The 288358-nt window shown below is 40.3% G+C and overlaps 1 protein-coding gene and 1 long non-coding RNA gene across 6 annotated transcripts; both read left to right on the top strand.

Annotated features, from left to right (window-relative positions):
* The first annotated feature begins 109925 nt into the window (after positions 1 to 109925).
* Positions 109926 to 221756, top strand: FAM110B (family with sequence similarity 110 member B). 5 transcript variants are annotated; one of them, XM_082045573.1, is made up of 5 exons: positions 109926 to 110017; positions 140619 to 140745; positions 147714 to 147808; positions 204603 to 204670; positions 218865 to 221756. In XM_082045573.1, the coding sequence occupies exon 5, from the start codon at positions 219167 to 219169 to the stop codon at positions 220277 to 220279; it is 1113 nt and encodes a 370-aa protein (XP_081901699.1). In that variant the 5' UTR covers positions 109926 to 110017; positions 140619 to 140745; positions 147714 to 147808; positions 204603 to 204670; positions 218865 to 219166; the 3' UTR covers positions 220280 to 221756. The 5 variants fall into 5 exon arrangements, with proteins under 5 accessions (XP_081901699.1, XP_081901696.1, XP_081901700.1 ...); XM_082045570.1 differs by lacking the exon at positions 147714 to 147808; XM_082045572.1 differs by lacking the exons at positions 109926 to 110017; positions 147714 to 147808 and adding an exon at positions 117114 to 117126.
* Positions 221757 to 244779: 23023 nt separating this feature from the next.
* On the top strand, positions 244780 to 257294 carry LOC309435796. Its single transcript, XR_014183237.1, has 2 exons — positions 244780 to 244910; positions 257016 to 257294. It is a non-coding gene; the product is annotated as an uncharacterized lncRNA (long non-coding RNA).
* Positions 257295 to 288358: the final 31064 nt, after the last annotated feature.

Below are 288358 nucleotides of genomic sequence, written 5' to 3'. Positions count from 1 at the left end.
GCTGTTGCAGCAGTTGTGTACACTTTTGAGATTGTCCTCTACAAAAGAAAAAAAAAGAAAAAGAAAAAGCCATTGATAAATTGTGCTCATGTCATTTGACTAGCCATTATCACTATGAGTAAAGTCCTCCTTTGAAAAAGTAATTTAATAATCCGTCAAAGAACTGGATGTGAAAATTGCTCTTCAGCAAGATGACACATAGGCTGAAGCTGCTAATTGACCTGTGCTGTAAGTAGTCCTGTATTTTCTTAAAGAAGCTGCTAATTGTCCATAAGGTATTTGCATCTAAAAGTCAGACAGTATTTTAGAAAATATTTTTTGGTTTAAAGGAGTTTTTTTGCCTTAATGCCTTCTCAAAAAAAAAAAAAAAAAAGAGTTTATTTTCCTTTCCCTGGACATTTCAAACACTGAAAATGTGAAAAGGTGAAAAGGAAAGGAGAGATAAGATGTTGGATGTCTACATTTTTAGAAAAAGTTGCAATACCACACTATGCACAAGTGGAGTCTGTGCCTCCAGCCTGCTCTGTGCAGAATTTATGAGCAGCCATTAGGAGATCCAGTGAGATGATGTGGATTCAGCTCTTAACCAAAATTTGTCAGTAGGCAGACAGTGGTTCACCATCTATATCACACATGGGCTACTGCTACTGCCAAGGTGATGCATTGCTTGGATAACTGTCTGGCATTTTCTGTTGTCCAAAAAGCTGTCCTGTTATGTCCATCATAAGTACTTCCCAGTCAGACTGTGATGTTGCAGCATTACTCTGCTGGATGTCCCCAGAAGTCCCCAGCCCACATGGGGACAGAACATCCCACATACTTCTTATGTGAAAGGAACTTTTCCTTCACAGCAACATTTTTAAATCTAAAAGGAAACTAGTTTCTGTGCTGCACACATAATTTATTCTGGAGAGCGAATGAAAAACAATTCTCACGTGTCAGCGTTAAAATGCTTCTAGAAAGTATCTGAGCACAGGGTAAAGAAGGCAGTAAAACAGCTTTTACAGAGTAAAGGACAACTTGTATTTCTGTAAGCAACATAAGCCAAAATGCTTTTTTGTCCTTGGAATATGGGTCACAGACTGCAGCAATGATGCTGACACACGAGTTTTGAGCAGCTCCCACAGCAGCTTGACAGTCCCAGAGTACAGGTCCTCATATGAAACACAGTTGCTCCATCCGCTACTCCCCTGGCAAGAGACACTCTTCTTGCTTTCTCATCAGTGTGGTGAGAGAAACACTCCTACTCATGCTAGCTTTAAAATACACATACCAGAATTATTTTCCTGTCACTGCTGCTCCTTTTGTTCGATGCTTTACTCAGTATCATTGTGATTCCCCCTCCACTACCTATTGTCTCATCTCCTAACTTGTGCTACCATCACTTTGGAAGAACTTTTAATAGAAACAGTCTTTGCTGAAGTCCACCTGTGCCTTTCTTGCCTCTGTCAGTCCTTGCTGTCAGTCAGGAGTAGGTAATTCCTGCAACTTTATGCATTATTGGGCAGCTGTCTAGAGCCTATAGACTCCTTTAGTTGTATTTGTCCCAAGTACCGCTGGTCTAGCAATCATGCACTGAGAGTGGTGATACTTTACCAAAGCTGTCTGACTCTCTCAGAACATGATATTCAGGCCTGTCTCTTCTGTAAATTGGGCAATCCAATTGATGCAATCAGAGACTGTGGAAATTTAAGCTTTTCAAATATAGATCTATCCATAATTGCAACAGAAATCTTCCTGTTGTGAAGGATCAGGTATTACAAGCTGATGCACATTTTAGTTGTACAGTCATCTTTGCTGAGTCCTCATATTATTTTCAAGGAGTGTTACACATTTCACTTAACTACAGAGGTGACAAGGCTAACAGTTAAACGTGTGATTATCAAAAAGAAAAAAGTGTTGATGCAGGTGAAAGGTGGGAGACAATGGAAATGGAGGGAAACAAACAGAGAAACAAAGCAAACCAAAATGAAACTGTCTACAAAATCTAGATAATTTCCATGTCATGCAGCTAGTTTTAAAAAGCCCCAGGTAATACATACCTCCACTGAAAATGAGCTGAAGAATTTTGTCAGGTTTTCCTATTTCTTCTCCGCAAAGAAAACTGTAGTATTAAACAACAATATTTAGATCCAAAGTTTGTCCACAAAGTAGTATTTCAGCTCCGTGATTGGCCAGGCAGATCAACTACCAAAATTTAATGTGTTTTAAATAAGAATTTTGTGTCTCTGAGGATGGTCTTTCCTGAGTGGAAGAATATTTGTTTTAAGGCTCACATTGCATATTATTTAGGAAGAATTTAAAAAAAAAAAAAAAGGAAAACCTAAATCAACAAACTAAAACTGAAAATACCAACTCAAAATAGCTTGACTCCAGTCAAGACACCAAAAAAAAAGAGGGAGAGGGAGAGGGAGAGGGAGAGGGAGAGGGAGAGGGAGAGGGAGAGGGAGAGGGAGAGGGAGAGGGAGAGGGAGAGGGAGAGGGAGAGGGAGAGGGAGAGGGAGAGGGAGAGGGAAAAGGAGGGGAGGGAAGGGGAGGGGAGGGGAGGGGAGGGGAGGGGAGGGGAGGGGAGGGGAGGGGAGGGGAGGGGAGGGGAGGGGAGGGGAGGGGAGAGGAGAGGAGAGGAGAGGAGAGGAGAGGAGAGGAGAGGAGAGGAGAGGAGAGGAGAGGAGAGGAGAGGAGAGGAGAGGAGAGGAGAGGAGAGGAGAGGAGAGGAGAGGAGAGGAGAGGAGAGGAGAGGAGAGGAGAGGAGAGGAGAGGAGAGGAGAGGAGAGGAGAGGAGAGGAGAGGAGAGGAGAGGAGAGGAGAGGAGAGGAGAGGAGAGGAGAGGAGAGGAGAGGAGAGGAGAGGAGAGGAGAGGAGAGGAGAAGAGAAGAGAAGAGAAGAGAAGAGAAGAGAAGAGAAGAGAAGAGAAGAGAAGAGAAGAGAAGAGAAGAGAAGAGAAGAGAAGAGAAGAGAAGAGAAGAGAAGAGAAGAGAAGAGAAGAGAACCACTTAATCTGTATTTCCCTTGAAGCAGAAAGGTGCTTGTTTTGTACTGTTTCTTATCCTTCTTGGATTTAGAAAGCCTGCTTTGTCAACTGTTTCTATATACGTGGTAAACACATAACCAGGAAATAAATAGGTGATATGATAGTACTACTACTACCACCTTTTAGGACAACTCTCTTGAGTTCTTAGTGTTCATAGGATGTAAGACCAGAATTTACAAACATGGATTTACGTTCTGGTACCTATTTTCTGAAGTGAAGCATAACTACAGAATGACATCTGGTAGCTGCATCATAGGCAGGAAAGTTGACCTATTAGTTTAGCAATGTCACTCAGGAAGAAGCTTTAGAGATACACCACAACAGCCATCTACAGCTTCTTCTCACTGATTTAGGAGATGGTTGATGACCTGGGCATCTTACTGAGCCCTGCACCTTTTTTTCGCTCTAAAGTTTTGTTTATAAAACCTGAAAAGAGCTATTTGATTTCACCCCATGAATACTAGTACATACACAGCCTTGTCCAAAGAAGCTCATGGCATTCAAGTCACATTTACTGTCTTACTAGCTGGAATTCTCAGAAAAGTGTTTTCCTAAAGCTGCAGGCAAACCCTGCTCTGAATTCTGCACTACTGAACTCCCAGTAAGTTAGTTTTTGGAGGCTGTTGCCTTTCTCTGTTGAGGTGAGAATCTAGACCAGTTCTGTCAAGGTGTGGGAGTAAAGCCTGTTCTGGTTTTTTTTTCCCCTTATTACAACTGAAGTCAGGTGCTAATTATCTAAGTGACATTTTATTAATAGTTTCTCATGCTTTGATGTATTTATGTTAATATGAAAGGGAATTTCTTTAGCTCAAGTGTTGTATCTGCCCAGTCTACAGAAATATTTTTTAGGACTCAGATGTCCATATATTTCACTACCTGCATTGCATTGTCCTGCATAGCTCCTTTCTGAAAGAAAAATCCTCTGGCCTTTCAAGTATTTACAGCTTAGGCTGTGATTTTATGATGGCTCTGAGTCAACTGAAGAGGAGCCTGTCTCACCTAACCTTGGCCATGCATTCAAAATTCTCTTTTTTTGCAACCTCTACTACACATCCTGATGCTCAGTGAACCAGTTCAGTAAACTGATCTGCCTGAAAACCAGTCCAAAAATAAGAAGAAATGATGGGTTTCTGACTGGGCTAGTTTCATGATTTATTTGTGTCATACAGGCACTGGCACAAGACTGGTGATGGGAACATGCAGCTGGAGATAATCAGGACAAGAGAGACATTAATATCTCTGACAGTGCCAGACTGCCCTTTGAGTGACTTAAATAGGAGCTGGGACCCTCGTATTTGCCTCATCTTTATTTGGTGCACTGGTCTTGCTTGTGCTCTCTGACCATCTTTCGCAAATAAATGCATTTGCCGTTTCTCTGGGTTTCCACTACTTCAGCCCTTATTGTTTTATTGTCCTCATGAAGAGGCCAAGGAGGCAGATCTGAGTTGTGGGCCTGGTCTGGGCACTGCAGCTTTTTGCTGACCTTTTCATAATGGATTACAAGCAAGCTGGTAAAAACTCTAGTCCAAAGAAAAGTCTGCTACCTTTATTGGGACCTGTACATATATTCCTCTTGATGGCTGCAGTTTAAGAGTTAGAGTTCTCTTGAATCATCTTGTTGCTTCACTAGGGAGAAAGCCAGAGGCTGAGGAGCAGTTTCACCAAAGACTAGGGCCAAATCCAGTATTGCAAGTAGCCCCTTTGTTGCTGCCTTCTTACACATACAAAATGTACTTCCTCTCGATCTGTGAGTATGTGCTTGGCCTTCCAGGGACTTGACAACTTTTGAATCTGTTATACAACACCAGCCAAGTTTGGAAAGGCATGAAGTTCTCAAAGAGAGCATGAAAATCCCCATGTGATTCATAGAAGGAAAAGAATAACTCTGTAATGAAGAAAAGTGAGCACTGGTTAGGGGAAGGCTTTCTTCCATGGAGCACACATGCTGCTCAACACCAAAGGAAATTTAGAGAACAAGACCCTAATAAACAGCAAAAAACCCCAAGAATCTTTAATCAGAGTCCATACTCTTTTAGAAATCAAAATCAGCCTGTTAACAAAGATCTATTGAAAATCAGGAGTCATTATCTTTAGAGCCTACTGCTCTATTTATCATATACCAAGATAGTTTATACTGCATTTTTATTTCTTGCCTTTTCTTTAGGTAAGTAGGTTATCCACATATTCTTCCTTTCAAAAAGTTCTCAGTGACAGTGTAGACCTAATGTTATCACAGAACTTTATTCATCCCTCTCGCATCAGCATTCATCAACGTTATAGAATCAGTCTGGGGTTGGCTTTGACTCCAGGGCAAGCAGTCATTTTTCTAATCAATGCACCTTCAAAAAAGTCATTTACCATCCAAGTCTAGACATATAGCAGAAACCTACTTTGCTTTGCTCTACTTAACATCCAATCTATTCTCTAGAAATCTGAGAGCAACTTAAATTTCTGTTGCCCCATACAGATTTGGCAGGATGCCATATGAATTGTTAAACTTATCAAACGCTGTCTCTGGAGCTCCATATAAATAGCCTCCAAAGCCTTTGAATGGCAGAATAGATTGGCCTGCACTTGACCAAATCATGTCATTCCTCTTTAGGATTCATTCTGAGTACCGAGAATGATTTTTTTCAACTTCCACGAGCACCTTTCACCTATTGTTCTAAGTATTATCCACCATTCTTTTAAGTCAGATTGTTCTTTTATCACAACACCCTCTGAGCATGTTCCAGGTCTTGTATCAGCCTGCGTTTATATGATTGACTATTGTCAGTGAGCTCTGTGAAGACTGACATGAACTTGTTTTGTAAGGATGACATCTCAGTTCAGAGTCACTTCAATAATGCTTGCAAAGCTCTACACAACTTAATGGTCAAACTCGCAACCCAAATAAGGTTTTTCTGCAGATATCAGAAATGCTGGATGTGTAAAGACTTATTTTTTCTGTGTAAAGACTTATTTTTTCTTCTTGCTGCTAACACTCCTTCAACTATTCCTGGCAATGGGGTCACTTATCACCCTCAAAACATGTTTTCACTGTATAGGATATTGCCACTTTGAAAGCACTAGCTGGGTGAGTCATCACTTCCTATTGGTAGCACTACAGACTAGTGTAATTCTGCTGTGTCTCCTACTCCCGATAAAATTACTCTGTGACACGGCCATAATGCATGCTATATAGCACAGTTCTCTTTGGACCTCAGGGACTTCAGTCTTATCAGTCAGGGAGTGCAAGAGCTCTAAAGGGCCACTGGGCCATTGTATAATTTAAAACCTAAAAGACTTATATGGAAAAAAAAAAAAAAGGCCTATCTTTAAAACCATTATTGCATCATTATTTCACATTAGTTCTAAGGATAGATATGCAAACTGACATACTCAGCCTAAATAATCTGAGCCAGTATGAAAAAAAGTGTATGATGGAGAAGGGGTCTAATAACCCTCAGGTGTTCCAGAAGACCCTATTGATTCAAGTTGTACAACAGCTTTATAGAAAATAGACTGACTACTTTTAGGAGGGGCTGTTGCTCCTTTCTCCATCAGCACTGAGTGGAAGATGCACTCAGAGAGCATGTTTTACTCTTTCTTTCTTTCTTTCTTTCTTTCTTTCTTTCTTTCTTTCTTTCTTTCTTTCTTTCTTTCTTTCTTTCTTTCTTTCTTTCTTTCTTTCTCTTCTTCTTTCTCTTCTTCTTTCTCTCTTTCTCTCTTTCTCTCTCTCTCTTTCTTTCTTTCTTTCTTTCTTTCTTTCTTTCTTTCTTTCTTTCTTTTTCTTTCTTTTCTTTCTTTCTTTTCTCTTTCTTTCTTTCTCTCTTTTTTCTTTATTTCTCTCTTTCTCTCTTTCTCTTTCTGTTTCTCTTTCTCTTTCTCTCTTCCTCTCTTCGTTCTTTTCTTTTCTTTTCTTTTCTTTTCTTTTCTTTTCTTTTCTTTTCTTTTCTTTTCTTTTCTTTTCTTTTCTTTTCTTTTCTTTTCTTTTCTTTTCTTTTCTTTTCTTTTCTTTTTTCTTTTCTTTTCCTTCCTTTCCTTTTCTCTCTCTTCTCTTCTCTTCTCTTCTCTTCTCTTCTCTTCTCTTCTCTTCTCTTCTCTTCTCTTCTCTTCTCTTCTCTTCGCCTCGCCTCGCCTTTCGCCTTTCGCCTTTCGCCTTTCGCCTTTCGCCTTTCGCCTTTCGCCTTTCGCCTTTCTTTTCCTTTCTTTTTTGTTTCTTTCCTCTAGTAGAAATATTGATCTAATGACAAATGCCTGCAATATTTTCAATGAGCATTCTTTTAATCCTATACCCAAGTGATTTTCTTAATGGCTATGCTTTGTTTCAGTTTTCTGACACAGGAGAACAAAGAAACAGCTCATGGTCAGCATGCAGAGATCACCTCAGACTATGCATTTTAGGGCATAATGGAGAAACTACTCTCAGCCTGTCCTTTGGGTCATCACTTCTGCAGCTGCAAAAGAAGTGTGGGCTGCCTTGTTATCTTGCACAGGACGACGATCCTATAGTGAAATGGCCTGCAGTTCCTTGTGAGGGTGTCTCTGTCTGACTGTATCAAGAGTTGATACTTGAGCTAGTTGCAGGCAGCAGTTTCACACTGTAACCATCTAACTAGCTGACTCGCTTGTGTCCAAGCACTTTGTGACATGACATGCTATTTTTGAAAACAGAGCTCTTTAAGATTGAAATTGAAGCCTGGACTGTAAATACGCTTGTCACAAAGTATTGTAGTTATGTGTCAGAAGCAGAAATTATCTGCTGTGACAGAAAGTGGTTGGTAATGATTAAAACTACATGGTGGCTCATTCTACGACACCACATAATCAGCCTTTTTATCTGACCATTTGAACTGTTCTGTAATAGCATATCTGATTTCTTTCACTGTTAATAGTACCTATTCCTCATTTTCCTTTTTTCCTGAGACCCAGTAGCTCCCACATCACTCTTCAAATAATTTTTACTTTCTTTCAATTTCTCCTTCAGGCTGAAGTTCCTAAAATAGTCACATCAATGCATTCATCAGACTTCCAGGCAGCTGATGCAATTAGTGACTCATTGCTTGCCTTGATGGGACAACATGGCACCAGTGGTGCCCTTTAGAGCCTTTGGGTTGGTTTCTTGATGAAGAGCAATAAAGGATGTGTGCTGGATGTTAACACCTCTTGATTGCTGATTCTTAAGTAATTTTGAGCTAACACTGGGCAATCTGATTCTGCTTTTTCTTGCTCAGGTCTTCCAAGTTTCCTGCTTGAATCAGGCGTATTCCATATTAAGGAACCTTATCCCCAGTTCTCCCTTTCCACATCATGCTTCTCCTTGACTCAGTCTGGTCTTTCCTAGTGCTGAACAGCTCAGAGAAGTCCATGTTTTTCTTGGCAGGAAAGCTCTGCTTTGAAAACGTGTGTGGAGCCCAAATGTAGAGCAGAGCCACAGGAGAGAAAACCCACCACAACTAGACAATCAAAATAAGCCTTGGCATGGTGGGGTCCCTGTCAGGGAAGCCAACAGAAATGGAAAAAATAGTAAAGGAAGAGAGAAACAGGAATAGGAAACAGAGAAGAAAATTATAAAGGAAGTAGACATGTGAATAAAGAAAATAAGGAGTGAAGACAGACAGAAGGATGGTAGTTCTGTGACCATCTGAGAAAAGGCAAATGACTCACCTGTATCACTGATGATTACCTTGCCACCAAACTTCACTCTCTTTTTCTAGCTCCACTTGAGTCAATCTGAAAGCTCTGCATGCTGCAGCCGTCTTCCTCCCACCGTAACCCCACTGACACACAGCCTGAGTGGACAGACAAGCATTTGAAACCGTTCAGTCAATGTTATACATAGTAATTGATCTGAGCCACAGAAAGCATTCCCAGGGAAGGAAACTCAGTAACAAGGGCAAGGTCCTCAGCGTTATTCGCTCTTCAGGAAGCTGTTGTCCTATTGCTTTGCTGACCTTACTCTAATATCATCTTCAGCCGACTTTGCTGCAAAATTATGTCATAGAATCATAGAATCATTTCAGTTGGAAAAGACCCTCAGGATCATTGAGTCCAAGCATAAACTAACCTAACTCTAGCACTAAACCATGTCCCTAAGAACCTCATCTAAACACCTTTTAAACACCTCCAGGGATGGTGACTCCACCACTGCACTGCCCTGGGCAGCCTGTTCCAACGTCTGACAACCCTTTCCATAAAGAATTTTTTTCTAATATCAAATCTAAACCTCCCCTGGTGCAATTTGAGGACATAAATGTCCTATCCATTACCGCTACTTCCAGAGGAGCTGATCTACATTGTCTTTTTTAAAGCATTTTACACATAGAAATAAAATCATGTCACTGCTTTCCCAAACACCTCTATCATATGCTCCCTTTTCCTGAAGACCTCATCCCTCCGATCTTCTTTTCATGCTTGTTCATCTCTTCTTTTCTCAGATTTGTTATGTCTTTCCTGAGGCATGATGCACAAACCTGGAGGGGACTCTACAGATCACATCAGATATCCAAGGCAGGCAGCAGAGCAGAGCAGCTGCTCCTGGGGTCCTGCCACTGCCACTGCTGATAATATCTCTCACACTAAGGTTTTTAGGTTTTTCTTTTCCTGCACATGCTCTTGTATTGAATCTTGCGGAATGCATACTTATGCAGCTAAGCTTTTTTTCCTAAGGTAAGCCTCATCCTAGGTACTAACATAACATATTTCCAGCATTTCATTTTCAGATCTTGTATTGCACACCAAGTCTGTCTATATGAATATACAATATGTCACTCCAGAGTGTGAGACGTACCCATGCTGCAGAATTTAACCTGCTTATTACCTGAAACCAATGGCTTAGGCTTTTTAGTACTTTCATAAAATGTTTCCAATACAATGGTTTAAATTAATCTTCTTGATCTGTCATGGAAGAGACTACCTGCACTTACTGAGCTGATTGAAGAGTGGCTGAAAAGCTGCTACACCCTGGTGAAATGTGCTTCTAGAGACCCTCGAGACACCTCTTCAACAAAGCTCTGCATAATTTCTCCATGTTCGTGGAGACTTCTATTTTTCACAGTACTACCATCTTGGTCCACAGTTTCAACCTCCTTCTTACATGTATGCTAGATGATTAAAATGTTAACAAGAGATCTTGGGTTGGTAGGAAGTCCTCTCCATTCTGGTATATAGTCTAGTTTGTTCCCAGTCTGTTTTTCCCCATTTTATGCTTGTGCATTTGATTTCTTCTCAAGAAACACAGCATGTTGCGTCTATCTTCATCCAATTTAATCTGAAAGAATCCAGACCATCCCTCCCTAGATTCATCAAGAATGAGCTGAATTTGTATCCTGGCAATGCTCCTGAGCTTGCTTTTGCTCAGGAGGTTCAGACACATATTCTCTGTTGGAGCAGCAAGTTCTTAAAAAGAAAATGGAAAGTAACTGTTAGCAACGGAGACCTCCTGCAGCTCTCAGTGTGAGAAACCTGTCAGTTTGAAGTGAACTCCTGATAACTTCATCTGGAGGTTTATGCCTTGTTACTCTGCTGGTATCTATAAAGGCATTGCTTTTCGGTAACATTTATCTTGGGGATCAAAATTAAGACGACTGTCCTGTAATTCCTGTCCTCTTCCTTTCCTTTTTTTGGGACTATGTCCTCCAATACCTCCCCTGCTCTCCCTGGTCTGTATGAGATCTCAGATCATTGCCAGCTTCTTTGCTCCTTAAGTACCCTGGCATGGATTTTGTCAGGCACTGCTGACTCAAATACACCAGCAGGGTCTAAATATTCTATAATTTACTTTTTGCCCTGCTCTGTTCAGTGTTACCCCATTTCCCTATTTACTTTGTTTCAGTGTCTGCTGAAGACTAAACTCCTTCCTGCAGCCTGAAAGAACACAGGCACCCAATACTTCAGCTTTGACTGTATCACCTGACTTCTGTGCTTTTTTGTTAAGTAATAAATTTTCTTTGAGGTCTTTCTCTGTCTTTGTTTTCTCCTTGCTGCAGTTCCTGAACTCTTTCTTACTGCTTTGTTGCTTCTAGTGGATTGCATTTTTGAAAACAAAACAAAACTAAGCACAACAACAACCTCAAGCTTTTCTGTTTGGGATATTTTTTTCTATTTATCATTATTTTCTTTACAGTCATCCTTTATAGTGCACCTTTCTTTCCCCCCTGCTGTTGACATTTACCATGGTTTTCTTTTCCCTCAGAGGACGGCTTATCCTCATAATTTAGTGTAGCAGTGTATATTATTGAGTTTATTTATTATTTGTTTGTTTTGCTCCTTTTAATCACATAGAACAAGGATGACCAACTAGTGGTATTTCAGATGCTGTGACTAATTTGTTGGACTCCCAGCTCCTCATTTGGCTCTTTACATGCATTTATTTCTCATACTAATTAACTTCTGTTGTGGCCACTTCTACCTAAATTTGACCATCAGATTTCCAGCCAGCTCCTCTTTACTAGGATCAAATTTAAAATTTACCTGCACCGCTAACGACTTCCAAACCCTCTCTAAAACCAACTGGGGTGAACACCTTGCCAGATGGGTCAGTGTTACTTTTTGGACAAATGAATATTTAGGAAATGATGCCTCCTGTTGCCCAGTTCTGCAACACTGCCTCTCCCAGGTGCTGCAATTGCCTGGTGTCCTACCTGCCTCCTCTCATCAGCCTATATGGTGGAACTGACTCTTTCCCTCTTATCCAACGAATCTGCGTCTTACTTTTATCTAACTTCTAGGAGCAGCATATACATTCTTGGTAAGTTGTTGAAGACGTCCCATGCCTTCTCTGAAAAAGAAGCTGATACCACTTCTGTTGTCACCCATCCCACCAAATTTCAGGTGCCAGCTGATACTTAGGTTTAACTCTGACTTCCACCTTCCTATTTGCATGTCCCTGCATATAAACATCTCAGACACTTAGCATATTGCTGCATTATCCTTTTTTTTTTTTTTGGCAATTTGCCATCCAATATCTTTCATTTGATTCTCTCTTATTTTTGCCATGACCTGTAACCTTCTGTTACTAGGTCTTTTTAATCTGGCATTAAATTATTTAACCACTAGAGGATAATGTGCACAAGCACACTTGCAGTCATACCCATTAAATTAAAAATGCCTATATTGTTTCTGGTTAGGCATATGTAGCCACATCTAAACGAGATGATTCATCTGTGATCGAATCATAGCTGTTTGCTTTAGTACAAGCTCTGCAGATATGAGATGTTGTCCTCGAAATATCATTTCACAAAGAGGGATTCTTCATGATGAGTTTCAATCATATTCAGCTGGGAAACACGGAATATATTAATTTAAAGGCAGTTACTCTATTACAAAACACCTACCTAAAATTGTAGAGTCTGGTGATCTGAATCATAGATAGCAAGGTATTGTAGTTTTTTACCAAAAAAATATTTTTTGAACTGAGTCCTAGCACAAGCCATAGGGTACTTCAGCCAAAAAAACCTCCTCGCTACCTCATTAAAAATCTGACTTTTTTCCCTTTTTTTTAAATATAAAGCAACATTGGCAGAAGCCTTGTTTTTGTAACTCATGAGATTTTTACTAGCGGATATACCCAATTTTTTATTATAATGTTGTGTAACAAACATTCTGCAAATCAAAGCAAACAACTGCTGGGAGTTCTCAGGCCTGTTATTATCTTAGCTTTAGAAAATACAAACCTCAGGCTGCACATTTGGTCAGCTATAAAATGACTACAGATGTGGACCACATTTCATCAGAGCTCTGTTTGTTATGTTGTCATATTTCTACAGGGAAACCCCCGGAGAGGAGGTTTCAGAGTTTTTTTCTTTTGGAATGGAGGTTTCTGGATTCTTTCACCAGGGGAAGTGAAGTTTGTCACAGCGGGAACACAGCACCCAACATCTTCAGCACAGACCCCACTCAGGTCAGGGCCAGCTACCTGGTGCTTGCACTTCCCAGCCTCATCTTCACTGAACTGTCAGCCCATCATCTGCTCAGGGGATCCCAGCTGGGGCTACATGCACTTCAGAGCAGACAGCCCCAGTGTATTTGGGGCCCTTCGACATTGGTTGCAGTCAGCATAAGACAATTTTGCCCTGAGGCCACCACCCTGTGTCCTCTTGCCACTGTGGATGATGCTGTGTCAGGAACCTGAAACAAACTTAAACAGGCTTACTTAAACTTTTTGGGGTTTAAATCCCTATTTCTTTCTAGTTCAAAACCAGAACTTCCCTAGCTACTTCCTTTAAAGATCTCAGAATACATTTTGTTTCTTGCATCATGCTATGAAGCTTAACTAATGATATCAATCCATTTCAATTCTCAGTCCTTTGCTTAAATTGCTTTGTATCTCTGGTAATATGAATACTCATCTGCTAATCAATACACTGGAGATATTCCTATTGATTTTTTCCACCTTTTTCAAAGAATCTGTTCTAGTAAGTCATCCACTGCTGCTATCTAAATAGCTTCAGTGGATGCATTTATCTGCAGTAAAATAATTTCTTACTGGTTAACAAAGGGGGGAAAAAAAAATGTAATTTATCAGATCTGGAAGGTACACAGACTTGTGACCTGTTTCCAGGGGCCATTGCCCCCCTCCCACTGGAACTAGTGTGGGATGGCATACATGGTCACTGGAGACTTCCCTGCAATGCCCAAGCACTCTGCTTCCGCCACTGCGTGGATAATGATTTTTCTAGTTTTGCCGTCATACTTAGCAGGACATAATATACCACGTGTGATAGTCTAAAATAGGTATAACAGAGGGGAAATTAGCTCTTAATTGGAGAAATTGCTTTTGGACTGTGAAAGCAATTTCTCCAGAAGGACTAGCACCTTGCAAGGAAGGGAGATTAGACTTGAACAACTTACTCTTGGGTCATCTCCCAACTCAGGCACTAATTGAGATGCCTTCATGCACTACAGTGCCGCACAGCATAGTATCTGACTGCAGAGCAAAGCTTGAGTGTTAGTGACAGCCTGGTGTGGGGGGAGCAGATCAGGAAAACAAAGAAGAGGAAGAGAAAATATCTAGGAATAACTAAACTGTTCTGTCTCCCTTGTGTCTCTTCCTGTCTATTTGTAAGGTAAAAACACTTAATATAAAATCTTATGTAAAGAGGGAAAGATTTGCACTGACAGAACTAATCTGAGAGTGAATTTCCTCTATTTTTTCATAATGGCTCTGTTTCAATTGGACTTTTATTTGCCATGCCAGATTCCTGTTTCAGCCAAAGTGACAGATGGAAGAAATGTTAGCTTGCCTGCTCACCTGCTTACTTTACACAGACACAATGGCAGAGAGGCATTTCCTAGACCCACATTGTATTGCTGCCATCCAGAATTCAGAAAACCCAAAGAAACTATTACGGCTCTCTCAATAAGGCTATTTGGGATGAGAGGGAAATAAATTTGTTCTTACTTCTCTTCCTATTGATGAAATCTTTTCATTCAGGTGTTTCATCTTTTCAAACTCTTCTTGGCAGCTGTGAAGCCTTGGAATTTTTGAGATTTGGAGATTCCTGCATCCAGTTTGTGAGACTTTGAGAAAAGCATTTAATAATTCAAGGGCTGGTAGAAGTTAGAGTGTATTCAGATGTTTCATCCCGTTGAAAAAAGCAAACAGCTGACGTTACATATAACCCACTAAACAAAGCCAAAATGGAGATCTGAATTTTGGGAATTCTGTTTCACTGGTATCTTTTTATAATATTAATCAGATTAAGCTCATTAACTGTGTAAATGTACTACACAGCATTAGCAAGAGGCTTGCAATAATCCTTTTCCTACTTTTGGAATTCATCTGTTTGTTTTCATAGATATACCTATTCCACTTCTTGCCGCAGTATTTTCCATTGGACAGCAATTTTATTTCCATATAGAAACCAGATGATATACAAAAGACCATAATTAAGGAATGCCATGTCACATTGTTATTAGGCTTTTTCTTCACAACTGAAAATAATCTCAGATCTGGTGAAAAGCTAGACTTGCTTAATGCCACCATCAGGTGGGGAAGCTAGTCTTCCCTTGGAAACACAGGCAGGTAGGTCGGGTGGGTCCATTTCTAATGAAGCACATGGGACTTGGCCACTTGTAGGTCAGAGGATGGCAAAGCTGAGATGGGTACAGTGAAGGTTTTTGCCTGGCCTAGGAAGGTTACCTGGAAAGTTATTTCCATAATTTTCTTTCCCCAGTGGGAAATAGATCCCTCTAAAAGTTATCACAAAGCTCCCTAAAGCCTGCAGGTCCCTTTAAACTTTTCAAAACTGCCTTTTTCCTTGAAAAATGAGAAGTCTGGGAAGTTTCATAAGCCCCCAAAGTCTTGCCAACCAGGAAACCCTTGGCAGCTTTTCTACTTTTTCACTGATCCTAAAACAAATATTTGTAGAGTGTGTGATGATCCCTACTGAATAATGATCATGCTACTTTTGCTCATTGCCAATTAAGTTCAGTAGTAAAATTATTTGGATTGCTGAAGGAATAAGACCATATTGATTGCAGTGTGCTGATGTTGGTTAAAATAAAAGCTTCACTAGGCATATATCACCATCACCGTCATAAATAAAGGGGTGCTAATGCTGGATATAACACCTTGACATGGCATAGTAGCAGATTAGTGGAGCTGAAAATATCATAATTTGTGTAATAAGTACAGAAAAAGATGGCAATTGCTCTTTATATTTCTATTAAAATGACACAGATGCCATTGACAGCATTTTAGTGGCTATTTTGCCCATTAATATTCCCATCATGCAAGTTAGATTTATCCTCTTAAATGTAAGCAAGAGAGGGAAGCCTAAAATGAACATTCATAGAGGTTTGTGCAACATATATGAAAAACACATCAGAAGCCTGGGAAACTGAGATCTTCTGGAACATAAACATTTACTTAATGGTCTTCTTGCCTGCAAATGACAGGGAGCTATTTTTTAGAGTTAATAGCCAAATTTTGTCTGATCTTTTTCTGACAGGTGATTGTTGTATAGATACTATACAATGTGAGAGGACTATACAGAGAAGGCAAACACTCTTACACATGTATTTTTTACTCGTAAGTTCCACTAAGTCAACTTTTTTCGATTGAAGATGTTAGGTAACTTTTAAAAATCCTCATTCAAAAAATACAGGATAACATCCTCATGAAACCCTTCCTGCTCCATTGACAAGACTTCTCATTCTGGTGCAACAGTAAAGACAGCTAATATTTCTCTTAGTAATGATCATTTTATGTATTACATCAAATATATTAGGTTAAGAATGATGGCAGAGGCTTTGTAACAGACAAACTTTGGGGAAGTTACCATAATACTAAAAACTGAAGTGCTTATCATATGGAAGTGCTAAGATAAGTTTATTTAATCTGGAACATTTCTAGCAAAAATGTAGACTGGATAATGAAAACAAACAACACGAATCTCACTGAACTTCCTTCTGGGTTGTGGGGGCGATTTTTTTTGAAGCACACATTTTGCAAAAATTGAAAGTTGCTGAAAGTTGTTTCAAATTGAAACAACAAAAATGAAAAGCAAAATATTTTCATTTAAGATGAAACTTTTTTGCTGCTGCTGTTGTTGTTGTTGTTTTAAACAATGAAAATACTATTTAATTGGATTAATTCTCGCATTCCCTCTCCTGCCTTTATTCAGAACTGCCAATGAACCAAAACCACACAGTATTCAGTTGGTTCAGAGTTCTTGGATGGTAAAGAAATAATAGTTCTTGAAGGGCTTTTTAAGGGATCAGAGAAAAGCACAATGGGAACCTAAGCATGGAAATCAAAGCCAAGAAAAATCAAATAGAAGGACAACACAAATGTTTAATAGTGAGGCTGATTTCTGCTGGAACCAGCTACAGAGGAGAGTGGTAGATTCAAGACTGTAAACCTTCCAGGCACACACTTTAGCCAAATGTCAGCCTTTGGGGTCCATACAGAAGTAGCTGGCAGAAATTTTATGGCCTATGATACTAAAGAGATCTGACTGTGTGACCTAATATTCCCTTTCTGTCCTTAAGATCTATTCAAAATAAGCTTTAGTGCCCCCCACCAGATAAAATAAATCTCTAACATTAGGAAAAAAAACATATTTTTGTTATAATTTTTGATGGATGATTGTTGTGAAGTTATAGAGAAGCTCTAGAGAAAGCAGAGCTCATTCAAAGTGTATAAATAACTCTCTTGCTGAGACTGAAACAATGTCTCTGTGTGTACTGTTGGCAGTGCAAATCCAATGCAATCTTTTTGAAAGAATGAACTATTCCTGCAATGTTTGCCAGCTGGAAGAGATTTATTCTCGTACGTTAAGTGTTTGCCTTGTGGTTAATTCAAAATATATCTTCGGTTCATCTTCTTTACCAAGAACCCTTTTGTTTACAGTAACTGTTAACTTCCTATAATAGCAGGGACTGTAGAAAATACTACATTGTTTTACATAGTGTGATGTTATCAGGCAGAACCAGACATTATTGGCAAAGCAATAACCACTAGCATGGCAATTCACTTTATCAAAAAAAAAGGAAAAAAAAAAAAAAAAAGAGGGAGATAAATGCATGGTTAAGAAACATGAGTATAATTGGTATTTTTAACTGAGACAAAAGTATCTGCTTTGTCTTTTGTTAATTTGGCAGATTTTATACCCAGGATACTATCATTCCTATCACAGTAAGGACTGAGTGTCTTATGTGATCTGGGGATTTTGTTAACACTAGACAAACAGAAGAGCTGTGTGGTACCAAGGAATGGGGAGGGAAAGAGAAGTGTGTATTTTTTGCCAATTGTGATGGGATCCACTGTGTGACTTCACAAGCAGTAAGGATGAGGTCCCATATTTCATGGTCTTGCACCTTGTCCCATAAGTAGCCTCTTCACAAAGAAGTCTACAGTGCATGCTGTTTTGTTTTGGGGTTTTTTTGCCATATTTGTAAATCCCCATTGGTAGAACTACACAGCAACCGGGCTGCTGGTTTGGGCAGCTGTTGCTTCTGCAAAAGTGTTGAGCAGCCTCAGGCAGGGATGAAGCACGTTTGCTCACCCTGTGCATCAGTTATAATGGAGGCATGTAGCAGATGCAATTAGCATCAATCTAGCTCACAAAAATCACCGACCTAGGATGCAGCAGATTTTTGTGTATTTTCTTTCTTCTTTTTGTGTTTTTCTTTCTGCTTTCCACTTTATACAAATTAAAACTGTATTCCACAAATTTGCTCAGGTTTGCAATTTTGAATCAGCCAGTCTCCAGTCCAAAATTGCTTTCTGACCAGGGAGGTCTTTTTTTATTACCATGAAATGTTCTTTCCCATGCATGGTCTGGCTTTCTCATGAGTTCAGTTATGCCAAAGTGGATAACTTAATGTCGATTGTAAAATGGAGCCAAGTAAGAGCTTTCATATAGTTCTGCTTCCCATGGAATCTGTTACTGAATCTGGCCCTGTCTTTTCATTAGGATTTTTGCTTGTGTGGCAATCCATTTTCCAGGTATGTCAGCACTGGAAGCCAGTGAGAAACATCTCACTTTGTGTGAGGGTGCAATTTTCTACTGGGAGGATAAGTAGACCAAAAGGTAAATGCAATTAGGAAAAGCAAACTATTTCAGTAAACTCCAGAGAAAGACACACTTTTAATCCATGCCAACAATAATTTCTAAAAGATTGCAAATGTCTCCTATGTCATGGCAGGAAACTGGTAAACAAAAGACAATGCTGTTGTATTGGACAAGCCCTGCTGTGTGTATCCTTCAGACCTAAATTCTTCCCAATTTCCTCCCAGTCAAATGGCTTTGAAACCAGCCTCGATGAATTGTCTTTTCTCCTGCTTACTGGCATTTCACAGAGAACGATGTCAGCCAGTGGAACAGGTGCACATAGAGGCTGAGAGATCTCTATTCACAAAAACATTCAAAGCTCAACTGGATAAAACCCTAAGAAACCTTTTTATATCTCCAAAGTTGGCTGTGCTTTGATGAGGGGTGGGATGACTGTCAGAGGTCCCTTCCAGCCTCATTTCAGCATCTGCCTCCAAGAAAGAGAGTTAATTCTTCTGTGCCTTGGCTTGAACTTGATCTATAAGTTGCATTGCATGTTTAGCTGAAAGTTAGATGTATTTTGTTAAGGCAGCTGGTCACATTTTTCTGAAATGGATATCCTTCCTTGAGGCCATGTCAAATATTGCTTACTAATATTAGATATTCTGTATAAGGCCTTTAACATATCCTTTAGTGCTATTTGCCACAGTGAACTGGGCTCACACTCCAGTGGTTATTTGCTGGAACTCACAGCAACCTGAGTTATTTGTCCTCTAACACCACTATCTTTTTCCTTACTGAATATCAAAAACATTTGCCAAGAACTTGCTATTAGTTTCACTGCCTCCTCTTGAGCTACAGAACATAAATCATCTTGTTCTTTTGTAGCTTTAACTGTTTCTGCTCAGTCTACTGTTTGATGCAATTGTAAAAGTCCTTTTAAACATTTCTTTTCCTATTCCTACAGGTCTTGATCAAGGTCTCAGAGATGTTACCATTCTTCTAATACTCTCTTCACCCCAGCATTCATAAATAATAAATAATTAAAAAAAAAAAAAAAATGTTCCAGAGGTTTGTGTCCATTTCCTTCTGCGATAAGGAAATTAAATTTCTCACAAGGTGTTATGATTGCACAGTGCTAGCAATACAAGAATGACCTGAGCTATTAGCAGCTGTTACCACTCCTGTCCCCATGCAGCACCAGCTCAGTGTCAATTTGGTGCTTATTTTTGCACGTTTGGTCAGATTTTTTCAAACAGCAGATCAAAAAATTCCTTCCTTCCTTCCTTCCTTCCTTCCTTCCTTCCTTCCTTCCTTCCTTCCTTCCTTCCTTCCTTCCTTCCTTCCTTCCTTCCTTCCTTCCTTCCTCCCTTCCTCCCTTCCTCCCTTCCTCCCTTCCTCCCTTCCTCCCTTCCTCCCTTCCTCCCTTCCTCCCTTCCTCCCTTCCTCCCTTCCTCCCTTCCTCCCTCCCTTCCTCCCTTCCTCCCTTCCTTCCTCCCTCCCTCCCTCCTTCCCTCCTTCCCTCCTTCCCTCCTTCCTTCCTCTCTCCCTCCCTCCCTTCCTTTCCTCCTTCCTTTTTCCCACCCTCCCTCTCTCTCCCTTCTGTCATGATATGTGTGATACTTTTTATATGTTCTCCAGCATTTCTTTAATTTTTCTTTTTTTTCTTTTTTTTTTTCCCCAATTATGTGCTTATTTAATCATAGCCTTATAACTTGGCATTTGAAATTCTTGAAGCACACCAAGAATTGCCTATTTATAGTAAATAAGCACTGCCATTCAAACTCGATTTACCAATACATATGCAGTTTTTACTCCCTCCCATGGAAATGAAAAGAGAGGAGATGGAGTGTTCCCCTACCCCCAAAAGCCTTCTAGATGTTGGGATTGCTGGCCTGGGGATAGGGTGTTCATTTTGTTTGCCAGCTGGGGAGAACATGAGTGACAGAAGGGGATGAAATGTAGAGTCAGCAGCACTGTGTCCCCTCCGTGTCCCCCTCCCCTGGCATGTCTAGCCAAGCAGGTGTTTTTTATGGCTGGTAATGGACTAACAGACTGTAAACTTCCTTTTGTGTAGAGTGATGAGCTGATGACTATCACCATGTCTTCCCACTGTTTTTCAGTTTAAACCTGAAAAATGTCCTCCCACACATTGGTATGAATGATCTTGCAGTTTTTTCATAAACATAGAAGTTGTTTGCTGAATTCCACTGAATGGCCTTTTGCACAGGGTCTGCACAGTGCTTGGAGCATAAAGACCTTCAGCAAGGTACTCAGCTTTATTCTTCAGCCCTAAATGAGAGAATGAATGATAATTTGTGATAGTTAACCAAGGTTATTTGCCTGAACCATTAAATTCTTTATAGATCACTTAATGGCAATGAGGGTGCAATATTTTAGATACAGTATCAAATTAATGTCTCTGAGTTCTCACCTTGAACACCATTCATTTCTCAGTGCACACTGCAAGAAGATTTACAATGAGTTCTGGACAGTAAAAAATGCATATACCAGTATCAAATTATTCTATATCTTAGGCAGTCTTTCAGTTTGGGGGTTTATGAGGCAAGATTATTTCTCTAGATGTATGCATAACCATATATTAAAGCCACCTGGAACACATGTGTTTGTGATGAATGGCAGATGCACAGGTTTTCACTTGGCCCCTGTCTCTGTTCTCAGTAATCTTTCTGAGACTTTTTCATATAAAGATCAGAGGGTCTCTCAGGTGTTCCTTCAGCTTTTTAGATGGTAGAAAAGTGAAAAGGAAGTTTTTGGACAGAAATTATGACATGGGTCTCACTTGATTCTTTTGTTGGTTGCTATATTCAGCTTGGTTTATATTTTAACTCATTTAACTCAGCCAAGCAATGCATCAGAAACTCTCCCCCCCCCAAAAAAAAAGTGAGGAAAACTGCTATGAATCTAGTCAGGCTACCTTAATAATATGCAAAGTACAGTATCGCCTGGTTTTTGCTTGCTGTCCTGGGGTTTATTTTCAAAGCTATGTTTTGAAATACCTCTCTTAAAATAATGATATTTTGCTCAACCTCTGTTAACAACTGAATATGCTAAATCACTTCTTGTTACTTGGTCATTCACTGGTGTATTTTGTGCTTTTGTGTATGAGATTCATTTTACCTCAGCTTCCAGTCCTGCAATCACAGAATACCATCCCCAATAAAACCACATCTTGATTAATTTTTGCAGCTCCGATCACTTCATTTCTGGGTGGCACAGATAGTGTGAGTGGAGATTATAATGGTTCAGTACAAATATTAAAGGGCACTGTAAAACATGATCAGCCTTGGGTTGAAATAAAAAGAGGCACTGTGACATAAAATTTAAATAATGGGAAACTTTGCTGTAGCAAAATGCTGGTAGATAAGTCTATTGTTTGTTATTAAAAAATAATATGGATTCAGTACAGTAATTCACTAAATAGTTGAATGTCATCTGAATGCCTCTTCTGTTTGTACTCCTTTTTAACAGATATTCCAAGTTTCATGCTTATTTGTAGTGCTGTAATATTGATATACAACTTTCACAGTATCACAGTATCACAGTATGTTTGGGATTGGAAGGGACCTCAAAAGATCATCTAGTCCAATCTCCCTGCTGGAGCAGGAACGCCTAGGTGAGGTTGCACAGGAACATGTCCAGGTGGGTTTTGAATGTCTCCAGAGAAGGAGACTCCACAACCTCCCTGGGCAGCCTGTTCCAGTGTTCTGTCACCCTCACGGAGAAGTTTTTTCTCAAATTTAAGTGGAACCTCTTGTGTTCCAGCTTGATCCCATTACCCCTTGTCCTATCATTGTTTGCCACCGAGAAGAGCCTGGCTCCATCCTCATGGCACTCACCCTTTATATATTTATAAACATTAATAAGGTCACCCCTCAGTCTCCTCTTCTCCAAACTAAAGAGACCCAGCTCCCTCAGCCTTTCTTCATAAGGGAGGTGCTCCACTCCCTTAATCATCTTTGTTGCCCTACGCTGGACCCTCTCCAGCAGTTCCCTGTCCTTCTTGAACTGAGGGGCCCAGAACTGGACACCATATTCCAGATGTGGTCTCACCAGGGCGGAGTACAGGGGAAGGAGGACCTCTCTTGATCTACTAACCACCCGCCCTGTAATACAACCAAGGATGCCCTTGGCCTTCCTGGCCACAAGGGCACAGTGCTGGCTCATGGTCATCCTGTTGTCCACCAGGACCCCCAGGTCCCTTTCCCCTACACTGCTCTCTAATATGTAATTTCCCAACCTATACTGGAACCTGGGGTTGTTCCTGCCCAGATGCAGGACTCTACACTTTCCCTTGTTAAATTTCATTAGGTTATTCCCCGCCCAACTCTCCAGCTTGTCCAGGTCCCGCTGGATGGCAGCACAGCCTTCTGGCGTGTCAGCCACTCCTCTCAGCTTAGTGTCATCAGCAAACTTGCTGATAGTACACTCTATTCCCTCGTCTAAATCGTTAATGAATATATTGAATAATACTGGCCCCAGTACTGACCCCTGAGGCACTCCACTAGATACTGGCCTCCAACTAGACTCTGCACCATTGACTACCACTCTCTGGCTTCTCCCCTTAAGCCAGTTTGCAACCCACCTCACTACTCTATTGTCTAGACCACACCTCCTCAACTTAGCTGTGAGGATGCTGTGGGAGACTATGTCAAAGGCTTTACTGAAGTCAAGGTAGACCACATCCAACTTTCAACCAAGAATGACTATTTCTTTGATTTGAGGCTTCTTGCACAGTTAAGATTTGCTGTACTGAACTGCTGATAATGTTCTTCGATATAGGAGGAATTTTTGAGAGATTCCTAATGATATGTTAAAAACTTGTCTTATATTTACATTGACATTAGTGAACAGAATAACATCTCAACTTATTCTATTATTATCCTATTATCCTATTTTATAACGTGGGATAGCTATAGGCAATGCCCTTTTGGAGTCTGGGTGGATACCAGCTTCTGGCTGGGGCTACAGTTTTATAGGCATTACACATCAGAATTTGATCACGAAGGCTAGTTTCCCTAGAGAGGCACAAAAAGAAGTGACTGAGTGCAGTGCTAAATGCTCCCCTTTGCACTCATTTGCACAGTGTACTTCTTTTTACTCCAGATAATTTACTTTGCCTAAAAAAGAAATTACTGTCTCTCTGAGAAATGGGGGTCTGTGCTGTCTGAATAAACAAACATTTAAGTGGTACATGTGGGAAATGAAGAATCCCAGCACTGCCTACCCAGCGATAGGCTCTGACCTGACCGTTTTCATGCATAAAGAAAATTTTGAGTTACAAACAGATAATTGTGTTAAAAACACCAACAACTGCAAACAAACCAAACCAAAGAGAATTATGGGAATGGGTGGAATAGGGCACAATTGGAGAACATGAGTATGTTACTGAATAACTCCATGGTGCACTCATGTTTTGGACATTGTGTGGTCCCCTCCACTCACCCCTTCCTTCAAGAAAGAAAATAACAGGATTAGAGGAGGGGCAGAGAGATGGGCAAGGATGTTCAAAAGTTTCTGGATATGGTATGATCCCTCTCTTCAGCCTGGGGAAAAGATGACCAAAATCTATGAAAACTGCTGAAAAAGACAACAGTAATGGCTCACAGTTTCTTTCTCTGTTAAGACTGGTGGTCATTTTACAAAGCTGGTAGGAGTTAATCTCAAAACAGTCAAGATGAATATTTTTCATGCATTGAGCAGTGTCGAGGGTTAAGATTGCGGGGTGACAACAAAACCCTGGCAGATGTATTGTTAACCTCCTCTCCCCCCCCCACTTCCCCCTTTTTCCCCTCCCTCTCCCCACTTCCACTCAGCACAGGCGATCGGGAGGGAAAGAAGGACAGAGAGAAGAGAGTTGGAAAAATTAAAGATGTTTTACTAATGCTACTAATAAGAATAGAGAAAATAATACAAAATATACAAAACAAGTCTTGAAAGTCTCAGCAACTGCAGAGCCGGCCACCAAAGTCCTGGATTAGACTCTGCAGCCAAGCGGAGCTGGATTCAGTCTCTCACTAGGCCTCAGTTCACAGGGATGAGTAGCGAGGTCCTCTCCTAATGTCAGCCATAAGGAAAAAGGGAACGAGATCCTTGTGATCTCCCACTTTTATATGAAGTATTCACGTGAATGGAATGTTATACACAGTTGGTCAGTTTCTTAGTCACTTGTTTCTCGTCGCCCCTCTCGCGAGATGTCCATCCATGCTTATCAATAAGTTTGCATTCCATTGCTAGGTTTACCAAAACATGTGTCTGGTTCTCCAGGAAAGTGCAGTTAATATGAAGGCTTTAGCTGACAGGCAAAATTCAATGAAAGAGAAACTTGTTTTTTAACAAAACCAGGACAAGCAGTTAAACTATGAAAGTCCTTAGTATGATGAGGACTTCAAAAGTTTGCATTATTTCAAAAAAGAATTAGGAAAATTCTTGTAAGAAAACTCTTCTGGACATTGTTAAATACTAAGACCCCCAACTCCAGAAGTGCCTCAGCTATTTATCACCAAACGCTGAGGGAGTTTTCTGGGCATGTAGCATCACAGGAACTCTTTGCATTCACACAGCTCCCTGTATGCCTGGTTTGGTCTCACCCAGAACAGCCATTTTTATGTACAGAAAATTCCCCTGAAAAGCATTTGTTACAAAAGGCCAAATGGCCCAAACCCTGACAATGGTGTTGCAACAGCAGCTAAAACTTTAGCAGAAGATAAAAAGTGCTATGATGAATTTCCTCTGGCTATGGATAAGGAAAACTCATCTCCTTCGCAGAATAGTGTCCATGATGTTTGATAAACCCACAGAAAAATAACATTTGTTCACTGTTATCCTTATACACAAAAGGTCTATTTGCAGACTGAGGTTCAGCTGCGTCCTACAGCTCAGACGTTTCCAAGGAGGAGCATGTCAGTAGATGTGAGAGGAACCTGGGACTGCTATCACATGTACTTCTCCTGTTTCCACTTCCTTTCTCTCATAATCTGCTCCTTGGCTGCTGCTGAGCACCACCAGCTATTATAACTTTGACAGACTTTTGCCTTGCCCCAGTAGTACTGGCATGGGGGAAGTTACTTCAAAAAGCATGGCCATCTTAATGAAAGGATTGGTGTTACACCTGATGTCATAGGATGTCTGAAACAGCAGCTGGACTTCAACCTGTGATGCTCTCTTTCTGCTGAGCATGAAGTGTCTTAGAGCTTACACAAATCCCCCTTTCTTCCTTCTTTGTCAGCCACAAGCCAAAATGGCAGTAGACACTCAGCTGCAGAGTGCTGACCGTCCTCTTGCCTTCTACTCTGCAGGCTTTTGAGGATCATTACATTAAATCAAGGTTGCTATTATGGTAAAATAAGATGTCTCCTGCATGTATCAAATGAAACATAAATTACTTACAACAGAACATATGAAAAATCTCCCACCAAAACTGTTTATATACTTCCATTCATGCCTTAGCCACAGAGTGATTTTTGTTGTCTTTAAATCCAAATCTAATCTGAACTGCTTTTTAAGTATTTCTGTTTAAGGTTTTTCAACTTTTTGTTGGTTTTGTTCCTTAAAGATTTGTTCTTTATTGTATCATCATCTTGATTGATAATCACCTTCTAAGCGTATTCCAAGACAGTTGTTTTCTCACTGGTGAAACAAACCCCTGGGGGGAGCCTACAAAGTGTTCTCAGCTGAAGGACAAGACAACCCAAGAAAAGTCCATCTGTCTTTCGTCTCCCTCCTTCCTTGATTCTCTCTGCTCACATTTTCTCCTTTCCTCTCATGCAGTAGTTCCCTCCTAGCTGAGATCCTTATAGGGGCTATAGTATTTATTCTAGTAAGCATGATGGTGGTGAAATTGAGAAGGATTAAAGATGTTGCCTTGGGTTGGACCACTCTGGGTGTACAAGGCAGTGGCTGCCTTCCTGCAGGCTCAAACCTTTTTTACTCCCAGCAAAATGGTGAGCCACATCAAGCTTGGGCGTGGGGAAAATGTTACTGCGTTTTCCTTCCAGATGGAGCCACAGCAAGTCAGGAACCAAGAAATGAGGAGCTGGGGTGGGGTGAAAGAGAAAGAGGGTTTTCCCTTGAATATTTTGAGGAAGACTGGCAGTGGCTGCAGAGGGAGTTCAGGGCTGGTGTAGCAGCCAGGGAGAGGCTAAGCTGGGATGTAGGGATTGGCAGACTTAAGCTGGATGGGCCCAAAGCTGGCTTTGCTGGAGCTTCAGTTGCAAACGATTTCTGTGAGGAGGCTGCAACAGATTGTGGCAGTCAAGGTCTGGAGTAGAGCAGGGAGTAGGATGTATGCGTATTTAATGAGATGGGGGGCACTCAAGAAGAGGAAACTCTCCAGAAAGAAGGAGGGTCAGAAGACAAAGCTTTGAGAATCACTGCATAAAGCATGTTTCATCTGCTTGTCCTCTCCCAGAAGGGAGCAGGGTATGTAGTGAATTTTTGCATTTTATTGTACCTTTTGGATTAGTGCGTGAATACAAATGATGTATTGCTGCTGTATGTATGTTAAAAGGCAAAATGAAGAAAAAACAGATGGAAAGGCAAGATGTTTTTTGTTGGTCCATCAGTTCTCAGGAGAATTTATTTGACAAGCTTGAGATACGGGCCCAGAAAACTGCCTTGGTGTTTATATTGGAGGGAGAAAGACTTAGATTTGTGGGGCTGAGCATTATGTTGAGCAGTACACAAATGCATTTAAAAGGACTGACCCCAGCCTTGGGACCCTTTCTTTCCAGTGTATATTTTACTCTCTTTCCCTGTTAAGTTGACAGAAACAATTTGCAGCCCTTTATTTTTAGGTGCCTGCTTGGCAATTTTTATGTGGAACTTGTGTTTGTTTTTCTTAGAAGAGAGGCATGTCACTCTGAAATAAAGCCTAGTTTTCTAATTCTCGTGAGAGTATATGACAGAGGTGCAATCTTCAACAAGTTCAGCAAGGGGCAGGTTGACATAAACAGATAGTGAGGGACTAGATAAGGATACATCCTCTAACATGCCTACTGCCATGTGTACTGGGTGAGTACTAGGTGAATGAGTCATGGAAAGCAGCTGGGCTTGATACCCTCACTGAATTTCCCTTCCACTGCTGCTGGCAGGGACTTGCTACAGCCAACGCTGGGCTGACTCTGTAGGGATTTCTTAGGATTTTTAGTTGTTAAACTGTACTGAGTCAAAGACTTGAAAACTGAAGAGCGTTGACCTTGATCAACACAAATCTGAGGCTGAAGGCTGAGGGTGCGCCACCCATCTACTTCTGTTAAGTTAATTAGAACAAAGCTACTGTGTGTCCTCTTTTATCCCCTTGCCTACCCTCCTTGTGGTTTAGGAGGAGGAGAGTGACTCTGGGATCAGAGTCTGAAGTTGTGGGTGATCAAAATGCCTTTGATTTTTGTTTCTCTCCTTTGATAATGCTCCTTGAGAGGAGACCACTGTCTGAATCCAGCCCATTTTTTACATCTCATGAATATTATTAGGTAGTTGTACAGGATATTTTTAATTTTAGGCAAAACGGTTTCTCTATTGAAAATAAGAGGGTACAGAAGAAGCAACATTTTCAATCCTGTTTGTTGTTTTTTTTTTTTTTTAACTTTTGTTGTTTAAAAAACTCATCAAAGCTGTTACAAATGGGAAAACTGACAAAGTTAAGATCCACGTGCAAATAGGAGTTGGCAAATAACATGTTAGTGTGCTTTGCAATGGGAAAAAAATTAGCTGATTGTTCCAGTTCCTTACATTTTACACATCCTTTTATAAATAAATTAATTTTCCTCTCCTACAGACACAAGGCCTTGCAGAGCTCCTGCACTCAGATACCTACACCTTTTGCCTCTTATTCAGCTGGATGAAATGTTTGCTAATGTTTTTACCAGTTTATCTGTTTTCTTGCCCCTTTATTTATCTTCTCTTCTTTTTGACCACTTTTCATAAACAGCCACCCAGCAGTGTGGAATCTCAGCCGAACTATCAAAGCCAGTCAGTGTTCAAACACATGAATATCAAGAAGGGGAAATGGGATCTGGTCCTAATCCAGGCAGCCAGAAGCACATTTCTAATACACTGATGATGCATTATTGTGCATGAAGTTGTAAGTGGAACAGAAAGGGGCTTTGCAATAACATCAAATGGTAGAAGATTATCATGCCAGCACTTCACAGAGCAATCAGCCTTGGAAACCTTTTAAAAGACATCTCCTTTGGGTACATCAGCTCACATTTTGCCAATATTACATATTTATTTTTCTAGTTCAAGATGAAGACAGCACAGCATAGACAAAAGTCCCCCACTAATGACAATCATACATTACCATACAACATCAGTGTATTAGAAATGTGTTTCCGGCTTCCTACAATTTAGTCGTTCACTGGTTCAATTTCGTACTAGCCAAAGCCAGTATTGATGAATGCACTTCTTAAATTGATAAAAATACTGATCCAGTCAATGGGTCTCTCTTTCTGCTGTAGTCTTTAGAATATACTGAGTTACAGTAATGGCAATGATGTGAAACAAGTTATTACAAGAAGTAATTAATGTTTGTAACTGTGCTGGAAAGAGATTGCAGTGCAATGTAAAGCTGTATAGGGATACCCAGCTGGACTGGGGACAGACTGAGAGCATGGGATGGTCCTGAAGAATAATTTCTGTAGAAAATCCAGGGTGTGCCAACTGCATCTCTGCACCGCACTAATGTATTGTAAGTGCAATTATTTTAGGATCTAGTGTGGTATTATATTGAGTCATGTGAACATAGCAAGATGCCTCATAGGTGTCATAGGTGAGAATATGCTATATAAATATAATATGAAGCCATAGTCACAGAGACTTGAACAATACCTCCCAAAAGTCTGTCAGCTACATTTTTCTGCTAGAAAACTTTATTGATGTTTTTTAGATATGTGAAAAGAGAAGAGCAAAGCAAAAATATTTAACTTTTGACATTATGCAAGAACAACATGAGAACATACAAGCAATTATATTGCATATTAAAAAAATCCTCAATTTAAACAGATGTTGCTACTGTGATATGAAACTACTAAGTAAACTTTTAATAAATTCTAACATTATGAAGGCTATTAAGCAAGACAATCATGACACAGTCTTTTCATTGGAATAAAAATGCCTATCAAATGAGCCTTGAGGTGCTAAATAGATATTGAGATACAGACTTAATTTATGTAACTCAGGTATATTATCCCAAATGGGATTTTTTTCTAGTTGAATCTACACACAAGAGATGGTTTCTTGGTGACTGTTGTATTTCTGAATTCCCTTAGACAATTGATATACACAAGTAATCCCTTGGTTTTCTATTTGCACAGGGTAATTCTTTTGGCGATCACCAATCTCACTGACAGCAATGTTTGCTATTTGTTAGTCAGTCAGTCTGTTTCTAAAAGATGGACTTGATTACAGCTGCTGCTCGGAGCTTTATTGAAGCAAATTCTTCCAGAGACAGTTGTGGTGAAACAAGATATTAGGAACTGCTCTGAGAATGATGGGATCTTTTTCTCTTCTCTTCTCTTCTCTTCTCTTCTCTTCTCTTCTCTTCTCTTCTCTTCTCTTCTCTTCTCTTCTCTTCTCTTCTCTTCTCTTCTCTTCTCTTCTCTTCTCTTCTCTTCTCTTCTCTTCTCTTCTCTTCTCTTCTCTTCTCTTCTCTTCTCTTCTCTTCTCTTCTCTTCTCTTCTCTTCTCTTCTCTTCTCTTCTCTTCTCTTCTCTCTCTTCTCCTCTCCTCTCCTCTCCTCTCCTCTCCTCTCCTCTCCTCTCCTCTCCTCTCCTCTCCTCTCCTCTCCTCTCCTCTCCTCTCCTCTCCTCTCCTCTCCTCTCCTCTCCTCTCCTCTCCTCTCCTCTCCTCTCCTCTCCTCTCCTCTCCTCTCCTCTCCTCTCCCTCTCCTCTCCTCTCCTCTCCTCTCCTCTCCTCTCCTCTCCTCTCCTCTCCTCTCCTCTCCTCTCCTCTCCTCTCCTCTCCTCTCCTCTCCTCTCCTCTCCTCTCCTCTCCTCTCCTCTCCTCTCCTCTCCTCTCCTCTCCTCTCCTCTCCTCTCCTCTCCTCTCCTCTCCTCTCCTCTCCTCTCCTCTCCTCTCCTCTCCTCTCCCTCTCCTCTCCTCTCCTCTCCTCTCCTCTCCTCTCCTCTCCTCTCCTCTCCTCTCCTCTCCTCTCCTCTCCTCTCTCTCCATTTTTACAGAGCTTGGACACAGTATTAACAGTTGTCATAGAACAATGAAAGAAGCTTTGACCCTGAAACTTGAAGGACCTAATATTATTTTCAAAACATATGTACATCGAGCACAAAAACACCTGTGTCATTCTGGTGTGTCACAGGTCCAGACATTAACAAGACAATCCCAAAACCCAATGTGATCCTTTGTAAAATTCAAGACACAGGTAAAAAAAACTTTGTAACATCACAACAGTTCATATTGTTGCCATTAAATGTTTTCACCAGGTGTTCACAGAAAGTCATGAGACAGCTTGGCAAGCTGCAAATAGAAGTGTATTAAGCTCAGTTGTGTGGAGTTTCAATGCCCTATATTTTTAAAAAATATTACTGGAGGCAATTTTTGTTTTCAATTTTGGGTTAACACACCACTGAAACTCAGTGATCCTCAGCCAAAACCCACAAGTCTTGCTTAGTTTTGAATCAAAATTCTACAAAACCACAGTGTTTACCATGGTTTCTACATGAAGTCATAATTAACCCCAGGTTTGCTCAAAACTTTGTCCAAGTTAACTATAAATTCTGTAAACTGTGGGGAACCTGGCTTAAGTATTGGGTAAGTATGAAAACATGAGCTGATACTTGAGTTTTGTCTGATTCTACGTTTTGCTGAAAAAGTTTCAAATGGGTGTAGCTGCAATCTGACTACTTTATTCCAGAGGGTAGATGTTAATAGAGATGAATTTAACTTCAGAACTAAAAAAAAAAAAATCATTCCAGGGTTCAGTGTTATCCAGGACTCCAGATTTACAGCAAATGTACTCAAATACCCTCTATCTAAAGAATTTCCATTTAGAAAATACTCATTTTATTCAACTTACTGGCTCCTAATTATAAAATCCGAAGTTTGGGGTTGTGGTCAAGTGTTGTGTTTTGTGGGGGTGGCATTGCAAACAATGCATGTTCTTAAGTTGTTTCAAGTAGATACAGTTATTTCTGTTCTCTGATTTGCTATCTAAAGCTTTCTGCCAGGGTACTAGTAAGAAACGTTCACTCATATGTATTTAGAGCCATTCAAAAAAAAAAAAAAAAAAAAAAAGAGGTAAACAATGCAGCAGAAAGACAGAGAGACGGAGTGACAGAGAGAGAGGAAAAAACATCTGTTAGCCTCAGGAAGACACTTTGTTTGAAAATTCTTAATAAATTTCTATGTCTGAAAATACTATTGTAAAATATGTTGCTTTGATAAAGGATCATTCAAGAGTGAAATCCTGATCTCACTGGGATATCTGAAAGTTTAGTTTATCTATACAGTACATAAAATCCATTGGAAGCAAGGTCTCATCATAGCTCTCAATGCAGGGGATGTTTATTATCAGATTATTTTTATTTTCCACAACAGATTTTGATCTAACTACAGTTCCTAGGCTTTGCTGGAAAGACCACATGAAAGCTCACGACATTTCAAACATATTATCACTTCCTAATTTCTCACATCTGAATGTGTAGCTTAATAAATGCAGAGACCAGAGGTAAAACTAAACAGTAATTTCAAGTAATTAAACTCTATTTTTCCAGAAAAATCTGCTTGGAAATAAAAAATAAACAAAACAAAACAAATCACACATACACCAAAAAAAACACCACACTTTCTCAATTGTATTGGATTTTTCCTGTTACAAAAAGCTATGAAAATAATCATAGCGTCACAGAATAGTTTGGGTTGGAAGGGACCTTCAAAGGTCATCTAGTCTAACCCCTCTACAATAAGCAGGGACATCTTCAACGAGATCAGGTTGCTCAGAGCCCTGTCCAGCCTGGCCTTGAATGTCTCCAGGGATGGGGCATCTACCACTTCTCTGGGCAACCTGGGCCAGTGTTTCACCACCCTTATTGTAAAAAAATTCTTCCTCATGTCTAGCCTGAATCTCCTCTCTGTTAGTTTAAAACCATTACCCCTCATTCTGTCGCAACACACCCTTCTAAAAAGTCTGTAGCCATCTTCTTTATAGGCTCCTTTTAAGTACTGAAAGGCCACTAATAAGGTGTCCCCAGGCCCTTCTCTTCTCCCAGCTGAAAAACCCCAACTCTCTCAACCTGTCCTCGTAGGAGATGTGTTCCAGCCCTCTTATCATCTTGGTGGCCTCCTTTGGACCGTCTCCAACAGGTCCATGTCTTTCCTGTGCTGATGGCTCCAGAACTGGATACAAGACTCCAGGTGGGGTCTCATCAGAACAAAGTAGAGGGGCAGAATCACCTCCATCACCCTGCTGGCCACATTTCTTTTGATGCAGCCCAAGATATGATTTGCCTTCTGGGTTGCAATGATGCCCCAGCCCTTATGGGCTGCCTAAGAACATTGTCAAGCCTAAATCAATAGCATTGTTTAGCATTATATTTTGATAAATATTTATTGTCACTTAAGTACAGCAAATACTAGATATAAAGAATTTGATTTTAGTTTGAATGTGAAACTGATAATTTTAGCATCAAGTGTAATATGTTGTCACAATCCTACCACTTTAAAACAATTTTAGTACTACATACAGATGGAATACAGATATACATTACTTTATTAATAAACGCATATATCAATGCATTAATTAATTAAAAGTCAACTTCTATATAAAGATTTTGCATTAACATAGCCCTGGTTTAGTAAAACATGTTCTCTAAATATGAACTAAGGAACTGCCAGGAGTTTCATTATTTGCATCATTAATTCTGATCCTTTATTTGTAAGACTCTCAAATGTAATTCGTCTGAGTTATATCACACCAGAACTTCACAGTGCCAGGTTTCCAATGATTTCTCCTCACATAGCAACTTCCTCAGCTACATTATGTACAGTTACTGTGCAACAGTCTCAGGGAAGTGCATCTTTTGCATGACCAGCTTCACTAATAAGTTTATCACCAACATATTTCTGGAAGCAAAACAATGATTCTTTGTTAGTGACGTGAATATGTTTAAGCTTAAAGTAGAAAAACAGTTTTTGCAACTACAAATTCCTGGATTCTCAGGATTTGATTCTAAGAGCCAGCTCTTTTTAGGTTTCCACTTCAATTAAGGGAAGGAAGAGAACTGTACCTGTAAGTTCAGAGACTTCAAACAACTTGTGCATGCACAGATTTCTTTCTGTAGATACTAATTTCTTGATATGTGCCCATTCTTTCTAATGTGTGTTAGATACTGAACTCTAGGTCCATAAGTAGTCCTGCTAACTGTAACTCCAATCTTTATTTAGGGCAACAAAGTTAGTAAAGGGTTTGGAGGGAAGCTGTAGGAGGAAAGGCTAAAATCACTGGGTTTGTTTGGCCTGGGGAAGACTCAGCATGGCTACAGCTTCCTCACAAGGGGAGGAGGAGGGGCAGGCATTGAACTCCTCTCTGGTGACCAACAGCAGAACCCAGGGAATGGCAGGAACATGTGCCAGGGGAGGTTTAGGTTGGACATTAGGAAAAGTTTCTTCACCCAGAGGGTGGTGGAGCACTGGAACAGGCTCCCCAGGGAGGTGTCACAGCCCCAAGCCTGACAGTGTTCAAGAAGAGACTGGACAATGCCCTCAGAAACATGGGGGGCTGTCATGCAGGGACAGGAGTTGGACTTGATGATCCTTGTGGGTCCCTTCCAACTCAAGACATTCTATAATTCTGTGATTCTATTGGTTTGCAGATTTGGAGGGTTTCATAGTTTGAAACCAGGAGGAACAATGCGAAAGCTTCCTTTTTCCTTCTGTCAGTCCCTCTGTGCTCACAGCCTATGGATTGGAAATCTTCACGTTAGGTATTAGACACAGAATTAGACACAGAACACGTTTGGCACCACTCAACAGCACCATCCCTGAGGGAATGTCTAAAAAAAGTGGTTTAGGGCAAATAAATTCCTTTTTTCTATATGAATACAGAAGATGGTATATAAAACTTACACTTCAGATGATGATAGATTTACACTAGAGGAGCAGGAAAGCAATCATCTCCAGCATTGAAACCTGTGGAAAATCCTCTGCACTTCACAGGATCAGAGGGAAATAAGATGAAGAGATTGCAGAAGAGCTTGTACCCACTGCAAGCCAAAATGATTCAGTTTGTAGTGTTATCATACTGAGGAAGCCATCTCTTAACCATTTGTGTTACTGGATATTCAAATTGTATTGACGGATGCATTATAGAAGCTTTTTTAACTAGACTATCACACAATTCCACATTTTCATAAAGAATACAAATATCCCTTTCTCCATGGTGCATGCACTTTCACAGAATCAGAGACTCATAGAACCATAGACTCACAAACTCATACACACATAAACTCATAGAATCATAGAACCATAGCACGGTTTGGGTTGGTATGGTCCTTAAATATCATCTAGTTCCATCTCCCTCTACCATGGGCAATGATACCCTCCCCTAGACCAGGTGGCTCAAAGCCTCATCCAGCCTGGCCTTGAAACTTCCAGGGAGGGGATATCCACCATTTCTCCGGGCAGCCTGTTCCAGAGCCTCACCACCCTCACAGTAAAAAAGAAAAAAAAAATCTTCCTAATATTTAATCTCAATCTCACAGAATCACAGAATGTGAGGGATTGGAAAGGACCTCAAAAGATCATCTAGTCCAATCCCCCTGCTGGAGCAGGAACACCTAGATGAGGTTACACAGGAGGTGTCCAGGCGGGATTTGAATGTCTCCAGAGAAGGAGACTCCACAACCCTCCTGGGCAGCCTGTTTCAGTGCTCTGTCACCCTCACTGAGAAGAAGTTTCTTTTCACATTTAAGTGGAACCTCTTGTGTTCCAGTTTGAACCCATTACCCTTGTCCTACCATTGGTTGTCACTGAGAAGAGCCTGGCTCCATCCTCGTGACACTCACTCTACCCTCTATCAGTTTAAAACCATTAGCCATTGTCGTGTCCATACACTCTCTGATAAAGAGTCCCTCCTCATCTTTCCTGTGGCACCCCTTAAAGTACTGAAATGCGGTCTCCCCAGGGCTGAACAACCCCAACTCTCTCAGCCTGTCATCATAGGCAAGGTGCTCCAGCCCCTGGTCATCTTTATGGGCCTCCTCTGGACCTCCTCAAGTAGGTCCATGCCTTTCTTATGCTAGGGGACTTGGCGCTGAATGCAGTACTGCAGGTAGGGTCTCACCAGAGCAGAGTAGAGGGGCAAAATCACCTTCCTCGACCTTCTGGCCATGCTTCCTTTGATGCAGCCTGAGATACAATTGGCTTTCTGGGCTGTGAGTGTACATGGCTGGGTTGTATTCAGTTTTTCATCCACCAATACCCCCAAGCTCATCTCAACAAACAGACTGAAGAGCCAAAGAGCCTGCCCCATAAGATGACAGAAGCTGGAGCTAAATTTCACGGACATCCTTTTACACATATGAATAAAATTTGTCACCATAGCTAGTTGTAAATCACTAATAGGACACTCTTCGAAAATACCACCAAAAGAAAGATGTTACCACAGGTTTTTTGCTTGCTCAAATGCTTTTGCTGTGTTTGAACACTTACATGAAGCAAATGTACTTTTTTTCTTGAGCAGCATCTTTAAATTGTGGATTTTGGACATTCTCTACCTTTTCTACAGGGAAATGTCCTTTGTAATTTGAATGGTAAGCAAGGGTAACCATGAAAAGGGAGAAAAGGTTCTTGCCTCACACAAACAGAGAGTTTTCTCACTTGTAACAACTCCTTGGTTCCAGCCAAGTGTGCTTTGTCTGTGTTTTTCCTTCAAGTCCTTACAGGTACCTTGTGCAAGACCTTCTAAAGGACTTACTTCTAAAATGTTACCTTAAAGAAGTGATTCACAGACTCAGAGAATCACATGATAATTCATGGTGGGAAGGACTCAGAGTCCATCCTCCTGTTGCATGCAGGGTCAGCTGTAAGGGCAGGACAGGTCTCTCAGGGCTTTGTTCAGGTAGGTCTCCAAAAATGAAGATGGCATAACCTTGCTGTGAAGCTGTTCCAATGCAGGTTTCTCCTCTCAGTGAAAAAGTTTTTCTCTACATTCATTGTAAACTGTTGTTGTTTCAATTCATGACCACCAAACTCAGTAAAAGCACTTAACGACACAAAACTGAAAAGAACTGAGATCTTCAACCTTGGCCAACTGGTAATAGCCATTTAGCCCACAGGGATCCTTTTCTATATGTACCACATCTCCTCTCCTGTGTTCCCCAAAATATCTCCCAAGACTGTTCATCAAACTGAAATGAAAGATGAAAAGTCATGGAAGTACCCTATATCACATAAAAAGGAGATGGCAATTATATTAGTATCTTAGTTTCAAGATCATGCAAGGGTTTAAATGCATTCTGCAGCTCATCTCTTTTCTGAGAAGCAGTGTCATATTCTTCACGTGAATCATATACTTCCTCAGTGTACTGTTATCCTAAATTTCTCATTAGTCTATACAATTGCGTGGTCGCATTTTTCCTTTTGATCTGCCCATTGACTAGATGCAAGCTAACAAGTAAATTTGCCAAGTAGCAAAAAACAGGGAGATTTTGCTACAGGAAGACTTGACCATTTAGAATTAAAATCCCTGTAAACAATATTGCAAGTTAGATGTGCTCTAATGTGTTCCCTTGCTTCAAAACACAATAGCACAAATAAGTGTGAGCAGCATTATGCAACTATGTGGTCACTTATACAAGGGACAAAACCTGAGATGACAGCAGGAGAGGGACGACATTTGCTGAAGACAGATCATCTGGTGCTTGGACACAGTAAACAAGATTCCTTAACAAACCCGCCAAAGTAGTAACAACCAAACTGAGGAATGAGGGAGGCAGACTGCCGAAGCTACACTGCCAAAGCCATACAAATAAAATCAGTCATGTTCAGCTGGAGCACTCCTCGAGTGTCGCATCCTGGCTCTCAACTGGAAATGTCTGCCAAGCGTTTGCTGAATGATGCCATGGCCTTGCTTACAGCCTCCATTTATTTTGTGCCCCTAAGGCTGCAAGGTTTATAGATCCCCAGCCATACAATTTAATGCTTTGTGCCCACGCACTTTATTTTATATTAAGATGCTCCCAAGTACCTAGTTTCCAGGTTTTCAGCTGCTTTAGACTGATGTTCTCCCTCCCTGTTCCAGTCACTTGGCAATCTGAAAGTTGCTGTGCCTCAGGGAGATTCTGAGGGTAATTTATGGAAAAAGAGAGCTGGAGTAATGACACCTGTACCACTTCCCTCCTTGTGTATGTTTCATTCCCCCTTCATTATAGGTACAGTCTGTGAGAAATTAGAATATTCCCCTCCATACAGAAATGTAACAGTATCCCCTCATTACAGACAGAGATGATTTAAAGCAAGGGCAAGGTTCAGTTAACCCTTCAGAAGGAAATGTGTAACTCAGCAGGGAGTGGTAGTCGAAATAATGATGTACAGAGAAGGGAAACAGAACTCTTTTCCTGATCTGAGAGCTTCATTTCATACCAGGAAATTCTGCAAAACATTTCACACATAGCTCATTTTTTTTGGAGTTTCAACTCCGTTTCCACACTGAAGTTGGAATAAATTTTGGGTGAAGTTACGCAAGACTGCATGAAACAGAGAGCTGAGCACATGAAGTTGTGCAGAACAAGTTCTCTAGTTTTTAAGATGCAGTTTTCAAGAAAAATGGCTGAGGTCGCCTATTTTATATATTTTTACACATTCAAAACATATGTTTGAATACAGTATGAAAAATGTGGATGGGATTCAGTTATCCAAAGTAATCTTTATCCGGCTATCTCTAGAGAGCTAAAAACACATACTTTCCACAAAGATGCCCCACAGGCAATGGAGGTTCATGTGGTTATATGCATGCAGGGGGATGATCTGGACCTTCAGATTTCACTTGAGGAAAATGTTAGTTAAATAAATGGGAATTTTGTTTGATGTCAGGGTCAGACCTTCTGTATGTGTAGAACATACACCCACTTCTAACACTGCAACCTTCAGCGTTTGGTCATTGTTTAGAGATGGTTCCTGTGAACTGCTGCATGTTTGCAGATCCCAGGCTTCTAATGGAAGATGAGTCTTCAGCACCTTTCCATACAAGAAACTAACTCCATTCATTTTTACTCTACCAAGAAAATATTTTTTCTGTAATTAATCACTAAATGATGACTAAATTACACATGTAAGTGAAGGAGACCCCTGGTTGGCCATTAATAGTGGATAAGTGCCAACTGTCAGAGGTGGTTTAATATCCATAGGTGATTATTACTTTTAAAATTTAAATATTTTAAAAATACCCAGTAGGACATACAAAGCCTGATCTACAGATGGTGAAACTCAGCTTAGTTTCATTGTTGACTCTAGCCCCTAATACTAATTTAATAGCGCAGCCACATAATTAAATTGTGATTAATATAATTTATTTAGGATTAAGAGGTATGTGTGTGCTGAATATGAAATATATAAGCTTCTAACAACCAGCTGCTACATCAAATTATTGTCTTTCTTAGCATGAACTCAAATGATATCCCAAGCTGAAAGCATTTAATAGTGATATTGCCACACAGAAACACCAAAATGAACACTAGTTCTTCAACCAAATTAAAAAGCATCCTAGCTGCTATAAAATGTATTTTATAAACCAGAATTATTTATAAATATGTTATGTTGGAAGGTAATGTAAAAGATGGACTTAGGCATGATTTGAACAACTAATATGATGAAAAATCAGGTTATTATTGTGGTCCTTCTTCCTGTAGACCAATTATCTGAGTGCCTGTGTGCACTGAGCTGGAACTCCACTCTGCTAGAGCTGCCAGTAACTTGGCCTGAATGTGAAACAAATGAAGTAGTCTCACCCTATAGATCTAATCTGATACAAGGGTACATGTACAGACTTTCTCTCACACTTTTTTATTTTTTTTATTTTTTTTTTTTAATATGAGAAATACAAACACTTCTTATCAGTAGAGGAGATGCTCAACAGTGTGTGTCAGAGGCAACATCACAGCTCTGCCCTCTTCTTGACCAGTGTTGAATTATCAGTAGTTCAAAGAAATATGTGCTGTGCCTATTTGCTTGACATAGTACATCTTCGGTATTAACATTTCTTTGTACTAGTTTAGGGGTTTATATAGGAGAGGGAGGAAGCTTGTATTCCCTAGGCTTCTGCCTCTGTGGGAAAGTGTTTAAAACCCAAGTTAATAGCCTATTTTCTTCTCAGTTAGTTTAAATGAAAAACAAACAAACAAACAAACAATTTTATATGCTTTAAAATTAATCACAGGAATCATGGCTCTTGCTATCTGATAATGTAATACAGATGCAGGTCCGTCCTTTCTGTTCTGCAGCTTATACTTGATGCAATCTGCTGTACATACTGCCAGATGATAGTGGTACACACACTTGATAAAATGCTATTTATCATCCAAATTATTGGAATGGAGCCAAATAAATAAGTGTCAGGGGGACCACCAACTGAGTGTGATGAAAAGCACTGAGGTTAAAGATTTCTGGGTGACTCTGTTACACTTGGCTGCCCTTGTGGAAAAACACCCACGTTGCTGCTAATATCCAGCTATTTCATTTCTACAAACAGCATTTCTCTCTCTAAATATCTATTTATTATTTCAGCAGTGAAAGTCACTGGATTTGGGGATTAAATTATCACCTCTGCTTGCAATGTAAATAAGCAGAGACCTGCCTTCCTCACCTCTGGGCGAGTCAGGAGGCAGTGGCTGGAGCGCACCGCTAGCCTCTAATCAACAGTGTCTGCACATCAAGGATTGCTGCCTTGGGGAAGGATTGCTGAGAACAACAGTAAAATCACTTTGACATTTTTTCCTTTACTAAAGACTGCAAACAAACTGGCTGCAAAACCTGCTTTTCTCTTTTCCCATATAAGAAGTATAATATTAGCAGAAGTTGACAGTTTCTTTCAGGAAAACATGCTAAAATTACTGTTCCTGCACATGATAAGTGGTAGTTGTCTATGCCGTTTTGTAACACCTAGTAGTCACCATACTAGGACAGAACAGATGATTCCCTGATCCAAAAAATTTTCAGTCAAGTATAGGTCATGATATAATAAATACATCAACAAACTGAGAAACAATGAAGCAATATTGGTCCATGCCAGTAGCCCTACCGTACAAGAAGCACTGTTTTACATTTTTCCCCCCCCAAGACTACCTGTCAAAGGAATGTTTTCAGGTGGCTTTTAGAGGAAAATTAATTTCCTTTGCACATACTTACAGATTGCCGCTGTTAAGTGTACTGCGCTGTCTTGCAGACAGCATGGAACTGTTTATTTCAAAATTGAACAAGCAGATGATGAAAGGGCCAGTGCTGAGGGCTGATCAGAAGCAAAACCAAACAGGTAGGATGACAGTAACCTGTAAGAATACTTAAGACATCTGCAGAAGGAAACAGAGATGGCTGTAAGGTAGGGCTTGGCACAGAAAGTACTCTGCACCAAGAAAATTATCATCTGGTCCAGCTGGATGATGATTGGCATTTGCTTAAGAAAGTGTCATTGAACTGATGGAGATATGATGATAAGTATTTGTGTTGGACAAGAGAGAATATCTGAAATCATAGATGATGTAAATTTTTAATATAAATCTTATAATAAAAAGAACATATTTATTCTGAAATGCCAGAGAGTTTGCAGCTCAGATGGGAAGTAAACTTAGAAGTATGTGCAAGTTTAAATGTGGTTCTAAAAATACTCAGATTTTTAACTCCCAGCAAAATTAAATGAGATATGTGTAATTAACATAATAATATAATAGTAAATGAATGCTGCAAAGTGATACCAGGAACCAGTGGAAGTGGGAACTAAGAGTCATTGCACTGACAGAGAAAAATGGGGAAGTGACTCCTCATGATGAGACTTCAGGGAACAGACTGAGTTAATATTTGAGGCAGAGCAGAACTCACAAACAGGTTAATAGAATTGCAGTTAGTGAGAATTTGGTGCTATGATGGTATTCAGCTAAGATTTTAAAGGAGAGGTTGTGGGCAGGGAAAGAGATTTGTAGGTCATCTGTATTGAGAGGATAATTGAATTTGTGCTCTATTGATGAGATTAACCAGAGGTAAGATATAAAGATGAGTGAGAATGGAAGCAAGGACAGACACATTTGGGATCCCCAAGAGGGGACAAGAGGACATGCTTCTAAGCGAGGACAAGGAGATGCTTCTAACAAATATGCTGAAGAGAGAAAGAAGACCATGGGACACCATAGTGGTGTGAGGTGGTGAGAGGAAGTACAATTTCAAGAAAAAGGCTCAGGTTGCCTCTGACAAAAATGACTGGCATATCTAAGGATGGAGTATTTTTCTCTAAAATTTTTATTAGAAGATACTGTTAAAGACCTCATTAAGTGTGGCTGCTGATGAATGCAAGGGGAAGAAGATAGCTTGGATGGAGCTGAAATGTATGACCTGAGATTATTCAGTGAGCTTAGAGATTAAAGGAAGAAGGAAGATACAGCAGTGGCTGGAGGAGCAAAGAGAGGTCCAAGAGTGTTTTTAATACAGGAAAGATAATAAACTTTGTGATAGGAGTGGAAAAAAAAACAGTAGGAAAGTGAAAATACCATGATGAAAAAAGAAAAAAAGAAAAAAAGTAGGGAGACTGGGACATGTCATGGAACAGAGCTCCTATGGCAGTGCAGGTGTGAGGAGAAAAGGAGAGAAAGTTGGGATGGGAGGGAGGAAAGTGTTGTGGGAGAGAATGGAAGTAAGATGAGTAAGATCATGTATTATTACTTTTTCTCTTGAAGATGTTGGGATCCTTCATGAAAAGAAAAAAACGTAGTTTTGAGAAACAAATCAAAGACGGCAAAAAAAGACAGGGATTAGGAAAAGTGTCACCCTAAATATGAAAGGAAGCAGAAAGATGGTGCTGATCTGGCAAGTAGATTTATCAAAATGGAAGGAAGGGGAGGTGAGGATGGGAAGAACTGAAGACCTAGTGAAGCTGGAGGTAATTGCACAGGAGGAGAAGAGCTCAGAAGGGAAAGAATAAAAAAGGAAGAAGACAATCATTCTAAGTCAAAGAGAATGAAAGCCATTGGCAGCCGACAAGAAGAGAAAAAGCACAGTCTGTGCTATGAACATATTGTATTGTGTCCATCATGACCCAGAAACCCAATCTGCCTCTATGCACATTTCTGTCAGACAATTATAATGAAGTTTTTGTGTTTTCATATCAAGGCTAATGTGTTGTTGTGATGTTGTCATCCGGATTCTTAAGAAATGTGCTGACACCATTTGTTCTTTTGGCAGAGGCTCAGTTGAGCCCTTCTGGCACCACTGGTGAGGACCTCTTTCCATCAATGGGAATGAGGTAGCAGTTTGTTTATGTAGGATGGTTGTCCAGGGGATAAAGCAAAAAGGCAAGATCTTTTCTCCTGTGCTAGGATTAGCTCCACAGCAACAGAGTGGCAGACATTGCAGTTAGAACTGCTTAATTCCTACCACATAAGGGTCTTTGTTATTGGTACACTAGGTGTTTATGTGGATGAGAAAAACACTCTGTTAAATGTAATGCTTCCCATAGAGGGAGAAGTCATGGCCCCAAATTTTGCTGGTTACATTTATTTCCCACAGTTTGAACTGGCAATGTGATTTGGAGAACAAAACTGCTGTAGGTTGCAGAAAGCAGACTTTGCTGTTTATCTAAAGATCCCTGTTTCAGCAGGGCTTCCATCCAGGGATCCGCTGCTGGGCCTGGTCACATGTCCCATCTACTCTTTTGTGCCTCTTTATTCTTAAAGTTCCTCAACTGGGACACCAATGACCAAAAAGCATGAGCAGATTATACAGTCCCAAGGTAGACTAAATGTCATAGACATTCAATGCTTTCCTAAAGTAGATCATTTATGTAGGTGCTTTTATTCAAGGGAGTTAATTGTAGAGACCCAAATAAAAAATCTGGGTTAAGGGTGTCATGGAAGCTGACTTAGATGAATGATACAGACAAGAGAGCAAATCAGGCCCTCCTGCTTATACCACCGTTTTTACAAGGTGCTTTGAGTGGCAATAGATAGCTTCCATACTTAATGATGAATAGCCAAGGCATTTTTGAGCAGCAAGAAATTCTCAGGAGCATGTTTCTGGAAATGTATTGTAGGTATTGTAATAAAGACCTGGAGAATGTAACAGTTTAATCCTTCCTAATGCAAGTACCTGAGGTAGGACAGACGGAGAACATTGGTCTTGATCTCTTTGCTCTAGTTCTCCTGGCTTTGAAAAGAGCATCATAATGCCCAGTTCCTTTGTACAGGTGAGCCAAGTGTTAATTCACTCTCAGGTCTGTACTGCTTTCTGACGCTACTGTAGAGTGCTGTTAAGGGGAAGAATTATTCTAGACAATTATTTACTTTGAAGTTCATGTCTTTGTGTCTCTGTCAACATATAATGCAGTGTCACTGTTAACATTTGCCCCAGGCAAATGCAGTAAAGCAATTGCAATTGCTTAACAGCATCAACAGCTCTGGATCTTTTCTCAGGAATGATGTAGCACAGGTAGCTAGCTATTCGTGATAGGCTACTTTCACTCATGGTCTGAACAACTATATAACCTAGATGTCTCGCACTGTTAGGTGTTGTGTGAGCTCTACCATATTCATCTAACCACTCGGATTTGCTGCTGCTGCTTTAGAAAACACAAAGCCCAAACAGGCCTGCATGTCCACACAGAGCAGCGCAGTGTCCTATGGAAACACCAAGTCCATTTAACGTAAAACTTTAAGCATGCTTGCAGTGTGAGAAGCTTCTGGGGTAGGGCCATGCTGCGGCACACTGAAGTACATCCTGGCTGGGTCCTGAACCTGTATGAAGGAAAGCTGGCCACTCACAGCTCCCTCATGAAAATGGGTGTCTTTCTCATGGGTGTCTGTGGGCCAGGGGGAGCCATTCTGCAAGCCAGCATGTTACCAGATGGACAGCTGGATTCAGGAAAGGAAACTACAGATATTTAGGATACAGCATGGACATGCAGCCTCACACCAGAGCTGTGTGATAAACCAAAGCCAGAGATGTTATTTAAGCCATCTGTGAAAACAGCAGATGGAAACTTCTACCAAAAGAAAATAAGGTGAAAGCTGTCATGAGAAGCTTCCACAATGTCCAGCAAAATGAAAATGAGCCTTTTACATTACATCCATGAATTATTTAGTTGATAAAACAAACTAGTATTTCTGATAGTCAGCTACCGAAGGACAGCACAAACCTGCAATCATTGCACAGACAGGTAGTCCCACTGCCTTCCATGGGACAAACTTATATGACCAGGGGCCACTCTTTTACACAGAAGACAACTCAAAAGTGTACTGCTATTATGCCATCAGAATGATCCCTTATTTTGACTACCACATTTTCTGAGTATTAATTTAGTATACATTTCATCTTCTGTTTAAAGTTGTTTTCCAAAAATTATGGATGGTAATATTTTAATGTGTTCTGCCTTACAGCAGATCTTTGTATCTTTGGTACTGAGTGCATTAAAATACACATTCCTGAGAGAAACAAAGGGAGACTCGTGGATCTTCCACAGCTTGCGACTTTCTTTGCTCTCCCACCTTTTCTGTTCCTATCTCTGCCCTCTTGAGTCTATTTCATAGAATCATAGAATCATTTAGGTTGGAAAAGATGTTTAATATCATCGAGTCCAACTGTAAGCCTAACGGTGCCAAGTCCAACAATAAACCATGACCCTAAGCATCACATCTACACGTCTTTTAAATACCTCCAGGGTATCAAGCGCTGTTCCAGCACTTGATAACCCTTTCAGTGAATAAATTTTTCTAAATGAAAAGTGAAGAAATTTTTCCTGATATCCAATCTAAACCTCTCCTGGTGCAACTTGAGGCCATTTCCTCTTGTCCTATCACTTGTTACTTGGGAGGAGAGAACAACACCCTCTGTGCTACCACCTCCTTTCAGATAGTTGTAGACAGCAATAAGGTCTCCCCTCAGCCTCCTTTTCTCCAGGCCAAACAGTCCCAGTTCCCTCAGCTGCTCCTCATAGGACACGTTCTCCAGACCCTTCACCAGCTTTGTTGCCCTTCTTTGGACAATTTAATGTGCCAAAGAGCTGTTTTCAGGTTGTCATCTATAAGGGAGGTAGCACAATAGCCAGATCTTATTCTTGCCTTGAACTTAATATTGCAGAGTGTATGGCTTTGCATCCTGGTGAATGTCTCAGGGGCAGGTGTGTTTGGCTCCAGGACACAGCAAGTGCTATGCAGCTGCTCCTGGTTTATAAACATCCCCTTTTCCTTGCCTTTGACTGGAGCACGGATGCTTGTTTGATTCTGTGTCATCCCACACCATCTCCCCACTGGGCAGCTTTCCTCAGATCAAAGCCTCATTAAATCAATGGTTTCTTGTTTTTTGCTTCTGCAGTCTCTGTTAGATCTCAGAGAAAACATCAGTCCTGTCTACAAGCTGACGGTGAGGGTATGTCACTTAGGGCCTCATTTTAAATAACAGGAGGTCCTGCCCTGCTCAACTTCTCCTTTTTTTCATTAGAACCAAGAACAGCTGCAGCAAGGAAATCGGAAGAACTTCCTACAGCCAAGGAGCACACAGGGAGAGGACAGGTGTAGCTCACACCAGACCATTTGGTTCAGAGTCGCTCGGGAAAGGGGGAATAGTTTGAGACATTTGCACAGGACCACCAAGGTCCTTTATAAACATGTAGGAAGACAAATGACCTCACATTTGTGTCCCAATCAGTGTTCTAGACTTCTAGATGAAAAGATTTGGAAGAACAGTTGGAGTGAACCTATGCTGCAGCCAGCATCAACATTTCCAAATAGCTCCATGGGCTAGTGGCAGCTTGAATGCAAACCAGAATAGCCTGAAGGCAGTCCTAATTTACAGCTATCCAGCCAAGTGATAGAAAGGTGGAAAGAGAAATCCAAAGAAAGTGCTGATGATAATCCCTGGGACTGAAAGATCTGGGTCAAACTCAAAACTACTAAACTGGGCAGAATCTAGTTCATTTTGGTTGGCATGACAGGCCTCTGCCTACTTCTGCATATCTTAGTGCTTTTTGTAAACTAGGATAAAAGACATAAGACACAAGATCAAAGCAGATACCTGTAAAGGGTTCTTGAAAGACACAAGGGATGAATAATACTGGAGATGACTCTGAGAGGTGAGACGGATGATGAGAGAGAAATTAAGATGGAAGGTGGGGAAGGATGTTTGCTTTGTGACTTGAATCCCTTGTGAAAGTCAAAAGGAAAAAATTAAAATGGAGAAGAGGAAGTAAGGTAGAATGGAGCCTTGAAAAATGTCTTTCAGAGCAGGTGTGGATCACTATGAATGATGCATCACTAATTACAAAGACGTAAGTGCAGCCAGGCATGTCAATTGGAAGTTAAAGGGAAATCGGAAGGGTGATAATATGTCTGTTTCTATCAGAAACCACGTGTATTGCTGCTGTTTCCAGTGAGAGTTTTCTTTCCCAGAGATCAGTTCTTTCTCTTTATGTACCATTGAAGCCACAAACCCCTGCCTGTGAACTGGCAATCTGTTTCCATGGAAATGAATGGGATGTCACAAACACAGGGCCATGACTTCATTTCAAGATCGAGTACAAGGAGAGTACAGGCTCTTATGACCGCCCACTGTAAATCTCATCTATTTGGGCAGACAATGGGGAAGAGGGAGAGGCTTGAACTGGACTGAGTCATCCTTGGGATTGCTTGGGTGGGAGATGAAAGGTTGTGATGATTGTTCCTTGAGGGATGGCTCCTCTTGTGAAAGAAAGGCAATTGGCTTGTTATTGTCTGTGCCTTAGCTGGATGATGTTTTCAAGTTGTTGCAAGAGGTACATACTCTTGTTTTACAGTATACTAGAACAAAAATAAGTGAACAAATTAATTGTGTTAAGAGAATGAAGAAGCTAGATGGAAGAAAGATTTCTTTTTTATGACATTAAAATATTTGTATTACTTAATCTCTCCATATATCAGTCTTTCAAGCTGTTAATCATGAAGCAAAAGAACATCTCATTTCACATTATTGACTAGTGCAGAGGACTGACCCTTCCTTTGAAAGGCACTAACTTGTTTACCAACAAATCAAGGGGTTATTTGCAGGCCATTTTTATTCAGTTGTACCTTCCCTGGTTTCCTATTAGTCTCTGACCTCACATTTACGTTTAAAGACGAGCTGAAATTCCACAGTTCCTCTGCTCCTGCTTCAGTGACCTGTTTATCAGTTGTGTTTACACAGCACATGGGACCGTGTTTGCTCTGGCAGTTCTTCTTTTGGAAGTTGGAGGCAAGAAGTATTCAATAACTAAAAAGCTTTCTTAAAACCAAAGAATATTTATCTTGAGAAAATCTTCCGTTTGAAGTCTGCCAGATTTTTTTTTTTTGGATCTTTGAAATCCCAGGCATTTTCCTGTCTTGGCATTGTCTTTTAACAACTGTTAAGTGTTTGCTGAGAGGTGGCTTATCTCAGCCTATTCTTCCATTTCTGTTTGTTTTTTTTCTCTCTTCACATTTCCAGGTAAACTAAACCAATGCAGTATAGTGAGCATGGCGAGAACTACGTCAACACACAGTTTTTGTAAATCATTACAGAGCGCTTCTAATTTTGTCACAGACATGAGAAGGGCTTGATGTTTATCTTCTTCCCCTGTAACTTGTTAAAAGGCCAGCTGGAATATTAGACTGTGGCATTACAAAACAAGTCTTTCAAATGCTGCCCTGTACCAGATAGGCAAGGCAACAGAGCAAGGCAGTGTGCTTACCTATCCAGCCACATCACAGTCTCAATAGAAAAGGACAAAACTGTGACCTCTTCCTTGACAACTTTTTCCCTCAGATCTTTGAGAATAACCAGATCTTTAAAAAAAAAAAATGGTAACTGAGCATTTTGTCCATTTGCAAGGAGAAGCAGCTCTTTGATGCATCTTTTTTTTTTTTTTTAATTTCTCTGACTAAAAGAAACCATGAAGCTGATCAGATATTAGGCTTTGCAAGTGTGGTACTATGCTGTGCAAATGCTTTGAAGTACAAATCAATCAGGCAGCAGGTATCAAATTCTAGAAGTGCCAGTGTTTACTTGGACAGAAATCTAGTTACTCCCTGACAAAGATGTGTTCAACCTTTCTGACCTTCTTGATGAGAATTACGTTTCAGTGGGGCCATTTTGGCTGTAGGTTGCTTGATGAGAACTTAGAACATTAATTATCTTCAGTGAAGAGGTATTATAATGCTATCACTTGCTAAAAATGGACTAATAATATAGGGAAGATAATTCCTTTTTTTCCTGTGGCTGTCTGCAGCATGAGTTTGCTTGACCTGGTGACAATTAATTCCATCCTAGAATTTTTCTGCCTGTGTACAACAATTTCAGGATGCTAACAGAAAGAAACAGTGAAACTAACAGGTCTTCTGAATAGAAACAGGTATCTCATATTCCTGGATCATTACTTATACCCATTCTGAGCCATGTATTATTCACAAATATGGAAGTAACTGGAGAGATCGCAGACATTACTGAGGAGATACTAGAACTTCATGAAAACATTTGAAGAAGCCCTTGAGGAGTCATTTGAGATACATGATTGAATTCCAGAATATCATTCCCAGACAGTCCTACTGCCAGGCAGGTACTATATACTTAATCCCAGCATGTCACTGTAGATCAGAAGATACTCTTCCCATCTGACACCTCGATAGTTTCAAGCTCTTGTGTCTCTAAAAGCCTATATGACCTTTACAAGCAATTAAAGCTGGCACTGCAAATATGCAGGCACATCTATACCCTAGCCATTTAAAAGGGACAACAACTGGATGGATGCAGACCATTAGAGATGAGTGCAGCTGTGCTCCCTGAACACCCATTTGGTCAACAAATTAAAACAAAAAACATGGCAGTGACCAAGCACTCCTGTTTTGTATGCATGCATCACATATAGCAATGTCTCAGGCTTCCTGATCACTGACTCTTTCTTCTGCCTTTTTTTTTCCCTGAATCACCAATTTGTCTGCAGGCCCCATTTTCTTTCTTTTGTTACTTTTTGACAGAGGAAAATGTCTGCTGTCACACTGCATTTGTGATTGAAACCTCTGGCTTGAAAACTGATGGGCTGCTTTCCTTGCATAATTTCCCTCCTATGGTCTGTGCTGTAAACATAAGGAAAAAATAGCAATCTATGTCTCATGGTCATGGGAGCCATTATTTTTCTTTATTTTTGCAGAATATCTGCAGATAAACAGCAGGAAATCTTTTACCACGTAATAATTTAAAATGGCATCAATTTAAATATGACAGCATTGCAATGTTTTGTTTAACTGCCAGCTGCAATTAAACATTGTGCATCTTTTATTTCTTGGATTTCTGGGCTTGCAACAATGTATGGAATCTGTCCAAATTCAGAGAGTACTCCATCTTATGAGACAGTTACAAATCATCTTACTCTGCCTGGGATCAATTTTAAATTTGAGTTCATCCCATAGTGAATTTTAATGCTGACATAAGTCTTAGAACTTTCTGACTACAATTTGCTCTCTAACTACTTCTTTCTCTTCAGTTTTTAATTCTCTTCAGTCTATGGAAGCACCTTTCACTCTTTAATGTAGTGCTTAACTTCCAGTTTGATGTAAGGCTTTTTTACAGCCTGGGAGTATCCTGCCAAATTCTCCAGCCTTCATTTCCACAAACCCAACCTATGTGGCAGGTGGCAACTGAAGCTTGCTTTGCATGCCAAAAAATACAGGCTTAATCACTTGCCAAAGAACTGCAAAACCAGAATAAGATATGAAAGAATATGCTAAAAAGACCATTGCTGTGTAAATACATCAAAACAACTATGTCTTAAGAGCTAAGCTAAGATTAAAAAAAAAAAAAAAAAAAAGCTTCTGGATCAGCTTTTGTTCTTTTATATTACTCAGAAAAAAAGGCATTATCCTTAGTAATAACTTACTATGTAAATTATTCTGCAGCCTTTCACAGGTGTCTCTACTTGATACAATGATGGGTCAGACCTTCCATGTGTTCAAACTATCATTTTTCCACTGAAACTAGAGTTAGATCTCTAAGCAACAGAATGAGTTTGAATAGGCCACCCATCATCTGATTGAAAAAGTGAATATGAAATTATCCAGCCACTACACAGGACTGAAGGAAAAAAAAAAATAAATAAAAAGGAAACTGAGTAAGAGAAAAAAATAGGCATCATCAGACTCTTGTCAGGTTGAGTGCATGACTGGAACATGAAATCTTGGAGGCTATTCCCTGTTGATGACCTTCCAAAGCAGTGGAAAGAGAGGGGGCTCATAGAGTGCGTCAGAGTAAACTCATGACTGCAGCTTTAAATGCCTTTTAGGAGCAATCAGAAATAGATATCTTGACCAAATTAGGTGCCAAATATTCATACTCCCCAGAGAGATTTAAATTCTGCTTGTGGGGCCTAGACTGTGTTCATTTGGCATTGAACAACTTAACCAGTGAAAGATATAAATCTCTTCACAATCTTAAAAAGACAGCCTCTCAGCTTTTTTATTTATATAATCTTCCAGAACTGTCAGACTAACTTTCCTGTAAGTTTTGAATTAATAAGAGTTGAGATACCAAAAAAAACTTCTCTGAGTTATTTATTCAAACCTTAAACAAAGAAACAAAAGTCAACAGCCAGGAGATTCTTAAACCGTTGTTGTTGCCACATATGCAACCACAGTGGATCCTGACTGCCTGCAGATTTGAATGATTAAATGTTTGTTTCCTCTCTCTCTCTTTCTTTTTCCTTGTTTCCATTTTTTTCCCAGAGTTTTGCTGCAGAGGAAGTTCTTGAAGGCAGCAAACAACCAATGTTGATAGGAATCACCAGCTGTGTGAACAGTTTTAGGCTGAAACTCAGGACACCAGGGGTTTCTTTTAATTTCATATTTTACAGCATTTATTTCTGTGTTCAGGGCATTGTACAATAGCCTTTCCTTACCTTGAGCTGTTGATAACTGGCTGTAAAGCAGAAATCTTTTAAGTTACAAAGGAAAAATTTCAGGTGACTCCTTGTTTTTCTAGATCTGACTCCATGTTGATAAATTACCTTAAATTTACATTCTGAGTGAGGATCTCAGCAGCTCTGTCTGGTCTGTGATTTTAAAATCTGATCTGAAAGTAGCCAGGGTGAGTCCGTTGTTGCTCATGATTAAGTGGCTGCTGTTAGAAAGTAATCTCACTTTGACTTGAATTTGTTAGTGTCAGTCTGCAGTGACAGCAGAATACCTTCCAGGGAAACTGCAGAACCTTTATTTATTGATCTAGAAGCAGAAACAATCTAGCAGGTCGTTTCCTGCTAGTTCTGCTTTTTCTTCCTCAGAGCTAGCGATAACAGCAGAGAATCTCTTTACAAGATCATTTCCCTTGATTATTGCTGGCTCCTCTGCCGGCATTGCTGCTGTCTCTTGCATCTGCCTTCTCATCCTTCTGGCTCCCTTTAAAAAAGGTAACACTGGATGACTCTTTAAAAACTAAAAGCTTAAAGAAGAAAGGCAAGAATTGCTTCGAGCCTTATGGGTTTGGTAGACTATATAGGAGGAATAGGCCAGGAAGCAGATTTGATGATCCAATAGCCACATGATTAAGGCACTTCAGGGTGGCCTGCTTGTCTCGCTGAGAGACACCTGAGGAGTGAGCACCTGTGGGGAGACATAATTCTGATCTTCCTGAATCCACTCCATGAGCATGTTACCTGCTCTGCCTCTGACTGTGGCTCTCAAGGGGCTTCTTGCAGTGCGGGATCTGCAGCCCACTCAAAATGGGTTGGGTAACAGAATCACAGAATGTTAGGGATTGAAAGGGACCGCGAAAGATCATCTTGTCCAATCCCCCTGTCGGAGCAGCAACACCTAGATGAGGTTACACAGGAATGCGTCCAGGCAGGTTTTGAATGTCTCCAGAGAAGGAGACTCCATAACCTCCCTGGGCAGCCTGTTCCAGTGTTCTGTCACCCTTACTGAGAAGTTTCTTCTCAAATTTAAGTGGAACCTCACAGCAATCGAAACTTCAGGGGGCAGATGGTCTACATAATAAAAAGCACTGTCAGTCTTACTGGCAGTCTCAGTGGAGAACCAGAAGAAGACCACGGATGAAGAGTGGTTATCATAGGATGCTGCTTGTCATGTGCAGAGCAGCCGCAGCAGTGCTGAACATTTCCTACAGGAACATTCAGGGAAGCAGGTTTGCAAAACCACCTGCAGAGCTACTGAATCCCACTGAGTTCCCAAGAACCAGAAGGCTGTGGGACCTGTCCAGCTTCAGAAAGGGCGTGTACTTCTGTTCCATATTTGCTATTACTTCTTGTGGATGTCAATGATTAATTCATAGGACTTCTTCATCAAAAGGGAAAAAAGAACCCAGTCCTTCATGGCAAAACAGATGTCTTAATAGAAATAAAGAGTTCTCTCAAATTGTAAAAACATTGTGGAGAAAGAACATTACCATCACAATTACTAAAAAATTCAGACACTGATTTTCTCTGTGATACCTGTGAAACCTCATTGCTTTCAATATAATCATGCAACTACAATTGATTTGGAATATGTTTGTTATCAGAGACCAGAAGGACATCTGCATTACTTAAATCTACTCTGCCAGAGCTGTCAGAAGTTAAAGAAAGCAACAACTTTCTTTTCATCGGTACTATGTACAAATATTACAGCAGTGCTTAAGAAAAACAATCAAACTGAACCCTCACTGTGCTTGCTCCCACCCAGACAACTCTGAAGCCACAGGCCCATGCTGTAACAGCATATGTGGCAAAAGCTCACCTTCAAGGTCTACATAAACTTTCTTGCTTTTCATGGCTGCATTTTGTGTTGTTTCTTGTGATACAGAAAGAGTACTTATCCTGGATACACACACCTGAAAAGTACCTGCTAAAGTTGGAGAATAAAGTCTTATTAACTCTTTCCAAGCATATTTTTCCAAGTACATTTGTGTATATTTTTAAGCCAGGATTTGCAAAGGTGAAGCCAAAAGCAGATATATGTTTCACTGCTTTCTGCAACAAGATTAATGCAAATAAATGTTCATCCAAAATGTATTTTCATCAAGGTATTAATAAACAAAAAGACCCTTTAGTCTGTGTTATTATTGGAAACCAAATAGGATCACGAACGTTCAATGTACACTGAAAAACAAAATGTTCTTTAATGCACTTGGAGCTAAACAGGAATGGACAACAGAAGCTTTGATCACCTTTGCTGACTGAGTACATTCTGGTTTACTGTATTTGTATCTCCTCTAGTGTGCCAGAGTAAAATAAAAATGACACATTCTGTGGCACAAATAACTTCTTGTTTGTGATATGTCTTCTTTATGTTCTCAGTATTTGCTTTGCATAAACATCTGCCACAGCTCAGCAATCATGAAACACAGAAGATCTGGATTAGCTGAAGACATTTATTGCTGTATGATACTGATGAGCTTTTAAATAACATAACAGGTATTATAAAAGAAGTGAGAAACTGGAAAGAAATACCTCAAAGAAAAAATACAGTTTTTAAATTTCACCAGCTCTGCTAAATAGATTAATTTAAATCTACCAGGACAAAACCTTCAGGAAATAGAGGTGCCCAGAGCTAATGTACAAACCACAGTCATTCCAAACAAGACAAGAGCCTGTTTTGCTGGAGTTCTATTTTTTTGTGAGATGATGTCAACTTAGCAAATAGTGATAGCTAAACTGTGTTAAACTCAAAACATTATGGTTTTTATTTCTGAATTCTTTGTTTGGGATATTGCCCAAATGTAATTTTTAAACACAAAGTGAAACAAAATGCTTCCATTCCAAACATTTCAGTACATGAGTAATCAAGCAAGATACTCAGTATTCACACAGCCCTATAAGAAAGACTAATGATTGAAACATTTACATAGACTTTGAATCATGTTTGGAAAAAACAAAACCCATGGGCTCCATGTCCTGTAGCGCAGCTTGACCGCAATGAGGGACATGACCTGAACATCTATATCCAGTTTTCATAGGAAAGAAGGAAATTACTCTCAGCATTCTGGATCTAAAAGCTGTGACTTCATTTCCAAACTCACTCCTTTTACCCTCTGTTCTCTCCTGAGAACAGGGAAAAACCAGTTAGATGGAGTAAAGAGGCAAGTAACAGTGATTATGAGGCACTTGGAATGTGAGAGCAATTTAGTGTGCTACCCCAAGAGTTAGAGCTGTTTGTTTTCCATCTCATTGACCAGCATTGCAGTTCTGTCCATAAAAACTGCCTTGGGCTCCTTAGCACACCTCTGAATGTTCAGGGTATTCCAAGGCCAGAGAAATCTCGCCACACTGTGCCAAAATTTGGTAGGAAAAACTTGATCAAACAAGGTTATTATGGGCCTGCCTCTGCTGTCTATGAAGTTAAAGACCTATTGACATCAATAGAAAGAGGATCAAATATTGTGCATTCTCTACAGAGTGAGGAGCTCCCAACAAAGAGCTTTGTGGTGCTGTAGCTAAGCAGCGGGAAATTTGCATTTTGTCATTGATGCCTGAGGGTTCAAGATTCTGCCTTTTTCATGTTTAATTTAGCACTTGCAACGGAAAAAACAGATAAAGCTACACGCTATCTCTGCAAAAATAAATAACTTCTTCAGTGCCAAGCCTTGAGCTCTCTTTATATTTCCTCAGAAACTGAGATGGTTATCAACAACACCAGTGATTATCAACTCAAGGAATTGTAACAATCATGCAGTGGTGTGAACTCTATTGTACTGTGCAGTTTCCCTTAGGCCTGTAGGACTAACCTTTTCTCAGCTTTGGACCCTGGAGTGAGGAAAATTACTGTCTGATGGATCGCCTATTATTCTCACGAATGCCATTACAGGGTCTGCACTGTCTCTGTTGTCCCCACTCTATGCCTGCAGGGCAAATGTCATACTAGGGCTTTAGAGGATTTGCAGCAGTCATTCCAGACTGAAGGGACCCTATATTGTGATCCACTGAAAGCTAGTTTTGTGAAACAAAGATGCAATTTGGGGGATGGGAAATTGTGCCCCACTTTCCTATAATGATCATAATTTATCTTCAGTTACAATGGCACCTTGGAAATTTTTCTCATTATAATTAGGGACATGATCAAATTGTTGTCTGATATCTTTATTCACAAGATTGGAGTGTGTGAGACACTGTACAGTGCCCATTACTGTGCTGTGAAGACAGGTCAGGCAAAGGCAATGTTATTGCTACTATCACTTCTATGTATCCTTTGGAGAATGCAGGCATGCACTGACTATGGAAATCTAGGACTGAGCCAGGAACTCATTCAAAGTCTCCTATATTCCAAGCCAAGAAGTCAAACAAGACCAGCTTCTGCTATCGGTGCTTCTGTGACAAATGTGGTGGTAGTTTGGGTGGAAACCAGACAGAGGAAATGCAAGCAAGCAGCATTTTATTTAATCACATTGACAATACAATCTGTTATCTGTCCATTATTAAATTAGGGCTTTTTTAGTTTTTTTAGCATCTGTTTTGGATTATTTATGTCATTTTAATTCACGTAATTCGAAACAGCTTCTGTTGAAAACATAGGGGGCTAACTTGAACCTTTAGGCTGTAAATGACCATGTATTATATATCCCACTCAATTTCCTTGTGTGCATGCTCTCCCTTGCCTACATCCAGTTTCCAGGTGCTGGTGACAGGATGCCCTTTTCTCTTGTGTGGCATTATAATTCTTAAACCTCCCTTTGTGATCAAGTGGAAGAGAGGCTTATGTGAAGGGAAAATCCATAATGTGCACTTTCTGATGTGCCAGTTGGTGCTCTCAGAGATGCAAGAGGAACACGCTTGGACAGTAACTCAAGGGCAAAATATTGCCCAAAATGTCAAGAGGTTGATATTTTTCCTTTTTGCCATTTATCTTGGGAGAGGACTAATGATTTGGTTTTTAACTGTATAAATCTTAAGTTCACTCCTGCTGAAAGCCTGTAAGTTTCTGATCAAAGCATGCTTTGAAAATGTTACCTAAGCTATGCACCACCTGACTGGAATTCAATCACTATTTTTTCATTTGTGAGAACTGTCAACATGCTCAGTTCTTCATGCAGCACAGTCTGTTCTTGGCCACAGGGTTTCATTCCACAGCATCCTGCAATTGCAGCCCAATAGTATAGGGAATCACACTTCTGATGCTTCCAATTCAAATAAAGACAAAATCCAGCAGACAGCTGGATGAAAAGAAAAATCTGACTTTTAAAGAACTTGGAAATCTCCTGTTTAAAGGCTTCACTCAATCTTCCTTCTTGCTGTGATTATACAGTACTCAACAAATGTAATTTTCCTGAATACTCTTGCATGCCTGTGAGACCCACATAGTGGAAACAGAGGATCAGAGTGACCAGAAGTTTATATCCTTCGTTCTCCTGTAGAGAGTGCATCTCCAACCTTTACCCAGGCCCCTTTACCCACGCCCCTGCCCCATCCTGGGTTTGGAATAATTATCTTCTTACTGCTGCAGGAATACAGCACATGGAGAGTGAGGAAAACTTCAAAGTGATTTTCTGCCCAATAAAGCAAGTCTCCAAAAATAAGAGGAGGAAATCTCGGGACTGATTATGGATTGTTTGGATCATGCTTTCCCAGGGGAGGTGCAGATAGGACTGGACTATGACTTCGCTCAAGCAGCTCACAGAGTGTGTACATGGCCTCTGTGTCTCCTTTCAAGCCTGCCTCTTCCAAAAGAATCAATGCCTGTAAAGGAAATCCCATCATTTTCACTTATCTCTGGGGTTTCCATCTCCCCTTACAGACTTTTATAATCTGCAGATTGCAATACTAATTCAATGTGGTGAAACCAATGCCTTTGCAAATGACACCTTTGAGAGCAGGAGGAATGGTGGAAGAGATGTGCCTGTGGAAGGCAGAGCCGGGAACTGTTGCCTAACAGCTGGGACTCTCTTTTCAGGATGTATTGCAAAATGTGAAGTGTCCAGCTTCAGCATTTCTATTCCAAATCTTTCACTATGAAAGCAGCAACAGTAGAAATTACTAACAAGATAAAATCTGATGTTCCACGGTGGAAAGTTGGCCATCTGTATGAAGTACTATGTTCCTTCTACAAGTAACATCATCCTCACCTGCCACATTATTCTCCAACTTCGTGGGGAAAAAATACTCTACAGATCAGTCGTCTTTGCTAAACAAGTCTGGTTCCGCTGAAGAAGACAGTGGAAAAGATGTGGTTGGTTTCACTGGAAAATAAGCCTTATGTTTTTTATAGCATTCTACTCATTCACTGAACCACTACTTTGTCCACTCCAATGAGTTGTAGGGCTATACTTCACAGAATCACACAATGATTTAGGCTGGATGGGACCTCTGGAGGGCACCTGTTCCAATCTCCCTGATCAAGTAGGGTCACCCAGAGAAAGTTGGCTGGGGCCATGTCCAGACAGCTTTTGACTGTCTCCAGGAACATAAACTCCACAACCTTCCTCAGCAACTTGTGTCAGTTCTCAGTCACCCTCGCAGTGAAAAAACATTCCCTGATGTTCACAGGGAGTCTCCTGTGTTTCAGTTTGTGTCCATTGTCTCTGGCCCTGTCAATGGGCACTAGAGAAAGAAGCCTGGCTCTGTCCTCTTTTCATCTTTGCTTCAGGTATTTACATACACTGATGAGATCCTCCTGAGCCTTCTCTTCTCCAGGCTGAACAGTCCCAGCTTTCTCAGCCTTTCCTCACAGGAGAGATGCTCCAGTCCCTTAATGGTCCTTTGTTGGACTCTTTCCAGTAGCTTGGTGTCTTTCTTGTACTAGGGTGCTCAGAACTGGACACACTTCTGTATATCTAATAAAATGTTAATACCAGGTAATTAGAAATTTGAACTTGCCATGTTTTCTTGGCTGTTTCACCATGATTTCTGTACATACTTCACGTTTTGTAGTCTCTGATCTATTATCAGATTTCACAACATTTTTTCAAGGAAGATTTAGGAATACAGCCACTAACCGTTATTTTTTAGTGATTAGTATCTGAACAAATGTAGATATCTTATCTTCTGAGGGGCTGAATTTGTATGCAGGCCAGATCGAATCTGGGTTACTTGTGTCCCTGTCAACTTATATGAATCTCTTAGCTTCTCTTAAAGCCTACAGCCTCTTTCATTGCCACAGTTCTTCATCATGTTTGCATCTAGAACACCACAGGGAACACCCACTAAATTATGTATCTCTTAGGCTTTCTGGGTCAAACAGGAGCAAGGAAACTGCAAAAGAAGAGCATGCACTGAAAGAATATTGTAATTGCATAAAGGCTCCTTAATTTTGTAGAGTTCACTATATCTTTGAAAGTGCTTTCTCTTTATACATTTTAAAAGGAAGAAATATTTGATCTCATTTTCCCTGCAGAAACAATAATTTTCAATGCTGTTTATTCCAAACATTTTATAATCTACCCCAGCTTATCCTCAGGATTCATGCTGGAAGATAATCAAATAAGCAGTTATTTAAAACACAGCTCTCCTTTGGTTTTGCTGACTGTGATCCCACCTTCCATTCCCTCTCTTGGAGGGAGAGCTTCTATACAGAAATCCTTCCTATGACCCCAATAAGCAGAAGGTGATACATGGCACTTTATTTCTTTCTCCTGCTCCCACATGCCCAGAGATACACCTAGGAGAAGTGGAACCTGGTGAGGCAACTGGAGGGGTTGGGGAGAAAGCAGGAACTCCTTTTGCTCTTGTGGGCCTTTTGACATTATGTATATGCAAGACATGATGCAGACCCAGCTTGTTTTTCCTCCCACAGACCACCCGCAACCACTGTAACATGGGAAGAGAGGGACACAGAGAGTTGTGGGGTCCCTGCTGTCTCCTTTTGAAGCTTTTCATATGGACGGTCTATATTTCTACAGATCTTCCATCATCTTCATGGCAAAACTTAAAGACCCACCCAGAAAAGGGTCTCATTATTCCCAGTGCAGAGTAGAAGCTATTGTCCCCAAGAAATTCTTCTGTCACACACCATAATTTGGGAAATAATTCATACTTCATTTCCCATGAAAGTAGTCCCCACTTTTCCACAGGAAGGACAGAAAATGAAATCAGTAACTTTTCTGGAGAGACATGTACAAATTAAAGTCCACCTCACAGGATTGCATCATTTTGAGTCATATCATTTAAGTAAACACGATTAAGTAAAACCAACAGATGTGTTTATTATCATGTTTTCCACTGACTGTAGAAGTAGAACATGATAAAAGCTTCAAAAGCAGTAATTAGAAAATAATCTGTAAGGGGATGAACCAGAAAGAAAACAAAAAAAGATGGAAATTGTATAAATCCAAAACTTTTTATCATTGGAATATTTGTGTACTTACTCAGGTGCAAGCTCAGCCCTGGGTGGCCCCCTGGGAAATAGCTGGCCTTCTTTTCATTCCTGTAACCATGCTTAATGCAAGCCAAAGATTGTTGCATGCAGCATCCTTGCAGTCCTAACGTCTTTGTTCTGCTCTCCCGAGGCTCTGCTGAGCTCCTACAACCTCTTTACTGTTGGCAGCCCAAGAAGCATGAAGACTCTTACTGAGCAGGGAAAATAGGGGGTGAATAACCCTCAAATAACAGTACTGAAGTGAGGAACTAGAACCACATGTCAGAGGAAAAAAAGGGCAAGTAAGGACAAGACTGAAAGAAAAAAGGAAAAATAGGCTGGTCTCCATTGCCGGCAGAAGGGACACAAAGAGTTACTAAAGGGGAGATTTTGGCTATGTATCCTGGTGATTTTAGAATCTTTTGTTCAGTTAATTGGCAAAGTAAATCCAGACACAACAGAAGTGAAATTCTTTTTCTTAGAAGGGACATTTCTCATAGTGAAAAAATAAATTGTGGAGCCCAAACTTGTGAAACAGTCAGCATTTCTTCAGGTTAAAACAGCCAGCCTTTGCCTCTTACCAAAGCCTGAATATATAAACAGGGAACATTACAACCTCCATCTTGGTTGTTCAGAGAAAGAAATTGAAGGTTGTCTTTTTTTTAATCTGAAGAAATTGTCTAGTTCATTGAAGACTGCTACTTGTTTTTGGAAAAGATCTGTCAAAAAAACCCATTTGTCCAGGAATGGGCCATAACCTAATTCTACTCTGCAACCTTACCTCTCATTCTGCTTCTAGTATTGCAGCGTTACATCAGCAGGAGAATCCTCAGGTTTGTTGGGCAGCCTCAGCACCAGAAAGGGTGGCAGTCCAAGGAATTGCTCAGCAAAACACCAGTAATACTGGGAATAGATCACTTTCATAAGAGATATGAGCTCACTTCCATTAAAGCTGAGAAAGCATTTGAATTGGGTCTTGCACACCCTGGGTCAGCAGATGGTAAAATCAGCACGGCCTTGCTAACTATAAAGCTAGCTTCTCCCTCACCCAGTCTTTCCCTAGCTAAAGCTACATGGGGAAACAGAGGGTGAATTCACAAATACTGAATTTTTAGCTGGGAAAACTTCATCTGGAAGTAATTACATCATTTACCCACACACCCACAACCCTCTTCCTAATTACTGTTTTCTAAACATAATCTTTTAGTTCATGATCATGAGATTAATTAAATAAACACATCCAGAATTCCTTTAGTAATCTCATGTCTATTGCAAATTCTAGTAAACTTTGTAGTTTCAGGCATAAACTGCACAAACTTTCCCCTAGTGACCAAGAGGTGCAGACATGTCAATAGAGAGTCAGTGTTTGAATTCAGATTGCAATATATCACCCTCAAGATCAGAGCAGAGAGGCTGGTTTCAGCTCTCCCCCCAACCCCCATCTCATCTTCTTTGTTCATACTTCACTTTCCTTGTCCTGGATCTGCAAAGCATCTGTCAAGGCTGTTATCTGCTATCAATGATCCAGGCAGCCGATCTGCCAGCAGTAGCTATCAGCTGGTACCAGGCGAGAGGTGCCCGCAGGTTCCTCTGGACATGTTAACATCTGGAGAGCTCAAATTATTGCCATATGCTGGAGAAGCCCTCCCCGGAAGGCCAGAGAAAGACCTGAGCTGTGTTTGTAACACCCGAAGCATCTTGAATGGCACCTGAGACCAGTTCCATGGGGAGGGAGAGCATAAAAATACCTTAGATATGGAAGAAGAATGTGTCTTTCCAAGTGCTACACCATACCCAGGCCTAGAGCAGCTGCCCCCAAGGGCTACAGCAAGTGTTCTTTAGAGCAGGAGAAGGGAAGCAGTCATCAGTAAGATATATTGCCCAAAGCTACTCATTAGTGCTGTTAAGCTCTTTTTTTTTTCTCCTGCTGTAGGTTTTCTCATTGTCCTCTGGTTTCCCGTGGAATTATTAGACTACAAGCAAATAATCAACATGTCTTTTAAAGGCTTTTGGTAGAAATAGCTCAGAATTTATTAATTCACATAAGATCTTGATTAAACATCAAAAACTTAGAGGTAATATTCATAAGAAGCTGTTTTATAGAAAAATTCTCCCTCCTTCCCATTTGTTATGGTTACTCCAGATTAATTCTGTCAAAGCCAATAACATTGATCTGGATTTATACCATCGTATCTGAGAGGAGAATTTAGCTCATAGTATATATTAAATGATGATGAGTACTCTATACTCTTTGTATGCAAATACATTTGCTCTCTTACCCATTCTCCCTCTCATATGGTGATTATTTGCATATTATGATTTAAATCAAATAGACTGTTAGCGTCAAAGTTACCAAGCTGAGCTCCTCTGAAACAGAAAATGCCAGGAATAAGCTACCAGTTTGATTTGTATCTTTATGCTTTTCATTATGATGCAGTTGACACAGGATCCCTACCCCATCCAGTTGTCTCCTGGATAATTTAACAGATTTGGTATTCAGCCTTTGTGCACTGCTTATTTTGTTCTCACTAGTTCAGTCAGAGGCTGAGGCGGGGGAGTTGAGCAAAAAAAAACAGAAAAACAATCCTTGAAAGGAAAACATCTTAAAAAAACAAAGTCCTGGGGGAATTACTGGAACAGATACTCTATTTCTTTCTTTTTACCGGTAGGCAGACGTGCAGTCAGCTACTTAATCCTTGTAAGTGCAGCATCTCACGACAAAGCTCTACCTCTTTTTTTTTTTTCTGTAATTCTCATTTGTTTTAGCAACTTCAGAATCTGGTCCCAAATGCCTCTCACTCTTCTCACTCTTTGGATTTTCTCAGTTTTCTCTGTGCTTGTTTGGTTGTGTTTTTTTTAGGTAAGTGGACCAAAGTTTCCTTAAAAGTCAGCCAAATAGAGACTATCATAAGATATGCACACAAAAAGCACTATAGCAAGCTGTTGGAATGAGGGAGGTGTTTCAAGGGCTTTTAGAGTATGCCCAAGAGGCTTCAAACAGAGCCTTGCAGAATCCTTGCTAAACTCGACATGATTGTTATTTGATTTCGGGTTTTGGCTTGTTGTTTTGTTTTGTTTTTTGTTGTTTTGTTTTGTTTTGTTTGTTTTTTTCTCCAAAATACATTGGTCACCATCATAAAGAACTGGAACTTTTAAAAATCCTTTATTATGATTCAAAAGGTCATCCAGACATGTCAGGCCACATTCTTGTATACCCAATTGCACTTTAGATTTCAGTGGCTTTTCAAGAGGAAGAACTACTAAATGGGAATAAAAGTCCTTATGCATTTCTATTCAAAGACCAATTCAGCCAGGGAAATCTGATATGAAAGTGGAAGTCAAGTTGATGCAGCCCTCTGCAGCACAATGCATGTGAGCTCTTTGGTTGTTCTGATTATTTTTCCTTTTGAGAAGTACCACATGATATCAAAAAAGCTCCAGCTAGCATTTTGCCCTCCAGCACATTGTCTGAATGCTGACATACTTACTGGCAAGATTATATAAAAATAGGACAAATATTTCAAGGAAGGAATGCAGCACGAGGTCTCGTTACCCAGAAGCCATGTGTTTAAAAGGACATCTGACAGTCATTGCCACGGAGAACTTGATGGCCTTCTATTTATCCATTGATGGAGAGGTCAGCAACGTATCATAAGACCTATAAAGGACTGTGAAAACAGCAATAAAAACATCATAAAAATGGATATTTAAAAAAGATATTTCTAAAATGTCAAAGTAATTTTCATTTCTGTCTTGTTTTCCATTTAAGAACTTCATGGAAATCACCAGACATTTTACTGGACATGGATAAAATTAAATTCAAAGGAGAAATATCAACATACATTTTCACTTGTTCTTATCTTGCCTTCAGCCGTAGGAGAGAGGGATTCACAGTAAGCAGAGGCATACTAATAGTTTCAAATGTTTTCATTCACCCAGCTTCCAAATGTTAAGCAATAACTTTATGACAGCTGTGCTGTGAAGTATTCCAGCTGTAACTACTCGTGAGTGCCCAGGGTCAAATTCTGAGGTGAAGTTTGACGTGTGGTACCAGTAAGTCAGCATTCAAACTCCTAAAATATTCTACCGTTATATATGAGGATCAGGGGTCTCATATCACAGAGTTCAAAGGGAGAAGTACAAATAGGGGCCAGTTAAACTTAGCTTTTTTTTACCTTCTTCAAATATTGATTATTTTCTTTATTACAGTGTATGGCAAGATCCCAAATCTGTCAATTGCTATGTTCTCTTCTGGTTTTATAAAATTATTTGGCTTTGCATTACAATGATACTTAGATGCCTTCCCAAAGAGAAAAAACTATCCACTGGTGGAGACTGTCTGGGCAAACACACTGTGAGAGATTATTAAGCTTACAGTCTTATCATAAGAGGTGAAAAAATGGGACCAGAGACTTGCTCTAGGTCATCAAAGTGAGCTTCAACTTTAAGCCTTGAGTCACAGTCTCTGTCAATACTTCTATTCTCTAGGTTGCACCACTTACTCTCTTATTATAAAATAATAATGCTCACCTCAGGACTTCTAGGACTTGAAAGTCTTTTCCAGGATTTCTGATGGTGATAATAGCAATAGGTACCACAATCAGAGCCACTGCAGAAAGCCAGGGCTAGGAAATGGCTGGGGAGAAGATGATCCTCAGCCCCAGCACAACCTGAAATAAAAAAAGGATAATACAGAACTGACTCCTTTGGCCACAATATGTATACTGAGCATGGAGTCATGAAAGAAAGAGGGGAATGGCCTGGGATACTGGATATAAACTTCAGTTCTCCCTGTCCCTTGTGCGAGCACAGACTGGTGGCCTCCTGGTGTCAGTAGCTTTCTCAACTGCCATCAGAAGAGCTGGAGTTTCAGTCCACAGAGAGCAAAGTGTGAACACTCTGCATAATTTAGGTGAGGACTATCAAGGGGCTAGGAAGCTTGGAGACCAATGTAGGTGGCTACAGAGCCCAGGAGTCAGCCTGCAACCACCCAGCTTCACTGTAAGTCAGCACCCTGTGTGCACACACCGTGGGTGAGTGCCAGGCGAGCACATGCTCCGATGCCCACGGAGCCTGCTGAAAAGTCGAAGAAAGAAGCAGTGAGGAAAAACAGCATGAAAACAGACTGTGGGAGCAGCCGAATTTTCCAGTGAGCACTCTGCCACCAACACAGAGCTGCAGCCCCAGAGGTGTGAACAGGCTGTTGTCCTGCAACATCTCTAGGTGCTCTCAGCTACTTGGGGAGATGACAGCTTTTGCCATTGGTGTCAAACAGATTTCTTGCCTCCTTAGATAGAAGCGTTGCTTCCATCTCCTTCAACGTAAACAAACAAGAGCCCTGTGATCTCACGGTCACTGTTTTTTGTAAGGCATGCTTCTGAACTCACTCCAAATGCTTTCTCCTTATACCTTCACAGTCTACTATGGGCAGGAAAGTGTGGGACATATAGTAATGTCTCACTGTCAGAGAAAATAGCTGCTGACAGTTTCTGCTTGTTTTGCAGAGGGTTTTATTCCTGTGATTTATTTAAGACACAATTCCGATTAAATATGTACCAGACACTTTTAGCTGAATCAGAAATATGTGTCCGTATGGAGAAAGCAGAAATGCAACCTCCCATCTTATCTGTCGAAATAAACTTTCATCCCTACAGATGTTCCTTTTGAATAAAAAAGGATGTGCTATTCCTGCAATTTTGTTTCTGTACTACAACCAGACTCATACCGTTCCTGCTCCTGACTTGCACAGCAGAAAGCGTGGACCTGGAGGGAGAGTGACCAGGTGAGATGCTGCTCCCATTTGTCCCCCTAGAGATTTCCATGAGAAGGGAATCTCTGAGGGTGCAAACTCCCCTACAGCTCCCACACACGCGTCTCTTCACTGGTCCTCAAGGCTGTGGTGATGACAGGTAGATTCTGTAATGTGGTAGTAGAAAGTTTCTGCTACAGTATCAGAGACCTGAGCAGATTGCCGAGGCAGGAGCTACAGCCCTACTAAGTCTTTTCCATGGGATGCAGACAACACAAGGTTTTCCATCTAGTTTTATACTGTTAGACACAGTTCACATGAGATGGAAGGTTTAAACCAGCCAGTGCTAAAATATATAGCAGTCTCTAAATTGTCCAGCTTCTGAATCCACAGCCCCACTGACTCGCTCAGCAGACTGCTGGAGTCTCTGCAGTGGCCACAGTTGTCATCTAACCCACTCTGCTGGTGTTTTGCCACCGTAAAAAATTCACAACTTGGGCCACAGCATTCAACTTCCTGGCTGAAAAATGAATGAACCAGGTGATTATTTATTGCATAGGATTTGCCACAAACACAGCTCAGTTTCTGTTTCTTACAATCCCGGTCACTGCTCTTCTATCAACTTACCCCTTGTTTGGGGAACTTTTGTGGTTCTTATAACCACAGAAGTATGGTTCTTAAACTGCCTTGTGGTTTTTTAGTGATACCTGAATTTTGCAAGGGTAGGGGCTGGTGTCTGCATGGCATCAGCTAGCACCATAAACCCAAAGACAGGACTGGGTGCATAGCCCTCTCCTGACTTTCTGTGCAAGAGCATGTTCTATCTTCTGACCTATGTGGCTAGGAAACAAAGCAATGCTTGTTTTAGCTTGATCCTCAGTATTAAGTAGCCAATTCAAACCTAATTTTGCTCTGTCAGGTTAAGGGATATGCATATCAATTCATAATCTTGGCTTTGGCTTGACATTTGATGTTCAAAAATGTTCACAGGAGCACAGCTTGGTTCAGACAAATGGAAAGAGCTAAGAAAACACTGTCTGAATATGTTTAGTCCATCTGTAACTCAAAATCCACTACCTGTAGTTTTTTAATGATATTTTCCTTTCTCTGCCATTCTCTCAGGTCAGAACTGGGGCATGCAATTAGAAGCAGCAGGGACTACTTCTTACTTACATATTAGCCTTTCCAGCACCCCATGCCCTCCCGTTTTACAATGCACAGTAACAGGCTTCTGTTGTGCAAACTGTCAGTTTTGGTAATTGGGCAAAATTTGAGTTCTAGAAGGATGGTGAGCATCTAATAAGTTACAACATGACAATATGACTGTTGAAAGAGTCCTCCTTAGGAAAATAAGTGTTTTGAAAGGATAGATAATCAAAGAACTAATAAAGTACACCTGGAAATCTTGTTATCCACAACAAGCCAATCTTCATTTTCTCAACCTCCTCAAGAATGGATTATAAATTCCCCTGGCTGTGCAGAACAGTGCTGCATAAAACTCTCTAAATTTTGGTCACTGTCTCACAGTACCATGTAATGACCACAAACTTATGTCCTTAATGGTACTTATATGTCTGCCAGGACTGTGTGCACCAACAGACCTTAATGACCTCACTAGAGACCTACATCCCCACTTCTGTCTCAGGGTCCAGGAGCCCCATTTCAGGTCAAGTTTCATTTTGCCTCTGACCCAGTCTCCTGGTCAGACCTTGGATCTGTGTTGCAGCCTTGTGTCCAGTCCTGTCTTTGTATGCTTCTCCTGCTGCTCACAACTGGCCTCCCTGGATGGATTCTTGGTGTGGTTTAACACTTGTTTGGCAGGGGGTTGTAGGTGGACCCTGTTTCCGGGGTCTTTACTAGATTTTTTTTTCCAATGACTATTTTTTTTCTGCAAAACCTCTCTGGAAAGCTCCAGGGATAGCACTTCAACCTCATGAGAAATCTGTGGCCATGCTGGGGGAAAACAGTTGACAGGACTTGTCATTTGTGTGTATCATCCTCCTCCCCTATTCTATGTTATCTTCATTGTTCAAAACATGTCAGACAGTGATGCTGAAAAGGTAAAATGCTATGATAAAATTATGCACTACTATTCAAAGAGTCATATTCTACCCTATGGTTCCTCCCCCCACTTCAAAAGTATGAACATAAATCACGTTGCTGGTTACATTATCACCACGCATGACAATCAAGCATTCATAAGATTCAAATCCACTGAGATCATCAGCCGTCTTTGAGTTAACACATCCAAGAAGGTTCAAGAAGTATTTTGCAGTACTTGATTTTCTGGTTTTGCAACATAGTCTGGTCTTTTGGAAATGGGGGTCTGCAGCGAGCTGGCTAAGATGGAGATAAAAAATTAGCAAAATTTGGTATGCTTGAACTGATTCCACATCCCTTTGAATGTAATTTTCTAGATGTCACTTCCCATGATTCAAACTTCACCTCCTGTCACTGATAAAGTCCCTGGTATTCATTCTTAATACAACAGAATGTTACTGTTATGTAATATTTATAGCAAGCCTTCCTAAATCCTCTAAATTACCTAAAGTATGCAAAAATTCAAGCTATGCATCAAGGACCAAACACAACAGCTTTCAGTTGTGGGAAAGAGTGAGAAGTTTAACTCTCAGTTTCCTGGATTTGACAAGCTTAATCCTAACCCAGAACATTTGTTCTAATGCATTTCTCTGTGTCTTGGGAAATAAAGGAGCATTTGTCTCCATTGCATGTGCACACAAAACCAACTTCAGTGTCTCCAACTATCATATATAATACACTGAAAAGATTTGCTCCTGAACTGTGTTCTTCTTGTCTGGGCTCATCAGATGTGTAGCAAATGCATGAGCTTCAGATGTCTTAGGTTTTCCCTGGTGTATCCTAACAGTCTCTGATACACGCTGTTTCAGTTTTCTAGTCAGGAAGCACTGGACCAGATAAAATAGCTCTAAAATTACCATAAAGTCAAAAAATGAACCTGGCAGGAGCCTCCACAGAAAAGGACAATCCAGGCCCCTCCTGATAGTTCGTCCTCTGCTTTATTCTTGGACAGCTCAGTTCTGGCAATCGCCTCTCGTCCTTGTATATGTCAGAACACAGGGACTTGCTCCCAGCAGAAGCTTTTCATAGTGTTTGACCTAAATCTTCTTTGATACAATCTTATTTTATTCCCTCTTATCTGATTCATAGTGGTTATAGACACAATTTATTCCTTTCCTTTTTTCATCTTTACTTGAAAGCTATTATTTAGTCTTCTCCTAATCTTTTATTTTCTAGGATAAACAAGTCCAAGACTTTAAATCCTTGCTGATAGTTCACGTTTTCTAGATCTCTTATCATTCCTGTTGGTCTCCTCTGCACTGTCTCCAGCTGTTTCACATATCAAATACTGAATAACTTCACTTGCCTTAGGACTGCCCTGCTAAAACATCCTGGTGTTACCCATCCTGCATGCCTAAGCCACAGTAATGGGGTAGACGGCATTGAGTAGAATGTATTTGCTTTTTGCAGATACAGGATGACAAGGCAATGTTTTTTCTACTGCCACCATAGTTGACATAGAGATTACAGTAGCAGAAAGGTACAAGCTCACTTACAGCCTTACAGCTTTAGTCAACTCTAAGCTTTATTTTGTATGTCTAGTTTAACATTTATAGGCATTTTTATGCATATATTTACTTATAAGTGTGTGTGTAGATATTATATATATGACCACATACATGTCCCAGTATATGTATGTGCATGTATACATAGTGTTATATTTAAGCACATATATCCAGTGAGCAATTCTTCCTTCACCTCCCTTTGTTAAATGTGGAAGGAAGCATAATCTCATTCAAAGTAAAAGAGCCTGTGCAGCACGGGGCAGATGCCACTAGTCAGCAAAATGGTTTTGCCTGGAGGAAACTGGTGAAATCTTACACTAAAGGGCAGGGAACTTTACTGGACCTTTTGATGATCTCCTTCTGTAAAGTCACAGAATCTTGTTAGCACAAAGACAATAAAGCACGCTTGTTTAAATAACCCATTACTGCTCATCTCTTATTCAGACCACATGACCATATAAATGACTGCTGTGTCTGTTTTTTGATCAATCCTTCTTTGTTTCAGGCTACCACAGAGTTCTTCTGGATTAAGTCCCAAGTAAATTAACTAGTTCCTGCTGAATGGACCACACTGAAAAAGGCACACACACAGGAAAAAATACATACCTGATTGTGACCAAAAATCAGTTTATTGCTGAACACTACTAAAACCAAGACGCAGACATTTTAATATTAGTTTTGAAATACATATGAAGTGAATGGACATTGTGCACGCAGGAACTGCTCTTCACTGATGCATGAAGGTGGTGAATGAGTAGGTCCTGAGAGTCAAACAGTTTTTCTGAAATTTATCCGAATTTCTGAAAAATTCTGAAATTTATCCAAACTTCATGTGAATCAAATAAAATTGATTAGCTGGGCTGGGCTAAGCCCAGTTGGAGAGACTGGACAACCCTTCTCCCTCTTCCTCCTGCTCTGGCGTCTCAGGGAGCTGATTCAACCCATTAAATGAGCAGAAAACAAAGGGAAAAAGCAGAAGAGGGGTTTGCTGGCTTAGTGAGCTGCAGTGGATCACCCTGGGGCCATCCAGTCAGACCTGCTCCTCTCACCCGTTCTCTTGTGGGTCAGGGCCTTCTACAGTTTCTGTTCACTACTTTATTACATGCCAGAAGTTGACCATCATAAAACAGACTGAAGATCAGTCAGCTGCTCCATTTGCTTATCCATTTGGTAATCTTCCTCTGGAAAGTACAGCTGTCTTTACCTTTGTGTCAACAGGGAAGGAAGGGCTTTTTGGAGAAAAGTTCAGAGCAGAAGTTCAACTTTGCCTTCCTTAATCAGCTTTTGGAGAAATATATGCCCCATGGAAGCACAAAGAATACTAGGCTAAGTACTCTCTAGAAGTACTAGGCTAAGGTTAGTTATGAGCACTCCTCTTGCCACCTCAGACGTATCATGGGGGAAGGTGTTTGGACTCAAAATCCTAAATTATAGATATTTTATCTAAAATAACTTCCAAAAAAGAAAAAATCCCACGAGAGAAGATGCATGTTTTAATTTAATTTCCCATTAGAAGTGTTTATTCATTGAAGTGATAATATGAAAGTGTGTCACTTCAATTGTGATAAATAAATAACAGCTCTAGAAATCATACTTTCTTATCAATTTTCAGGCCTACCTCACTAATGCTAAGTGGAAAATTTGCCTTAAAACTATGATATGGATTTAACTTTTTTGCAAACTTTAATAAACACTGTCAGTAATATTTATTGTATGTTGCTATTTATTGAAAAATAGAAAACTAAAGATAAGAAATATTTATATGCATTTCAGAAATAGCAACCAAAACCCACGAATAATAACCTAGAATATTATTCATTTGTGAAGGCAAGCAAATCTTCACTGTTATGTTTAGACAGGCAGGACTAAACACCTAATTTGCCTGTTTAAGTTATGTGAACTTTTCAGGCCTAAATGTGATACCATCCTTGAGTAAGTGAGGACCATAGATCTTGAAATTAAAGGAACTATTCTGTTAGATAATAAATGAAAATTAGACCAAAAAGTCTGAAAAATTGACCTAAAAATCTCCCACTACCAAGATTTGACACTGTAACAGAAAGTTTGGAAGTATTTGTGTGTGCATGTGTCTTGTTTGTTCTGTGTTATTCTGGAGCTTCCATTTCTATCTTTGGTTGGAATATTTCTATAAAAACAATTGAAACTCACATTTCAGAGCAACAGAATCTTTACATGTTCATTGCATACAGAGGACTCTTCCAGAGACTGAAGTGTGGCATGTCATTATTCAGATTCAATCTCTGACTCCACTATGTTCAGTGGTAATGCTTCTACTGATTTTAATAGAGCCACATATCACCTGAAAATTTGAGTGGAAACAAAAATGTACAAAAATCCACCTTCTTGGGCTTTTCTATCTGAATAATTCTCACTCCAGTGCATGAGACCATTCCTCTCCCAATCCACAGTTAAAATTATCACCATTCCTTGTTATATGAACGTTACATTAGTGTGTTACTTTACTGTGTCTTTTACTGCATCTTCAGTCTCGGGTACAAAAACGATAGTCCTTTTAAAGTTCAGCTGTATTTTACTCCATCTTGGTTTAATGTGTATGTTTTTTGTTTTGTTTTGTTTTTCTTTAAGAGGACCAAGGCAACAGCAAAAGAGAAAGATGATTCAGCAGGCTACTGCTGATATCAGCAGAATTGTGGTTCAAAAATGTAAGGCTGGGCAGCAAAACTATTCCTATTCTTGCATTCCAGAGAGCAAGTTAATTTTCCTCTTCTCCTCAGTGTATAATCTGACAGCAATGAGCAGAATTGATATTCTGAACAGCCAGACTGAGATGGATGATACAGAGACTTTCTGACCCTTCTCCCCTTGCCGAGCCACAGCTGCCCTGAATCTTGGCTGAGGTTCTGGCAGAGTCTGATCAGTTCATTCATTGCATATTTATTTTCCATGTTCCTTGAATTTCTGGATTCAAAACATCATAATATCGAGTAAAACACATATTTTTTCCCCAGTCTTTTGATTTTACAAGATGGGAATGGAAGCAGGAAAGATAAAAACTTTGCAGCCTTGCAAAAAGTGTCTCAGGAGATGCCAGATTTCCTCAGTTTCTAATGATGCACTTAGAAGAAGGAAGTTTTCAAGCCTTGAATTTACACAGGAGCTGATATTGTCCTGTTAAGACAATATCCTCTTCATGAGGTGCCACCCTGGACAAAGACAGTCCCTCCAACATTGGAATCACAGAACCATTGTCATTTCACCTCTGTGAAGCTCTGGGACCACAGGTGGATCTGGAATGAGCAGAATGTACCCTTAATACTTACCAAACTGTTAAAAACAAACTTAGGTTTATGTGCCAGTGAAGTTCATAACATCAGTTTTGCCACTGGCAGAATATGTTCTGTATTCACATAGTTCCTCTTGCACCCTTGCTTTCTGCAGAATAGCTCTGCACAACAAGTAAAATGAGAATGCTTCCTACAAGCTTTAAAACAGGTATTGTGAAAAAGCATCTTGTATTGTATTGAGATCTCAGGCCAGGAACTCGTAATGGCTTTTTTTAGCGGTGTGCCATGGGAATGCTCGATGAAGAGAAGTGTATCCTCAGGACCTGCTGACATGTCTGGAAGGAAGAGGTGGTGTGGCTCTTCTTCTACAGAATCAGTGATATATCACAGCCCTGGACAAAGTTAGCATCGACACACACACTGCTGTCAGTTTTTGTGCTGATATGAAACTTCTTTTCCAGGGATTGGCACTCAGTGCCACTGCATTCATGCATGAGGCAAATGCCAAAATCCTTTCTCCTGCAGCAAGCAAATGGTTACTTAAGTATTGGATTCTTCCTTTCTTTCATGTAAATCAGCTTGAAATCATCAAATTTAAAGCAATGAAGAAACAAACAAACAAAACACTTCTTAAAAATAGATTTTCACAAACTGCACCATGGAGCCTAAAAATGCCTTTACAAAAACATACAGAAAGTTCACTGTTCAGGGAAACTATTATTGTTCCTAACTGTTACTGCTCACTCTGGGGCATCTGTCCTTTAACTTATACCTGCATCTGTCCTAGAGATATGATCCTAACAAATGCTGTTCGCTCCTACATACTCTGGATGAAATCCTACTCTCTCTGAAATCAATGGCAAAACATCCTTCAGTGCAGCCAAAATTTCTTTCTGTAATTATAACTAGAGTTTATTCCCCCTCTCTAGTGTAAGTTTCTCTCTGCATGACGCTGGCGTACTCCTTCCATCTGGCTCCTAACATATTAAATTTCCTACTTGTTTTTACAAATGTATAGCCAATGGTTTCCAGAACTTCATTCCTAGATCACTGACTTGCACACAATTTGTCAAAACTTAGTTAAAATATTCAGTGTCCCCACTGGCCTAAGGATGATAAATGGGTTGTCTGTTCCTCATATTTCTTTCCTTAGGAAGCTCAAGAAACTCCATTTATGTGAACTAAAATCCACTATCAGAGACTAACCAAGAAAAACTTGTCTGGTAAGTGATACTTCTCTGCATTTGCTGATGTAGTCAATTAAAGTAATAAGCTAATATCCGTGTGCTGGCACAGTTTCAAAATACTTCCCCAGTCTTTTCCCATGTATGACTGACAAAGGAATCTGGATGCAACACTGGCATGAAGGTTACAGATGTTTTTTCTACATATCTGGCAGAGATGCACTTAATCATTGCTGATTAAAACAATAAACCAACCAATCATTAACTCTAACAGCACCCCAACTATAACAGGACCTGGTTTTGACAAACCCCTGCCACATGTCGTGCAGACACTGAGTGGCCTTAGGTTTTTGCTCAGCAGGAATAATTCTAAATGCAGGCAGCACAGAGACTCCTTCAGCTGCTGCCCTTTGCCTGCTTACGAGTGATATAGCATGATGCTAAAAGAATGACACTCGAATGATACTATAGCAGTGAATAACATTTGCTTTATCTCCATTACAGCCCTGCTGTAAGGACGTTTTAAAGAACAAAAATCATTCTTATGATGTGATTTGTTTTATTCAGACTGGAATTTGTGCCACCAGCTCTCTAGCTTCATTCCTTCATGCTTCATCTGTCCAATTATCAAATCCCCTGTTGTATAAAGACACAATTCAGCTGTTCTGAGGGCTTAACTGTGCCCCCAGATACAGGGATGTGCAGCACTATGCATCTTGTAACATCAAAATGCACAGCAGCCAGTTTTCACTGGCTACACAGAGACGCATCCACATCTGAGTACTGAAGTAAACAAGTAATCATGATCTTAAAGATCATTTGAGGAGACAAACATGCATTCAGATGCAATGAACTGCTGACCTCATCAAACCAGGAACATACACCAAAACAATACTGAAACATGAATGCTGGGAAAGCAGATGCTCTGACTTACTTGTACTGTCCTCCAGGAGCAGATATTTTGGATGTGCAAGTGCACTGTAAACTAGACTTTTGTCGAACTTGTAGAATATCTGACATTCTCTTTCATTTTGGGTAACCAACTGTTCCCTTTCCTCTGAAAGATTTATGTCATGGCCTTACTTCCACCTTGACTCTCTCCCTGTCTGTTCATCTCCATGATTATCAGTCACTTCTGAGAAAATCTCTCTGTTGTAAGATGTTTTATGTATGCTTGCAGCTTTTATATCACATTACAGATGAGGATTCTTTTCTAGGCTGGAATGAGCAACACACTGACACTGAGAAAATGTTTAAAGGTAAATAATACAGAAAAAGAGGGTGCAGGCAGAGGTCCATTCCAGAATGATACACAAAAACCTACTTTTGACCACTACTGAGCTACGGTTTTGTTCACTCTTTCCAGAGTTTTACTGTGTACTGCACCTTTCCTATGCAAAATAACAGAGGTATCATTATAATTCACATAACTCACAGAAATGTGACCATGGTATCAGATTTTCAAATGTGGCAGATTTCTGATGAAAAGTCCATTTCATGGTCACAAGGACAGTTTCCACCCTGTCTCCTTCAAGCATCTGCAATTCCAAGAAAACAGAGATGTGTCTTCTCCTCCAGCTTGTCAGTGAGAAGGGACAGGAGCCTCCAGGGACCATTCAGAGCACTTAGGTTACAATTCTGCAACTGCCTGCAATAGGTAACGTCTGTCCCTCCACTGCATGCACATATTTCCCCTGACCATGGAGAAAAAGCTTATGAATGGTAAAGGCAGGAATATTTGGCTATCAACAAGTAAGGAGAGGACTTAATTCCTTGCAGCTTGTTCAGCACTTTGAAGCACTACACCCTACAAAATGTTGTAATAAAGCAAAGTTAAGAAATGGGGACAGAGAGGCTTCCTCTCCCTGATGAAACTTAGACTTTTGTAGCATGTTTAGCTGGGGAGTACAAAAGCAGAACTATTATTTAAAAGCAGCCTTCATTTTACTGACAGGATGAGCTGCCAGAATTCATTATGCATACAGGTAAAATCAAAATGCAGATCTCTGCAGGAATAAATACCTATGCAGCCAAGCTGCTGCTTTGCTATGATTAGTACTCAAGAATATGCCAGATACGAGTCTGTGGAACAACTCCCATTAAAACAATAAATGAAAAATAATAGACATGTGGCACTGAAGCTTTCTCAAAGGGTTCCATGAAAGACTTTACCATTCCTGAAGCACTGAATTTTCCCTTGGAGTATAGTGAGAAGTTGCTAGGCTCCTGAAAGAATAAATAAAACGGAGATGTACATTTTTCATTCTCAGTAAAATATTGATGAAGCACCTTTGTCAACATCTATTTGGCAAACTGCATGGTGTATCTTCAAGTACTGCATTTTATGTTTCTGGACACGAAGAACATCATCTTTCAAGATCCTCCAAAATAATAGTAGCAGTGAAACAAGAATATTGAATTTTGGTTTATTACGATCCATTAGGTAATAAAACTGTCGGTGTAACATTTGGACAATTTTACTGAGTGGAATAAATATTTGTAAAGGTCAGTGTTTTTCACACTATTTTTTAGATGCTCACTGACCATTTTCTGTTTTTACCAGAGTTTTCAGCTTCTTTGTCATAAAAATCATTGCCTTGAGAAAGCTGCAGACTTATAAATATTAACATGTATCTTCTATTTGGATTAATAAGACTGACTAGTCCTGGGTCAGTGTCCCAGACAAAAGACTAAGGAATCTTAAAAAACAAATGCTTGGGCATTTCAGACTGGTGCAAGGATACCAATTCTTGAATTGTATCTGTATTTTATTAACACAGGGTGGGTAGTAGAGCAGAGAGGTGATTCCCCTTTATGAAGGGGAGAAAGCAGAACCAGGAAAAAAATTCATTTAAGACTTATGAGATGCACACATGCAGGGGAACTCCATCCATATCCCCACACAGCACTGCCAGAGCATATGTACATAAAAATATACATATATGTGTATTATGGGCATTTGAAAAGATCATTGCCGTCATTGCATTTTGCTGTTAAAAAGAAGACAAAGGAAAGAGCTTCCCACCTTCAGACCAGACTTTACAAGCCCCCAGGCTGCAACCTGGCTTAGCACTTAGGAAACTCTACAGCTGGCTGAAAGGTTTAGTGAGCCACGTGCCTGCCAGTCTCAGCCCTTTCTGCGTTTATTGTCCCTTTCACTCAAGGCTCAGACATGGGGAGTCCTGCAGACTTGAAGCACCAAAGCCCTTTGTGCCAGTCTCACCTCCTCACTGCGGGCAGGTCGCTGTCACCAGCAGGCCGGCCACTGGTGGAGTCAGGTGGCCAGATCTGGGTCCTGACTTGGGGGCAAAAGCGCTATGAATAGAGGAACAGGAATGTGCACTCCTTCACAATTAGGTTATTTGTATGAAGAATAACCTCATTTGTGAGAATGAACATGAATAGCGAATAAAAGGAGGTATGAACACGATCACACTGAACAGCTGCTCAGAATTGGAACAAATGTCAGCGAATACTCATTTGCAGTATTCTTCTAGCTCTGGATTTTCTTTTCTCCCCTCAAATATGGTCTCTACTTGAGTGGCTTAGCAAAACAAAGACAGATGGCAATGGATTATCTCTAACACTTCATTAATTGCAGTGCAGCCATTACAGTATTTCTAAAGCACTCGCCAGAGCTTTGCCTGATAATTTCCTCTTAACTGAGTTGCATGCCACTTAGCGAGTAGGGACCTAATAAGAAATTATGACTTATTAATTAAGAATGCCTATGTTAATCATAACAGCATATAAATATATTAGTAAATTTCATGTCTGAATATACTGCGTATTTAGGATAACTTTTTCAGTGTAAAATAAGAAGCAACAAATGCAGCGGCGTGGCCACCTTGTACTGCCTTGCTGTCGTGGCAGAGTTAGTGAATAGAATCAAGCCAGATTTTAGAGCCTAATTCACTCTGAGGTCATTCAGCTTTCAAAATTAGGAGCCTAATTTCCTTTTTCAAAATTGGCTTAGGCACACACAGACAAACTGAGAGATGATTCAAAGCCTAAAGATGCAGGCAACACACGGTGAAATTACTAATGCGACCAGGTACTTAGTTCTAATGACCTCAGAGGCTATCTGGAAATCTCTTGGATATAGTTTCTTCTGTTTATGACAATGTGATTCATCCAATCTTGGAAGAGTAGTAATAGCAGGTGACATAAGTAACCCACTACCCTCACACCTGAAGATAAGTGACAGTACGTCTCATTTTTTTAATTCTCTTTTAGATAAGCAGTAGGTTAAAATATGTGTGAAGAAAACATCTGTTGAACAATTTTGAATAATCCAGTTTTAAAAAAGCATAGATAATGTTCAGGAAGGGAAGGGTCTATAATCATAAAACATCTCTCAATTCTGACAGAGAGTGGGTTTGGGTAGCAACTGATAGGCACTTACTTAAAACGTTATTACATTCCCATTTTTTTCTTAAAATCCGTGAGGAGTTCACATACCTTGCAACTGCACATCAGACAGGAATTTTGCAACGCTGACATTCACAATTCGACAGAATTATTGAAGTTCACAGACACTCATCCAGTGAAAAGATGCTGGCTGTCTCCAGCAGCTGCACAGCCAGTGCAGCTTGCACATGCAAAGAGAGGATATCTGCAGTGGTCAGAAGGATGGGACTTGTCTGTCACACAGACATATTTAGATAGGAAAGGACAAGGGAAATGAGAAATGGAGAAAAGGGGGAAGCAAGAGAGGTGACAGAGGATGACTAGTATGAAGTGTTTCTGAGGAGGAAGCTCCCTTGGCACTCCGGGAGCACTCTGATCCCTGAGGAGATGCCAGTGGCCCAGGCTAGCTAAAGACATTTTGAAAGCCAACCGTCACATATGATGTGTTCTCATGGTTCACGCAGCCAAAACTTGCTGTGCTGTCATGATCTGCTTCCCTAGGCTTTCAGAGGCAGCAGAGCCCATGGCACAGTTGTAGTCAGTGCTCAGACTGCACTGGCAATAAATGTCCTTGCCCCATGCATATAGGACACTATCCCCAACCCTCTTCCAAAGGGAACAGAAGATCTTTTCCCTGTACCGTCCTGAGCACACTTCCACCCCTCCTTCCCTTTCTGAGGTGGCACCACTCCACCAAACCCAGCATAGGCTGAAGAGAAACTGTTCATCCTGCCAAGTGGGTTCTTTGGGTCAATGGTTATTTACAGCAGAGATAGAGGCATTATCTCTCTGTATGAGACAGTAAAGTCCACCACTGGAACTATCCCATTCTGGTGTCACAAAGAAAATCACAAATGAAAGGGGGGTCAAAAAGAACAACAAAAGTAATTTGTGCTCTGTAAAGTCTGATTTAGATACTGAAATCTAAGGTGCTCGGCCTTAATTTGGCTCAGGAATAACAACCTTAGTTTGGCTAAGCAATAATTTAGTCACAGTCTAATACTGCCAACATGAGGAAAAAGATTACTGACTGTCGTTTGCTCTTTAATTTTGCAAAGAGAGGCAAAAAAAACCAAAAAAAAGAATAAAACAAAAAACACACACACATGTAAAAAGCAGACGAAATAAGAGCAGGAGCCGAACAAAATTAGACCAGAAATAGCATATTCACAACAGCAAGGGGGGAGAATTAGGCACTGGAATAGTTTGACACTGTATGTGGCGAAAACATTCAGTCTTTACATCAAGATTTCAAAGTTGGATCTGTTCTCCTCTATCTAAACAGGAGTTTTGATCTTTATGCAGAAATCACTGAGGGTTTTTCTGACGAGCACTGTGTTGAATGTTGGACCACATGATGTTTATATTTCCTTCTCGTCTATGAGGCTATTTATGGACCACATGGTCTTCATACACCGGGTTGGTAAAAGAAATGCAAGCGATGCTATGTTGACTTTTCCTTCTACTTTTGTTGTTATTTATTAAGAGGGTTATCAATAGCCTGATTAATTGCATGGCTCCTCTCCAGTGCTCCCCAGTAGAGTTAGGAGATGAAATGCAGCTGTGCCTCCAAGGGAGTGTTGCAATTCCCAGTGTCCCCAGCCTCCCCAGGAGGAATCTGCTGCCAGGGGGTTGGCATCGCAGCTCACCCTGCTGTGGGTGAAGAGTGTCGGGTGCCTCTAAGTGGGATTCAGGACAGACAGCACACTGAGGGCACATACCTAAACCAGCCCTTAAGAAACACTGAGAGACAGATGTTTATTTCCCCCTCTGTTTGGTCTGATTCTGACATGCGAAGGAGTAACCAGTGGTACCTCTGGGCTCACAGCTCAAAACCTGCTCTTAAATTAGACAGCAAGGTGTTGCTTTCAAAAATGAACTAGGCTCACCCTGGCCTTTTAAAATGAAGGAGATGACAATTCTGCCCATCAGTAGCAATTGCTCATCAGAGGGCACGTGGCCAAACACAGGTCTTCCTCAGACCCTGGAACATGGGTTCAAACCCAGCTTCTCTTAGACAATAGATAACACTGGGAATGCAAGCACTTTCCAAAACTTGCACTGAATATATGGTGTCAAAAGTCTTACTGGACCATGGAAAGGAAAATGAATTGGGAACAGCTGAAGTTTGGCTTTTGATTATGATGGAAGTAGAACTGGATAGATAATTTAGCTTTTAAAGTACATATATTGAGTAAAAACATCAACACTTTCCTTCCTAATGGGCCATCATTATTTTTATTATGTTTTTTCTTGAATTTAGGACTTTTCACACATCAGATGCTCTCTGTCACTGTGTTCAAATCACATCTTTGAAGTCCTATTTCAAATGGATCTTTGTGGCTTATTAACTACAACGTATTTGTATCTCTTTAGTTTTAATTGTGCTTATGTAATTTTTGCAAAATCTTCTCAAGGCAGGACACCAAATAACCATGTAGTTTGAAAGGACTGAGTAACAATGGTAAATAGAAATAATTATTTCTGCCAGTGCTGAAAAAAGGGTGAGCGTTAACAGCTTGTTCAGAAAAGAGGCAAAGAAGTGTCTAATTTTGCAGCACCGCAAAACTACTTTTCAGAGGTGAGCGTTCAGAGGTTGTTCTCATGGTGATCTTTTGACGGAGAGATTCTTTTTTGATTTATGGTTGAACAAGCACAAAGAAAGCATGTGCACAGTAACTTTCAACATAAATTTAAGGGAGGGCTGAAAAATAGTTTTTAGGAGTTTTAGGGGGTAAAGTTATGAGCAACTATATTAGTGACTCTGTCTCATACTTTCCTCTTTAACTTTCGACCAATATAGGAGTGTAGGAATTGTTACACTGGAAATGAAGTCCAGTACTCTCAACACCCAGCAGACGTTTCAATGTAAAATTTAAGAACTTCTCAGTAAGTGCAGGTGGGGTAGTTGTCCCTCATCATTATGTCTCCTCCTGATCCAGTAAAGATTAGCCTATGCATGAGATTTTCAAGCTACTTCACAAAAAATGTTGTCATTCTTTATAAACCCTTTGAAACCTTTTTTAAATTCCTGTTTTCATTGTCTTTCTGTTGCGGTCAGTTCCACTTTGCAGGTTGGTTGCTTCACCACTCTTTCCTGAACTTGCTCTTTTCCTTTCCCCAGTACAATTAGTTGTATTTCAGACGGAGCTGCACAGTTGGTTACAGCATTATAACTTCTGCAGGGTTTATCACCCCATTCTTATCTCTGCGGCATATCCTGGCTTTTATTGACTGCATTCAGCAGAGCCTTAATGGCGCTATGGTGAGAACCTGGCCTCTTTGCTGGGCTGATAAGGTTAATTGAGAATACTCTAATGTCTAGGTAGTTCATACTTTTCTCTTCAACAGGCATGATTTTACATTGCTTAACACTGAAATTCACTTGCCATCATTCATCTGGACAACTGAGGTTTGTATTCCTCTTTTGGTGCTTCTAAGTCATCTTGACTCATCTTTTCCCCAGAGATCACTCCTTCCTCCGAGTCATATATATGTATATATAATGAACACTCTATACTTAAACAAGATGATGTATCATATTCTAATCTTAATCACTCCTTATCACTGCCTCTCCAGCTGCTTTTCTTCTTGAAAACAGCCTCACAGGAGGCTACAGAAGACTACAGCCAGCTTTGCTGAGGACTGTGCCGAGTCACCAGCCACCTCAAAGCATGGCAGTCTGAAGGGAGCCAACGATGAGCAATACAGGCTGCATGCAAGGTAAGGTGCTAACTATTGCTAAAATACACTACTTTGCAGCATCTTCATGTCTCCAGTTTACCCCATAGGTATTCACAAATTAGTAAAACAAATCCACGCACTCCTACTCCCTTCAGATGCTTTAGAGGGTTTGAATGTGCGACTGAGGTTGACAATATTATATGCTGTCTGCATCCATCTGATTTGATAAAATGCCAGGAAGCAATGTAATAGAAACTTTATTTAAATCTCTGCCATGACTCTATTTCAGTCTTTATCAGACATTTCATAACAATAAAAAATGCATCATCATTTTTCTCACAGCACTGAAACTCTACTAGTGTTTTGTAAGGCCTGTGATTTCTGTTCAAGTATAAAAGAGCTCATATTTCCCTCTTACCTAATGCTGACCTTAAACTCCATTCTGCACTATTCAACAGCAGGAGTGTTTCCTATAAGACTTAGGAAACCCACATGAAGTTGGGAAACCTACATTTAATCTTCCACAGGGAACGAAGCTCCTGGGAATCATAGCAGATAGTTTTACATGGAAATCTAATTGCCTGAGGAACAGCTCTCACTTTCCAGAACAAATAGGCATTCAGAAATAGACCAGTTATGAATTTGATCAAGTTTATCCTAGCTAAAGATGTGTCTTTATAGAAAAATCACTAATAAAGCTATGGCTGTGCTACTGTTATGAAGGACTCGAAAAAAAGTTTAACCAAAAAATGCTCCAATAGATTCCACCCAATAGTCAAACACTTATTCAACATATTCAGGGTATACCAAAGTTCAGTTAACTCCTTGTTACTTTTAAGGTTTTCACACACAAGGGCACTTACTGCTTTCATTCCAATTTTTTTCCAGCTTTGTGAATATTAGAGAAGAGCAATGCACAAGAACTGCAGATTCACTAGAGGAAGGGAAGTTGGTTCCCCCAGGAGTTCCAATCCAGTTTTTCACATTAGAGCTGTGACAAACTCCAGACACATTTAAAAAATATTGCCACTATATTAATTCTAACAACTGGATTGTTTGGGTTTTTAATGGATCATCTGTGCTAGAGACGCAGAAGCTGTTGCTGGTCTGGGCAGTGTTTTGTACCGAGCTTTAGATCAGAGCAAGTGACTGACTCACACTGAGCTTATTCCTGCTTTCTTTGGCAAAGCAGTCTAAATTTTAATCTGAATAACAACCCTTCAGTTTAGTCACCTTAAAACAGTGAGTGGAGGAGGCTGGCCTCACCGCTGCTGTAAGGAGTGAATCTGAGGCAGCCAACACTAATTCTCACTCCTGCCTTCTCATGTCTATGCAGTCTGACACCTGGGTCCTTTCAGTGTGCAGGGATAACTACGCAGTGACTGAGCTGTGAAATGCTTAATTGGTGTAATACTGTCTGGCAATGCTAGCAAAGGGTTTGAACCTATTGGGGACATCTGAACACTGAATCTTTTCAAAATACCAAGTGACCCATGCTAACAGATTGAGTTTATTAGAATATTTTCTTAAGACAAAAGAATGGAGAATGGTCTTCTCATTCTGGGAAACTGCTGAGTTTTTAAAAATTAATTTTGACTCCCAAACCAGGTCAAACAGTCAATACAGAAAATTTCCTCAACTTGGTCACCATTAATAATAAGAGAGAATGGAAAGTGTTGAAAAGTTTCAGTGCAAAAGTGTTTCGTTTTTGTTTGAATATTGTATAATTGTTTTTTCTTTCCTACATGTTAAATCAATTTGTTTAAGTAACAGCCATCACAACATGAATAGTCTGAATTTTTCTGTTTGAAAATAGAATTCATTTTGATGAATTCACAGCATTTTTTCAAAACAAAATCCCAAATAAGAAATTCATTCAAATCTGTCCTTCTTCACAAAACGCTTGAGTCTTCAGAGTAAAAGCTTTTGATAACAAATAAATCAAATTTATCTTTGTTCTTTGGATAAGAGTGAAATTCAATGTTTCTCATATCTTTCTTTTGCAAATATCAGAGAGCTCCAACTTTTATAACATGATCAAATCTGTTATTTTTCATTTGCATAAATATTTCAGCAACTGCTATTGACTTCAGTGTCAATGTTTTTATCTCAGCATAGGAACAACTCATCCTTTGGAATCTCTTTTCCTCATTTGATAAGTTCATATAGATATGCTTAAACCAGAAACAGTAGGAAATGTGCCACCAATGCATTTCACAACCATAGCAGTTTTACCACTATTGCATTTAATTAGGCTGTTTTATTCATTTCAGTTATCTTCTTCAAGGTCAAAACAATCAGTTCTGCAACAGCTGTTTTCAGTGTACTTTTCCTATATACTAATCTATACCCTCCCAATAACACTAGGTCAAATAAAGTGATTAACCATTCGTAAACAAAATGGTGATGTATTATAACCACAAAAAGAAAAAGAAGTTGCTACTTCCTGTAAATGTAAAGAGATGTGATTTTCAATAAAGTGAAGGGAAAAATGGCACTGTTCCCAGTTTTTCAAGGCTGTATGTATAAGGATCCATTTATCACCTCAGTGACAGAAGTTCTGGAACTCCTGTCATTAATGCTGAAGGAAAACACATTTGAATGTCATGTCAATAAATCATTTGCCAACTGGAGGGTTGAAGGGTTTTACAGTTGTAAATCTGGCTGGTCTGGGAATAGAATTTACACACCATTTTCATTCATTACAAGGAGTAAAAAAAATTCAACTTATTGAAATCATAGAATAAAAGTGGGAGCCTGTCCTGGTTTAGGCTGGGATAAAGTTTTCTTCTTACTAGCTGGTATAGTGCTGTGTTTTTGATTTAGTATGAGAAGATTGTTGATAATACCCCAGTGTTTTGGTTATTGCCAAGCAATGTTTATACCAAGTCAAGGACTTTTTAGCAGGAGGCTGGAGATGCAAAAGAAGCTGGGAGGGGGCACTGCTAGGACAGCTGACCCCAACAGGCCAAAGAGGTATTCCGTACCATATGATGTCATGCTCAGTATATAAACTAGGGAAAAGTTAGCCAGGGGATTACTGCTCAGGAACTGGCTGGGTATTGGCAGATAGATGGTGAGAATTGTATTGTGAATCACTTGTTTTATAGATATATAAATTATTATTATTATTATTATTATTATTATTATTATTATTATTATTGTTGTTGTTGTTGTTGTTGTTGTTGTTGTTGTTGTTGTTGTTGTTGTTGTTGTTGTTGTTACTACTATTATTATTATTTTTATTTTATTTTTTTTTTTTTAATAAGAAGTGATGTGCCGTTTTTTCTTATTCTGATACACTACATCGAAATCGTGAAAAATCCAGTTGTTTGCCAAGTACTTAACAGAAAACTGATGGGGTTTTTTTGTGTTTTGTTTTTTGATTTTTGTTTTCCAAATTGCACTGTATTTTATCAAGAATCAGGCAAAACAAATGGGCACTGAAGCACAATCTGAAAATGAGCTAATCAAAGCTATTCTGGGCAAAGGACAGGGTACAGACTCACAAGCCTGTAAGGTCAACATCTGTCAGCAACTGAGTCTGTTCTGTGAAATGGAGGTCAAACATCAGCAGCTTGTCTGCCTGTAATTGTGTCAGTGAATCAAGAAGGGCATATGTGATGGGATGTCTCAGGCAACCACAGACCGGCTTTTTAGTCATTGCTTTATTAGTTTATGCTCCATTTCTGTCTTTCAGTGGAGATAATACAACTTTATATAGTGCAAAGCACCATCAGATAAAAGCAAAAATAACTTGTTCAAAAAACATTTTTGTAACACTTACATTCTACTTAAAAGTAACAGTCATCCAAATCTTAAATGTGAGAGAAGCAAAATCCTTTCACACTACCACCTTAACCAGAAGTTTTCAGTTTTGAAATATATCTTGTTTTTCATTGAATAAATAAGCCAATAGGCCAGAATGGAGGCCTGGCAGACAGACAAAAGGAAAAGAAATATGTGGATGCCTGCAGAGCAATGATATGGCTGTACAGTGGTGGTGGTAAGCACTGTCAGCTCAATTTTGAACAAGTTACATGCCATTTACAAATCTCTTGAACAGTCTCACTTTTTTCCAACCTCACACCAAAGATTAGGATGTTAATCAAAGCATAAATGTGCATATGTATAGGGAAAGAGAGAGGAGGCCACTATACTGTATGAGCCCCATAAATTCTGGTATTTGCAACACAGGTTTTGGGGAGATTCATTGTTTTTGTGTCAGTCCTCTTCTAAGGAAAAACACCAAGGTAGAATGCTGGTCTTCAATTAACATATGGTACAGTAAATGTACAAAATACCATGGATCTGTAGGGTAATCAAGATGAGTCTGATATATGCCAGTTTTTAAAGAAAAAGTTTGTGGAAAAAAGTGCTTTCCCCAAAGTCAGCATATTAAGCTCAATGATAAACCTCAGTTGGTTGCAGAAGACTAAAGCTTTGCACCAGATAAATGATTTCTAAATATTTATGAGTTGTCCTGATGTTGTACAGAGGAATAGATCAGGACTAGAAAAATATTGGAGTATCAGCCAGGACTTTATGATCCATGCCACTTCTACCCAAGGTCTTCACAGAAGAAGAGTGTCCACCTCAGCCAAAGTGACATGACATTCTGGGGCTGAATAGGATTTCATGAATGAACAAGGACTGCTCATCCTCGGGGAAGAGGTGAGCTGCTGGAAGACACAAAATGCCTTCTAGAGCATCCAGAACTACTGAGGAGTGTGGAGAACTAGCACCTCTCTTGGACTGTGCTCTTTGCTCTTCATGCACACGTGTACAGCTTGGCTGGCCATGGCAGGGAACAGCTTTGGCATCCCACATCTCAGTGATCCCAGAAGTACTGAAAGGAGATATTTCCCCCCTTGGAGTTGACTGCTTCTTGGGCTTAGTTCCTCCTGTCTGTTTACATATAGGGCACAGTTTAATCACAGTTAAGTTCATGAGATGTGGGGAAATTATCAATGCAGAAGGTATTCTGAAAATAAGGCCTCATTAATCACTAATTCTTGAGATCTTCAGAGAGGGGAGTGTGTCAGAAAGGCTTACTAAAGAGATAACATCTTATAAATAAATGTTATATTATACACATTAATAACTTTATTGATATATTATTTTTATTAAGAGACCACACGAGATAACAATGACTCTTGAGGGAGCAGTTAAAGGGGAGGTAAGTTGTTACCAGATTTAATAGACTATGTTTAACATACCTTTGATAGTAAAACATGGTTGAAAAATATAGTGAGTAGTTCCTCTGCTGATTTCTTAGTACTTAGTTCCTTAGTTCCTGTTGTGTTGCATGGTGACTAGACTGTACATAATAGTTCTAAATGAAACTTCAGTTACACACTTGCAACATGCAAGTCTCGGGCAGAATTTCACAAATATAGCAGGGAGCAGGTCTGTTCTTCAGCAGTAACAAAATTCAACTTGCAGCTCCCAGAAAATTTGGGAAGCTTATTTCTGGAGAAAGAAACATTTATTTTTCCAGTTACACGCAATGAGTACCTTCTTGAATACAATGGCATAAAGTGGAGTTCATGAATCTGCCTAGAATTATAGATAGTTTCACTTCGAGTTACATGTTGCAGTAATTAAAATTCTGAGAAAAACTGTCATATTTTAAATGTTTAGTGCAATTGGTATCCAAGTGGATGTTAATGATTTGAAAAGTATAAATGTTCAAGAAAGCAATTAAGTATTTAGTTGAATTTAATGCATGCTTGGCTTATGAGAAAAATTTCAGTTCCAGTTCACCCAGTTTAAATGCTGACGTAAGAGCCCCTGACAGAATTTTCACATTCAAACAAAGGTCCAGATCCATGGGCTTGGCAGTAGCCCAAAACAGCCCCCACAAGATAGACTCCTTTTAATTTTAGGGAGTATAGTAGCATCACCAACAGTTAGGGTCCACCCTTAAGTTTATAAATTAATGTAGGATATATTTGATCATTAGCAGGTAAAAACTTTAGTTTCCCTGTTTCAAGCGCACAAACCAGCCTCATCATCTCTTTGAGCTTCTCAATGCATTTGTTATCCTTCAGCTCTACCCAGGAACACATGTGCCCGGTCAGTCATTTCACAGTGCTGGTAGCTGGGGTTGGAAATGAACTGTTAATTAAGCAATTAAGTATGTGGAGTGAAGACTTGTTGACGAGACCCTGAGGAGGTATACAAGGTCTGGGTGTATATCCACAGAAGTCCATGAGACAGACATCCTATGTGTAGGAAAGCCGTAGAAGTGGAGTTATCTCCTGCTGTTGGCCTCTGGCTCACCCAGAGGCCCTGCTGCAAGCAACGAGCAGATTGAAGACAGGATGGATGCAATGGCAGGCAGCCCTGGGAAGGCACAAAACATCTTAGAAGGACATAGATTTATCTAAAAGCTTTTTGAAAGACACAAGCACTTCTCACATAGCTATAATGGCCTTTGTCAGGTATACATAATAGAATCATAGAAACATTTTGGTTGGAAGAGACCCTCAAGATCATCGAATCCAACCATTACCCTCACACATCATGTCCCTAAGAACCTCATTTACAAGTCTTTTAAACACCTCCAGAGATGGTGACTCCACCACTTTCCTGGGCAGCCTGTTCCAATGCCTGACAACCCTCCCGTGAAAAAAATTTTCCTAATCCAATCTAAACTTCCCTTGGCACATCTAAACCTCCCTTGGCACAACTTGAGGACATTTCCTCTTGTCCTATCTGTTCACTGCTGAGCTTTTCATTTTAGGGCCTCTGTTAAAACAAGAGAGAAATAGGCAGTCTTAGGCAGCAGTTCATCTTACCTATTTTATTGTATTGCTGAGGAGGGGGTCAGTTGTCCAGAAAGTGGATATTTCTGGTCAGATTAATTTGTCAAATGGTCACATGAAACCTACCTTTCCTCTCAGCTTTGGGAAGAAGAGATTTCTGAAGAGAAGCCCAGCACGGATGAGTACAGATTGCTGCGGGTTGAATGGATTTGTTTTAGTTGCTCTGACCATTATTTAAGCCTGTGCAGAGTAGTGCACTAATATGTTTAATGATGACAGAAAGTGTCAGATTCCCTGTGTGAGCTGCACAGATGGTCCACAGTAACCCCAATTGTATTCACTGTGCACAGAAAGACCACTTGTACCGCACATATGCAGGAGATTTGAAGCCTTCCAGAAACATCAGACTTATCGCACACATGGTGAAAAGTTGATCCTCACATAGCAGAAAACCTGTGATGAAGAAACTATTCCAGCTTGGTTCTTTGTTATCTGTAAATCCCAGGCAAATGTACACATTCCTCATACGCTACCATGCAGCTCTTCCAGAAAGCAAACAGGATGTATGTGGGGAAATGCAAGACACTAGATAGCCCTACCGTGACTGTCAGTAGGAGAGCAACCCCTCAAAGGGATCAGCGAGCTAAACTACCATGACGGCAGACACTTGGTGTAGCAGAGCTGCAGACGGCTGTGTCATTGCAGGAAAAATACTTGGAGGGTTGATTTAATCCAGGCTCCTAACAAAGACCAAGCTGGAAAGTCATACAGGAATCCTACACAAGACTGAAATTTCATCTCATATTTGTCCCGAAAGAATCATATCTGTACAAAGTTCTTCCATTATCATTGAATTTAAATATATTTTCTGTTAGCTAATCAATTTTTAGTGTCCAAATCTGGCTGCTTTCCCTCAGCTAATATTTTGCATCAGTTACGAGAAAAAAATCAAGACACTATATTTTATATGCACCACTACTATTTTAACTTCATAGTTCAAAAGAAGGACTAATTTTTTTCAAAGTAACACCTCCTCCTCATCCTTTGACCAGCTGCCACTGTTATTATGCCACCAGAAGATTTTCTGGTTTCTACAGTTTCATGTAGTTTGGGCGATGTATACAGCGGTAAATCAGCATGAGGCTCCCTGACCCTATAGACTTGTTCTTGTTTAAAATACACCCAAACTAGGTATTTTGGGCCATAAAGTGTTATATGGCATGCTAATGTATGGCATGCTCACATGACTGTCAGATATTAATAGGATCTCCTCTGAAATTCTACATGCTGTTTTGGTCAATCATCAGGAGACTAGAGCCTTAAAACCAGTATATTGAATTCAAGCAATGCAAGTTGTTCATCCTAAAGCCAGTTGCGTACTTAAGTGAATTTTGCCCATGTATGTGACTAGATTTAGAAATGAGAGGTAAAGGAATCCCTGCTGACTAGCTGATGGGTTGGGACACTCCTTCTGGACCTGAAAAGCCCAAATTCAATGTTTTTTCCTGGTATAAGAGTATTTCAGGAGACTGCTTTAACTGCTCCACTAGAGAATATGGTGTGGTGTATGAAGAAAAACTGTTAAAGGTATCTTAGGTTTTGTGTAAAGTCCTTAAAGACTTACTGAAATAAGGCAAAAAACTCATGTTCACTCAGGGAAATGGGCTTTGGCTTGCCTGAAGAAGAGGGAACAGAAATTAAATTTCCCACTTAGTTCTGTGAATGGTGCTCACAGCTACCTGTATATTTTCTTTTACTTGCATTTGTGAAAGTTGCCTCGATTGAAAGCAAAATGTTATCAGTTTGGCATGGCTTGTTCTTCATTATGAAAACAGGGAACAAAATGCCCTCATTTTGGTTCAAAGTGCAAACTTAGTCAAGGAAACCAGAAAAATAATTATCCACTCAACCCTCTAACTGGAAAAAAAATGAAAGAAAAAAATATTAAAAGTTATTTTACAATGGAGCTTAATAGATTTACAGGTGGCATTGTATGATGTGCTTGTGACAGCACTAGTCTTGCATAGAACAGTAAAGGGGGTCTTCATGTGCCCTTATTTGTTTAATTTCTCTTTAGGATTTCTCGCTGCCAGTGTGAATAACAGAAGGAAGCTGAAATTCAACTTGCAGTGTCCAAAGATAAGGGAATTATTTTCTTTTTTCCTTCTTTTTCTTTTTTTTTTTTGAATGAGAGCAGCTGAATACTCTGGATTGAGAAGAGATTGAGGAGTTGGTAGCCATGGGAACCAGGCTGATGCTGGTGTCTTTGCCTAAAGGAATCAAATCTCTCAATACTCTCAGAAACATCTTTATAAGAACAACAGCCACAGAACTGACAACAGGAAGAACAGGTATTGATGCCCTGACAGTAGAAACTGGGAATGTCAGGATTTTGGAGGACAGTGACCAGTATTTAATACTAAATCCACAGCATAGACAAGAAAATTTGAAAAACAAAATGAAAAGCTACAGAAGACACTGTGTAGCAGCTGTTGGGAACATGGGTTTAAATGTAGGAGGGAATGACTCAGTCCTTAATTAAGTGAGATGTGTGAGCATGAGTATTGTTTGCATGCATATAGGATGGAACCAGGGCCCCAGCCTGCAAAATGGGTTGACAGCCTTTAACCCTTGTGCTGGAAAGTGAACCACATGGCAGATTTTTCCCTGTGTGATAGAAACAGATAAGATCTTTGAAAGCCTACATGGCTGTTGTGGTTTCACCACAGCTGGCAACTAAACACCACACAGCCACTCACTTACCCCAAGTGGGACGGGGAGAGAATCGGAAGAGTAAAAGTGAGAAAATTCATGGGTTAAGACAAAGACAGTTTAATAGGCAAAGCAAAAGCCACGCACAAGCAAAGCAAAACAAGGAATTCATTCACCACTTCCCATGGGCAGGCGGGTGTTCAGCCATCTCCAGGAAAGCTGGGCTCCATCACGTGTAATGGTTACTTGGGAAGGCAAACACCATCGCTCCAAACGCCTCCTCTTTTCTTCTTCTTCCCTCAGCTTTATATGCTCTGCATGATGTCATATGGTGTGGAATATCGCTTTGATCAGTTGGGGTCAGCTGTTCCAGCTGTGTTTCGTCCCAGGTTCCTGTGCACCCCCAGCCCACTCACTGGTGGGGTGGGGTGAGAAGCAGAAAAGGCCAGTGTAGGCACTGCTCCACAGTAATGAAAACATCCCTCTGTTATCAACATTGTTTTCAGCAAAAATCCAAAACATAGTCCGCACTAACTACTATGAAGAAAATTAACTATATCCCAGCCAAAACCAGCACAGACGCTCCTCTTCAGAAATGTCACCCTCCCCAAAGCCTGACTACAGTGGCACCACAGAACTGTCTGCTCACAACTAAACTTCTGAAATTCCAAGAAGCACATCATCCATCGCCACAGCAAGATGGAAAATGGTTTAATAATTGGTCTGGGAGAAGCGCATCTCTAGGCAGATGGGATTTGGCCAAGGAGCCCACTCACAGGAGGCTGATCTCAGAGCACCATCCTGCAACACCTGCCCTTGTGCAGGGCAGAAACACACCAGCACCCCTCCCCACATGTGTGAGAAGTGAACACCTTAACACTAGATCCAAGCTACTCCTGACCTGGCAGCAAGCACAGATTAAAAACGAGAACCTCAATCCAAAATTCCCTGCTGAAAGCCTAGCAGTGGCCTGATGGGCGAAGAGGCTGAACCTCTGATCCTGTTGATCAAAGGGACCATCTTGGCTGCGCTGAGCTGTGCTGACTCCCGGCCAGCACGCTTAGGGCGCTGCAGAGCTCAGCTTTTTGTGCTACTCTTCCACAGGGCAACGCGTGAGAAAATCCCCTGGTTTGCTCCCAGCCTGTATGTTATGTAACATTTAAATGCAGGAATGGGATACCTGGAGGAAAAAGATCTACATTTATACATGTGCTGTTCCATAAAACAGATTAAACCCTCAGGAGCTGCTAGCAATAATCTATCAGGCATCCACCCAGCCAGACATCTTATGGGAACTTGGTTTTAATACTGATCGATAGAAAAGTTTCTGGGAAGTGACCTTGAGAGCTATCGTCTTGGTGTCATATATATTTTGAAACAGTGAGAGCTTCTGAGGTTTTAATGAAGCAATTTCTGGAAAAGGATATCTGGGAGGAATAGCAAAGATATGTAAAGGTGGCATTTGTTGAAGGCAGATACCCAAAAAGGGGGAATTTCTGGGAAGAAAAAAATGGTTAAAATCCAAGAGTCTGAGCCGAGGTGTTTAAGCTGCATTCATGGCTCCTCTGTGAGCTTGTTGAACAGTTACTGTATGATCAAGTCATGAAACTTCCCTTCCCTGAGAAAGTAGTAAGTATTTCTCATCACAGCCAAATTGTGAAGCTTTATTCATTAATATTGGATATCCTAACTTGTAAATATTTAAAAGAGTGAAAAGTTGTTTTTATCTATAAAGAAAAAAAAGTTCTCCTTTGTAAGCTTAAAATTTTATATGAGTATATAAATTCTACTCAATATTTCAAGTACTCCTCCTATGCTGCCTGATATTTTAATATATATCCATTTTTTAGTACCAGATAAATATTATGTCTTTTTGTCTCTTTTTCTACATGCATTTAGGCCTTTTCGGTTTGGCTCCAGACACAAAGCAATTAGACTTTTCAGTATTTGCACCATTACTAGTGCTATAATAACTTTGAGTAGTACCTGGGAAAGAACACTGAGTCTTTTTTTCAACAATAAATACTTTATGGCATGTTTTCACATTTCCATATAAATTTATCCATATATTTATTTCTGAGGAAGTCAGTATTCATTAACAGGAATAAACTTTAAAATGTGTCATTATGGTAAATGATTCTTTATATGAGGTAGAGGAGGAATTGCCATCATTTTCATCCTCAGGTGTTAGTATAAAGGGATTGCATATTTTTTCAACAAACTCTATTTTTTCTGAGAGCTTCCATGAAAGTCAGCAAACTAATGCCTTGATCTGGAAAAAAAAAAGTTAATGTCTCAGCTAAAAATATTTTTAAAACTGAAAAATCTGCTTAAATTCAGCATCTTGCAAAATATAGGTTTCTTCAAATGATTTCTTTTATGTCCTGAATGCAAAATGAATGTAATAAACCACAAAGCTAGCTTAAAGCACAAATTCAGTGGAATAATTATTCGTGTGCTTAATTGCAAGTATATGAGGTGTGCAGTTCTGGTATCTACAGTGAGGTCACTCACAAGTCTGAGCAAAAGCATGTGCTTAAGTACTTTGCTGGATCAAGACTTTAAGAAAATTATTGTTGCAACAGGGAAATTAACATCTCACTGATGGGGCTCAACTGTAGTGAATTTAACATAGGTAATACCACTCACAGAAATCCTTTGTGGTACCTCGTACAACAATAGACAAACAGAAATGTATTTTCCTCTTGTTTGAAATGTAAGGAATAACTTTCTTCCCCTCCTTTTTAGCTGTAAATATCAGAGAGAAGTCAAAGGCATACATCTGACTGTTTTTGTGTTCTGATGTTGTTCTTAATAGTTGATTCCAATATAATTTTTTAAAATATTTTCAGATGATTGAGGTCAAAAGAGTAAGTTAACAAAAAAGGAAGGAAAAATAAACTTGCTTGGAGAGAGAAGAAGATTATGAGGGAAAAGAAGGATGAAGGGAACTCTTAGCAATATCTAGAGAGAGATGTGGAGAGTAGGGAGAAACTACAGATGAGATATTGTCAGGAAAAAAGCTTCAAAGAGTCTTAAAAATGAGAGTAAGGAAGCATGAATTTTATGAGGGAGATATATGGGGGTTCTGGTGAGTGAATGTGAGTGTTGAACAAAGTTTATTTGAAACCGCATACATTGTATAGGTTAAAGAAAGGCCAGTTAAGGAAAGTAATAGGAAGTGGTTAATGCCAGTTATGAGACAATCACTGTCAGATTTTTTTTTATCACGTATCTATCAAAAAGGGTTGCGTGTTCCAGTATAAGCAAAAAGCTTTAGTGGAAGTCTCAACACGTAGAGGAAAATGAAGCGAAAAAGAACAAAGCTAATACCAAACTTCAGAGTTGCAGAGAAAACTGGTGACAGAGCAACAGGGGCGGGAAGAAGTACAAGAAGCTCTGTTGTAGAGCTGCTGGATTTTGAGAAGCAATGGGAGATCCAACAGAAAGGAGTGGACACAACAAGCAGATGCAGAGGCAACATGGTCAGAGGGAAAAAAAGAGGTTTGGAGATCAGAAGCACTCAGGTGACAAAGAGAATGAGAATAAGCCAGGATACAGGCAAGGAGTGGTGAGCAATATAGGGTGGGAATCTGGAGATGCCCAGGGAGCCACTGAAGCCACCAGAGAGGCTTCCTCTTGGAAAATATAGTTATTGAGTGATCACAACTGAAAGCAAAGGAAGCACATTTTTGATGGGGTGGGAGTGAGCAGGATGCTGTCAAAATCACAGTTCTCCCTCTCCAGAATGAGGCCCATAGTGGAGAAAAAGGAAGAGAAGAAGCAGGACTGGGGAAAAGGTGGAGCTCAGAGAAACAAAGGCAGCAAATTACTTCTGGATCAGGTGTTACTTAGAATGAGTAACACAGAAGAATGAGGAAGAAAATGAGAGAACTGAAATGAGAGGCCATTGCTGTAAAAGCTGAAACAACCAGAAACTGTCTTCAGGATGGACTGTTTTAAACTTTCCTCCAAAGAATTATACCCTCTGAAAGGTAAGGCTGTGTTCATGTAAAATGACGGCTTTTTGTTACACATCTCAAATGGCATTTGGCGGGTATTTAATGGGATGCATTTCAGTTCAGCCGCAGGTATAAAGCAAATGATGCATTTCTTTGCTTGAGGCCCTCATTATGCTCTATAAACAATCAGAATGGAGATTTATTCTCCACTCACTGATTTCCTGCTCTCAGGGAAAAGCACGAGGGGCACGTTAGAAAGAATGCGCTAAGATACTGATTATCTGTTTCTCCAAGCCAAATTGGTTTAGGTTTCTCCAGGCCTCCTAGTAACAGCTTTATTATTATGGAGTTATTTACCCCCAAATACTTCTAAAACAAGTATCAGATTAATGTTTCAGATAACAAGAGAGCATATTCATTAACTCCCAGAGCTGGTCTCTTGAAACAGAAACTTCCAATGAAATGTGCAAGTATGGTTTTGTTTTGATTAGCTGATTATTCTTGTTTTCTTTTTTTACATTATCTAACAGTGAATAGTTAACGATAATCAATATACAATACACTCACTCCATAAATGAGAAAAAAATAATTCCTGTTAGCAAATATTTTTGTGTGTTATTAGCATATTTCATTTATGGTATTGTCTTTTAATCTAGCTGTAGATATGAATCATCATAAATACATGCATCACTTTTGTTTACCTACAAACCAGCTGTACTACATATTATGCCACAAGCAGACATATATATGAAGAATTTATTTAGCTCTACAATAATTGCAGTTTCTACTGATTGCAACATTCTGGAATTCAGATTTCTTATAATTTCCCAGGAGAATTATGGCATCTTATGAGAAATGGATTAATCTCATAAATATGTATTTTTTATTTCATGGTAAAATTTTCAGAAGTTGTCAAGTTACTTAGACTCATTCCCTCCCCAAATAGAGAATTTATTATGCTGTCTCATTTTCAAAAATAGCTTAAGCACCAACAAGTCAGTGAGACTTGGGTTCATGTGGCAGATCCTGAAAAAATATTTCTTCAAGCTCTGAAAGATAATAAAAGATGACTGTAGTTACTGCTGTTATACAGATCTTTACTTACAATTTCATGAAGAAAAGATCCAGAAAGGAGTGCTTTCTTCATTCCCTAATTTTTCACGGTACAACTGCAATTTTTCAGGATGGAGAGGGGGCTATTTTGGTGCTGTCTTATGCTTTAACCATAGGTATAACCTTCCCAATTGCTTCACAGAGGAATGAAGGCTGAAAACTTTTGGCTTTTTCCTTTCATTATTTTCCATTGTTGTGGGCTGCCATGGTGATAAGGTCTCAGGCGGGGCCAGCAGCTGGCTTTGCAGTGTCACTTTGTTTGACCATGGCAGGAATTGCAAAGGATGGGTGCAAGCTGATGCTGGAGGACACACATCTGCCAGCACAGATGTGCTCTGCTGCTGGGGGAATGCAGGAAGGCCCTTACAGATGGTCCTAACAGGAGACTCTCTTAAGAAAACAATAGAGGAAATCAAAGTTTACTTAAAAGTAGCCTATGAGAAAGATGGGGACAGACTTTTTAGCAGAGCCTGTTACAATAGAACAAGGGGTAAAGGTTTTAAACTAAAAGAGAGGAGATTCAGGCTAGACATGAGGAAGAAATTTTTTATGATGAGGGTGGTGAAACCCTGGCCCAGGTTGCCCAGAGAAGTGGTAGATGCCCCATCCCTGGAGACATTCAAGGTCAGGTTGGACAGGGCTCTGAGCAACCTGATCAAGTTGAAGATGTTCCTGCTCATTGCAGGGGGGTTGGACTAGATGAGCTGTGAAGGTCCCTTCCAACCCAAACTATTCTATGATTCTTTGATTCTATGACAGTATCTATAGTGTTTCTAGAGGACCGGAGTAAAGAGGTCGAAACTGTTATACCCATATTGCAACACCCAAATGCTGCATTGGGTTAAATACAGAATGCCTAAAGTTTGGCCTGCAAATCTTTGTAGCATTAGAAATCTTGCTGGTAATTTCAGAATGTGACTCCCTTGAAGGCAGAGTTGGTTTATATCTAATTAACTGTGTTCCTAGAGATTGTTGTTCTTTTCCTTCCTTCCTTCCTTCCTTCCTTCCTTCCTTCCTTCCTTCCTTCCTTCCTTCCTTCCTTCCTTCCTTCCTTCCTTCCTTCCTTCCTTCCTTCCTCCTTCCCTCCCTCACTCCTTTCCTTCTCCCTTCCTTCCTTCCTTCCTTCCTTCCTTCCTTCCTTCCTTCCTTCCTTCCTTCCTTCCTTCCTTCCTTCCTTCCTTCCTTCCTTCCTAACTCAGGTGATACCCCAAGGTAGCCCTGGATTCACTGTGCAGGCAAATATACTTTATAGCTCATTTTGGTAAAGTGAGACTGGAGAGAAAAAATAACACAGAAATAGTACTAACTTGTCTAAAAATTAAATGAGATTTCCTTTCAATTTAAAACATTTTGTTTCAATCAGTTTTGCATTTAGCACCTTTTTATGATTTAATTAAGGTAGAGACAGTTTCCATCACTCTTCCACCTAGTGTTACATGTAATGGCAAAGACTTAATATTAGAAACATGGATTATTTAAAGTCAGCAAACCTTATAGACCCAATCATGCAAAATACTTTGAAGTTTTCAAGAAGAAGCCCTTCAAAATATCAAGATTACCATCTGGCAAGAAGGTTGAGAGAATACACAGAGGGAATAGATGCTTTCATATAAAGTCACCTGAGGCCTAGGGGGACAGTAATATAAGTTTCTTACTAATAGTAGCAATCTGTGGCATAATGTAGGACAGTGATTTGAAGATGAGTGATTCTGACTTCGAACTGTGTTTTGAACATTTGGTATCACTAGCAAAAGCATACTTCAAGTTTAATATACTGCAAGTTTAAAATACAATAAGAAGAAAAAGAAAGAATAAAATAAAAAAGTCATAATTTTTTTTAATGTATATTAAGACTTTTTTTTTCCAGTGAATATACTCAAAATAATGGGACAGCCTAAAAGGTGTAATGGAACAGAAGGAAAGGTGTTAGCTATAGTGCTGAAGTCTATGGCTGCTTTCAATATTTTTATTCTTCTCAACTGGTGCCACAGCTGCAGGACCAATTAAACCCTGTCCCCTGTCCCTGTCGAGCAGGCTGCCCCTGCACGGCACCCACAACAGAGACACAAGGCGGCAAGAAATCCCTCGAGGACTGGGCTCCCTCACAGCACTGAAGCAGAAACACATTTGACACTTGTAAATCCTTTCATTATTGGGATGTCTGCCTCTTGTTTGACTAAAGCAACTAAAATCCAGTGTTTCCAGAACAAAGAGTAAGTATAATATGAGCTCTCTGATTCTTTAATACTTGTTTGTTTCCTCCTGGCCAGGTCTCTGGCTGGCTGAGAGACACAGTCCTGCATCCAGCGCACTGCTCTGGGCTGCCTGAGCATGGTAAAAGGCTGAAAATATACAGCTGCCAGTAGTTACAAGAGATAAATTCATACAAATTTTAAAAAAATATGTCAATACCATAAAATACAAATAAATGGGATCTTTGTCTCTTCTTTGAAAATAAATCTACTTAGTCTTATAGTAACGTTATAGAAACAAAAAGTTTTTGGAATTTTTTTTTTCTTTTTCCAAAAAATTTATGACTTCTAGCTTCTTCTCTGTTTCCTGACTGGCAAGAGACCTGAGATTATAACCAGGAGCAGCATCTGGTTCACAATGAAGTCTGGGTCTGCACTTTGTAACTAAAACTCTTATCTTGATGGTAGTTTTGTTTTGTTTTGCTTTGTTTTGTTTTAAGAGGGTGTCAAGGCAGCCACATAAAGACATGAAACACTATAGTATTGGAATGTTAATTCCTTTTTGCTCAGGGAAAGGAATTATTAAAATATCAACAAATGTTTGGGACCTGCTTATTATCCAACTAATATTATATGCTTCATACTTCTCAACACTCCACCAAGGATTACATGCAATACACTCGACAGTTGTACCAATGTTTCCTGCCTGGTATATTGAAATTATTTTTGGTGAAACAAAGTAGATGTTGCTACAAATCAACTTCAAATTTAATGAAAAGGTAAAGGACAGAACTTGATATTCCTCACATTCTTCATTTTGTGGGTACAAAACCAAGCTATCCCTTCCTGGTGTGATGACCCAGTAGCACAGCAGTGCACGGAGTTGGAGGGGAACAGCTTGGTCCCTGCAAAGCTCACATGTGAAATACCCCTAGGGATTTTAGAAAGATTTGAGATCCCTTTTCACCAAAGAACAGTTGTTTTATGTGCAGACTTTTACTACCTAAGGACCCAAGGTTGCTTCTGAATTATTGAATATACATACTATAGTACAGCAGACAAGTAATAATTTATTATGGAGTCAAGAGGATTAGCAACGTATTTTTGTCCCTTTCTTTTATGAATAAAACATATTAATAACAGCTTTGTAATGCTAAGTAAGGTAGAGCATAACATACTAGGACATATAATAAATAAAAGACAGAAACTTTAATAGGCAAGAATATTTGTTTATCTCTTTCCTTGAAATCAGCCACATGCAGCCTTCTTAACTATTTGACGTATCTCTGAGGAAATTTTCCGTAGTGTAGCACTGAACCTATTTCAAGGTGAATGTACCTCTTGAATATATGATTAAATTTAAATCTGAAACATTAACAGCAAACAACTAATTCCCAAAAGGCTAACAGTGTTCTGTCCATATTTTTAAATAGATTATGAATATTACATATACCTGGGCAAAATTCAGGGAAATGCTTGGGCAGTAGCTTAAGTCTATTGCTGAAAGCATGAACTAAAGATAAATTAATGCTGAGGAATCACTGAAAAGGGATGTTGTTCTGCACTCAGGTTGTGCTTTGTATGTGTAATAAACACTGTAATATTGGGAATTGTGATTGTAAGCAAAGCTCCATGTATTATCTGTAACGATATGCAACTAAATATTGCACAGAGGTTTTGGAGCAGCTGTGAATTGTATTTGGGCTTTTGTAACAGGGTGTAAAACACAAGAAGCCAATCTTTCCTCACATGCTCCAACAGTTCCCATCATTTTGTACACAAAAAAATTCCTTGTTGCTAGTTAAAAATGGTTGATGAGTAAAGTAGGGTGTATTCCAGTGTATGGTACCTTTAATAAAACATCTCCCACTTAAAAAACTGGCAGTTACTTTAAGAGAAATCCCAAGAATTCTGGAAAAGAAAGATTAATAAAAATTAAACATTTAAATAAATTTATTTAGAGAATAAATCGTTTCTTTATAGACAAAGTAATTAACTAAGCAATGTGTTACTTCCCTAGTTAATCTGTTATATAATAAAGGTAGTAAGTGTCTAGCTGTGTGTAGTGCCTCATAGCCAAGAGCTCCTTTCTATTTACACACTTTATAATATCATTTTATAGAGGCCTTGTGAAACGAGGAAAGAACAAATATTTATTCAATTCTGGGAACAGAAGTGCAGAAAGCTTGTTTTCAAAGGCAGCATCTCCGTTCACAGCTGTGGAAACATGAGCATTCAGATGCTGTTCAGCACTTGCAGCTGCTCTGGAAATGGTGCCGAGTGTGGTCCCCACACCATCGTACCCAGCGTTGGCTCCATCCCTTCCTAAAAACTTAATGTATGGTTTTTCTGTTGCAATTAAGTCCTCAGAACAGCCAAGTACAGAAAGGAGGCAGTTGATGCTCCACTTCTGTAATAGAATATTAAAATCCTGTATTTTTTTTTCCCTTGTGGATAGACAATGTGTCTCTTCCATGATTTATTATATTTAAACATGCTGACTTGCACACTATTCCTGTTATTATGTTCAGTATGTTGACAAAGTGTGCTGACATGAAGTTTCATGTGACAACTCTTCTATGTAAAAGTGAGGTTTGAGGGTGATAATGAGACCACCACGTGGTAGCTGATACTCTGCTTCATCTATCCTGGAAGCCCTTCGTCTCTTTTTCTTCTGGTTTTCTGATGTAAAATATTTCCTTCCAGATAATATTTCAATTACTTGATTTGTTCCCTGCTGGACTATACCTGTCTCTGCTTTCAAAGAAAATAATGGTCAATGTGTGAATGAAGAATACAATGTAAGCGCATACCACCTTTCAGCTTGTTGCTCTCATCACCATTTTAGTCAACAGATAATGAAGAAAAGCAAAAAGTCTGAATGAACATACAGTCATCAGCTTCACTGGAGTTGCTGAAAGAGCCTCACAAGTTCATTCAAATGGCTTCCCTTGCATAACTCTCCTCTTGCTGAAATAACTGCATTGTTCCTAAGGGGGTTAAACATAATATTTGTATTACAGCATGACTTTGTCACCATCCAAATTGCTTCTAAACTACACATCCCCACTGCTCCACCCACTCCTGCTGTATATTTTAAGTACCTTCACAGATTTCTTTTTAACTTGCAAACTACATTGTCGCACCATAAATGGGACTTCAACACACATTGTTTTAGAAAAGCAAGTCCTTATTTCATAATGTGCTGGAGTATTATTGGTTGTAAGTTTACAAACACTTTCTTCTTAGTTTTTTTTTTCCTGATATTTTATGTTGTGAATCCTTTAATCTTCCATTTTTCTGCTGCCTTTTTTGCAATTTTATATCAGTTTTGATCCATTTGTATGTCTATAGTCTCTATTTTAATACTCCTACTCCTCTTTTCTCTTTATTAGCTTACTTCTTTGTCTTTTTTGGGTTTTTTTTTTTGTTATTCATTTCTCTCTTCTGTATTTGCCCTCATCCCCTTTCCTTCCTTTCAAGCTAACAAATGTAGACTGTATTTACAGACTGGATTTTTTTTAAGAATAACATACCAAAGTCAGACTACAAATATTACTTATGCCTGATGTCAGTTATTCATTGCTTGTCACTTCCAATGCACTCGCCCCCAAAGAGCCCCCGCCACACTCTGGCCCAAAGTATAAAATCTCTGCCACTACATTTCAAAAAATAACAAGATCTTTTCATGTATGAGCTGTCAAATGAAGCTCTCAGATTAGCCAGCAGGGAAAGGGACACAGTCACTACCCACACGCACTATATAAGTATGAGCCACGTAACTATAAGCAGCAAGAGCTGATAACTCTGGGAGGGTGGTGAGCCCCTTCTGAGGAGCTCCAATGCAGTAACATGGGTTGAGATATAGATATATATATATGTATTTATTTTTAATCTGTCCTTGCCAAGGTATTTGGTGCACTCTTGAAAGCAGGGTTTGGGGGGAAGCAGTGCCTGGAATGCAGCTGTAGCTCCAGTGGAGGAAGGCCACAGGTGAGTACCAGGGTGGCATCGCAGATTTGGTGTTAGACAGTGAATAAGGCCATGTTGTGCTGCTTGTTGTGCTGTTCCTGGTGGAGAAACCAAGTGAGGAAGAAAAAGCAAGCTACGGAAGGTGGGGTAGCTTCATATTCTGCAAAACTGCTGTAAATAACCCCTCTCTGATAGCCTCATCATAGAGGGACATTAATGTGACTCACCCTGCAGCCTGGTAGGATTGTGCGCCAGCTGGGACTCAGAGAGGGTGTGAGAGTGTTGCTGCCAGCTGAAAGCCAAGGGGAAGTGAAACCTCTCATGCAACTTAAAACCATCAGCCTTCTGGACCCCTCTTCACGTAGACTGGAAAAAAAACAAGTGGGAAAGAGCTGGTTCAGGGCCGCAATTCTCACAGATTAAGTTATTGAGAAAGTGGCACCTGTTCCTTCAGCAGAGTGCTTTAATGAAAAGGGAAAAAAAAAATGCACATAGCTATAAAGGCAATACAAGGTTTCATGTGTTAATCTTATATCTCAGCCTTTCATTAAGATTTTTGCTTGTCACATCAAGTGTGTTACTTCAATTGCTAAGTACTTCAGTATAACCGGTCTGTCCTCATACTCAGAAAATTGTACAAATACAATAGATACTATGAAATAAACATTGTGATTAATTTATCTTTATTTTGATATATCATAGTTGTTTAAATAACAAATTATTCATTTCTACTCACTTCCCACTCATCTTTTAATATTCCTTCCTTAACTATTCACAAAATCTTTGTAAAGCTGACCCTCTTTTCTGAGAAAAAATGAGTAAATGCATCTTTAGAAAGGGCTATAGCAAGGTTGCTTTCAGAAAAACAAACACCACTATATGGATTAATGCTTTACCAATCCAAACCATTTTTAGTTCTTGAGAACTAAGTGTGTTGCTCTGTCGTTTGTGTTTTTTTTTTTTTTTGTCTCTCCACATGTGTTTGTGAGCTAGTTCTGCACCTCACACAACACCTTAAATAACAGTGAGACCCTGAAACCAGAGCTCACAGCTTCTGGTTGTATTCACACACTGACATCCACACCACAGCTCAGCTGGCTTGAGCTGTACTCAGTCACACTTGGCACCATGGACCCATCTCTCTTGAACTTGAATTTTCTAACTCTTGGCAATCAAAGGAGAAATCCATGCAACGGGCAATAAATGACTCCCGTACTGACTCTCCTCTAGCATTTACTGTGTTTTATAGGAACTGCTAGGTATTTCTCATCTGCTTTTCTGATCCAGCCTTCCCCGACTGCATCACTTCCATGCTGGCTTGATTAGCTGAAGAAACGCCTGCCCTGGTGTTCGAGTGTAACAGCCAGAGAGCTGCAGGGCGATGGGAATGCATCAGTAGGGTGGGGGCTTTTCCATGGATAAATTTTGCATCACAGTTTAGTGTCATCACATTTTCTATCTGTTACTGATTCTGTTATTATGTGCCATTCCCTAATGTGGTCATGAGTGTGTTCCTACATTCCTCTGGTACAATGACAAGAAATGTGATGCTCTGTGGTTTTAGTCCCAGTAATGAGAACAAGGCAGTTCTCCTCACACACAAAAATTGTAATTATACAAGACTATATTGTGTTACTGGCAACTAATTAGAACTCTCTGGTGAAATGACATTACTTTATTACATATCATTAACGCAAAATGTCAAAATTAGCATGATAGATGTTTGTATACAAGAAATGGGCCTACTTTTGTAAGTGTAATCAACAAAATCACAGCACTTTATATATCAGTATTTTAAGATATTTAATATAATTTATAAAGAGCTATAGACACAGGCTTTGCCATATATAAATCATAAAAATGGAATTCTTACTTTTAAAAAAGCCAGTGACTCACGATTTTGTCCTCTGCATGTATTATGCAGATTCAATAAAATTCAAAATACCATGAAATGCCAAAGGGGGGGCCTGAAAATACAGTATTAAGCTCATATTTCACTCTTAGAGCACAGGGCACACAGCAACTAATTTACCCTTCTTCTCTGTGAAGTAATTCATATTTTCATATTGCATGCAGTTAAACTGAGACAAGGAATTGGAAGTGAATTCTTCCTGAGCAGCCAGTAAGTAAAAAGCTGGTGCTGGGATGAGGACAAAAGGCTCTGTACTTCGGATCAGGTGGAATATCAGGATATCATATACACTTCTCACTCATGGATTTAACTGAGGACAAGGACAGTAAACCACCTGCTGTTAGTGGAAAGGTGTTTTGCAATGACAGGTACACACTTAGAAAGCAAATAGCATGTTCAGAGATGTAATGAAAAGTTTCTTACCACCTAGTCCTAGGTTTAGGACTAAAATAAGTGTATAATCACTTATGGTAAGCTTGCATTATTCTTGTTTATTGGAGTAATCATGGAATTACTGTTGAAGTGATTGGTTTGCGTGTTTGTAAACTAGACGATAAGGATGTTTTTCATTAGGGGTCTATAGGAGATATCAGTGAATTAAAGCCATAGTTACCAAGGTACTTCTTACTTGACAATGTAATGTTGGTAACTTAAAAAAGTAGTGTGAGGGTACCATTCCTCTGGCAGCATACTAAATATGCTGAAAGACACATAACTAATGGATATAATTTGCAAATGTGTATGGAGAATTGGTCTTGACAGTTTTGTTTACAAAGACAGGCAGCTATTTGCTGAGAACAGATATGACATGCTATTCATCTTGCTGCTACTAAGCCAAAGGGATTGCAACTATGATAACAAACTGTTAGATTTGATTGTTGGAATGCTTGTGCAATGTTAGTAATAAAGGGTGTTTAAAAGCATATCTCGTTTATCCTTGGGCAACCGTATAGTATTTCTTATAATAATTTTCCTGAGGCATTTAAAAGGACAAGCTTAATTAAAGAACTGGTATCTGTCTGGCTCGGATTTAATGGGTCTATGTTCTCAAAGTAGGTGTATGTGGGGAAAAGGAGTAGACTTGTCTTTATTTCTCTGCTTATGTGGGTTGAGACAGGATGTCAAGTGATGTACTTGTGGCCTCACACCTTTCAGTTCCTCCATTTTGGCTGGGGTTACCTCTGCACACCTTCCAAAACTGGAAAGTAAATAATACTGTAACACCTTGTAAGTAAAGCCCAGCGTGACAGTAAAGAGAAAACAGGAACAAAACTAATGCCTTGTGCTGGATCTTAAACAAAGCCAAACTGAAACTGATGGGGAGAATACAGTTACTGAGGGGAGATAACAGCAAGTCCTCATAAGTATAGGTGAGAGCTGCAGCGGGCTCAGAAGGGGGTTTCTGGCTTGTTTCTTTTTGGACCATGATGGCATTTGAGCACCAAAAGAATGGATAAGCATGACTCTCACCCATCTCCTAAAGGCTTGCATCATTTACAGCCCCCACTAACAGGTTGCTCACACATTTTCTACAGAGCTTATTATTAAAGTAAAAAAAAAACAACTGCGCAGTGCACAAAGACAGGACGAGGGTGTCCTGCACCAGCTTGGTTGTGCAAGCAGCTGGCTGTGCGTGAGGGGCGGGAATGGAGAACTCAGTCTTTTTTTGTGCAATACTGCTCAGTGAGCTTTGTTGAACATGCACATGCAGCTCAGTGATGTGCAGGCATAGTCTGATCTGGCTGTGACAGCTAAAGCAGTGCTTTCCTCTGTCTATCTCACCCCTACCTCAGAAGGCATAGCTGAGGTGATGGCTGGATGGGCTGAGCAGGTGGGACATGCATGTGCCCCACTCATGAATTTAACCAAGGCCGAGTACACTAAAATACCTGGTGGTGGTGTAGCTGCTGCAGGTCACATCCTGGCCCGTTAACACAGGTGGTTGCTGACCTCCATTCACACCTCCTGGGCAGTAGAGTGGAAGGACTTGAGAGTAAATACAACCTACAGATGTAGGGACAGGGAAGAAAGCTGCACCATTCAGTATTTGAGTTGCTGTGGTAATTCAGGCAGCAGGCCAGATTTTGAAATGTATTTTGATCATTACATGTAAGTTTACACAAGCAGGACGTATCCAAAATCCAAACATCCCGCAGCTAGGCCTCTAGAGCTAAACAGAGGGAAACTAGCTGCTCTGTTCTCAGTTGCAGGTGACTTTGTGAATAGCATATGCAATGCCAAAAAACCAACTGAAATTCTCTTTGAATGCAAGCAGACCTGAAGTTTAGAAGCAGCTGTGAGATGGAGACTTACTGTTAATGGCAGATTCAAGCAGCATGAACAATAACAACACATTGTTTAAGGTGGACAGAGCTTGTCTTCACCTGTGTGTTGTGCTGCATTAGAACAGGACCTTGAGGACCTGTGTTAATTAACATAATTTCAAGCAGTGTCAGCTGTTTCTGAGTAAACCTACTGATTAGAGCAACAAACGCTTTATTCTCTGTCTTGTAAGAATATGGATTTAGGAAAACAGTTATGGTTAATAGCTGAGTTTTAAAATTTTTTTATCTCAAAAGCTTTTGAAAATTGTAAAATATTTTAATGGATTGACAAGATTAATACATTTTATAATCTGTTCTTAGGAAGGGGTAAGGTAAAACTAAGTCTGTAACTGCGTAATTTTATGGTTATCTCCAGAGGTTCTTAGCTTAGTCCCAGACAACACATTTTCTTATGCACATTTTACTTTACTCCTATTGAGTAGTCTTATTGAATTAGATGAGCTTAACCAGGTATATGCACATTTATAGAATTAGTTTCTTGCCTTAAATGTTATTTATAAATCAGAGGTTATGGCATCTCAAAGTGCAAAGATCTGTGTATAAGGATAATCAGTTAAGCTGTCCTTAAATGTCATCCGGGGGCCAGGATGCTTGTTTTGATTTGAAATGTGATGAAGTCCATGGGTGTTCAAGATCAGGTCAGATCTGTGACTTGCCTTGCAGCTGGGGGATCTCCAGCCGCTGCTTTGATGGGTTAGTCATCTGGCTGAGGCAGAGGCCAGGCTGTCACTGATCTTGATGGTGAGAATGAAGATATTTTAGTAGCTATATTAAAATATAAAGGTAAGACATTAATTGTATCGTTCTATACTTCCTTCCAGAGGCAGCAGCCGCACAGTGTGGCATAATTTATTGAAGCTATCCATCACGTGACACCTGGGTGTGAAAAAACTTAACAGTTAGTAGTGTAAGAAACAACTCCATAGCTCTTATTTCATCAGTAAGGGCACAACAGATGCACAATACACATGCCTAGACTTTAACAAACACTTGCATATTGATCTGGAATTAAAATATTGGTAAGCCTCTGTTTTGACCAGGAACAGGGAAATCTGGCCATAACAAGTCATCTAATTTTTCCTGTAAACAGAGATGAGGTGCATTTGTCTGCTTCTCACACTACTACATATATCCAGCCTAAAGAACAAAGGGCTGGTCACACCTTTTACAAGGGTGTCGCTGTATTGAACACGTACGTGACAAATGAGCAGCCCATTGTGTGGCCAGGGCTCTCTTCAGCACAGGCCATGGGGCTGATGGTTGGCTTCTGTCCCTACTGAATAATGCTGTGAGCAGGACTAGGCAGTACCTAGGACAGATGATGGAGCTCACACCTCTAGTACATTGGCTTTACTTAAGGCTGCTTGATGGGTTACACAGGATTCTCCACATCCTTTAAATGGTTTTATATTTTCAGACTTTTTTTCCCCCCAACAGTCAAAATTATATCAATTCCTCTTCCTTTTCTTAGAATTTTAAAACAATAACAAAAAATTATTTCCCCCACAACACAGCTACAGAAGTCAAGGTTCAAACGAGGTACTTTTCTTTCCCATTCTCTAATGTGGCTGTGCTACAGCGTGCAGGAAGCAGCAGACCCTTGTTAATAACGTGGAAGAGCACAAAAGCTGCATGTTCCCCTCCTTCCTCACACACCTGTGCCTTGCAACAGGCACCTCATGGGCCTCACAGGTAATTTCTAGGCAATAGCTACAAGAACTGATAAAGTATCTGTTTCTTAAGAGCATACCTAAGTAACTCAGTCTAGTACTAAACCCAATGAGCCAGCTTAGCACCAAAAGCCTTGTGCTATTCTGCTCCATGCAGCCTGGGAAACACAGCTCTGGGCAAACAGTGAAGACCCCCAGGTGGGATCTTTTAACTGCTGGGGCTTAATGAACATTAGGGAAAAGAGCTTTTAAGGGAGGCTGTTTGGACAAGGAGCTTTTCAGTTTATGCCTGGTCTTAACAACCCTAGAATAGTCTAGTTTTGGTTTCTTAAAAGGTCATTTGTAGATAGTCCTTGTAGGTTGAATCGTTTTGCTTATTCCACCTCTTTACAAATGACTGAAGTCTAACAAAACCTTCAGAGAAGGTTTTGTAAAAGGGCATTTTTAAGTCTGTTAGTCTCTTCTAAGTGAGACACGAATGAGGGAAAATATTCCCTTTTCTAGTATTTTAACTCGCATGACAGGGCTGCATGAACTCTAGTACCTGAAGGACTGAAATCAGGAAGAGGAGGAGGTTAGAGGAGGTTTATACGATGAGCGATGGTGTACTGTGGCAAAAGATGTGCTTTCAAAAGGTACCTCAATGATCAGTCAGACCTACACAGGATATGTACATCAATAAGCAAATGAGCACCCAGGTTTGAAGGAAAATCTGTGAACTACCACAGACAATGGGATAAAGGTATAACCGAAATGCATTTTTAATAGTTCTTGGTGGCTGCCAAGTGCAGAATGCTAAGAAACTAGTCTTCAAGATCCCATCTACCCTTTGCAATGAAAAAACCCCAAAACTTAATTTAACCGGAGTCACCAGTCAGCTCCTGAGGCGTAAACAGGCAGGTGAAGCACCGTGTGTAGGCTGACTTCAATGCTGGATGCCGAGCAGCAGTTGGCACAGGTGGAGGGGGTTTTCATCACAAACCCAAATTAACTTTAGTGAAGTTACTCCGTGTTTGCCAGGGCTGGAGGAACAACCTCCGCGTGGGAGAAGCGCCCAGCTTGCCACCCCGCTGCCCGCCCTTCCCGGGCGCCGCTCGGCCGAACAAAGGCGGCAGCGGCGGGTCCCCTTTGTACAGCGCGGGCAGGGGAAGGGGCGATCCCCGCCCGCCCGGGGCTCCCCGCCCCGACAGCCGTGCCCGGCGGCGCTGGGCGGGCCCCGCACCTCAGCCCCCGCGCTCGGCCCGGCCCGGCCCGGCCCGGCTCGGCGGCGTGCCGGGAGGAAGCGCCGGCTGCGCGGCGGGCGGGCGGCTGCAGCCGCTCGGCTCCCCCGCCCCCCGTCTCCTCCCCTCGGCTGCCGATCCTCCGCCCCCTCCTCCTCCTCCTCGCGGCGGCGGCGGCGGCTCTCTCGGCCCCGGCTCCCTGCTCTTCCCCGCGGCTTCGCCTCGCTCCTCTCCGGGAGGTTCCTGCGCCGCGCTGGCGAGGACGGTAAGGGCGGCGGCGAGGCGCAGCGCCGGGCCGGGCTGCTGCTCGGGGCTCGGCAGGCGCGGCGGGGCCCGGGGCTGAGTGCAGCGCCGTCCCGCAGCGGTTCCTTGCTTGCTGCGGGCGGCTCTGGGGAGCGGCGGCGGGCGGGAGCCCCCAACACCAGCCCCGGCGGGCGGATGGGGAGGGGGCCGGCAGCGCGGGAGGGGTGCAGGGCTGCCGGCGGCGCGCTGCCCAGGGGACGGGCAGGGGGCTCGGCCCCGCCGGGCGCTGTGGCAGGAGACGCCCTGCCCTGCTGCCGGGGGTCGGCGGGGCGGGCGGCTCCCTCCGGTGACAGAGAGCAGCCCCCGGCGGTAGGTGCCCCGTGAGGAAGCGGGGCCGAGCGGCTTCGTCCTATGCCCTGGGGGCGGCCGTTCCGGCCCCCAGCCTGCCAGCGGGTCCGCGCCGGGGAGGACAGAGCGGTTTGGCTCCGCTGAAATTCCTCGCTAATGTCAGGAGAAAACATATGGCCCAAGAGAAAGCCGCTGGAAGTGATGGCTGTTGAACTGCTCCGAGTTAATTCCCAGGGTCGGTGCGAAGTGTGAACTTCCTCCCCGGGATGCCGTGTCGGGGGATGCGGGGCTGAGCACATGGCCGCCTCCCCCGGGTCGGCGCTCGCCCTGCTCGGGGTCTGCATCGCATCTGTCACAACATCATCGCCTGAAACCGGGCCTGCCGGTGCCTGGTTTCGTTTCAAAGTGTTAATCTGACCTTAGGAAAACTTTAGCTGGGAGAAGGGAGGAGGCTTATTCAAAAGGTAATTTACGTAAATGTCTAGTTTTTTCTTCCCTTTTCCCTCGGTCAGACAAAGCATATGTGAAAAGAAGGGAAACCAATGGAATTATTTGTGTCCTAGGGTCCAATATATATGACAGCTCACAAGGCATAGAAGAACGTTAAAACTTTAAAAGACCTGGCACTGGCGAATTAACATCTCCAGTGAACCATAGTATTAACTTTTCTAAACTGGAATTTTACGGTCATTTGTGTGTTGATCCTTGCTTGTATTTAAAGTTTGCAGTTACTGTGTTCAGATATTTAAGGGTGAAACTTCTTTGTTCTTAAAATGACAATGCTATTGTTTTTTGCAAGCAGCAAGACAACTTTTATCTTTCACGCAGACCTTTTTATCACTTAGCTGTAGCTACTTGCTTTGTTTGTAAATCTGCCACTGATGTGTTGGGTGAATTTGCAAAGGTCACTTCAACTTCCTTTTCTTATACAATGCCTGTAATTGATTTAATACGATACTGGGTCAGATTTATAATTTATTTCACATTTGTACTCATTTGCCATAAGAGCCATGTTTTATAAAGCAGCTTGTCCTTGTTTCTGCCCGTAAAGCCTGCTGGTTGATCTTGCTGCATGGTGTATAGGAGGTGCACAGCTTGGCTTGTGTCTAATGTTAACTGTCCTACTTATTTAAAAATGTTGAGAGCTCTAAAAGGGTCAGTGTAATCCATACCACCCATGCGCTCAGCTGACCTAGAATTAACAAGATAAAACACTTTTAAGCACTTCTGGAGTAAAAGGTGGTACATTATTACCGCGTGTGCAACTAATACAATTAATTGCTTTTTGGAAGTGTCTAGTGCCATCCCTGCTCCTCGATCAGCAGGCAGCTGAACACCCCACTTCTGTGGCGGCTTGGCTTGAGCTTATGAGACTGGTCAGGAGAGCAGAAGGCACCAGCAGTGTGAATGTGCTCCCTGGGGAGATGTCCCTGTTGGCGATGATGGCCAAAGGAGGTGGATGCAGAGGCCACCAGCAGTCCTTCAGAGGCAGCGGGTGGTCCTTGCCGTGGTGTGGGGCTGTTGAAGTTGACGTAGTTGAATGCCCTGCCTGGGCCCCCATTTTATGTGGTTTGGTGACTTATCAGTTGATATTTCATGCTGCAGTAGTGAGTTTCGCCTCTGTGGGCAGGAGGTGCCTGTGTGCCGCAGAGTAGATGCAGGTATACCAGGAATGTGGTGGTTAGTGTGATTTATGGTCTTGATGGAACTGATAGCCTATGCCAACAACTTCATTCTATTGCATAGAGGGCCTAAACTGCCCTTATGTCAGTTTATCCTTGTTAAGAAAATTGTATCACAAGGTAAAGAGGGAAATGGTATTTTTCTAGATTCATATGGAGATAATTTGCTGTTGCTTTGCCAGAGCAGTTCTTTCCATGTCCTGCCATAGCACTTGGCCATCAGTGCTCTCCTCTATGGTGTGCATGCTGGAGACTTGGGATCTCAAATTGTTGCTGGGGGCACTTAGTATTGGTAGAGTCTTCCAGTGGATGTGAGATGGTTTTCTGTTAAAGGTTCATGTTATGTTCTAAAATCTGGAAGGCTAACATTGATTTTTGTGAGGCAAAGCTGAGTCAAATTATAGAACTTAGCCTTGCAAATGTGTTCTGGCTGCCCAGAGCTACAGAGTGCACTTGAGGTACCTTGCTGGTGTATAAAAGGAATATATTTCTCAAATGTGCTTTTGTAAGTATGTTTTCCCAGTGGTGACATAGTTACACTGAACTATCATAGGGTAGATTTGGGTCATTAATTGTAGTGGAATGCAGAGTAAATGAAGGCTCATATTTACAGCCTGCCCAGAACTAGAGGTCGTATCTTTGAACTCTGAGTAAGGAGTGTCTCTGGTCTCTCCATAGCTGACACTGGGACTTGCTTTCCGCTGCTAGGTTACAGCTCCGTTCCACAAAGCCTTAAGCATATGTGTTGATAAGCCACAAGTTAATAATTTTAAATTAAACTGAAGGATAACTATATGTCAGCTACAGAGTGTGTTTATTTCAAGGAAGTTTTATTTTAGCAGGGCAAGTTCTGAGAAGTTAGAGGAACTAGTTTGTGAAAGTCTGCAGGGCTGAAGACCTGTAGGAGTTACAGGTTTAAGTAATAATAAAAAAAAATAAAAAGGCTTGGGCTTTCTCAAGTGGAAGGTACAACAGCTGCTTGGAAACTGGGTTTTGAGGAGCATGAAAAGCTTGCCAAGTGGGGCTGCGGACCTTGCTGCAAGAATAAGATACTGCGAGTTACTGGAAAACCTGTAAGGAATGAAGGAGGGGATTGATCATCAGAGAGCAAAAACTGCAAGGATAGCACATGTATTGCCAAAAGCCAGAGCATGAAGACAATTAAGATGAAGAAAGGGAGGAAAAAAAAAAAAGGAAGAGAACTTGGCTCTGATGTTCTGAGGACTATACTTTAGTTGAAAAATATGTCTAACACCTCCAAAATTAGCAGTTCTAACCAGTTTTAGATAGGGATGAGGATTTGAATATGGGGGAAAAAAATGGGGTGCCAAACAGAAATGACCAGAATAAATGTCTTATTCCTGCTTCCAGATTTAACACAGTCAAACTAAGGAAGCAAAGGGTCTCAACTTTAGGGGTCTGAAGGTGTTGCTGCAGAACACTGGAGCCAGGTTGAAAAAAAGGTTTGGTTGTTATCTGTCAAGTTCAATGCAGCAGTCGTGGTAGCAATATAGTAGAAGAGGTGTACTTGTATTTATTTTAAAAGGAGGAGAGAAGAATGAAATCTGTTCACATTTTGCTCTGGTTCTAATAGTATTCAAGGATTTAGAACAAATTTGGAATGGAAAAGGTAACGAAGTATACAAAGATAAGTGGAAAACAGGATAAAATGCATCATGGATTTGCCAAAATTAGGTCATGGAAGACTAAAAGTCATATTATTACGGTTAAATACTGAATATCCTGGAGAAAAGGAGCAGAAGGCTTCAGTTCAATGTGTGTAAACCATGGCCGATAGTGAAAATTACTAAACTGTAAGTATGAGGCTTGGCTAAAGAATGGTGAGGCGGCTTGGGAGAGCAACCTGAAGGAGAAACTGTGACTGTATGAATAAAGGAATTATTGCTCTGGATTGGTATTAGTGTGGGGCTGGTATTTTGCTTCACCATTCTGACTGAGGTAACTCTATGCAAAGGACGACTGCTGATGAGGCAAAGTTAGGAAACACAGTCAGCACCGAGTGGGGCTGGATTATTGCACAGGAAGGACAGAATGTCTGTGATGACTGAAGCAATAGGAATGAGAGGAAGTTAAATAGCTCTAAAAGTGAAGTTATCTACTGAGTGATTATCAACAACACATCTGCTACCAGCTGGCAGGTCGTCCCTTAAACCAAGCTTGGAGGAAAAGCCTGAATGCGATAGTCAAACAGGCGTGACTGTATTTGGTGGTGGGCATAACATGAAAGCAAATGTCATCCTCAGTGAGAGCTCTTCAGTGGAGATAGGCAAGTTATCATGCAAGGCATTAGGGAGACTTCATGTCAAATACTGTACATAGTTCCAGTCACCTGTATACAGAAAATATTCAATTCTAACAGAAGATGTACAGGGATATCCAGGCTACAAGGGTGATGGGGTGTGAACAATTTGGAGTTAGACAGGAGACCAAAACTTAAGCGATGCTGGCTTTTGTAGCTTTGTAATGACAGAGAGGGGAAATAGCAGCTGCTAATAAACTCCCTCGGGCAAATTCTTGGAGAAGAAGAAGGGTCGTAAACCAAAGGTTCATCTGTAATTTTAGATTAAAAACTTGACATACAGGAAGATGATTTGATGACTTGTTGAAGGAATGTTAGAATATTGTGCATGGGAAATCAAAATGAGTTTCCAACCTGTCAGATTTTGGATGCCCTCCCAGCTGTACTTCTCTTAATTCGCAGTTTGTGTTAAGGTTTGTACATGACTGTTAAGGAAATGGACAGTTCAAGTAACTCAAGCTACTACAACTTCTGTGCTTCAATCTTCACTGCTAGTCAACCTAAACAGAAGACACTTCAGTGGAGGAGGTGTGATCAGCAGAACTATTTATTTTTGGGGAGTGTGTGTTGTCCAGTCACTTGATGGTGAATCGAACTTATAACAAGTAAAAACCCCCATCTATGACATTCAGTAGCTGCTGCTTTTACTTCTCTTTCTGGTGTATAATGGGGTGGGATCAAGTATAACTCATAAAATATTAAAGATAATCACAAATTAATATGCGTGGGACAGAAAATGCATAAATGGATGTGTAGAGTGGAGGTCACAATGGCCGTCTTGAACCCAGAAATAAATAAAATATGCTTTCCTCTTGAGTGTGTGCCCATATCTATAATCTGCCTGATGTGCTCTCTGGTGTTAGGGGTGCTCTGTGGCGCCAGCTGCATCCTCTTGTTTGAGGAGTGTGCTCATGGGAGCAGGAATAGGGAAGTATTGCCTGGGGAGGGACTCGGGCAGCGCCTTGGGCAGGAGGTGAAGTGCAGGACCACTGAAGACTCGGGGTGAGGGCTCCCAACCAGGAGGACGTGTGCTCGTCTGTGGCTTTGTTTTCCAAGTGACCTGGGCACTGGTGCTGAGCTGTACAAAGGCCAAAACAACCTGACCACTGGACCAAATTGAGGTATGAGATCACGCCAGTTCAGACATTTTATCTAGTGCCTCTGAAGATTTTTCTGGTACCCACCGAAGAGGCATGTGCCTCACAGAAAGCATAATGAGGGTGTATGTGGTTTGAAGGCTTCACCACATTGTCTTAGTTTGATCTTTGCTATAGCATAAGGGCCTTTAGGTTTGTAAGCTCTCTTGTAGCTGGGTTTTTTGTGCAGTCAAACTTCTGGAAGTTTCAAGATGGCCCTTCAAAAAGGAACAAGAATGAATGTGATCTGTGTGGATGCATCTTGAAGAATCATTAAAAAAGCAAGATGCTTTGAGTGTGTGTGTACATCAAAGCAAGATCAGTCTCTTGATATTGCTTTATGCCTGTTTGTTTTGAATTTATAAGGCAGGTGTCTAACTTCCTTAGATGTAATGCAGTATACTCCTTTCCAGCATAGTTTATTAAAAATCTCATCTATTGTATCTTAGATGTTTGCTTTAAATGCTTGTATGTTTTTGTCTTTAAAGAGGAGCTGTGTAATGAGCTCAATGTGTCAGCATCCCCCATAGGAAATAAACATGAAGAGATTGTGTTGAGCTATCAAGAGTTAATTTCAGGGAAAATTGAATTTGTTGTCTTAGTAGCTTTTAGCATGTGTTATTAGGCTATTCGCTTATTGTGATTTTTCATTTGTTCCTGTTGCTGTTTTATATGGGTGCTGGGTGTATTTAAAAAGATGAGACTAGGGCTATGCTTTGCATTTGTATAGCATCTTTCACTTGACAGCCTTCAAATTCCAAATATTATTGCATGAGGTAGAAAAGTTACTTCAGAGTTACAAAGGAGAGATTCAACCTAAATTCAAACAGTCTGTAGGAAATCAGAGAGCAGAACACTTGTCTTCTGATTCTTTGCTTTGTTCTTTAAAAAACAAAATCACTCAAACAATTTCCTGTTACAATTTGAGGTCTTGGAAAAGTGTACACTAAGAAATGGGAGGAAATGTTTTAAGACTTTATTGGACAGGGAAGATAACAGCAACATCCAGTATCGTCTGCAGCTCAAGCAAGTGGAAAGGAATATCCTTCTTGCTAATAGGTAAAGGAACTGTGTGTTCATGGTGAGCATGGTCAGACTGGGAAACAGAGAGAAATGGATTGGAACAAGGAGTAAGTGGTACAAGAGACAGACGTAAAACCTTGAAGATGCGCACATGAAAAAGTACAGGAGAATGAGAATTATGGGAGGACTGAAGGAACAAACTGGTGGACAGGGAAATGAAGGAGAAATGTTTATATATTACACATGAACTCAGCATGCACATTAACTTGTGTCCAAATTAAATTGGAAAGCTCATGTTTTATTTATTGCTATAATTTAACTGTGGGGTATCTATTAGCTGGTTGGGGTTGCACAGTTTAGAAAAGCACATTTTGTATGAAAAGAGGTTACAGTGGGGAAGGAACAAAGAAGAACCTTGGAGCAAACTGCAGAAGAACCTTTTAGGCATCTGTAAATTACACTGTGTTTCACATAGTTCATAAACAAGGCAAAGGAAGAGAGAATTGTGGGCAGAAGAATGGGGGAATAAAAGTTGTTCTGCAGCCTTCCAGTGGTTTAACTTTCAGATTTCCACATGGTGCGTTTTTTTGTGCAAATAGGAGCTGAAGTGAAAGAACCATCGGTAAGAGTGTCTTCCTCTTTGTCCAGTACCTATACACAGTATTATACAAGTCTATTTTAAATAACAACCCAAATTCATGAGTGGACTCAGACCTTTGGATATGTAAGGACCTTTGTATGTTGTCTGTCTCTATTTGGCAAGTTAATCTGTCTGTGTTACCATGTGGGAGGTCAGGGGGCCACTGGAAATGAAACTGCTGCTTGTGTGTGTATGTGCATATATATATGCAGCTTAAACTAGGAAGGAAAAAAATTAAGTAATGACTGGGTAGAACACTTTAAAGATGATCATAGTATATATTTTATTTGTACTTTATATGTATAAAAAGTAATGCTGTGGTCTACTTGACAGACTGTTATTTATCCTTCTGTCTACCCTAAATGGTTTTAGACCTGTTTTTTAACATCTTAATTAAAATGTCTTGTTGCTTCCCATGCATGCATTTACTTCAATACTACATTTAGAAAAAGTCACATTTAGTGCTAACATTTGTAAATTAGTCATGTAAGTACAAGTAGTTAAAATGTGATAGATTTCACTTGCATATTTTATTTAATTGCAAAATTCTTATTATCTATTATCTTATTATCTATTATATTTTTTTTACCTTTCTGAGCTGTGATATTACTGAAGTCTATTGCTGTTGAGTTCTCCTGGTGTGTTAGTTTTGGTTGTTGAATGGTAATTTCAGTGAATGGCAATTCTGAATGAATTTAAATGGTAGGCAGTGTGAATGAGACTTCATGAATCTCTTCTACTCCTTTTGAACAGGTCGTTTTCTCACTGAAGTTTGTTTGAGGCTGTTAAACTTCTCTATACATAATAAAACTTGATACAATATGTAGGGATTTACCGATAAATCAGTTAATTCCATGAATTAATATCTGCTAATTGGAAACTAGAATCCGAATGCAACACGTGTTTTCTGCAGTGTGTTTGTGTAAATGCTTGAGGGACATTTACAGATGTGAAGGTCTGCTCAGATTTCTTGCAAGACCTCCAAACATGCTTTGCAGAAGGATTTCAGATGTTTTAATTAGTTTTTCTTTTATTTATTGTTACTCTGTTGTCCTCATCTGCCTTTTTTGCTGCACAAGTTCAAGGGGTTGCTCCTGTTGTAGTATTGGGTCCTATTATAGTAAACGAAATGATGCCTATTGAGAAATTCTGCTAGAACTTCAGTTCAGCCGAAGTGGATTCCCCAAATCTTCATGTATTTAAAGCCACACTGTTCGGATCTTTGTTTCCTCTTTCTTCCTGTTTGATAGAGTGAGGAAAAGGAGAAACTGATTCTAATGAAGCATAGCATATAGGAATGCACAATGTAAGCTCTTGAATTCAGAGAGAAAAATGTTTTAGTCTGATCTTTGCTGTAGTGGTTTGAGGTGTTCACTTGGGACTGTAATAAACAAAATGAGTTTATTTAGAAAAAATCTTAACTTGCTTTTCTTTTTTTTGGTGACCTGTTTATTATAGCAAGTTTGTGCTATCACAAAGTTTCTATTTTAGGAATGAGATATCTTTTTTTCCTGTTTAATTGAAAGATGATCAGTGTCATTTTTCATTTCCTTCCCTCTCCATCCCCCTTAAAACAAAACAAAACCTTCAGTCCTTAAACAAAAGTGTCTTTGTTTTTACATTTGTTTTATGAAATCACTTAAATCCTTTGGGAAAAGCTTTCCTCTCACAGGAAGAGGGGGGGAAAAAAAGCCTCCTAAAGCCAAAACCAGCAAGGCTTCTACCAGACATCACAATATTTTGCTATCTGAAAAGTAGCAGATTGCATAAAAGAAGCAATTTCTCGTCTTAATGAAAAAAGTGAAATTGCAGAAATGCACACAAATAGGCATATGGTTTTCACTCAGCAAGTATAAAATTAGTAGCATTCAGAACAAAATTTTCTTGCGTACCTTTCTTGGAGCTTCTTTGGGCTGTCAGTGTTGGGAGTGGAACTTTAAATGGGGTATTCAAAGCTCTGCGGGACTGGAAAATCATCTACTCCCTTCTGGCCTTTCTGTGTTGTGGTGTGTTGCCTTTTAAAAATTTTATTTTATTTAATTTTTTAATAAATGTAGGCAGATGTGTGAATTACCTTTTCCTGATCTAGGAACATGGCAACTGACAGTGAACATAGTTAAGTGAGAGAATGAACCATAAAGACCAAAAACTATGTGAAATATCACCCTGCTAATTTGTCTACATGGTTGTTACCAAAAAAAATACATCAAAGAACAGGAGTGCTGATGAGATAAAACAAGATGATTGCAGCATACTTTCTCCTCAGTGTAATAAAAATGCAAAATCAAGTAAATGGCCTACTATTCTCAATCACCTGTCTTATTATGTGGGCTGGAGGGCTCAAGGACAAAGGAAAATTGTCCAAATAAATGCTGAATGTGAATGAAAAAATAAGAAGGCCTCCCTTAATGCCAGGAGGTAAGGGCTGATTTTCTGTGGAGCAAGGAATCAGACACTGGACTAAAACTGGTATAGGACCATCCTAGAGGACACCTTTGTAAGCATTTTATGGTCAGTTTGGAGTATGGTGGCCTCCCAAGGATCCAGTGGCCTCAAATAGCATCTCCTCACATCTTGGGCAGCTCTTGGACTTTGCTTGATGTTTCTTCCCTTTGTTTGTGCTCTGTGGTGATGCTGTCCCCCTTCTGTCCCTGAAGCCCACTCTATGTGAACGTTTACAGCACATGCTGGGCTTTGGTGTCTTCGCAACCTGCATAATTGCTGTGATTTTGATACTGTGCACTCATGAAACAGCTGTGTCCTCACAAGTGGCTTGTCCATGGTGTGATGGTAAACATGCATGTCACTTTCTGGACTCATTTTTGTACCCTAACCTCCTAGGTACAACTGCTTGTCCTCCCAGTGCCTGGGAGGGGAACTGTGCACTGCGTGGTGCCTTCTGGATTAGCATCTTTAACACTCCTGAAGAGAAGTGTTCAGAGATGGTTACATGGATGTTCACCTGGTATTTTAAACATTTTAAAGTGGTCTTCATGAAGACTAGACCTAGAGAATTGTAGGCTTTGGTGGGATAATAGCTGTATTAACTTGTGCTTTGCTGGTTAAGCAGCAGTAATTGTTTCATTACTTGGCCTAAAATGGAAGCTGTAGGATGAGGCTTTCTCCTCGAGCTGTCTTGGTTTTAATAAAGACAGGATTCCTTCCTTTAAACTCTCATTATCCAATAACTGCTGTGAAGGTATCAAATGATGCTGTTTAGATTGTTGCAGTCAACCAGTTTGATTTCTGTATTACTTCTGGTTGACTGTTACTGAAAAGACTTTTTATAAGGTGTCCTGCCCCAATATGAAATCCTATCCTCACACTCCGCTTCCTGTGTAAATTTTCCTGTGTTGTGTGGGCTGCACTGCTCAGCCAGAGAGTAGAGAGGGATATTTGCCTCCTGCACTATCATTATGGTCAATACTAATCAAAAGCTACTAATGACAGTAGGCTTGCTTTATTGCTGAATAGCAGAATATTATTATATAACTTGGTTGGAGGAGAACTTTGTAGAGTGAAAGAGCTGCCCACCCTGCAGACACACGCTTACTCTTGCAGTACCCTTCTTTCCCATTATGCTGCAGGGCCAAACCATTTTCCCCTCAAACTCCGTTTCTGCTAGGTGTTGGCAGCTGAGATGGAGACAGGAGGGACCAAAACCGGTATTGGAAAAGCCCTGGTAGTATTTGTACCTAATAATTGTGCTTAGGAGTGGACATGGTTAGCATTGCGTTGGTGCAGGCTGGTGGCATGTCACCCGTTGCTGCAGTTTAAGCATAAAGAAGTTGTAGTGTGAGTTGGACAGGGAGGCAAGGAGGCAGTTTGTGTTATGGCAGTTGTGATACAGATACTCTCTGATGCAAAGCTGGCTGCTGTGAGGTTCCAGTCTTTCTACTGTGTCTTTCCCATGCCTAGAACTTTCACTAATTTGAAGTTGAATTTCTAATGAGAAACAAAACCCGTTCTTTAATCAGTGTGAATTGCTTTTATGGAATGCTTCATTTAATATAGTGCAAATTGTGAAAGCCATCTAGGATTTGAAAGTCAGCTGTTTTTGATGTCGAACCAGATTGAGAGTACCAGCAACCCTCATGAAGTGTGTTTGTACCATAATATTCTGAACTGAAAGAAACAATAACATAATTTTGCACTGAGTTCTTTTTACTTGACAATTTTGGAGTTGCAACAGTGGTTTTACCATTGTTTCCTTAATACCTTCCTCTTCTTATTAGGCAATATATAGAACACAGGCCTTTTAAAATCCACTTTAAGTGTTATTCTAATAACTGATATGTTGGAGTGAAGAAAATATCCTCTTGTTCTTACATAGAGCAGTGACACAGATACAACTTTTTTTTTTTTTTGAAACTGTTTTACAGAGTTGTGCAAATCTTCCTAGGCTGGGTTTTTTCTAATGTCAGTGTCAGAATTTACTTTTTGTACTTGCAAAGACTGCGGTCTCAGACAATGAGATATACTTCACTTGAGTACTGTTTATCTTGTTCATCAAGTCAAACAGCTCTTAAAATTATTATCCATGATCAGCTAGCTCATTGGCATGACAATTAATAAAAGTATAAATGAAAATGTGAGAAGCTCTGTGGTCACCACCCTACAAACTTTGTTGGCACCTCTATTGAGTATTCTCCAAGGATAAGGAAGAGGCACAGGTTGTTAAGGACGTGGAGGAGGGAATTAGAGTGCTGAGATTATGTCTGGGTTAGTCTTGGCTGCTGGGCTTTGTACCTCTGAAGGCTCCTGAGAAAGAAGGCAGAGTGCCATTGGGTTGCTGTCCAGCGTCTCTTTCTTTTTTTCAGTATTATCATGTCTTTGATCACAGCTTTACAGCCTTTGACAGCTTGAAGTGTAGGAGAACTTCTTTCCCCTGCTGAGAAATTACAAAATGTACCTGCTTAATTGCTCTCAGTTACATGATGGTTTTTGTTTTAACCAATTCTTTTCTGACTTGGGAAGAAAAAGGATGTGTTCTATTTGGAAACCTGTGTACAGCTTTTTTAAAAATGTGTTTCAAAACTGATCTGAATTATCTAGAATTATATAGTTGGTCTTCAGCATGAGTACCCATGAAATGTACAGTGTTGTAAACTGAAGATGTCTGATTTTTTTTGTGTTGTCTGCTTGTAAAATGCAACTAACTACTCAGAAGGGGAAATTATTGGGGAGAAGGTTCAAATTTAATACTGCCTCACTTTCTCAGTTATTACTTTTCTGTTGTCTTAATTTTTTTTCAGTTAGAATTTTTTTTCCTTGTAACAATCTCTAGGATGTGTATTTAAGCTAACATTAATGCTTCATTTTTGATGTCTGTAGTACTTTTACCTTTATGCTAATGTATGTAGATGTACAGGCCAGGACTTGACCCATATAATAAAAGTACCTTAATTTACTCCTGTGCACATTCCAGGGTGTAGGTATTTAAATAAAAAGGTGAAAATAAGATGAGCTGGTGCCTGGTGCAGTAATTGTAGCTGGAGACCTGCACTTGTGAAGGGAGTGCATTTGTCAAAATAGCTTCTGTGTGATGCCTTTTTTTTCTGACCCTGCTGTAAAGGCAGCTCGTAGAGACACATCTGCAGGGAAGCAGAGGCCCAGCGCCTGCTCGGGGCAGAGTCGTCTTGCAGTTCTCCCATCAGTTTTGATGGCAAGTCACATGTGGTGGATGTGTCGTTGTGGTGGGGTGTGCCTCATGGTCCTGTTCTGTGATGCTCTTGAGAAGAGGTAGGCCATGGCCTTGTCTGCCATCCCCCTGGGATCGGGGCTTGGCTGGCCTCTGGGTTGGATTCCTCCTGGATCCTTTGGTGTCCTCTACCTCCGGTTCTGAGAGGGGTGCTCTACGGGAGAGCCACATCAAGGGCTGCTGTGCCAGGAGCCTGACCACACAGAGCACTCACAGGTCACAGTCAAGGTTTTGCATCATAGGTAGAGAGAAAGTAGCAATCCCTTCACATAAAACACTGGGAGAATACACAAAACAATGTTCCCAGGAAAATGTGCGTGCTTGAGGCAGGGAAAGGGAGTTGGTTGGAGAGCTCTGGTTTATGACTTGCACCACTGACCATAGGACCTGCAGCATTCCTCAACATTCAAGAAACATTATCTGGATGTCTCCAGGTAGTCTTGAGTCATCTTGAAGACAAAAGGCTGAATTCTCCTCCCTATCCCCTGGTATTTTTTGCTGTAACAGAATGGTGTCCACATGTGTGCATGCACAAATGATATTCTTTGTTTAAATGTTTCTGTAGGGACCTGATATGTTTTCTAGATGGGCTTTCCCTTTCTGCAGCTGGTTTGGACCTGGTCCGGGGAAACAGTTACAGTACATGGTTTGAATCCAAAGGAGAAACGTTGCTCCTCTGAGGACTGTTAGCTATGATAGGAACGTAGTGCTCACTGGTGGGGCTGGACTCAAACTCATGTCCTCCCCTGTGTCTTGATGAGGTTGCCCACGATCCCTGATCTACAGTGCTGCTCCCTGATGGGCATCTGAAGGGTGCTGAACAGATGGGTGGCAAGGCAGCCTGTGGTGGGCACCTGGTGAAATGTATTCCCCATGCCCTGCTCTCAGGTATCTCTTCTAAAATACCTCAGATGCTTTTAATTTTCACTTAATGTCTGTGTTCTGATTTACTTTGTCTGGAAGTAGTTACTTCTTGTAGAAGTTCTTGCTGGTGGTATAAGATAACTTGGCAACATCTATGAGAAAACAGTTATATGGGGAAGAGGTTATTTTGAGATTTTTGTCTTAGCTGGAGAACTACCAAAAGCTGGGAAGTGCAAAGTATGTGTGTGGGTTTTTTCCCTTGAAATTTCACACCGATTTTCAAAATACATTCCGCCTTTAAGTGGGTGAGTCCTTGCTCAAAAGTAGTGATTCCCAAATGTTCGTATTTGAGCCAAGAATAAAACCTTTTTTAATGCAATCTCTTCAGATCCCGCTTTTGAGAAAGAAAGAATTTTGTCTTCTTTTGGAGACTTTATTCTCCTTATAGAACATAATGAGTTTGCTGTTCAAAGGAAAAACTGAGAATTGCGGTAAAGATGCTCTGTTGCATTTTAGGCTCAATTTTATGCAGGATAAAGCTGTTTAGCATGTAATACAGTAAACTGTTTAAAAAGGATAAGTTATATAATTATAATGAATTTTTAAATAACCATTAATATTAGTATTTGATAGTAACAGCACACTGTAATAATATTCAGAAATTAGCAGACACAAAGTAACTATCTGAGCCTTTCCTCTTGCTAACCTGAAAATCAAGGATGTAACTTTACAAGTAGGCAAATGGTTGCAGATATGGTCAGATCACTTAAAGACTTTTTTCTTTTTTTAGTTTCCCTCTATTTGCATATCTTAATTATGTAAAAGTATTCAGCTTGGAAGCTGAAGTGCTATTTTATTTCTCCAAGTATCTTCTTAGTATCAGCTCAGTGAATGCCAATTTTTTAGGAGTGTGTTAACTTGCCTGTGATAGTTTCTTCAAATATGGCAGCTGATGTTCTGACTGTTTAAAATAAGAATGAACACGATAAAAATCTTAATATACTTAGTAATGTGATCCTGTAGCTTCATTTCAAACAAACAAGCATGCCTGTGGTGTATGGAGACAAGTAAGTTTGTTCTTCCTTGCTTTGTGATATTTACTGGTAGACTGCATCTGACTCTTCGGGCAAGAACAACACCTGATCATGCAATGCGAAATAGTGTTAAACCTGCCCTGATGTGAATCAGCTTGTCATGTATACTTGAGAGGGAAGGGTCAGAAAGTAGCCTGAAAGTGTTTCCACTCCCCGGTGTTAAATTGTGGTTTTATTGGCAGTACTGGCTACCAGTAGGCTAGGAGTTGAACTCAGTTTACAGATAAATCTCACCAAAATAAATTCTACTCCACTTTAAGGGAAGCATCACCCAATCTAAGCAAAATGTCTCTTGCTGCTTTGGTATTTAAACTTTTATGACAAAAAGGCTTAGGACTGAAAGCAGTAGTTTCAGTCTCAGTGGAAAACGAAGACTTCTCAAAGCTGCTGCACTGGAAGATGTTGTTCTTTGTGGTTCTTCTTTTTTATTGCACTCCGTGCCAAAACTAGAATCACAGGCTTTAGAAACCCCTCCCCATGTACTTAATAGCGATGGACCAATCCTTCCATGAAACACAATGGGTCTATGGACTTTTGAATGGCTCGTGTTCATTTAGCTCCTGGGTGTACCAGAAGAGCTCCCAGTTACAGACAACAGGAATACCTGAGGTCCTGGGCCCAGCTGGAGGTTTCCTGCTGTAGCACCTTACGTGACTTTGCTTCACATTGTATCAGAAAAGATTGCGTGGCAAAAGGAAATGGTATTTAAAGATGTAACTTGTTCTTTTGCTAGTCATTTTGCAGCACCAGTTAAAGGATGTTGTCTTTTAAGATGATTTCGTTGTTAGGGGAATCCCTTTACCAAATGCTTAGACTTCATCAGTTAATCCAGGAATTTACAGAAGGGTAATGCAAAGTTCACAGAGTAGTGGTGTGGTATGGCCTTGTCAACTTGAATTGTTCAGTAAGTTTGCAAGAAGGTGGCTTTTTCCTGTTGAGTTTTTTTCTTCACTGTCAGGTCCATTCTGAGGAATGATGGGTTGAGTGCACAGGCATTGCATCCAGGTGCCATTCTGGGAAAATCACTCACAAGCTGGTGTGTGGGGTTATTGTTTGTTTTTGAGTAAGGCAGATATTCCACTTCCCAAGTCAAAAAGAAACTTTTCTTGGACAAAGCTTGATCTTTCTGTAAGTATTTTAAATCCTGTGTGTGGATTGTAGGTGCCTGCCCAGACCACGTGCTGCCTGGTGACTGCTCCCTCTGCGGACAGAAGGATTAGAATAGAGTTTCAGCCCTAATCCTGGGTTTCCTGTGCAGATTCACTTTAGAGTTTTACTCCTGTTTAGTTGCCTGTGTGTTAAAGAGCATGTTTTTATTTATACTTGCTCTCAAAAAAAGAAAAAAAAACCACTAACAAATGTATTTTGATTTTTATTGTGTTGATGAACTATGTTAAGATTTAAGCCCTTTTTCCGCAGCCCCCCACCCCCAGACTCTTCACAGGGTAGTAATTAGCCATGTGCTATGCAAATTCCTGCAGTAATAGGAATTAGTTATCCACTAATTAAAACTAAATTATAGCAATTTTAGATTTTGTTTATTTCAAAGTATCTAAATTATTTAGGGTCTGAAGTATTATTTTTTCCCCATGAATGCCTTAGTCTACTTTTTGTTAATTTTTAACTCTACAGTAAATATATATGGTTTCTTATGTACAGAGTGATATCCTATAATAAAAAAAACATTGCTTTTGTCTTCTTCGAGGCTTGAACTTACCTTCAGAATTTTTTGAAATGCAAAAAATCATTTGATCACTTTTTTTTTACTGGCCTTGCTTTTTGTACTTTTTATGATCCCTGCGGTTTTGAATGTGGTTGTGCACAAATTAATCTAAAATGTTAATGTTAGCCAGGACAAAAACATGCAACTAAATTTGTTCACCAGTATGTTTAATTGATAAAGAAGTTGGTAAAAGACTGTTATCTCCTTACACAGTTCCTTTTGTTTATCCTCAAAATTTTTGTATTTAGTGAGCTATTTAAATAATTTGGTGTTGTTAATTAAAAAAGTGTCTAGCATACAAGCTCGTATAAGCAATAGGAAAATTACTTTCTTGATGTTTTAAGGAATTTAAAGGAAACGTTTTTGAGCTGTATAGTAATGGCCAATTATGGCTTTTTGCTTAAAGAAAAAAAAATGCTAGAAACATATGTTTGTGGCCTTTTTTTTTTTTTTTTTTTCCCCTAGGATTTCATGTCTTAAATTCAGTTTCTTTACCAGTCTATTGAAAGACTGGGCTTGGTGCCCTTGTGAGACATCTGAGAGTTGGTGTGAAAATCTAGAAAATCTCAAGTGAAAACTTCAGAGGTTTCCAAAGCTCTAAGTCAATTAGATTTTTGACATGGAGATGCAGTTAGTTTAGATTTCTAATAGCACTCACTGTAGTAGATGCTACAAAAATATAAATCTGTGGTAAGACATAAATGAACATGGGTAGAGGTAAGGGTAGTTATAGGGCTGCTTGGAAAATTTCAGATGTTGGCTATTTCAATGATGTGTTTCTGCAAAACGATTGCTAGCATTACCTCATTCCCACTAATAAAAAAGACTCTTTAACAAAAATTAATTCTGTTTGGGGGTACCACTAATTAGCTCTTGTGTCCCACATTGAGGGAACCTTGAGCTGCCCCCCATTATGAGGAGGGCAAGAAGGGGAGTACTTCCATCTCTGATCCATCTATTTGTAATCTACTGTTATTATTGAGATGCCTAAAAATATACTGGATTCTGCTTCAAAAAGAAGATTGAATATATGTTACTGTAGGAATAGTGTTTTAGGTAGTTTAGGCAAGAAAATAGCTGTTTTATAGAATTGTCTACATAAATGTGGAGTCTTCCATTGGCATGCCTTTGAGACAAATAAATTAATTTTATATACAATTGGGTGCTTTTTTTTTTATTCTCATAGAAGCTCAGCAATAAGCCTTGAGCACAGAATAAATTCTTTATCCTGTGTGATTTGTGTGTATTTGTCTTTTAAATCCATTTAACAAAGCAGTGCAACAAATTTGGGATTAGCGACATGCTAGTTAGATTTGCTGAAGGAGGCTGGGACAGAAAAATGGGGAAATTGACATTTTTTGCATTAGTTATTAGTTGGCACAAATACTAGCTCTATCATGTATTTCTTTTCAAACAGATTCTGACCTCATGGGTAGAAGGAAGTTGTGTTCCAGCTGTAGCAGTATAAATTTGGCAAAGAAAATAAGCATGGGTTTTGTGCAGATTTGTGTACTGGCATTAAATATTCTCAGCTCTTGGGCTTTCCTTTTACATCTCACAAATTTAAAAATAATGTTCATGCCAAGGGTCTGTTGTTACACTTGTCTGTTTGTATTTTAGTGCTATTTACTGTCTTAGAGCCTTTATTTTTTCCTCTGGGTCCACTCTGACACTTACAGTATGGAGGGCTGTAAGTGCCAACTTAATCAGGTATCACTCACAAAAGCTTCTGTTACATTATGAAACATGAGTTTTAAATTTCAGTAACATGAAGTCTGGACTGTAAAGTCCTACTCTTAATCTAGGCTTACTTGGTTAGGCTGTGTTAAATCTATTCCTAAAAATGCTCAAGCTTTTTTTTTTTTTTTTTTTTAATTATTTTTGTTTGGGATCAGATTTCTTTGAACTCTGTAGGCACGCACCTGTGCTCATTTTAATCCCTGTGTAGTTTTCATCAATTATCACAGCAGGCAAGAAGAACATAAAATTGTAAAACGCTTTTGAAAAGTAAATACATTCAACCTGGGATTCAGGTTTCTGTTTTAATCAGACATCATCTGTATTCATGTTCTTACACAAAGCTGGGTAAGGAAGGGGCATGAAAAGCCTTTTTTTCTTTCCATTGTAGAGTATCTGTTTTGAAGTGCTCTGTTTTATGGTGAGCATGATGTTAGTGTTTGTAGAGGCAGGCTGTATTTTGTGTGTATACAGATTTTTTTTTTTTTTTTTTTTTTTTTTTGGTAAGCTGGAGAAAATCTGGGTCAGGAGATTCATTCTTATTAATAACTTAAGGCTTTATTCAACAAAAATTATCCTCCATGGCTAGAAAGCTTTCTGACTGGGGAAGCAACTCACTGCCCTCATAGATTAGTGGGAGCATTTCCTTTTCCATCAGGGCATTAAAACGCTCACCTTCTCCCATGTGTTTTTGATCACCACCATAAAAGCTCTCAGAGGCCCAGTCTTTGTGTGTTTCTCTGTTTTGGGCAAGGGGACCTGTGATGTTTTCCTCCACGTGTGCCGGCTGTCCAGCCATGGCTTCGGCCTTCCAGCCCTGCCTCAGCCTCCTGACCATGTGTGACTGTGTTCCACCCAAACCAGATCTTGTGTTGCTAAAACAACCTCTGGTCACAGGACCAAATTATTTTTTTTTTCTTTTGTGAAAACATCCAGGTCGTCAAAATAAATAAGTTTGAAAGCTTGCCAGTTCTTGTTTTAATTCGTTGGGAGATACTAAACCATGAAATCTCTCCCTTGGCCTTGTGGGGCTTTCCTCTTCCTCGGCAGTCACTGCCCTCTGTGTTTAGCTCCACAGCGTCAGTGAGTTAAATATGTTAAACTGGAAGAACAGGGAAATTCTTGGCTCTATCAGCTACAGTAATCTGAATTAGGAGTTTAAACAAACTTGGGAAAAACAGTTGTTATGAAGCCTTTAATTTTCCCTTAAGCTTCCGTGTCACCCTAGAACCAAAAGCAAAGGTAGTTAAATTAGGATAATTAATCATGGAACAGCTTACATAGGGAATGTAATGCATGTTCCATCAATTTGCAAGTTCTGTAAATCAAGATAAGAGGTTTCTCTAAAATGTGGTGGTTATAAGATAGGGCTGATGTACTTGACAGAAGAGTTAAGTAAGTTAGATGCCACCTGTGTTGGCATCTTGAAGTTGTTTCTGGAGTGGTTCCTTCAGACTTGAATGTTTAGAGAATTAGTCTGTATTTCTGTGTCTAACACCAAATCAGGGAGAGCAAACTTGAGGGAGGAAAGGTCGTTTAAGTTAAAACTCTGTGTTTGAGACTCTTGAATTGACACTTTCCTTTTCTCCTGTTCTTGCCCAAGGTCTCGTGGATTTGGGGAGAGGGCAGCAAGCCTGCCTGTCTGCTGCTGCAGGACCTTTGCTCTACAAAGCTTGGTTTTGTACTGACAGAAGACAAGATGTGTTATATTTATCGCATTCAGGGGAGGTCTTGAAATGTGTGGAGCTGCAGGTCCTAACTTCCCAAAGTAAGATGTGCAAAAACCTTAGACATTGTAGTCAGCCTGTGTGGCTAATATAATTGCATCTTCTTCAATAACTACTGTAGATGTGAAGCAGACTTTGAAGCAAGTCAGTTGACACCCACACAGGACTAAATTATGACATCCTGAATAAATTGCTATGCAGTGTAAGTGCTAAAGTAGTGTCAATACAAAGAAAGTTTGTTCCCAAAAATTCTTCGTATATTGAAAATCAGTTGAAATTTACTGGATTAAAAAGTTAATTTGCGTAGTTACGTTATTTGCATGTAAAATAAGCAAAGTTTATCAAGATCGTTAGAAACAGAAAACACAGGAGAGAAAAATGTCAAATGTATTTTAAGTGGAACTGTCAAATTCTGTTCACATCCTGTTGAAACGATAAAGGACTCAGCATTCCGATTCAATGTGAATCACGCAAAGCCATTTATTACAGAAACAAGCCTCCTTATATACGCAACTATATTATAATCACGCGTCCACGCTCCAAGCATGGATTCGCTAAATGAGTATCGTGGGCTGTCCATGTGCTGGAGTCTCACTGATGATACGTCCGATGATTCACGCCATGCCAGGACCCCGCTGATTGAGGAACGCCCCTCTTTCTCACAGCAGATTCTGTTCTCAGCTTCTCGAAGCGGCCTTGAGATTCCTTTGAGCCAGACTAACTCAGCAACAAATCTTTATCTATCAAAACTCCTCCACAACATCCCACCTATTTTAACTTTCATAGTTAGTGACCAAATGGTGACTTTTGGTATACTACTTTTTCTTTAAAGTGTAATAGAATAATGAGTCCCTATTCTGTGACAAGCAAACTGGACATACAGGGTGTTTCAAAAAGATGGACCCAATTTCAAATTGAAATTACTTTAAAATTGGGTCAATCTTTCTGAAACGCCTTGTGTTCTGCTTGAATTGCATCATATAAAAACCTGCAGAAGGCTCTGAGGAGGCATGCCTTTGAAAATGTATCTCCTTTTTATTAGCACACAAACATAATAACTGGAAACTTAAATGCATTGTTTGTAGAGTATGAAAACGTAGCAATAAAAATTATAGCACTGCAATAAAGATCAAGGTAGAAATCTCTTTAGATGTTGGACTTCATTTTGAATTTGCTTCCTTTTGTCTTTAGTGTGTTTGATACTTAATTTTTGTATGTTACAGAAGCACCTTCTTAGATGCCTCATGCATGTATTTGAGTTTACAGTTCACAGTGTTCAGATTCAGAGTTTGGGGCTTGATAGTTGTTTGGGTGCCTATCTCTGTAGATAACGTACACAGAATTTTCTGCAGAAATATCATCGTATCTGATATAGAAAATGTTAGAAACTTCTACAAGGGAGAATGCCATATTGACATTTTGTTAGTCTGGTGGGATCATCAAAATATGCATCATTAGGGATATGTGAGTGCTTCCACTGAAATATACATATTTTGATATACAAAAATCTTGCATGTATTTTGGGAGGTATTTTTGTAACACAAATGACGGACATAATTTTCTTAGCTGTGGGATCATTTGATGTACCAAAGCTTAACCAGTGTAAGTGTTAAGGATCCATCTCTATTATTTAAAAAAAGAATTGCTAGGTAGTTGCAGAATGAGTGACAGGATGGGATGAGCTCTTAATTGCCCTTTGGCTTCAGGGAAGAAAAGAGACTTTGTTTTATGGACTGATGATGTGCAACTGGCAAGTTGCAACCCTCCATGTGTCCTTTCTCTTCCTTTCGGACTGTGGCTGTGAAATAACTACTTATGAATTCCATTCCTATTTTGAAAGCTTTTTTTTTTTTTTAATATTGTGTGTGCTTTCTTTATTCCCTGACCTCAGTGCTGTTAAATGAGGATAAGAATTACCAAAGGAAGGCTATGCATGTGGCAGCCCATGGAAAAGCCATATCAGTTGTCTGTGGCTTTTCATTCTGCATCTAGTGATATGATGCGACTACTTGGTATTTTTATTTAGAAAGTACAAGAAAAGCATCAAAAGTTTGAGTTGTCTCAACAGTGTGAGAAATAGTGTCTTAAGCTTCCCTCCTGGTTTGACATTTGACAAAAAAAGTGGCCCAGATTATCTAACTGTTGCCACTTTCATGCCTTACCATAGGGACCTGATACAAGGTTGATAAATGTTTGTAAAAGAAGTAAGTGCTTGAGTCCTCAGAAAGGAAGTGTAAAACCTTCCGATTCAAAGTGTTGATTTATACTGCTCTTAGCGTTAGTAGTTGGTTTGGCCGCTTGCCCCTTGCCTGTGTTTGCCAGCTTCCTGCTACTTGGAGCGGAGCAGTTGCCTGGATTCACTTCCCCTGGGCTATGCAAGTGCTGTAGCACTGCACTGAAATTCTGGGTAGTAATAACGTGTATTTTCCTTAAAATCTTGTGACCATAGTTTGCCAACTAGTTTTAAACAAACAAAAGTAAACAATGATGTCATCTTATATATTTTGTTTTTACTTGTGTACAGAATTTCCTGAAATGGCACACTTCTAAGCTAGAGTTGCATCAGTATATGAAGCTGTCTCCTCTGCTTCACAGAATTGTGATGTGCAGCACAAGAATGGTGTTGTTAAGTGTTTCTGGTGAAGGTGCACTTCATAGAGCTGGTGTGTTGTGCTTAATTCCTGCTTTTGTAAACATCTGGGTTGTCCTGAGTACTAGGGGTGCGCTCCACTTCTTGTGATCCAGGGAGGAAAGGTTTTGGTTAGATGTCCCATTTCCGTGCGTCACTGAGAGTGATGCAAGTACTCCTTCGGCAGCCTCGTTAAATTTGGATCATTGATAACCTATGCTCAACACTTCTTTTTCCTTTCAGTATGATACCTTTTTACTGTTCCTATCAATGGTGATAATGAAGTATTGAAACAGGTCAAAAAGGGAGGCAATAAACTGCTTGGTCAGTAGTGTGGGGTCCTGGGGTACTCCCCAGTGACATACTGTCCAGGGGAACAGAGCTCCTTAGGGCTGGTGAGGATGAATCCTGGGTGTGAGGGCCAAAAGAGTCAAGCTGGGTCGCTAAGCTTGGCTGGTGACGGAGCAGGACTGACTGCTGCAGCAGACAGCACCTCTGTGCCTGGCTGAGGTCTGTACACTACTATATATTGCATTCATACCTGGCTTTTTTTCAGTGTTATTATGTTTTATAAATATCTTGGAGCTCACTCTCTTGTTCTTGGCAAGTTAAGTTTTAGAAATAATCTCTAAGTTATGTCCTCTTTGTGCATTTGACCCTGTGGCCTGACCACGAGTCAAAACTTTGCTGGGAATCAGAAGATATGCAAAGTGAACTGTATGGTGGGTTGGTTTTTTTTTTGAGGCCATAGTAGTAGTATTTCTTATCATGGGCAATATATTTGTTCCATATCTCTTATTACTAACATTTTATCTGATGACTGATTTAAAATCTGAACCTGAGTTCACTTGTCTGTATGAATCCTTTCCTCCTCCAGCTGTAAGACACCTGAAGAGAAACAATTACAGTTGAATAACCAGGAACCAAGTTAGTCTTCCTGGTTATACTGAGATGTGGAGGGAGAGTTGCAGCCTGAGTGTCATGCAGGGTAAGCAAGTGGCTGTCTTCAAGTGAATAGAGATTAAACTAAATTCTTGCTTCCTTGGGGTTTTAATAATTTGCTGTAGAAGTGTGGGCTGGAGAGTCTGTCAGGCTGGAGGAAAATTTGCCTTTACAGGCGGTAATGTCTGTCTGTGTTTCAGTCATGCCCATTGAAATGATAAATCAACGACTGCTTCCCTCAGCTGACTCCTCCTGCCAGTTGTTTCTGATTTCTTCTGAAGTGCATAATTGTTTTGTTGTTTTTTATTTTTTCCTTCTCCCCGCCCCGTGTTTGCAAATGTTTTATTATTAATAACTTGTACTTATTCTAGTTCTCAAGCTTATATTGTAAATTCAGTTCTTGTTGTGTTGGCTGGTGAGCAAATGAATGTCACCTGAAACTCCTCCAAAATGCGTGCTTGGTATTTAGTAACCATCTGGCACTTTCATACTTCCCGGTCTTCCCAGACATCTGATGAAAGTGCCGTACTGCCTCGGGTCATTCAGGTACTTTGGAAAGACACTCTTGCCATTCCTTGGCATAATGCCTTGGGCAAGTTTTACCTCTGCATCAAACTGTGTCCTGAGAACCTGAGAGCTGTCTTGATCTGACCATTTAATGGGATTGGGTGTCACTTGTATTGTTTTGATTTGAGTCATTGTAACTTGGTCATACCCAAGGGAGAACTTACCACATCTCATGTCATAGTTCAGTACCAGGGTAGAAGGCTTAGGACTCCCATGTCTCTTGCACAGCTTGTCTTATGCAGATATGGCAAGATGAGGAGAAGATGAGAGACTACAGCAAATTTGGTTTATAATTTGTATAAAAATCCTACTTCTTCAACTGTCGCTGCGTTTGCAACAAAAGCAATCATGAGCACAAATCTGTTGAACGCATTAAATAACATTTGTCTAACTTTGATGTTGAAAAGACTTTTGAAAGTGTCTAGGCTTTCCAGAGTGTCTTTCTTAAAATGCTAATGGCATCACTATTAAGAGCCAGAGAGAGGTGTCACCCTTGTCAGTTCTAAAATGTCTCATGCATAGTTCTTGCTTTTAGTTCCATGCTTTTCTTATGCTTAATGGAGTTCCAGCTCTACCCATTAAGTGCTGCTAATTTTTGAAAAGTTTGTTGTGAGAACATAGACAGGGTAGTGTAACATATGTGATTCCCTCTTCAGCTGCATATAATTACTCTCATATATATTTTCCTGAGTGTCTTGTCTTAAGATTTCTCCCAAATAGCAGGCAAAGATGGTGATAGCATATGGTTGCTTCTAATATCTGTCCTGAAATCAAACCAATTACTTAGCTTGCATTCCTGAACTATGAAGTGATTATGCTTCCATGGGGACTACGAAAAATTAATAAAGTTAAATTGCAAACTCTAAAAAAGGACGGTTCAGAATTTTATTTACTTCAAGTGTTATATCTAGGCTGTCATTCAGAAACCTTTATATTTTGGCCATAATTCTTTAAGGTAGTGTATGCTGACAAGTTCCCTGGATCATCAGTAAACACTCAGAGAGTGCACTGGTTTTTATAAATAGAAATATCCAGGGCTGTGTCCCAAGTCAAACCATTTTCAAGAGCTCCAAGGTATGAATCTCATTGGCATACATATATTGGTATCCCTGAATGAATGATTCTTAATTACTTTAATTATGTCCTTTTAAGGAGCTTAATTGACTTTAACAGCTTGAAAAGTCACCAGAAGCTCTTAGAGAGGGTCTCTTTTTTTGCCTTAATTTCAACTTCCGTTCTCTATTTCATGTTTCTCGGTGACGTTTATAGTAATAAGGCAGGGTGGTATTTATCTGTTCCCTTCTATAGGGAAAATTTTAGAAACTTCTTTGTTCTGATTGAATTTCCTAGTCATGTTTACTTAAAATAAATCATGGTACTAGCTCCTTCTTAAGCCTATCTTCTGCTGTCACTTGAGTCATTATACTTGCTTTTCGTCATTTTCCTTACTGTTTCACAGCTTTTCTTTCAACTCTTAGCTCGGCCGTCATCACTGAACCCAGGAATATTCACAATTATACAGGCTTTCATCTTTCATGTCCCTTGGCAAGAGGTGTATGTTCACAGAGACAGAAGATGGTAGGAGGTTGTACAGTAGCACAGAAACTCAGTTGATAAGTTCCCAGTTGCACCTTTCGTGGGTACTTGAATTGTGTTGGTGCTTTCAGCTGGGGAGTACTTTCAAACATCTGCTGCTTTTCTCAGTGGAGGTTCTTGAAGGAATCGTTCGTCATGACACTTGTGTCCATCCTTTTCGATAACTACCTGTCTCAGCTGTTTGTCTTAGCAGACCTAAATCTGACTGGTTTTTGTTGTCAGTAATTGGTTTGGCATCTGACTGTTGTTCCCCGGGTGCACAAAAAGAGTGGCAGGATGGAAACCCATCAGGTCCATCTGTACTGCTGCGTTGTTCCGAATACTGCTGTTTCTCTGCCTTCCATTACCCTTGAAGACAATTTCTTCCTCAAGAGACACACCATCTCTCTTTACTCGTCTTTGGATTCTGGTTTCACTGGGCTGCCCGCTGGCGCTTAAGAACCCTAATTATTTCCAACATAATGTTTATATTTATTTTCGTTCTTTTTTTAACTCTAGAAAAAGAAAAGCCATCCTGCAGAACCTGGTAGCACACCTGTCAGAAAACCTGTTTTTCGGTGTTCCTTTTTTTTTTTTTTGTCTTTCCTATTACACTTTCATGACTCTGATTCATTCCAGTAAAGTGCTAGACTTGCATTAAAAAGTTCCTAGAATAAATGCATATTTTATTATTTACCTTTATAAACTTGTAAGAGATACAGTGAAGAATATTGGAAGGACAGAAGCTCTGTTTTTGTAAGTAATCATTATGATTGCATTAAGGACTGTGTTTTGTTTTCCTGATAAGTGGTGCAGCAGTGCCTGTGGATCATAAAATGACATCTTATCTATACCTGATGTGTGTATTTCCACAGACACAGTGCTTAATCCATAACTGATACAAACCTTAAATGAAACCTTCAGTTTTAGAGAGTAATAAAGAGAATAATTGAGAATGTGGACAGAAAGCTAATGAGGGTGAAATGAAGCTCTGCTTTTTGTCTCTTCTCTTAAATATGTTTTTCAAACATGTATACATGCACACCAGCAAACAAGAAAAATTAGTGTGCTGGGATTGGTAATCTGCTTCTAATTGAAACTTTCTGTCAGTATAATTAACTTTTGGGAGACAATATATCTTCTGCTTCTGTAAATGTACTGTAACTTTCCCTGATAGCATATAGTGGCTGGATAGCTGTGCTGACCCAGAGTCTTCTAGTGAGATGCTCAGGGCTGCAAGAAAAGTGGGAGTGAAACTGTGATACTTTTGAAGACATTGCTGCCTTACAGTTGTCCTGTTGGTGTAACTGTTGTTTGGGAAAATCGGCAGTATTTTCATCAGACTTTGTGGTCAATAACACAGCTCCTGGTTACTTAAGGTGTCTTTGTGATGAAATGTATTATTCCTGGTCTAAGTTGGGGTGAATTTTTTAACAGCCGTGTGTGAAGTCAGAAAATGGGAGAGACTGGATTTGCAGCTCAGAAGTAAAACCTCTGGTATTTAAGATATTAATACTTCTGCATTTATTTGCCAACAAAGGTAACGTAATACTTATCATAGCACTGTGTGAATTATGAAGATTTTAACATTAGTTGTAGGAAGCCTGACTTTTTATTTTTCTGAATTTAACTTGATTCCTTCATCTTTTCAGTGCTTTAATGCTCAATAAGCAAACAGATTACAGTTTAGTTTTATTGGTGAGGTTTTGTTTTGTTTTTTCGTAAACATGTCTGTCTACATGAGTAGAAACTGCTGGAATTAGTGGATGTGGCCCCCTCCTAACAAAACTCCACTAATTAATGTTTCTGAAAATCATATTCTCTAAATTGACTACACCTTCTAATTTATGTTTGATTTGACCTTCTAGCCTGTAAACTGTAGAGATACGAGAGTAGTGACTTAGCACCTCCTGCCTGTGAAAATTTAGGGTCTGCATTAAACAGACTGAGGGTTTTTTTTGGCACGATATCTGTTAGTAAATTTTTCCTTGTTTCCGGTTATGTGTACGGCTGAGATTTCCTATACCTCTTCTGCTTTGTTAAATAACTTTATTCTCTCGCAGGATCTGTGCTCTGTTTTGGCTGGAAAAAGCATTCATATCTCTTTTGGCACAGAAAGTATATCTTATTTATTTGAGTAGCTAGATTCTTCCAAGTGCCTAGTTTCAGTTTCCTGACTTCAGTTTCTCCCCAGTGACAGCGATTAAGGTAACGCCTTATCAAAGCACCAAGTTATCAAATGCTTAATCGTCTGCTACTCAGTTTCCATAGCAGTTTATTTCTTTGTCAAAAAATCCTGCATTTTTGAAGACTTGCGTTTGGATTACAGAAATCTCAGGTTAGACTCAAGTGAGGTTTGAAGGTTTAAATCGGTGCCTTTAGGATTGTTAGAATAAGAAGCCCATTCATTCACAGATACTTATGAATTGGATCTGGCTTCTCTTCCTTGAGATGTGTATTTTTGTAAGCACTAAAACTTTGATTTCATACTTAGCAAGAGAATGAAAGAGAGGAAGAAAATAGCAAGAGAGAATGAAAACTCTTTTTAGAAAGATAGCCCAAAGACTTGTTGATACTGGACAGCGAAGCAGGAAACGATGTGTGTCATAAAGGCTCCAGCTTGTTGGATGAAGGCTGAAACTCAGGATGTAGTCTATAAATACAAAACAGTCTCATAAAAATATTTTTAAAGTGCAGTTCTGAGTGCCTCAGAGAAGCTGACTGAATGTGCAGCTGTGTCAGTATGTATATATATTTGTGCACATTCATATACACACATACACTTATACCATACTTTCTTCTTTAAATATGAATATATTCATTTTGGTGATATGTACTTCCTGGAGGAGACTGGTAACATTAGCAACACCAGATGTAAATTTGGGAGCTACAACCTGTATTCTTTGCAGACTCTAAACTAGCAGCTTAGTGGAGAAGCAGAAAGCAAGGGACTACAACAGGGCAGAAGGGGAGGAATTCTTGAAGCTTAATATTTCCCTGCACAAAAAGACTGTTTTGTTTTGTTTTTTCCCCTCAGTATTTTGTCGAAAGTTTTTCTTTTTAAGTGATACATCTAGCAGCCTTCTAGGGATTTTGGGAGTGTCTTCTGTCCTGACCAGTTGATAGCTGTAAAAATTGTCACTCAACTTGGAGGTGCAAGTGCTTGTACTTGAACTTGCTCAAGCTGTTGGCTAAGAAACAAGGCTGGAACAGATTTACTAGCTGCAATTAATGGCCATGTTCCCTTTTTTCCTTCTGACTGTTCAAATATGAACTTACAGGGATCTTAAACTATGAGTTGCTGCCATCTTTTTGCTTGCTAAATTGCTTTAGTTTTGCAATTGAAACGAGTGTCAGTTTGGAATAACTGCTTAAAACACAGTAATTTGGAATATCAGAATAATTTGTAATAATACAAGAGTGTATTTTTGATATATGTTGCTGGGCTTTTTTGTTGTATTAAACAAGGCAAGGTTGGAAAACATCCTTTTTCCTCCCCATGTTTTTAAAATGCTGTTTGGTTGTTCTTCTTCTTTTACCAAATACTAGAATAACAATACTACAGCAGTCCCATAATAACCTGGTAGCTGTAATGCTACGTCACTCTGAATATGCTTATGCCTTCATCTTTTTCTTGTTATTTTTTTCTAATTTATAAGTGTTTATCTGAAGGTGCCCATCTGTCTTTGAAATCCCTCCACTGTTGCTCGTTTCTGCTGTGCCGCTGTGGCAAAGGCGGCCAGTCTTTAGGACAAAGTCTTTAGGACACGAATGAACCCTCATCTTAGGTGTACTAATGTCAAGACCCAAATTCAGGCAATTTCCTCAAAGATTGGGAGTGTGGAAACCCAGAGTAATTGATATTTGACAAATATTGCTGCCAATTTGGTGTGTTAACTGTATGACACAACTGTTTTCTTGAATTTGTGCATAAGCAGTTTCTGCAAATATTTTTGAGTTTTTTTGTTAGAGGAACCCCATGTTTTATCACATGGTCTGTAACCCAATTTCAGCCCTGTTTCTAGAGTAAGTAATTGATGAGAAAATTAAAATAGTTTGAAACTGCTCAGAAATGTTTGTTTAGAAGAAGCTGCTGCACCATCTGCTTGTGCCAGTAAGGATGCTTGAGCACATACTGTCAAATAAAGCCAAACCCCAGAAATCTCAAGTACCCAAGTACTTTTCTTTTTAGAGTGTTATGACAAGGGCTGATGTTACCTTGGGTAAGAACACAAACCTAAACAGGGATTTAGGTCACATATTGTAACCTACTAAATTCTGTGTCTGTTTCGCGTGTAAGAAGCCGTTGTGAATCACGTTCATTTCAGGAAGGCAGTCTTGTCCTTATACTTCTCTTCTGATGGTGGAGTGTAAGGGGTTTTACTTTGAATTTTTTTGAACAAAAGGCAATGTTCTGGAGTGCAGATTTTACAAGGGCTGCTTTGTGAGCTGGGTGTGGAGGTCATGGGCAAGGGAGGTGAGGGGGTCTGCAGGCTGGGTTTCTTGCCTGCAGTGGCACAGCACCCTGTGACTCCCCCAAGAAGATGTTGTCACCCCACTTGTGCTTTGAGGCATTCCCAAAGCATGTCTCTGAGCAGTTTCAGTATGGAGAAAATAATGACATGAAACTCAGAATTGATAGCTGTGGGTATCAATTTCAGAGCTTGGAGATTATGATGTTAGGAATAGCAGTGTAAACGCTGGAGAACATATCTACAGCTGACTGAGTGCTTGTGCAGTATTACCAACCACCTTTCAATCTCCAAAAGAAAACACACATTTCTGATACCTGAAATTTCAGTTGTTTAGGCGAAAAGATTCAATGTAAAAAGATGCTTGTTGCCCATCCTAAAACTGTGGCTTTGATGACTCATGGTGATGAAGCTGAATGCTTTCCCTGTTGCTGTGTCTCCAGGCACTGCTGCAAGGAGCCTTTGGGAGTTCCAGGGTGAAAAGACCTGCCTCTGGAGACCTCTGCTAAAGATGAAGACCTCCTAACAGGCCAGGCAGCCGTAGCAGGAGCTCAGAAATCCTACATCAAGGTAAAGAGATTCATTTTTAAAGCAAGTTGAAGTGTCTGATACAATTTTCAAAATAAGGACTTGTTTTCTTACTAAATAAACACACAAATGCATCTCTGAGCTTTCTTCATTTTTTGGTGTGTATTGCTGCTTGCTACCTGGTACAAATGTTGTCCTAGCAAATGCTGTGGGAGGGCGAAAAAAACAACATAGTGTATTGTATGCTAGAGCCAGAAGTAATTCTTTATAATAACAGTAGAAAGATACATCCGCAGTTCTTTGTTGACGAGGGAACAGGCTGTTTTGGAGCTCTGCAGCATGCTCTGTTTTTAGAAACATATCCCAATTTAATTGCCACATTCAGAGCTCGCTTTGAGTGGCCACAAAAATACGGGAACACTCTCGAATGTCTTCAGCAATGGGAGGAGAATAAGGTTTGCGTATGATGAACTTCTGTTTACCAGCACTGTACTTATTTCTTAGTATGGTCATCCAGAACTCATTCTTGCTTGTAAAGTACAAATGCTGATGGACAAAAAAGAAATGTGACCCCAAGTACTTTGTTGAACCTATCAGCACTACAGACCCAGGCACTTTGGGAGAGTTGACTATACTATGGTTTTGTTGGATAGCCAGGATTTTGAATGTAGCGGTGATATATGCAGTATCTTTCCTTCATACTGACAAGATTAATTGAACTTTGTGTAGAGAGTTGGCTGAAAAAAGTGAGTAGCAGTGGAAATGCTTTCTACAGATTTCTTCAAGATTAAATGTAGGTCCTTCTAAAGGTCTGCCAACTTCTGCATTTTTTTTAAAAACAGCTGTTGCAAAGTGTTAACTTCATTGTTGGAAGGTTCCTTAAATAAATACTTCTTGATTCATCTGAGAAGAATTGTAGATTTTTCTGGTTAATGATTTATTGATTTTTCTAATTTGGAGTGGATTTAGAGCTCTGAACTAGGCCAAAGTTCATTGTCCTACCATCGATGGAGTAAAATTAACGTCGGCATGAGTTTTCCCGTTAGCACAGTCAGCATTTCACTCCATAACCTGCCGTCGTGATCTGCTGTATGTGCCTGGGAGCAGGACCACCAAGGACAGTCAAGCACACTCATCCGTTTCTTACACCATTCCCTTTCTCTCTGCTTCCCACTTCTTTGAATTCAGTTTCCACTTTGTTTCTCCAGCCCACTAGCAAGGTAATCTTGAACAACTGGGGATAGTGTATTGAAACCTTGGCAGAGCAGAAAAACTGATGATGATGATGATTATGCAGTGATTTCAAACTGGAGAAAAAGAAATCCAGAAATATTTATTTCATTAATGTTTTCCTTTATTACGTTTGCCTTAGGAGTGGAGTACATGAAACAATACAAGTTGAGATAACCATGCACTAAAAAAAGAAATAGAATATTTCTCTGGATGATGTTTAAAAAAGCACAATTTACACAATGAGAGGGTAAAGACTTCATAGAAGGTATCTACATAGTCCCATGGGGTGCATGGATGTGTGTAAGTGGGGGGTAGGTGGGGGCTGGGATTCTTGTACAGCTGTAAGGTACTGTCAGTTTTTGGTGATGCACAGTGTCCACGATTGAACTGCAGCCTTGAACTCTGTCACTACTTCCAGCGAGGCAGTTTGTTCTGTGCCTTTCTGTCTCTTTTTTTCCCTTTGTTTGGACTAGTGTGTTGCTAACCAGAAACACATGATACGACACAGCCAAATGTTCTGGTGAAAATCAAGGGCACTTCATAGCTGTGAAGATTTTATATTTGTCCTAGATTCTTTCTTTCTTTCTTTTTTTTTTTTTTTCATTGATGCAGCTGTAAGTGTTGTTGTAAATTGTATGAATAATTGATCAAGGAGTTCTTGTTACCTCAAGTAATGTTATGCTTATTGCTTCTCAGAACTGTGCTGCTCTTTATTGTACTACAGCACTGCTCATACGCTGCTCTGTGTGTGGGGAGTTTATTCCCTTAAAGTTTTTTTTCTGTTCCCATCCCCTTTGCTCTCCTCCTCCTCTTTCCCCTCTAGAGCGTGTTGTTTCTGCTTCAGTGTATTCCGTGGTTTAACTGAGAAGGGTCTTTTTTAATCGACAACAACACATTTAAAAAAACCCTCCATGGGCCTGGGAACTGTGCAGTGTACACATCTGGTTTCACATAGGCATGAATTGCTGGCTTTACAAACACGAAACATGTAGTCCCTGCCACAGAGTTAGCTAAAGTGTTCCGTAACTTGAGACTGTATTTGAAATGAAAACAAAATTGTATGGCTTCTTTACCATACTAATGGAAAACATTTAATTTACTTCTTCAAGCCAACCAAAAGAATGACGCAATGCTGCTCAAGCAGATTTACGGTGCTTTTTCTTCTGTAGAAATCAATACAGCTTGAGGTTGCTGCTATGGGAGCTGGCTGGTTGACTGCAATCCAGCTGTGTTCAAATGTAAACTTCTGTACCGCAAACCAAAACTGATGATTTTGATTTATTCAGGCACTGCTGTATCTCTGAGATATTATGGTGTTGGATTTTATTCATGGCTTTTCTCTGCTTTATTGCCATTAATACTACAGGGTATTTAAAAAAGATGGACCCAATTTCAAAGCAGTAGTGATTTCAAATTGGGTCCATCTTTTTGAAACGCTCTGTAGATTGGAATTTCAAAATAGCAAGTTCAGTCCGTTTATGATTTTTTTCTTTTTCTCAAATCATGTAGTTATTTGCTGTATATCCTGAATTAAAGTACTTAGTTCTGTGGGAGTGATATTAGCAAAAGCAGCTCTATGTACAGGCCATGTGTGCCTTTCAGTGGAGTCTTTTTTTCTTTTGAGGCAAAAAAAAAGAAGGGGGCAAAGCCAAAAAATAGGCTTTCATTCAACATGAGTGTTAAGGGCTAGCATAATAATTTTCTACTTTGTACAGAAGAAGCTCTGAACATTGAGTTGTCTTTGATTTTCCTCCTGCTAGGGAAATATCATTTTGGTTCAGTCCAAAAAATTTCTGAAAAAGAGTACTATATATATATATTTTTTTTTTTTTAAGAAGTGAAACCAACTGTGCAGATTTTCATCGTACACCAACTTTTATGCCCTTGTTTCCTTTCTTATTCCCTTCTGCCCCTACTAATAGCTTCGACTTTATTTAAGCTCTCTAAGAGCCTGTTGCTGTTTCTCTCCTTATTGTCTTCCTTAATGGGATTCAGTCTTGCTTAAGCACTTCACTTCTGGCAGAAATTATTATCTAAAGGAGCCTTTAGGATGGGGTCCCTGATGCAGCTTATTTCCTGCCCCCCCGGCCTCCCCAAGGGTTGTATTTCCTTGGGAAGTCTCTTGGTTGTCTGTTTGCTGGTTGTGCTAACTCTGCCAGAAGGAAAATGATGGCTTGACACTTGCCCGATAACTTGCCAGTAGTACATTTAATCTTTAAAAAAAAACACCAAACCCCCTCCCCCACCCCCCAAAAAACAATCAAACAAACAAAAAAAACCCCCGACAATTTCTACTTCCATTTCTCAAGTAACTTTTATCCAGGTTTCTTAATTTTCTAACTATTCTTTCCCATATACTTACCAACCTCATGGTGGATGAATAGCCTGAAAAAATGTAGAGGAACTGAGGTCATTTTTGTTGGGGTGGCTTGGGATGTGGTGAGTTAGCAAAGAACAAGATGGGGATTTGAGATGGTGAGCGATGTTGCTGATAGCTGCATTTTTTTCTTTGAAAAGGCTACCATGTGAGACTTAGTGAAGAAGTATGTGAATCCAAATTACAAATATTAACAATGTTGCTTATCGGGAGGAAAATGATAAAGACATCAGATTTGCAAGCCTGAATTTCAGTACAGCTTCAAACATTCTTAAAAAACCCTTTAATTTTCAAACTACTGAATAGTTTTACTCATAGCATAAATACTGAATTTTTAAGATGTATTGAATGTATATCCTGCTACAAAATCTTTTTTATAGTAGTGGGGGAGAGCATACAGTGACAGTGTGATTATGTTTCCTATAAACATAAGGGCAGCCAATATGCAGTAGCTGCTAACTTAGACATAATAGAGATGTCAGATATGAGATCTTGCCAGGAAAGTTTGAATAGCTTAAATTTTCTTTCTGAAGTGCTTCCTGAGGATGGACAAAATGCTTCAGCATTAGCATCACTTAATCACAGTGACAAATCTGGATCTTCAGTGTTTGTGCAGTCACACACTTCTCCCTGGCTGCTACTTTGCAAATTTAGTCCTGTGTTGCTGAATATAAAATTACTGGAGGTACTGCCCTCCAATAGTCTTTCAAGGAAGGATTTTATAAGGAAAAAACACATAAATCTTTAGAAGAAGAAAGAGACGTATTGCCCCACCACCACCCTTTTTTTAATCAGATTTTCCCGATATTCCGACATTTCTATTTAGACTAGCTCTCTAGAGCTGAAATGCAGCTGACTTCAGCAAACAGATTGACATATTTTGGCAATATATTTAGCCCATAGGTTTTGAGTTTGACCGCTCCAAAGTTCTTGTTAGCGTGGAAGGTCTGTCGTGTACTTTTCCTTTTGCCTTTTTCCCTACGCAAGCACTGGCAGTCCAGGCTGGAGTATGCCATAAACGCTTTTAAAGCTACACTTTGAATAAAGCTTACATTTACTACAGCATATTTGCTTTGCATGGTTACAGTACTAGCACTGTTTTCCCATATAAACACTGTAATGAAGTTGTTAAGAAGAAAAAAAAAATGCTTACAGTATTTACACTAAAGTTCATGGAGCATGAGATAGCTACGCCTAGGATGCTGCTACTTTGAAGGGATTAAAAAAAGCTTCTCAGAAATAAATAAATACAAATAGCATTCTCAGACTAGCAAAACAGTACATAAGTGGTGAGAAGAAAGACACTAATTATTATGTAGAGAGCAATCTGAATTGAAATGCCACAGTTGAAGCCACTTTATGGTCTGACCTTCCTATGTATGAATTGAAAAGCAGGAAAAGTACAGGGCATGACCTAAAAATAGTAGTCTTGAAGCTTCTCTGAGTACGTTGTGTCTTATTTTTATTTAGCCTGAAATTTAGTTTTTTCTCTTGAGTCACACCTGAACAAACTATTTTGGCTGTTTCTGTTGTCTTCGTGGTTCCAGCTCTGCCAGACATAGCTACTGCTACTTTATTTTAAGACTGCTTGTGACTTGAAGTCCTGCTGGAAACAGAGTGCTGTCAGAAGGATGCAGTATTGTTGTTAAGAAACTTAAATAAGATAAGGCTAATCCTGTTGTATGCTTCCACTTCAGGAGTTTGTGTAGAAACTTCCCTTTTCTAGCTATGGCACCATGTCACTGGCTACAGGCCTTTGGGGGTTTCTCCCCCAGTGTTTTTCTGAGTTGTTGGCTTGGCTAGACATTAATATTCACAATGTTTCACACATTTGTGGATCATGGCACCACACTGTGCCAACATCCAGAAAAATAAACAAAAAATCAACCAAATAAAATAAAAGCCAACCAAACAGAAAAAATGACAAAAAACCCCTCGTGTTTTCTGTGGTCAAATAAGATGAATGAAAATAAGTGTACCTATAGTCTCTTTGCTTATGGCAAATTTAGTGGGGATTTGTTTGTTTGTTTGTTTTAGGGTTTTTTTGGTGTTTTTGTGTTGTTTTAAATGTAGGTTTTTGTTTGTTTGTTTTTAGTATCAGTAGAGATATGGTAAGAATTAGGATGTTGAATACTTGTGAGCTTTTGCTCAGGTGATTTACAGTTTCAGAAGCACATAATAAGAATTTGTGAGTTGTCATTTTGGATCGGTACTGAATGAAACATCATTATCCTGCCTTTAGAAAGATCTAATATTGGCTATTTAAAAACAAAATAAATTCTCCTACAAGTGTAGGATAATATCTACTCCCAATATTTGTTTTTTACTTTAATGACCCTTTGGTTTCTTAAAACTTGTAGCATAACAGAAGATTTGTAGGGAATTAGAGTATTGGAGAGGATGTTCCTTTTCAGAGTCTCCTAAAAATAAGTAGCTTGTCAATATAACTTAATGAATCCTAAGCAATGGATGCATGCAAGTAAGTAATTAGTGGTTGTCTATTTTCCTTTCTTATAAAGAATATGAAACTTCTATAAGACCAGATAGTTATCAGTAGGTTTTGACTCCCTGGGAAGAAGGTCTAGGTTAAGAGCAGAATTTGTGGTTTTAGGTCGGCAACTGATTTGCTGTGTCACCTTGGGCATGTCCTCTTGACTTCCTTGCACCAGTTTACCATTGTGTCCACATTTTTTTGCCACCATCGTAAAGTTCTTTGTACAATTTGGAGTCAAAATACAATCAAAACTGTTTATTGCTCTGAGTGGGCTCAACTTCATTTGCTATGCAGTTTCTAGTAATGAAATGCAAAGTGCAGTGAAAATATGCAGTTTAGTCCATAAAGAGTTTAGACCAACAAATAAAACCACGCTGGGCAACAAGTATTACAGTACAGTGGATTTGAAGAAAACATGCAGTTTTATTTTATGGGTACCAGTCTGTACAAAGACTGAGAGAAGGACAAAGATATTTGGTTAAAAATGGGAATGCTATGGCCAAAATAGTTGAAATAAGAGGGAAAGAAAAGATCTGTCTTAAAATGAATACGTGGCAGTCTTAGTTTGCTTGAGTCTTTAGCTGAGGATTTCTGCTTTTGTTTTCTGACAGGTAAATTAAATTTACAAATTAAAACTAGACTGGAAGTGTTGGGCTGTTAGTAACTTTTAACAAGGTTAATGTGGGGAAGCAGAATATTGATAAAAGTGAGCTGACATTTAACAGTAGACTAGCTGAGAGAACTTTGTGGTCCTGTGTAATGTGAAGATTGAGTGTCCTGTAAGCTTATTGTTTTATGTTTTATACTTACTTTTGCATGTGTGCCAGGACATGCTCTAGGAAGAGGCATAAACTTTTTTTCTTTTTTTTTTTTTTTCTTTCATGAATACATTTATTTCCTGTGTAGAGCTGGAAAAGAAGAGCAACAAGAGGAATTTTGTTAAATACAGAAAAATCTAATTACAGCTTGATTTAAAGCCACATTTACACAATGGCTGAGGGGTGAGTTCACTTCCACAAAAACAAACTGGTTGGCTTCCTACTGTGCATGGGGGAATGTGAATATGCATGTCATGGAGAGCAACTGCCTCCCTCTACTGGCACCAGCTTTCCTTACACTGTGCTCTGCAGCTCTGCTAGGGGATATAAAAGTATGACCATTTTTGTATGCAAAAGAATACTGATGCATGAATTCACTGGTATGTACTCATCTTACCGCTTATGCTGCAGGTAGCACATGCTACATTATGTGTTAAATGTGATAGGCTTGATGTCTGTTTTCTATGAGCTTGTAGAAATCTTGTTCCTCAAAATGAACAGTTGTTTCCTCCAATCTGTATTTTGAACTGTTGTGTCTCTCTTGATTCAAAGGAGAAATGTTGGTGAATAATCTACATTTTCTTGACACTGTGGTTTTCACCAAGTGTGCACCTCTGAAAGGTGCAAGCTCTTATCTTGATCATCTGCTGAAGTATCTCTGCTGAAGGTATAGGAATGGTTGAAAATGTGGCTTAAAATTTTTGGTCATTTTCTTTCTTCAACTGGTTTAAATGTAGTACTGGTCTTTCTAATTCTGTTTATCAGAGGAAAAGGTTGCACATCTCAAGCAATGTTCCAGTCAGTCATTCATAATGTTTTTCTCCTCCTGGGAAAGGCTTTGCCCAAGACCCCAGTAACAGATTGCTTCATAACAGCAGCTCATAGTCGAGACTGGCATGCACATGGTCTTAAGTATTTTTCTTATTTCCAGCTGATGAGTGCCGTTTTTATCAGAGTTTTTGATTACCGAACTTGTGCTTTGTGCAGCTACTATTACTTCCATTTCTGCTACTCTAGTAAGTCTTAGAGTAGTGGAGTCTAGAAATTAAATATACACACTGTCATTATCTAGAAAAATCAGTGCTAAGGAAAGGTGCTGGACTAGTCTCACACAATATACTTCTGGCAGATGTATGTTGCAGTTCATCCTACTTTCCAGTTTTTGGTTTGTCCTTCATTATTCTTGTCTTCAAAATGGTTCTAGAACCTTATACCTGAGGTGAGAGTATGAGGCTTACTGTTCCTTAGGCACACATTAGTATACCCAACACAAAATTATCCAGCATCCTTATTCAGTGGCACCCAAGCAGGAGCAAAGCAGTCATGCATGATGAGGAAGGAGATGTTGACAGGAGGCCAGCAGATGAAAGATGTTGCTCCGGAAGAGTTGTGGTAAAAAGTCATTGGTGGCGAGACTGAATTTGCTGTATTCAAAACAGCTTAATGAAGGGATTTGAGTTAGTGGGAAGCTGAGGCAGGTGGGTCAGTTGGTGTCTCAGGACACAGGAAGTTTTGGGGAAGGAGGAACAGGCCTGGGGTGGGAGGGAGCAGATCCCTGTAGGGGTGAGTGGTGTCACAGGAAGGACAGGGGGATGCCAAAGGCTGCTCAGGAGAGAGCATTGCAGTAAGACTGGTGAAAAGGCAAAACTAGAAAGGGCCAGGCTTGGACGGCATGTGAAAGTAAAGCTGCTGAGGGAGATGAGGCTCTGTGAGCTATCTTTGCAGTATGGTTAGTGTTGTAGAAAGGCCAGAAAAGAAGAGGTGGTACAGGTCTGTGGAGTGCTTGTGAGAGAAGTGGTGAGATGAGAGAGTCTTGTAGGGCATTTCTGACAGGTAAAGAATGAGCCATAATCAGGCAGCCCTTCCTGGGAATGGGTGGGCCAGTGTGTGAAGAAATGTAAAGTTGCAAAAAGTAGAGAGGAGAAGGGAGAAGATCTTGTAAGATGAATTTTTCTTTCACTGCTAGAGCAATCTCCTTCCATTTTTTCTGTTTGGTGTCTACTCATTTTGCACTTCTCAGAGTATTTCAGACCAGACCCAGCTGTATTATTTTAATATTGGTGAACTGTATCTGAAAGTGATGATGGAGAAAAAGAGTACTGCAAAGCTTGCTGTGACATTGAGACAGGTCAGTGAGTAGTGTGAAGGTGATCATATCTGTGTATAGCTGTATATAGTTGTGCTTCTAAAACTATGAGAAAGCTCTGCCATGAATTCATACATGGGAAACTATGGTCATCTTAAGTCTCAGACTTCTATTCGGTTTACACCAACTTCTGTAAACATGAATTCATCATTTCTTGCTTCTTCTCCAGACATTTATGGGATTTAGTTAGGTCCTTGTTGGTGTTTCCGTATTCAGTGCTTTGTGTTTTCTCAGAGGAGTGGTCTTGTGAAGGTTATCAACTGCAGAAACACAAATAAAATGTCTTTTCCAGCATTGTTTTCCCTGCATTGTGTGTGGCTTTCAAACCCTCAGGTGCCCTGCAGTGCTAGGAGGATCACCCTGTAGTCTTAACTTTTTTTATCATGTCATGTTGAAGTTCTGACCTAGTAAAAGGCAGGAGCAGTCAGTGGGATAAAAAAGTAGTCAGGTCTCACTCTTCACTAGCCCTCTCCAAACTGAGGTGGTAGAGAAAATGGTGATGGGAAGGAAAACCTTTGAGCACATATGTGGGTGTCTGTGGATCAAAGTCAATGTTTTGTGTGGCTGCCAGCTGGAGAGTTGCATTCACACTGAAGTCTGGTGAAGCACTTGCTGTCCTGACCCTTGTGGTCCCTGCCTGGAGCTGTCCCTTGTCTCCCAGCTGCCCCTTCCACTGCTGGAAGCCACTCAGATACATGAAGGAGTTCTGTGGCTTTTGCTTTGGCTCATGTTGACCTGAATTTCTGCAGTCAGTTTCTCTACAGGAGATTACTTGAGGGGCAGAAGTGTATGGGCTGCCTCTACTTTTTCTCCTGATTTTTTTTTTTTTTTGTAATAGTTGAACTTTTAAAAAAACCTCAAACAAATAAACAGAAAGATCCCAACAACCAAAAAAAACACAAAAAAACCACCAAAACAAACAAACCAACAATAAATAAATAAACCCCCATAACCAACAATTTGTTAAGCTCTCAGCTACTACTCAGTGTTGATGAGGAATTACAAGCTTTGGTCATTCAAAAGCTTTTTCTTTCAGCTATGACAACTGTAAAGTTTATTCACCTTGGAGATGGATAGATCTTCCACTCCCAGCCACAAATAATTAAACAAACTAGGTGTTCCTGCTGTTTCTCTAGTGGATACATTTTCAGAGATGATGAAATTTTCAGCTACATTAATTTCCAGAAGTACACTGTCAAAATACTAGGTATGTGATTTTATCACTTCCCTGAAAGAGCCATCAAACCCACTAACATCCAAATTCTAGACTTTGTAATTTTTTTTTTTAAACTAAGACTAACTTAAATTTATGAAGGATATTCCAAAAATATGTAATGTAGGACAGAGATTGATTGTTTTGATCATGTTGAATCTTCTCTCTATTGTAAAGGAATTTAACTCCTGTGGTGAATCTAATTTTTGTTTAACACAAAGATTTTTGAGGCCCTCTCTGAGTGGGAAGGTTTTCAAAATTAAGGCATTAGGTGGCATAATTCTCCTGTTGCATCTACCAGGCATGGTTGCAGAAGAGACTTGACATACAAAATGGGCCAGTAGGTGACATTAATGAATTGACTGCTAATCTCGAGCATTAAATGCCTGCTGTGGATTTTTCACTTAACCCTGGTTTGTGCTGACCAGTAGTGATAATGGAGCATTGAGCTGTTCAGAAGGCAGAGGCCGTGTGTTATCTGCACTGAAAAGAGCTCTTCATGGAAGGAAGCAGCACTCTTTATATGCAACATGATGAGGCTTAAGTGGGCTTACAGTGGAGGACTACAGTCCAGTCCTGCTGAAGTTTTACCTCTGTGGTTGCTGATTCTGGAGCTGTCTCCCAGCTTACCAGAAGTTGCATCATTCTACGCAGTGTAGCTGTTCTAGATAGTCCTTATCCTTCCATCTCTCTCCCCATACTCAGCACTGGTGAGGCCCCACCTCGAATCCTGTGTTCAGTTTTGGGCCCCTCACTACAAGAAAGACATTAAAGTGCTGGAGAGAGTTCAGAGGAGGGCAACAAATATGCTGAAGGGTTTTGAGCACAAGTCTGAGGAGCAGCTGAGGGAACCAGGGCCGTTCAGTCTGGAGAAAAGGAGGTTCATGGGAGACCTTATTGCTGTCTACAGCTACCTGAAAGGAGGTTGTAGCAAGGTGGGTGTTGGTCTCTTCTCCCAAGTAGCAAATGATAGGACAAGAGGAAATGGCCTCAACTTACACCAGGGAGGGTTCAGTTTATATATTAGGAACAGTTTCTTCAGGGAGAGGATTGTAAAGCACTGGAAGAGGCTGCCCTGCGAAGTGGTTGATTCACCGTCCCTGGAGGTGTTTAAAAGGCATTTAGACAAGGTTCTCAGGGACATACTTTAGTGCCAGAGTTATGTTATGGTTGGACTCGATCTTGAGGGTGCTTCCAACCTAAATGATTCTATGGGGTAGCTGATATCATGGTAAGTCATCCAGAATTGCCTGCTATGCAATAAAATTTAATGTTTTCACTCAAGTCTGTTTCTTAGAGTATGTGTTGAATTAAAATAATTCCTGTTTAATTTTTCCTGAGGAACTAGTACTAGGCTCTATTCTTTATTGAAGTCTGAAGAGTACAAATAATAGAAAATAATTTTTCAGTGAACTCATTCAGAGCTGATTTTACTTTTTCACCATTGTTGCTGAGTCCTCCTGCTATGGCACTGGGGCATGAGAAGAGCTTGTTACGCCCTCCTTATCCCTCCTCCCTCCCAAATAACAAGCTTCCAAATGACAGGGTTCTTAATAGACTTAATAAGCCTAAATTCTTATGCGAGATAAATCCACTATCTGGCACCTAAATCAACTTTCACTTATTTATATGTGCCAACATCTATAAAATAGTTTTTTAATCTATAAGGTATTTTCTAGAAAGATACATGCTTATTCATAGATCTGCTTAATATTAAAAAAGGTATTCACTTTCTCTTTCATTGCTACTGCCTGTTGCAGCCACAGTTTATAATTTATATTAGGTTAGGATGCTGTATACTTTCAGAAGAGTGAAGGATTTTCTCATGTGTCATATAAACAAACAGTGTTTGATCAGAAGCGCTCTGCGGTAAACTGCTTGAGCAAAGCAAGACTAAGATACATGACCTCAGCCAAAAATTAGTCAGTCATTTTAATGTGATTTAAATTATCTCTAGCCAGAATTGCTTGGCATTAAAATGCAATCATTCTGATATCCAAGCTTGATGTATTTGCATCAATTCTAAATGAAGTCTTCTGTTACCTGTGGATTATTCCAGTGGGGTTTTGTCTTCTACAGAGCTTTCCATTTGTCATCTGTCTGTGTTCTACTAATAAGAATAGCTTCACAGAAATGAATAAACCTATATACACCATGCTTACTTTGTGGCTGTTTTGAGTTATATCTTGATAAGTTATTTCTACAAGAACATGTTCTTTTGCAATGTTCAGTCACTTGAATTCTCAGTGGGATAGGCAGCCTGTAATGAAAATGTTGACTCACCTGAATGATATCTTTGTTTTCTTTACTTTGTAAGTCCGATTGCAAGATAATTTTAAATTACAAGTATTAGATCACATTTTTCTGGAATGATTGCTTATGATTATACCAAGTTACTGCACTCATCTGTTTTAGTCACAGTCTATGTTATAAATTTCAGTGTTAAAGGAAGAAGAAGGTGTTTATAGGTAACTTCAGATCTTGTTAGCTTAATACACTGAGTCTTCATATTAATGGTAGTCCTTGTGTTAAAGGTTTCATCTTATAATATAAAAGACAGGTAATTTTGGAGAGATGGGGAGGAAAAAAGGATTTATGAGATGTAGTGTGGATATGCATGTAGTCTTTTATAAATTGTGCACCAGCAGCCTTTAATTTTTGAATGCTTTCATTCTAGTGCAAGTACTCAAATGACTCACCAGTTATCTAAAGCATCAGGTAACTATACCTATATTTAGCTTTGTTCTATCTTCTTATCCTTGTTTCTATCTACATTTTCTCAGTTGTAAGCTACAGTGAGTTTCATGAATGTTTAGAAAAACAAAACCCCAAAACAAGGTATGAAGTGTTCCCAAGTGTTCTCACGAGTACAGCCTCTGCAGGCTCTTCACAGGCTCTTTCTTCTGATGGTCAGGGCCTGTCGAGGGTAAGTCCTCTGTCTTCTTTCACTGTACTTTCAAATACAAAATATTTAACCCCGCCTACTAACAGGCTTCACTTTTAAGCTGGAGGGAAATACCATTTTTAAGAAGAAATGTTTTTTCTCTGCTGCTTGCTGTGGATTCTGCCCTGTTGATGGTGTCCCTGGAGCAACCAGCTCCAGCAATGCCTTCATTTTGGTGGTTGGCCTTCACTACTTTCCTCCTCCGTTGAGGAAATGCTGTGTGCCACAGACTGCAGTATTTAACCACAGGTCAGGGTGTCTGCCTTTTTAGCTCACTAGATTGTAGTGCTGAATTGCAGGGTCAGATGTGAAATCAATAGTGTTTTTCCATCTGGCTGCCTTGAAGACTACGTAAATTAAATCTGTTTACCTGTAAAAAAAGTTATGTCCACACTGCATGAAATACAGTTAATATGAACTGCTGCTTGTGTTGCTGCTGGGAAGGATCTTTGCCTGGATAATTCTGTTTTTAAAGTAGTTGCGGGTAGGTTCCCCCGAGATTTCTACAAGTGAGATGCAAATAACATACACAACAATGACAATTTTACTTCTTTCCTCACGAGTTTTGTAGATCTGCTGCCAGCAGGCTTTCAAGGCTGATGAGGTGAGCAAAGATGTACTGCCAGCTAGAAGGCATACTTTGTTTTCTGGACTTCTCTGCCTGTTAATATCTGTTAGGCGTGGGTTTTGCTGCCCCTTTCTTTTGGGCCTTTTTTTTCCCTGTTTCGATTTTATTCTTTTGAGCTTTTTTTTGACTTAGTGAACTTGTGAAGAGGAGGCCTGCATCTCTTTCATCACCATCAGCTTCTACAAATTTTAGCCTCTTTTTTTTTTCCCTCTACCTCCAGCCTATCTCATATATCCCCAATTAGTTTGGCTTGGTACTTTTCCTCTTGTATTTTTATTTACTTGAAGAAGTTGTCTATAAGTTCTACCAAACATTAACTCAAACTTCAGCCACAGGAAGGCTGGAGGGATGCCATGGGATAGAAGACACGAGATATTCTAGTGTACAATATGATTGGGAAGGCTTGAAGGAGTTTTTGGTTTTACTCCAAATCTCTGCTTTCATTGGGAGTTGAAGAAACATGTTTAGAGAGTCCTAAAATAATGTGATTACCGCAAAAGGTGAAAGGTAATTTTCAGACTTTTCCTTTATTCAGTGTCAGATCTGAAAATGTCAGTTTAAATCCCATGTTCTGAATGAGCAGATGCTTCTAAACATAGTTAAATCATTACCCTAACTTCTAAATTAAGTGTTAAAAACAGTATTCATAGATAAATTTGTTTGGGTTTTGTCTCATTGTATTGATGAGATGCAGAGCAATAGTAGAAGCTACCGTTTCCTGACATGGTATACTAATTTACCGCAAGAGATTATTATATTCTAAGTACCAAAAGAGAAAAATGAGCCTTCTAAATCCTTCTCAACATCAGTATTTCAAAGCTATTTCAATTTGGTTTTAATGAAACACATATGGAATTATATAAATGGGGCAGTTCTAGATACCCAGAATAGCTTGAATACTTTAAGTGAGATAAATGGTTAGATATTGCAGGTTAGCCATGCACACACTGTAGCCTGTGTGCTGAACTGATCAGTATGAATCTCAGCACTATGCGCAGGGTTATTTACATTGCTTCTCCTTGGTCCTTCCAAATATGAATATTTATGCTAGTGGGTGGGATATGGTGGGATTGCATGCAGCAATCCAACTGAGTATAGAAATTATGATGGCTTTTAGGTTATGCAGTGTTTTTCATAATTATGCGGTTTTTGTTAAAAATATGAATAACACGTACAGTGAAGTCAGTGTTAAGCACTTATGCAACTTTGAAACTTGCTCATGTTTCCCTTTCTAGCAACCCTTTTACTGTGGTTATGCTGCTTATGTTTTGACTACTGGCTGCTGGAATTTACTTTGAAAATATCAATATCTGTTTTATTTGCTGATTAGCTTTGGAGCAGCTCCCTCTTTAGACCTTGATTAAGGCAAAAGTTTGGGGAGCAAGGAGAGACTTTCTTGTTCAGATCGCTGAGGACTACATTATCATAGAGCATGCAGGAGATAACATGTTTGAGACAGATTGAAAGCTCCGGTTCTGACTTCATTTAATTTTGAGAGATCACCTTTTAACCTTATTTTCCCGTGTTTGTTTATACCTAATTCTTATAGGGACAAGAAAGGATTATTGTTATGCTATTAATATTATGTTGTTGTGGGATTACTGATTTCCCCTTCCCCCTCTGATATGTTTGCGACTTTTAGACTCACTGCTGATATATGACCTGCTTGAGGCATTGGGAAACCAGTGATCTCAAAAATGTGCTGTTCTTTTCAGGGTACAGTATTAGAAAAGATAAGGCATACTTGCTGCATATTTATGCTCACAAAATGCGTTTGAGTTTGCAGACTAGGTTCAGAACCATTAGCCTGCTTTATTCCTGATCTCATGTTGATATAAATTCTTGCCAAAATAAATAAATGCCTACTAAAATTATGTGTATATTCAGTGGTGTTAAATGACAGTGCCAGTGAGACAAAGGTTGTTCTGTACTTGCATTTTGTTTAATGTAAAACTGAAGATCCTGATGCCTGTGCTTTTAGAACCCTATTCTAGAAGCCCTGTTGATTTGCAGCTGGGACAAAGGGGGATAAAAGGCTCTATGTGATTTGGGGTTGATCCTCTGAGCAGTCAGCACTTCATGAGGATGGCCACCTGAAGAAACTCTGGTTATCGACAGCAGCAGTGTTACAAGTGGTGACTTGTGTGAGGCTACATTGCCATCCAGACATGTGCTGTAGAGAAACTAGGCAACATTTTTTGCTCCCGGGCCTGGGAAGGGAAGGTAAAGAAAATGCCTGCTGTTTTGCCCAACAAAAGTCTGAGAAGGCAGACCAGTAAGTAATTTATTCCTGCAATGTGACTGAGTTCCCGTGGTGCATGTTTCCCATCTTCTTCAGAGCACTCCCCGGCTCCTGTGCCAGTTTTGGTAGGACATCGCTCTCCCCCTCACCTTAGTCGGAGCAGTATGCAGGGAGGGGAGTGTCTGTTCAAATGGTCAGAAAGGGGTGGAAAACAAGAAGTGGGAGTCTCTAGACTTGAGAGGTGGGCATTTATCTGTCCCCGTTTATACTAATTTTTCATAGCTGTAGTTACGTGACCTGTGCACGCATTTTGCATCAGAGGGTAGGATAAAAGCCACAAGCAGTCCTGCAAGCAGGGGCCGGGATCTTATCAGCCCTGCAAACTTCAACTGCTAGGTCTACAAGCTGCCCGAGGTGCAAGTATGCTCTTCTTCAGGAACATTATATGGAATGAGAGTCCCGAATACTCTTTCATAAAAGGGCTTTTGGCTTGCTCCATTAAATAATTAAGCCTCTCTTCCAAGAAAGGCTCTTCATCTGTGCCAGCAAAGTGCTTCTGGTTTCTTGTAAGAAGACTGCGAGACTGGATTCTGGTATAGCAAGTCACAGCTGCTGGTTTTAGATCGACACAATTTCTAGTCATTAAATTAACAGTCTTTCAAAGATTAAAATCTAAATTTATTTTACATTTGGCTAAAAAGGCTCAAAGTTTAGTAGGCTGTCTTCAAACTTGTGAGCCTTGAAATGATAACCAAAGCCCATTGCATTCGAAGCTCTTATGGGATTCATTGTGCTGAATATCTTCAACTCTTGTGTGAAGTAATAAGATCTGAGAGTTGCTCTGAAACTCTGAATTATGGGTGTGGACTGGAGACTTGAAGTCTGAAAGGTTTGCAGTGTGTGAGCTCCCAGCGAGCTGGCTGGCAGCAGGCCGGATGTTGAGTGAATGCCTATATGCGTTAGCATCTGTGAGGAACCACTTCATGTTCCAACAGTCACACCTTGACTTGCTTTCTAGTTGCATTTTGCAGCTCAACATAAACACCTTCTTGCATAGAGAGATGTAAGAGAGCGGAAAACAGTCTTTGAAGAATTAAAAAAACAATGGGCTTTAGAGAGCTTGATGGGTTTTCATTGTCATCACATAAGATCAAAGAAAGCCTCAGAGCTTCACTTTCTACTCAGAATTGGAAATAATGTTCTTAATTACAGAAGTGAGCAAGTCTGAGGGAGTTTTTCCTTCAGAGAGAGGAGCGCTGCACCTCATCCTTTCAGCTTCGCAATATAGCATTTTTGAAAAATTGCACCTGTCTTCTAATGGAATAATATAATTTCAAGTTTTCCCAGGCCAATCTATAGATATCTCAGTTAGATATACTCAGCATCAGATTGTGTCACCCATTGCTTTAATGTAGTCATAGTGAAAATGATAGTAAATAGAGGAGAAGAAAGTGCCAGCCTTGGTGATGAAGATTAATAATGTAGAGGTATGGGAAGTATACTTATTATATTGCAAGCTCTTTTTTTCTGCTCTTCCACTGAGGAAAATCTGTATTTGTGTCAGCTTTCTGACTTAAGTGACGCTCTCAGGTTCCCCGTTTTCCACCACGTGGAATACAAAAAAATGTATCTTCACTTACAAAACCCTCTAGTGTCTTGTTCCAGTGTAGACAAGCACACCTCCCATGTCCTTGTAAGCAGCTGACTTTTGCTACCATTATACCTTGTGTAAGGACTTTAGCATCTTACAGTTGGTCATGTTTGTTGTTTCTTTTTTTTGTTTGAGGTTTGTTTTTGTGTCCTTTTTTTAATTGTTCTCTTTTCAAACGAGTTTCTTATGGTCTGATAACATGTCTCTCTCAGTTGTCCACTTGGAAGCAGAGGCTGCTTCTTCTATACTATATTTTACAATCTTTGGCTCACTAATATCATCAGCATTCATTTTATGCGAGCCAGGTATGCACTATATGGGGTCCATGACTTCTATGCACTACCTAAGGCTATTTCTTATGCTTACTGTGTTACTAATAAGCAGCGTGGTCCCTTTCTGTGGTTCACCAACTTCATGGCCATCTGGCTGGTCAGCCAGAGGTCATGAAGTGCTGGCTAGGAGGCACACATGTTTCGGTCTTGCTAAGGTCTCGGTTGTGCTGACAGCTGTGTTGTTTTCTGAAATTGACAGTTCATACTGCACCTCTGCTGCCAGCTGTGAGGAAAGGCAGTGGAAGAAAAAATAAGTAGGGTGGAAAGACAAGAGGACACGAAGGATGTTTGTGTAGTTTGAGATGATTGCTGAAATAGCATAGAGGGTGGAAAAATACATTGCAGTGAAGGAGAAATGGGAGGAACCTGAGGAATTTGAATACTGGGACGTTAGAAGGTTGACATTGGGCTGGAGAAGTGTCAGAGTGGTATGTGATAGGAAGCACATTTTAGGGGGATATGAAGTCTTCAAAATGTCTTATCATTCACATTTGCGATTTCTGTGTTCACAGAAATCTGATACTGTGTTCTTCCACATCTGGTTGTGTGGGCAAAGTGCAAGTGCTCAGTGTAGTAAAGCTGCTTCAAGCTTCACTTCAGATCCTTCTTTACTGCATCCATTAGCAGTAGCATGAAACACACCTCACTGACTGCTTAACAGTTCTTCCCCTGCTTCTCTGAGGTGGCGATGGTGGACCGGTGTCTTCATTTTAGTCAGTTCAGTCTCCAGTGAAGACACTGCCAACTTGTAGGTCTGTGGAGGTGAGGGATGGTCATGTCCTTTGGAATGTGTTTTGTTTTGCTTTGTTTTTTTCTTTTTTTGTGATTCCGAGGAAAAAGTGAATATGAATGCTATTAAAAATACTCTGTAGGAATCAGTCTTAATACTGTCCTGTAGAGAATCTCTGGCTTTAATACTGAAATGTCTCTGCCTATTATTAAGCATCCAGAGGAAGTGCTGTCTGGGGCACTTGGATTTATAATTAGCCTATTTGGAAAAAAGCCCCAAAGTTGCAGGTTAGCTGACCAACGTCAAAACATGATCAATTGCACTGACATATATGCAGATGTATATGCACACATGTACAGGTAACTGCTGTCTTACCAGATTGAAATCAGGATCAGTGTGAGAAGTGTCCCTGTGCTCCATGAAATGGACATAGTTTTTTCCATGCTGAGTGCTGACCTTGAAGCTTGGCACTTGTGACTTTCTGAGAAAAGTTTATATGGCTGACACTAGGCCCATGTTTTATTTTCCTCCATGAATGATGATAGATATTGTGGTGAGTTTGCCACCAGTCTGCAGGCTTCCAATTCTACCAAGTCTGCTGAATATCGGCCAACTCACGTACCTTTTACAAGTTGTTGACTTTCAACAGAGACTTGCTGAAGCTGAGGAGTCTCTTGTGACTGTGTCCTCCTGAAACTTCTCTCGTCCTCTTGCTGGCCTGTGTCCTGTCCCAGGTCTTGTATGTGGTCCAGGCACTTGTGTGTGTTCACTACAGGTGGTGGAGGCAAGCTGGTGGAGCTCTGTGGTGTTCTCAGATGGAGTTTTAGCCACCTGCCTCTGCTGGATGTGGACCCTTGCAAACCACCACTGCTTCCAGACATCAGACATGCCGTGCTGTTCCCTGCACCTTTATTGCCCAGCACTTTGTTGTGATGGTTAGAAGTGACTGTTCAAACTGAGATGGATATGGAGACACTTCTCACTTGTCTGCTAGCTAAGCATGGAGATTTAGTGGTGTTGGTTGTGTTGCAGAGACAAGTAGGTGCCTCTTGAAATTCAGCTTTGCAGTTTGCAGCTGTTGATAGGGAAACATCCTAATGGAGGACCTGACATGATCTTAGATTTGGTAGAGTGTCCCCCAACTGCTGCTGCCATGAGGTTTTAAAAAAATAAAGTGACACACACAGGAGGGAGCAGCAAGGGCTTGGGGAGCTGCTGGGGAGAGGTGGGGGAGACGTGAGCTCAGCTGCTTGCGTGGGAGTGAGCCACAACTGCTTGTGGCAGCTGAAGTTTAATTTCTGTTTAAGGATTCTTGGTTGTTTTGTTACCTGTCATAGGTAGCTTGGTGGTCTGTGAAGGAGGGATTAGATTAGAATAATTATTTAAGTACTTTTTTTTTTTTTAAATTTTGTGTGTATATGTATGTATTTTCCTTTGCTTGGCAAATACGAGCATTCCCAAAAGCTTGATTAGAGGTCTGGGGCCAAGACTACTGGTCATGTTCTCCTGTTGCTACCTTCGGCAAAACATTGCTAGAAAAATCATTGCTTATCTGATAATCAAATAATTGAGCACCTCTTCTTCCCATGTCTCTTGAATGCTTTTTAAATTAAGTTTTTAACCTTTGTATAACTGCCCCTCCTGCCTTTATTAATGAAATACATAGTTTTCTGGCTTCAAGCAGTACTGCTGAGAAAGCTGGAATATTCTACAGTATTTTAAAGAAGCACAGTTTATAAAAATTGATGTGCTCCTTAAATGGTGTAATCTGAAAAGTAAGACTTAATAAAACAGCCTCCTTCATTTATTGCAACACACAGCTTAATGTTGACTGAAAGTTGAATCAAGGAGCAAAATGTCACTCTTCCTGTGTTTCATTTTTATTTCTAGCCATATATAGCTTTGAGAATATTTTTCTTACAGAGATGAAGTCTGTTTCTAGCACACAGCGACTCATTATGAGCAATTTTCACTGGCAGATTAAAAAAGCTGTAGCACAGCTATTTACATATTGTCAATAAATATGGTCTTGCACTGTGTTGCAACATGGAAGTCTTGTTCCATTAGTAATGTTTTATGTAGTAGCAAATATAATTTTTGTTCTCAAGCTAAGTATGATAGATTAAAATATCTATAAACAGCCCTTAATATCATGCGCTTGGGCTGTGCCTGATACTGTATGGCACTAGTGATAAGAGTAAAGAATTAGGAAGAATGCTGGTGTGGGCATATAGGAACTCATTATTGCAGTGGGGTTCAGACTATTCTAAGCATAATGTTTGTGGCTGTGGTTTATGTGTAGCTTAGTGGAACATCTTAAAGTGTTGTAAAGTTTGTGTATACATAATGCTGTAGCATTATGATGTTTTGGCAATGTCAGTCATGAAAAAGATACTGTACCTCACGAGAGACAACCGGCACTGGAACTTCTGAGAAACAGGCTGTGTACTTTCATCTTGCCACTGACATTTGAAAACCTTTTGGTCAGTGTAGAGATAAGTTAATTATATGAACCATGTAGGGACAGGAAACTTCAGATTTATTCCCCCCCCCCCCCCCCCCCCCCCCCGATTTGTGCTAATCAGAGAGATCAGTTGAAATATGCTGTCAAGGAAGACTAAATTACAGGTGCCTGTATTTTTATTCTCATAGTTATTTACCTGATATTGTAGGAGCTCTCAGCATCTTTCAAATATACCGTTGTCTCTTAGATCTTAACATTCCTTAGTTTCGTGGACTTACATATTTATAAGATGCGTGTAAGCCTTATTTGAGTCAGTTCTCCATACTTAGAAGGAGTATTTGGTCATGGTTAAGTATTTTCCAAATGAATTCAGTTGTTTTGCATAATGGCAAAAATTTCCTTGGCATTTCCATCGTAGCCTCATGAAAGCTTAGTTAGGACTTTATGTGCCAACGCACACAGAAGCGCTCGGGTCATTGGAGTATCTGCCCACGTGTCAATGTAAAGGACAGAGGGGGTCCTGTTGACTTCTGTAGGGCTACTGTGCACTAAGAACATGTGTGGTGCCTCACCAATCTGAGGGCTATGGTGTAGATTTTGAAGTACTGGACATAAACCAATCTGAAATCTGCTTTGTATATGATGCTGGTTATGTGTGCCTTCAAAGCAAGAATCCTGGCAGAATAAACTGCTACGTTTTATTATCTCCTTCTAATAGACCTAGCAAACTACAAGTGCTCATCTTCTGAAAGAGCACTCCTAAATATATTGAACACCAAAACAAACCCCCTTATAGGCAAATCATTCAAAAAAACCCCAACAAACCCAAACAGGAATTTCATCTTTATGCACCCAGACAAATCCCAAATGTCGATGCTTTCGGCTAAAAGGTGTGATCGGTCCAGCTCTCATTTCCCAGCGTGCGGTGCCTCGGCAGCCCCGTGCTCCAACGAAGGGCTATAATTAGCTGAGCAGCCGGCTCGGCAGCGGTGACGGTGACGGGCTGCGAGCCCCAGCGAGCATGTGCTGGATTCTGCATGTGCCCGGCGCTTATTGGCGGGCGAGGTTGCTGCCTGCCGGTTTGATAGGTTTCCCCAGTCATCTTTATGCTGCATTACAGACATAGATACAGAGGTACTGCCTGCGTGCCACGGGAGAGGTGCTGGGCTCGTAGCGTAAAAGAACCCCCCCCCCAGATGAAAGGCACTGGTCTTTGTTGCAAAACATCAGTGCTTAAGGACTGCTAGTCGCAAGGCGGGAGGTCAGTGAAGGGGTTTGACTCGGTGGTAATTACTTTCAGGTCTTTATCTCTCCGGTGAAACAGTCATGCATGAAATGAATACTGTTAATCATGTCATCTGTTTAATTTGATCTTGCTTTTATTAATATCATGTGTACTCCGGCAGGAGAATCGTCAGATTAGAAAACATATCATTAGAATGGCTTTAGTTCAAAAATAGAGTGTATTTCTATGGGAATATTGCTTTCATTTGAAATTTTGAGCCTGTGCATGTGAGTGATTTTAGTGGCTGCCTTTTGTTATGCTAATTGAAATATTTCTTTTATTGGGGTGTTTTCTGCAGAGCAATTGAATTAGAGCATTTATAACGATTGGCACATGAAAATAAATCTCTATAAATAGTGATTAGTTTAAAGAATAATTCTGTGAAGTGTTCTTTAATTTGATCACAGCAATAACTATCTTGTTGGTTCTCTTGCAACAAGATAGAGGGATGAGGAGTAATATGCTATTGTTCTTTCAACAAAGATGCTGGAGCCTTCATGTTTGGGTGGATTCTTTGTTTCATCCACTGGGTTTTATTTTAAGTGGTTTTCAAAATGAAACTAAAGCCACCCTGCCTGGTAGATTGCAGTATATCCTTTGCTTGCACACACATTTGTAATATCTGTTTATATTTGTATTGTTCTCAAAGGCTGAATTTTGGCCCAAAGCTGTGTTTATTGTCAGAACTGCCTTCATCAGTAGAATGAAACAAGATATATATATATATATATATACGCCGATCTTTTACTCTATGGTTCTGAGGCTATTACAGTATTTATCATAGCGTCATACCCATTTAAGTTCTTTTCGTACTTGACCTACACATCAATTGATCACAACTTTTCCTATAAAAAGCATACATATTTAATGAGCACATCTTACAGTGAAAGCTGTTCAGAACAGAAGGAAGCAAGCATGAAGTACAGAAAAAAAAAGTCCCTTAATGTAGTCATGCCTCATTTGATGACTTTTGAATATTGAGGCTGACTGCTGAGACTTCAAAGTTAATGCCCTTGTCTCTGTCAGACTCCAGAGCCCACATGAACTTGTATATTAAGTCACTATTCATCTGGCTGGCTGGCTGCCACCATGCGTCTGAGGTATGAGTGGATTGTCTCAGCCAGTATCAGAAAGGTGTTAGGAACGGGAGCTATTTTGGTATTAGTCTTCACTCTGCCTTTTGCACCTATCCATGAAGAGGTTTTTCCTACTGTATGAACTAAAACAAAATTTAAGTTGTTCACTCTTAAAGTCTGTGGTATGAAATGGTGTTACCCTCTGAGTAGATAACCTTTAGAGTGAGCACTTATTTGGTTGCTAACTTTATATGACTGTGGGTACAACAGATACGCATGCTTTGTTATTTGTGATAGCATATTCAAAAGGCAAAATATTTGGGAGGTTTAATCACAGCCAGTACATACCAGTTTGTTTGAATTTTTGCTCTTGACTAAAATAGGTATCTTGGTGTCTACATTCACCTCGGTTTTATTTCCAAAGTTGTCTTCTATGTAGGCTTGGAAAATGGCAATTTTGCATGTTAACAGTTAAACCTGGATACGGAGGACTTAGGCTGTGAAGGCGTGTTGTTCTCAGGCTGTTTCATACTCCCTCATTTCTCCAAATCAACAACCAAAAGTGTCTTTAAGAGGTTTTAAGTTAAACTATGCCTTACCTGAAGTAATTTATCTACATCTTTATGACCTTTATTCCTGTACGGGATGCTGTTGCAAACAACAGTGATGTTAGTAATGTGTGTATTTTCAAGACAGTGTGTATTTTTAAGAGACAAGAGGCTGTTATTTTCTATTCCATCTATTAAGCTATCATTATTTGTAAGTAACATAAGGCACAGCTGGAAAAATGCTGTAGAAGTTAGCATATTTTTAGTGCTTGGTACAGGGAATACCACCACCCACTGGAACTGAAATACTGCACCAGCAGTTATTTAGGTGTGGACATCTCTGCCTCCAAAAAGAGCTGTGATGATCTATACAAGCATCACCAGATAAAAATGACAGTCGTGAAACTAGAACCGGTGAAAGTGTGATTTAAACTTGCAATACCTTAACAGGAAGAAATAAGCTGTAATACTTTGTTATTGCATTTCTTTTTGTTATAACCTCATTTTTCTTCTGAGTAAACGAAGAAAACTAATTGAAGCAACAGTTCATGTGGATTACTCTTTAAAAAAGTTGTTGTCTTTGTTGCTGTAAACATGTTTTAAATATAGTCAGCATATTGCTACAGGAAATGTTGCACACTTCAGATTATTCTCAATGAGATTTTATGTACAAATGTTGCCGGTGAGTTTTTTGGTGTAAAAGTTTTTGATTATTCTTTGTTAGGAGAGGCATGCATTGCATGTGTGCTGTGCACCTCTGAGGACTGTTCTTATTTCTGATATTTTGCCCTGTAGATAAATCTCCAAGTCCTCTGTTAAGTAGAAGGGAAACTTCTTTCCAACCAGAAATGTTGTGTGTGTGTGTGTGTGTGTGTTTTTGCATTTGTATGTTAAGGGCACAAAAGTGTGTTACAAAAACAAAGGTCTCAGGTTTTTCATATGTATCCATATATAGCTGGAGAAGAATCGCTTGTATGATCTAACAGTAATATATGTTTGTGTAGAAATTAATATGTTGTTTACACTTTCAATGTCGTACCAGTAGTCTCATTATAATCCAGTAGAAATATAAATATTCCTTCAAAAGTAATGCTTTCAGAAACACCAGCCTTGGCTACTAGCTTGAGATGGATAGATGCGGTAAACTGGATGCCTGTAATAAACAGTGCTACAGTGGCTCTGGTTTATTAAGGTATTTTAGTGCTATGTGTATAAGTGAATTTTGCATTACTTAAAACCATATAAAATCTGAAGCAGAAAGGTGATGCTTGAGGTTAATGCATTTTTTTTTTCTAGTCTGATAGCAATGAAAGAGATACTCCTGAGAAACAGTCCTAGGGATTTAAAGTATTACCATAGTATTTATTTTGCAGGATTTGCACTTTTACGCTTCATAGTTTTGAAGTTGAGTAGCAGTAAGTGATATATGTGTAAAGGTTTAAATCAAAATGAGGAAAGCGACATTGTGCCCCAAAGCTCCTTTTGCATTTTCCTCTGTTTTTGGAACCAATTCCAATTGCTACTTTGTTGACGAAACGTCTGTCTATTTAGATGGTTGAGACATGCAATAGCCCGTCTATAAATGCTTATTAGAACAATTTGAGAGTTCATGGGAAATCAGTAGCCTGTTTTCTGTGTTTTGTTGGGTGATGGTCTGTTTATTCTTTTTAAACCTGAAAACTGTTGGGCTGGGTGCTGGGGAGGCGCAGGATGAAGCCTCTTGGTGCTGATTCCCTCTGCAGGCTCGGCAAGGGGTACAGTGATTTGGGAAGGCCTTATTGTCATGGCGCTCTGCCCACATGGATGCAGCAGCAGTAATTAATGGGGCTGGAAATGTGACCATGTTGTCTGTATGCAGACAGTGGCTGCCCCAGTTTGGGGACATGGGTGCTCCTGTGCCCAAGGACTGGCCAAGACCGGGCCTTATGGTGGGGAAGGTCTACCCTGCCCTGTCCCTTCATTAGGGGTCTTCCTCACCTACCACAAGTTATTCTGGGGACTGTATGGAGTCAGAAACTTAAACAGCGGATTAGAGAAATGTGCCTAGCTTTTGGCATCTGCCTGTCAAACATTTGCAATGTTTAGAGGAAGGTCATGTTTTATAGACCAGGGAATAAAAGCAGCAATGTCTTTTTCTTGCAGTTCTCACAGATGCAGTGGTATGGTGAATTGAAAACAAAATGGATAATATTAATTTCTTTTTTTTTTTTTTCCACTTAATCTCCTGTTATGATTAATTCTAATTGTTTGTAAATGTATTACCTGAAGTATTAAATGCGGCTTGATAGATTTAATGTAGAATTCAACTGGCAAATAGTAATCCTGGATGCTATTGTCTGCATAATCCTAGTAACAAGATTTCTGTCTTAATTTTGCGTTGTCTTTTGTGGATATGCTTCAGTCACCTGTAGGCACAACTACTTGCTACAGCCTATCCATGAAGCAGCTGAAGTTTCCAGCCTGGTTCCTCACTTTTTAAATATGTCATTTTTAAACATGTATTGTCCATTCCATTCCACAACAGCCATTATTTGGTTTTATGTCCTGTCATAGTTGCCTCATACTTCTGTGCTATATTGGTTTATTAACTGAAACAGTATATCATTTATACAACTGATGATTATATGGCCATCTATTTTGATTTTTCTGTTTGGTCTGGTAGAATGATTTCTACTGGATCCATTTATACCTTGCTAATATGAATGCTTGTACTACAGAATCCCAATTAATGGCAAAGAAGGATATTAAATTCTTATTTCTCTTAAAGGAGCTTAGCATTTTGGAAGTTGGTAGGCTAGCCCAAAGATTAGACTGTTCTGCTCTCTAATTAGGAAGTCTGTAGAAACACATTCTGTAGCAAAGTTATGCCATGTGTAGTACAACTTTAATGGGTTAATTGTGCACATTTTCACAAGTTTGGAAATATTTGGCTTTTGTGTTTGTTTAGGGTCCATGGTTATAACTGATTCTTTTCAGGTCTGGGTACTGGGTTTGTAGGTAATGATACTGTCAAGAGGATGGGACCAGACTCCTTTCAGTGGTGCCCAATGATAGGATGAGGGGCAACAGGCACAGACTGAAGCATGGCAGGTTCCATCTGAATATGAGGAGGAGAAACGTCCTTACTTTGAGGGTGCCAGAGCACTGGAACAGGCTGCCCAGAGAGGTTGTGGAATCTCCTTCTCTGGAGACATTTAGAACCCACCTGGACACATTCCCTGTGCAATCTGCTCTAGGTGAACTGGCTTTAGTAGGTGGGTTGGACTAGATGATCTCCAGGGGTCCCTTCCAACGCCAACCATTCTGTAATTCTGTGATTTTTGTGATAATGCAAATGCATAATATGATACAGTCCCTGTTCCAAAGTGTTTCCTGCTTGTGTGATATAGGTAGAAAAAGGGCAGAGGAGAAGGAGAAACAGAAAAAATAAAGATGAAGCATTTTGTATGTGACCACAGCCTGTGTGCTTGCAAAGTAGGATGAACAGTATGTGCTTTAAGATCATAAACCATCACTGCAAATGTCTTTAAAAAGAGTTAAAAGTATTATAAGATTGGTAGAACTATTCCTGTCTGTATAAGCACTTACATTATAAACTTCCCAGGATAAGGACTATTTCCTTCTGTCTCAGTGTCATAATTGATGTTGGGTATTTTGGGCATTGCAGTTATCTGGAAATGAGTGTGCAGCTTCGTATTTCTTCTGTGATATTACAACAGCAGTCTCATCAGAAGATACATGAAGGACTTGGTAAATTACATCCCTTCCTTTTCCACTACTGTTACATCAACCCTATTGCAATCCATGCTCCTATCCCATCCGTTCCTCCCTGTTGTCCTTGAGCACATCGTGGAGTGCAGGGTTTGTTGTTTTGGCCCCTGCCTCCCCAGGGACTGGGTGAAGCCCAGCAGAAGCAGTAAGATTGCTGTTAATCTTATATGGAAGGCAGATACCATGGTGGGTGCAACAGAACAGGACCTCAAAATAGATGGTGTCATTGTGCTTCAGCATTTTGATGCCTCTTGTTTCTCTCTTCCTCATGGTTTTTCTCTTCTTGGCTTGCTGCCACCTCCTTGCTAAATTTGTCTGCCCCATTTTGCTGTTCAAATCTACTTTTTTTTTTTTTTTCTTTTTTTCCTCCAATCTATCTCTCTCTGCCTTTCAGCTTCTATCTGCCATTCAACCATGTGCTCTTTGACATATTCACAGCCCCATGTGCTCTTTGACATCTTCACAGCCGCTGCTCCTTTCGGCAGGGGATGGATATTAAAAAATACCTTTTAGGCAAAGGTGCCCAAGGACAGCAGCAGGTGAAGAATTGAATTCTCTTAAATTTGGGGTTTTTGTTTGTTTTTGTTTGGGGTTTTTTTTTGTGTGTCTGTGTGTGTGGGGAGGTGTTTTGTGTTTGCTTTTGTTTGTTTGTTTGTTTTAAAATATTTATTTATTTGTTGGAGCTAGATGTCCTTGGCTCCTGCTTGGAAAGTTCATTGTGACAAATACAAATCTTACCCCTGACATTTGCAAGTCTGACATATCAGCTTTTTTTTTTTTTTTCTCTGCGCCTGTTACCTCTTTACTGAAAGCGAGCATCTCTGTTCATCTTCCTGTCATCCTCTTGTCATCTGTAGATCAGATCTCTCCAAAGTGATTAATTAGCTTTGCAGATCGTTCTTCAAGCAGGGCTCCTTTTCGTCCTGCCTCCATGCAGGTACCTCACACCAGCCATACTTCTGGGAGTGCTTGACCCCAGGAGCCGCTTCTGCCCCTCCTGCGCTTGGTAGGTGTCTCAGGCAGAGGTGACACATTACTGACCTGAATCTTGACAGCTTCTCTGCTGCCTTCAGGGCTCTGAGCCACATGGGTGCTTATTGCCTTAAAGTCACATTTATTTTGCTCTTTTTTGTGGCATGTTTGCTGCACTGGGCGCCTAAAGGATCCTGCTAGAGCCAGAGGCTCTGCACTGGGAGGAGGTTTTGCTGAGAGCCTTCATTAAATCCTCACACAGCAACAGCCAAGCAGATCATGCCCCCATCCCATGCTAAGGTATACAGGATTTAGGTTCTTCATCTCTAGTGTGGCTTGGTAAGGAGTTTTTCCCATGGTATGTCTAGAAAAACTGGAATGCTGCTTTACTGTGATTTTTAGCTCTCCAAAGAGCCAGGTTTTTTGCAAGTATTTTCTCTTTCCTTATGCTACAAAGCAACTTATACTTTCTTATTTTACTTCAGCATGACTCTGAAGCCTAAATCTGTATCAAAAGCATGTCTGCAAGTAACTCTTAAAACATCCATTCTTAGAAGACATCTACAAATACTAAATCCATCTGGTGTTGAATTACCATTGATTTTCTTTTTTTTTTTCTTTTTTTCTTTTTTTTCTTTTTTTATTTTTATTTCTTGCAAGCTTGCTGAAACTGGGTTGATGCTTCTCTCATCTCCAAGAAATATGTACGTCTGGCATTTATAGTGACTCTTACTTCTGCCTTTTGGGGAACATAGTACTGGAAGAATTAGAATCCTACACAGAGTTTTTTTTTCTGAGCTTCTCACTGAAATTAACTGTGGAATTATCAGTGTATATAAATACCTGACAGGGAAGAGTAAAGAAGATGGAGCCAGGCTCTTCTCAGTGGTATCCTGTGGCAGGACAAGAGGCAACAGGCACAAATTGAAATACAGGAAATTCCTTTCAAACATCATAAATCCCTTTTTTTTACTCTGAGGATGGCCAAACGCTGACCCAGGTTGCCCAGAGAGGTTGTGAAGTCTTTGTCCGTGGAGATACTCAAAACCCGAATGGGACGTGGTCTTGGGCAACCTGCTTTAGGTGGCCCTGCTTTCTGCAAGGGGTTGGAGCAGACAAGCTCCAGAGGTGCCTATCCAAAATCACTTGACATTTTATACCTATCGTTAGGTCTGAATGTGCACATGTATACATACATATACACCTACCTATTTCTGGCTGCTGTGTAAATCTGTCTGGAGTCTAGGCCAAACTGGAGAATATCAGATGGAAAAGGGAGGAAGAGAATGTTTTTATATTTTTCTTAAATACACAAATGCCATTTCACATAGGCCACACTGTTTTTCTGTGTTTTATGCAGCCATTGCGATATTTTTCCCTTCCACTATAATAGGTATATGTATCTGTATAGTAAAAAATGCTATAGATAAAATTTCTCCAAGGAAAGCTTTATTTTTTCCTAGATTATTTCTGGTGGGCTCTACTTATACATAATTACATCTTTGTTATGGTACACATTATGTGTTAAGTGGGCACAAAGCGCGCCCAGAAGGAGATTTGCATGCGAAAAAGAGACCAAAAGGCTCTGGGTCAGAAGAGGGGGGTGTACCCTCAGCTCGATTCCCCTGTCTCAAGAACATTTCTCCAAATTAAGTAGTAAACATGGGAAAACTGGCCTGGGTTGAGAACTCTCTACAGGCACTTTGTATTTATGCAAATACTTTTTGGAGTCCTACATATGCATAATTGCTGTTGTGATGCTAAGCCCTGATTCTGCAGCCCACAGTAGCTGTGTAGGTCTGACAGTGTTGCTGAAAACTAGAAAGCTGGACAAGGCTGGCTGTTAAAATTACATTTCATCTTTTTGGAGTACACGAAGCACGAGGTGACTTCAGGGGTGGTATTGGAGGAAGCTGTTTATGAGCATCCTTTGTAGCATGAATTGAGTAACTTTGTGGGAGAAAAAGAGATACTTTCAAAGTTTTTCCTTGTGTCCCTTCAAAGCCATGAATCTTGCCTTACAGCATTAGCATGGTTTCTTTCTCCTGTTCAGCCCCCATTAAAATCAGTGTTCCCCCTGTTTAAAGGATCACCATTATTATTATTATATTATTTGGGGTTGAAGATGTTGCCTTTGTTAACATCTTGGCCAAGATAAGTTGACAGAGTGTGCAGACCTGGGTCTTTATATATGAAGTTACAGAAACCGTTATCTTTGTTCCCAAAAACATTTGGACTTTTAGTGTTTAAATTACATGTCAATGCCTTATGTTCTCATCTGATGCTCTGCGGTCAAATATGGTGTGGGATTTACTTTTTCCTGCTTGTTCACAGGTCTTGACGTAACATCTTAGAGATGCTACTTAGACACCTCTAAGTCAGTGAAGCACTTGCAAAAATAAAATCTGTTTTGAAGATGAAGGAAATCAATCTCTATTTATGTGAGCTTGCTTAGTTCCATGCTTAACACATCAGCTTCAGTCACAGTCTCTAGTAAGTTTTGAACTTTTTGTTGTTGTTGCGTTTTCAAAAATTAATAAGATAAATCCTTTAATTCTTATGAACTGTACCATTGTTTTCCCAGTTTGTCTCAGTTTAGGCCTTTTACACTTGAATAGATTACTATCTTTGGTCTATGCAGTTGTCTTTTGAAAATCCTTTAGAAGTAACCTGTAGTAGTGGAGGAGAAGTATTGTTGGGCATCACAAACACACATAAAGAAGGGCTGAGTTCATACTGACAACTTGAGTCTCCCTTCCCTGCTCTTCTTTCCCTTCCTGCATGTGTACTTTAAAACCATACCTCCTTCTGTCCTCCAGCACCTCTTCTTCCCAAGTCTCTAGTGCTCACATGTGCCGTGAATTTCAATTTCAAGGACTCTTTGACCACCTGAAGCAAGAAGAAAAAGTCCTGTTCCCTATTTTAAAGTGTAAAACTTGCTTTTAATTTCCTTTTTCATGATATATCTGGAAGCATTGCAAACGTTTGATGTGAAATTCTTCAATAAAAGTGAGACTTGCCTGTAAATCAAGCTGCCTTGCAAGTCTGAGATGAGCTTGGTGCTGCCAGCAGTGAGCAGCAGGGTGTCACCTATGTGACCGTCACTTTCCCTTCCAAACTGCACAAGGATGAGGTGACAGAGTTGGCAGGACGAGTTCCCATTCAGGTACTTGGGATATTTGCATGGCGTTCCCCAAGGAAGAGTTTACTACGTTAGGGACTTGATCTCAGATCTTCAAAATGGTTTTAGCAGTATGCTGCCTCTGGAAGCAACGTGTACCAGGATGTGAGTTTCCTGCTTTTTCTCATGGCTGGAAAGGAGTTTTAAGCGTCAAGGTGTTGGATGAGCTTCTTTTCTAGGATATTTTCTTCCCGAAACCTGCCAGTTGGATGTAACACCAAGCCCAGTAAAGTGGAACAAATGCAAGTTGCGCAAAGGCAGATCCGTACCAGATGCTTTTGAGAGGAACACTGGGACAGAGGTGTGACTTTTTGAGATTGTTATAATAGCTTGAGATAGGACAGTATTTGGTTTCTTTCAGCCAGAAGTACCAAACAAAGCACAACCCTGTACCCTGTATCACTGCATCAGCACTATTGTGCTGTTACCGAGAAATTTGGAAGCTCTGTGTGTTTCTGTAAAGAGGACAGAAACCCAGATACAGTGATGTTTATGGGGACCCTGTTTGCATTTAATCTTCAAAATGGAGTTGTATATCGTGTTTAGAACATAAGTTGCTAATATTGAAAAACAGGCTGATGAGGTTAATTTTTACTACTAGTTCATTTCCATTTTTTTGCACTTGTGGGAAAAATCGGATGGCCCAGTTATGAATGCAGAACTGATACAGCCTCAAAAAAAAAATTTTCCCCTCCCAATGAGCAAAACCGTACTTGGTGTAATTCTGTTTCAGTCCTTGTTATATCTAGCATGATTTTAGCATAGTTCTGGAGTCCAGGGGGATTTCCTTAACATCCCTGTTCACATGAGCTGTCACCTGAGGTGATTTGTACTTCTTTAAAGTGCTCTCCCTTGAAAGTAAGTCCTTAAATAGCCTGCATAAGGTATGAATGCTTGAGTTGCCTCTGATACAGTTAGAATACAACTTCATTTCTGCATAGGTGATTTTTTTTTTGTCTATATAATTTTTAAGTACATAAAAATAGGGTTAACATTAGTCTCTCTTCCAAGTTGTCCTCTGCTCAGCTGGAATCTTGAATTTGCTTTCAGGGTCCCAGTATTTCTTATCAATAAAGGTCGCTGTCTGGTATAGCTAGTGCAGTTGCTATTAAGTTAGCCTACGGAGAGCCTCATGTCTTAAGGAGCCTTCATGATGATGTCTGCAGACAAAGTAGTAATTACACTAGTTGCATAATTTCTCTTAGGGTAAAACTTCTGCAGTCCACTTGAATCTCTTCCTGCCTTAAACCTGTTAATCTTTTAAAAGAATAATGAGGAATGGATGCATTAAAAAAGCAGTCATCAAATATGGTATCAGTGGAATAAAACCTGACCAGTCCTTCATATCCCTGCTTTATTTCTCCCAAGGTCTTCACAACAGAGTGAGGCTGTATCTTGAAGTTTTTCCCAGTGTAGCCCATCTAAGCTGCAGCCTTCCCTGTCTGCCCGCACTGTGAAATCTTCCATCTGTGTTTTTCATTTTATTGCTGAAGTACTGCACTGTCACTTTTCTAGCCTGGATGAAAGCAACCTTGTCCCACTTATATCAATTTGGAATATTGCTTGAAAGAGCATTTCCCAAGCCTGTGGCTTTGATCATATCATCTCTCTTTACATCTTTTTGTTGGTTCCTTCTTCTCTCTTGCACCTAGTACTGAAACTCTTGGTAAGACATCCTAGCATTATCTGTCATCTCTCATTTATTATCAGAATGTTGGTTTCCTGTCTCTCTAATGCCATCCTAAGTCACTTTGTTGTTATGCTTTCAAATAGTTATCTTTTTGCTTTGTTTTACATACTTTCCACCTAGGAAGAGCTAATACTGTTAAATCAATTTAGTGCGCTCCACTGTGTTATGGTCTTCTTTTAATTTACCTTGTGATACAGGCAATCTTGCAAAATTAATGTCTTTTCAATTAAGACCTAGAAAAAGGTCTTTTCAGAAGGACCTGCATTTGTACTTGTTGCATCTGGAGAATCTTATCTGCTGGGAAGACTTTTCTGTGCAGATGATAGGCAAAAATTGGTAACACAACAGAAACTTGCTGAGGCGTCTTCACTGATTACAGAGAACCAGTCTAGTCCGGTGGCATTTCTAGATGAGTGGATTTGTATGCGATGAGAATTATCATCAGTTAGAAACGCAAATTGTCCTGGGAAGAAGATAAAGAATAACATTAATACAAGATAAAGGACAGCTTAAAGAATAATGAAATGAAGTACAACTTGTTATAGTCCTATTTGGTATGGAAAGTCCTAAACTTATTACACTGCAGTGTGGTGTGGTTCCCCCACCATATGTACTCTTCTGTGGAGTGAAGCATCTGTAAGACAGAAAACATTTTTTTCAAGCATAGCATCCTTGTGTCACCTCTTGAAGTTCATATAAATTATATGAACCTAGTGGCAGTTCATGGAAGAGCAGTGGAAGAATCTTCGTTCTATGGCATAATCTGTGCATAAACATATATATCAGGTTTGAAAATCTAAAAATGCTTTGCATTATGATGGTGTATGATCACAGAGGCCAAAAGGTTTATGCAGTTTGACTATCGCTTCCCACCGAAACTAGTAACCAGCCTGGGAATTGCTGGTAATGGTCACTGCTTCCACATTATACTGCTTGGGAAGAAAACCAGTCTGTACCACAGGAGGGATAGTTCAGGGGCAGCTTTTCGATCTTGATTGCTTTTTAATGCAGACGTAGATTGTAGGTATGTGGTAACCAAGGGAAGGGTGTAGCTGGCCTCTTCACAATTAAAAATAATCTAATTACCAGCACACAGGTGCTTTGCTCTGCCTCTTTGTGGTTCAGGGAGTTTTGGGATGGGTGAGTGGAGGCTGGAAGCAGCTTTGGAAGGTGAGGGGGCACATGGTGGTGTTGGGGCTGGGGGCATCCGGAGCAGAGATGTCTGACAACATGGTGGCATTCCTCATGTCACTGTCGGCATGTTTAGAGGTGTATGTGCCGGTTCATTGACCGAAATCTCTTGGGGTTTTGTAGCAGTTGCTAAGCAACTGCAAAGCACTTAAAACGGTGTTTTTCTCCCTTACCCTGGGGACTGTCCTTGCAGGAGGGAGAGGAGAGGGGGACTGAGGAGCACGGTGGGGTGACTGCCCAGCAGCCGCTGTCCTTCATTCCATGTCATCCTTCCTTCCATACATTACTGCCAAGGTGATGGAGAAGCACCTGGACTCGCACTGTGCTCCCCTCACACATTCATGACTCTTTTACACTGTCACAGCAATTTCTTCTTTTCTTGGTGGTGTTTTTTTTTTTGTTTGTTTGGTTTTTTTTTTAATGTATTGTGCATAAATATTACCGTTGACAAGAGGAGGAGATGCTGTATTTTAAATACTCCTCTGACAAGGAGTGAAATTCTCCAGCAAAGCTTCAGTATTTTGAGGCAGGCGAACAGACGTGCAGCAAAGGGATGTGAACTGAGAGCTCTGCTGCCACTGACCCACCGGTGCCATTCACCCTCAGAGGATGGATGCGCTCTCAGTGTAGGCGTCAATGAAAATAACTTGATTTTTTGCACTGCCCCAGCAGTTCACATAGTGTAAAAACAACCAGGTGTGTGAACCATCTTAGCCATTGGCATGCCAGCTATTAAGATATAAATTCTACTGTCAGTATTTCATGTTATTATTTCCCATAAATTATGACTTACATGTAAGGATTATGGTCAAATTAGTGCAGCTTGAAATTGGTTAGTGTTTTGTGCCTTTTTATTATTAAAATACAATGTCCTCGTTGGCAGTAATTTAGTTTTGGTGTTTGATTTATTTTAAAGCACCTTAGTTTTACAACTCATGCGTTGTTGTTTGGCAGAAAGGCAGCTGCATGGGGTTTGATGATCCAGAGTCATTAGTTTGCAGTAACAACTGTTGGTTCTCATGCTTCTCAGTTTTTCTTTCCAATTAAGATGCAGCTGTTGGGACTTCTGGAGTGTGGGAGGATTATCTTACCTAATGATGTACGTGGTATAATCCTAAAGTAAAGATCTGTCCTTCAAAATAGCCAGAAAAACATCAGGTTGTGTGACCTCAAAGTTTGGTGACAAACACCCCCAGACTGTGATTTTTGTGACAGTCTATGTAAAAAGATCTGGTGTTTCTTTTCTCATGTAAATGGAAGAGAATTAATGATTCGGAGAAGATTATCCTAAAGGATTTTTCACACTGCATCTTTTATAACATAATAGAGGAATGAACATTTGCTAATGCCTCTGAGCTTACAGTTTTCCTGTGACATTTGGAGGTCTTGCAGATACAGGGCTTTTTTCACTTTTCAGTGAACAGATAAGCCTGTGGGGTTTTTAACTTTTTTCTCAGGTATATGTTCAGTGCTGTATGTGAAAAATCCTTGAGCCACACTTTTTTAGTTATAGCCTATAAATGGCATTCAGCAGGAGAGAAAGCCAGACACACAAATCACTGCAATGTATTGCAGATTGTACAACCATGCTGAACCAGCCATTTAAAGTTAGGAAGTCAAGCACTCTGAGGATGGCCAATGCTAGATTTGAGCTTTATGTCTAATTTCACTTCGGTGGCCCATTCATGCATATGTGTTTTTTGAAAAGAATATTTTGTACTCTTCCCCCAAACTCCACCCATACAGCAGAAAGTCTCTGATACCTAAATAAGTGACATCCACATTGGAGATCACCAAAGTTAAACTGTAGTGCCATATATATCTCTATATAGTGTAAGTGTGTACACATATATATGCCACTACATATATATATAATGTGTGTGTGTGTGTGTATATATATATATATGTATGTTCTATTTTGACTGACGTCTTTTCCCTAGTGAAAGATCCTTTGAACAGAGAGCAGCCTCTCCTTTATATCTTCTGGATGTGATTTTTGGAAAGCTGGGGGTGGAGGGGAACAGGAATCCTGAGTTGCTGGCTCACTTACAGCTGCTTCATATGGCAAAGGAAGGCGAGGACAATCCTGTGCTCGTGTAAGTCTTTTGGGAGGGATTTGCATAATGTCTTTGGGCACTGTTTCCTCCTTTCCCGCCACCTTTCTGAAAGGAATATAAATTATAGCCAGTTGTTTCAGCAAATTAATCAGAAATGCTTTGCTATTGCCTCTCAACCATAAATGACAACATCATCTAAAAGAATAAAAACTAGTCAGCCAGGTCGAACATAGAGCAGTTGAATATTTGACATATTCTCCCACTAATAAAAGCAAGTAAAAATTCCTATTAATTTTCATAATATAAAACCCCTTTAATTTCAAAAATCATTGAACTCAGCGATCAATTTAGAATGTCAGTGCTATTGGCAAGCAATATAAACCGTTACTTCTAGCTCTTACTGACACAACCACAAACCAGTGACTATTTCTCATTTATTCCAACATAGAAAGAGTCACAAAAAGATTACACAGTCTCAGGATTTTTCCAAATATTTTTGTGAATGGTTAGACAACAGGATTACCCCAAGAATGTTGTTACTGCAGGCTTGTGACAAAAAATATTTATATACAATGAGATGCTAGCTTTTAATAGAAAATATTCAAATACAGGTCTTCTAGATTTTAATTCAAATACTTGATACCATTTGAATAAAGACCATTGCATGAGAACTTTATCAAATTAGTGTGAATGTAGGACAGATACCCTGGTTGGTGTGGATGTGATGACCGTGAAGATGATCTCTTTTGAACATTGAACTTTACAAGAGAATGTTTTTAACTTGGATAGTCTCAGTTTGAAGATTGTCTGATCAAGGATGGCAGGTTGACTTTTAGGGCATCTAGTGCCATTTAGTGTGCCCCAGGGTATCTTAGATAGCATCATGGGCAGGATCCTGGTGTGTAAGAAGTTCAGAGTGTGAGGTGTCACTTTGTTTTAAATAGTATTGTCACAAGAAAAGAGTGTCTTCTGCTTGCGAGCACTCTGCAAAAGCAAAACCAGAGATGGGGTGTTAAAACTTTGTGTACCTGGGAACCGAAACTACAGAGACTTTTGGCATGTCCTAAGCACTACATTTTTGTTGGTGGTGGTGGTGACTTTCTCTGCTTGCACAGGATCTATTCCTGCATGATAAACAAAGTGCATTCTGTGTGTGTTTTAATAATAATTTTTGGAAATATGTAGGAACAGTTAAACAAACCTAACAAAACCCTAAGCCCCCAAAACAGAAAAAGCAAGAATTTTTGTAACTTGCTTGGTCACTAACTTGATTACAGTGGATGTATAAAAAGTGGTCCATTTTGGTAGTACATTATGTTACCATGGTAACATTGACTTGCTAATTTAGAAACCCTTCAGGCTAGTGTTTAGAACACTAACATTACACTAGTATACCAAAACATGGAAAGACTTACTGTCAAAGTAACTGCTAAATGTTTAGGATGTGCCCCATAGGTACATGTGGACTTTTCCCCCCTCAATTTCTATTAGGATTCACAATGTTTATGTTTTTAAAAATATCTGTGACCAGAAACCAAGTAATATTTATTTATCTTAATGGTCGTCCTGTTTTTCTTATTAATCTGTTTTATTTCCTTCTTGGAGTTGGACCTTTATGGTCCCATTGTGAAAGCCATGGTAGGTGCAATTACTTATCCCTTCAGCTATAGGAGCTGTTATTTGGGATCCTTGATTCCTGCAGTACTCTCCCAAGTGCAGTTTTATGTTATGTATTTTGGTTCTCTCCAGCAGTATATCACACTCCAAGTCCTGGGTATTAACAAGTTCTGCCTCATCTTATTTGTGTGTGATCACAGATTCTTTCCAACAATAGTGATTTATATCAGCTATGCTTATATTGGGGAGTTTTACTACCATTTTTCCCCCACATATGTTTAAAAAAAAGCTAGTGATTCAAATACACTAATGAAATGCTATGTAACTAGTAATGTATTAATTCTCAATTAATAAAGAAAAAAAACATAAAAACTAACAGCAGTAGAGAGGAAGAAATGCTAATCTTGGCATCAGATAGAAATGCCTGTTTCTATCAGGTATGTCTGGTTTTTAGTGCATCTATCATTTTTATTTACTTACTGTAAAAAAAAAATAAATAAATAATCACCTGTTGTACTCCCTGTCATGGGTAACTTCGTATAGATTAGAGTAATCTGTAGGCTAAACTACTTGAACCTGTTCTCCTAATGCCCTCTAAGGCTGCCATGAGCCCTTATTTCTTGCTGAGGCTGGTGAGAACTGTTGGTTGTGTGGGACTAGCAAAGCATGTGCAAGCCCTGGGTGCTCGTAAGGTACGGCCTTTCCGCCACATCTCCTCAGGTTGTTGTTTGTTTATTTTGGGTTTTTGGTTTTGTTTGTTGTGGGGGTTTTCTGCAACGTTTCTTCAGTCACAGTAGAAAATGCCATGTGCTTTTCTGTTGCCTGTCACTGTATACGTGCACAACTGGATTTGCCACTTCTTTACCTAACTCAGTTATGTTAAGCAAAGCCAATCTTATAATGGGAAATAAGCAGTATTTATTAGATCTCAGTTGAATTGGTTTTGCAGTCTAACTAAAGAAGATTTTTGCCAGAAAAGAAGTGACAAGAAGATTGGACTCTCAAGAAATGCATTGAAACAAAGTTGACTAAGCAGTAACCTCCTTTGCAGAAGTATATTTAACCAAATCTGCTTTGTAGTGACTTGATATGCTTCTTGTTTCATGATAATTTCTTAGATCCTTTTTTGGGCAAGGAGGTAGGTTTTATTTGTTTTAATCTTATTTTTTGTAATTGGTACTAAATTGATAGATCTTGAAATAACAGCTAGGATTAGATTAAGACTGTTCTAGATTCTGAACTTTTACTAAAAAGAAAAACAAGCCCAGAGCTTGGAAACATTTGATTTACCATAGTGGCGCTTAGAAAGTGTTAGCTCTGAAGCAGAACAACTGCAGCCTATGTCTGAAGGCTGCTATATAACTTCTCACCGAACGCACAGCAAGCATGCCCATGTGCTGTGCTCCTCTGTGGGTGGAGAGGGAAAAACCCCAAACCAAAACCATGCAATGAGGCATTCTTGCCAGGATTTCAAGCTTTCCCACACCAGTTAATGTTGTACAGGTTTGCACTGATAAGGAGCAGCCAGCACTGTGAACAGGGCATGTCAGATGCAGATACTTATATAAAATAAAGCAGTTAACAATGAGATTTTTAAAGAAAACCTGAACAAACTTGCAGGAAAACATCAGTGTTTTGCACAATTAAATGCACACAGAATTGAGCTAGGTTATAAATTATGCTTCTCTTTCTTGTCCTCCCCTTCTACATTTGGTGGGAGGACATTATTTTTATCCAGAGTCAATTCTCTGTCCTGATTTTGCTGCAGCTCTGTAACCTAAGGGATGTTTCGGAGGAGAGAGAAAGGTCTCACTGCCACATGGGAGGCAGGCAGGGCCATGTTCCTGCCAGAGTACACTCCCTGCAGCCTTATTTAAGTGCAGATGGTGCCTGCAGCGACCTGTCCTTGTCACCGTGCTTTCTCCCTCCACAGCCTGACCCTGCCCAGCCACTTGATCCACAGTGTCGTAGCGATATGCTTCTGGGCCAAAATGGCCTAATTTTAGGTCAGAGAGGTAACAATCATGACTGGGATGATACCTCAGGAAGCTGGTCTCAGGCTGTGATGGGCTCCAGAGCAGATCTCGCTGTGGGGCACTTTGGTGCTGGGGCTGGTGCAGCAGGGAGCACTGGTGAGGACAGGGAGGGAGTGGGTAGAAGCCCAGCTTCATCTCCCCTTTAACAGCAGCAAGGCAGGGGAGAGGAACAGCATGGGTGAAACACAGCCAGGTTTGGCTGAGTTTCTGTGTTTGGTGGCTGGAGGGAGCCCCAGCCCCTGGGACAGCAGCAGTGGCGCACCCTGCAGTGTGCCATCAGCTGCCCACTGCTCCCTTCCCCCTGCAAAAATAAACAAATATTTAGAGCTTGAATTACATTACCTAGCAGGAGCAATTCCATTTTTTTGCATGCCATGTTCCTTATAACTCAGTAACAGTAGCAATGGCAGTTGGGAATTATCTAGCGATTAAAAAATATATTTATATATATAAATTGTAAGTCTGTCTGGATTTATCTACCTAAAATGTATTCTGATGGTAGTGATTTAGTTGAAGTACTCATGTTCTGCCCTAGCACCCTGTTCAGTTTTCCCAGTTTCACCTTGGCTTGCTACTAACTGTATTTTTTTGGACCTCTGAGAGGCTAGTCTCATCTGTGTTGCTAGAGGACTGGTATCCCAAGGTTTTCTAAGCTTGCAATATCATTAGGGTGATGCTGGAAGCAGTTACCCCAGCATAATTAATTTCAGAGGGTTTGGGGGTGGGTGGGGTGATGTTCTTTTCTCTTTTGTTCTTTTGTTGTTCTTCCCCCCACCCCCCCCCCCCCTTTTTTTTTTCTTTCTCTAAGTGTAGTATATCCCTGCCCACCAGCTGAGGAGAATAATGCATATAGAAAAAGTCAAGGCCTACCTCCGCCAGAAGCAGCCACCCGCTACCATGCCAAATGTGAAAGCAGAGATGGTTTTGTTTCCTTCCACACCTGAAATCCGAATGCCTGTACCTTTTGCCTCGGGGTGTCTGTGGGCCAGTTTGTGAACTGACAGTGTGGGCAGTTTGACCCTGTCCCCTCACCATCCCTTCACCCTGAAGGAAGATTTGGGTGCATCACCACTGATGCATTGGGGCTGCCCCTTCCCACAAAGGTGGGGTGCTCTTACTCAGGCTTCTTTTCCAAGCATGTTATTTGGATAATTTTTTTGTTGTATGTTGTTCTGCAAAGGTAGCATCCATCCTCCTTGCTCCAGGAAGTATTTATGTCTGGTTTATCCCAGCTTCCCTCAACACCTAAGAAGAAGTTACTGTGGTACCGTATCCACCCAGAAATGCTCCTCACCTGGAGAGAGCGAGCTTGCGGGGCTGCTTATTCACAATTTGTGTTCCCAGTGTCCCATGCTTTTATTCACCTACACATTAATGTTTGCCATGACTGGTGAGGCTGGGTTTTGCTGTTGGTGTTAGTGACACAAGCTGCATGTTTTCTTGCAGTCTAGCAAAGGAATAGATGGAGAACAGAGCTGTTGTCAGGACAAGAATTAACATACCATATGGTGCCTACATCACCTTTGTCTTGTATTATTGTCTATTGCAGAAAAATTATTGGAAACTGTCTTTTATTTCCAAACTCAAGTCTTCATGTCAAATTGTTTTTCTTTCTTTCTTTCCCAAGTTCCTGCATATTGTGTGCAGAGGCCACGTTCTTCTTAGGCCAGCAAATAAAAAAATAACTCCTCAGATGCTAAAGACAACCCAACTGTAACTCTATAAACAATTATTTTCTACTAATTCTTACATATTAAGCGGCAATGTTATTTAGTAATCCCAATAGGCTGGCATCTCTTGAAGTGTCTGTTTTTCTCAAATATGGCAATATAATCTCTGATCCAGAGATCCATTACTGATGTTTTCTCTTGTTTCTCCTCAGTTTGCTTCTTCTCATTTTTCTATTAAAGAAGTCAGTCTAAGCTAATATAACTTTAATTCTGGGTTGTTGGGGCTTTTTTCTTCAAAATAGGTTATATTTCCTTTTTGCCAGTATTTTAGGACTTTAAGTCAAAATTGCTTCAGCAAAAGTAATCTGATGGGTAGCGTGATAAAACAGGATTTAACTGTCGCATCTTTCTTCAAAAGCTTAGTCCTGCTTTGCTGCTGCAAAAGACTAGTTTTGCCCTTGCAAAACTAAACTGATTAAATGGAGGGAATTCAGATGCTGTACACACCACATTCAAATTAGGAAGATCTGAAAATACAAGTCTGGGCAAATATTTAAAGTTCAAAAGAATCTAAAGAGGTCAGGAACATAAAACAAAATGCAAAACTGTAATTAACTTTGCAAACAATAATCCCAAATAGAACTATTGCAAGTAGCAGAGAGACTTCAAAAAGGGTAATGCTGGAAAAAACTTGGGAATAATACCAGTAAGGGTATGAAATATAACGGGGAGGATATTGCACTTATTAGCCATATAAAGATGTAGCAGCTCTGAAGGCCCGATCCTGATGCCACTGAAGTTGGCGGAGGTTTCCTATTCATGTTGATTGGCTTTGCAACAAGTCTGTGCTTCTCTCCTGTGGACACCTCGAATGAGCAGTCAGCAGTAGATGATTTATCCCTTGGAGGAGATCAATGACATTGGAAGGGTATCAGGAAAGAAAAGCACAAATACAAGAAATAAAATTGAAGTGCAAAAGAAATTTTCAGCATAGGTGACTGTAAAGAGAATCAGGGATTAGCAGAGGAAAATATAAACAAAATTCCTTTAGTATTCATTTTGTAGATACATAAACCCAGGGAATGATCTCCTGTGGAAACTGGGAAGAGGCTCTAGCACTTGTGGTCTCTAGTACTAGATCTGGCCATTCATTAGCAAAGAGATGGTAGAGAATAATCTTGAGTTGTCAGGGTAATGGGCTGGAGAGGGGATCAGCTCTTTCCCTAACATCTATAATTCCTAATTCCTTATTAGCCATTTATATGTGTGAAAGTTATAATAAGACTGCCTGTTGCACTGCTGCTCTTGCAAATCTTTCATCAGAGAGAAAAAAATGTATCCCATGAATGAACTTTCCTGTTTGTCTGAAAATGTATTAACTAAATTAGACAACATGAACTCTACTTATTATGACAGGTCTGGTTTCTGTTGTCATGATGTAGAGATGACACTGGGTTTTCTTCCATTTATAATTTCATTCTCAGCTCTTTCATGTAACCTATCTCCATTTATATAAAGAGTTTTTTTTCCCCCAAGTTGGATCTTTTCTGATATATATCCTTAATGTCCTTTCTAAAACCAAAAATCATCCTCCAGGTAAAACATCTACCAATCTGTGGATATATTCACACTCATTAAAATAAATTTTCTTCTCATACTGTGACCCATCCAAATTGTTTTTTTCCTTTGTGAATCATTTGCAATGCCCGATGAAAAGCTCAGCTGCTTTAGTTGCTAGTGAATATTCAGTAGGTGTAGCTTCTCCAGTGATCCCTCTGTTAATCTTTGGCTAAGCCTACAGCCAGTGGGCAAAAATCCTTGCAGTCTTCTTCCCTTGGATTGCACACACTACCCGTGCTTGGGGATGCCCATGGGGGAATGACACAGCTTTGAATCAGTAGGATCAAGACTCACCACAAGAAAGACATTGAGGTGGTGGAGAGAGATCAGAGAGGACAACAAAGCTGGTAAAGAGCACAAGTCTGATGAGGAGCAGCTGAGGGAACTGGGTCTGTTTAGCCTGGAGAAAAGGAGGCTGAAGGGAAACCTTACTGCTGTCTACAACTACCTGAAAGGAGGTTGTAGCATGGAGGGTGTTGGTCTCTTCTCCCATGTAGCAAGTGATGGGACGAGAAGAAATGGCCTCAAGTTGTGCAGGGGAGGTTTAGATGGGATATTAGGAAAAATTTAATCATGAAAAGGGTTGTCAGGCATTAGAATAGGCTGCCCAGGGAAGTGGTTGATTCACCATCCCTGGAGGTGTTTAAAAAGGTGTGTAGATGAGGTTCTGAGGGACACGGTTTAGTACCAGTGTTAGGTTAACGGTTGGACTCTATCATCTTGGGGGTCTCTTCCACCTAAAATGATTCTGTGGTAGGAATTACAAGGCAAGCTAAAATACTTCGTATTACTATCTTTTAAGCTTTTCCCCTCTAGATTAATGTGTAGCTGAACACCTCAGTCATGTAGGAGCCATTCTTCTGTAAAAACATTATAGTTGCTATGTTGTACTGAGCATGTAATCCTTTTTTTTTTTTTTTTAAATTGTAAAGAACTACAGGGGAAAACCACCAAACATGGAATCCAGCGACTAGAAAGCAGTCTGAGAAGGCACAGTGCGGAGGAGCCATCAGAGCTTGCCCTGTCCAGCTGCTCTGGGATGGCTTCAGCCATCTCGGGAGACTTGGTGCTGGGGATTGCCCCCCCGCTTGCAGATCAAGCGGTAAAACTCAAGGAGTTTTACTCTCTTGAATACGTCTGGGTTGACTCATTTGCAGAAATGCTGCCGGTTTGACAGCCCCAGCGCCCGAAGCGTCACATTTATCATTCCCGAGATCCGGCCTCTGCATTGGTTCCCCCCGGCGTTTGTCAGTGCTGAGCCGAGGTGCCGGCGCCACAGCGGGCAGCCTCCAGCACAGATAACTCTTATCGCGTGTGCTGCTGGCTCAGCTCCGCTTTTCCTCACATGGCGACAATTTCTGCCTGCCGTCAGTCCCCCCGATGTGTCCTGGTCATGCAGGCAGTGAACCCGGCTGTAGGATGCACATTCATGCAGTGCTAGTGTTTGCACCTTCAGCCTCCAGGGGCAAACTCTGGGAAAGTTAATTCTTTTTCCACTATCACTTTGACCCTTTCCCGATATCTTCAGCATTAAAGATCTTATGTGCTCACTTTGCTCTTTAAATTGCATTGGGATTGTTGCCTCATTTGAGGCATAGGTCAGCAGGAAAACAGCCACATGTGGAAAAATACACCGTCACTGTTCCCTGGGATTGGAGCAGCACGAGTGACCTAAATTTGAAGTGCCCCGTACTCTGTGGCTGATCCAGCGTCCTCGGGCTGCGGCCTGTCTGTCTGCTGCAGCTGCAGGCCGACAAGTGCTTTTATTGAGGAGCAAGGTCTCTGCCAGTTTAATCTACTGAAAATTGGATATCAGAAATGTGGAAGGAAGTGGAGGCAACTAGAGAAAGCAAGACAAAGAAATCAAAAAAAAAAAATAACAGAGGAGTTTTACTTGAGGAGCTTGACTGATGCACAAGAACTTGCATTTTGGTCCTAGACTGGGATGTGTTTCAGCAGTTCAATTTATTCACTTTCTAGAACAGGCATGGAATCACTATATTTATGTATATGAAAGATAATAATGAGTTACAGAAGCAAAACATTAGCTTTTTTGGGTGGGAGGAGAAATAGCTGCCTGAAGGCAAAACATTTCCAATTTTTTTTTTTTTTTCATTATTGTTGAAAAAGCTCCTTTTTTTTTATTGTGTGTTTTGCTGTTGCCCACAGTGATTGCTGGAGAGCATCTTTGCAGTCTGCACAAATGGATTCAGCGGGTGGCCGACGATGCTTGGTGCTTCCTCTGGGTCACGGCTGCCACAGTTTGCCGCTGTTTTTTCTGCGTGCGTGAGCACAGGCACACACGTACGAGGTGTAGGAGTGCGAGTTTTAGGAGCACTTGGCAACAGCCCCCGCACATGCCGATCCTGATGCCTGCTCACAGAAAAATACAGAGCAGAAAAAGCCAGGGAGGTTTTCTTCAGGAATAGTAAGATGCAGCTTGTAGAAGCATGCCTCGTTTTGCCTTTGCTGTGTTAAAAGCAGATATGTTTTGATTTAATTCCAGGCCACAGAGTGCTCCTGACTTGTTTCCTTTCTGCCAGTGATGGCACCAGCACCCCAGGGAAGGGATCCTGTCATTCCTTCTTGGACAAGGGACAAACCCTGGCTTAGTGGTGATGACCCAGGAATATTTTTTGCAAGGTCCATCTAAACTATAAGAAAAATTGTTTTGGTTGTTTTGGTGGGGGTTTTGAACGCAACAGAAGTGAGTGTTTGGGATGGGTCCCCCCCACACACTTTTTACCCTCAACTGTGAGAAGTTTCTGGGTGGTTGTGCTGGTTGAACAGTCCAGAGGAAAACAGCAGCATTCCTGCAGGGGCTTGCAGGAATTTAAACTGGGTTTTGCTGACACTTATTTTTATATCAGAGATGGCAAAAACATACTGACTTATCTAGTCTATCTGCTTGGGAGTAGGAGATTTAATTTCCATATGCATCTAGTCTTGCAGTGTGTTTAATAAGTTGGGTTACTTGTTTTAGCTCATCTGTGCTTCACCGTTCCCCTGGAACTGATCCAGAAAAGGTCTTGAAAGAGAAGGGTTTTTGGGGGGAGAGGAGATTCGATTTGCATCACAGAGGAAAAACTGACAAGTTGCACAAAATTTGATGGCTAGGTGTGATACTCTTTAGTTTTAATTGGTATAGAAATGTTTTGTTCTGCTCTCTCCAAATCATAGTAATCTGTGGAAGTGCTGATCCTCCGTTATTTTCATTCTTTCATATCTTAATCTAGGAACTAAATAACTTCTTTAATGAATGTCTTTGCTCTCTATCTCTGGCAGTATTTCTGATATTTGTCATTTATCTCCCCCTGCTATGAGGTAAATTCTGTTTACTCTTTATCAAATATTTTGTATTGTAAACAATGACATAGTACTTAAGATCTTCATCTTTCCATGTAGGAATTGGACAGTGTGCTGGGGAGAAAAGTAGTGATTTTTATGGAGTTCAGGGTAAAATATTAAAAAAAAAAAAAACAACAAAACAAAACGATAAGCACTCATATTACACATATACGTATATGTAATGAAAAAAGGTGGTATTTCTCATGATCTCTTTTCAAGTTCTAAGTTTTTTCATGTAATACTGAAAATAATGGCTACATATGGCTTTTCAGTTATTCATTTTCTACTCTAGCTACTGATGGTGAAAGAAAGAAGATAAATGAATGTAAAAAAAAAAAAAAAACACACACAAAAAACAGACAAACCTGTTTTACAAGGATTAGCAAGACACTATTAAAAAAAATCAAAAATTATTACAGAAATTTTCAATAACAGGCTGGTGGATATTAATCCTCCAGTGCATGCATGGTATCACTTGAAAAAGGTGGAGTCTGTCACATAGATATGATTTGATGCTTCACTGTAAAAATGTAGCACATATCAATTTATTTAGCAGTTTTGTGGGTTCTTCCCCTTTCCCAAGGAATTGTACTTCCATATGCTTAAGAGAAATGCACGTATGTATTTAGGTCTTGAACATATACTAACATGGATTTCTTCAGAAATACCAGTAGTTGTTCACCTTTGTGCATTGTGAAAAATAGGTATAAATTCGTACTTGTTTAATTTTGTTTTGATCTACTGATAAGAACATGAGCAGATTTGTCCTAAGAACAGCATATTATGTGTTTTTGCTGAAGTCCTGCAGGAAATACAGAAATCTAAGAGAAACTAGAAAAAAAAGCAATAATAAACCATAGACAGTTTTTAAGTTTAAGTTTCATATCATTACTGCCCAAATTTGTGGCTTTCACAGATTTTTTGTTTCTTGTTGTCTTTTGCCTCCCATACATTTTAAAATATGAAACGTATAAACCTGGGTTGGTTTTTTTTTTTTCATGTACCTACTAGCTCCTGTTTTTCTTATTCCTTTTGCTTTCAGCCACATATTTTAATCCAGAACTCATAATGATATTCAAGCTTTAAAAAAAGTTCACAAAATGAGTGATTTAGTGCATGGTTTGTCACTTTAAATTTCATAACAGCTGTAAGATAAATAAACTAATAACATCTTTACAACATAAGGGCAGGCAGCTTTGTTGGTAACCACTTTCCATATAAGATTACAGCTAAAAAAGAGGGGAAATGCTGAGTTTTGTAATTCACTGAAGTTCGACGCTTTTAAAGTTTGTATTATAACAGCACTTCATAGGCTATAGATGGGGCTGTTTCAAGTTGTGTTGCAAATCTGGCTTTACAAAGCTTTAATTTTCTGTAGGCTACTAACACTCACTCTAGGTTTTAATGTGTGAAATAAAACAATTGGTGTTTTTAATATTTTTTAATGCGCAGGGCATTTTGTCATCTTAGATGTTTTTTTCACCAAAACTTCATTGTTCTTGAACTGTGGAATAAATCTTAACGTTTATGTTCATATGGGGGGGAGGGGGGGGGAAAGGAAATAAAAGATGGGGGCAGAGGGAAGACAATCCAGAAATAGAACATTTGCATCTGCATGAAACAGTGTAATAATAACTGATAATGCTTTCATATGGTTAGAGCACAAGCTTCCCCATGAGCTCCAAAGGATAAGTTGTAAGTCCCAGAAAGCTGGCTTTTCTGGAAGAGCTCTGTACCTCTCCTTGTTTCAAGAGCCTGGGGTCAAGCAGGAGAGGGAATGGTCTAAACTGAAATTTTGAGGTTTTATTTAGATTTTGCATAGTATCATTTGAAGGATTCACCTGCTTGGCGACGTAAAATGGAACTGCCGTGTTGCGTAAGTGATCTTGGTGCAAGGTTGTGCAGGACTGCTGGAACAACCTGTGCAGAAACTTTGCTTCCTTCACTTTGTGGTGGTGATGTGAGACCGGTTAACAGTTTGGCTCAGGAATACCATATTAAAATTGCCCTTGATCCCTGTGCTACTTTGTAACTTAGACTAGTTTTCTTCACTGCTAGTGATTTCTGTCTCAGTTGTCTAATCTGAAAAGAGCGGGATGCCACTTGCAAGGGTGACAGCCAGCCTGCCTGTGACCTGCCCGTGGGGCTTGCAGTGGTCTCCAGCAGGAGGAACCAGGTAGGAGAATGATCAGCATAAGGGTGGGAGTGACTCTGCAGGAAAGACCTACAAATTTCTCTCTGCCATAGTCCTTTCCCTGTTTCTGTGAGCTTGAAGTTGCATTAATTTCCTTAACGAGATATAATAAGCTCTCAGAGGGCCAGGAGTTGGTGATGGTAGCACGCTGTCCTTCTTTACCAGGTCATGGTTTCCCAAGCATATCCAGTGTTGCTGTTCCCAGGTATTCCCATGCCCAGAGGATGTTGCCTGGCATTCGATTGCTGTTGAGTGAAGAAGGGAGAACCACAGAAGCTGTTGTCTCTGTCCACCACACATCCCACACGATGCAGACCCGAGGGAGCCCCAGCAGTCACGATACCTGTGACACACTGTTATTTTGAGTTTGTATATAACACAGAGACTGGAAGGGACACTGTGCTGTGCTTGTTTGGGCCAGCAGAGATAACGGGGCTTGTGTTGCACAGATGCACAAGAGTCTTGCTAGGGGAAATTAGCATAGGATAAAAGCAACTTGTAACAACAGCATGTTCTGTCACCTTGGTCCCTGGTGAGGTGGCCCACTGCCCGCTCCTCTCTCCACCTCACACAGGGCCTCAAGTGTGGTTTAAGATGCACTAACTGTTTGTCTAATGTTATGTTTAGGCAATTGCAGAAACTTGGGTAAGGATTCAAATGTGGCGGGCGGGGAACGTGATCCTTCAGATTTCTAGTTATTGCCTGCATTCTGTATCTCTAAGAAGCTGTGGTCTACGGCAGAGGTGTCAAACTCATTTTCCCTGGTGGCCACATTAGCCTCGCAATCGCCTTCAAAGGGCCCAATGTAATTTTAGGACTGTATAAATGTAACTACTCCTACATTTATACAGTCCTAAAATTACACTGGGCCCTTTGAAGGCGATTGCGAGGCTGACGTGGCCTCTGGGAAAATGAGTTTGACACCCAGTCTTCCATCCAGTTAGGCAAGAAAATCACTTGTCTTTCCAGTAGGTGCTGTTGTTTCAAGGGAGGGAGGGAGGGACTTGCCTGTGATATCTAGTCCCCTTCAGATATACTTAGTGGAAAAAAAACCAAGGCTTTTTGTTAGTGTTATTTGTACTATAGCCAGATCTACACTTGAAAGGAATGCTTTTATATCCTGTGTTGTTTAGTCATGTTGTCTAACTTGACCTTAGAACTGCCAGGCAGCTGTGGACTTCTCTCCCTTGCTCTTGGCCATGAGGAATTACTGGAGAGGAAGCAAAGTTCCCCCAACAAGCACGGCAGGGACAGGAGCTCAGGTTGGGCACACCAGGGCTCCTTCTAAAGAGAGAGAATTAAGGTATCTGAAGCTTGGTGATATGAATACTCTGCTGATTTCAGTTTACATCCTTTGCATCCATGTTGTACTGAAGTCATTCTTTCATCAGGCAGGGCAGTTGTTCAAGTGCCCGACATCGGGAGTGTGCATGATAGCAAAATCCTTTCATAATGACGATGCCTGGTTGGAGTATATCTCGTTGCATGTCAGAAGCATTAGATGTGGGAGGTTTTGTTTTAGGAAGTATAAAAATAATGTGCCCTCAGGCAGCTGTGCAGCTTTGGTGTGAAGAAGACTGTGGAGGTGGTTTCAGAGGTGTAATATGAAAAAATGTATGCCTCATTTTAACCCTCTATGCCCTCTGTAGTTTCATTTTCCAGTTTCTATTCCTAGTGTTCAGTAAAGGGGCAGAAACAGGGACAGTTTTGAACACAGAGCAGTTGTTTGCATTGTTTTGAATGTGCATTGGTATCAGCGGTGTGTGGTGTATTGGCAGCACAGCAAGTCCTGTGATAAGAGTGAATGTCTGGGCAACTGTGAAACCTTCCCTGTGCTCTAACTTGAAATCTTCTGGATATCTCTTGCTCTGAATGGGATTGAACATAACTGAGGTACATTATGACGCATAACGAAAAAATATCAGAGTGATTTTTCATCTTGGGAGGTGCTGTTCAGATTTGAAGTGGGGAGGAGAACCCAAAATTTCTTTGCCAATACTGTGATGCTGAGTGCCTGCTTGCAGGTACTGTCTCCACTGGGGCTGTGGAGGTCACCAAATAAAGCCAGGCTTAGGCACATACGTTTTTAATGACATAACCCTTTGGGGGGTGGCTTTGTGTACTTTGTGGCTTTGTCTACTACCACATCAGAAAATAGGAGTGGTCTTACTGGGCCCTTTGCCACATGTTTGTTGAAGCTGTAAAAGCACAGCAGCAAGGGTTGCTTTTGCATTTTGTAGAAAGTGAGTTCTTCCTTGGAGGTCTGCTTATTTTTACTTTTGAGTGTGTGTGTGGATTTACCTAAAGAATGTGTGTTCACACAGTTGTGCTGTTTAAATTGATGTGGGGTGACTCAATGTGTATTCACTGCTGTCATCACACAGCAACTGCGACATAATGTTTTGTTGTCTGAAGACAATGCTAATAATGGTAAACGACATTGTCATTTCACAAGACAATTTTCTTTTCCCAGAACTGCAAAGCGATGAAGAGATTTGCCGTTGTCAGACAAGGGAACAGGAGCTGACCTGTAGTGCAGGCAGCACCCTCCATTTGGAATGGGCTGGGCTGAGCTGCCTGTCTCTGCTCCCTCTTTCCAGGAGCTGCACTGGGGTTTGTCACAGCAGTGAGCAGCTTTGCCTGACAAGTGCTCCAGCGTTTGGCTGTGCCAAGAGCTGTGGTAGCACAGCCCCCTCCCAGAGCTGTCCTACCCTAAGCTGGTTTTGTTTAACAGGTGAGCGGTCCGTCCACCAGCATCACACATCTGCCTCCCCATCCCAGACAGCCGAAATAGCTGGGAGGGCACATGCCATGTCTGGTCATCCCTCTTCTGGTGGTGCTTGGCCCTACCAGGCATGCAGTTTGCTGAAGGAGAACTCAGTTGTTAGGTCAGTGCTCTGCAATTAATACCTTGTGGATGCTGTAGTATTGCCATAACTTATAAAACAGCGATTCAGAAGTGAAGCATTTTACATTAGTCATGCTTTTCTTTGCCATGAGCTTTGGTGGAGGGATTGTAGGATGAAAGCACCATGGTTGCAGTGACTAGTGGAGGACAGCTGTGTTTTGTTTGTAACTGAGATATAGCTTATAAATGCAAATAAGTTGTCAGTATGAAATTAATAAACATTACATATTTGTTATTAATCCTTAACATCACCTCTTATTGTGTAAACATAATAATAACTTCCTTGTTAAGACCTGGAAATAATGTCTGGAACCTGAAGACTAAGATGCAGTGGCAGGAGTCATATACATTTGTTCTTTTGTAGGAAATGTTAAAAGTAAAACATTTCCATCTGCATAAGTACTCCTTTTCAGTGGGTTCCTGTTATACTGTTGTAATAATCACATTGAGTAAGGACAGCATAGACAACATGATGAGAAAATGAAGAAGAGGTTGTTGGCGGTGCAGAGACACTGGTTGGAGACCTTACCCACCTTAAACCACATCTGTAGCGCCATGGCTTACAGACAGCATGGACAACATCTGCAGCATAAAAACATCTGGAGGCTCATTAGTGAGAACATTGGTATTACCATTGCAAAGTTTGCTTCATGTGCATTAGTAATTAGTAGATAAGATAGATGTGAATCCAGACCCTGCGATCTTGCACAGAACACCTTCAAGCTGCGCAGCCGCTTGCTTCTTTAGCGACTCCCATCTCCCAACAGTGTTTCCTGGGAGCCGTGTCACAAAGCATCAGCGGGTTGTACTTTGATTTCAATAGCTTCATTATGGAGTTGTGCTCATCTCTTAAGATGGATGTTTGTAAAATGTAGTTTGTGTTTGATTGGGATACTGAAGAAAAAGAGCTGCTTTAAGCAAAATGAAATGGGGGAAGACTGGCACATGTTTTACAGTCTTGAGATTCCAGGCATCCTTGCTGTGAAAAATGGGAGTTTATTTAATTAGCCAGTTTCTGTGTGGGTTTGCTGAGTTGCTTTGGTTTGTTTGTTCTCTGTCAGTTTCTAATGATGCTATTATTTATTTCCACTAAACAGAAAAAAAATGTGTTTGATGATCTCTGTCACTCTTTGATAGGAATATGGCTTCTGAGTTCTATCACTAGAAATATTTGTATGTTCTTGCCTGTACTGTTGGTGGAAACATTGGAGAGAGCAAAATAATTAGCCTAACTCAAGATTTTTTTTTGCATTTTTTCTTTTGACAAAATCATGGCACGATTCTGCCTAAACATGGTCTTCCACGAGCTGCAGGGGGCAGATCACATCATGATTATCAAACTGGCTAGTTCAGTTGAGGTGATACGTACCACAGAACTTCGCATGGGGCTTTTAGTGATTTCCCTGCCTAGTACATGTTTTGTGGCATCAGCAAATATTACTTGATTAGACCATTTCTGAATAGCAGTTTTTGTTATACCCGTCATTTGGTTCTGTCCCAACAAATCCTGTGTGTCACTGCATGTCCCTGCATATCTGTTATCACCAGTACAGTGTATTTGGGGTTCCGGTAGCATATTGAATATTACAACATGCCAGCCAGACTTGCACAGAATAGCACAGCCTCTTAACCCCCTGTTTAGCCTCTACTGACAGTTAAACACTGGCATCAGCAGCTTCTCGTCCTTCTCAGCCCTTTGCTGAACTGATTCCTAAATGCTGTACACAAAGAAGCCCTGCACAGCACTACCTGTTAACTGACTACATTGTTGAATATGTTACAGGTATGTGCAGCTAAAAAGGAGAGAGAGAATGCTTTTTTTTTTCCTAGGTGGTCCTTGTTCTGCCTCCTCGTGTTTTCTTGATTTCCTCAAGTCATTCTATTCCGTGTGCAGTTGACAACTAAATTACCGAGAGTTGCAAAAAGCAGAAGAGCAGATGAAATTCCTGGTGCATACTGAGAAGCAAATATCTGTCTTTCAAGAATGGAAAAAAAGGAGTGATAGAAAGGAATGGATATATATGGTGATGAGTTTTAATACGTATATTGTGATATTTTTTACTGTCTCTCCTGTGGACAAGGTGAGGCAAAGAGGCACTGATTTTTGGTACCGCTGAAACAGAGGTAACAAGGTGAGATCAGAGAATCATGTAGGTTGGAGGGAGCCCGTGGAGATCACCTGGTCCATCCTGCTGCCCAAATCGAGTCCCATTGGACTAGGTTGCTCGAGACCATGCATGGGACAGTCATTAGTATCTCCAAAGATGGAGGTCCAGCAGACCCTCTGGTCTCCTGCTCCAGTGTTTCACTTCCCTTTCACTTCCCTTCACTTCACTTTCACTTTAAGAAGTGTTTCACTTCTTTTTAATATTTAAAAATAATTAGCCTAACTCAAGATTTTTTTTGCATTTTTTCTTTTGACAAAATCATGGCACGATTCTGCCTAAACATGGTCTTCCACGAGCTGCAGGGGGCAGATCACATCATGATTATCAAACTAGCTAGTTCAGTTGAGGTGATACGTACCACAGAACTTCGCATGGGGCTTTTAGTGATTTCCCTGCCTAGTACATGTTTTGTGGCATCAGTGAAAGTGATGACAAGTGAAAACACTTCTTAAAAATAAAAAGAATTTTTCTTGTATAAAGCCAGGATTTCACATGTTGCAGCTCTGTCTGATGCCTCCCCTCCCTCTCTGAGCACATTTGAGGACGGACTGTTGCAGTTGCAGACTTCCAGTGCCCCAGTCCCATACCTCACACTGGTGGGTCCATATGGGTCTGGCATCTGGCAGCGTGTCTAGGGGACGAGGCTGCTTTTTTCTGTGCTACGTTCCAGATGTTAATCCAGAGAATGGGTATTTTTGGGGTTTTTGTTGGTTTGTTTTTTTTTTTTTCATATCAACTGATCTTAAGTTCTCCCTTTTTTTCTATCTCTTTGTGTAACATCTCCAAAAAAAGTAACATTTTCAGATGGCTGCATATACTATGATGTCACACCAAATTCTATGTATGGTAATAGGAAAAAGTAACTGTTATTTCTTAGCACAGTTATTTTTGTATATTGCAATGTCCATTCTTACAACTACCCTCATCCAACAATCTTTGATCCTGACTTTTTTTCTCGAAGAGCTTAAAATGCATTATCTAGCATAAAATTAAATATTCTGCGGTCAAATGCAAACATCCAATGCAAAAAGGTGGATGCTACTCCAGATCCAGGATCCAGGTATAAATCACATTGTTAGTAACTGAAGTGGAAAAATGGCTCTTAAACAGTGTCTTTTGCTGCTTCCTTTTTTTTTTTTTTCCCCCCTAGATTAGGTTGCCGCTGGCATTTCAAGAGCCTTTATACAGATACTGTATACTCTCACAGCAAATCCAAACATGGTTTAGCGGGGCAAAGCACAGTTGGAGCCTGGCTTAGTGCCCAGAGTCTGCTTTTAACCTCTGTAAAGGCTCTTTCTCAGCAGTGCTGAGTGTGGTGTCAATATCCAACATTTTCTAGCCAGGAGACGGGGGGAAAAAATAAAATTCAAGATAGAATTTCAGAATCTTAGTGAATCACATATTATGAGTACCGGCCTGAAATAAGGTATCAGCTTGGAAAGATCCAAGAAGTTGGATCAAGCATATTGTAAGCATCCAGGTTAATGACCTGTGAGCTAAGGCACTTTATGAATTCTAATGGAATTTTTTGAGATATCCATTGTCTTCCAGCTGAAAATTCGCACATAGTTCTTTTTTATGTATATTGTTAAAGCATTATGGTTTTCAGAATACGTAATATGAAGCAGTAGATTTCAACTTTTTTTGATGTGCAGGCTGTTAATTGTCACGTAATGTATGTGTAAATTCTATACGGCGAATTTGGACTTTGGACAAAACATTTTCATCTTGTAAATATTTTTGACAGTTACTCTGGAATAATCCACATACTCATTGAGGGACTATTTATTGACTATAGGTTAAAACTAATAGTATGTCAAGAGATTGACAACTTTATTTTTTGTAGTTATTTCTCACTGACTGCAGAAATTAGATCTGTCTCTCCCTCCTTGAAATAGAGTAAAACCAACACAATATTGACCTATTCTTGAAGAGCTGGTGCTCATAGCATGATTGTCCTTTTGGAACTTGACATAATGTGCATTCATTTACAAGGTGCATGAATAAAACATTAAGAAGGTAGAGTTTGTGACCTAGTTAGGAGTTATGTGCATGATCTCTTTTCCTTGGTTGAACTTAGGAAACAAGCAAAGTAGAGCAGGGGATATCTTTACATATGACAAACCTCGTCTTATTTTTTAGTTTGATTTCTTTTAATGAAAGGGGCATTTATTAGTGTGTGTGTTCTTTTGATTTTGGACTGAACATAAAACAGCTAGACATCAGAAAACTTAATATGCACAGTGAAATTTAATTAGGTAACTGCATAAAAATGAAAGGTGGGGGTTTTTTGTAGAGAGGAAGCAAGAATCCCCTTTCGGTACTAAAGCGCATATGTATCTGAGTCCTATTTTCATCTCCACCTCTTCACCAAGAGGTGTTAGTAACAGATATGTATGATCTGCTGCCAAGGGTGATGGACCACGGATACTAGAAGGAATGGACTGTATTCCTTACATCTTCCGTGGTGTTTTCTTCATGCAGCGAAGGACTGCGAGGTCCAGTTTTTCAAAAGGTAGCCCTTAACCTTTGTACATTCTCGTTTGAATTGCTACATTTGGTTTTCAGAGATTCCAAGCCCCTACTTCTTCATTATCACAGTTTGACTTGATGATGCTAAGTACCTCTTGAAAGGATGAACGAAGTCTGTAAATTTAGGCTTAATTAACCATTTCCATTAAAACCTGGGCCTAACCTTTTCAGTACCTGAATTTGCATTTTTGTAAAATTTATGCAAAATGTGTCTGTTTATAAAAATAGGTTTATATCTATATTATATACAGTAACTGTTGGGAAAGGTAGTATGCTTCAGACATATGCTCCAGTTACAGTGCTCCAACTACAGTTATTCATTTCAAAAATCGGTTTTCTTTTGTGGTAGATTGGGCAAAACTGAGTACAATTAGATGTGCAGAAACATCTATTCAAGATTAACTCTCAGAGTGAGAGGCTGCCTGCAGTCTTTTGTCAATCATAAATATTGTGAGGCTTTAAAAGAAAAACACACACACACAAAAATACACTGAAACAAAACCAACACAGCTGTGGAAGTGGGGAAATGGAGAATTCCGTTGTGGAAAACACTGTGTACGCTTTTTGGGTGAGATAAGAATGTGGCACATCCAGATATATTTTCACATAAAACATCACACCTTTGAAGTCACTTTTTGGTGGCAATAGCAAAGCCATCAGAGGTTCCCCATGATTCTTGCAGGCAAAGGTCAGTGATAAGTTGAATTTTATCCTCTTAAAAAGTTTAGCTTTTGTGGCTCTGGAACTGTCTCATGGTTTGTTTGTTTGGTTTTGGTTTGGTTTGGGTTTTTTGTTTATTTGTTTAGGGTTTGTTTGTTTGGGGTTTGTTTTGGGGGGTTTTGTGTGTATGTGTTTTGCTTCTCCCTATTATGTGTGTTTTGTTGATATTTCTTTTTTGAAAAGGCAAGTGCATTCCAGGCATGGGCTGTATTACATGCTCTGTGTGCTCCTCAGTGGAGCAGGGGCTGTGGTCCTCTCCATGTGTTTGCACCTGTTAGTGTGTGGTATCCTGATTAAGATTTCTTGTCATCCAGATAGTTCAAATAAAGTTGAGTGTGTGGTTTTCACTTTTCTTATTGTGGTATTTCTATGGGTTTAATGTCAGGGTCAAGACTTCAATGAACCTGATGAAAGCAAAAAGCAGAACAGCTATGGAGAGTATATTTAGGTATAAATATTTTAGCTTTTCATAAGGAGGGCAGAGGCAAGATGCTTTCAGTTGGCATGATGTTGCCTACTTGAAATTTGTTTTATAATAATTTAGTTTCATTTTTCTTTCATTTCAGTTTCCATCAGACAAGGGAAACGGTTTTTGTTTTAATTGTTATTCATTCAGATTTATATATCTGAGCCTCAACTGAGATAAGCTTTGGCAATTCTCAGATTGTGGATATCTAAGGAAAAGCCGGATTCTGGCTCAAGAAGCAAACTCCCCAGTTTCCAGCAAGTAAAAGTGTGGAGAATTGGATACACTCCCTGAATCCTCCCCATGGTGCCTGTATGCTCACCCCAGGCGTGAGGCTCACCATGCTTTTCAGTTTAGAGATGCTGAAGATGTGTCCTTGGCAATGCCTTTGAGAATTCATTACGAGTTATGTCCCTCTGCTGATAGTATCCAGGGCCAGGTGTCTCTTTCATTCTTTAGATGTATCTCAAATAAGAAATCTGGATGTTGGGCTGGCCTCTTTCTCCCTTTTAAAATCCTCAGCAGTATCTTGCTTGCATGGCAGACATGTTGGTTATTCCTTCCTTGGAGATTTTGAAATTCTGAATATGCAATATTGATCACCATACTCGGTGATCTGGGACTCACAGTGTTTTTGGTCATAGCATAGTGCTTTCTGTTTTAAGGATGCTGAACTGACAAGCAGCCAACTAAAGGGACCACTGGTGGGACAAAGTGGAGTTTTATGGCCCCATTGACTGGAAGTGTATGCAAACTCAGAAGGATCAGGTACCTTTAGAGATGAGGCTGATCCACAGAAAGAAGGATACTAGCCAGAAAGAAAAGGAAATCTTTATTTTCGTAAGTTACTTTTGCATTTCAGCAAGTCTTAGTCGTAAAGGTCTCAAGCCTGTTATGGAGATAAGTATTATTTAATGTCTTCTAAGCATGGCTCGTTACTAGAATGTCCTGGTAAAGATGGAAGGAGAGCTTCAGTCCTGCCAGCACCCAGCCTGGGTTTGGATTTCCTCAAGTCAGTCATCCTTGAAAAGGAGCATCACTCCTCCTGAACAGTTTGCATATCCTTTTGCTTGCCAAATAATTAAAAAGAAATAAATCTGAAAAATTGTAGAAATGTTCAGAATTTATTTACCTACAAAAATGAGATCCCCGGATCTCCTTATAGTGGTGGTTAATGTTTTTCACTTGACCTTGATTTCACCAGCAGATGAGAGAGGCTCTTGGAATTAGGATAATGAGCAATTGCAGTGTGCCAGCTGCCCAGCCATTGTGGAGTGGTTTTTTTTCAAGGCATTTCAGAAGGATTTTTTTGAGAGAAATTTGAATTAGGCTGTAAGATTTTTATAGTGAAAAAAAGCTATAGAGAAACCTCCGTTCAGAGAAGAATGTGATAGTTCACACCCATATAATCGGTTCGTTTGAAAAACATTGAAGAAATTAATATTTTTTACAGTCAGACTCTAGTCCATATTTTCTTATCTTGGTTTGGGTGCTTCCTGTCTAGATGTTAGGCATCTTCTGCCCTTACAGAGCAGGTGAAATCTTTCAGCTGAAGCTCAGGACGTAAACTGCCTTGTATACATGGCTCTGTTTCATGGATTTTTGTGATTTTGAGAAGTCTGACAGAAGCTTTCCTTGTGCTGTTTAAGACCTGAGATGTTTTAAAGTCTTTTTTCTTATTTGTATCTCTTTCTTTGCTCTCTTTATTTTTTTTTATTATTATTAATTTTGGGGGTTTTTTTGAAGATAGTTGGAAAAATAAGGACAGTCGCTTTAAGGATTCACATTGAGGCCAGAGTTTAACTACATCCCACGTACCCTTCAAGTTGAAGAGCCAGTGACTGATCAGTTCTGTGCACAGATCTCAGCTGCCATGTCTTTGACACTGCATCAGCACATCTATTATTGTTTTTTAGGAGGAGTTCTGTGGGACCACTTATTGTTCCTGAATCAAAGGATTGTGGAGACCAGTCTTTCCTGTTGAGGTGATACGAATCTGTTAGCACTTGCCTCGTTAAGTTCCTTAATGGGGAAAAAATAATGTAAGAAAGAGTGGCAGTGGGAAATAAATGGAGTGGTAACTGCACAGCTGGGCCAGCCCTGCCAATGGGGATCCCCTGCTGTACCCTGTCTGCAGGGAGCAGGTCTGCACATCACCAGAAAGAAGCACTGAGCTCTTGATAGCTGCACATGCCAGCAAACATTTTCAGACTCTACTAGTGTCCAGTGTACCACTGCATGGCAACATGCCTAGCTGTATTTTCATCTGAACCATACATCTGCAGGAGAAATTAAATCCTCAGCCTCCATGTCCAGGAAGAAATCCAAGAAATAATTTAAAAGTACCAGCGAATCAACTATATTCATTGCCAACCATAAGTTATGTTGCCTCCTTGGAGGCCAGGCATTTGGTAGTGGTTTAATCGCAAGTACGTGGGCTCTTCCAAGCCAAGGCTGGTGACATCTTGTACTACAAATTCTCCAGAGAGACAAGTGCAGCTGTTTCCTTATCACCTTCCTTCTGCCTCATGGAGAAGACAAGCACATGTTATTTGGTGGTGACCTTTCTGGGTTGCTCTGTATTGGGGCTGGGCCATACAAGTAGATATAATAGATGGGGGAACCAAAAGTTTGTGACAGAGATCTGGCATAGTGAATGCAGAAGGAATGAGGTTTTCCAAACACACATGAGCAATTAGACCTTGAGAAATATTCCTATGACACCTCTTATACTAAAACAGTATAATGAATCAGGAAAGGAGGATTTGATGCCTTTAGCTGTCCCAACAAGCCCTCACTCATGTTTTTTCTGAGATTTATGCTATATTCTATGTTTTCTCCACCTTTTCTTGCAGTTGCATGTTTATGTTTAAAAATATTCAATGTAGTGTACCTGGTCCCTCTCAGCTGTGTTAAGGGTGTTGTGCTGATCAAGAAGTTTGAAATGTGTCACTGAAGGGCACTATGTCAGACTGATAAAGTGCTGGTGGAGGTCTGTTACCAGAACAGTTCACCCATTTAAAACAGTGCAATTAATGCATGGCTCTGCCTTGGGCTCTTCTTCTTGCATCTACAAAATCCAGTGCTGCCTGCCTGAAAATTTGCTCTGTTTCTAGTGGAGGCACCCAAGCCCTCACAGGTGGTTGTCTGCAGTGATGCTTCCTCATTGATCCCACCTATGGATGAGATGTGTAGACTGGAGAATATTGTGCTATCCTGTTGAAGACCTGACACAGTACTTCGTCTGACTCCATATTACTCTGTCAGACTCATCCATTAACAGTTTTGTCACTGTGCGCTTGTTTTGTGGATGCTAAATTGAGTTGTTGGTGTTTTGTTTTGTAGCATGAATGCTGAAACCACTGGTGCTTAAAAACTCTGCAGCGCATTCATCTGCTTGAGCGTTGTTTGTGTATCTTCCTTGGACGTTGCTGTCGTGGGTCCAGGTCCAAGCTCAGTGAAGCCCACGTGGCGTGTCCTTTCCTGGTGATTTCACAGTTCAATGTAAACCCTCTCAAGAAACCCTTGGGACTTGGAGCACTGTGTTTATTGTGGAGCCAGAGGATTATGGCAACCTACAGTATGAGAGCTACTCCAGGAATAATACTTGCACTTTCTATTACCATGACCTCTTCCTAGCACTTAAAAGATGCAATAGACTACACATTTTTTAAATAGTATACACTGCTGTTCACTAAACAAGAACATATTCAACTATATAGTTCACACTAACAGTCACACCATAAATGTGTTGATCCCTATTGCTGTTGAATGATGATCTAAAATAAGTGTTACATATTTTGAGGATATGATAGAATCTTTTCTAGTCATGCTAAAATTTTGAAGGTATTTATTTTTGTGTATGGCTAGTACCTCATGGGTAGTTTTCACGTTCATTTGAGTTGCTAGTATTGGAGTTAACCATATATATGTGAGGCTTGTATCAATTAAAAAAAAAAAAAGTCTATGCATGTTGATACGGGAAGAAGGAAACTTTTTGGTGTGGGCCTTTACATGCTGTCTGTATTTTAGAGCTCTCCTAAAAAACATTGTGCTGGAAAGTCTTCCTCAGCCTGGGTGTCACCAGCTTCATCGCAGGGTTAGAAAAACCGCTTCTCCCACTGCATCAGTGCCCCCCTGCACATAAAAATGTGCTGAGGAAGGCTGAATCCTGTAGCACAGCCATTTTCCTCCCAAACGAATACAAATATTTATTTTTCATTTAACTATTGTGTTTACAAGTACTTAATAACAGGAACGTAATCTCAAAATTTTGAAATAATGTGTTTTCTGTCAGCCTATTGTGTTGTGAAGATATATACAAATATTTTTAGCAGGTGACATAAAATACAGAGGATTGGATTTTTTTTTCTGCATGGATTTTAGTAACTACTTTAAACTCAAATAAAGTTCCTAATAATTTTGAAAATAACAAGGAGAAGATAACGCGTATGAAACAAAAGATCAATTGGCTAGGCAGGAGTAGTGGTTTGTAAATACGCTACTGCCATTGTTTAAGAAAGTGTTGTTTAAAATAAGTCCTTTAGAAATGGGGACAAGGAGGCTAATAAAAAAATTAGCAAAATTCATATTTTTTTACTAATCTTGTGCCACCAGTTAAACGTTATGGTTCTTCCATGAATAATCACTTCCAATAGGTCTTGAAAAGTAAATAGCTAATTCCTGATAGAGGTATAAAAATTCATTAGTAGTTTTTTGACACAGTTGTTGTAAGTTTGGAAAATATCTTGTCAGCTCTCTCTAGGTCCCAGCAGGGAGGTGTGGGAGGTTTTTAAGTGAATGAACTTTTTGCTCTTTGACTTTAACTCTGAGTATGGGAGGTCAGTTTAAAAGCTCATCACTGTAAATTCTGTGTTTTCATGTCAAAATCAACTATTAATAGCAGTTGCTCTGAAGTAACACTAACATCAACATTTACATGTTGATGTTTTTCCTCAGTTACTTGCAAAGTAGCTGACACTGATTCCACACCCTGCTAAAGCTGTATCATGGAAATAGAGTGTTGGGGTGGATTTTGTCTGTTCGTTTTTACAGTATTTTCTCTCTCCTTCTTCTGGAAATATCCAAAACCAGAACAAAAAGGATTGTTTATCTGTAGCAAGAACTTAAAATGCACAATTTTATGTTATCCTTCCTCAGTGAATTAAAAATGTCATTTTGAAATTTGGCCCTGTTTGCATTTATATGTTGATCACCACAGCATGGCTGCGTCTCGTCTCACACCTTGGATACTGCGGCATATGTGAGCTTGTGTTCTGAGGCTTCCCAAATGACTTTTTAATTAGTTGTTATTATTACACAGGCTGTACCTTTCCAGAGCTCAGCCACACTGATTTCCTGACTTATCTCCTCTTTCATGTGAAATAGCCCTGGTTGCTCTTGTGGCTGCCGTGTGGCTCTTTCCCTCCCTTCTCATGGTGTGGACCAGCCTTGGACGTCCAGTTTCCATGACCTCCAGCATCACAGCAGCACTGGTGTGTGTGCACCTGCCTTGCAACTGTTCTGTTGGGATTTTTAATGCATTCTTTCATGTTTTGTTTTCTTCTTTTTTTCCAGAATCCCCTGGAGCATTACATTCCTCTGTTCAGAGCGTGGATAACAGTTTGGCATCGTGCTTTTTACAGGTAGCTTTTTGAATTAAAATGCCTGTTTTTTTCCTGGGTTTGATAAAAGCAGGGCAATTTTAGAAGGACTTTAATATGTCCTTTTCTGCTGTCCTGGGATGTACACTCTGGTAAGGAATTTCTGTTCCTTGACTAGTCAATTGGGTCGGTAGCTTCATTAGTTGCAGATATGTACTTCAGTACTGTTTAAGAAAGATTGAGGCTTGCTTCTGCTGGCCTCAGTTGCGCAACGGTGTATGTGTCAACATGGTAGAGTCCTGTTTGCAAACAGCCCTGTAGTTCCAGGATTTTTCCCATACTTTATTCCTAACCTGTGCTTCGGTTACAGTCTTTTCATTCAGTAGATTGATTTGACTTTTTATAACGGAGACTTTCAGTGCTTCTAGCTTCTAGTGCTCCTCCAGAGCTTTCTGTTATTTATCTGGTTATTACTAATGCACTCAAAAACAGAAGAAAGATTAAACATCTCTGAGTCCATCAACAATGCTCTGAGCCTGATTTCAAGGTCTGAGCAGGAAATGAGCATTAAAGTTAAGTGTCTTTTATTCATTGTTAAAACTTCTAAACAAAATGGGGAAATCTAGTACCAGGAATAGAAAGAATGTCATCTATAAGAATGTCATCTATCAAGTAGTCTTGTCCTTGGTGAGTACGAGGCAAACAGCTAAAACCCAAGAGGGCAGGAAGGGACAGGAGTTGTACGTGTGTACCGATGGTTGTGCAATTCATGAAAGACTAGTAGGGTACTTCTAGTATTTCACTGTAGCAAAGAAAAAACACAGTAATCAGTGTCTGATGTGTCATGTATCAAATCAGCAACATGCTTTACTAATATTTGGTTTTAATTCTGCTCAGCAGAAGGTGTTTAATGTTCCTCTGTTTCCAATCACTCTATTTGGCTCCAGAATGTACATTTGCATCATGTGGGGTCTTAAATTAACAATTACTGCTGCTGTTTTGTTTCAGGACAAAAAGACTATGCATGGCTAATTTAAGGGTAAAAATCCATTCCCAGAATGTAGGAATTGTTTCAGAAGCCATTTCTGTCAGCTGAGGAAACTGGGAATTTGAAATTCCAGATATGCTGTAGTAAGAAATTAAAGGCAGCAAAACTGTGTTGGCCATGCCAAGGACTGACACCAGGAGCTTTCAAAGCTGCGCAAGTGATCTGTGTTAGTTTTTGTGGTCACAAGTTAACTGACACTGATTTCACCCTCATGTTTCGTATTTTTACCTTCCTGATGTCACGCCATATGGGATTCATTTCTGCCTTCTTAAAAAGGGAATTCAATGTTTGGTGTTTGTGCAGATGCTCCAGGAGGTCTGTAGTTTTGTGGGAAATATATTGCTCATTTCACAAACTGCAAAGACTGGATCCTTGATTTATGATGAAAGCAGCATTTGGTCCTGGCTGCAGTGACACAGCCAGCCCTCCCTTCTTATTAGCTTTTAGAGGGTATCTTGAAACCACTCCAGATCAGTGATGAGCTGGTGCTGATGAGTGAGGGACATCTTCACTGGAGGGACTCGATTCCCCAGCAGTGATGGGGACAGAGGGCTGGCAAGGCAGCTGACCCTGAGGAGAGGTTACCTGAACGCAGCAGACACGGGCAGATGAATAAACGGGCACCATGTGTCCTCACTTGAGGCTTGGCACCTTGTTTGCTGTATCTCATTTTTTATCTGATTTAGGCAGCTTGGCACTGTGACATTCAAGTTCAGTTTCTCTAGATCCACCTACTTTAAAAGTTTGCTGATAATAATCTCTAAAGTAACAATTTATTGGGGCAAAGCAGTAGCTACAAGCTTGGGATACTTGTATCCAAGTTCTGAATTTGGAAGAAATTTCTCTTTTTACTTTGGTCAATCATACTCAATCCTTTATTTAATGCCCTCTTTGGAGATTTTGCTTTGTTTACAGGAGATGGAGGACCTATTAATGTGGCTGCGTCTCACAGGTCTGAGAGGAGAGCAGATACACAGCAGTGGTGAGGTAGTGTGATACTATAAGGGTGAATAGGAATAGAGAAATTATTTTAGCAAACTTTTAAGCAATGGTCTAAGGCACTTTTGAGGACACGATGCCCTGGTTTCAGCTGGGATAGAGTTAATTTTCTTTCTAGTAGCTGGCATAGTGCTATGGTTTGGATTTAGTATGGGAAGAATGTTAATAGTACACTGATATTTTCATTGTTGCTGGGTAGTCAAGGACTTTTCCAGCTTCATCAGGTGCACAAGAAGCCAGGAGGGAGCAAAGCCAGGACACAGGGTCGGGAGCATCCCTAGTTCAGGAATCCCCAGGTGCAAACCTATTGCATGTCTCGGCACACAAACAGCGCATGAAAGCGAGCTGAAGCGATGCCAAAAGGAAGAACTGTATCTACTGAGGAGGCTACAGCAAACCTCAGTGCTTGTTCGATTGACTGGCTGGTGTTCCTGGTTGACTGGATTCCCTTCACTGTTTGTTTTCCTCTTGAAAATGTGTGGGACTCAAAGGGTGGTATCTCTCTGCGATGTCCTCCTGCCAACCATCCCAGTGCCAGCTCCTCCACTGCTGGCCTGCTAGGGGCTCAGTGTACAGTCTGCCTTGGGCAGGGAGGCTGCAGGAGAGAAGAGAGGACATATCTCTCGACTGCAACCCAGAAGTGGCCTGGGTTGGGGGGAGCTTTGTTTCATGAGAAGTTTCACTGGGTGATACCCTTCTCCACTGCACCCTTACGCTGGTTTTGTTTCCTCTGCAGGATGTAGGAGCTGCAAGGGAGGTGGTGAGGAAGAGCACTTGATGTGTCTCTTCCTTTTACCTCTAATCCTTCTTTGCCCTTGTCATCTATTTCAGCTTCACAACCCACTGTTCGGTGCCCCTTCCCTAGTCCGAACACCTTTTCCTCTCTTCTCTTTTCCTGGTAATTTCCTTTCTCCTCTACCTTCCTGTGTCTTGCCATTTATCGCTTATTTCTGTCCCCGCAATCCAAATTCCAGGTTTTTGTTGGTTGGTTAGTGTGGTTTTTTGGTTGGTTGGTTTGGTTTGATTTTGTGTTTGTTTGGATTTGATTTGCATTGTTTTGTTTTTCCTGGAGCTGGGATGCCTCAACCCTCTCTGCACTGCAGCCATCTCCACTTGATTATATGCATCATTTGTTTCTTTAAGACAGTGATGTTTTTATGGTTTCTTAAAGTTGAGTCCAGGAAGAATTTTCACCATTATCATACCTTCATCAGGGCCCTCAGGTGTGTGAAAACCATTCAGTGTGCGGAGTCTGGACAGTCTGACTTCTTAAAAGTGTCTTCCTAAGAACATTGTTTAGTGAAGAACCATTAAATTAAATGCCAGTAATATGAAAACACACTTTGAGCATCAAAGTTGGATATTAAATAAAAGTTTGGATCCTGATTAATAGGTAGCTAACTGGATATTCATCTTCAGCCAAACAAGTTGTGGACAGTTTGTGAAGATCTGTAGTTCTATCATATGGATTATGTGTGCGTGTATTTCCAATACAGCAATTAAGAGGAAAATATACTTAGTGTATTCTAACAGCTAACACCTAAAGCACTCCTTTCATTTTCTTTCTTGACTTCTAACACCACTTATATTTAGAATTGAGGTCAGAGAAAAGGGGAATGAACTAGCCTGTGGTATGGGAAAATGTCCTCTTATCTAGAGAAAAACACAGCTGTACCAGTCAAAAATAAAAGATAGCATTCATGGAGTTGCTCTGAAGGCTGCAGTGCCCTGGAACATTGCTGTAAATCACTTGTGTTTTGTTTTTGTTGATGTTATTATTTTAAAAAGAACAGATTTGGTTTTACATAGTCCAAACCTTTATGGTGTGTTTAATTAAGAAAAAATAACTGGCCAGTATTTTACATATGTAAAGTTTCAATGCTTAGAAATGGTTAACTCAGAACAGTCATGGTATAGAAATTACTTTTAAGTAGCCATGCTGACCTTACTGCAGTAATATCTCATGTTACAGAAAAGGCTGTTTAATTCAAAGAGTTCTGACAAACAGGGCACCATAGCTAATCAGAGGAGTGGCTCAAAGTCCTCAGTTGTCAGAATTAGGCCACTCTATTGTACCTCACTGGCTGAACGTTATCGTTTTTCTAATGGTATTGGTTTTAGCATATTTGGTTTTTAATTGTGTCTTCTGTACTGGCTATTAAAGGTCGTGTTGTAGGTTCTTAATATCAGTAAAAGGCATTCATTTGCTATATTTTAATATTTATTTCTAGAGGTGAAAGGGTTGTGTTTGTGTATAGAGTTTATTAAAAATAATTTTCCATATAACAAGAGTAAGCTGTTAACCTGACAGAAAAAGCAGTTAAATATGTATAATCTATATGACTTTGTTTTCTTGCTTGTAAAAATTTGCTAAGCATTATAAGTAACATTCCATATACTTGTGCACTATTTCTTTCAAATATATTTTCACGAAGGGTAAGAAACTTGAGAAATATGCTATTAAGCTTTGTTTTGAAACTTTGAAAATACATTTTTTTTTAAAGTCTCTCTTAGTAATTAAATCTCTGACTAAAGCAAAGGAAATTTTAAGTATCGGGGTTTTTTTTCCACTTCTAACAGCTCTTTTTGGTTTTTGGTTTTTTCATAGCATAAACTGTTGGGATTATTTCTCTTTTCTATGATTCTATATTTGTTTACTTTCAGTCTGGAGTTTTGCAGTAATTGCAAGGGAATGTCTAACTGCAGCTATTTTCCTTGTGGGTTTGTTATTTCTCAAAAAAAATCTGTTTCTAGCCATGATACTATGTTCCTTTAGCATATTTCTCATTGTAAACAGTTTTAGAAAACTTTTCTCAATAATTAAGTGTCTAAACATGGCAACTTGAGATTTCAGGGCTTTTGGCATCTTATGATAGAGTCTGGTAATTCTTTTCCCACAAAAACAAGCTGGCAGCAGCAGCAGGTATCCATTTATGTCCATGAGATCAGAGAGTGCTGCACTCTGAGAAATGGGAGGTGGATCAAATCCCCAGTCCCCAAACTGGGGCAAGTTTCCTGAGGAAGAACCCAGTTGGCAGAATATTGAGTGGATCTTCTGATTTCAGCTGAAATGTCCTACTTGCTAGAAATTATTCAATTGTACTAGATAGAACAGGGTTAGTAATGCATTTTCCTTGCCAGGTACCCTATGTGAGCTTTTTTATTCTCCCTTAGTTTAAGGAAAGCTTGCAAATACTTATTTTTCAGAAATGGAAACCTTTGAAAAGAAGTACAAACTGGGGATCTGTCTCTACATATGGTATAGTCTCGTACTTTGAGAGTCTACCCTGAAGGCCTGCTTCCAGTCTGCACTCTCAAGTCAAGCAGAGGATGTCATCCTCATCATCCCTGACTGCACTTTTAGGGCCAATAGTACCTGCCGGATAATCATAGAATCATAGAAGGTCCTGAGTTAGAAGGGACGCACAAGGATTGAGTCCAATTCCTGTCCCTGCATATGACAACCCCACAGTTCACACCATGTGTCTGAGGATGTTGTCCAGTCTCTTCTTGAACACTGTCAGGCTTGGGGCCGTGACACCTCCCTGGGGAGCCTTTTCCAGTGTCCACGACCCTCTGGAGGAAGAACCTTTTCCTCATGTCCAACCTAAACCTCCCCTGGCACATCTTCCTGCCATTCCCTTGGGTTCTGTCGTTGGTTGCCAAAGAGTTCAACGCCTGCCCCTTCTCTTGCCCTTGTGAGGAAGCTGTAGACCGCGATGAGGTCTCCTCTTAGTGTCCTCGTCTCCAAACTGAAGTGACTTTAGCCGCTCCTCATACGGCTTCCTCTCCAAACCCGTCACCAACTTTGTAGCCCTCTTCTGTACACTCTTTAGCAGTTTAATATCTTTTTTTATCCCATGGCACCCAGAACTGCACACAGTGCTCCAGGTGAGGCCGCACCAGTGCAGAGCAGAGCGGGGCAATCACCTCCCTCGCCTGGCTGGCAATGCTGTGCTTGATGCACCCCAGGACATAGTTGGCCCTCTTGTTAATGAGACATTGTGAATGGTCAAGATGGGTACGGAAATCTCTGGTTCCTGTACAGCTTGGGAATTAGCCATCAGGCTTAGTTGTGTGCATGCCTGTTGGTAGAAACATCAGGGCTGCACCTAATGCCCGTGGGCCTCTTCCCCTGAACATCCCTCCTGTCTTACGTTCTCATGTTTCTTCTAGATGTCTAACAGTTCCTCTCCATGGAGGTTTAATGTGGGAGATGGGGAACCATGGAAGTCAAATATGGGAGATGGGGAAAGTGTCCAGATTTTGATCTGGTTTGGTGTTCAGAACATAGCTGGGGTATAGTATCCAGACAGACGAGCTCAGAAGTGATTCTCAATTCATTAGTTTCCCTACAGAATCTGCCATACTAGATGTGTATGTTTCAGCGTTCATTAGTTTTGAGTGCTCAGCCTGAGGTTGCTTTAACAGGTTTGCGTGAAGCAAGGGGCCAAATCCCAAAGGGAAGCCACATTGCCTTGTTGCAGTAGCTATGAAGGAACGTACTGAAGTCACCTCGTTGTGGGTCCTCAAATCTTTGACTGCAAGGGCCACGTTGGGAGACATGCTGCATGTTTAATATAAACGTTTATTTTCACTTTATCAATTAAATCTGACTTGATTTCTTAGTATTTCCAAGTTCACATGCAGTTGTTCTTCCAAGCCAAGGTGATTTATGTTTTAGGTGTCACTCAGTAGCATAAGTTTAAACCAAGTCTGATCCCATAGTTGCAATGGCAATGACAAGTGTGCTGCAGTAGAATGCTTTAACATTCGTACAAATTTCCAAACTGTTGAAGGATTTTGGACTGTGTTTAATTTATCTCAGTGTGCCAAATGGCCCAGAGCTGGCATTTTGAAAATACTGCTATCAAAATGTATTTTCCATAGCTGAGTTAATAAGTTTTTTGGTGAGCGATGCTGAACTGTTCCTGAACTGTTTCCCAGCTGCCTAATCACTGATCACACTTGTGCTTCTGTTGTTCTGTGCAGGGCAGGGGATCAGACTTTGCTGTGTGGTCAGGGGCCACAGAGGTGACTGATGTGTGGAGTCTGCAAATCCTGCTAGTGAGGTGGTGTATCCATGGGGTAATACTAGAAGGAGAGTGCTTTGCAGGTGTAACTTCACATTGTCGCGGACAGAAAATTCTGATTTCCTTCTTCACTAATGCATATGATTTCTGCTGAACTTATCACTGCAAAGGTTTGAGTGGCTTAAAATACATCCCACTCTTAAAATTGACTTAAGAATTACCACAGATTTGAGAAGTGAACTAAAATGGGTAGTGTTACATTTAAAACATTTTTGCTGAGATTCGTAATTAAAATGGTTTTGTTTTTCTGCCTCCCTCTGTTTTTTCCCAGTACTCAGCAATAACCCTCCAATTAATATTTTTTACATGTTGAAAATATTAACACTAGGAAAAAAAGTCATTTTAAGGATGCTGAATTCAAGCATGTCTGTGAAGGACATCTGCCAGGAGCAAGGAGGCAATGTGCTGGCTTTTCCTATCAGTAGAGGAGAAGAAAGGAAAAGCGTAGTCCAGATAGCACTGCTCCTTCAACCAGAGCAGAGCAGGAGTTACTGCATCTTGCAAAAATGGGATGGTGCGATGGGGAAATGATTTGAAGATGAGGTGGCGGAGGGACAGAGAAATAAAATCTCCCTTTTCCCAGAGAAGAGGGACCGAACAGCTGGGACCTGCTCCAGCCGGGGCCTGTCATGGGGTCTGATGAACCTCTGAAAGTGACAGAGCACCAGGACCAAGTATCCTGCATTTGAAGAGGGGGATTGCATTGATTTCTAAAAGTGCAGACGGGGTCATGGGGAAATTCCATGGGCCCAGGAGACCCCAGGGTAAATTGGGAATTGGATCTTTTAGGGAAGAGGCTATAAGTTTAAATGTGATGGTTATGGAGAGTTGCAGAATTAAAAGGATAGAAGTGTTTTGAACTTGGGATTGTTGCCACTGGCTGATGAATGAGCAGTGAAGGTGTTTTCTAAAGCTTTGCAAAGTGTTTAGAGAATCATTCTCATAAAATGCACGCTGAAATAGAAGATTTAACATAAAGCTAGAGCTACGAAGATAATAACAAGTTACATTCCTTACTGTACTTTTTTAGGCCCTTTCCTGATTTTTTTTGTTTAAATGAGAGGCTGAAATTATTCCAAAGAGTGCAGGATGTTGTAGGCAACATAGGGGTCCAAAGAAAACAACTGTTTTCCATTACAGCTTTTACAAACACAGCATGCAATATTACTCTAAATAGTGAGACAACTTATGGTTTTTTTAATTATCTAGTTGGAAGAGAGAGAAATCTCATATCAGAGCTTTCTTGTTCTTCATGCAGCTGTCTGTGCATTTTGAAAGAAATCAGTTTTCATGTTTGGGAGCCATCTATAGGGCAGTACTTATCCAGAAGCAAGTGTTGCTGAGAATGGATTCTTGCTACTGGATGGAAAATGTAACAGTGCTGGATTTCAGAACTAAAAAGAAGGAAAATACTTTCTGAAGATTTTTTCTTTTTTTCAAAGAGGTATCTATCCAGCTCCCAGTGAGCGCTCAGCATACATTGCAGGGGAAGTATGTAAGTAGGTAGAGCGGCTAAGTTACTTTCCTGCTTTCTAGGCATTTGTACCTCTGTGGATTTTCCAGAAGCCGATTCCTCCCAACAGTGTTAGCATTTCTGCTTACAGCATCATCCTGCTTTAAACCTCATCGTTTTAACTGCATAGTGAAATACAAAGAGAGCCAAGCGATGGCAGTTCTGTTTGTGGAGAGTTTTATCTTCAAAAGGCTTTGAGCATGATGAAAGAGCAAAGCAGAATTAGCCTAAATATATCAGTCCATCGCATATTGGTCTGTGCAAGTTATTACAAAGTTAATGCTAGTTGTAGGATTTTAGGTTTGGTTTTTTTGGCTTTATTTTTGTTGGTTGAAGTAACGCATCAGCAGTGAAAAGTGGCCACCTTTGCCAAAGTCATTGCCTTCCCACATGGTGGAGAATTTCCCACATCTACGTAATTCTGCCACTCTTGGTTTTAGGTCACTGTAGTTCACGTCTTTTATGACCTTTTGAAGTCTTAAATGTCTACTTGAACAGATGTTGCTCTTCGCTTACTGTTTGCTGTTTCGCATTTTGGTGGGGAGCAGAGCTGAAAATCAGCACTTTCATTAGTATTTTGAGTCATGGCAGATCTGAAAGATTGTTCCGTATCCTTATGCTTTATCTTGACAGCTAATATTATGTGAGACCAAGTCTACATCCATACACGTTTATCTAAAATTGGTTTCAAAAATGAAATATTGCTGCCATTCTGGATGTGGATTATCTTTTGTCAATTTAAGCCTAATTTAGTTAGGATTGGCCTATATTTTTAAACCTAGGAACATAAAAGTGTGAAGTTTACAATTACAATTATCCACAGAAGAACATATATCAGGTTTAGACATACACATTAGTATGTGTTAGTGCATAGACCCGTGGCAAGTTATTCTCAGTGAAGCTTTCATTTATAGGCTTTGCAGGGACTATTAACAAAGCAGCATCTTCATAATGGGACCAGCAGCTCTAAAGTGCACCCAGTTAGCAGAACCTGACATTTTCCATCTTTATCCTATGTTCCTGTGCAGGTTTTGTTTTGTGATATCTTTGAGGCCTATTGAGATCACCTGTTGATTACATTACGTAGGGTGGAATTTATGTGATGTTTATGGTTCATCTGGAGGTAGTGGTAGTTATATTTTACCATCTGGAAAATAATATTGACATGGGCCTTTAAATACCAAAGAAAGCAGAGTAAAGGCTGTTGGCCTTCATTATATTTATCCACTGTGCTTCATCCTACCTCCTGTACAATCCCTTCATTCCTTGTCCCAGAGTGATGGATTGAGAGCACGAGCTTCATCGTAGCTTTGTCAGCTGAAGCTGCATCCTTGCCCAAATAAAGAGCAGAAATTCCACTCATTTGGGCCTGATTCTTACTGTCCATTTTTACTGCTTTGTTTCAGCTTGGATACTGTTAAAATATGTAGTAGTCTTCTGTGGATACTTGGCTGAAACTTGGCCAAGGTATAGGAGCTACAGGGCGACACAGAACCAGGGAGGGAAGCATGTTGTTTGCTGTCAGTTGGCATCATTCAGTCTGTGTTTAGAATGATGCTTTAGGTACAAGAGAAGAAATGAACTTGAGTATTGAACAATAGCATTGTATTAATAGCGGTAGAAATAAATACTTGCTAGAATGGGTTCATATTTAAAAAAAAAAATATCAAACAACTGCATATTTATAATATATGAAACTGTCGTTCCAAAGTTTCTGCATAGTTCATCTCCTCCTACTGTCTTGGCTTTAAATCAATGAAAGAATATTTTATAGATAATTTATTTGTAGTTAATGTTAGTTGTATAGCTATTGCTGCTGTAGGCTGTGTTGTGTTCCCCTAAATCATGCAGATAGTGCATTATTTAAAAGTGAATACCTGACAGACGTATTGTAGACCTAAGAGTGATTAGAGCATGATGCCTTCAATGAATAAATGCTTTGGGTCTCAGCCTCTGTTGCAAAGGAGTCCTTAATCAAAGTTTCTGGCTGAAAATACAGCTTTAAAAAAGCCAAAACCCATTGCCCCTTTGTCCATTTTGTATCCTACTCAGCAGGTCTGCCGCAGTTGCTGGGTGTTAGAGGGGCTCGGTTAGTGAGATTTTTAAGAAAGGTTTCATTAATGTATGCATAGTATATTTGAATGTGTGCATAAGTTTTTATCTTTGGTTTTCTTCAAATAATCTCTTTAGTCTAGTAGTTGTTATAAGGAAGAGCAATAACAGAAATCTGGAGTGAATCCTGAAAAATCCAATTCAGTCCATGGAAGAATTACATCTACGGAGTAGATAATTGATGTAAATAGAGTAAAAGGACCACTTTTTAGGTCCTTAAGTATATTTCTTACATTTTCTGGGAGTGGATGAAGAAAACCCATTTGCCTCTGAATTTCTACAGTGCAAAACTGGTACCAGAGCTTTCTGCAACAGGAAATTCAGATGCATAAGCAGTGAGTTTCTTTGGAGTTTAAGCCAGAAGAAAGCCATTTCTATACCCCTGTTGCTACAATGATGATTTTCACAACTGGAAACTAAGTGGCACAGTGTTGTCTTCCCAAGACTAGACTGTACTGCTGCTGCTCAGCCTTTCTCTTTACCATTGAAATTCATAAGTTGCAGGGCTCTCCGGTGCTGCTGTTGTGTTTCAGGTGCCTGTGGACAGCAGAGGCTGATAGGAATTACGTTCACTTTCCCAGCTAGCAGCAGAATTAGGCTGCAGCCATCACCAGCACAGGCAGGATAAGTTGTTTCATTAGCACTTTACATTCATCCGCCTCTCTTTCATCCCACTGTTTTTTCCTAACAATATCTGGTTAATGAATTTTAGCTCTCTCAGGTAGGAGTACTGAGTAAATTTTCCAGTGATATTTAAATGCTGCACCTGGGTGAAATGGAGCAATTTTAACAACACACAAAAATATAGGTAATCCGTTTTCATAGCTGCATTTATCTTAATTTATACCAGCAGCCCCACAGGTGCAAAGACTCCATGTTGGGCCACGTAACCACATGGCTGTTACTCCCCCAGCTCTCTGTGTCTACCCTGGCTCAGGACATATCTGCCTGGTTCCTCAACAGGTCTTTGCTTTGCTTTCTAGGCATGCTTCAATCTCATTGCCAGCCACAGCATATTTCCCTTGACTTCAGGGCACTTGGGCCTCACAGGTGCTTGCAAACAAGCAGCCTTGTTCTCTTGGGTGAACACGCATCGACAGTGAATTTTTTTTCCTTCTTATTTTCCTTTTGAGTGTTGTGTTGAAGCCAACGTGGATGCTCAGCCTCCTATGCAATGCTTGTTGGCATTGACCAGGGCAGTCATGAGTGAGGAAGTTGGTAAGTGCTGGGAAAGACTTCCAAAAACAGCCTCGAGTCCCGTGCCTTGGTTCCCACAGCCCTGATCTGTGCTGTTCTGTGGAGCTGCTTGCTGGGAGGAGAATGGAGTTGGCAGCTGTCCTCTAGGGCAGGACTGTGGTGGCCTTTAGTGACAAGAGCCCAGAAGGAAATGGAAAGTTGTGGTCTCGCTTATTCCATTGGTGTTAGCTCAGTTGGTTGACAATGTTTAGTACAAAGAATTGAGGTTTTGGTTGGTTGGGGTTTTTTCTTCCTCCTGACATGACCCCTGCTCTCACATAGGTTTGATTTCTGCACACAAGTGTCAAATATACACACCAAGGGAGTATTTTTACAAGCACTTAGCCATCAGGCTCTGAGCTGATGATGTAGAAAGATTTGATTTGTGTGTACGGAAGAGAAATGTGTGTGTGCAGATACGTGATGGAATTGCCTTCAGCACATTTGGAAATGTGATACTTAATTTCAAAACAGTACCAATAAATATGTTGATTCAAATGAGGAAAGTGAGCTTTTTCTCGTTCAGAAAGACTTAGTTAAAATTCAGGAAGTCAAACTGCTGAGGAGTTAGCGCTAGGATTTATAAAACAACATTGAAAGGGAAGCTTAATTAACATTTCACTACCCTTTCAATTGCACTGAATGCATGTCTGGTTTATCACCCTCCTAAATATGTTAGTTTATATTTGAAGAATGCTTGTGACAGTGAGCCTTCAGGAGAAAGCTCAGCTTTTTCCTATAATCTTATTATAGCATGGATATATTTTATTTGCTTGCTTTGACCTTGAATGATTTAGAGGGAATATTCAATGTAAATATCATGTATTTCTGGGAATCAGTACTTGAGGTCATTTTCTTTTTACTGTTAATGTACCTGTAGCTGGAATTTAAAGAGGTTTGTGGGGTTTTTTTGGTCCAAACAATATCTTGATGGTGTGACCTGTATCAGTAAGTTGGGTATCGATGGATGAGCACGCACAGCGTGGCAGCGCACACGAAAGCTCATCATCCCTGGGAAGGATGCTGCTCGGCATTCCTTAGGATGGGTGAAGAAGTAGCAGCTGCTTTTCTTTCCTTCCCTGAAGAGCACAACGATAACAGAAATAGGATATTAAAAAGGACAGCATAGATTAATGGGGCAGTAATAAAACAAATTGGACCCATTAGCTAAATCAGTGCTTGAAAAGTAGATTCTGTGATAAGTGCCCTTCAGTTCCATGTGTGGGAAAAATTGTTACAGCACTTGTAACATCATCCATGGTGTTGGATTTTAGCCTGTTGTGGCAATCTGAATCAATAGGATCTTAAAATAATTTACATGAAGGTAAACTTCATCTGCACTTAGTGCTTGGTAGAAAACTTGCATTATTGTATCCAAATGTGAAGACAAGTTATTTTCTTTCAAACCCAGTCGGAATGTTCTTGTGTGCTCCCAAAATCTTTCGTCAAAATACAGAGCCTTTTTTTGTTGTTCTGTTAAGCCGGTAAGGTTATCACGAGACCATGGAAATCCTTATTTTAATGCTGGAGCACCTGTGCTTTGGGGACTAGTGTTCAAACAGGCTTTAAACTGGAATCAGTGGCTTTTGCAAGATCCCCTAATTTTTAATTGTTGATTTTGTATTAGATTAATGATGAAATATGTACATTGCACTTAAAACACTACATGTCTCTGTTTGTTCTCTTCTTTTTAGACCAGAGAGTTTTCTGGAGCATTTAAGAATAAAGGAAAATACACTTAATTTCTTAGATTTACAGAGTGTGTTGCCTATAAAGAGAAAAAGATTTGGGGTTTAGAGATAAAATATGTACGCAAATCAACTAATTAAAGCCAAAGATATTAGCTTGAAAGTGCTCTTTCATTGATCTTCAGGAGATGGATAGATCTAATCCTATGAATTGACACATTTTGTTCCGTTTTGCTCCCTTTTCTTCCTCCGGCTGTATCATGGTGGGGTTTGATATTTTTTTTTTTCTCCTTTCCAGTGTAATTATGTTAAATGCAAACTTAGACTGTAAGCAACAAGCAACACGTTTCTCGTAAGATGCCCAGATGTGCAGAGCAAAACAGGGGGGACACAGGTGCCCCAAGTGCCACCTCCCCCGCACCGGCAGCTCTGGCGGCTGCGTCCCTGGGCCCGGTGGTGGGAGAGGAGGGCCGGGAGGCGGCTGTTGCTATCGCTCTGATGTCAGGAGCTCTCGCTAACGTGTGGTTGGTTATTCTCTGCGTTTCAGATCGCTGCCGGTAGCGGAGCACAAAGGGAACGGCGAGACTCCCGCATCTCTCAGCGAGAAGAAAGGAGTCGGCGGAGCAGACTAATCCGGACTTGTGTCGGGTGGCCTTGCCCTACAAAGGCTGCCTTTGAAAGAGAAACGCGGCGTTATTTAATGAGCTGTGAGATGAGGCGCTGCTGCTAACGCTCAGATCCCAGGATTCATCGGCTATTCATTGTGCTTAATGTACATGTTTCTGCACCGTGCATTTAGGAGATCCCAGAGAAGAATCCAAAACGGCTGCGGGGGAAAGACCACCAAACATGCCTACAGAAACACTACCGACAGGTAGCATGGTGAAGCCTGTCAGCCCTGCCGTCACTTTCACGTCCGCTGTCCCTCTCCGCATCCTGAACAAAGGACCCGACTATTTTCGCAGGCAGGCGGAGCCGAATCCCAAAAGACTGAGCGCGGTGGAGAGGCTGGAAGCCGACAAGGCGAAATATGTCAAAAGCCAGGAGGTCATCAATGCCAAGCAGGAGCCTGTGAAGCCGGCAGTGCTGGCAAAGCCACCGGTCTGTCCTGCGGCCAAACGAGCGCTGGGGAGCCCCACCTTGAAGGTCTTCAGCAACAACGCCAAGACCGAGAGCGGTGTCCAGAGAGAAAACCTGAAACTCGAGATTTTGAAGAACATCATCAACAGCTCTGAAGGCTCCAGCTCGGGTTCAGGGCATAAGCACGGTCCCCGAAACTGGCCGCCCCACAGAGCTGATTCGACAGAGCTGAACCGACACTCGTTTGCCGAATCTTTGAAGGTTTACCCCACGCAGGGCCGTAGCAGCCCACAGGAGAGCAGCTCCAACGTCAGCAGAAGGCTCTTGGATCAGTCAGCAGAGACTTTCTTGCACGTCTCTCACAGCTCCTCAGACATTAGGAAAGTAACTAGTGCAAAGCCCTTAAAAGCAATACCCTGCAGTAGTTCAGCCCCACCTCTGCCTCCAAAGCCCAAAATTGCTGCCATCGCCACCCTGAAATCCCCAGAGATTGAGGCAGTCGAGTCTGGATGTGGAGTTAGTAGAAGACCCTCCCTCCAGCGATCAAAATCAGACTTAAGCGACAGATACTTTCGTGTCGACGCAGATGTTGAACGATTCTTTAACTACTGCGGACTTGATCCTGAAGAGCTTGAAAACCTTGGCATGGAAAACTTTGCAAGGGCTAACTCTGATATTATATCCCTCAACTTTCGCAGTGCAAGCATGATTAGCTCAGACTGTGAACAGTCTCAGGACAGCAACAGTGACCTTAGAAATGATGACAGTGCCAATGACCGCGTGCCATACGGCATTTCTGCCATTGAAAGGAATGCCAGAATCATCAAGTGGTTATATAGCATCAAGCAAGCTAGAGAGTCACAGAAAGTGTCCCATGTGTGAGAGAAAAATCCACCGCAGAAAAAGCAAGGACTGTATCTTTGTCTGTGAATATTCAGTTGTGAAGGGTTGTGAAGTCTACTTGAAGTCTTGTACACTTCTCAAATCTCTTTGTGTTGCTTGTTGTGCAATGTTTCCAAGTTGCATGCCTGTCAACATGTGAGCTGACCTGGCTTCCACTTGAACAATAACCAACTACAGAGCCTGGCTGAGCATACACATTATCTGCCAAAAGTTTAAGACAAGAATCTAATTAGGGCTTCAGTATAATCAAAGTGTTTACATGGAAAGGTTTTATGACTTCTTTGGTATTTATGTGGTTCCTTGTGGATTTTATATGTCACTTTTTGTCTTAATATAGATGTTGTCAACTGACATTGCTAGCTGAAACAGAATCCTTTAGGGGGGGAAGAAAAGCAAACTTGGCCAAAATAAGAGGTTTAGGCATGTGATGATAGGCAAATCAGCCTTATATCTTGTAGAAAGTGCATTATTGGCACATGTAAAATTGTTTCCAAAAGGCAAAGAATGCTACGTTCTTAAATTATATATTGTTGTTAAACTATATATCCTTACTTGCAGTAAGGGACTGTTCAGTAAAGGTTTCTTTTTTCTAGGTAAGCTCCCTCAGTTTTACAGCAGAAGTAGTCTAGTGAATCTGCTTGACCTCTTATAAACTGAGTCTTGCATTTGGGTTTGTGTAGGCGTTTTAATGATTTTTGTATTATCCCTGTTGAAAAAGTTTGAAGAAGGTTGGAGTCAACAGATGAAAGTGGCGTAGGTGCGGGATTTTGTGGGGTTTGTTTTTATTCAAAGGTTCCTGGTCTTAAACTTTTGACAGGAATGATTAGATCCTATAGCTGATATTGAATGCCTTTATTAGTCAAACATGTCATGACTACAAACTCCATGCTGTCTTTTAAGTTTTTTGCAGACCTATTTGAACATTTAATGAACAAAAATGGAAACACACAGCCATATCAATATAATGCCTCCTATTCAGAAGTAAATACACTCAGTAGCTGAACTATATCTGAAAAATTGTGATTATGTTGTCTTGCATATGTTATATCTAAGGCTGTGAAAGTTTGTTACATACAGCTCTAGGAAACTGTATAAACGTGACAGTATGTAGCTTTTCTTTTTCTTTTAGTTTCCCCCCACCCCTCCTTATGATGGTTAGTGCTGCAGGTCAACCTGTTACAAATCTTTTGACAATCTGTGTCTTCCCAGTGATTTAATTAATTGTCATTTCAACTGACAGCAGTGGCGTGATAACAGAAAAGTTGAAAGTACAGTGGTCTGCTTCATGATTTTGTATACATGCTTTGAAGTAAATTGCAGCACTACCTTATACTTCATCAGCTAATAGGAAACTTTTTTATTGTGTAAATGCTGTAAGACTTTGTATATACTTCAGTTGTTATGAAATCTTTAAAAGGAAGAGTGTTATGCTAATAAATAGCTCCTGGTGCAGGTATGGTAGGTTTTTTGTTCTTTTTTTTAATTATTATTATTTTTTTAACTCCTCCCATTCTAAAAACTATATTGGGAACTCAATTGCAGTGTGTTTTAGTGCTGTAGAAGGTCTTGGTTAAATAATAGTTCCAGTAAAAAGGTTTCTTTTACTAAAGTGCTTTTCAGAATATAATTTTTTATAAAGTAACTATAGCAGCATGATCTGTCTGAAGAACTAGAAGAGATTTTCAAGACTCCTAAAATAGCTTGCTTCTTCCTTACCTAGCAATGTTACTGTCCCCATTTATAGCATCTGTTCATAATGAATCACTGCAGTCTTCTGAATTATTCTTCAGTAGTGCTTATTTATATATTTGAATATTAAAGATTTTTTACAGAGTCGGGTTCTATCTTTTCTCTAAGAAGCTTGTAGCCCAACTTCTTACCGGTAGCCAGATTTAATGCAGACGAGACTAGAAGCGAAGCCATGCAGTCGTTTGTTGCCTATGGATTTATCCTACATCAAGTTTTATACAATTGTTTTCCAAATTATTGTTCATGGGGGGAAAGAAAAGGCACACATTCAGTTTCAGGAAATCTACTCTTTGGTTTTTACAGTTGGCTTCACAACCTAAGACTACAGCATTCCTAGTTCGGTCAAAAAAATGAGGAGCTATGTATTTCAGCTACAGGCACATTTGTGACATTTTAAGCTCCATGGGTTTCAGTTGGCATTGACATCATGCTGGTTTTTCAAGCATATTTTTCCAATAGTAAGTTCTACTCAGTTCAGTGACTATTTTGCCAAGGAAAATAATGCTTAAGGGATTAAAGCCAAGTGTAATGCAGCTGTACAGCAATGAAATAAAGAAGTTAAAACCGAAATAAAAATGCACTCACATTGTTCTCTCTCAAATGTTTTAAAAATGGTGATAAACATGCTATCTCAACTGTTGTCAGCCAAAAACAGTAATAAAGAAGCCTTTATGACTAGAAAATGGATTAGAGCATATGCTAGTATTCTGAATTTGTTTCCCAAGGTTTGTTAGGAAGCCAGAGGCTCTTGAGAAATCAAATTCATTTCCTTTCAGTGCCACAAGGGGTTTAGGCTGGCGAGCTATCTGTGAGAGAGCATTTCCTCACCGAGGTCTTAGGCAGCACCTTTGACACGGCACAAGCTCTGACTCCGCTGTCCCTGCTGCTCACAATGTGCATGAGAATATGATTTTGCAGGACCCGGACCTTCACAATCAACTGAACTTGCAGCTCTGGTGAGGTTGCAGTAATAGAAATCACAATATGTCCACAAGGCTTTGAACAAGCAGATAACAATTGCCTTCATTTGTCACTTTATTACGGTTTATGCAGATATGATTCGTTTAGTTATTTATAGTCTTGCTATAGTCTGTATGTTTGCATAAAAGCCACATTGTCACTGTCAGATTTGTTTTCAAATGGGAATGACCATTTTGCCTTTGCAGACCCGTTGAGAGGGTCCATCGTTCATCTCTGCTGTAAGAGATTCCTGAGTGCCGAACGCTGAATTTGCAGAGAGTTGTAACCAACTCAGACCAGTCCCCCATCAGGGACCTGTTCTGGTCTTGTTCCTGCTGCCTCCCACAGCCATTTTCTCAGGGGCAAAGCACGCAGCAAGCGTCCATGGTGAAACAACAGCTCTGGAGGGAGATGTAAGTCTGTGGCACCCTGTGAAAGCCAGTACGGAGCCCAGCGCTGCCGGTCCTGGCCCCAGAAGTGAAGGAAAACACAGTAGTCAGTGTGAACTCACACAAAACGAACCGTCACAGAAGTTTACAGTGGTTCTGTTATTCTGATTTGCCAGGGAGGGGAAGGAAGATGAAAATTATGTGACAAGGTACACATTGAAATGTATGTACAGCTTTACACAGGGATAAACCATTTCTCTGAGCAAAAGAGCTGGGCAGCAAAGTAAAACTAGTGTTTTAATCACTTCATATTATATAGTAACAATGTCGTGGAAGAGGAAAGCTACAGGATCTGTGCCACAAATTTACATTGAACAATTCCAAGTACTGAAATGTTCTTTTTTAGAAGTTCTCTTTCTGCAGGGAGAGCGCTGCACTGTGAGCATCTGCAGCGAGTGACCAAGGGCTTTTGAAGGGTAAACACAGAATTATGATGCTTTTGGCAGAAATTCAAAAATCAAAAGACGTGCTCAGACAACAGAGCCAATCGGTATTGCTGACTTATCTCTTTTTACAGCAGTTTATCCATCCACGGAGGCCATACACATATGATTCCAGTCATTCAGTGAAAAACAAAGTGCTTAATGGAGCTCTGCAGTACAGAGCTGAATCATTTCAGTCTGTGGGGAAACAGGAAAGGAGCTAAACCTTTAAAACAGTCTTCTTGATACCTATTGATTACGGGATGGTAATGTTTAGTACATTATATTCAGAGCTCACTTGTTCATTAAAAACTTTATTCAGCAGATTAGTCAAACCAATAAATCTGGGAAGTGCCAGTTTTCCATGGCTATAAAACTCAGGTTTTGTCTGATTAATGGTGCTACACTAGTAGCTGAGCACGTTAGGCTTAGAATGTAAGAGCATCTGGAGCTTTGTTCCCATGAACAGTAAGGGTCCATTGCATATTTTGGCAATGAATATAAATGCGGATATAGTGTAAGGTCCCATTGTGCTGTACAAGAGAATAAATTGGTCAAGGTGTTTTGTCCTGAATTCTAACTTAACCCTATATTAAAATCTTTGTTACCAAGGCTTAGATGTTCACTGATACTTTGAATTCATCTGACATTCCTTGCTGTCAGCAGAAAGGTTCCAATAATCTGCCCTTGGAAATGTATCACCCTAGCTTAATAGGAAAGGCCATTAAAATTGTCTGTTCAGTGTAAAGACTTTTATCTCCTGATGATGGCATCTGTTAGGTGAACCTCTAAATAAGCAAGTTTTGGTCAGAAGTATTAACCCATAAACAACTTTTATTTTTCTCCCTGGAAGCCCAAGTGATGATCAAGAGCTTTGTCCTGGCACTTGTTACAGTTAGTACATTGCTGTTAAAATACTCAGGATGTCGTCCATTTGGGGTGTGGTGCAATCTGAAGTGGAGACACCTACACCACGCCATCTGTCTTGCCCTGGTAGGTATGAGCAGCCTTCAAGCACAGTTTGTATTTGATCACTTAAGAATTTGCCCATCAAAATTCAGTAATAATAAGTGGTGGCTTTTTTTAAAAAAAAGTTTTCATGAAAAACAATCATTTATGTAACAAAAACTGTAGTCTCTTAAATGTCATTCTTCTAAATTTGAAGTAATCTTCGTGATGGTCTTATGACAAGAGTAAGAGAGTGCTAGTATCTGTGCTATTATTGTTTCCTGCTTTTGGCACTGCAAGTCTTCTCCACTTTCTTGGTGTCTTGCCTTTTCTGAGTTTTACCAGCTTCCATTCCTCCTTTCTGTGCATTCCTTGTCTTGTCTGGCTTTTTCATTTTCTCTGAAATGTATGACCAAGACTGTCAAATTCTCCTCAGCCTCCTTTCTTAAGCAGCTTCATCCCTTATTTATGTTAACCCCCCTGAATCCCAAAGTATCCACAGATTGTCCCATCTTTTACGACCCCTGTATTCACGGCAGCCCGTTTCCAAGAGAGTAAGTCCCTGGCTGCAGATGAGCCTGTTTCATGGATTATTTTTTAATTTTCCAGTGTGCCATGCTATTAGCAGGTAAGACAAAACAGCAAGAGGTGGTTCTTCAGGAAGAAGTAGTGCATACCATTGCTACTTCTGTAGCTCTATACAAAATGCTGGCTTGAGGACCGTGGTGTGCGAAGGTGGTACAATTTGCAGTGAAAAAGAGTGATACAGACCTGCTATCCAAGCAATAGTTACCATTTTGTCTTCTGCCATTTGGTATCATGGTACCTGTGTGTCCTACACCTGTGGCACCCGGACCACTTGCACTGCCTGCAACTGCAGGCCGAAGAGTGCTGCCTAAAAACACTACCGTAAAACAAGAGGAAGATCCAGGAGAGACAACATCTGTCCTCACCTGGCCGTTGCGGGAGACTTCCAGCTGTGGTTAAAAGAAGAGCGGGTTTGGAAGCTACAATCCCCAGGCTGCCATCCTGGGCTGAGAGTCTTGACACCCCAGTTCTGCATGTGGGAAAAGAGTATCCATGTGTTCATATGGGAGCAGAAGGCGCTTGGTGAAGCATGCCACCGTTTCAGTGAATACCTGCTATTCATATCCTAAAAAATCAGGAAGGGCGGAATAAATAACAGGGTTGTAATGTGTAGAACAGCTGTGTATGCAAATACTTTCAGACAAGATGAGGAGGTGGGTCAATGTTTTTTGCTTTTTAAGAACAGGAGCTTTTAAAAGATCTTTTAATAAATGACCTGTTTTTTCGAATATATTAATCTTTTATGAAGTCAGTCTTGCACTTCTGAACTGTGAAAGCTTTGCTACTCTCAGCACAGAGGATTTAGAAATATACTGACTGATCTGGAGTGGCTTAAGGAATAAGATAAAAGGCCACTTAGCTGAATGTAAACTTTATTTTACTAATTTTTCGAGGGATGGTCATTTTGTTCTTTATTTTAAATGGAAGGCAGCGGAAAATTAACTTGGTCTGTCTTATTAATGTTGGCCTGTAAGTAAGGCTGCAAAGCACATGTTCAGTTAGTGTGTCTGACTGCATGAAAATTATAGTATTTGATTTTGGCAAAGGCTCGATTTTCTTTATCTGTGTTTTGCATATCTTGGAGCATATCGACTTACACGTATCTGGCACAAAACTGACTCATCCCATCTGAAAACGCTTTCTGCGAACTTACAGGTTTGAGTCCATCTGCTGAATTTTCTTTTGTGTTGAAGGATGCTGAACAAATAGCTGTCTCAATGCTTGCAGTTTCTCGTGATTTTGTTTCCAGCATATTCGACAAACAAGGCCTTTCAAACCCTCTCCTACAGGCCAAGTGAAAATAGTATCTTTATATCAGAATACTCTCCCATATTGAATTCAGGAAATCATATTGCAAAATGTTTTGTTTTGTTTTTTGCTCTTGTTTCCTAATGAAATTGCAGCATTGAGGCTTTTTTCCCCAAAAATGCCATACAGTGAAACAGAGCCAAAGAACCTGATAAAACCTTGCAGTGGCATGAGGAAAGTTCAAAACATGGCTGTGTGCTTCATCTGGGAAGGCTGTAAAAATCTGATACCCGAATTTTGGCCCCATTGAAGTCAGTGGTCATTTTACCACTGTTTTTAAGTGAGGTGAGCAGGATTTGACCCACTGTTAGGCTTAGTATTTTGCCTTATTTGCGGGTAGGTTTCTTCTCCCTATTCTAAAACTTGTGCATCAGTTTTCTGCTGTTTCCTCTCCTATTCTTCTGTCTCCCCAAGCAGCACAAGTTGGAAATTCCTCCAGGTGCTGCAGGTAGGAGCCCTGGGAGCAATGAAACCTCCCACAGGTGTCCAGAGACCCCTCCTTGCTTTCATTCAGACCCACAGCAGCATGGCTGGAGTACCTGCAGCAGTATTGGCCTGGGCCATCAGCCTGGCTTGCTTCAGAGGGTAAAAAGCCAACGTGTTCTCTGATCTTATTTGTCTTCCTGGCTTGCAGATATGTCCCACGGTAGCCTGACATTTTGAGATGTGTGTGGATCTTATCAAAATGGTGTGTGGTAAACTTAGTCACCCAAAGAAGCTGTTTTAGACCCTATACCAAGGGACCCTATACCTACCTGATATGGGTGCCAGAGGACACAGCCCTGATCTAAACAGAAGGATGCAACTGCAAGATCACCATCTCATCCTGTGGCATGGAAGGAGAAACCACCCTGGGTCTAGCTAGGTGTGTTGAAATTCCCCATCAACAGTTCCTTCTGTTCACTGCGCCAAGAAACTTGTCTCTGTGCTGTATTCCTCTGCAGAGGCACCATTCAGGCCCCTGATGAGGACCGTCTGGGCCTCCAGACAAGTCTCCTGGAAGATACTGCCCACACATGCAACTGCATCTCTTGCACCTAGGCCATCACTAATTTTTCAATTACTTCTGCTGTGTTTAATCCCAGATGATCCATATAATGTTCTGCACTGATGTATCTTAATGAAAAATACTTTTTCTACAGGATGCAGGTCTGCCAGATGAGGCAAAGACGACATTTGGTGAAGCACAAAATACTTGTACTAGTATCAGGAGGTCAGGACCTACCTGCCTGGCATGGGGTGTTTAGACATAGGTAACACATGTTACAATAAGTTCTCTGAATTTGTACTGGACTGCTAAGGACCAGTTTATGGAAAAACTGGGAATTAAGGAGCCATCATGAGAATTTGTATCAAGCCTCATGGGTGCCCCTTTTGCTCATCTCTACACACCAATGGGGTGTTTCAGAAGCAATGAACAACTGGCACTACTTTAAAACAAACTTTCCCTACCACAAACCTCATATAAGTAATAAACTGCAAAGTAGTCAAGTGTGATATCGAAAATCTTTACAGGAGGTTATTTATTCAAGGCATGAGCTCTGAAATGTTCAGGGCAGACCCTGCTCCTTGGAGGTCATCATTGCAAGGCATACGCTTCTCCTGTGGTTGCCCTGCTCCCAGCTCTGCTACGGAAGAGGGAGCCAAGGGACAACTTCAGGGCCCTGTCCTAACAAATCCGCCACCATGGGCAGGGCAGTCCTGCACTGTTGGAACCTGGGGATGTGTGGGATTTAATACACAATTGCAGTTGTGGTGTGGAATTAGATTTTTCTAGTGGGCTTATTCCCATGCAAGTGCCCCACAGACCTGGTGCTCAGGGAACCACTGGGTTTTCAGGGAGCTGCTGAGTGAACAGATGTGTAATGTCATGAAATTGCAGAATGTGTTGAAAGTGTATGGAAGGGGATTTCCTGACCATGTGTTTTGCTGAATAAAAAAAAAGAAATTACATTTCACGTAGTTGAAATCACAGCACAGAGCACTCAGCATAAATACTGGGCAAAAGTCAGCAGCCGGCTGGCTGACTGAAGCAGAGAGTCTGTGTGACTTAAAAGCACTGAAGTCCTGCAGCTGCATCAGCCTCTGTTGGGATACAGCCTGACATGCCAGGCGTGGGGCTGTGCCCTGGAAGGAGGGACTAACTCTATAAAGCTATGTCACCAGCCAGGCCTAGGCAATTAATTTATAGCCTCATATTTATACACAGGAAAGCCTGTCTTAATGTCTCTGTGAGTAGTGGTGGTTTGTTTTAATTTTTTAATATTGATTTAAGTTACAGAAATAGTTCAATATTGACTCCTGACAGCTATTGACACCCTTCACTGTTTTCTCTGTGCCAGATGATAGCAGGTCACGTAGATAATAACGTGTGATTGTTAGCTGGGTTACAAAGAAGCAGCAGCTCTTCAGAAAAAGAAATTATTAAAAACAAAGCATACAGAAGCTTTTCTGATGCTATTTCATGTGTTTTTCCCAACACCTATTATACAAGTAAGTTGTTAGGATCCAAGAATAAGTGATAGACAGGTTGTCTATAAAACCATGAAACAAGGAAGCAGGAGAGAGAACGTAATTTTTTACGGTGGCCTTCATGTTATCGTGTCCTACTCCTGTCCTGTCTGGAGCAGGGGGACAGCAAGGGGAGCAATTGCTGCTTTAGCACATGGTCTGCAGGAGAACAGGAGAGGGAGCAGAAATGTGATCTGAAAATAACATTATCTGTGGCAGTTTGACAGTGAGTTCTTCCTGAAGAACGGTCTGCAGGAGCAGAGCTAGTCGCCGTATTTAAGTGAACGAGCTTTTCAGAACAGCGATGTGGAACAGTTTCACTGCTCAGTGCTCCCTGAAGATCTTCGTGGCTGTGTCCCCCAGTGTCGGCTTTTTATTGCCTCTCTCACAATGCAGCCCTACAGCCTAATTTGTAATGTTTCTCTCATTTCCCTAAGTGGGGAATGCCAAGATACAAATACTGGAGGTCTTTGTACTCTCAGCAGAGAAACACAGCAGAGATGAGAGCGATATGAAAGGTCCAGAAGTCAAGGAAATTACCCTCAGTTGGTTCCCTTCAGAAACCACCCCCTTTGGGGGGGACGGCACTGATGTGCAATAGTGGAGGCGGGAGTTGCCTCCTTTAAATGTTTTGGAAAGGAATTACTGGCCTCTTTGAACAAAATGCTAATCCCAGGCTCCCTCTGAGCTTCTGCTGAAAACAAATTGCCGCCTTTTCCAGTTCTGCCCTGCATGGCACCTCAAACATTTTTGCAGCTGCAAATAGGCAGCGTTTCTACAGTGATTCATTAATAGTAGATGTGGGGGGAAATGGCACATTGAGGAGCTCCTTGGCTGGGCCATGTCCTCATGCGTCCCTTCCCACTGTGCTGTAGGACGGTACACTTCTGCAGAGCAATGTGGTTTGCCTCCATGTTTCCTCTGTGTTTCACCACTGTTATTTTTTCCCAGACCCATATTTTCATGTCAGCTACTCGGGAGCTGAAGATCCTTTCTCCTAGATGTCGTCATTCTGATACTGAGTGGTGAAACCAGAAATCAGAGCTGCAGCTGTTTGACAGTTTGGCTCATACTTTAAATTTTTCTGACAACAGCCTGGGTCTCCACTTTATAACCAACCATATGAAAGTGTTTCATGAAGCATATCACTAAAATCTGAGTTTTCTTGTTGCTTTTTTAACTGTAATCTGAGGCCATTTATCTTTCTTCCTTGACATTTTGTGTCTTTGATTTTCCTCGGGTTGAAGCATTTATTTCTTTAGGCAATGGTTTCTACACATTTTGAAAGACAGACTACGATTTATTAATACTATGGCACATGTAACTCTACTAAACTATTGATATGCATGTAGTTAGTCCATTGGATAAATATGCATTAGTGACCAGGATGAAGGAACGGTTAACGTATGGGAAATTTCAGAAACAAATTTTGGAGAAGCAGTTTGGAGCAGTTCCAGTCTATCTGAGCACTGCAGAAGCAACACGGGTTGCCTGCATTTGCAATGCACAGTAACAATTATCAGAATATTCTGATTAGTAAATGGAATGTGTAATGTGTTCCCAACAGACCATTTTCCCGTAAGAAATAACTAATTTTGAAACTTGTTTATTTTTCAGAAGTCTATGATAGAATTGACGTTGAGAAAATTTCCTGTGGAACAGGGGAAATTAAAAAAAAGCCATCTTCAAGTTAGAGGAATTCCAAATCAAATAATTCAGTTGAAACACTTGCGTGTTATTTCTAGCAAAGAATTTGATTGACAAACGACTAGTGACAAATTGCTTACATGGTCTGTAGAAACATACACTTTGCACAGCGTGAAGGTGTTTTCACGATATGATCACAGTCGGTGATGAACAGTGAAGCAGCTGCCATTCCCTCATGTACCAGTTTGCATCCGGCATGAAGAAAGTGTCCTGTGGGTGGATCTTTGGAGCCTGGAGAGTTCACAGTAATCAAAATCAACCTGTCGCATGGTCAAGTCCCCTTGGTGGGAAATGGTGTGCTCTGAAGCCCTGCTCTTCTGCGCCACAAACACCAGTGTTTTCTATTATGTGAGAGCTTTCAAAATGCTTTGGAAATCGGATTTTGAGGTCTCAGTCTTTTCTGGAGAGGACTCTTTCCTGAGATAGGGTTGCTTTTGTCAGCACAGCTGCCAGCTGTGGTTTCAGGCTAAGCTATAAACTCGAGCAGGCATTTACAGCAGTTACAATCCCTCATTTTTTTCAGTTCTTTCCAAGAAAAATCTGCGAAAGCTGGAAATGCATGGAAATGTAGGAATAGATACCCTGTAAAATAATCAAGAAAGGTAACTATTTGCGCTCTCCTTTTCTTAGACTCTGTGGGAGTGCTCACACTACAAAAATGGATCCATGCTCATACCATATATTGTTAAATATGTACATGTTTGTCACATGTAAACACCTGAAAACTCTAAATAAAGGGAGACTACTGATTTTTTTATTTTACAGGTGAGGTTTTGGATTGCAGAACAGCTCCCTGCATCTTAGCAGCCACTGAGGGATGGGATTGAACTGACCCCGCCTTCTCAAACAAAGTGCCACCTTGAAACATGAAGATGAGCATTGAAATGCTGCTTTTCAGCTTGGCAGTGAGCCCTGGCTAGGATTTGAACAGAAAACTTCTTCGGGATACTAGAATACTGAGTGAAATGTCTTTGACAATTCAATATGTGCACTGAGATATCATATTAATATCAGTGTACCAAAATGCAGCAGGGTTTGTGTTGCTGAGGTTCTGATACTTTTCTGACCACTTCTGCACAGTAAGCATGATGTAACCTTGGTATAAAGAAGATTGTTATCTCTCTTTTGATTTAGAAACTTGATCCATTGTATCTTTCACTTAATCTGTTTTATTTCATTATATTGAAAACTGATCATATTCCTTTCCAGCTGTAGCTAAATTTCTGGGCTGGTAGCAGTGATTCTTTGCATTTACTCTGCACTTTCAATTTGATTTTGAGTTCTTCTCAGTGATAGGCTATAAAAACCACCAAATCTTTATTACTGAGAATGCCACACTGATGTAACTGCAACCCTCTGTAGCTGAAAAGTATCAGTGATAATTCTCTGTTCAGCTGATTCCCGACTTTGAGATATCATCAGATCAAAGCCAAGCACTCAGCCAGTACAGACTGGGTTTTTTCCATTTGCAAAAGAAATACCACAACTTGCAGAGCAGAAAATCCCTTGTATCCTTCTGTAAAATCCTGCAGAATGAGACACACACCTGTGAAAGGAGGAAAAAGCAGATAAAGTTCTGACCCCCTGTAGAAGTGAAGTTCCTGTCATTTCTGCCACCGAGGCTCTGATTTCACCCAAGAATTACAATAAGTACTGTCTTTAAAAAGTAGTTTGCCTCCTTAAACAGTGCTTTTGAAGAATGTAGCACTATCACCCCAGGTACAAATTTACATTAGTGGAAAGTGATATGCCATTATGAAATGCAATCTCTAGAAATTAATTCCTCCTGAGTGAGTTTTCTGATGTTGTTTTTGGGTTTTGTATTTTTTTTTTCCTTTTAAATAGGCTCATCATTTTTTTAGGCCAGATGAGATCACTGTAATTGTTTTGTCTGACTTTTTCTATAACACCAATTATAACCAGGCACGAACTAATTCCTCTTTGAATTACAGACCATATTTCACTTGAGAAATCCTATTTTGATTTAACAAAGGCAGTGATGGAGAACCCAAAACAACGTTTACTAAATTATTTCAGTGGTTAATAACCCATTGCTTGGATGAATTGTAATCTCCTTTCCAGTCTGAATTTGTCCACCTTCAAACAGCAGCCCCAAGATACTGCTGTAAATTTGTTTGCTAGGCTGAAGAGCCCACTACCACAGTTTTGCTCTCTGTGTGGGTGCAAAGACCGTGATTGTGTCTGCCCTTAACTTTTTCTTGGGCAAACCGCCCCCAGATGAACAGTTTTTCATCCTACCTGCTCCAAAGAGTCCTAACAGAACTGACTCAGTCCCATTAGCCATGCATAGGCTGTTGATGTAGCAATAATGATATTTTCTTGTCTTGTGCAGCCTTTGCACACGCTGGAGCAATGGTTGAGCTTTGCAGGACATGCCTGAAATAAGTCATCCCCAGCATAGTTTTTTGCCCCTTCCTGCCATTCACGAGGCAGAGTGTCACCAGGCCTGGCGGCACACCACCACATGCCATCTCTCCATAACCGACTTCAGTCACAGTGATCCACGTTAAAATCCAACAACCCACAAAGAACAGAAAAACAGCAACACATTGCTGGGAGGGGTGAGGCCAACCTAGATCATGGTGACAGAATCAGGTTAGAGAGCAGTGATGGGAGCAGCGCCACTGGGTCACCTGCAGTCAGGACATAGTGTTCCAGATCAGCCAAAACTTCTTCTTTGTCTGAGCCTGTGCATTGAGTACATTTTTCCATTGAACTATCCTTAGCAGGAACCCCTTTTTCCTGAATTAGATACACCTGAGTTAGTACCCAACTTCATGATACCCGTGGCCTCTCTCAGATATGTGTGGTCTTGGATTAGTTGAGTGTGAACCTCACTGGACATTGTCCTGCCCACACACCTTGCTGCGTTAGAACCTGCAGCATTCATCAGACACTTTGCTTGCCTTGGAGTCATTTTTGTTCCACCTTCAGCTTTTGTTAATTCTTTTATCTGTTAAAAAAGGCAAATAGTTCTTCTAAGCTCTTAAGCAATCACCATCCTTAAACTTGACCATCTATTACTCATAACCCGTTACAAGTTTTTCTTTCAATGAGTTTTTTTATAAATTTTGCAGGGAACCCTCATGGTACATTTGTGGAAACTGTCACATCTGTAATCCTTAGCATAGTCTTCAGAGATCTCATAAAGAAAGCTACATGTTGTTGAGCCTCCATTCACCAAGTGGAATACTTTCTTCTTACAGCTCCCTTTTCTCTTCAGTTGCCTCAGAAATGGAGCCCTGATGTCATGGTGCCCAGAGCACAAGCTTTCAGGAGATGTTAGGTCTTCTCTAGTACACCAGAAAGTGTTGTAGTGGAAACGTTAACACAGTTATGTCTTCACTATCTTTTTGGCATCCCAATATCCTATTTTTAACTTCCTCCAAGGTTAATTAGGAATATGTTACGGAAAAAAATAATACATATATATATATATATATATATATTTTCAGCATAAGGTAGATGAAACATACTGATATATATTTACAAGTGTCCAGTTACCGTGGATGAGGCTCCCATCATCTCTCAGACAGGCTGACATCTGCATATTAGTTTTTTCCTGTTGAATTTTGAGTCGAAAGAGTGATATTTTTTTTTTTCCCTCTTACCTGTCTATCTTGTATATCAGTTAACAACGTTCAGCTTTGCCAAGAGAAGCTCTTGCTCTGTTAACCCACAAATGTGCTCTCCAGAGTTCTCCAACTGTGGACTCACCCACCACAACCTACCAACTTCTGGGTCAGCGCAGGATTTCTCACCCTCACACAGCACAGAAATAATGTTAACATCGGCCACTTAAATCAACAAACCAGCTTTGGGACCATGCTTGCAACAGTTAAGCCAAAACATAAACGGCTCTGGAAACCTCAAGAATGTTAGTTTAGAGTGGGAAAACACTTGAAAATTCACCTGGCACAGGTGCTACTGCAGTTTCAGTGTTGAATAAACTTAAATTAAGCTTTGTTTGAACTTAGTGGGCTTCCTAATGAAATATGCTGTGACTGCTTTTGTTGTTAAATTACTATGCTTTAATTCGGTAACTGGTTTATGACTAATTACTAGTCTTTCAGGCAACACTTATTAAAAACAAATTTAGTTGTTCCAAACTCTGGTGATTTTATGATTATATTGATCAATATAAATCACAGTTAATCAAACACTTTGTCACTTAGATTTTCCATATGCAATGTATTACAGCATTGCAATAACAGGCAATATTCCTACCTTTTCATACCAATTTAGTCATGTTAAAGCAGAATGTGGTTTATAGTAACAGAGGCTGAAAACCAGACTTTATTTAAGTTGCCTGCTGCACAGTAACAGTGATGTGATGGTGCAGGCTGATAGTGTTTATCTGCATAGCAAAAAAATCAGAAATGTGTGCAGAATCTGTAATTTTTTTTTCAAATTAAAAAAAAAGCAATATTTAAAAAAGCAAGCCAAGTTAAAACCCCGTTTAAATCTTTGTTTCCTTTCCAAATCTTATCAGAATTGTTACAGGGTATAACTCTGGCTGCATTATAATGAATCAAAAAAAACAAAGCAAAACAAAAAAAAGCAACCCTTGTCTAGTTAAGGCTGCAAGTATTCCTTAAGATGCCCAAGCCAAAATGTGCAAAAAAATATAGTCTGGACTTGCTTTCTTTCTTACAAGAACCGCTCTGTAATACATTTCGGTTTAATGGCCAGTAACAGAGGTGACCCTCTAATTCACACCCTGTTGCATTTGCTATAGGGAGCCTGCACTACAGAGCAATATCTTGCCTCTTTCTAAGTGGTAGTAAATATAATGTAATGCAGGGTCTTTCAAATACAGTTTGACCAGCCTGAGTTCAGTGAGGTGCCTTCTACTCAACCCAAGGAACGTATTGATCTTTCTGAAGTCAATGGAGTTCTGCTACTCATTTCAGTGGAGCTGGGATTTCCCTGTCAATTTTAAATTTTCAATAATCTTATAGCCAGCTCATTGCCTTTTGTTGCTAATCTTGTTGATTTTTATAGCAGGCTGTGTGAGTTATGTCCATGCCCTAGGTTGTCCGTCTCAACTGTCCTTAGACTCTGCAACATCATAACACTTATTATGTTATTTACCTTCTCTCTAGCACGTAGGTCCTAGATCAGTTGGCATGACAGGAGAAAACCTGAAAACATACTATCCCCATATGATGTCTGACAAGATGATAAAATGTTGAGGTTGATCTAATAAAAGTTACTACCAATCTCTACAAACCTGGTCTCGCCTGCCTGCCCAGACTAACATGTCTATAACTATACTGTTGTGCAAGCAGTGCCAGACACTATGTGTGAAGATGATGACCCATAGTTAGTACCTCATTCCCTGCTAATTTTTACCAGCTTCCAGATGCTTTGTTTTCACAGCTACAGAATATTGATGGAGTCTCTAAGTGGTAATGTTAAATAGAAAGGCTGTTGCTCTTCAGGGGTTTTGTCCTGAATCAGGACCCTGCAGGGATATCCTCACCAAAACCTCCAGGTCAAGATTCAAGAATCTTGTGAATTTCCATCTTCAAAAAAGTAACATTTAAAATACAGATGTTTTTTAATGGTTATAGAAAAAGACTGGTTTTGCCACCTAAACCTGTTTCTTGCACTGACCAGCTCCATTGTTACCTTCATATTCATTATGGCTGGAGAAGTGCCCTAGCTTAAAATGATCAACGTAAATTGAATGAATTTCAAAGTTATTCAGAATAGTGTTCAATTCCAAGAATGATTCTGCTTTCTTGGAAAAAGAGGAATTGGTGAGCATGCAAGGATTTAGTGAATCTTACTGATGTGGGAATTTTTTGCTCAGAGGGTCAGAGGGTCGTGTCTGTCTGGGGATGCTAGGAAGCAGTGGGAGCTGCTCCTGCCTCTCCCTGGACACATGAAGGCCATCCGAAATGAGAGGTAGGTAGTTGTGCTTTGGGGGCTCACCCATGACACCATGAAGGGGCTGGCAGGTGGGATGCTGATCGACAGCCCATCCTCTGCCCAGCACTGGCTGCCCAACCTCTTTGGGGCCCCGAATCAATGCTTAACCTCAGGCTGACCTCAGTAGCTCCACTAATCATTTATTAAACTGGGATGCTGTGGAGATGAATGTTTCTAGGCTACTGAGTTTAAGTCAAATGTACCAGCGTCACCTGATATAATCACTACATGGATCCTGCCATCAGTGCTTTATGTAAGACATCTTTGGAAACCTTGGTCTTGTTGGTTTAATTGACTTATTGGAGAAGAAACAGACAAACCTGAGATGATAACGTGTTACGTCTCACACTGGACATGGTCTATGCAGGTCAGGATTCAAGCATCTCACAAAAATAGTGCTCTTTCTTTCAAAAGGAGAAAGAATAAATATAAAGAGTAGTTTTCTTTCCCCTCACCTCCATCTCTTTATAGTCTGTGACATTTTTCAGAATACTCTGCTTTGTTTTTGCTTTTTTGGGGTTTGGATTTGGTTGTGGGTTTTTGTTTGTTTGTTTGTTTGTTTTGGGGTGTTTTTTGTTTGTTTGTTTGTTTTTGGTTGGTTGGTTGTTTTTTTGTCTTTTTGGCTGTTTACAATAGTCCCATTTCATTTCCTTAAGCTTTTTCCTTCATGTGGGACTTTGAAGACAACCGACATTTGCACATGTGCCTCATTCTGTACTTCAGATGGGATTTTAGTTAGCAGAGAGTTTGAAACACTCAGTGTATTATACCAACATGAGGAAAGCAGACTAGTGAAGATAACTTCAAAACTTCTCCATTTCTGCTCTGGCAATTTCTGCAAAAGAATTCTTACTAAACCACATTTTCATTAGTGAAAACTACCTTATGTTGTCTCCTGAAACATCTCAGCTGAATTCTGTTGTCCTGATGGGCTTGGAGAAATAAGAATAAATCTGACATTGAGAATGTTTGCTTGGGATTGTAGCTGTGGTAAAAATTCCTTGATGATAGTTCAAATTGTGAGCTCCCCTCCTCTGACACTACATTTTGTATCAGTATGTGGCAATTTGTTTATAGAGTGACTTTAGAAAATGGTAACTTCTGATGCAATCTAGGGCTGAGTTCAGGAGCAAAGCTCAATAAATTGTACTGTTTCAGGATGACTGGCTGTTTGTCTCCTTGGACAAGCTGAGATACATTATGGACTGTCATTTCTGTAGTTATAATGGATTCAGAGGGGTAAGGTTAAGATACATCGTTTTATTGGATATTATATTCTTGTTTTTCTTTTTTATTGGATATTATATTCTTGTTTTTCTTAAGTGGATCACCTGTTTCTGTACACTCTAGAAGCACAATTCTTGCTATAGTATATTGGCGATCTGAGAATACTTACAGATTAGGATCCATGCTTTCTTAACATTCATGATCTCAACCCCTCTTTTTGTTGCCTTGCAAAACAGATTAAATAAAATAACGAAGTGGATGTTGGACCCAGTTTGAAAAATACTTTGTAAAATACTTTATTTTAAATGTTATTTTACAGGTGGAAGTAGCATACTTATACTACATCAAAAAAGCTGAGAAAGATCATCGAAGAGAAAAAAAAAGGCTTTCCTTAAATGTTACCGAAATGTCACATCACATAGAAATACTTTCAAAGAGTAAGATATGTTCTGTCCTGATGCACCAGTTTCATAATATTGTGACATTTACATTCTAATGATAACTAAACTTTGATCTTTGGGAAATTATAGAGCAAAAAGCCTGATTTGCTGTGCTTTTGCCACCTCCCTGAGGGAACTAGATGCACCCTGCAAACCTCACAGGGGTTATGCAAACAGAAAAGATGACAGTAGAATATTGGGAAAGATGGCTGTTTGGATTATGTGTGCGCAGAGAAGTTATGAGGATTAACTTGGTTGAACACTGAGGTTTGCTTTAGGATTGCTACACAAAACCCCTGCAAACATTCTCCTGCACTTAGGAGGAGAGGGAACTAAAGACATAAACCTGAACTTATCTTTTACTGACGGTAGGTCTTGGTCTTGAGGAGCTGGAAAGCAATGAGCCAAAGGGATTGGTGAGCTTCAGCTTTGTTCCTGATCCATGTTGCAGAATTAGCACTAAGATAGGGTGGAAAGTGTAAAAACTCTCCTTAGGAGGGAGTAAATGACATAATTCTGGGTACAGCTTAGTAGAGTACTGCTGCTGCTGGTCTCTGAGCAAGGTGGAGGCTACGATATCTACATACATTTGCAGGGTGTGCTCTCATGTGTCCTAATACAAATATCTACTTTAACAGTCAATCTCTGGCTTGACACGAGGTGCAGAAAATATTTGCATTGCTGCTGAAAGAAATACTGGCATTTGGATGCTGCTGCAAGGCAAATCCTCATTGTACAGCGGAGCCACAGTATGTTTTCTCTCCCCTCAGAGCCTAGAAGCAAACACTTTTCCTTCACAAAACTTTCCTTTCAAAAGCCCAACAGTTACTCAGTTTTAGGGGATTATTGCAGTTGCTTTGGGGCACATAGAGATCTGCTGCCCTTAGTGTAAATGCAAGAGAAAAGAGCGGTTGTACCTGAGTTTGTACCCCTGGGTGCTGGATCCTGTCAGGCACCTCCTGTAGCTCAGTGATGTGCTGTAGTCAGCAGATTCCACACAACTAGGGTGTAGTAAAAGAGCATGCAGCCAAAAATGTTGTGTCGCCTTGGTAATTATCTGCTACCATAACTATCTGAGCCAATGCTTGCCTCTCCAAGCTGACGAAGCCTTTAGGTGCATTAAGATCTCCCAGAGACACGTGTCTTCAGCACCAAAGTACATTTCATCAACCGACCTTTAAAGTGCCATGTGGGACAGAATCAAGTAATTCTTGAGAAGTAAAATCTGAGAAACATTTAAAAAATTAATTTACTCCCTCCTGGCTGGAAATTATGCTGTAAGAAAGAATCTTCATCATGCCAGAGTGCTTGAGATAGTAGTCTCTGGTGCGGCTTTTGAGACTCAGATTATCGAGTGGTGTATATTCTGTGTATTCTGGTAATTTAATGATCCTCCTCATATGCATCTTTCTGATGGAGCTGATGTGTAGAAAAATATCTGTGATGAGAGAAATGTGTTTTTTACTGGTAGATTTGTTGCATAAGCTCTTCATGCAATAATTCTACACTTCAAATAATATAATATTACACTGCATATAGGAATGGATTCTCATATCTGAAACTGAAAAATGCCTTTTGTGATTGGCTTTGGAGTCTTTAACTAAGGGTTAGAAGACTGTTCTCATATGTATGGAAATTTCTGTAAAAGGGAATATAAAATTTACAAACTATTCGTGGTTTGCTTTGTTAATAATACTCAATTAATGTTTTATATTTAATTAAAATATATTGTATGTCGTTATTTCAAACAGGTTTAAAATCTAATAAGCATCAGACTGCAGAAAAAATACCCTTCTTTTGTGCACAAAACCGCTTCCAGCTTCTCAACCTTTTGTAATGTAAGTGCGAGAAAAAGAATTAAAATATGTACACAAAGGGAGATACACTAGAACATTTTGTCTATTCATTGGAGCTGGATAGTCAACATGACAAGAAAAATTAAACTGGGATTTAGAGACACTTCTTATACCTTGTAAAATGAAGTGCTTTCAGGATTTTACTTTAATTACCTTCTTGTTCACTTTTTCCTTTCTTGTCTGAAATCGTCAATGAGACTTTTGTCTTCTATTTTCTATTGCTATAAATCTCTTGAGCAAAATTGCTGCCTTGAAGTACGAGCAGAATAGAACTGGAGACAAAAGCACGGGAATGTTTAGGCAACAGATTCGGTTAAGAAAAGAGAGGGAGAGAAAGAGAAAGTACATCTCTCTGAAGCAAAATTTCTAAATATTTTCATTTCTTTCTCCTGCAGAAATTTTCTGACCTCCTCCAGGGAAGTTTCCCAAATCTATTGAGAAGACAGGAGGGTAGGAGATGGACTGAGACACTGTGGTGTTCTGCTCTGCTGCCCCTGCTGAGCTCTGCTCAACACAGCTCTGTCTTCTTCCAATTCTCTTACCTGCTTCTTGTTCCTAACCAGGCCCTAACTAAATTTCTACGCTCTCTTGGGAAGGACAAAAGCTAGAAGAGAAAGAAATACAGTGACAAACTCTGCCGTCTGACCCTAGGAACTAGGTACCTTCAGGTCACTGCAGCTCACACAGCACAGCTGCTGAAATACAGCAGCATCAGCACTGTGGCTCCCCTGGCATTTCCAAAGAACTTCAGAGTAGGTGGGCCATTCTTTCCCAAAAGGTTATTTGAGAGAGGCAGACACAGAAGACAGTGCCTTATTCCCAGACAAACTATACTCAAGTGGCCATGGACCCTCAACAGTGCCAGATGAAACAGTCATGGGTCACAGCTTAAACCCAAAAAGGTCAGCCTTGAGCATGAGTACCAAACCTACCAACTTGCTGTAAAACAAGGCCAGGCTATGCAGGATAAACCTCTCAAAGCAGAAGTGCCATGGCAGAGCTCTGAACCTGCTTCACACAGAACCCAGCACCCTGCTGTGAAAAGCTTCAGTTCTTAAGAAATATCGTTGCTCTGCCAGTCAAATGTGCTCACAGAAAGCCTCTGATCAGCTGGAAGAAACAGGATACTTGTTAAGAGGGAGCTTAAGTTACTCAGCAACTAATACAGATATACAAAAAAATGCAAGGTGAGGTCTTTTTAATCTCTCAATTATATTTTAAATTGTGCTTCTGCTAAGGGAGAGGAGGAGCAAGATCTGCAGTTTCTTCAGCTTGCGTAAACCCCGACAACTTAAGACTCCTTGATGATATTTAGTATGAATGTAAATGTCACTTCGCTGGTCTTTGTTGTCCTTTTTTCCAAGTTTTTAATGGGTTTGGCCTCTGGGCCCTTTACTCTTGAACAACTCCAGTGTAGCAAATAATAGGTATTACTCCAGCTGTTCTGAGCTCCAGGAGAGAATTATTTTTACTTGCTGAACCAATTCTTGCCATCCCCGTCAGGAGCCTCGGCTACTGTACTGTACTTAAAGGCACATTGCCCAGTGGCAGGTGCAGGATGCAACTCTCGGGCATTCTGTCACTCAGCCGGTGTGTTGGCCCAGGGAGATGCTTTCATCTGGGACATCATCAATTTGGGTTCAAAGTCTACATGTGTGTCAGACTTTTTTTTTTTTTTAATGTGTATAAAGCCATTTATCATCTCTGTGCTTTACATTTGAAACATGGAGAACCATGTTTCACTTGTGAGAGACTATGGTAGTGGATCAGTGCTTACAGAGTCCCATCCACATCTGTATAATTTCTTAGAGATATTCATTGGGTAGATGTTGCACTGGGGTTTTCAAAGGAGGTGGACCATGGTGTTTCTCTCTGAGATCAGAAGAAAAGGTGTCACACTGGAAGGTTGAAGTAGGACTGTCAGTCAGCTCAGGAGGAAAGCCTTCCCCTGGCTTTCTTGTTGTCTGCCTCTGGATGTCTTAAAGGCATTACAGAATACTTTTCCCCAAAAAAAGAAAAAAAGCCTCTGCAGAAGATAACATTTTAAAAGGTCAATTATTGTCATTCTTACCATTCATGATTGAATTTTGACTTGAAATTTAATAGTGGCTACCTTAAACTAATACATGGCTTGCAAAGTAAAAGGCTGCCAGACAAAGTATATGTTCCTCTATCTGTCTGTCTATCTGGTATCCTGTTTTATGGCCAAATCAAGAGAGGAAACAATAAATACACAAGTGTCTGTGAGCTGCTTTCCCAGGGAAAGCCAGTGGAAGCCAAGAGTCCCACTCCTCTCATTAAGGCTAGCAATCTTTATAATTGTCAGTCTTCCCGCTTTCTATAGATGGCTCCAAGACCCAATGCCCACAGCTCCCTGCTCTGCTGACAGCCTGGATGAGCAGGAACCTCTCTCCCCAGACTCTTCTATGTCAATAACCTACTGATATGTCCCTCAGTGTGGTGCGTGTACAGGTAAATTGTGCTGATTAGCCCTTCAAGAGGGACTAATGAAAATCACATTAACACAGTTTAACAAAAAGGTAAATAAGGAAATCTTTTGGAAATGGGCAAATATTTGGCTTCAGTCATGTGTTTCTGTGAACAAACCTTCTTAGAGTGGTTGCTGATGCCACTGTTTATTAAAAGCTGTGCATGCAAGTGAGAAGTAAAAACTGATGTTGATAAAATGGATAATGTCAATATTTTGTTTTACAACTGATGAACCTGCTTATACAGTATAGTGTACTAATTATACTTTCAGGATTATCTAGAAAGAATGAAGTCATTTTTTAGAGCAATGAATACAGACCAGACAACTTGGCAAAACCACCTAATTTCTAATCCAAAGGCTTCATCAGGTATTTCCATCATGAACATTGTAAATGTAATTGTTCCACCAGCTAAAAAGAAAAGTGATGGGGCTGAAGGGTTGAATGAACACGGTTATCTGGAATACATTTATATGGCCATTCGCCATAATAGCTTGTGCAAGATTAAGAGAGGTTTTGTAATCTGCTTGCTTTCACTAATATCATGATAAGAGATACATGACTGTTCCTTTGAAAATGTGTGCAGCTGTCTGTCTTTCTGGATAACTGCAGACTGATCCTGTAAGGATTTTTAGAGTAACTCTGGGGTGGAAGTCACTCAGGAAAGGACTCATTGTAGCCAGATATGTCTCTTATTATGCTACATCCCACAGGCAGCTTTCCAGCAAGGAATAATTCTAGTCAGAGGTGTGCAGAGGCATTGGGCGAGAATGATGGTCAAGCAACTTTGAAAAAGATCTGCATTTTGTAGCACAAGCTTCTACAAGATGTAATTTTCCAGATATTTAATTAAGCAAAATCTGGCTGATTATCAATAAGAGTACTTTTCAGTGTTTCTTGAGAGTACTATAGCCTTCCCATGCAATGTTAGCGTATTTGTTCCATAAGAAGGGATGGATTTTCAAAATTGACTACAGCATCTGTTGGCTTGCATAATGGCAATTTCATTTCTTAAGCTGTTCTTTTCCAAGGTCAGAAGAAAATTGCCTTCTCTCCACCTACAGTATTGCACTGTTGGCATGGAGCAGTGCTGTGGGTAAGTTTTGTCATTTCCCTCAGACGCGTGAATTACAGTAATTACCAAATGCAGCAGTCCTGATTGGAGGGCAGACTAATAGGATAGGAAACCTGTTTGATCCAGGATAGCAAATCCTCTGTTTAAGTTGGGAATCCTCCAAATTCCCATCATCTGTGTCTCAATACTGTTCCTATGTATTCTCAGATGAAGGAAAACTTACTGCATCTTTACATGTCTAGGTAGGAATAATTGGTTTCAATCACCAGAGGGCTAAAATTTGCAGTGTAGATAGTAACTTCAATTGCGATCTGAATACTGGCCTCAGAAAAGAGGATTTCAAACAGCAGCTTTTTATCTACTGTCTTGGGATGCTGTAGGAGGGCAGCAGAAACCAAATAGCTGGGGTATGTGGTTTTTCTCTGCACTTGAAAATCTTTCTACTGAAGAAGGAGGAAAAAATTGGATTTCAAAATCTGTGTGTTTGATGAAAGAAAGTATGTTTGTGCCCAGTCTTGAAAGAAATGAAAAACAATCCATTGCTATGGTAAAGGATTTCTTATGTACCGCTGCCAAGGTCATTGAATGCATAAACTCAGGGAGAGTACAGACCTTGAAAGAGAGCAACTCTGCTGTGTCCTCACAGCAGCTCTCATAGGACACAGAAGGGTGAGAGAGTTTTCTTGCCATTACAAAACTGTTAAATGCAACTGAAAATGTTTTTCGTAACATTTGGCAGTTTGAGGTCTCACCAACATATAAAGGGCCTAGCAATACCCCTGAGATTGCTGCAGAGAATGAGTCAGTATGTCCATGCTCCTTTCCCAAGATCCTGGGTCTCCTTGCATCAGAAATCCTGCTGTGAGCTTTCTGTGCTGCAGTCTTTCAACAACTGAGCTTGTTGTCAGGCTTTTTGAATTCAGGTCAGTCTGTTCTATTTGGTTTTTTTGTTGTTTTTGTTTGTTTGTTTGTTTGTTTGTTTGTTTTCCATTTCTGCTTTGCAAGGCAGTGCTATTGAGCAGTTCAGGGTGCATGCATGGGTTAAGCACTGCAAAAGCCGTTCTTTCTGCAGCCAGTACCCTTCCTATGAAGTAACCCATATGATTTCAGGAGTTTTACTAGGATAGAAGAACATGAAGATGTTAAAAATATAATCTCGGTGAAAAAAATAGTTATGTCTCAGTGCACCCAGCTTGTCTCCTACATGTAAGTGCCTCAGAGCCCATTGGCACATCTCGCTACCTGCTACAGACACCTAAATCCCAGGCAGACATTTGGACATGAGCGCTGTGGTCTCATGGCGTTGTGGTGGGGAGCCTGAGTACCCTGAGTGCTTCAGCTCCATATCCAGGGACACTCAGAATTCCTGGTCTTGCTCTGCTGGTGGGGCTCTCAGGCTTTTGAAGTCACTTGTTCATGGAGCAGCTGAAAGTGATCCAGTGGAAGGCTATCCGGAGAGTCAGCGGCCTAGAGGACGAGGGACGAGTCTTGTAACAAAAGGTTGGGCTTGTTTAGTCAGGTGAAGAGGAGGCTAAGGGGAATCCAGTAGCAGCTAACAACCACATAGAAGGCAGTTATTAAGGTGACAGGGTCAAATTCTTGGTAGTGGCAGACCATATTACAAGGAGCAATTTCCACAAACTCTGGCAGGTTCAGGATGGATATTAGAAAAAAACAAACTAACAAACAAAAAACCCAATATATTTACTGAGGTTTTTGTGCAGCACCAAAGTACATTATCCAGCAAGGCTGGAGAATCCCCACCCTTGGAGCTTTTCCATATTTAAAAATATTGGACAAAGCCATGAATAGCTTCATGCAGTGTTGGTGATAAACATGCTTTTAGAAGGAGATTGAACTAGAGACCTCCAAATGGTGTCTTCTGACCTACAATTCTATGAATCCATGGTGATCTGAAAGCTAGAAGACCTGCTCTACAGATAAATGGAATCACAGGAAGGAACAGCTTATTTATCTTTCAGAAAAAAGATAAACCATCCCCTCTTCTCCTCTCAGGACAGCTGTATTTTTCTTCTCCTTTCCTCAGGTTGCACACTTACTGAATTTCCTCTGCGTGAGAACTTCAGTGAGGTCTGAGCTTTGTTCTGACATGTGATGGCAGGCATTTCACATATGCAGGTTTCTTGTGGGACAGCATTAAAAATAGTGGTTAGTCTCTAAATCACTGTCATAGGCAGGCAGGCAGGACAAAGAGACAGGCAGAGAACTGAGATCACCAGCACAAGCCTGCCCTACAATTTGTTCACTGTTTCAGCAGAAGGGCCGCATTACTGAGGTTGGTAAAACACTGGCCCAGGTTGCCCAGAGAGGTGATGGATGCCTCAACCCTGGAAACATTCAAGGTCAGGCTGGACGGGGCTCTGAGCAACCTGATCTAGTTGAAGATGTCCCTGCTTGTTGCAGGGAGGTTGGACTAGGTGATCTTTGTAGGTCCTTTCTAACCCAAACTGTTCCATGACTTCCAGTCGTCTCCCCATCCAAACACTGCAGGTAGGACTGTTTTTACCCTCAGCGTACTGTGTCCTAACCCAGAGGGAAGTTGGAGCCCTGTCTTTCCCCTTTTCTTGCTGCAGAAGCACACAGGTTTATACCCTAGAACCAGCCTTGCCATTAAGAGCATTTGCAATAATCTCTGCAAAGTTACCAGAAAACCTTGCTACTACCTGCACTTTACTTCAAACAAATTAAAAGGCTTGCCTTTGATTTTTTTTTAACCACTCAGCAGCAACACCAGCACAGCCTGAGCATGTAAAACAGCTCCACTGAGCACACCAGCTGAGTCACTGCATTTTACCACAAACCCCCCACAGCAGAAGCTGGAGAAATCAATAACACTGTGCAGCTTAGTAAAAGTGCTGAAGCTGTTCAAGGTTCTTAAACAGAAACACACCAAGTGTTCATAGCGGGAAAAGCAGCTCACCTCATTAACGCTTGAAAAAAACCTTTGAGTTTAATTTGCCAGACACATGGAGGTGCAACCTCCATTATGAGGGAAAGTGACAGGTGAAGAAATGTAGGAAGGAAGTGAAATTGGTGATACCACGAGAGGGGTAAAAGATTAGCTTTCAGCTCTATCACTTAGCCTTTGAAAACTGTTTATTGCACTCAGTATTGCATCTCGATTCTGAAAACAGCCTGCATAAATACACAGATCCTCCACAGAGGTAAAAGAGGAGCTCTTCTTAAATTGTAACACTAAGCGGTCTGAAGGCAGGAGTACCCCAGGGTAGCTTAATGCCCTTTCCCCTTTCAAGTCACTCTGTAAATACTGATATTTCTGGGAGATTTGGTTCTATTATCTTCTAGAGAAAGGATAAAAAAATGCCAAATCCCATGCAAGTAGGGCACTCTCCCCATCTACGCAGAGACTGCGGCATTGCCAGCGGCTGGAGCCAAGACTCGGGAAAACAGCCTGTCCCACTCTTATACGCACACACATACGCATACAAGCTTGCATGTATTCTCCATCCTACAAGTCTCTTCTAAGACACTTGCCTGAAAATGGTTTGTAATGGTTTTAAACTAAAGAGGGGAGATTCAGGCCAGACATGAGGAAGGAATTTTTTACAATGAGGGTGGTGAAACACCGGCCCAGGTTGCCCAGAGAGGTGGTAGATGCCCCATCCCTGGAGACATTCAAGGCCAGACTGGATGGGGCTCTGAGCAACCTGATCTAGTTGAAGATGTCCCTGCTCATTGCAGGGAGGTTGGACTAGATGACATTTGAAGGTCCCTTCTGATCCAAAGCATTCCATGATTCTGTGATTCTATAAATTCTATAAATACTGGCCAGGCATGCTGCTCCTCCTTTGACAGTGTTGTGAAACTCTTTGCATATCACAGTGATTTGTTGTCTTACCAGCTCTAACATTTGTAAGATACACTGAACTTTTCACCAGGGTTTACATATTAAAGCATAACACTAGCTGGCCACTATGAATTTCTTCATTCCAGAGACAAATTTGTATGAACATAGCCAACTCTCTCTTTCTATACACAATTCCTCTCTTTTCCATCTTGCATCAAAGCACCCACTCATCTGAGTTTTCCCCTCTTCCCTTTTTTAACTTTAATCTGTGAACAAGCAGAGGGTCCATCCAGGAGTATAAGACTTTCCATCGCAAGTAAGCAGATGTTCTTCATTTGACATCACATCCCAGCACACAGTCATCTCTTACCTGTTAATGTCTTGTGATTGTAATAACAAAATTCTTCTAATTATGACAATATTTTCTTTATTCAGTCATGCACCTGGTCCATGGAAACTTGATTGCATTCCACAGGGCATTTGAGCTATCTGACATTTTAAACTCTGTGATTGCTGCAGCAGCAGTCATGACCTCCCCTTTGAAAACTTTCGGTGTTGCAGGAAGAAATCGCACACGTTCAGGAAAGCTAGATATACCCAGTCTAAAGAAGTGTAACAAATTATAGCTGTCCCCGTGGTGAGCTTAAACTTCAAGCTCCTTCCAAGAGGCCACTGGAATGATATCACAGCAGTCCAGAGGCCACTGCTCTGTCTTTCTTCACTTTTCACTTCTCAGTTTAGCTACTAAGATCTGAGGAATATATGCAATTCATCCTAAATGCAGACGCAGGCCATAATAGTTTTGGTTTTACTAGGCTTGAGCTGACATTTTGCATTTAACATTTTTGGTTAGAACAAAAACCATGCTGTTTGCCTTATATGACATGTAGATACCCTAGAACCGTTCTGCTTCCTGTTTGGTGAGGCTGAATCTGTGGTCTGCAAAATACAACCCTTCTCAGCTGTTGAGAATGAAGCTGTAAATGGTAAAGAATAGCCTGATGGAATAAAAAGGGGTAAACTAAAGCAGAAACATCCCCAAACCATCCTCAGGTGTCTGGATATGTATGGCTTTCCTTACTACCAATCGTCAATAACCTTATTTCCTCTCTGATAACTGCAGAAGTCAAAGAGTTGGGATAAGGCAAAGATGTATGCAGCAAGACAGGAAGAGTGCAGGCATCCTACCTTATAAATAAATCTTCCTTTGAGGAAAAGGTTTATTTTATCATCTTTGTTTGGTGCAGCTAACATAGCAAATATGTAAATCCAAAACACACCTGCAGTTACTCATCACATTCTCTTCCATTTGAATCATTTATCTACAAAGAAACAAATAAAAAACCCTCCCCAGGCAGGAAACACAGATGCACCCAAGAAGATCTCCTGCTTCTCACCTCCAGTATGCCCCTAACCTGAGTGGGACACCAAGCATGTCACCTCCAGTTTTGAGGCCCGAGATCTGAAATTCATTCCAAAGCAGGGAAACTTTTTTAAGATTTTAAACTTGCTTCCCACAACTAGAGAAGCTACTTCCTGGCACCAGGTGGGGAGATTTCACTTCTCCTGCTGCCTGACTCGTTGCTGCGCAAGGGTGGTGCCTCACCTCCGGCAGCACCGTCAGGGCGCGCACAGCTTGCTGCGAGACCCAGCTAAGAAACTCCCATGAGACCAACATGTTTGCTGTAGGATGACAACCCATCATAGGATGCACTTCATCCAATTCCTTTATGCTAAGCTATTGGAAAAAGCTTTAGAGTCCGCACCAGAACCCAGCCTGGTAAGGCTTACAGGTAGCCAGACCAACCTCCTGAGCACTTCTTCTACTGCCCTGCAGGAAACCATGGGGAAAGCTGCTTAGCGTACAGTGAACAATGCAGTGAAGTTATGATTCAAGGTATCACATTAGTGCCCTCTTCCTGAGCCAAAAGAGGATGTCTGAGATGTAATATTAATCCAGTGATTTACCCTACCTGGGGATAAAAAGACAGCAGGGTGTGGTTCCCCCATCATTAAATATGTTTAATATGAAATTTAATGGCTGATGTTCTCAGAGCGTTAGTACGATGGGGTAATGAGTCTTCAACAATTTACTTTGTAAAGTCAGTTGTTCCGGGGTAAACATCCTTCACTGTGTATTTTCTCCTTACACTTTTCTATCCTGAAAAGGGAAGAGAGGAGCTCTTATTCTTCTCTGCAATTTTCCTAGCTATTTCTCCATTTTTGCTTTAAAAGCACTGTCAGCTTCTTCTCCCCCTGCTCACTACATGCTCTCAGTCTCCTTTTTACAGACAAGAAAAGCAAGCTTCCAGTACAAAAGTGGTTTGCTGGTTTTGTTGTTGTTTTGTTGGTTTTGTTTGTTTTTTTAAATGGCAAACCTTTCAGTGTATAGGCGAGGCATCTGATGTAGGCTTTCAGAGCTACTCACGGGTAGCAGGTACTGTGAGTTTTTGCTAATCCACATTTATTCTGATTGACTGCACAATGTTTCTTCTTTGCTTTTGTCTTTGGAGACCTACCTCCAGGAGGGTTCTGCACTCTCCCTCTGAGTCTCTATACTGTAGACCTCCAAATGCATAGTGTACACCTCTTAGAGGCTCAGTGCTATTTGTTACCCCTACACCAGCACCACACGGCTGTGATGAAGCTCCCGGCCCCTGTCGTCAGTCACTCGGGACATACGGTACCAAGACTGACTGCAAACTTAAAAGATACAGCAAGTAGATAAAACACAGCACAAAGCGCAGGACAACAGTGAAACAGCCATGATTATTTTGCAGGTGCCAATTCTGTTCTCACCAGCAATCCTGCTTGTGGAGCAAGGCTTCTGTAAACTCATCCCTATCTCCATGCTGCGAGCCTCCTGTTGGTGTCCACAAAAATCACATAGACATAAGCACACAGGCTTGCAGAACATCTTAGGTTTTGGGATGATGGTTTTACATGGCTTTACTGGCCTTACATTCAAAGATCAGACTGCAGTCATTTGCACTGTGATGAATGTCAAAGGATTAAAAGCTCCTGACTGAACAGTGGAGATTTCCCTGAAGAGGGTGATTGCCAGTCTCACAGCACTGGTTGTGGGCAAAAGTAGAGTGAGTATGTTATTTGGACATTTGTCCTTGCTATTTCTTTTTTCAAATTACATTTTTAGCTATCATCCCACACAATTTTTTGTATAGAGTACTGATTTTTTTTCTACAGCGAATCTATGCTTTTGGTGGAAAGGTTCTCTGTTGTGCCCTTCCTCCCAAGTCAGGATGGGTCCTGGTGGAAAGCTGGATGTTCTACTGGTGGAAGAGGATTTGGCTCCATCCATACAGTCAGTCCAGGACTCTTCTGCTGAACACATCCAGAATGTGAAACCTGCCCATCTAGGCATGTGTGTCTTTCACTAACAACCAGACTGATCTGTTTTCCACAGACTGAGTAATACTTCTCAAAAACCAATTACCTCAGTTAGTATAAAATTGATTCAGGAACTTGGTAGGAAATTTTGCAGTGAAATTACCAGACTCTAAACTGTCTTGTACTCTAATCAGTGGGATCATTACTGAGGTGTTTTGGTATTTGTATTTTGTTTATATGTCTGCCCAATGCATGGAAATTAACTATGTACATTAGGCTCCCTGAAATGCATCTGTGCTATTGACTTGAGAATGTGACAACTGTGACTCCACAAGTTTTCCCTAACAATATTGGAGTATCACTTGTAAGTAAAACTGTACAGGATTGATTCACTGGTACAGAATTGAACTGAAACTGGGTTGGGACAAGTCAATATAAGTAAAACCAAAAAAAGTTCTTTCTTTGTTGCTCAGCAAAATAAATTTTCATATCAGATCAAATGAAACATTCTATTTTAAATAAAATATTTCATTGTGGAGGAACAGTTTAAACTGTTGTTTGTTTTTTTTTTTTTTAATGCATGTAATATTCAGCAAACCATACATCATCTTTCCAATAGTGACTTAAAAACAGAGTATACAGAAATGCCAATAGGAACATGTAAATTAATTGTGCTCATGACTGTAGTATTTCTACAGACCAGTATCTCAACAGGCAAGAAAACAACCAACAGGCATAAAACTAAACTGTCCCAGACTAGAGATTTTCAGTTTCACCATCATTTATTTTCTCACAATATTGTTTTCAAAATAGAAAAAATCCAAAAACTGAAGATGTATTCACTATTAAGTGATTTTGCATTAACTTGATAATCAATAAAAAAATGGTACAAGGATTCTTCTGCCCTTTGAGGAAAGCACTCTTTATTGAGTTTAAAATGATAATAAACCATTGAGAGCCTACTGAGCTAGGTAATGAATGTAACACAGCAATTTAAGAGTTCATTTCTGAAGCTCTATAATAGTTTCCAGTGTTTTTTTATCTTAGTGGGGTTTTTATGGCTGTGCAATTGTAGTAATTGAAAGTAGATTATAAAAATGATTCTCCTCCAGACCTTTCCAGGGGAAAAAAAGGGAAAAAAAAAAGATGGAATCTGAATGATATCTCATGTGGGAAAATATGGAAATAGAATTTTCATATAAGATAATGGTTAGAGTGCCTGTACCTGCAATCTCATTATTATAGGTAGTATGCACAAAATTTAAATTAAAATAGACGTACTCTCCTGGTTCTTTTGCCATGCCCACCAGCACAGGCAGTGCAGAGAAAGGTGTATCCGACATGCGTGTGAGCAGAGAGGTGGGTCTGCACCATCACAGCTTCACTAGCAGTATGAAGTATTAATGTCCCCTTACATAGTATCTGCCCCACTCCACATGACAGGAGAAGCTGTACTGGTGTCAAGACCTCTCCCAGGCTATGGCCAGACCCAGCCTTGTCTGTGCAACGGGAATATGCAGAGGGAGTATATGGAGATGCATAGGTGCTCAGGTACTAAATGGTGAAGGAAATGCAGAGAATTTTCTGTTCATGCTGAAGACAGAAGGAGTGGAAATAGTTACAATGAAAGGAAGTAAAGAGTGTGAATAACAAATTTTACAAGAAGTGAAGATGATACCAAAAGGCTAAAGGAGGGCAGTGCAGCTCATGTGTGACGGAGGCATTTTTCTGAGTCCTACAATTGATTGGAGAGAGATGGCAACACCAGAGGCAGAAGGTGAATTTCTCTTGTTTCCAACTCTGACTTGAGCTGCTGGACTTTGGAGAAAATGAGGGCTCAGAGCCTGAGAGTGTAAATTTGTCAAGATGAGAAGAAAAATGGGTTTTGGCAGAGGAAGCTGAGATACTATCTCAAGCAGATGATATGTAGCGAGGGAAAGAAGGCAGAGTCACCATCCTCACAGAAAGAGGTGAGAATCGTGTGGAAAAACTGGAATGTGATGGGAAGGAAGGCTTAAATAACATAAAAGCTTGAGAAAAAACATCCAACTGGTGACAGGTAGCACAATACTTAAGTCAGAGGGATTGAGAGAGCTTGTGTTTCAGTGATATTACCCACTTGTGGCAGAAGGGCAGCACATGAGCCAGAAAGGCAAGGGTACTGCAGGTGAAATACCTTCAGAAGAATGGGATGGAAAACTGGGATGTTAAAAGAAACCCACATTTCTTACTTGAGATTTTGATTAGATGCTCCAAGCCCTTGTGCTTTTCAGCTATACTGGAGAAGGAATTATATGCTGGCATGTCTTGGAAATGCATAATGACATTAATGAGAAAAGTCTATGTGATGTCAAGTGTGCCATGTCCTATGAACATGCAAGAGCTTTATTCCAAGCCCAGTATCTTGTCAGTCTGTGAAACAACACACAAAGAAATACATTAAATCCAACTAAATTATAATGCTGTGTAAGCACTGGCCCAGTTTCATTCATATTCTGTAAATAAAAATCCTGTTATCTGGGCCACAGTGACCTCTGAAATCAAGGACCCAGGGATATTGATACAAAAAAAAAATCTGTGATGCTGCATATGTGTGAAAGGACTTTGGCTGTATTTTCTTAGCCAGGATAATGGGCCCTCGTGGCAAAACAGAGCAGGGGTCACCTCTCCAAGAGCGGGATGGGGATGGAGAGACCATCTGCCCATTCCTGATTCTCTTCACGATAATCTGCCCATTTTTCAAAACATACTTTGCATGCAAAGGCGTGTGCTTAGCATTTATATTAGCGACATATGTTGCATTGTTTGAGCCTCAAGCTCATGAGCACGTCCCTGTGACCTGCCACCTGAACAGAATGAAGTTTGCAGGCCAGAGATTAAAAGGTACGTGGGACTGGCTGAGAACAGAGTAGATGGTGGCAAACAATAATACTATATCTAGCACCAGGGAGAGTCATATGTTTTATTTACCGTGTATTTTGATCAATGGCTCTAATGACCTCACATTTGAAGGCTTACAAAGAACAGTCATGACCTAAAATGTAGCTTTCATCAGAGCTCTGAGGACCAGCCCACAGCTGACTAAAGGCAATGTCTGTAAGTGCAAACAGACTCTGAATTAGGCTCAGATAGACAAAAAAATCAAATCAAGGGAAGAGCAGAAAAAAGAAGACAGCCAAATTCCTGAAGCAACACTGACATTTACATGTGATGAGAAGGTGGGAGAGGTACTATAAAAAATGTGGCTACTACTATATATAATAATAATTTAAATGTCCAAGAGAATATACCACATCTATAATACTAGCACTTGTGACTGAAAATCATGAAGGATCAGTATGGATTTTGCTAGCCAGACTGAAGCTGATCTCAGACAGGGGGAAGAAAGGAGAAATAAAAATTTAAACTATATGAGTTACAGAAAAGAAACAAGTTCGGAGTTTCTATGTGAAGATGAAGAAGAAAAATTGGAAGCTAGTTGTAGTGTATGAACTATCAGCTACTTCTAGGCTAAGGAAAATGGAGTTTACCTATCAGTAATTAGCTTGGACTAAAACTGAAGTGAACTGCATGCATGACATCCCTAGCACTACAGAGCACTTAATTGCACTAGAAAGTCTGGATATGCGAAGAATCCTCATCTGTGTCTACAGCAGAATAAATAACATAACCAAAGGGAGACTGATTTTTTGCAGTGACTTTCTCTGTATTTGAAGGTCCTCAGCAGGGAGCTGAGGGTGATTTAAGTACTTAGATGCACACACAAGCCATCAAGAAAGGAGAAAACCAGTGCCAGGACTGATGATGTTTTCTGGAGCAGTGGGCTGCTTTAGTGCTGAAAGCCTGGCTGGATTTCACCTGCTTTTTTCGAGCACAGCATAATAGAGAGAGATTTGAATTAGATGCGAAAAGGAGATAAAGGACCTGACCTGTGGCAGAGCTTTGAGGTAGATCTGCTTACACCTTTTCCTTCTGGTGAGTATGTGAAAACTGTTTCAGTCTCTGCAGATCCATTTCACTAAAAGACAAGCTAGATTAAAGTCACGGTTGCGGCCAAGCAAACCCAAATCAGCAGAATCTGAAACAGATTAAAACAAAAAGTCTTGTAAACAAATCTTTTCCTCCTCACATCCCCAACCCCCCTCTTCTTCAGGGTAGGTCCTTTCCTTCAGTCTTGCTTGCAGACCAGCAACTTTTAGTGGCTTCCTAATTGCAAGAAACTTTACACAGTGTCTCTCCCTGGGAGAACCTCTTTCTTTACATCACCTCTGAGGTCTGGCTGCATCTCTGCCCTCCCTGACCTGCTGAGGAGCCTCCAGCCCCACTGCCATAGCAGGGTCCCTGCTGCAGCATCTGTCCCTGAGCAGCCCAGCTCAGGCTCCACAAACATCCTCCCCTGGTACCTTCTCCTCCCTGCCAGGGCTCTGCCTGTCTCAAGTGCAGCAGTCGAAAGTTGTCTCACAGCAAAATATGTAGTACCTACAGCATAAATGGGGAACACACAGGCAAAATCCTTGCCACATTTCAATTGATCTGCGATTTTAAAACAAAACAGAAACTCAATATCAGAAGGGTAATCAGTCCCCTTCTGCTCTAAGGCACTACATCATATGGTGTAATACAATAAAGAATAATATACATTCCCAGAGAATCCTACTGGAGATTCTGGCTTCTCATGTCTTGGATGGACGTACTCTTTGCTGGGTATAAAACTGGCTGGATGGCCAGGCCCAAAAGTGTTGTGGTGAATGGAATCAAATCCAGTTGGCAGCCCGTCACAAGTGATGTTCCCCAGGGCTCAGTGTTGGGGCCAGCTCTGTTTAATCTCTTTATCAATGATCGGGACAAGAAGGTTGAGTGTACCCTCAGTAAGTCTGCAGATGCCACCAAGTTGGATAAGAGTGTTGATCTGCTGGAGGGTAGGAAGGCTCTACAGAGGGATCTGGACCAGCTCGATCACTGGGCTAAGTACAACTGCATGAGGTTCAACAAGGCACAGCTTGAGGCCATTTCCTCTTGTCCTATCACTTACTACCTGGGAGAAGAGACCAACACCCTCCATGCTACAACCTCCTTTCAGGTAGCTGTAGACAGCGATAAGGTCTCCCCTCAGCCTCCTTTTCTCCAGGCTAAACATCCCCAATTCCCTCAGCTGCTCCTGATCAGACTTGTGCTCCAGGCCCTTCGCCAGCTTCGTGGCCCTTCTCTGCACTCCTTCTAGTGCCTCAATGTCCTTCTTGTGATAAGGGGCCCAAAACTGAACACAGTATTCAAGGTAGGGCCTCACCAGCACCAAGGTTGGCATTGGCCCATTCTTCCTCCTCCAGACAAACACAATGTTTGTTACTTCAAGCACATATATATGTGTACATAAACACACACCCAGAAGCAAGTTATTTTGATTTAGTCACCTACACTTTTTTTCATTTTCCTGCATGTGGTTCTTCTGCATGATGCTAGCAGCCCACCTGGGCTGTAATTCCAGCTTAACGGCAATCACCACAGGTGTTTGGTGACATTTATGTACCTTTTGCATACATCCAGGTTGCTTTGCAGTTGCATGGATAACTAGATGATGTCACAGTTGCAAGCTGCCTTTGGAAAGGTCGGAACTCGTAGTCTGATTCAGTTTGATATTGTTATTATCTCAGCTGTACAGTCAGCGCATTACAATACTGCTGAATTTAAGTACAATATGGAAATGAAAGTGCACAAGAATAATCAAGTTATCTTACATCGCACTGTGATTTATTTATTTTTTCCTTGCTTTACTCATGAAATATTTCAGTTTCATGCTTACCTCTTTTCCCACAATATTTAATCAAATTTCATTTTATTTTTAATTTTGTAGGTCTCATATGGGTGTCGTTGAAACTGAAACCAATTAAGAAACATCTGCGGACAAGAGAACGCTGTCAAGCGTGAACAATGAAATTTCTTCTAAGAGAAGGGAGTGAGCAGACCACACTCTCACCAAGTCTGGGAAAGCTTTGTCCAAACAAAGCCATGTTTATGTCTTCACTAGAGCTTCCAATGTGTTGCAGCCTGGCTCTGAAAAGCACTGTAAACCAAGACAGAGCTGACCCAGCCTCTGCAATCAGCAATGCTAATTAAATTTAGCTCACCACCAGCTAGCCTGGCTTAAGCATACCATACTTCAGTGATATAGGGACATAAAGCAATGATTGCTCAGTTATGAAGAAGACATTTTTGTTTAAACTGATATTTTTTTCTCTTTTTAATTCTCAACATCCCAGCAGAGAAGCTCATAAAGGTTATATGGAGACATTTTCCCTATCTCAAACCTAATTTCATTTCATTTATGCTTCATTTCTAGTCACTGGGTTTGTCATGTTTCTTTATGGGATAATTATAATATCCCCGTAAGGTTTTATTACCTTAATGTACCGGTATATATTCTCAACCCTAACTCCAGTTTAATATGTTTTTTTAAATAATTAATATGTAGTATAGACAAGTGTATGGTGCAGCAGAGAAATCAGACATCAGAATGGTCTCTGAGGGAGAGATGTCCCCTGTTCACATTTCCCTCCTCCCTTCAGGAGTGTCCAAGAGAGGTTAGACCTGAAAAAACAGGTACTGCCAAGTTGTCATCTCCTTCCTGCTGGCAGAACAGATTTTAACACAGTGTTGTCAACCCGAAGAAGTAAAAAAATATGAGATGAGGTTTCCAAATCAAGAGTTTGATCATGTGGCTGAAAAAAAAAAAAAACCAAAAACATTATGTGGGAAAGTGCTGGGTTTTTTTTCTGTTTGAAAGTGTGAGATAAGAAAGTGGGTTTCCCTTCCTTTCTTTATGCAAGACAAGCTTCTCTCAAATCTTATGTCCTTATAAGTTTCAGCTCTAAGGAACAAAAAAGAAATACTTTGGTAAAGGCTCAAACACTAACGCTGCTCGTGTCTGTAAGCACCATGAGCTCTGAAACAGCTCTGTACTGCTGGTGCTTTGGTTCTCACGGCAGAGGGGTCACACAGATGAGTTGCCAAGTGTCTCAGTACAGTCCTGAGTGGGTTATTTTGCAGCAGACTGTGTAAAAGCCCCGCTATCACCCATCACTTCACGTAGATGGATGCACATTGGGTGCAGGGCAGCTCCAGGAGCTGCAGTGTGGACCTGACTGGATGGAGTTGAGTGAGACCACCATCTGTGGCTTCACAGAGAGTGTGTTGTCCATCCTTTTTCCTGAGCAGAGGTGGGAAACCTTTGCAGTTTGATTTGCAAACATAACGTTTCCTTTTTCTTTATCAGAAATAACAGATACTGGCATGACTGCCTTGTGCTCCATAGGCTTCTTGTTGTTCAGGCAATGGTACCTGAGCTCTTGGTCCTACAAGCATGGCCATGAAAGGAGTCATTAATTATAAAAGAACACAAAAACAATAGTAGTTATTACTTATAGATAATGTAAGATGCAGGAAGACAAGTATCATTTATTAACAGCCAGTATTTTTGCATTTTCCCACTTTCTCTTTGCCTTGTAGCTATGGGAAATGGCCATTCGTACAGGCCTTCATTTTAATAAAAATGTCTTCTTTTTCTGTTCTGACATATCTCCTTATGTCTTTTCTCTTGCAATCTCATCATCTCTGCAACGAGCTCTTTCAAGCAGCTTCTAATTTTATCGTGAGCTGTGAAGTTTTTAAAGATTCTCTGTTTGAAAAAGGCTGCAAGAAAAAATAGGCTGAATTGAATAAATAGTTCTTCTAACATTTTGATGTCTCATGGGTATAAGAGCTATTGAGAATGCAGGGGTAGGATGAGGCTCTGAAAAATGATGAACATATTAAAGCTCCCTTGTGGTTTTCCTGCTGAAACTCAGGATTTTAGGTCACGGAACCTCCTTAACCTAGGTCAGCTTCATCACTGAAGTCTGATGTGGTCCTTGTGATGCAGCAGCCTGGGATAGAAAGGAAATGGTGCAGGAGGAGATGAGTAAGAGGGATCAGGTCATAAGCTTCTGCTCCATGTAACAGCAGACATACAAGCAATGGAAATGTCAACAAAGGGATAAGTCATAATTGTAACAACAAGTCAGGTCCTGCTTTGGTGTGGAAGCTTTGAGGAAGTAGTTTTACCACTTTTTGCCAGTGTATGTCTGCCTTTGGAATAAGAATAACACTTACCTGTTTTATATTTACAAAAGCACTCTGAAAGGCTCAGGTAGAAAACACTAGGGTATTCCAAAATTTCTTAGTAACGTACATTGGATCAGTGTCTAATATTTGCAATGGCTTATTAAAAACCAATTAAAATAGGTAACTTTGCTCGGATATTTTGCTAAAATAGCTTGGTGGTGCACTTACTATGTGTTTTTTTTTAACCTTATGAGTTGCTCGCTTAAACGTAGTGCTTCACTGATTGCCACAAAATAATGAGCATAATGCAATATATTTAACACAGGAAACAACTAAATCGTAGTTTTTATTCAGCTTGGCAGGCATTGTACTGAAACTCATATACTCCAAAGGATCCTCTCAAATCCTGCAAGCCTATTAAAGAAAATTAGACCTTTACTTCTGAAGAAAATCTGATACAGCGTTAGACTATTTGGGGGATAAGTTATTTCCTTTCCTCATATCTGAAACAATTTTTTTCAAAGTTTGTAGTTGTCTTCGCTTCCAGTGTTTTCCCCAAACACGTTTCAATGTTGTCTGTGGGAGCAGTCACAAAGCAATAGAAACATGCCAAACATATTGATTACTGAGTAAAATGGTTACCCTGGCAACTAAAAGTCCTAGAAAAGCTCTTAAAACTTCCTTCCTTTCTCATGTGACTTCTTTTTATAGATATATTTTTAAATTTATTTATTCCCTCTGGTAGTTTCAGAAATCATGGACGTCAGATGTTAAAGTACTTGCCCTGCCTATATAGCAATGGAGAAAACGTGATTCACACCTAGATTATCTATTCCACCAGGAATATAACTACCCACATTGCTGCCTTAGTAATCCATCACTTGCATAACAGGCAGGCAATTTTTATAATTTTGGGGGGCAGATTAACCCTCTCCCACCAATTTCTAAATCTGTACTCAGATGTGATGTAAGGAAAATAATTCAAAGACTAGAATTTTCCTAACATGCCAAGGCAAGCAAGATGAGTAGTGTGAAAGGATTATTATTCAGGTAGCCACCAAAAGTTTTCTTTGCTCTGTACGGAGCAAAAGAAATTAATGTCCTCTCTCCATGGGTGATTTTGATCGAGTGGTGATGAGGTGTGACAAAAGCCATGACCTAACCAGAGGAGCAGCAGGGATAGGAGCTGGCAGCAATGGGCTCATGGAGTTACTCAAGCTCACTCCAAGCGCAGCCTAATGGTGCCACTGTATTTAAAAGTGTGAGCAATTGAAAACACACATGAAGCCAATTTGGGAGCAACTTTAGATGTCTCATTTCTCTGTCTCCTGCTTGGTTTACCCCCCAGAAGTCTCCTTGCTTACTGCTCAAGCGACGCTCAGAAGCGGACTCAGCTTTTCAACCGTTTTTGATATTTCAGAAGGAATTGCCTTCACGGGCATTAAGCAGATGCTTGCTGGCCCATGCATTTGTAAGCAGGAACTGTAACTGGACCGTGAGGAAAGGGGAAAACATATAACAGTGATTACATTAGGGCTTGGGGTTTTATTAGAATAAGGCAGTCTAAGCCAGCAATTCAGAAAACAGGGCACTACTGTTCAGGCTTTGATATGCTGATTTTTTTCTTCCTTGAACAAATCGTGGTAGGTTTTTTTTTTTTGTCCTCTATACTGGCTTTCCAAATAAAAATGGTTTTGAAAAGCCGCAATTACAGAGGTTACAAATAACGTGCAGCAACACAGCTGGCACTGGAACATTTCCAGAACATAATCACCTGTCGCTCGCTAATTCCCAATGTGATGAGGGCCCATTATTTCCAGTGGGGTCCGACAGATCTATTGTTAAAAATGTCATTTCTTAATGGAGCAGGTTCAGGATTGTCTGAGCACTAGCCTCCTTTCCTATGTCAGCTTGTGTTAAGAAGGTATGTTATTCCTTTGAATGATGGCTTTTTATTTGTCCCAGGCTAGTATTGTCAATAGAAGGCTGAAGAAAATGTGATTAAGCTACATGGAAGCACAAATTAGCTTGCTATGAAAAGAAATGACACAAGCAAACTTTCCAGTAAACATAATCCTAAGGAGAACTGAATAGGGTACAAAGTGTGGGGAGAAACATAGTGGTTAATTTTTATAGGTGGAATATTACTTCAGTGCAACAAAAAGCAGTTCTCTAACTCCCTTTATTTGAACAGATGTTTGCCTTGTGTTGTCTTTTGTGTTCTCAGAGCTTTTCTGCCATTCTTGACTGGGAAAGCACTACTAATGCCCTTCTAATACACAGTCTGCTTTATTTTTTTTTTCTTTTTGAAAATGCAAACCCCTCTAGTAAGACAGAAACGTTTGTCTCACATACGAGGAGCTGGAATCACTCTTGCTTCTGTAAGCAGCCTTCTGCTGAGACATAGAAGGATGATCACAGTAAGCACTAACATTTTGACAGATAATGGTCACAGGACTTAAAGGTAACATCAAATTTACATGTGTCATAGCGGGAAGACTGAGTCCTCAAAGGAAATACGGTCCCACTTCCCTGTGACTGTCATCACTGCATGGCACTGATTTGGGGATTTTGGGTCAAAACAGTGAAGTTAGTCTTAGGATTACATCCCAACCTGACCGATTTTGCTACAGAAGTGGGGCAGAGTGTGTTTCCCATTGCACTTGTAGTCATCTGCCCAGAGCTTCAATTGAGGTCTCTGCCTACCTGCCACAATTACTAAGGGATCATTGCCGGATCAAAATGAATGAAGACTGTTCATCATTAAATACCAGAAGTTCATTATTTTTCCCATCAGTGTTTGGCAGCAGTCAAGTTTATTGCACTAAACCCCACAAGTTTTTCAATTCTGGAAGCTCTGAGACTAGTGCATTCCCAGAAGCCAGATGAGTTTAACTTCCCTGTAGGGCTGGAAGGTCCCTTGATGCCACAGATATCCCATGTGCCAGCATGTCATGCCAGGTGGCTTTGTCAAAGCTCTGCCCCTGTCTCTTCTGCCCTACTGTTCTGCCTCCCATCCCAGCACAGCCTGTGCCAGCCATGCTGGCCAATGGGGCTCAGTGTTCACTACCAAAGGCCCTTCCCCACTCGTTTAGCATGGGATGATTTGTGGAAGTAAAGCAGCTCCCTCAGCCTCTGTTGGGCTTCCTAAAGTTTGGGCCAGGTGGGATTTGCACAGAGGTATCCTAATGCAGCAAGAGCCCATAGCTCCATGTATGCATTTAGGTTACTTTTTGTGCTTTATCACTTGCCTTTCATTTTCTTTTCTCTCTATGGATTCATAATAATTAATATGGCCATGGGCCATATTTTTAAGAGCTGTATAAAGCCACTGGGCATGAGCAGCAGCAGCTCAGACTGCCACGTGTCCCACAGCACGGTTCTTTAAAATGAAGCACCTCCAGGGCAGTTATGGGGAAGGGATGCTCCTGCCTCTCAAGTGTGCCTGTGTGGGGGTGTGTGCACATGTAGAAGTTGTTCTTATTACTCACTCCTTGGAAATTAACAGCACTTCTTACACAATGATAGATGAGGCATTAAGCACAGGCTGTGGCTTATTGGATGGAACCGTGTTGGTACTGTGTGGATTTCATTGACTCAACAACCCCCTTCTGTGCTCCCAGCCCTTCTCAGGGAGATGCTGGATCTGACTATTCTTTCATTGTTGAGTATTTGCCTTTTAATTTTCTCCAATTTCTCTCTTCCCTTCTCTGTGCCTAGTAATTATCTGTTACTTATTATATGGACAGGACAAATTTCCTTCATTACTTCATCTGAGGCCCTTAAGTGGGTACTGCTACTGAAAACCCTGGGAAGAAGGTAGGCTTGGGAGACAGTGGTTAGTGCCAAAGGTCACAGCTAATTACAGATGCCAATATAGGAATGTGGAGGGGAGCAAGAGGTGAAGGGAGGGAGCACTCAAAATAACATAATCAGCAGCTGTGGCTTGTTAGCAGCAGTGTCATAGCAACTAGCATGACTAGTGAAGCCCTAGAGTTTTAGCCTGACTTTATTACTTCCTAATAAAGTAACATAAAATAAAGTACTATCTGTTTTCACACAAGAAATTCAGAGGATAGCATATTCACTGTTCCCATGATTTTTCCTCTCTGATTTTAAGATTGTCTTATTCCATATGGACAAGTTTTTGCACAAGCAAGTTAAGCTCTTATCTGATGCAGCCAGAAAGGAACCCAAAGCCTACAGTTAGCATACAGACTATTTATCAGCTAGGGTCCCAGAGTAACATAAATGCTGCCTAGGATGAGCAGAAAGGCATGTAACCTTTTTATTTTCAACTACATCAGGTTTTTTTCCAACTCCATCAGCTGATCAAACAAAAGATATTGACTCTCCAAAAGAATGTTGCCTCAGCACTACTGAAATTACCATCCATCTCCAAATGTGGTGCTGACAATTATTCTATGGCAAAGTCACTCTTTTGCAAATAGGTCAGACAGGACAGTAATGGTGATTTGTACTTTTAGATAGTAGTCTAATAGCTAAGGGGAGTAGGAAACCAGAATTTGGGGTTCTTCCTTGGCTGGGACAGTTCATGCACACACTGACCAAGTCCCAGTAAATGTCCCCATCTTGGTGCTGTAGGAGAGGTGAGATACAGAAAAAGCAAGATACTTGCTGTCCCTCTGTTTAAGTTGTGTTATTATACAGAAAGTGAACAATACTCATGTAGCTGGAAAGGGAGGGTTAAAAAATGAGCAAATATCCCATTAAGTTCACCCTGGAGAACCAGAATAGCTGCTTCTTTGCATTTGGTACAATGTCCTTTAACACAGCTAGTCAAGGCTGGTACATCAACAGGCTCCTGGAGGACTAGATCAGGTATCTCTCACAGAACAACATTGTGCCACAAACACTAAAATTCTGGATCAATTGGTCCTCCTAGTGATTCTGATCTACCCCAGAAAGCCTCTCTTATTTTCATGCATTTGTAGAGTATACATACATTGTTTCATTTCAGTTTATTTCAATTCCATTCACAGTTTATTATATCTGCAGCATTAGGCACATACAGGAGTCCCTGCCTTACCAAACTTTCCAAACATTGAAGAAGGAAGGGCTCACTAGACAATATTTGCTTTTCACAAGGAAATAGCCAAAGACCTTTTATAATTTTAGTTTCTATATAAATTATGTGTACACTTAAGATAAACAAAAAATGAAAGAATTTAATGAAATTGGCACTTAACTTGACTCTTCCTTTAGTCTACTTAACTGAAAGCTCAGACACACAAAATAGTTCGTATAAAGCCCTAACACAGATGATTTCCTCTGCTTTGAGGAGTTGCAAGTCCTTCCAGCAGAAATTACTGGTTAACACTGTCTCCATTATGCATTGAGTTTCCAGTCAGGCTTCAGTCTTGTGAAGATTTAACATCCTTTAATAGCTTTGGTTTACAAGACTCACACCTTCAACTTTAGCTCTACTGTCTGATTTACATAAACATATGAGCCGCTGGCTTCAAGTGAGGTAGACCTATACAGCCTTGGATTTGAGTAATTTAATTGTGAACTCTTTGATACATCAGAAGTGCAGCTGGGAGACAGGATTTTGCACATTACAGACATTCCACAATAGGATGTACCTCCACACAGTTATGTGTGTTCTCTGTAGTCTCACACAATTATTGCAGATGTGGATTGCATTTTAGATACCTCCTCCTCCAGCTACATGGATTGCTCACACCAGTACTATAACAACAGATGTAGCAAAAGTGACAGTGGAACATGTAGAATTCACTGAAGACACTGTCAACAGCCTTTTCTTACATGCAAAATGAATTCCCTCATCTTTGCTATTTATCCATCTTTTCCTTTAATGAAAGGAAGCCAAGAGAGCAGGGGATCAAGAAATTAGGAGAGGAACACCTGAAGTGAAATGAAATAGTTTTAAAAATAAACACAGCTGGAAGTTTCAAAATTAAGGATGAGACCAAATTCATGAATATCAGCCAACATTTCTGTTGGGTGACTAGTGATTTTGAGTTCCTCACTTTTCCAGTCCCAACTGCAGAATTCCCAAGCAGCCTGACAGTGCTCAGCATCAGACCTCTGGAAATCTGGTCTCTTTCATCAACATTAAAGTGGGCATTCAGAATTATTACTTGCTTTTTAGAAGTAGTAGGCTTTGTGAATGTACCCCACAGAAGATAAACATTTGTCTTTTCATTCCCTTTTCCCTTCCTTTTTATGATTCTATATCTGTTTTGTCCCAGGCTGCCAATCAAATGCATCAAATGGGTTCTGCTGTTGTGATTTAGCGTAAGTGTATGTTTTAGGATGTAACAGAGAGATTAGTCCAGTAAAGGCATCTGTGAGTAACTTCATGTATGAAGGAAGCATAATCCCATGAGTTTTCTGCCACATTATGGATGGGCTGCAGACTGAGTCAAAAATCAGAGCTAGCCCTTGTTTTAACAGTGAATACCCAAGTGTATCTGTTGTCAGGTTAATTCAGGCTTTAGCAGGATCCATTAAAAATATGTTATTTGCACAAAAAAACCCAGTCCATCTCCTTCTGCCATTTGAGTCTGACAGATGTCCAAAACCCCATGAAGATTAGGCTTGTGGAGATAGAATACATGTGAGTAAAACTAAAGGTAAAACCCTAGCTTCATAAAAATAAATTGAAAATGTCCCATTTCCATCTATGGAGCTAAGACATCACACTGAGTGGCTTTGTACAGAGCACTTATGTTTCCAAAAGCAGCCTTTTCATGGTGAAGCTAATTTATAATCTGGTCAGGATCTGTGTACGGGTGTGTACATTCTTATGGCTGCCATGAAAAATTTCGACCAGCCAATCACCACTCGTGAGCAGACTGGAAGCTGGCAGAGTAGCTAATTACCCTCAGTAAGAGAAAGCTGCTAGCTTGATTAATGCCTGTTTACCAATTGTTGTTGGTATTTCAGCTGTAACCTCAGAAAAGGGTTTGTTAGGGATGACTCTCCTGGAACTTTGTTTTTCAGTTTTCCTGTGCTACAGGCGATGCCTCATTCTTCATTCCCAGAGGCAGCTCCCGGGACTTCCACATAATGGTGGTGATAGCTGTGACTATGTAGTAATTAGTATGGTGACTGTGTGGCACCATCCTCTTTCCCAATGCCATTCATCTGTAGATCTCAAACTGCCTTTGGAAGGAGGCGTCACTGTTTCACAGATTAGATCTGGCTGTTGAGGTTAACATTGAGGCTTCCACCTCAGCTAAAACCTTCCACCAGGGGTAAATAAGTACTAGCTTAGCTTAAAGACACAGATGTCAGCAGGCACCTCATTTGGATCAGGTTGACCAAGCAGGAAGAACAAAGAGGATAACTTCAAGACTGCTAATCTCCTATTTCCATTTCCATCTTCATTGAAAAAAATATCTCTGTCACTATGCACAAATGTGCCGCAATCTCTAAGTCTATATTATTAAAATTAAAAAAAAAAAAAAAAAAAACTTCATTAGGAAAATAAAATTGTTCAGCATTTGTCCTATAGTTTATATTGCATTTACAGTGCAGACAGTGGCCATATAATGACTGTTCAGCAATGCCTGTTTTTTCCTTAAAATCTTTTTCTGCCTTAAGAGGTTAGTTACAAATGACTGGATGGATATAGCAATCACATTTATTATTTTTGTGGCTCTTGTACATCAAGAATTTCTTTTGTTTATGGCATATGTAGCACTGGGGTGTGGGCAGGGGAGACTATGGAAGAGCTGTCTCTTCCCTTACAAAGGGGTTGAAGTGAGGTAGTTAAGAATACACCATCCAGTTTGCTGTTCCAAGACGTACCAGCTACTAAATAGTGTCTTGTCATTCTAAAATGAAAAAGAAAGAGCCATTACTGTCTTTTGCAGAATGTCAAGTGCACTTTAAATGACAGAAGTGTTTGTCCACCTGCACAAGCCCTCTTCCAGCAATAATTCACCCTGCCAAGTAGGCTGTGATTGTGGTTGCTTGGGAAAATCAGAATGTGTGAAAATGCATCCCGTCTTTTTTTGGGAGCAGTATTCCCCAGCTCCCCTGTGAGATCATTCTGGGGGCAGGAGCCAGTACCGAGGTGAGCCTGCCAAGCCTTTTCTGAGTTAGACTGGTTGGCCAGGGCTCCCACCAGGCCCTGGTGCCGTTACAGATAACCAGAGTGCACCTCACTCTCCCTTCTCATGGGAAGGGGGCCACCGAGAACGACTGGCAGAGGGACAACTTCAAGGCTCAGAATCCTCCAGATCCCCATAGAAATAGTGCAAATGAGTGTTGCAGAGTCTGTACAGTTGGCCCTGGTACACCTTCATTATACCAGTGATGCTTTTTTGCAAAGCATTTTTACCTTAAATAACATCTTCGCATTTCAGCACTTAAGACTGGCCATACAGAGGGAACCTGGCTATGTTCCGACTTAGTGCTCTGGTTTGGTCTAAAGCTGTGGTTTGTGTCTGAACCTGAGCCTAGAGCCTGCTTGAATAGGATCTATTGTTCTCTTTTGAGACTACCTCAGACAGCAGTCCTCCCAAAGGAGTAGCTTTGTGCTTTTTGAAGCAGCTCTCCTTCCTAATGAAGGCTTTTATCCCAAATGCCCTCAGAAACAGCCATGTGCGACAGTTCCTTCTAGCATGAAACTTGACTCAGACTGAACACAGGGCTCAATATTTGTGAATTTCAGCTGCTTTTTGCAAAAGTTTAGAATACATAGGTGTAAAACATTCAAACACCCAAGAAGCTGGCAAACTCCACCTTACCTCCACGCATGGGAGGAGGAGAGGGGAAGGAGGAAAATGCTAGGAGGAGCACGCGTGGCCACACAGGGTCTTGGAGGCTACCACTGATTCGGTGCAAACCTCAGCAAGTCAGTGGGGCGGTTCACTCACATCTCATGGGAACCAAAATGCATCACTTGCAGGTTATTAATCCAGAAGCGTTTTACAAACTTTTAATCTATTTTTATTGATGATGGGGAGTACAATTGAGATGAGTAATGGATAGCAAACATGGAGAGAGAGAGCTGAGGCACAATCCAGCCTCACAGACCATAGTCCCTGTGTATGTAGTGTACACGCTGCTGTGCATGAAGCACCAACAAAAAGAGCTGGGTGCCTGTTACAACTTTGAGGGGTAAGAGTGTTTCTCTGTTGTAAACAAACTCTGGGGTGAAGACACTAGAATGGGACTCTTTCTATTGGAAAGTTAGTGGGCTCTCTTACCTTCAGATCTATCCCCTTCTCTGCTGAAACACAAGTTTTCTGGAAATAGTTCCTCTTCCAATGATATACGGGTAATTTATTTGCCTTGTTTGATGTTTATGTTTAAAAGCTAGCTATTTCTATTGTCATTCCTTACCAATCCAAACAAATAAGTAAAATAAAATTAGTGCTCTGAGGACCTTTTTGACATTTCATTGTCAACACGGCAATAAAGAATGTTTGAGAGAGCCTCAAGGCAAATGATTAAATTCTTTATCTGTCACACCGAGGAAAGGCTGCTCCTCTTGGTAATATGGGCATATTTGTTGTCCCTCAAGGACAAGGTGTAAAAGAAATTAATGATTAGAAGCCATAAAGCTTTACTGGTTGTATGGTCTCTTTCAGGAAAAAAATAGCTCCTTTGGGTTGGGTAATAGATATTCCTTAATCGTCAGTTGTCATTTATCACAGAGATTTCAGAAAATTATGAATTCCTGCACTTAAACCAGTAGTGCTTCCCTGGGAAATATGAAAGCTGACAAAATCTGCAAAAGCAAACAGTACCAATACCATTTTTCTTTTCAGCCTAATACAAGTTCATTTCAGTCAAATATATTATTTTAGTTTTTTTCTACAACTCAGCAATATTTAAAGGATTACATTGTTATTTTAAAAACAGCCTTCATCTTGAGAAGATGTTAGAAACTCATAATGAAAATGCCCTGGAGACCATGTTGTCGTGAGCAGAAAGATGACAAATCACAAGTTGCCAGGAAAAAAATCAAAGGCACTGGCTTGGAAAAGAAAATGTTAGTGACAGGACTGAAACAGTGAAATTACAGCTGGGGAAAAAATGAGGGAGTAGCAATCACAAATATTTGGAGCCTTTATTCCCACAGCAAAGGTCACATTATCAGAAGTGAAGGTAACTTGCACTTCTTATGCAGTACGTAGGACAGGAAACACTAAGCTTTGGAACTGTTTTTTTTTTATATTAGAATAATTCATGGTCAGGGCACAAAAACAAGCTGAAGCTTATTTAGTTGTGCTAGTGGTAAATAAAATAACAGGAAAAATGTGAAGATGGGGACCACAGGTGGCAAAACATCTGAGCAACAAGATGCTGTCTTCTTGGAGATGGGATCCGTCTGAAGTAGCACTAAGTATTCTGAAAGCTGGTACAGGATTTAGAAATGATACTTGATTTTAAGAAATAAATATGTGACAGTGAGCCAACTTGAGGTTTTTTTTCTTTGTGTTCTTCCAGAGTCATGATTAAAGAAGTTAGAGCATTATGTTTCGGTGGTTCAGTTGTGTTATTAGCCATTCACACTTCATCATAAAAAAAACACAAAAAACAAAAACCAACTGGTTAGTCAGTTACCTGGGCTTCTTTGAGGCATTGTTTGGTTTCAGGAGTCCCAGCCAGTGGGTTTGATCCTGGCAACAACACCGAGCTGCAGGCTGAGGCTGTGTGCAGGTCTTACCGCAGTCTGCCTCTGCAAGCCCACTCCTGCCTCCTGTGCTGAGAGGCACATCTCCGCTTTGCACTACAACCAAGATCTATCTGCTCGTTTTAACATCATCCCTGGTTGACTCTTATTAATATTCCAGAAACAAGCAACCAAAGTCTAACAAACCTAGAGAGTACCTGGCAAGTGTTGTTGTTTAACCCCAGCTGGCAACTGAACATCACACAGCCTCTCGATTACGGTTCCCCCAGCCTAGTGGGATGCGGAGGAGAATTGAAAAAACTGCAACTTGTGGTTTGAGATATAGACAGTTTAATAGGACAGCAAATGAACATAATAATAATAACAATAGTAACAGAATACGCAACATGAGTGGTACACAATTGCTCACCATCCACTGACCAATGCCCAGCCCGTCCCTGAGCAACAATCCCAGACTCCTGGCCAGTTCCTCTCAGTTTATATACTGAGCAGGACGTCATATGGTATGGAATATTCCTTTGGCTAGTTTGCGTCAGCTGTCCCGGTTGTGTCCCCTCCCAGCTTCTTGTGCATCTCCACACTGGCAGAGCACGGGAAGCTGAAAAGTCTTTGACTTACTGTAAGCACTGCTTAACAATGACTAACACAGTGTGTTATCAACATTATTCTCATACTAAATCCAAAACACGGCACTATACCAGCTACTAGGAAGAAAAGCACAAGACCTTGTTTCAGGTCAGAGGTGAGTTAATCATAACCAATTTACGTTTCCAAAAGTGTCAAAACGTTATATAGAGAGAGTATTTTCTTGAGTAGCTCATCCTATCAAATACAATGGCTTATTATTACTGTTTTCATTACAGTGTGAATATTGCCTCATGACTGGAATGAATAACACCTTCCCTATTTAATTAAGCTGTTCAAGATTGCGTTTGTACTTGTTGAAGCCATCACTTTTCTTTCCTGGGTTATCATGGCTGCACCTCAGCTCAGAGGAAAAGGTAAATTATTAAAAGATGGTCACCTAATTGTGAATTAATCCACCTGCTGAGAGTGCTAACTAAACATAGTGGCTGGCATCTTTGCTGTGACACCAATCTTGTCATCGCCCCCACAGCTGCACCAGCTGGTTGGCTCAGTCCCTGGATTTTGATATGTGCTCAGATGGCACACAGCATGTGTAGATACTGTATAATGTGTGGAAATTATTTATGAGAACCTCCATTAAATGAATTTCATGGAAGTTATGCGTGCTGCCTTCAAGGGCTTTATTAAAACCATCTGCATGTTAAGCTTGCAACATTTAAATGAAGTGCCATTTGCACCTCGCCTGTAAGATTCAAAGCAGGTGCACCCCTTCTGCAGCATCAACCTCATCTCCTGCGACGTATTTTGAAGCTGAAATATCAGGCCAGTATAAGACATTGTAACACACGCCAGAGTTTCCCAGTATTAGTCCTTAGCTTCTTCAGAGAAATGCTTGTTTAGTGGTTATGCTCTGGGAATACGGCTGGCAAATGTTCTAGCAGTCTGGGCTGTAATAAGAACACCACTACCCAGTGTCTCTGGCAAGAGTCTTCATAAACCAGCAGTGTACTGTTGAACTAGAAACAATGGTTACCTGTAATAATTTTATGTGTGAATTTAAAAAAATTAACTTTTGGGAGTATTAACACATAGGAAAAACTACTCTTCTGTGCAGGAAGACAAGCTGTAATTAATTTCATTTATATAACCAACCTCTTCCAGGGAGAGGCTGTGAAGTCTCCACCCTTGGAAATATCCAAACCTGAAATCAATAATGCATTGGGCACCCACTCTAGCTTATTGTGCTTTGAGCAAAGGATTTTGGACTAGACAATCTCCAGAGGTCCCATCCAACCTCAACTATTCTGTGACAAAACAAACAGGTACTAAAAATACAAGAGTGTATTGATCTTCCTAATATATATTGTATCACAAGGTGAAAGAAGTATTGTGTTTTTTCCTTGTATAGGAAAATATAAACTGTCCAAGAAAGAGTAGAGAGATCTAAAAGATAACTACATTTTAAGAAATCCTTTACAATAGTAATGACAGCCTCTTCCAAAAGCTTAACAGCACTGTGTTTGTTAGCTCATGCTTCAACTTGACACTACTTTGTGAAATTATTTGCGCTCTTTCACATAGCTGCGGTGTGTACTGCATACTCTGCCTTCTGTTTCTTTCATCTGTAAGCAAAATTAGAGCACATAAAAATGTACACATGTGAATGATGAGTATATGTTTGCGCATACTCGTGTGTGTGACAGATTTTCAGGAAATCACCAGACCACCCCTCCAGCTAGTGGTAGCTCAGTTGGATGATCTGCCTAACACCCTACACAGCTATTTCTTCTATAGGATGGCTCAAGAGCAGCCTACACTGCACTGTGTGGTCTCTTGGCTTTCCTTGGAGACAGCTGGCACACTGGCTTCCTCCACCCAGTCTTTGTTTTCTCTTGCAAGTCCTGACAAAATCACACCCTGAAGTGGTGCAACTCTGGGCAGTTTTTAAACTTCAAGAGTTATAATACAATTTGCAGATGCTTGTACACTATAAGCTCCCAGCTCAGCCCCTTGAAATCATGCTGAAAACCCTGTTAATATGTGATGAGAGCATTTCAATTTAAACAGCATATATTATAAACCACATTATTATGTGTCACTGGAGACATAACAGTTTTATCCCTCCCAGATTCTAGACTTCTTAACGTATGTATATCCCAAAGCTTTGCGTTAAACTGAAATAATTTGTTCCTATTTTGAAAGTGAACCTTCTGATGCACATCTGATAAAGCCATCAAAAGCCCCTGTTATTATGTGCTATAACGGCCCACAGGAGTGTTTGATTAACGTATTTTCCTTGTCACGCTGACAAGCTACAAGATATTATCTGCCTCAGGAGGCTAAATGGAAGACTTGAGGGACAAAAACTTCTATTGTTATTACATGCATAATCTTGTGCCTGAAAATACCCCAAGGGATTAAGACAGCTCTCTGGATGTATGGAGTGAGACATTATATGTAAATTAGTTTTGTTTACCAACACTGCCATGTTGTAATTATTTTATACAGCTACACTTAAATTTAGGAATAAACCAGGGAATACTCCAACTGTGAGATGATTGCTTTCTTATTTATATCAAATGTTGTTTCCTCATAATAGGAAGAAGGAACTGGTGTTGATAATGAGGTGTTTGTGTAGACCTTAACACAGGAAGCTCAGCAATGATATTAAACATTAACATTACATCAAAGCTCCAGGCCTTGACATCCTCTATGAGTACTCACCTGCCTAAAATGCCTGGGGATGTAGAAGAGTTCTTCCACACAGGCAAATAACCCAAGAAATCCAGGTCCACCTGAAACAAAAAAAAACCTGCTCTAACTCTCTGCTAAACTTTGTCAGTGTCATGTAATATATTTTTAGGTATTGCACTAGGAAAAAATAGAAACATAAGAACTGTGAGGTGCTATGTAGAAATATTGCTGAAAATACCTGGCTAAGTGCATATCAGGTGAGGAAAAAAAAAAGAAGGAAGAATTTTAGGCCTGGGGGTGCTGGGACATAAGACGTTGGCCTGCTTCTTCTTTTGCTTTTATTGCGGCAACACTGATGTAATTGCCACCAATCTTTGACAACAAGTCCCAAATATATATTTATCATGCCCAACAGATGTATTGCTTTAAGAAAATGCTGCTTTTCTTGGTGGTAGAACAGTTGTTATGGTGACTCCTCTTCTTCCCTCATTTAATACAGGAAGCAGAGCACTAAAATAAAAATCATTCCATTTATGGAATTTACAAAAAAACCCACTCTGAAGCTGTAACTCAAGAGAGAGATCTTTTGGAATATTTAATGACATATTTATTTTAAATTATTTGACTTTTCATTCTGGAACTTGAAATTTTGTGTGAAGATCTAGGAATAGGAATGATATCAAAGGAAATGCATTTTTCTATGGCATATACTATATCCTTTGCTCATATATAATATTTATAGAGTATTGTGATCACTGAATGTGCGAATACTTTTTGCAGGTTAGGTACCTACTGAGCAAAGGTTATGTAGCGTTCTATTGGAAGACCTCATTAGGAAATAATCCAGAATTTTTTCTCCTTGATGATTCAGTTTTTATCAACAATTTGTAGTCTATGCTATGATTGTTAACTATACTCATAGTGCTATTTTACTAAACAATAATGCTGATATTTCTTGATATTATACTTGCTTTTATATTTCATAGGCTTTAAGCAGCATAAACCCCCAAGATGCTGCTTTATTTTCAGTTTTTCACTTAGCTCAGAGTTGTTTCTAAAACTACCTTAGAGATTTAATTCTCCATGACCAAATAAATTACTTAACATTTTATGGCAGCTCACACTTTTAAACAAATTTACCCCAACCTACCTGTAAGTGTTGGATTTCTACTTTATAACTAAGAAACCAAGGCAATTGAATGTGCAGGTTACACCCAGATTGAGGTCATGTCCACAGCCAGTGCAAATGTGATTTTGCAAAAGCTCGCTTTACCTACAAGAATTTGAGCATGTCCTATATTCATCAACGCTTCTAGGTGGACATCAAGGATAGGCAGCTCTGTAGAGTGCTTCATTCCTATCGAGTGGACATAATGCCACTTTGAATGTTTCTTCACCAACACAAAAGAAGAATTTGCACCTCCATGAAGCAGGCGTGAAGGAGGCAGAACATGGACTGAATCAGCCATTGCCATGATTAAATAGGAGGAGCTAATGGTAAAGAGACCCCAGGCACAAAGAGGGAGGGAATCTAGGAAATTATCAACTGCAAATCTTTAGAACAGGGGGAAAAAAACAAAAAATAGACAAAGAGAAAATACTCAAAGTAGCATACAAGTCAGGATGCAGCTGGGGATGTGCTCAGGGAAGAACAAGGGTCTGCTGATTGCCAAAAGTCAAATCAGTCACAGCAAATACATAATTCAATAATATTTCTCATACTAAAACAGTAAGAGGTATCTGTGGTGAAGTGTTGCATTTGAATTACTGTGAGAGAATAATTTCCCCAGGAACAGTGTTATCATTCTATCAGCCTCCTATAGGAAAGTAGCAGCATCACGGTGGATGAGAATTGCTAAAGTTTTATTAGGACCAGACTATTAGTGTAACTTTTTAATGAGTAATTTATCACCCTTACGAGCCCTGATTTTTATTAACCTCATCTGCGGCTGAAGACAAATTGCCTTCCCAATCTAGGGCCTGGCGGTCACATAGCATCCCCTTATCAGCAGCCGGCCATTCGCTTAACAAGCAGCTCTCATGACAGAAGGGATCCATACTTCTTGGGAGTACTTCAGTCTGAGACAGATGTAGTGCCAGTGCCACCAGCTGAAAGGCTATACAAATTCTTAGGAGATGTCAGGATGTACGAAAAGGACTTCCAGCCAGTCTGGCAGGTTTGAGTACTTATCTGCTCAAATATATATTGTGCTTCAGGAGCTTTAGATTTGTCCCACCTAAGACAAATTTTTAAGTACCTTTGAAATCCCCAAAAGACATCATTCCCTGGCTACTGACCAGCCACAAAGCTGTTTGGTATTTGAGTAGAGCTACCTGCAGTACGTGGACTACAGGGGAATACTGAGGCACCTGCAGTGCTGGTGAGCTCAGCCCAAGGCACATATTTCCATGCTGAAGGGGCCAATTTGACTTGAAGTCCCCACACCCTATAATCTTCTGTCACCTCCAGGCAGAACTCCTGCTGCTCCTAGCCTTCTTTATTTTAATTCTTCTTTATTTTTCTTTTTTCTTTTTTAAAACATTTAATCAGATTATGTGTTTTGGAAACCAAATTCTACCAAGGAGTGCCATTCCCTGTGTGGAACCCCTGAGCTCAGCTCGAACGCTGCCCAAAACAACTCAGCCCAGGCCTGTGAAAGAGATGCCTAAGCAGGTTTGCAGAGGCCAAGTAGACAAAGTCAGACAGATGAGCCCCAAGTCAATCTAACAGGATCCGCTTTAGATCCAGCTGATGACTATACACCTTAGGTTCAAAATGCAACCAGAAAGACTGTTGTGTGTTTTTTAAGACTTAAATCAGGTTTCTGTGAGCCTGATTTTATTCTGCCTTTAATAACTTTGAACATATCCTTTGTAAAGCCACTCAGCTGATATCTTACTAATCTGTCAGGGACAGGTTTAAATTTGTTTAAAATTGAGACCCTCACAGTGAAATACCTTAAAATTCTTCACTTAAGGACATTCAATTCAATTAGCTTGTAGCTTTCATATCACAGTATTATAATTACTATTTTGTAAACGTTTAACTTCCATTCACAAAAATTTGATCTATTACGGGTGTTGGGAAAAGGAAAAAGAAGACTATGTCTTTCTGCCGTTTGATAATAAAATATCAATGTGACAAAAGAAAAAAAAAAAAAGAAGAAACAAAACAAAAAATAGATGCCTCTGAAACACAAGGAAATGAATACCTGCAATGTGCCCATTTCACCTGATCCATTTATTCTCAGCCATTCTAGGGAGACACACCAATCTATGGGCTTGTAGGAACAAAGAAACAAACCCCGAACCCGCCATGAGATAAGGAATGTCTAAAGACAATCTGAACATAAACTCCACAAAAAAAAGTTAACTGCTATTCTGGATTTGATGTGACTGAGTAGTCTCCAGGAAGCTGCAGTAGAGACTACACATAAGGTTAGAGAATAGGACGCTCTAAATCATCTGATTGTAATAAATAACTTTATTGCAATAATTGTTATTGGAACGAATCACTCAAAGTGTCCATGATGATTTCAAATAGCTCGGCCAATAAACCCCAAATAGGATGGTTTAGAATGCAAGTACCACCAACTGCTTAACTGGAGTAGATGATTATCACAGTGGTATTAATAAAGAGATGATAAGGTGTCCAAAGGCAAATTACCTGGAATTACAAGTGAAATCACCAAAGCAGAAAAAGATACAAGTGATGTCTTAGATGAGAAAAACAAGCCATTTTTAAGGAATAGCTAATGTGACACTTCAATAATGATAATAACAGTAATAATGTACCTTCCAAAGAGTACCTTCAGTGTTCACAACAGTGGCAATCTCGGAAAGTAGAATTGCAGGATTTACCTGGGCTAAATACATATGAAAATGAGCCAGTGAGAATCTGTATTCTTCTTTATGGAAGCAAAAACACAAAATGTTGAAGAGCACATCTGCAACTCTCTGCAACATAAAAACATGTCCCAACACATTACCATACAAGTGATTTATCAAACCAGGGGGGAAATGAAATTCAGCCTTCCCTTCTTCTGTGTTGCTGCCAAGGGACAAAAATATACCATAGGCTAAAGGTTCTCTGCCAGCCCCAGCCAGTTATGACATAACATACAATTAACTTTCACAGCTGGTCACAGACTTTGTCAGAAGCCTGGGGAAAACAAAAAAGTCCTGTGTGTTGGAGCTGCTTGTGAATGTACTTTAAACATATTTCATTAAATCCAGTCCGAGTTACACTCACTGCTAGCGGGGTTAGCTGGCTGACGGTGTGGGAACAGTACAACATGATATATCTAGTCAATAAAAACCCTTAACTTCCGTGGTTTAAATTGCTTTTGTCATTACACTGTATGCAGCCACAGTGAGATCACTGAAATCATGCCTTTTTCCTAACTTTGGCTTCAGTCCTGCCCACAATTACACACATGTTCACAATTTACCATGGAGATTTATTCTACTTAAGCATTTGGATCTCGCCTGTTAACTCTCTATGGCCAAAGCTATCGCTGTGTGACACACACCTACAGGCACGGCTATCAAAAACTCCACCACCGCAATAGTTGCCCCTTGCTGGACCCAATGAAATGTGGAAGGAACAGGGAGCTCCCAATTACAGCTCAGGAATGCTAACTCGGGTTTTTCAACTAGCAGACTCACTTGATGAATTCAAGCCATCTAACAGAAGACTTGTCCTTGCATGCATGTTTTAGAGGTTTGCCACAGGCCCCAGGGGTCTGTGCATCACTCTTTTGTTGGATCTCATGGTAAAATGGGCAGGGTACATGTGTGCACCATGCTGAAGTGATTCTTTTGTTACCAGACTGGAACCTGACTGTGTATGTTGGACTTGGAGCATTTGGACTTCGCTGAATTAATCCATATTGGTGTGATTTCAATACAGGATCCCCAAACCAAGTTTTTTAGTGTCATGATCACCTAATGTTATTTGGACTTCTGATCACTACAGTTATGAATCTAGTGTAGCAGAAATGGTGGCTATTCAGAATAATGAATTATACAGTTCCTCTAGCTACATGGATCTGTTTATTTTCATTAAAATGAACAGTTCTGATCTCCTCTATCAAGTTCTACCATAAGATAAGGTGCTGGGTACCAGCCTAGGTGAATCAAAGCAGATTTAGTAATTTCAGTTCTGGTCTTGTAACTGTTTCCAAACCGTACCCTGGTTGGTTTATTTGCCTTAGTGAAATTAATGGGCATTTTGCCATGAGTTTAATGAAGATCAGGTTATAAACACCAACACAGAAGCTTTTCATCTCCATGTCATGTCCTGAGTAATAGCAAAGATAACTTTGATCTGTCTTTGAAATGCACTGGCATAGTTTAATGCCTCCAGTAGTGACTTTAGAGAGTGCCTTTTTTGTCTAGAGCATTGAAGCTGATAGAAAATGAATAAACCACAACTGCACACGCTAAGGACATACAAGTAAACACAAAATATACTTGTATACATAAGCAGGTGATCCTTATGAAATAACTTTTAGATATAAAATTGTGTCTTTTTTTAGTTCTATCTTTCATGGCATTTTCTACACATGTCCAGAAAAAGCTTAATATTATGTGTACAAAAGCCCTATGTGAACCATATAGTTTCATATTCCATTTTAATTATGTTTTTACTTGTAATTCACAGCATGATGTTGATGCTAGCTAAGAATAATATCACAGCCCTCCTGAGAGTACTTTAACATATATATATTCCTGGAGAAAGGCTGTGAATCTAACGGATAATGTGTCTATTTGTTTTACAATTAAGGTTACTCCTTAATTGTACTTAATCTTGCCTCTTTTCTAAAGCAGATATTAATCCAAGCTATTTTACAAGTAATGGAATCCAACACAGTGTGGGAAAAAACAAACAAATAAAACACAACACCAACAAACAAAAACAACAACAACGAAAACCCAAACAACAGTCATCTGAAACTGCTCCATAGAGTAGTTTTGTTAGGAAAAAGAACAAGCTATGCCAGTATATATGTCCATCCACCCAATAATGAGCACTATAAACTTCCCTTCAAAAACTGCATGGCATTAGTAAGGTGTGATAGTTTCTTTGCTAACAAAAGCCCCTACATCTGTTTGCACTTTCAGAAGAATTTAGCCTAAGAGCTAGGCAACAGAGACAGTAGTAAACCATTTAAATAGTCACCCAGGAATGAAAAAGCTGTTCCACATTTCACTGTAGATGTGTGTAACCCCAGTCTCCCTTAAAAACATACATTTATAGGTCATAAAAAATAAACTCATACACAGACCTCTCTTCTAGTAAGTGAAGCAACACTGAGGAGTGTTCCCAGGCACAGGAACTGAAATAATGTATACTCTTAAACATCAGAAGGGTGTCTGACATGTTTTTGGCATTGTCTGATTTGAGCTTTCTCTCACAGTTCTCAGGCACAGTTTGGGAAACAGTATAAGCCAAGGACCATTCCCAACAGGCAGCACACCTGTTTTGCCAGGTAATAGAGCATAACAGGGGATATTTGGTTCCGGTTGTCACTGCTGCCATGGAATTAGTTCAGGCAACTTTAATTTAGTAGTGTAATATACTCTGGAGGAACCTCAGCCCACAGTGAATGGACCTAAGTTAGTTTTGCACTTAGGCTGCATTGAAGGTAAGAGCAGCCTTTAGCTTACACTTCAGCATTTATACAAAGGACCCCTATTTCACTGCAGTGTGTTTGACTTACGTAGAGAGAGAGAGAGTCCTTCTGTAGCCTTGTGACTTCAATGAAAGTGTCTGCTTATCTGCATTGTCGGCATGTCTCATCTCTGTGCAAACTCCTGGTAAAGGAGATTTTTTCACTCTTATCATTAGGAAACTGTGTTAGATATAGAATCTAACTTGATGTGTCACTGTTACGATGTTTTTTAAAAAAGAAAACAAACAAACCAATGAATACCAACAAACACCTAGCTGATTGTGGCATCCTGATTCATGGGAAACAAGGCCACATGAACCATAAGGTTCACTGCAGTGTTCATGGACTAGCAGCTTCTGTCAGGATCCTGTTACCCAGCAAAAGCCTCATTGTCTTTCGTTTCCTGAAACTGGATATTCAGTAATGTAGAAAATCAGCTCCCCTTGATGCCCATTTGCAATTTATATTATTTGGGAAAAGCTCATTTCTGCATTTCAACAAATACATTTTACGGTTCAATTTCTAGGTTCCGTTGTCAAAATAATGTTCCTGCATGTGGAAAGAAATAATCGCAGGCACTTCCAGGATGTCTAGCTCCACATGAAGTACCCAGCTTATGTACAGACAGCTAGCTGTGCTGTGCTGATAGATAAATGTTTCATACCTACAGTGACATATAGCTCTGAACTTTTAGGTCCTGAAGCTGAGTATTGCTCTAATCCCACTCAGCACTTTCCTTGCAATTTTTTTCTCCCTTGTCAAAGTTGCTCAGAAGGGACCTTCTTCATTGTTTCCAGTGGCTGCTTCCTTCCCCCAGACTGTTTTTATACCACGTGGTTGTGACGACCTGCACAGCTTTATCTGTCTCCAATGAAGCTTCTTCGTGTTTTGTTCCCTCTTCCTTCATTAGAACACATACCTCAGCCTGGAATAGGAGACTTCAGAAAAAGCTGCCTTGTGCTCCCAGGTTGTATTAATGAATTGTCAGGATAAGTGCTTTTAAAAAGAGAGGGAGAAAAAACATATTCTTCATACTTTTAAAAAATATCTCTTTCTGAAGGGATATAACTTTCCCCGAAACAAGTCCTAGCCAGACTTATAATTAAGAGAGCCTCTGCCTTCCAAAGAGCAGGACAAGATAAATTAGTTCCTAAGGAAGTCTCAGAGAGTAGAAAAGACTGTCCCTCTGAGATCATGGTGAAGGTAAAAAGAAGCTTGTAATGGCATCACTTCCTAATGTAGTCCTTCTGCCAAGCAGGAATAACTCTGCAGGCAATATTACAGATCACAGTCAGCACTGTGATCAATCAGACTGGTGTGGCCTAAAACTGAAATTCCTCACATAATATCAAAATGCATTCCCATTGCCCTGGCTGCAGCAGTATCCACTTTCAGTGGATTTAAACACAACCAAAGTGGAGAAAGTAGAGTTTATACAAAAAAACAATATTTACACAATGGAAAAAATATTGCAGATGTTGGCAACAAAGAAACTGCAGAAGCTGTGTGACAGGAATGCTCTGTGACTTTGTGCTAGTCAGAGTTTTGCATTAGTTTTGCCTGTTGAATGCAATGCATCAGATAACATCACTGAGAACACTCTCTTTGAGTCACGGTGGTTGTGTGAGATCCCTTTGCTTTCCAGAAGGGTCAGGCAAGCAGCTAGCTAGACCTAGCTATCTAAATCTAGCTAGGTTTTGGAAGAACTTTTTCTTTTTTGAATAATGCATATCCATAGGTCCCCACAGACCAAAGAATGCCAAAGTGTATTTTAATGGTATACAACCTCCAGCACTGACATATAGCTACTTTGATGGTGAAAGAAGACAGGTAGCTAATGTGGTACCAGCTGCAGTATTTGGAGGCAGGGAAATTGTGGCCAAGGACATAAAGGTGAAGCTACTTCATATATACATCAAGAGATTTTAATGTCTGTGCTGCTCAGACAGAAACACAGCTTTTGAAGTCTGGTCTTGAATATTCAGCATGCAGAAAGCTGAAGGGAATTCAATTTATCCAGTGCAGAAAGGAGAAAGGAAAACTCAGTTTATCACAGCAGTTTTAGCAACCGATGCTAGAAATGCTACCAGCTGTGATATTTAAAGTTTAATCCGAAAATCTGGAAATGCCACTACCCAATCTAAGCACTATCACCACTGCAAGTGATACCTAACACTCCCTTTAGCACTCTCCCATCATGTTATGAGCTGTTTGGGAAGGCGAAAGGGGATTTTATTCATCACCACTTGTAGGTTGTGACATTTCACCAATGCTGTGCTTTCTCAGCCACCAGAGCGACCTCAACAGTACCTTGACACACTATCATCTGTCCTCAACTTCCTTCCACTCCAAAGACCTCGATAGGGAACTTCAAGACACAGGACTGGTCTACCCATAATCTTTGAAAGCTGCTAGGCTTTTGAAGACATGCCTGGGCTCGATGTTTTGTGTATAGTCACCCTATGGGCCACTGAATCTTTCCGTGATCATTGGAGCCGTAGCACTTCCACCAAGCTGCTATCCTCCATGGTGGGGCTGGTGGCCTCCTTCCTCACCCTCTGGGACAGGGCGCTCAACTCAGGAGATGAAGGTAGGAGAATAACTCTGTAGTCAGTGAGGCCTGCAATAAATTGAGAGAAATGACAGAAAGAGGCAGTTACCTCTCAGAATTGCCTACAGACCAAGCAGAGCAGGCAACCATCAGTCCAGGGGAGGAGGCGATGTGAAGTCTGTGTAGCTGTGCTTGGAGCTTTCCTGTGGGATAAGATGGGTTATCTGTCTCTAGGTCCACTGTGAGGTGACACACCAGGCATAGGCTCCTTGCTTCTGTAACACTGTCTGGCAAAAATGTGCCACTGAGTGAACCTACCTTGTTGCTCAGTGTGACAGATGCTTCCAAGGTGCTTTTAGGGCACCCTCTGGTCACATAGAATATGCCACAATTCATTCTTGGAGACGAAAAGGTGAAAAAAAAAAAAAATGGGACTTCCTTTTTAGGGTCTGAAATAATTCTTGTGATTCACTTTTCACATTTGGTAGATATAGCAAAGGCATTGCAATCCTTGGCCAACTCCAACACAGGGACAGAAGAAAAAGAAATGCACCAAAAGCTGGTGTTAAACGGCTTAGAACAGGAAAAAACACTAGCTGTAGTATTGTTTGTGTTCTTCAGGAAAAAAAATAATTGCTTAATATTTAATTGACTCAAAAATATGTATCACAGTATCAACAATTATCAACAATACAATTGACAGCATGGGAGTACTAGGAAGTAAAAAGATACCATAAATGGAGGAAAAGCATCACTAAGAGCATACATACAGTTTTAGCTACCTCTTCCATCAAGACACTTCCCATCACAGATCAAATAATGAGTTAAAATGTTATTTTAGATGGCTAAAGAGAACATGAAGTCCTGTGGAGAGCAAAGAACTGGAGAATGCTTTGGTCTTCTGTCTAATGAAACCATTAAAATGGAACAATTTCTTCCCCCTATGAAGGAGGATATAACGACATGTGGATGGAACCTGGGATATCTCTCTGATTGATGAAGTGACTCAAAAGCAATGAGAGCTGCCTTCAACATATGGAATAAGAGCCTGCAAAAAGAAGGTGAAATCCGGAAGGGTCAAGGGCTATGATTTTTAAATGTGGTGGCAGAGAAGTCTAAGCTGAAGTCCACTTTCAAGAAAATCTATCAGCCAGAGACTCCTGGTGAAAAGACTGTACTGGAAATCCTTTCCTTCTATGACCTCCATGGAGTGTGAGAGACGTTCACAAGCCCTGAAACATGCCTGAGCTGTTGTCAGCTTCACCCTTTCAAACGCAACACAGTACTAACAACAGCCTGTTGTCTTGTATCAAGCTCTTCTGAGAGGCTCTGAGAGACTGGTGACTTCATCTGAATTTATCAAATTTTGGAGTCTGCTCCAAGCTGGTTTGGAAGACGGAGCACATGAGAAAAGAGGAAACTGATGGAGATAATATCCATCTGATCATTTCCCTTAGGATTTTCATGGCTCAGATTTTCATGGGAAAGCTTTCTTTTCAAGTTAACTCATCTATACTTCATACCACAAAAGGAGGACTGTTTCCTAAGTGTCCCAAAGGCTGAGGGGCCATGTACTTTACGTGTTTGCCACTCATTCCATTGCCCAACAAGGTGTTAAAGATCTGTCTTTCAGCCACACACAGACATGTTATGGCAGAAATGAGAACATAATAATATAGAGCTCTTAAATATTCAGTATATTTTCAGCCATAGCAAGCATTTCAGAAAATCTGGAATCACATTTTCTCATGTTTATGGAGTTATGGGATCTTCAGTTTCATAGTGAAGTGTTTACTGGAGGTGTTAAAACACTGGGCAGCATTGCATGTATTCTTAAGTCATACTTAAGTCACACACTGTGCTTTTAATACATCAAACCTCCATGTCATTTGTTCAGTGGGAAAACAAAATACTTCTGACCATCAACATTGCAGGTCACTTGTGGCATTACAATTCAGTGTGACTTTCCTTCTGCTTTGTGCAGTGTCCTCTGCTACCTACGTCTTTTTAGTCCCTTCCCCTATTCACCTCACAAGGTACACATTCTTCCAGAACATGTTACCTATACAATTTTGAATGTATTTTCATTACAGCAGGGATGTATGCTGTGCACACCTCAGCTTTGCTCGGAATGTTTTGTGATCATTATTAAAAAAACAACACTGCACATCCTGCCAACGCAACGCTCTAAGGTTCATAACTAAATCAAACAAGTTATAGTTAAGGGACATGCAGAGAGAGGATTGGTTTTGTTTACTTCTCTCAAGGAGAGAAATACAGAATGTTTAAAATTGTATGTTGTTGTGTTAGCACAGAATTTCATTTAATTTCAAAATCTATATTATATATTTATATGTTATGTCTACGAAGAACATACATGCTTCATTTCTGTTGAGGAATACCAAATAAGTTTTTCTTATATCTTGAGAATAAAATGCATACTGTTTAAAACTCTTTCATGTTGCCAGAACAGTGTTTGTGTATCACTGTAAATGAGAATCAAGTCCTATGAAAATCACCTGTTTAGAAATCCTGCATGGTTGTTCATAAAAAGCTTCCACATAAGAAAAAAGAAATTAATTAGTACTTGAAAGGTATTGGTTTCCTAATAGCTGTTAGGATATAGAGATAGCACGAATTATTTCTTACCCATTTCTCCCAAGCACGAAATCTAAGAATTTGGTTTAAGCACTAAATGCATTCATAAGACCTAATACTATGGGAACCGAAATCAGTGTCAATGATATGCCAATGTTCACCATTCCAAATGTTGTGCCAGTTACATAAAGTAAATGTTTTCCCATAGCATTAATCAGGAAATGCACACTGACATTAAAATCATTATTTCTAATTTCAAACAGAGCCTGAGCTCATAAAATTTACTTCTGACTAATCAGTATGAAATCTATTCACTTTGCATCTGTTCACATCACTTGAGGCTTGATAGTAGATATTTGATTCCTCAAGCAAGCCAGTAAACATGAGAATTTACTGAAAAGAAAGCAACAGAAGATAAAAGGTACACTTCAGGCACCATTCTTATTGCTAAGGAAACCACCTCCTTTTGCAACAGGTTACAACACCTATTATATTTCTGAATGCCTATTACCTTTGCTCCAGCACAGTTCATTTCATTGCGTGGTAGTAGAAACAATTGGAAGTCTAATCACTGGTAATGGATAGATTTAAAAGCACTGCCTGGTAACTGTTTCAGTTAGTCTGAATTTCATTATATAATCTGTATATATTTTTTTCTGACAGATGATAATGTTCATAGGTTGATATCTTTGACACATCTGTTTACATACTGTTCAGTAGCTGGGAACCTTTACAAATATTTTAAATAATACATTCAGTGCAGTGAGGAATGTATCCCTTTTTTTTTTTTCTTTCAAGAAACACCACACATATCAGCGTGTAACACGACAAGTAGGACACTACAGTGGGCTAAAAGTAGCAGCTTATATGGACTGGAAAAAAGCAACTGAATTGCTCTGTACTATACAGTCAGGACTATAATGTTAAACAAAAGAGGGATAGAAGTGAATTTAGACACTAGAGCCCTGGGTGCCCACATTACTTCATTGTTAACTTGCTCTGTTTTGGGCTGTTTCAATGAGGTCTCTCCAGGAAAAATCTGCTCTAGAGGAGCCAAGCATTGAGCACTGTGGATAGAGGCAGGTCAGTGCCACTTGGCCTCATTAATATACCAGTTCACACACAACTCTTCATCACAAAATAAAGGTTCTTGCATAGCAACTCAGAGTCGTGAGAACCCACATCCCTCCATGGGTCAGTGTAGACACTGGCTGCAGCCAGATGCAGCCCAGATGTGTTTGGTGGCAGAGCCGCTGCACAGTGAGACTGAATCTGGACCTAAAGTGACACATTACAAGTCCCTGCCTGGTACTTTGTAGGCCACAGTGATTGTTTTTAAAGTGCTGTAATTTGCCAGAGAATAAGGAACATCTTCTATCAGTTAATTAGTATGGAAATCATGAGGAACCTTTTGGAAAAGCCAGACTTCCTAACAATATCTACAATATCTACGTTTTGATTCATTTCTGCTGCTGAACATTCTATTCTGTGCATTGAATATAGCTTAGAAAACTGCTATGATATCATTTCCTTTAATCAAAACCTTTTCTTTCTTAGTCCAGAAAAAAAGGAGGGGATAAGCCTGATACTTTCTACCCCCTCAAAGATGTGGTTCCTGCATTCTGTGTTAGTCCTACCATCAATAACTACATTGATATTTTTGGACATGACATGCAACATGGCCGTGACTAGCAAGTAGTGATTTAATCATATTGGCTTCCACAAGGGTTTTCTGTCTCCTAATGTTGTTTGCCCACAGAGCTAATGATAACATTTTCTCCAGTCATCTCAGCTAAGTCTGCTCTATTGCACACAGCCCTGTTCAGTATGTAACCACATGACATATTCTTGGAAGAGGGTAGAATAGGCTGTTGTACGGGCTTTTAAGGCTATTCCGCCTTTGGTGAATATCAATATAAATATCTATGGGAAGAAAAGGCAAAAAAAGTTACCCATTCTCCTTGTAATATTTTTTAATGTAATAAAAATCACCCAACTTAACCTTAAATTTATAAAATAAAATACTGCTAGCATGACAAGGTTCAGTCTTATTTTCACTCCAGCCTCAGTCATAATGGAAGACAAATTTGTCTCATAGAATAAATAATCATAGTGCTTAAAAAAATAAATCCAAGTAATACATGTACAAAAGACAACTTACAGCAGCAGGGTTTATTTGGTGCTTTACAGGACAAATCCCTCTGGCCTACCACTTTTCATAAAGGAAACCCAGGGAAGACTGCTAGATGAAGCACTCAGAGCTGAAATATTTATGTACCATATGTACCTAGGGAAAAGTGAGACCACAGGCATTTCTTCTTCGTAGGCATTTGCATGGCCCAACACTTACTGTTACATCAACACAAAACATTGTGGGGAGCCTCAAACTGTAGACCCCCCACCTCAATCCAACCACCATAGCAGACAAGACTGGGCCACCTGAAAGGTTTCATTGTGTTGTCTTCAAAATTGTAATATTTACATTGTAGGTAGGATATTTCCATTCTTCTCCAAAAATAACATATATCTCCAGTGGCTGGGATTTTCACGGCTGGGGAAATCAGGACTGCTGCTGAGGGTTTGCAGGACATTAGATCCAAAATCTCCGGGTGCTTAGAAAACGCCAGCCATTGTGCATCATCCAGATATATCTTTTTCTTGAGTGTAGCCCAGACAACAACATGGCCAAACCCACGGATTTGGAATAGTTTTTATTTCCCCTGTCATCCACTTATTTGCTTCAGCTCCACTAGACCCCACTGCCTTAGGGTCACAGGCCAGTGCCTTTTATTTAATGAAGGAGAAAAAAAAAAATGCTCCTGTATTTCTTTTCAATGCATGGGTACTTTATCAAGGGAAAATCCCCACATACCTACGCAATGTCCTGAGTCCTTCCCCTCCCAAGGAGCTTCTGTCCAAAGCTTCATCTTTAGAGCACAGCTGGGTGCCATGGCTTCAGATGGCCCGTTTTGACTGCAGTAGTGTGTGGATGCAGGGTTTTGCCTGGCACTTACAGAGAACCCGGCTGCCGCTGGTACTGTTGCAGAGGAGGATATGGGGCTGTAAAACCGTTCATTTTGTTCAATCAGAAAAGCAAATGAGAATATCAGCATTTGGCTACTACCAGCGGCAGATGGAGGTTGAAGAGAAAACAATGAGCAGAACAACACCAATGCGCTAGTCTAGTCAGGAGAGGCTGATGAAGTGGCTCGCTCTTCCTCATGATTTCCTAAAGATGTAGTTGGCCTGGACTTATAAAATTCTCTTGTCAAATTTAAAGGGCCTTAGGTCAAGTCCATTGTAGTGTTGAGTACCTTTCCTGTATGCCTGGCAAATAATTGTGTTGGGTT

The sequence above is a fragment of the Streptopelia decaocto genome (assembly GCF_964273445.1).
Source record: "Streptopelia decaocto genome assembly, chromosome: 2".
Taxonomy (NCBI): Eukaryota; Metazoa; Chordata; class Aves; order Columbiformes; family Columbidae; genus Streptopelia; species Streptopelia decaocto.
Note: the sequence above shows the minus strand (reverse complement) of the source record. Positions and strands in the feature narration are given on the sequence as shown.

Coding starts and splice junctions, on each gene's coding strand:
- FAM110B (XM_082045574.1), top strand. CDS start 219,167: ATGCCTACAGAAACACTACCGACAGGTAGCATGGTGAAGCCTGTCAGC.